This window comes from Parasteatoda tepidariorum, chromosome 10 (assembly GCF_982258835.1).
Source record: "Parasteatoda tepidariorum strain Cologne lab strain chromosome 10, Ptep-v5.0, whole genome shotgun sequence".
In the NCBI taxonomy this organism is placed as follows: domain Eukaryota; kingdom Metazoa; phylum Arthropoda; class Arachnida; order Araneae; family Theridiidae; genus Parasteatoda; species Parasteatoda tepidariorum.
This window is the reverse complement of record NC_141764.1, coordinates 55,955,769-56,244,126: the sequence shown is the minus strand read 5'-3', so window position 1 is coordinate 56,244,126 and position 288,358 is coordinate 55,955,769. Positions and strand designations below refer to the sequence as shown.

The 288,358-nt window shown below is 27.8% G+C and overlaps 1 protein-coding gene across 2 annotated transcripts; it reads right to left on the bottom strand.

The window, feature by feature from the left end:
* Positions 1 to 68,048: 68,048 nt before the first annotated feature.
* LOC107443056 (cell adhesion molecule Dscam1) lies at positions 68,049 to 276,976 on the bottom strand. Of its 2 annotated transcripts, none has more exons than XR_001583949.3 (28): positions 276,223 to 276,976; positions 251,660 to 251,983; positions 188,574 to 188,735; positions 184,047 to 184,196; positions 181,857 to 181,974; positions 153,483 to 153,670; positions 146,558 to 146,824; positions 139,995 to 140,222; positions 137,361 to 137,540; positions 132,951 to 133,112; positions 130,529 to 130,813; positions 118,620 to 118,739; positions 114,589 to 114,762; positions 105,240 to 105,387; positions 103,283 to 103,431; positions 100,525 to 100,656; positions 95,963 to 96,130; positions 93,783 to 93,853; positions 92,125 to 92,362; positions 91,037 to 91,135; positions 87,798 to 87,983; positions 85,639 to 85,932; positions 82,564 to 82,725; positions 80,794 to 81,038; positions 76,996 to 77,071; positions 75,423 to 75,593; positions 72,132 to 72,247; positions 68,049 to 69,137 (listed from the first exon to the last, which is right to left on the bottom strand). XR_001583949.3 is itself a non-coding variant. In XM_016056799.3 (28 exons), the coding sequence occupies exons 1-28, from the start codon at positions 276,284 to 276,286 to the stop codon at positions 69,052 to 69,054; spliced, it is 4,794 nt and encodes a 1,597-aa protein (XP_015912285.1). In that variant the 5' UTR covers positions 276,287 to 276,976; the 3' UTR covers positions 68,049 to 69,051. The 2 variants fall into 2 exon arrangements, 1 of the variants encoding a protein (XP_015912285.1); XM_016056799.3 differs by having other exon boundaries at positions 75,392 to 75,593.
* Positions 276,977 to 288,358: the final 11,382 nt, after the last annotated feature.

Below are 288,358 nucleotides of genomic sequence, written 5' to 3'. Positions count from 1 at the left end.
TCTCTTGTCACAGTTTTAGTGGTTAAACTCCTCCTAAACGGCTGGATCGATTTTGATGAAATTTTATATGTATATTCAGTAGGTATGAGAATAGGTTTATAACTATTTTTTTTTTCATTTTTTGGACAGATTTAACGTATATTTTAAATATATCTTTATTTAATCATATTCCAATCCAAACTAGACATAGAAACCTGATAAATCAAAAAGTAATATTCACGCACGTTGCAACAATTCACTTTAAACTCTAATACTTATGCTCTCCCTTAAAAGAAGAGCATCAAATATATTTGCAAGTATGTGAATAAAGGCAGTGATATGGCAGTATTTCGAGTTGAAAATACCAATGTGACCGCTTTTCCAGTGAATAACAACGACGAAATAACGCTCTACCAAATTGGCCGGTACATCAGCTCCAATGAAGCTGTTTGTCGCAACTTTGGAAGACATTACTCTGTTCAGAAGTACCACACTATTTCACATGGGCTCAAACAAAAAGAAATGGACTTCCCGCAAGCAAGGCACACCGATGAAGGCCGTTGTCCCGGTTTATTCAAATCAAACGCCTTGGGGAGAGCATTGACAGTCAATCCAAGGCAGACTTAGTGCTTTTATCTTCGAATGTTGTTGGTTAATGTCACCGGCTCATTGTCATTTCAAGATATACGTAAAGTCGATGGACATCAGCATCCAACGTATAAAGATGCATGTCTTGCACTCGGCTTGCTGGAAGACGACAACCAGGTAGAATTTTATTTCTTTATTTCAATTAGTAGCAAAATGTATGCTTTCTATATATTCCTTGCCTTTATAAACTTAATTTATTATCTTTTTGATCCACTACTATTTTTAAAAAAATTAAGCATATATATTAATATGTAATACTATTGTAGAAGTACGCATAAGCTTGATTTAAATACAGCGAATATTTCTGTCTAAAATTATAATTTAAATTCCGCTTAACTACCGCAGGGTAAAATCATCCTCAAAAGGATTAAAAGTTGGCAGGTTTGCAATAAGCAGTATCTCACTTCTCACGCAGTTTTCGGAAAAATTTCGGCCATTATTATTGTTTGTACATCGAACGCCGTTGTGACGTTTACAATTATCATTTCCGTGTAATTATTATTAATTTGCAGTGCTGTAATTATTAATAATAATTATTAATATTAAGAGTATTTCTACTGTATTATTCTGAAGGAAAAATATTGTGAAAGGTAGGTTAAGTAATAAAAGATAAATAAACACATTACTACTATGCTGTTTTTCATCATACGTTTACAAATATCATTTTACTATTTAAGTGTTATTCTCAGGTAAATTTTTATTAATTTATTAATCTGCAGAGCTGTCATTATTCATTCCTATTTTATAAATAATTGATACAATTATTGATTTTAAGAGTAATTCTGCTCTGTTATTTCAAAAGAGAAATATCATGAAAAGTATGTTAAATTAAAAAAATGTGTGTGTACTTATGTATATGCGTTAGAAGTTATACTTTTTTGGCGTATGAAAAAAAATTTAAAATAATAAAAATGCTGTAATGATCAAATATAAATATTAAAATCAATCAAAAAGGTATTATTTAAGTAAAAATATATATTTTTAATTAATTTCATTCTATGGCTAACTTTATCCTGTCGTTTTCTGCGCGCGCAGCTCACAAAGTTTACTCTTATCCAAACGCTCCAAAAGAATTATAACTTAAATAAAATATAAATAAATACATAATACTTTTTTTCATCATTAAGTAATTTAATTTTTTTTAACAGCAAACAATGCCAAAACGACGTAGAGGGGCTTCTTTGGGCCGTAAAACATGTCAAGCTACATTCATGCAGAATGCAAGAGCCGAAAGAAACGCAGAACAAATCCAGCAAGACAATACTGATGCACGTGAGAGCATGACACGATTGCATCAAGTAGAATCAGAAGATGCACGAGCTGACCGAAATGAAGAAAGAAGATTGGAACAAAGACGATCGAGCCGACTCACATTTAACAGACTAAGAGTAAATGAACAACAACGCCAACAGGCACATCGATCGAACTCTCAGTCTTTCCTGCGCCTAGCATTCGAGTATGAGCCTAATGTTGAATATTATGCTCATTCAAAAGTCATAATTGGTGCTATGGACAAGGAATGCCTGCATTGCAATGCTCTTAAGTTCAAAAATGAGCCAGCCGGGATGTGTTGCTCATCAGGAAAGGTACAACTACATGTAATTGATACACCACCTGAACCATTAAAGGGTTTACTGTTTGGCACGAATCCAGATTCAAATGTGTTCCTGAAATCAATTCGGACATTCAATTCCTGTTTCCAAATGACATCATTCGGAGCAACAGAAATAGTTAAAAATAATACGGTATATGGTCAACAATTCAATTCAACATTTAAAGTCAAAGGTCAAATTTATCACAAAGTGGGCTCATTGCTGCCAATGCCAAACGAAGCACATAAATTTTTGCAAATCTATTTCATGGGCGGCAAAGATGCGCGCGTAGACGCACGTTGTGAATACAATCACCTCAATTCATTTTTTGCCAAACGCATCGTTGGTGAGCTGGACGCTCTATTGAATGAGCACAATGAATTATTGAAAATATTCAAATCACACTTGCCTAAATTACAAAGTGATCATCACGCTATTGTCATCAGCCCTGATAAAACACCTGTTGGAGAGCATATTCGTAGATTCAATGACGTTGTTGACGACGTTGCTGGAATCATGGTTGGCGATCGAACAACTGCACGACAAATCGTGATTCGTAGAAGAAATAATAATCTCCAGTTCATTGCTGAAACACACCGTTCATATGACGCTCTCCAATATCCGCTAATTTTTTGGAAGGGACAAGATGGATATTGCGTAAATATTAAACAACGTGATCCCGCAACAGGTACTTCATTCATTGTGGACTTGAACATTACTCATTCAACAAAGAACTTAATTAATTTCAATTTATCAAACTAAACTAATGTTAATTCATTTCAATTATATTTATTAATGATTTATAATTATTCATGAATTATTTATAATTGTATTTTTATTATTTATTTATAATTATATTTTATTATTTATTTATAATTATATTTATTAGTATATACTATTACAGGAGCCGAAACAAACAAGAATGTTAGTGCGAAGGATTATTATGCGTATCAGTTGATGAATAGACGCGGTCAGGACAACATCATTCTACGATATCGTGAGCTTTGTCAACAATTCATGGTCGACATGTACGTGAAGATAGAGAGTGAACGACTACGATACTTGCGATATAATCAACAACAGCTGCGTGCTGAAGAATACATTCACTTGCGAGACGCTATTGTCAGCAGCGCCGATGCCGCAGAAATTGGTAACTCGGTCATTCTACCATCATCGTATATAGGCAGTCCACGTCATATGCAAGAATATATCCAGGATGCTCTGGCTTACGTGCGCGAGTACGGACGACCGTGTTTGTTTATCACGTTCACGTGTAATCCTAAATGGCCAGAGATTACATCATTGCTTTTCCGGGCCAAAATGCAATACATCGTCATGACATTACAGCACGTGTATTCAGACAAAAGTTAAAGTCTTTAATAAGTTTCATTACGAAAATACAAGTATTTGGTCCTACACGTTGCTGGATGTATTCGGTTGAATGGCAAAAGAGGGGATTACCTCATGCGCACATTTTGATTTGGTTAATCAACAAAATACGTCCTGAAGAAATCGATAGTGTAATTTCTGCGGAAATTCCAAATCCGTCTACTGATCAATTGCTGTTTGATATTGTTACAGTTAACATGATTCATGGCCCATGCGGCAATTTTAATCGTTTATCGCCGTGTATGGCAAATGGAAAATGTACCAAAGGGTTTCCTAAAAATTTCACTAACGATACGATCACAAATGTTGACGGATATCCAATATATCGTCGAAGAAATTCCGATAATGGCGGACAATCGTTTATTAAAAATATCAGCAACATCGACATTGACATTGACAATCGTTGGGTGGTGCCTTATTCACCTCTACTGAGCAAAACATTCCAAGCTCATATTAATGTAGAGTTTTGTAGTTCAGTGAAGAGCATCAAATATATTTGCAAGTATGTGAATAAAGGCAGTGATATGGCAGTATTTCGAGTTGAAAATACCAATGTGACTGCCCCTCCAGTGAATAACAACGATGAAATAACGCTGTACCAAATTGGCCGGTACATCAGCTCCAATGAAGCAGTTTGGCGTATCTTTGGTTTCCCAATTCATGAACGGGATCCAACCGTTATTCATTTAGCCGTCCATCTTGAAAACGGTCAGCGCGTATATTTCACGAACGAGACAGCGATTGACAGAGCTATAAATCCACCAAAAACTACACTCACCGAATTTTTTGAATTCTGTAATCGTGCTGATGCTTTTGGTGCTTTTGCACGGACATTACTTTACTCAGAAGTACCACACTATTTCATATGGTCTCAAACAAAAAAATGGATACCCCGCAAGCAAGGCACACCGGTTGAAGCATGTCCCGGTTTATTCAAATCAAACGCCTTGGAGAGAGTATTTACAGTCAATCCAAGGCAGACTGAGTGCTTTTATCTTCGACTGTTGTTGGTTAATGTCACCGGCTCATTGTCATTTCGCGATATACGTAAAGTCGATGGGCATCAGCATCCAACGTATAAAGATGCATGCCTTGCACTCGACTTGCTGGAAGATGACAACCAGTGGGAATGTATGCTTGCTGAAGCAGCATTGAACTGTACTGCTAAGCAAATTCGTGTACTATTCGCTATATTATTAACTACATGTTTCCCGGGCAGAATAGAAACTTTATGGGATAATCACAAAGATTCGATGACTGATGATATACTGTATCACCATCGCACACGTTGTAACGATCTAACGATAGCATTCAGCGATGCTATGTACAATGAAGCACTGATTGCTATTGAGGATCTTTGCATTACTATTGCCAACTTGCCTCTCAGTCATTTCGGTATGCTTTCGCCAAATCGAAGTGCATCTGATTTTTTAAACAATGACATGAATCGTGAACTTCATTACAATACAGTAGAAATGGCAGCTATTGTGACTCGCAATGTTCCACTGATGAATGAGGAACAAAGGAACATATATGACCGCATTATGCTCGCAGTTTCGGCAGGTAAAGGTGGACTTTTTTTTGGAAGCACCAGGTGGAACTGGCAAAACATTTATTATTTCGCTAATTCTCGCTGAAATACGATCAAATGATGGCATCGCGTTAGCCGTTGCATCATCTGGCATTGCGGCAACTTTATTGGATGGAGGCAGAACAGCTCATTCAGTATTTAAGCTGCCACTAAATATTCAAAACAACCCGGACGCAGCGTGCAGCATAAAAAAGCAATCGTCTATGGCCACAGTGTAGAAACACTGTAAAATTATCATCTGGGATGAATGCACAATGGCACACAAACATTCGCTTGAGGCGTTGAATAGGACATTGAAAGATATAAAGAACAATGACAAATTATTTGGCGGCACTCTGCTACTCCTTTCAGGTGATTTCAGGCAAACACTTCCCGTCATTCCGCGTTCAACGTACGCTGATGAGATCAATGCTTGCTTGAAATCATCTCCACTGTGGTATAATGTTGAAAAAGTTCAACTAACAGTAAATATGCGAGTCCAAATGCTTCAGGATCCATCTGCTGAAACATTCTCAAAACAATTGCTAGATATCGGTGATGGAAAAGTTACCAAGGATGAGACAGGATGCATAAAATTACCGGAGGATTTCTGCACAATCATTGATTCAAAAGATGCTCTCATTAACCTTATATTTCCTGATTTACACACGCAATACATTAATCATGAGTGGCTTGCAGAAAGGGCGATTTTAGCAGCAAAAAATGTGGACGTCAACGAATTGAATCTGAAAATACAACAGTTATTGTCAGGTAACATGGTGACATACAAATCCGTTGATGCAGTTTGCGATCCTATGGAAGCTGCATATTTTCCAACAGAGTTTTTAAATTCATTGGATTTACAAGGCATGCCACCGCATAATTTAGTACTTAAAGTTGGATCTCCTGTTATTTTGCTTCGTAATTTGAACCCACCACAGCTGTGCAACGGCACGCGATTGGTCGTTAAAAAATTAATGAACAACGTTATCGAAGTCATTATTTTAAATGGAAAATTCCGGGGTGAAAGTGTATTACTTCCACGAATCCCTATTATACCCACAGATAGACCAATTCAATTTAAACGCATTCAATTCCCCATTAGATTGGCATTTGCAATGACTATTAATAAATCTCAAGGCCAAACAATGTCTGTTTGTGGCTTAGATTTGAGCACACCATGTTTTTCACACGGACAATTATACGTGGCATGCTCTCGAGTGGGTAAACCATCCAGTTTATTTGTGTTAGCAAAAGACGGAATGACAAAAAATATTGTACACTCCATTGCACTAAGAGATTAATATTGTTTACTAATATTTTCAGAATTAGTTGTATATATAATTTATAAAAAAAAGTTACAATAAATTTAAAAAATTATTATTTGGTGTGTTGTTATTTTTACCTTCCGTCATCGTTCACAGCGCTCCATGCCACTGCCACTCACATACCACAATCGCACACACTTACAATAAATTAGATATATTTTCATACTCTAGAAATAAATCATATGGCAAAGCAACGTTTGCCGGGTCAGCTAGTATATATATATATATATATATATATATATATATATATATATATATATATATATATATATATATATATATATATATATATATATATATATATATATATATATATATATATCAGGTATAATAAAATAAAAATATAGATTAGATAACATAGTTTAGTTTGTCTGACTCCAGAACATATTATCAAAAAGAAATCCAATTATAAGTCAATAAAAGAGTCAACTTCTTTTAGAAGTCTGCCCGAACAATTGGAAAGAAATTCTCTAAAAAAATTATCTGGATAATTCTTTCTCCCTAGTTTCTTTTGTTACAAGAAATCACTTTATATATCATTTATCCTTAGGGGGGACACGGATACGAAAGAAGTATATTTAATCATTGAAAAATGATTATTTCTTTTTAGTTTTCTACACGTACGATCTTTTGAACTTGCTTTAATTAAATTATTACTAAATAAGGTCAAATACATACACCACTGCCTAAATTAAATTATGATTACAATTACATGCAAAGTATGAATCAGATATTCCACATTTGTTGATGCTATTTTATAATGGATTGTAAAATTATTAATATTAAAACATGGAAAGACGAATATAAACTTTGACACTTATAATTTTAAAACACGAATTGGTTTCACATAATCAACATAGAGGCTTTAAGCAAATTAATACTATATTTTAGCATCATTTTTTTCTGTTTGGGAATAATATGGACAAAAACACTTGTATATATATATATATATATATATATATATATATATATATATATATATATATATATATATATATATATATATATATATATATATATATATATATATATATATATATATATATATGTATATATATATATATATATATATATATATATATATATATATATATATATATATATGTATATATATATATATATATATATATATATATATATATATATATATATATATATATATATATATATATATATATATATATATATATATATATATATATATATATATTTATGTATATATATATATATATTTATGTATATATATATATATATATATATATATATATATATATATATATATATATATATATATATATATATATATATATATATGATATGGAAAAACAATTTTGAAGTATAAGCATCTATGGATCTTTGGAAAATACACCAAAGAATATCATTTATAAAGTTGTTATTTTCTTTGAAAAAAAATTTTAATAGACTGTTCCAATTTCTTTAAATAAGAATAAAGCTAAGTATTGGTATTATGAGTTGATTAAAACTGTAATATGATTCGTATTTAGCAATTTAGTGGAAATTGCATTTAATACTCTAATAATGTATTACGTACTTGTCTTTATTTCTTATTTATTTCAAAAGAATATCTATATGTAAGTTTTCTGTCAAATATATCATAAAAATAAATATTTTAGTATATTATATATAAATATAATCCAATTTAAGACATAAATGTAAAAACAATGAAAATCGTATAAAAAGTACAAGATATAAAATTCCAAGTAGCGAGAGCCCTAAGTTGCTAATGTTACAGCTAGAAGAATATGTAAAGAGAAAACTTTTAAGATGAAACAAAATAAGCCACCACATTATAAGAGAACCAGAAGGATCAGCAGAGCAGAAGAAAACCAAAATCATTAACACGAAAACAGCCACACATCGCCATGCGAAAGCACTACCGGATACAGCAACCCCACAATCAAGAAGTTAGATTGATAGATAGATAGATTGACAGATAATCTGTATAAAATCTTGCTTTATAGAATAAATTAACAAATACTCTATTATATTGAATAATACTAATTGGCTATAATTAACCACAATCGAAGATCCAACTTAATAATTCAAATTGAGATTGTTATTTTTTTTTCTTAAATGACATATAATGTTTTGTAAGTATGATTGAAATTAACAGATTACCACATAAAAGCAAATGCTGGAAAAATATAATATTCTTATCAACACTTTCATATTCGCCACGATTTATCTTTGCTACACACGCCCATGAGACAAGCTTCCTTTTGTTAAAGATTTCTGAATAATATTTTAGTAGTCAATAGATGATAACGTAGAAAAATTTATGAGTATGCTTTTATGTTGCGAAATTATAGCGCTAAAGTTATACAGCAAATATGGACACATTTTGAAATTTAAATGCATTTCCTCGAAGTTTATTATTGAAGACTTTATTTTATTTCTGTTCATTATTTAGTTCGAAAAATATTCTTTTGTTCTTTCAATGCATCAATCATTTTTGAACATATTTATTAATTTCCTGAATAAGATCTAATTATTTTTCTTTTTTTATTCTTTTCTGTAGCATTTGCCAAGGTATATGGAAGAATAAATTAAATTCATTTGAATACTTGACGGACTAAAATGGAAAAGAATTAAAACAAAAGACTGCATGAACAAAACTAAATAATGCTTTTCGTTTTCCTTTTGAATGTGGTTTTTAAAAAGAAGTAAGAACTCTCAATATAGCAAAACGATTTTAAGCGGATGAAAATGTTAAAAAAAAGTTCCAAAACTTTTTTTTCAGTTTTAGTGTAACCATAAATACAGCATTCTGACAAGAACATTAGGAGAAAACTGTTTTCATGGTTGTAAACATAATGTGTAAACCCGTTTTTGTTTCCCTCTATGTTTCTTTTATGTTGGTTTGCTATGTTTATTTTGCTTTCTGAGTCCATTTAAAACTGTAGTTTTTATACTTTTTGCATTCTAAATGAAGGTTTGAATAATTTGGTTTGCTTTTTCACTAGTAATTGGTATTTACTTAGAATGAATAAAATGGAAAATACGGAATAGTGCATAGCACTCCCTAATTTAAATTCCACATTAAATTAAAACTTCTCAATGGAAAGATAATACAGAAAGACAATACTTCAAATAATACACCATATAATCTCATTAAGCAATATGAAACAATTTCAATTAGACATTTTTCAAATAAAATATTTTTTAAGTAAAATTTAGTATTTTTAAAAATGCATATAAAATTTTAATTTATAATATGCATACATTACATACTGTATTTACATAAGATAGCACATGCAGTATATACAGCACATACCAAATTATGTTCCATTGCAATTTAATACTAAATCTCAAACTATAACTTTTTGTAAAATAGAATTGTTTTTCCAGATAAGTAAAAAAAGAAGAAAAAAAAGCAAGTTAAAGAGAAATACTCGTTTTTAATGACATACTCGGTTTTAATTATTCGTCATAGATAAAAATTTATGTATCATAACATGTTTCAAATCTGACATTTTTACTTATTATTGAGGATATTGGGTTTCTTAGTGTTTTACTTTCTAAATAATGAGTCTGATTTCACAACAATTCGTTCAAATTTTACTACAAGAACTTTTTGGCCCATTTTTGTGATATAAACTTAAATGCTAATTTCGGGTGTTTCGTGAATTTTCTACTGAGGAACAGAAAATATATCAAAAAATACAAGATTATGGTACAACTTACGAGCTCCTATTTATAGAGCTCCAGACTCTATTGGAACACTTAAAGCGAGGGAATTTTTACAGCTTTGGTAATGATTTAGATTAACATACAATATTTTTCTAATAATATGTGACATAATTTGGCAATTGTGGTAAAATTCGACAATTTTATCAAGGTATGTTAGAGCACGGAGTACAATTAAATTTACTTTTCAATTTTGTATTTTTCACTAAATGTAAATTTATGTGAACAATAATTTTGGAAATCAGAATTTCCGGTGAACCGTTACCATATGAATGAAATAACTACTAAATTAATGGCTTAAAAATCGTATATTTTTATTTTATTAGTAATAATTATGTTTTTGTTTTACTATAAGTGTTATTAAAATACAGTACTGTAATTTTACCAGAATTTCCTTATCCTTGAAAAGAACACTGTCAGTTGCACCATAAACTATTACTTTTTGTATGATTGAACTCAATGGGTTCAATTTATGTAAGGCTTCATAAAATTCTGCTCTTGCCATGGGATATTCATGAAGTTTATGACCATATTACGGTCTCTTGAGATAGTTTCCTGTATAACTTTCAATCTATATATTAGTCCAAAATGAATTTATTTTCGGAGAAATAATGACTTTCGGCAATTCAACTGACAATTTAGTTTCTTTTCAAAATACTTCCGTATTATATTGTTTTTTGATATACTTACTCTTTTTCTTCTTTGCTTCTCTTCCATTCATATTACTTTTAGCTGAAAATTAGTACGCTAGTTGCACAATTCATTCCAATAATTGAATACTAGCGTCAGATACAGAGATTTTGAATTCAATAAACTTAGGGTTCCCTCTCCACTACTACTATTTGGTTTCATCATTAATATTTCTTTTTTCGGTCAAATTGTTAACGTTATTTTGATATTTCGCCTTATACGTATTGATGCCAGGATAGCCAGGCTTGTAAGGAGTTAGGCCTATGTCCTGAGGGGTCGTGTGCTCGATCTCTAACAACCGATTACAACCCGTGTACAAAATGGTGAATGTTACTCCCTGAATCTTTTGGGATTACAAAGTTCTCCAAGTTTAAATAACAAACAGTAACCTTTAGGGATACTACTGGATTGGAGATTAATAGTGCTGTGGCTCAGATCTCAATTACTATCTGAATATATTGTATGAATGTGCCAGCCTGTAAAATGGGATATGACGTATGTATGTTGTTTCGGTATCATCCTCGGGAATGTTTCCCCAACCGTCACCAATATCCCATTGCAACAATGCGACGTAAAAGACAGTAACAGTTCCTTATGCATATTACTGATTTTCTGATTTTTTATTGGTTGCATCATTTACTAACGTCGATCATTAAAATTTTAAAGACATATTTAATCAAGATGTAACTAAGATCTTTTCTTGAAAAATTACTTCGGTAGATATAAACTGCGCGTCAAACTCTTCTACGAAACTGATTCCCTTCAATGTTACGTTAGTAGATACTTTGTTAAACCTAACTGAATTGATCTGGAATATCAAGGCAGTGTCGGAATTCTGTCGAATTATTATTGTTATTTTTCTTTATTTACAGCAAATTATTCGAATGGGCCCAAAATATCTCAGTAATATAATTATGGTTTATGACAGGTTGTCTATTTTCTGCATATTTACGTTGTATATTGGAATCAGTCTGTATCCATTAGAAGAAAATATCAGTCCAGTGATTTAATTTTGCGATTTGTAAGTATTTATTTAACAATTGAGATACTAATTATATTAAACTTAACAAAATATAAAAAATAACTTAATTTTAAGTTTGTTTATTCTAGAGGTTAAAGGTGATTTGACTATTTTTACAAATAATTTATCTTTAGCCTATTAAATCAAGTGCATTTGAACGTAAGACTTCTCATACATTACTTGATAATTTATGAAAGTACGATATATTCCATACATTTAACAAATACTATTATTTCCACATAGAAATGAAAATTCAATTTTTAATCAGTTTTGTTTTTCTAAATAATTCTGTATGAAAACACAATGTAAGTAACAAAATTATTCAGAATTTAAATTGTAAACCACAAATGAAAAAAAAAAATAAGAATATATTTCAATCTCTATTCATTCTCCAAAGGAATTTCTCTACTCATTTTAAAAGCCCACAACTACATCTTGATCAATAATGAGTGTTGGCTGTAATGGGATGCCACAAACAGATAAAAATAATTGCAGAATTCTGGGGAATCTCTTAATATCTTTCCACGGAAGCTTTTTATTGTAAGCTTAGTTAATGAGGCGCAAACATCGGCTGTGTTTATCTAACTTTAGTTATCACTTTTGCTGCGTAGGTAAAAAGAAATGCATCGGCTTAATTAATGCGTGTTCTAGCTAGATTTTGTCTTTCTCATTATAAGGGTTTAATGCGGAATATTGGCTTTTTAAGCATCATGCATTAGAGATAATTTCAAACAGTTATTTAAGATAATAGTTGAAATAATCTCGTTAATATCAAACTTACTATTTTTCAATAATGTAAAATCTAATTTTGCAATCTATGCAGACATTATTGCAATAGAATTAATTATGAAAATGTTATTTTTGCTTATTTAGGAAAATTCCGTCACATCGTTTTAAAATAATGCATGTCTTGGATAATAACTTCTGCAGAGGGAAAAAATATAGCAAAAAAGACTCATTCATTTTTAAATCTAAAATTTTACACAATGAAAAATAAGAGTGATAAAATAAAAAATAAACCGTTTATTTTCGTAACGTTTAATGTTTAATAAGAGGTTATTTAAATTTAAATAAATTGTTTTAATAAGTTGGAGAGCATTTTCCGACAGTTGGAGTTAAGGTATGAAAAATTGGCTAGATTCCAACTCCAGTTATTTAAAAGTTAGGAGTATATTGTAGACCTTGAAAGCACTTAATAACTGAAATAATGCCTATGAAATACATTTTTACAAATTAATAGATAAATGGTTTTATTAAGAATAAATTTTAATAAGTTGAGCAGTTGCTGCAGTTGCAGTTAGGGTCGAACAAATTTGCTAGATTTCAACTCGAGTTGGTTAAAAGTTAAGTCCTATTGATCAGACTAGGAAATGGAGTGTTTGATTGTATTAAATTTATTTAGGGAAGCATTAGTAATTAGTATGGGAACAAAAATATTATTCAAATTACACCTTATCTTAAATGTCCTTTACCACATTTGAAGGCTTTTTAGCCTAAGTTTGATAGAATCATTAAAAGAGTAAAAAATTCAAAATTCAATTCAATAGCTCAGTTGAAAAGTTAATTAACAACTGCAATTGTGCAAGTTAATCCAATAGATATGTTGCGTATCACTCGATATAATTAATAGTTCGGAAATATTTCATAAATAATTTCTTAATTGAAAGTTTGAAAATGTGCAAGTATAGCTTATAAGACATTGAAGTCTAGCTCTTCCCCAATAATGGTTTTGCACATTTTCAATTTCGTACAACTATATTAATTTAAAGCTAATTTCTTTAGCTGTTATGTTATAATATGAAATGTAATATTGATCGCTGACACTAATCATGAAAGAAATTTAAATTTATGTTTCCAAATAAGTTATTCACAGTTAATTATATTATTATTTTCCAAGGATTAGGTGAAGCCTTTTATAGAACATGAGTCGGACATAAAATCGTGAACTTGGAAGGAAAAGAAAGGAGTTAAAGTCAAATAGATCAACAACCAACTCCACAGATTTGATTTTGATAGTGATAGTGGAAACATTTCTAAGCACTGCAGTCAAAAAAAAAAATGTTTTTCATGTTTTGTAACTTTTTAGTGTATTATACAGTTATTAAGTTCCTGGAATGATTTGTGCTGTGTTAGGTAAGCTGTGATAAACAAAAGAACTAGAAACGCATTTATTAAAAAACAGTTGGATAAACAACGGATGCAATTTTTTTATTTTTTGAAATCCATTATTAAATAAGTGATCTATTAATTAGATTTCTAAAACTTCTTGATTTGTTAAATATTTTTTAAAAGAAAATCAGTTACATCAGTGTAACCGTAACACTACATTTTTATGCTTCCATTTTTAGTGGATACAAATGACTTACCACTAGTCGTTTTAGGCAGCCGTCGAAAACAATCTTTCAAAATAGAATGCTAAACACTATTACATATAAAGAAGACTAAAAAATCTCGATAATTCAGGTATTTGCTTTATTGCTTAATATGTTAATGTTATTAATCTTTAAAAAAAATTAACTGATAATTCTGCAAATTTTTTTAAGTTCTAAGTTCCGTTTTCTCCATTATTTGATAAATTTCAATGAAAATTGCAGTAGTTTTTGTGATTTTTTTCTATATTTTTTTGAATTATTGATAAATTTTGTTTGACAATTTATTAAAAATAAAATTTTTTTAAAATTATTTTAAATACTAGAGGCAAAAATTTCTACAAATATTTCAATAAAAATATACTAATTTTAATATTATTCGAATATAATACTTTATAATACAAAAAAATACAAAATTCATAATCAAAAATATCTCTTTTTAAACGTTTTAAAATTAGAATATTTTCAAAAGTCTTGTATAAAGTTAAGATTCAAACTTTTTGCTTATTTAATATTATAATATCATTAAAATTCGAAAGGAATCTATGGTATTTTTTAAAAAAAAATATCAAACATCTATCCATATCCAGTAAATGAGTATTTTTCTGAAAATATTGTATATATTTCTATTTATTTTCTATTACCATGCCTATCTCATACGTATAATAATTTTCCACATATTCTATGCTCAACAGGAAATAGAACTGCATATCAAAGCAAGTTTTATCAAGGCATGATCTTGACATTTTCCAGGACACTACACATTTTAATTAATACCAGGTGAATCTGGGGATATCTCAATTTCGCATGGTTTGTTCTGTCACAAATATACATGTAAATAACTATCTTACAGATATTCTATTGTTCAAAATAGGAATTCTACTGATAGGCCGTCACGTTTTAACTTTAAATGTGAATTAAAATCTACATCAATTTGTCATTTCTAATATTTCTTTTGAAGAATAGCTAGTGGTAAAAATATTTAATAATAGATAGATATTAAATTAAAAAAAATAATCTAATTTTTAGAATTGTTAGATTAAAATAAAAATCAAATCTTTGTTAAATTTCTATTCACAAAATATGTGTATTCAAATAAAAGGGATCAACAATTTCTAGCAAACCTATAATATTTTATACCAACAAACAGTTGATGTATTGGATCATTGAAAATGTCGCTTATATCTAGTAACAAAAGAAAAAGGCTAAAGCCAAATTCGGTGGTCTATATTATATAAATGCTTTTAAAATTAAGTAGTAACAAAAATAATAATTATATGTCACATCTGAGTTTTAATCCACTTTTTACAGAGATAATTTTTTACCACTATTCATAGTAAGTTCACATGTTAAATTCGCAAGTTGTTATATTCAAAATAGTGTTTGATTTAGAAAATTTCCAATTTGCATTATTCGATAGTCTATATTGTTTTTATCTGTTTTATTTATAGTTCTGTACTAAAATTAGTTATTTTTACTAATGATTTTTTAATTTATCGAATTATGTCAAATCTTCATTTTCAAAAGTGCAGATGGGTACGTATTATAGCTCAGGGACTGATCTGACAATCTCATGAGCAACAGAGTGGGGTCTCAAGTCCCAGCGTTGACACCACAATATTTCCATTATTTTAGTACAGACTTACTATACCGGAAACTCTTTATGTGTTCACATGAAGAGTTTCCGGCGTCTTACACTCCCCTTTTTGTGACCCCGGGATATTAGAATACGTTCCTCACAACCACGCATTGATAGTATCACCATAAAGCTGCTGAACTAATCCCAATCTCCAATGCCCAGTAAAATTTATTTTTAATGGCTTTGAAAAACGTATGGTTAAAAAAAGTATAGTTTTGTATTAATGTTTTTTCAACCATATTAGTTTTAAACTGTTATAAATTTGTAAAGGTAAAATATGTTCTTTACTGCAAACTTTACGGTTAATTGGAGGGACAGACTATTGCTGGTTATTTGACCATAAATTTAAAATAAAATTTAAACAGTGCACGACCGAAAGCTGGAAGTAAGAAAAAGTCAATAATGAGTAATATTGTGAATCCCAAAAAGACAAGGCTAAACAATATACTTTATTATCTGAATCAAAAATTTGAATAGAAACTGGCATCGAAAAAAAAATCCTACTAATTGAAAGATATCTATAGCACGTTTCATAAATTAATATTAATCCACGTGTCTGCCATTAATGCTTATTAACACTTAATTGCCAGGCAAAATTTTAAATTACCCTGAACTCCACTGCACGGAATTTTAAGTGACATTAAACTTACATTCTTTTCCTGTTTAATAACTTACTCACGAAAATTCTCTGAAAGCCTTTTGATGATGACTACCAAATTAACAAAAGATGCGTTGAGAGGTTTCGATTCATAATTTAATACATAATGGGTTGAACTGACCATACGTGACAATTTTAAATCTTACGAAGACCAGCTAATCTGCAATAAGAAGACTAATGACCTAAATTCCTTTTCTAGCAGTTGATAAAGTAAATACAAATTACAGAATTTTAAAAAAAATGCAGCGTACTACCCTTTTCACGATAAAAATTTTTTAAAGAACTTCGCTGTAAAGTTTTATCAGATTATTATAAAGCCATATCATTTTGTTATAAACTAAAAATGTCTCATTTTGGATAATTTAATATAAATCTCATAATTTGCTTACTGCAAAATAATGAAAAATATAAAACTATTCATGCCAACATGGTACTTTTAACATTGCAATAATAAATAAGATGGCAAACTAAAACATAAAAATGATCAAAACTAAATTTATTTCTTTAAAATACATCTTCTAATGAATATTTTAGTTCTAATAATTGTGGAAAACCGGACAACTAACTGAACCACAATTTTTAATTTAACTCAAATATTACTCTCTGTGTTAAAAAATTAAAATTGTTTGACTTACATGAAATATATTTACTTCACTATTTAAGAGTAAACTTACGGTTACTCAAATTACTCAAATTACTCAAATTACGGTTGAATGTACCGCCACTCAGGTTTCCGATACTTTTACTGTAAAATCTATTTTTGCTAGAACATCCAACGTAACAAAAAAACTATCAATTAATTTTTGCGATAATGATAACCGTAAAATCACTGAGTCACTCTTATATAACTCTATATATTACTGTAAAAATGCCTTATACTAATCTAAATATTATTGTAAAAATAACGAGATAATATTTTACGGTGAAAGGGGGGATTACAATGAAAAAACAAATTACGGATAATGTACCCTAAGTTCCGGTACAAAGTTCCTCTTTACTGTAATTTGAAGCGAACTTTTTTCAGCGTGTCCAAATTATCAAGACAGGCTTTTAATCTAAATAAAAATTTCTGCCCTGGCAAAAAAAAAAAAAAATATTGAGCAGAAAATTAATAAAGCACAAATTTGTATCCTGAGGAATACGCTTTTCTAAACTGCACTTTTAATTTTTGACTTTAAATAAAAAAGAAAATCTTTCAGGTGAATTAAATATGTATGATCAAATAAAACTCCCCACAGTAAAATATTCATCAAAATAGATTCACGCTTATTTATTTTCGATTAATTTTTAAAATATTAACTTTTAGAAAATTTTATAAGAACGAAAATAGAAATATTTTTTCACTATCCGCAAGTATATCATATGATAATAAATTAAGATAGCGCAACATCTCTCATGTGTATTTTACATAGTATATAAAAACAAACAGAAATATGCTATGAAATAAGATAAAATAGCTTATTTTACTTTAAGAAAAAGTTTTATAGAATTCAATTCAAACAAAACATTTTCTTGAAATATTTTCTTCGTCATTTTTTATTTGCACGTAATGTTAAAAGAAGTGAATAAATTCAGGCTAATAATTATTTTTTTCCGAAACTTAATATTACACCAATAATAAGAATGCTTATTAATATTTTATTTAAAGTATTCGAATGAAATATTTGCTCAGTAATTGAATTAAAATGTTGCGAAGTTCAAAGAAAATTATATTTGAAAAATCTAGAGCAATTTTTCTGAAGTAATAAAAAATTTAATTAAAAGTCTTATTTTTCACACAAAAAGTTATGCGTTTTTCAAAAAGGAAATTTTAATAAAGGGAAAAATGATTTTAAGGAGATGTATTGTATGCTGCTTTAACAAATCGTCTGTTAGTGGAGTTTCCTCAAACAAGCTTTAAAAAAAGTTCTGCTTTAAAAATTCAAAAGCTAATTAAAAAACAAAATTTTGTTTTATATGGCATATGGTTACTTTTTATTATTTGGCTATTTTAATTTAAACATATCGGATTTTGAAATACACTCCAGTACCTGTTTAGAAACCTCCTATGCAAATCATATTTCTGTTATTTTTAGTTGAAAATATTTATTGATTTGTAAATATCATTTAAAATTAAAGTTTCTGGAAACGTTTTTATTTTTATGTTGTGCAGAATTTAATTAGTTTGATTTTTTCAGCAATGTATACTCGTCACGTTAAATCTTACTAGAATCAGAAGTAGTTAAGGGAATAAAGAAAACAGTCCTATTTTTTTCAATTGTTTAATTAATAATTTGTTTAAATTACATTGTCTGTGTTATATAGCATTACACAATTATTTTTAGATTTATTTTAAATAACAGATTACACAGTTACTGCTAAATTATTTATTATTTATTTTATTTTAAAAGAGAGAGAGGAGAGTACGAAAGAAAATTTTTAAATGACGAAGTCAATGGTTGATAACTACTAATTTGTTTAAATCACAATGCTTTCGAATTGTTTTTCGATTTTTTTAATATGAGACTAAACAAATTTTGCTTCGTTATGTCTTTTTCTTTAAAAAAAACAAAAAAAAAACGAGAGATTAAGAAAAAAAATTAAAAAGGATTTCGAAGTCAATTGTTTAATGAAAATAGTTCGTAGTTTAATAATACCATATGTATTTTTTAAATTCTTAGGACACACGGCAACATCTAAAAAACACGTTCGATTCCCTGTTGCCCTGCAAATATAGATTGTTTTTCTTTAAACTTGTAAATATTAATTATTTTTTTATCAGCACAAATAATGAATAATATATTGGGATAAAAAGGTTTGAAGACCTTTTGGTCTCTATAAGTCTCTATAAAAATATTTTAATGATTGTTCCTTATACCGGAAATGAAATAGGAAAATTCTTAAAATTTGTAATTGAAAAAAATCAACTGCTCTAAATTGCCCTATAATTATATTGCTCAAGCCAAATAAATTTCGTTAATGTTTCATGCTGGCTCTCATCATATAATTTTATTTTTATTCATGCTTACTTTATGCTTAGGTATTTTTCTATTAAAAAATATAAATACATATCATGTTTTATTTGAATTTGGAAAGAATATTAACCATTTATTTGAGATTTAATGTTAACTCTACAAATAATAATAATGCATCTTGCAAATTTATATAGGACTTAACTTTTCGAAATACTTCTTAAAACCCTTGTACAAACTAGTCCATTCTTGAGTAGTCTTTTATAACTTTGTTGTTAGTACGAGATAGAGTGAAAAAATTCCCGGAATAGGTCAAGAGCAAATAATTAAAAAATAGAACAATAAGTTTACTTAATTCGCCTTCAAAGTATCTTCCAGCATCAAGCACATACACGCCTCTTCCAGCATTCGCATAACTATTCAAATCACTTTCGGAATCCATTTTTTGAGAATTCCTTCAATTGCTTCGTCGCATTTTCAATGACTTCATCTGAATCCAGAAAACGATATCCTTTCAATTTCATTTTAAGCTGTGGAAACAGGTAAAAATGAACTTAAACAAAGTCGGGAGAATAAGAAGGGTGTTCAAGCCTATTAACACTCTGTCTGGAAATACAAACTTTTTCATGATCAGAGACGCTATGTGTAGGAGGAGTGTCGAGTAAATTGTATCGCTATATTGTGATGCTATATTGTCGTTTATCGTGTTGCCCATTTTTCAGGTCGTTTTCGTCTGATTGCATCTGGTAGTCGTTCAAGGATCTCCAGGTAAAGCTCTCTATTGACAGTTTGACCTTCAGGATTAAATTCGTAGTGAAGGACCTCCTTGTAATATAAAAACACCTTTAACATCACTTTCCCTCTCCTTTTGTCACAGCAAAAGTTTTCCTTCCATGGAAATGTTTTTGCTTTCCAATCACTTGGCTGATGTTTCATCTAAGGGTCACAAAAAAACCATGTTTCATTACCCGTTACGATTTTCTTCAAGATGCTGACATCTTAATCCGCCATGTTAATCGAATTCCAGCACATGTTTAACATCACTTCTTTTTGCTGTCAGGTGTTATTTTTGACACGTTTCGTGAACGCGCTCAGCATTTTCATTCGGCGTGGAAGAGGTGTGTCGCCTAGTCCAAAAATCAGCTTCGATTATCGAGCGACCTTTACGAAAAAGCTTCTGCCACTCGTACGCAGCAGTATTTTTTTCCTGATTTTATTTCCGTATGCTTTCTTCAGCATATCAAGCTTCTCAAAAGATGATTTATCCAGCAAAATGTAAAATTTGATGTTTGCACGTTGCTCTAAAACGACATTTCAAAGTTTGAGAATTGAAAAATTCCTTCTTTATCAGACATGATTTGAAGCTAACGCCTACAGTACCAGAAATGAATTCCAGATTGCTTTGTACTTTCGTTATTAGGACTACTAACCTTATAATCAATTTTAAAACGATAAAGAACATATTTCTCCTCTAACGAACACCTACGTGAATGTAAGCAACCATTCAGGGAATATATAGACTCTACCTCGTATATTAAATATCTTAGAAATTTTTAAAGATATAAAAAAACTAAATTCTAAATTGAAAGGATTTTAGTGAAATCGAAGGCTTTGTAACTTTTTATACTCAAATTTTAATCAACAGGACGAGCAGATGTGCTTTTGCTCCTTAGTTTATTTTTTAATAAAATCCAAAGAGAGCGTCTCTTTGTTTTTTCTAATAAACATTTAGCTGGCCGAAAAAAAGCTGGGATAATATTACCGATTTAATCTTCTTAAATTGCTTACTGCTTTTTATTAGAAAAATCTAATTCTTTTCGAAATTAAAGCATTCATTAGCCTGAAGTATTACTCAGCAAAAAGCATATTTTTTGTGTTCATTAAAGCCTACTTTGAGTTTCTTTGTGGATTCTTAAGAAAACAATTAATAGATAATCACTAAAAGAAAAAAAATATGTCTGTAAAATTTTTGATAGGTAACTTTTTGCTTTAAAAATGAAACAAATGAAATGGTGAATTTTCGAATTGAAATTTGGAATTTTCGAATTTGTTTCGAAATGAAACAAATAAATGGTGAATTTCAAGTTTGTAACTGGCACCATATAAATATGAATATGGTATTATTGACATAAACTGCAGAACAAACAAAGAGACATCAATATGAAACAACAAATATTTAAATGCCAATTTATATCACGTCTCGTAAATATATTTGTGTTTTAAAAAGTATATTATATTACAGTAACAAATTATGTCATTTTAACTATATATTTTTTAATTTAAGAAAGTGCAAAATACTTTAGGTGCAGTAAGTTACAAGTCATAAGTCTGTTAAAATAGGTTAATAAAAAATAAAAACTAACGTAAAACACCATTAATATAATAAAAAAGTTTAAATAGGCTAGAAAATAGCAGAATTCTATGCATTCAGGATAATTCATATTTTTATTCCTTTTTTAATTTTCACATTTTCAGAAGATTGTTATTTAGCAAAGAAAGAAGAAATGACTAATCAACACTGTTTTAAATAAAAATTTTTGCATGTGTGGCATTTTCCGTAAAAGTAAAAATGTTAGAAAACAAAATATAAAGAAATATACGTTTCCACAAAGCGATGATATTATAGTTTTGTTTCAAAAAAATATTTAATTCAAAACATATCATGCATTATGCACATATGCAAACAGTTTTATGGGTACAGTCCTTAAATTTGCGATAAAGTTTATTTCTTTTTTAAGAAAAAATGAAATGATATAGTGATGCTAATTTGATATTTTGCTAACAGCAATTTTTTAGTGCATTGTACATTAACCTGAGTGCTTTTGAATTTCTTTTCTTTTCATAGTTTCTAAATTTAACAGCTTTTTTTTTTACACTTTTGCGATAATTTATGCTGTGTAGTTCTCATCTTTCTAAAAAATATCTAAAATGTATTCATTTAATTACATCTTTATGAGAAAAATAAAACGATGTCAAACTCCCCCGCCCCCCCTCTATTCTAAAAAGGCTCTGCTCGAAAAAAAAATGCTGTTTACTTTTTTTTTCTTCAAACAATTTTAATGAAGAGATATCAAGGTAAAAAACATGAATGCACCAAAGAAGTGTGAATATAAATCACTCTAGATTAGTTTCCACTTCATTTAAGAAGCGTGTAGTTAATTATATTAACTCACTACTTGTTCTAAACCATTCTTAGTAAAATATGTTTTAATGAAATAAAAAAAATGCTTCAAACTTCCTCTTTATAAAATGCGATGGATTATAATTGCATGTGAAACAGCATGTTTTCTTGCAAACAATACTAGGTTTATTTATGATAAATTTGCTTATAATGATAGCAAACTGTAACAAAAATTAATAAACTTTCAAATAAAATTTTAGTTTGTGTTTTTATAAAGTGCACATTCATTTCAGGAATCCACTTGTTTTACTGTAAGTACAGAGAAAATGTTCTTTTTTTATATTAAATTTAAAAAAATAAACATTCTTCCACTGAGGTGAAAAAATAATTTCATTGTCATGAAATTAAAAAGAGTACTTCTTTTGCATCGTTTAATTAAGATATGGACTGATAAATAAACTGCTGAATTATAACTTATGTACGCCGTTAAGCTTTTATGCATGCACGGTAGAGATGAAAATAAAATGTTGAGCTGATTTTTAATTTAGATTATGTTTGCTTTATTATTCCAATGATTCTCCAAAACAGAATTTAAAATAATTTAATTAAACTTTGAATCATTAGTATTATATATTTATTTTAACATACACATATCTCAGTAATTAGACGAACAGAAATTAAAAAAGGACATGCCGTTTTTCTTTAAAAAACAACTTAACGGAACTCTAGAATCCGGACGTTTAGAGAAACTCCATCAATATAAATGAATATTTTATAACATCGAGGGCTTTCTAGTAATACATTTTAATCCTGAACTCAGAACCCACCCTAACCAGCTGATTTCCAGCTTGCTCTTGAGTTCAGACCCTAATTCGAGTTTGGTTACTGTTATGCAAATTTATACTAATGACAGCAAAAACCTCTCATCTTGTTTACTCTTGTAATACTGACTATTGTAGTAGCACTATTGTTATCAAGGTCCCGGATTTCTCAAGCTGATTTATTAGAAACCTAAAATTTTGCTTCGTTTTTTATATCAGAGATAATCGCAATACGTAGCACTCAGCGCTATTAAATCCGTCACCAAATCTGGAAATATCTAGATTTTATCAGATAGTCATAATGCAGTCCAACACCTAAGTAACTGGACTGAATTTGGGGACAAAACTTTTAAACCATATTATTCTTGAACAGTCCACCGAACACGTCAATATCTACTTCCGTCACCCATTGGACTCTACGGCAATGAAGAAGCTTATATTTTGGCCTAAGTATGCTTCTAATGGGCAGTTATCAAATGACTTTTTGATCTTCCCTGAGGTTCGCTCCAGAGTTAAAATCTTAAATTAACAACTTTGGATAATTCCTTCGAAGGTTAATAGGCAGGCTCCAGTTAGTGTCTTTACCATCAAGACTGATAGAGTCGTTCAGTTCACCATTATAATGCTTGGAAGAGATCTTTTCTAATATCTCACATTTGTACAAGACATAGGGTCTTTCGAAGTGTACCAATTGCGTCTCTTAAGCACCTTTTGAAATATGCGGGTCTCGACTGGAACGATGTAAACTATAGTACTACTCTTACTTTCGAGATTTTATAAAATTGGAGACCTAGGAATATGTCAATAACAATAAAATACATTGACTACAAGATTTAACAAGGTTAAGAAATTATTCTACAGGCTTCTTATCCAGAAGATCAATGCCAAATTACTACGATTCAATTAATTTGGTAAATCAATGGCTCTAAGATAAATTATATACCATTAATCAATTACCGAAATCAAGTATCATTTTACGTCAATAGTATGGAGATATTATACAGTTACACTAAAGGAATAAATATTTTTTCCGAATTTTGTTTTTAATCAATAAATAATTTTAGATTTTAGTGCATTAACGATTTTTTTAATTGTCATTTTCCTTAATTTTCTATAAAAAGTCCCTTAAAATAAAGAATCCCCTTTCGTAAGCGCAACTAGAAGCAACGTAAAGACGTGGTATCAGATAACTTTAGAATCACAAATTTGGTTGGTAAAACATTTGATTATTGAGATTATCTACCAAAACGAATATAAATGAATTAAATATTAAAGAGCGTGTATTTCATTGTTTGATTGAATATAAATGTTTGCTGTCAACAGTCATTTATACAAATTTTTAAATCATTGAACTTATATAATCTTCAAAATATATAATATTTGAAACCCATACAAACTTTTCATTTTATTGTTATGTATGATAAAATAAAAAAAATCACTTATACTCATCGCATATACTATGTTTACAGAGACCCAGACGTGTTTCAGTTCATCATAGTGCTACTGCGGGACAAAATCAGCTAAAAAGACTATCATCAGAACAAAATTGCATAATTGGTAGGATAAAGTAGTTCAGGCCACACACAGTAGAAGAACCACCTAAGTAACTACAAAACCAAGGCAATACCACCAGAATAATAAGCAAAGACATAAGACCCTATGTCAAATGTAAACTGAGCACCAGTAATGATCCGATTTACACAGGAAATTCTAATCTCACACGGCTCTTCAACACATGACCTGGCCAAAACAAAGTGTCACACCCAGCTATAGCATAATTATTAAAATATAGTAAAAATGTGTGCTCATTTAAGGGAACATATACAAGAAAAACAGAGAGAGTGAGAGAGATTACCCTATGATATAAGTATGATTATGTAAAATAACATTAAAATCTCAAGCAGCATTACCCAGCTTTCCATATTCTACATCTGTTGATGAAGAAACACTGTATTATGCTGAAATGCACCTTGGTTTTAAAAATATACATTTTTGAATGCGATTTTACCGTTGTTATTTTCTTAATCAATATCTGAACTGATTAAAAAAAATTAAGTACATGTGTATTGCCATAATCATTGGTAAATTAATAAAAATACATAAGTTAGATGAATATGATCATGTAAAAACCACCTAAAATCTTAAATAACAATAGACTGTTGGCTTTTTTCTGAATCTACTCATGAAAAAACATCCCTTATGGTATTAAAATATGTTTTATTATGGTGTGGTCCTTGTTTTGTCCTAATTATCATTAGAATTTTAGAATTGATTATAAGTGTATTTTTTAAGTTTCTTATTTAAGTTTCTTTTTTAAATTAAGTTTTAAGTATCTATACTTTATTACAGTATTAAAATTGCTGGAATTACATGTGAATTTATAAAATTATAATTGTTAGTAACGTAAATACGTAAAGTTACCTTCGTAAATTATCTATCTTGCCGAGAAAAGCAGTTAATTAATTTGGTTATCATAAATTATAATTTCCATGTGATTTTTATTCAACTTCAATAAAATGATAGTAACTGTTAAAAATCAACTTTAATATAATTACAGTACGCATGGAAATAATTTGTGTTTCAATTTAATTTATATTTTCATTAATAACATTGCGATTTGGAACAATTATTACGAACTTTTCAGGAATAAGGATTATCTGGCAATGTATGCATTTCATTTTCAAATTAACTACGGAATTTTCAATGTCATCAATTACAGTATTAAAAAAAAAGAGAATTGTTATCTCCCGATTTCGTTCAACATAAAATGATTAGGATATGAAATCCAGTTTGCAAGAATTTATAATTAAAATTTTGATAAATGGCTCAGGAGTAGATAATGTATAATCTCATTATAATCATGCTTAGATATTTCAAAGATGCTAAGAAAATGAGGAAGAGATAGCATTTCCAAACAGTAACGATAATAGATGACGTTGTCGAAAGGGAAGTAACTTTGCATCAGTCGGAAGAATTAATAATAAATTGAAATTAATTTCATCAAAAGAGGATCTGGAGGCTGTACTTGAATGTTGCTTATGTAAAGTAATGAAATTTTTGTAATTTTGTAGTGATGGTGAATTCAAACGAGACATGAAACTAAATATTTATCTTGATATAAAAATGTCTTTATTTTCCTATATTTTCCTTTTATTTACTTTTTTTACTTTTATTTACTTTTCATAAACTTTTCTTACGTATTTTACGTTTTTGAGGTATTATATATCATATTTAAAATTTCTTTTCTGTGTTGCTTTCCAACACTGTGATCACTGCGACTTTTTCGGAATCACTTCGAATTCACAAATTGTCTCTGATTTGCCAGTATTCAAAATTCTAAGAATGCGATGAAATATTGACAAGATTTAGTCTATTAATTTGCTTATTTGGAAAATATCACAAGAAAATATCTACCAGAAAAAATTACATTACAAGTACTTTAAAATACCATTGCTTAATATAGAAAATAAAGTTATAATTATAATTATTGTTTGAAATTGTTACTGTTGTGTGAATTTGAAATTGTTGTTGTTGAATGCCAAGTTTAAGTCTCTTTATTTAACATAAAAGGTTTAATTTTTAATATGTACATCATCTTGCAGTACTAGGATTTTATATTGTTTTGATCCAGAATATTTTTTTATATATTTTGTTTATATTTATCCGTTTGTATTTTAGTATTTATTTGTTTTAATTTACGTTTATATTTATTTATCATTAGAAGAAAGAAATTAGAATTCCGATTGAATCAGATTGTAATTCGAATTGAATTTATCTAAATACACTGTAAAAAATTCTGGATCAAATAAACAAGTAAAATATACCGGACACAATGTGCTGGTACTTTTCCCCGTAAAATGTATTTTTAATGTAACATTTTAGAGAACATATATTAAACTGTAATTATTACAGTAACATTTATTGTAAAATCATTTAATCACTAAAGCAAAATAAAATTTAATGTAAAATATACGGAACACAATTTTAAGGTACAAATGGACTTTAAGATAAAATAAATTTTTCGGATGATGCATCCAGGTGTCGGTATATTTTACCGTAATTTGACCCGTGATTTTTTACAGTTTACCAACTGCTTTTGTTGTATAAGATATTATATGCATTTTAATAAATAAATGCATTCATAAGTCTGGGAATTTTATTATTTACAATCTCAATAAGCAATTATATTTACTAGTTATTCCTAAACAAAGTTGTATTTGTAACCCAATTTTAAATATAATAAATTTTCCTTTGAATTAAGATTGGAAATCTTTTCAATAATCTATTAAATTCGTTAATGAATACGTTTACATTCGGAAAATATTAGTGATGTTCTGAAAGAATATCATGTCTTCAAATTCGACTAAAAGTAATCGAAACAGTTTTTTTTAAAAATTCATATCATTAGAAAAAACCGTAAACAATTAAAAGTAATTGCTTTGGGGACTAAGTATTAATACTGATACATCTCAATGTTCCGCTTTGATATACAACTTAGTTGCTAATGATTGTGCGTAATAAAGGTAATGCGTGCTTATTTACCATTCATTCTATGTTCTACCTGGGAAAAAAATCTTAATTAACTAGGTTCTCACACGACACGTTTCCTCACTATTTATAAAGGAGAAAAAATTCTTTGCCATGATTTAATGATGTATTTTTTGTATTCAATTTTGTGATTAATTCTTGACATAAATATAATTTTAGTCATCATAATTGCTTTCAAATATATTTAGACTCTTCTAAATACTGAATGCATGTAAGTTTAAAAATTAGTTTTCTTTTTTTTCCTTTTTTTTTGTTCTTGAAAATATAAAATTTTTTATAAGTTGATGAAAAATAATTTTACCCCCCAAAAAAATAATAAAGGATTTATAAAAAAAAATTTTACTCAAAGAATTTGCGTTAGGTTTAACATAAAATAAATCTGATTACTTAGATTTATTGCTCAGATATTGATTTTATTCTCGTTTTAAACAAAAATAATATGAATATTAATTAAAAAATTTTAGAAGAGACTTAGGAGGAGCAGCAATAAATAAACTTTTTGCAGATTATTTCAGTTGTGATTGTTTGAAATGATCTCGTCATTCCTCATTATATAATAGTGTATTATATAAAAAATCATACTAAAAGGGAATGTATATTATAACATTAATTGCACAATATTATTTTGATTATCGTATGTCCAAGACAAATGGTTTTAGTGGCCTTTTAAATTGCTTAACTCTCAAATTTAGGCTCAAAGTCCATCCAACATGTAGCAAATTCAATTTGAAACCAGCTTCCCCTAAACACATCCTCGATTGTCTGCAATTATCCTTAGAACTCATTCACTTGCAACCAAGTTTGGCGCATGACTTTTCCAGAGTGCTTGGACTCAAGGATTTGATATAGTAGATGCGATATGGTGACTATTGAAAACAACAAATATGCAATTGTTTGGTGCTGGACCTTGTTACTTTACGATACTAATACCCATTATAAAGAGGAAAAAAGATATAGTTAAGTAGCAGTTAAGTTCAGCAAAGAAGCCATTAATCTAAAATTATATTAAAGATATTTTAGTTGTAAAGTATTTTAATCATTGTTTGTTAAAGTAATTAACTTCTTAATGAAAAAGCTCAACCTTATTAAAATGAAAAATTATATAATAGAAGTAACCTTAAAAAAACTAGTCCACAACAGCTCATCTTGAAGCTCTGGGGTCAAGCTAACACATGGGGTTTTTAGCTGTCTTTCCATAACACTTGGCACTGCATTGATTCACCTTTTTCGGCCACTCTGTCTCCGCTGTACTTTTTGCCCATATTCATGTTATATTTTTTCATATCGGATTTTATTTTAAAACTATGCTTTCTTTTCTGACCCACGACTGTTATTCATTCAAAATATTAGACTTTGTTTTGAGCTCTCGAAACATGCCGATATAATATTGATTCTTGATCTTGAATATGAACGTCTTTGTTTTGACAGTGTGAAAAATGACGGCATTATAATATTTTACGCTACATTGTAATTATGACAATACTGTTTTATTAATGTAATTTTATTTTCTTAAGAATTAATTTACCATGCACATATTTCTCAGAATATTAAATAAATTTCTCTTACTGATTATGAATTCACTTCAATGTAACAAATATTTCGACATTTGCATTTTAAAATTGGAATGCATATTCTCTTTTTTTTCGAAAAGCATATTTATCTGAACATTAACGATAAAAATGCCTAAACGATTTAATGGATGCTATTTCTTTGTGGAACAGTATTATAAAATGTATTCACATTTGCAAATAATTTAAATGTTAGGAATAGGATAAAGTATAACACCATTAAACTTCTTCTTTGTTTTTAAGTTTTAATAGAAAACAAACTACTTATTTGTTAATGGTGTCAATTGGTATTGGCGTCATTAATTTAATTGCTTCCATTAAAATTGAAGGTTGTTTGTGATGATTCTGAAATGTTAATGGTAATCGTGAAGATTTCATTTTAAGACTCATATTCAATATTCAGTAGAAAAATTAGAATTTTGTCATTTACATAGTGTTCAGTTTATTGTTTTATTTTGATTATTTTTTTACACGCTCTGTAGAAATATTGCTTAGTGATAAAATAACTTACGTCACTTCTTAGAGGAAACGGATTTCTTCGAAGCCAGTGATAAAATAACTTACGTCACTTCTTCGAGGAAACGGATTTCTTCGAAAGAAAAAAAATGTTTAGCTATTCTATTTTTTTTCCAGAGAAGGAAACAGAAAAAATTCCATGCGGCATTCTTGGTGCTTCAAGGTATCTAACAGGTAGTACTGTTGATTATTTTTTGGAAGGCACCAGATTGGTGTATCAATGTAGCATTAACATCCCAAGGACAGACAAAACAGAACAAAAAATTGCATTCATGCCTGAAGTGGGATTTGCACCCAGTATCTTCCTGGTATAAGACTAAATCCTTGACCACCATACAACCTGTGGGTGCCGTCATTTTTGTTTCAATCAAGCAGTCTTCATTCGAGTTAACAATTTCCCACAATGCATTGCAATGAGGTTGTGAGTTGAAGAAACATTTTCGTCATATATTTGAGACTTCGCGTTTACACAAATCAGGTTTTTTCAAGACAAAATGATTCTCGTAAATTAATAAAATGCAGCTCAAGGATTGCTGAACTGTCAAAACTGAGTTCTATCTCTGAAAGTGAAATAAACATCCGTATAATAAAATTTGATTAACTTTTGCAGTTTAAATGGTATAACCCTTGTATAAACTCGATTGTAAATTTGTCATTTTAAGTATATTTTGTCATGGAAAGCATTTCTAGTAATTAATCAAATTTTAAAATGGGTTACTTTAGCAGATTTATCACTGTGGTGTTCTACTCTTAAGCCATGTAAGAAAATACCTAAAATTCGAAACTATTAACTCGTGAATAATATTCTATATTAGAAACTCATTTTAATTTGGTCTAATTTGCAAGTTTAGCGATTTTCCAAATGAAAGAGTTCATGAAAAAAATATAGAAAAAAATAGTTCTGTAAAAAAACGATGACTTTGTTAAAACTTTGTAATAAAATCGAAAATAAGGTTTTAAAAGAATATTTATGCAAAATATTCTGTTAATAGCAAGCTGTAAAATTTTCGTTTATATTTCCAAAGACAGAAAAAATTTTCTTTTCCATTGTGTATTATTATTAAAACTTTATAACATGCATATGTCACTGTTGCTCCGTTTTCACATGCAAAACATTCCTTTTTAAAAACTAATTACATGATACTTCTTCAAATTAGATATAAATGCGATTTATACAGCACATTATGACGCATTAAATACTTTAAAATATTCTTAATTATTAAAAATTAAAGTTTCTGTTAATTGAAATAACATTATTATAAATATATACCGATTATTTGGTATATTGTTGCAACGATTTTTTAACTGAATAATGCATATTATGAAAAATAATTTTTCATTGTTTCAAATAATACAAATCAATATATCAATTAATTAATCAACAGAAATTTAGTTCCATTTTAATATTACTTAATTGAGCTCATTTGTTATTTTACATACTAAAACATAAAGTAAAACATTGTAACAACGACTTTTCTTAATCAGTATAATAAAATTCATGAGAAATAATTTGTTATCGCTTTAACAAATATTTTATCATCATAAATTCAGTTCTATTTTAATAATACTTAATCGTGCTCATTTATTATTTCACTTACTTCAATATAAAGTAAAACTTTGGGTAAATATCAGAAATTATCAATCTGATATCACCTGAATAATTCATCGTGTTAAGCTTATCATTAATTAATAGACATTAAGTATTACAGCTAAACGAATGTTCAACTAATACATTATCCTCCAAGTTTTAATCATATTAATCGCAGAAATTCCAGAGTTAAGCTTTAGAAAAGTCTCGGTAGAAATGGCCGAGTGCTTTACGCTGAAAATAAATATCATGTCGAGAAACAATTTTGATGAGTATAATTGTTGACTCAGGTAAGCTATTTGTATTCATCGTGCTATTTTTCATGAAACTTTCAATTAATAATCTACACCTTCCCCAAACCATATTGGTTAGCATTCCAAATGAAATGATTTTCGAAAGTTTTACCACTTTGTAATAATTTAATGTAAACTGAAGTATAGTATTTGTTATTCTAAGAATGTGTTTTAATGATTGAATGTTTTAATCCAATTTATATAATATCTCTGAAACAAATTACTGTATAAAACAAGTTTTGGTGACGTGAATAATACTTTGTTCATTTGATAATACTGTTGAAATTATATTTTTGAGACTTAATTTTTAAATTCTAAAAGCAAATATAAATTTCACAACAGATAAATCATCATAAGCATCATAGGAATAAGAAGATATGTTACTACAGGACATATTATTTACTCGGAAAAAAATTCTGGTAAAATTACCATACAGTATGGCAATATATTTAGCTTGAAACAAATTGTCAATTTTTATTAATAAAATGAAATTATATGGTATTTAAACCATTCATTTGGTAATTTTTCCTTTCCTATGATGACGGTTAACTTGAAATTCTGGTATAACAAATTGTAATTTTCTTACCACATAATTATTAAGAAATACAAAACTGAAAATTAAATTTAATCAAATAAATAGTTTTTACTCCATGCTCGAAGGCATCATGAAAAATTTTCCAAGCATTACCACAACTACCAAATTTCATCACATATTAGAAAAACATATTTTATTGCTGATTTTACCAAAATCAACAGTAAAATATGGTTCCAATCTATCGGTAAAAAATATTGAGCTTTTTTGTGTTCTCATAGAGCCTGTAACACGGTAAATTTTACAATATTCTAGTGCTTCCGACCTTCAACATGTTGAATGTCTTTTTCATTGATGAACTAATCAGGAGTGTATAGCAATAATATTATTAATCTAAATTATAACTGTAGCGGGTAAAAATTACCAAACTTTTTGTTGTTTACATAGAACAAGAAACACGGTACATTCTACTACAGTCTGGCAGTTTTGATTTTTTTTCTCAGCGTAGAGATGAAAAACACTCTCTGAAACTTCGATTCATGAATGAACTATACTCTAATTAATGAACCATAATACCACCGAAATATGCCGCCACCTTAATAATTGGTAAATGTAGCAGCGTTTTTGCTTTAGTTTCACCATTGCCCCATGAAATATAGTTTAAAAATGCTTAACTTGTTCTAGAACTGTAATAGCGGCAAATTTGATCAAAATTATGTGGTTCAACACGCCCTGTTTTTAATATTTTTATTAAATATTACTTTTTTCTTAATAAATGTCTTTCGCTTTGACTTCATTAATTCCATTAAAACATTGTTTCAACTAGGTAATATTAGCCAAGCTAAACGAGTGGAAATGTGATCCTCTTGAAAACAACTGACTGACGTTACGAATTACTACTTAGATTCTGCTATGATAATTCATAACATAGTCTTGTTGTTGACTCATGTGGCTTGAATATTCCCCTGTATTATTTTTTGATAAACTTACAAGGGAACATAAGTCTGTTTTTGAAAAGATAATGCTTTGAAACGTATACATTCAGCTATTGAAAGGACTTATTTAAACAGATTGGATATTAGAAATAGTTCAGATGTGAAAATCCTTTGTCTGAACCACCCTTAACTGAAATTTAGTTCTTGTCGCAAAATCACGTGATTTGTGACAAAACAAGAGCTATCAATAATCCCGTCTTATTTTACATTATACGACCAAAATATTTCCTAAACTCGGAATCTAATCGTTGTGCATTGTGAGAGATTGTTAACTAGAATGACAAAACTAGGATTAAAAAGTAATTATCGAAAATTAATCAGCGAGATAAGCCACACGTCCTATATGGTGGTCAAGGAGTTCATCGCATACCAGAAAGATCCCGAGTTGAATCCTGTGTCGGCCATGGGCGTAATTTATCTCTTTGCTCTAGCTGTCCTTTTTGTGTTATTAAGGTGACATTGACCCAGCTATATGGCGCCCACGATGAATTAATTACTACAAAAGCTAGATACAATAGACTATCGCATTAGATTATAGATACATTAGATCACATTAGACTACATGCATTAGATTATTTTCTTGGAAAAAAATATAATGACGAAATATTTCATTACTATTGATGAAATTCTTTTTCTCGACAAATTGATGATTGCTATTTTGTCATTTGGTGGAAATTTTAGCTCGGAGCAAATACTAAGAAACAGTTTCATCAAAAATGAAGAAAGTTTGATTAATTTTTTTTATAGTGAAGAGTTCAGAATTAATGTAAATAACAAAATGTGCTATTCCACATGCGTCACGTCAACGTATATGCATGAAAAATATGTGTTTTGTCCCACGAAAAAGTTGCAAGATTTTAAATGTCAAAACATAAAAAAATAAGCTGAATCTCACGAGTTTCAAGAAAAATGATTTTTTACATAACGTTCAACACCCTTCATGTAATATTCAAGATTTTGGTTCCTGGCAGGAAGATATATGAATGTTTTAAAGCTCAGTGTAGATATACAAAATACTTCAAAAGTGCAACTTATATTGAAAAGATTATTTTTTCACTGCTTTAGTATTTTTTCTTACTACGCGATATATTTAATTTCTAAAGTAATGTATTAATATTTGGGATGCATTTTTTGAATGCTACATAATTTTCACTCTAAAAAATTATTTTGGAAGTAGCGCACGGAAAACTGATCCTTCAATTTAAAATTACTTAAATAAGCTTTAATAAACAAATAGAAACTTTTGTTACCATTAATGTCACTTTGTTTAGTCTTTATTTCACGTTGATTACAAAATGAAAGTAATATTATTATTTTACATTGCAGTAGTCACAATAGAGTTATCGTTTTACTTTTATTGTACTGTTTGGAATTTATTATTAAATAGGTGATCTTAAAATAACTTTCAGAATGTAAATTTTTTTGTGAAATGCATAATATTACTGCTTGAACAATAACGAAATTGAGTTATATTTATATTTGTTGAAGTGGTGTGCAGTGCGCAAAATAAAAAATTTGTCCACCCTGAATAAATGTTGATGTTCACTCTCTGAAATAAATCTCAGTTATTTTGACGATTCAGCAACTCTTGAGTGTTTCGTTAATTTTGAGAAAGATTTCGTCACGAAATCACTGGATTTGTGACAAACCGTGAACTCTGAAATGTATAGTGAAAATATTTCCTCAACCAGAAACCTCATCATTGTGCATAGTGGGAAATTGTTAACTAGAATGACAAAATTCGAATGAAGAGTAGACGATTGATAATAAAGTGCTGAGCCGATAGGCTTGTTGAGCAATGCCGATTGGCTTGTTAGCAATGCCGATAGGCTTGTTTGATAGTCAAGAAATCGGCCTCGCACGAGGAAGATTCTGGGACTGAATCCCGCTTAGGGCATGTGTATAATTTATCTCTCTGTTCCATCTGGTCTTCTTGTGTTGTTAGGTTGACATTGATCAATAAATGTGGTGCCTCAGAAAAATGATAATAAGCGAAATAACCTTAGGCGCTACAAGTTTTTTTGGTAAAAAATGACGAAAAATTTATTTAATTTCGAAGCAATTCGTTTCTTAGAGGTAACGATAGTTATTTCACCAATTTGATGAAAAATTCGCTCAGAGCATAGACAAAGAAACGGTTTCGTCAAATACATAGAAAATTGTGTGATATTTGATTACTCATTTTTTTTCTTGGTGTAATAATTGGATTATCACGTTCGAGTTGTCAATTATAATGGTTCAAGGGCTATAATATTTAATTGTTTAAATATGCTAATTGATAACTGCAGACAATATTTTTTAAATACGAATCAGGCATTTAACGTACTTTTTTCTGAATAAACATACCTTTTTAACAACGGATTCAGGTTTCTGACTCTTTTGAGATAGTGAGTAGCCGCAAACTGGGAAATATGGTCCTAATATCTTTGTCAGAAGACAAGTCTGAAGTTTAGATCCCATGATTCTACATTTATTTTCTACTTATTATATTTAAGAATTAAAAAATTATCCCATGCACTACTTATAAAATCCGTCATCCAATGTCAACTTTAGGCAAAATATAACTTTTAGTAAATGTATATTATTTTATTTCAAAATTGTCGAAAAAAATTTTGGATTGTAAGATAAACAATTTTTTACATTATATTAAAAAATGTGATTCTGAATGGCAAAATTCAAAACTTGAGTGAGATTATCAGTTGAATAGTTCCTGAGAAATCACATTTTATAACAGTCGCATGCTTTGCCAGCACTAATTAACTAGAATATTTAAGTTTGCCTCTTTAAACCATTAAGATAGAGTTATAAAACATGACGATCCAATCATTAGATCAAAAGTTATTAAGGGTAGTTCATTTATTTTTTGGGCCCACTGTGCAGTCTAATATATATAAATGTAATCTGTACTTTCTACTTATCAGCATTATTGTATATAGTATTTTTTTTTCAAGAAAAACTAAATTTATGGGTAACTATAGGTATTTTCAGAAACTAGATATGGAAATATTTCCCCGACCCACCCTTATTTAGGGCATACGGGTAAATGTTTATAAAAATCAAAAAAAAAAAAATCCAGAAAACAGTACAAACATAAAATACATAAAATACACATCAGACATGGCAACAGCCCTTGAACATGACGGGTGCTCCGAAACTAGATATGAAAATTTTATAGGTTTGCATAGATCACTTTTTAATTCTTCCCAATAACGAGTTTTTAGAGATTAAAAAATAAGTTTTTAATGACGTAATTCAGTAGATCTTAGACAAAAAATAAATTTATCGCTGCATAACTGATTAAAAATATAAGTTTATTTTTAATTATTTATGAAGATCTAAATTACTATTATTCTCAAAGTATTTTTTTTTTTCATTTCTAAACAAAATGTGGAGCTAATGATAAAAAAGTAATTAAGTTCAAAATCGATAACTAAATTATTTATGTTTTTAATCTTATCAAGAATTAATTCATTTTTTATGATTTGCAATAATGTATTATTTCCATTTCTGTATAAAAAGTCATTTAACTTTTTATATTTATTAAAAGCTTTGTTACGACAATTCTGTTTAGAAAAATAGTATCTAATATTAATTAGAAATAGAAAATTCATTAATCTTAAGAGAGAAGGAATTTTTGTACTTCACTGAACAAAAATGTTTTTAATTAAATTTTGCTGTTTGTTCTTTTGAAATGAGGGAAATTACAAAAACTTACAATCAATTTGATGATTAAAGATTTGAAAAGATTTTTCTTTTAAATTTTGTTGGATTACTTTTATTGCCTTTTATATATATGTCTTTAAAACATTGATTAATTTTAAATTGATCATTGTTTGGTTTTAAGACAATAACTAAAATTGTTCCTGAACTATAATGGTTAATGTTTTTCAAAAAATATTTTTCAACAATAAACTAATTAAATTTTTTTAAAATAAAATATAAGTTTTATTAAACATATAATTTCAAAATCCCTTACATTGAGAAAATACATCAATACACAAAAATAAAACTGTAAAATGTACTTACACACTTTTTAAATTCAAGAAATATTAAAAGTTTTCTAATTAATATAGAAAAATTTTAAATTTGCAAAAAAAATTTAATAGTGTAAATATTACAATTCTGATAGTTTTATGTAAATATTTTATTAATTTTGTCTGCTATAAAACTATTTATTTCTTTTAAAACATATTAACAACGTAATAAATCAAATTTAATTTTGTGATAATTAACAAATTCTACAAAGTTTAGTAATAAAGAATGTTTATTTAAATATTTTTATTTAAAACAAATGTTTATTTAATTGCCAACAGAATTAATGCAGACATTTATATCCAGATTTTGGCCTTGAGCACGGTAAAATTTTCACCTGGGCTAAATCTTCTTCTTCAGTCAATCATTGTTGAGACAAACCTTAAAACACCGTCAGTTTAAAGATCTGCTTCCATTCTCCTAATTAACTTAAGATGTCTTGTCCATCTCATTTTATTCAGTTTGAAAAATTTAAAACGTAAGTCACTTTCATTGAATTTTAAATTCACAGCTATATCTCTTCCACCGGATGTTTTGCAAAAAAATTCATTTCATAGCTGTGAAAGCTTTTTTTTCTGAAAGGCTGACAAAATCTTTTATATAAGATCCATATGTTTGAAGCAAAAGTTAAAACAGGTATCACCATCAACTTTTGTAGTTGTATTTTACACGTGCATTAAGTAGTATTTACTATCTAGGTTATATCAGTACCTTGTGTAGTAGTATTAAAGTTGACTTATCACAAAATTTGTAACTCTTGAAACGAAAATGTTTTGTTTCGTTTTGTACAAAATAGAATTTTGCTAAGTCACAATAATGCCAAAAAAAAGCGAAACCAAATTTGTTCAAATAAAATTAACTATTATTCAAAATGAAAAATAATGACACACACCTTCTTAGGGGCACAGTGTTTAATGATAAAAAATCTTTATTTTGTAAAATTTGGTAATAATAAAAATATTTTTTTGGTGAAATATTGAAGACACTTTCATAATAAGCTTTGATATTCTTTGGAAGTTGATTGCAATTTTCTTATTTATTTTGCTATGTATGATAGACATTTTATTACGTTTTTTGTTTGTCCCCAATTTATTTACATGTCATTCTGCAAAAGAGATACAGTTTTCTTTGCCTAGCAACCATTGTTTTCTTCAGATAATGAAATTAAAACTTTTAATTAAAGTGAAATGAAACTAGTTTTCGACATAAATTATAAGCGCATCAATTGAAACTTAATTAAGTTAATGAATTTTCCTCCCGAAACTTAATTAATTGTTCACTATTTATAAAAGACTAATACATAATCCCAAAACAAGTAGCGCAATAAGTAAAGAAATTACCTGTGTTTACAATTAAAAATGTTCAAATCCTTCAATTCCGTATACCTAGATTGATGATGAATTTAAAACAAAAAATTTTGACTTATAAGATAGTTGTTATCTTGTAAGACAGTTATTACAGTTACTATAAAAACTTTTCAAAACATTTTCTATCTCTTCAAAGATCAATAAATCAATGACTTAGACCGAAATTTGATACTTACACTTCATATCTAGGTAACTCTTTTCAAAAAAATGCCACTGGAATCTGAAGTTTCAATAATCAATTACGCAGCCATTATTAAAGACAAGTAACTTTAATTTAAAGTTAAGTCTCTGTAACAAATATGAGGACTTATTTGTTTATACATATCCCAAAACGTTGCTCATAAAAGAAGGACGATTGACAGAAATCAAGGGGGAAAGTTAATTGAATCGGTTTAAATAAATGGAAACAATGAAACAAATGTATTAACTTATTGTAATGGTTTGTCAAAAGAAAACTTGTGTAATTTGCAATTTTATAACTCCATAACAGTTTTTACTCGCGCTCCTACTATGTGTGCAGCTAGCAATTTTTATCCCTGATGCAAATAATGTTTGCTACCTTGTATAGTAAAGAACAAAAAGTTTATTACATACTTTCATTTTTTTATGACAGGTAAGCTCAAGATCAACCTGGTGATAACATCTGAGGGCTACGTCACTTAATTAATGTTTCTAAAATTATCATAAATCACATGCTTACTTTGCATAAATTTACACTTTTGCTAAAATAAATTAATGTCCATGGCGTGATTAGAATAAAAAAATTAAAAATTAAAAATATTCTAGAAAGCAAAATCAATCGAGAAAAGAAGCTTATTTGTTTTAGTAGACCGTAAAAAAGAGTCATTCGATTACTGACGCAAATGATGCTTAAATAATGTCGGCAACGTGTACTACAGTTATTGTGGTTACAGTGTAGTACAGTTACAGTAGCGGTTATAGTTACAGTGTATTAGGTATTGTCTTAATAAGTATCAGATATTACCAAATAGCTATAGGATACCATATAGTTTAATTAATTATGACTGAATATCTGCCTTTAGCATTGCACTTGATTTCGTAATGTTGTTTAATACTGATTTATTAAATATTTTTTTCCTCCTTATTCACCCTTTATTCAGTTAGATTTCAAAAACAAAAGCTAAAAATAAAATATTTTGAAAAAAAAAATGTGCTCAAGATACGTTAGAAATTATTTTTTCTCACATTTTCATACATACATTTTAGATAGATATTAGTGTTTTTTAATCAAAATAATCCTTATAAGAAAACATATTTTTGTGTAGATATGGGTAGAAATTTTTTCCATTCTGAAATGACCACTTTACCTGAATTTGACTTTGTTTTCAAAGCTTTTGAAGCAAAACAAACATGCATTTTTACATGGGAGTCTACACTACTAAAAAAAGTTATTATTATTAAAATTGAAGTAAAAAGTACCGGCAAACAGAGAACCAGTGTATATTACCAAATAATTCATTTTAATCGAAACATGATACGAAAAAAAAATTCTGATATACTCTAGATTTTACATTAAAATTTATAATAAAATAACTAGATCACTCTAATCAAGTAAATATTACTATAAATATAATTGTATAGTAATTTACGAAAAGAATATATTTTACAGGTGATGCACCCAAAAAGTCGGTACTTCACAGAGCAATCTGATCCAAATTTTTTACAGTGCATTTATTTTTCGAACTGAAATTTCGGGACTTACTAGCTGGATATTTTTAGAGCTTTTTAGAATACTTTTATTAGTTGGAAAGTTTTATTACTTTTTATTAAATCCAACGATTTCATTTTCTAATTGAAATTCAATATAATGTATAAGGTTCAATATAATGTAAACTTTCTTAAAAATGTATAGTATTTTCAAATATTTATCGAAACTTTCAGTTTCGTAAGATTATGAATTTATGTTAAGAAAAAATATTCCTTGTCGATGATTTAACTTTGAAAAGATCGGAAATTATAACAAATATGAACGATTTCTTCTTTATTTGGGATTAACAGTAGAATTTAACAGGATAATGTTTTAACTGATATGTATTGCATTGCAATAAAAAAATTCTGATGCATAAATTGCTGATAATAAAAATAAAAATATTTTATTTTAGGAATTACAATAAATGGGAGAAAATTTCATTTGTATTCTTCCGTAGTTTAATAATAAAAGTATGCTAGAACACATGGCTGTACCATAAGAATCAGAATAAAATAAAAATAAATAAATGAAACAAACTAAGTAAATTTAGTTTTACATAAAACATTTTAATAGTTTACATTTGTAACATTATCTGAGCATTAAAAAAGTTATTCAAGTTAAAAATCATCGCGTAGTGTGCTTAAATGCAAAATTTACAAATTTTAAATCGAATAACCAGCAGTGTTTTTCTTTCTCTCACAACAGAAAGGGGAAATAACAAGAATATTTTCTGAAACATGAGTATACAACAAAAAAAAATTGAAATCTTTCAGTTTCAAAGATCTTTTAGATAACTTCTAACTTGATAATTATTGATTCACTAAAAGGAATTCTTTAAAAAGAGATTAAGCTTTCCATTTATATCCGAGTACTCAAAAATTTTTTACAGGATTGAACAAACAAAAATATTTTATTCAAACTGTTTATATTCTTGCTTTTTTCCTCTCTGCGTTTAGTAAATAGCTTTAAATTGCTCTAGAAGTGATAAAAAATTGTTCTCGTTGTAAAAACTTGTGTACCAAAATTGTTCCGCAAAAGCAATTTCAGTGTTTACAAAGACTGCATCAAAGAAATGAAAGTTATAAACTCATTTTATTTCCTAAAAATTCACAACTTTTTTAGATATTTTGTTATGATAAGGACTCCAAAGTTTACTGTGTTTTTTAAAACTATTTTTGAAGATATTCAGTAAATATTAAAGCTCCTGGTTAGCTACTGTATATAATGTTTATAATGCAACCAGTATAACTGCTGGGAGGCTTATTATTATTATTTTTTATTTTTTTGCGTTGAGTCGTACAACCATTCTTGCAGTTCAACAAAATCTGAATTATGTGTAACAAATTGATTTTGTATTTACGAGTGAGTCTTTAAAAGTCTGAACACAGAAAACTTCTTTGCATGCTTACGATGATTAACTTACTCAGTTTCATTATTTAATACTTCATGGGTGAAAGCCCTTATATAGCAAGACGGAAAAGAGAAAAACCTGGTACGTAAAACATTTCATTCCAGCATTTTTTTTCGAAAAAAATAAAATATCTGTAACTATATCAAGATTTCATACCTGCCAACTCTTCCGGATTTTCCGGAAGATTTTATTTTCATATTTAAAGTGGTAGCAATGCTCATGCTATTCCAATTAACTTTTTGAATTATAATGATAATTATAAATGAGCTTGACCACCACTACATATAAATAATTACAATGAATATATAAAAGCATAATAATCCTTGCGCAAGCGAATTTCAACGGGATCAAAATATAAATATATTTTTGAGTCAGATTGTTTTTCGTTAATTGTATTACAACCACTCTGAAAATCCATTCTCGGAAAGAGTGAAAGTTGACAGGTATGAGATTTCTTTTATAATTCTAGCATATATATAAAACTGCTTATTTTCCAAGATAAAGTAGATATTGTTGAAAAATTTAAAAAAAGAATAAGTAAACTCCTCCCCAAAACTAGCTATAACTGAAATGGTTTTACTACCAGCCTTTCCTCTTTACCGTCTCGCTTTCACCCCTGTAATACTTTCAGTCTAAAATATTTCTGTGATGAGGCTGCATCACACTTGCGCCAAATCGTTTTTCATTTTAACTGGTTTAATTCTGTTTTGCTATTTATCGTTTTCAAAGGAAAATTTAGTTCAGTTATTTTAATTTTGGTGTTTCTAATCGCGGTAACATTTCCACCTTTAAATTGATATTTTTAGAGCGATTCTTATTTAACTTGTGGAGTAACTACCACTACGAATATTAAACATCAATTCACTGATATATAAGACATGCTAACTTGATTCAATCACGAGGTACCTTTTGATAGATAAAGGTTAACACGGTCGATAACTCCGCCCCCACATTGGTGACCTCCGGACGTGATTTGATCACGCAGTAACGCCCACTTCGCAAAAATCTTGACAATAACGCCTACTTCGTTGGATGATCCACATTGAACAGTGACTTGCTCGATTAAACACAACGTCTGCCTGCATACACTCGACTGCTAATGGCAACACAGGAGCGACTACGAATGTGAAGTTAATACACCTCTCACATTCAGCACTCAAAAACCCAGTGACCTTAATTCAGCTCTCCTGGTCTTTCACAAGTGCAGCAACTAGCGGTATTGAATTCTATCCCTGATAACACTCTGGTGGGGGAGTATTGTGGCATAACTACCACTACGAATATTAAACATAAATTCACTGGTATATAAGACATGCTAACTTGATTCAATCATGAGATACCTTTTGATAGATGAAGGTTGACACGGTCGAAAACTCCGCCCCCTCAAACTGTTACCGTTAAAGGGGTAATATATCCCCTGAAAGCTCTCTGAGTGTCACTTGTTCAATATGCGTGGCCTGTGTAAGTGAGATTTTTCAAATTTTTTAAATTTTATTTTCAGCATCCGTAATAAGTTGTGTGTTTGTATTTTATCTTAATACTTTTGCAAACTTTCAAATAAATTTTAAAAAATGCAATGTAGAAATCAATTTAATTTCCTTCCTCTACATTGATGTGATTTTACTTACTTTCTTTTGATTTTCCAAGTTAGAAAAATATGGTTCAAAATTTAGACACGCAGTCTGGAAGATGGCATGTACTTCCCTTTTTTTTTCATCCTGGCTATATCATCATTTTTAGCAACAGGAGCATAAACAGTGTTTGCAACAGCATTGTGGAACTTTTAATGAATTATCTCATCAATAGTTTAAAAGAAAAGAAGAGGAGTAATTTTCCCGTTCATCTTCCATGAGACTGGCTTAACAACTGATGCCTGAATTTCAAGTGAATGAGAAAATAATATAATAAGAAACTCTTATATCATGCCTATTCTATCAACAAAAAAAAAAGAAAAAAAAAAAACACTAGCCCAGACCCGGTCAACCTGGAATTAATCCTTCTACTAACTTCATTAATCCTTAATTCTAACGACGGATTTCGTTAGTATTATATCTTTTCATTTAAATCAAGGTCATCACTAAAGAACATTAAACGCATATTCTTCATAATTTATTGCTTATTTTGAACTCAATCTCTCACCATCACAGTTTCTTACCAACTTATTCCTGTTTTCACACCACCTAAGTATCACAGTATCCATCCCTGATTTTGCATGGAAATTACAAAATAATTACTAATATTTTTTTAAAATTTTCACTTCATTATCCAGTTGTTTGCAGAATTTACAATAATACAAATAATTATAATTAAAAATAATTTTAATAATTAAAATTTTTAACTAGCCGTAACATTTAACACTAATGTTTTGCATATCAACTGCCATTTTAAAATATTATTTTCTTTTTAACGATGTCAACACAAACTTTTTGTTACTTAAAAAATCAAACCATAGAGACCGAAAATTTATATTACATCAGGGAATAAATATATAATATCTGAAATAAATATAGAAATAATATACTTTTTGAACAAGAAGAAAAAATTTAAAAATAATTTTAAAGATTTGCTCATAATGATTTGAAGTTATTTATAATTTTTGAAGAACGAAAAATACATCTGCGAAATAGAATTTTGAGCTGCAATTTTTTTTCAAAGTTTTAATTTTCTTTTTATTGCGTTATGCATTTTTTTACAGGTGGAGATAATTAAAAGACATTTAAAAGGATTTTATTCCTATCATTACTTATGCACATCGAACTTAACTTACTGATTTTCGGCAGCTTTAAATTTTAATGGTACTTAAGATAGTTAGTTTTAAAATTTTACTTGTTTTCTTAAAAAATCACACTTATGAATGATAAAACAAAAGAATTAATCACATTTTAAATCAATTTGGGTGATCTAATATAAATGTAAACTGTAATATTAATTGCTTTCTCCTGGGATAAAGTTAATAACTTTTCCACAAAATCTTTTTCTACTAGATTAGAATCATGAAGTTAATGATTCAATAAAGATAGATTGTACTTATTCTCAATTTATTATCGTTTCTGCGGCTTCTGAAAAAATAACTTAATTAACTTGAGTCACTTAGGAATAGACTTTAATCTTTATTTGAAAAATTGAGCATGGACACTCAGGTTTAATAAAGTAGTTTACCTCTAAACAATTTGCAAAAAAGCACATTAACTATCAAACAACTCATGTTTTATTTTGTAAATAAATTTTTATTGCTATTTTTAGTTAATAAATTCTTATAGCAATTAAAAAGGAAAATAACCATCTAGGGATTTAAAGTCATTTCCTCGAGTATCAATTTTTAAGTAATTACTTGAATCTTTTTTAGCTTATCTTAAAAATAGTTAATTAAAAAGATAATTAATAAAACAAATTAATAAGACTTAGTTAATTATATTGAGTAACGTGATGTACAACGTGGTTGATAACTTTTACATATAGTAATTTGAATGATTTTTAGTTTAGAAACTTTAGCATAACTCTTATTAAAATATGAAACTCATTTTCAAACTCATAAGCTCTGAAGACTTTTAAATTTTTTAGATTAGTCATTTTTTTAAAGGCATTTAATGCGTGTAGAAAAATCTGTACTATGATTTTCTGTCAAAATGATGATTTTAATAATTAGTAAGGGTTTTCATGAAAATCATCAAAACTCTGAATTTGTCGACTTTCTAAATTTAGTAAAGTTAAAATTGTTTTTTTAAATAGTCTTTAAGGAGGAAAAACTTCAAATGAGTTAAAGTAGTTGAGATCGAAATCCTTGAAGTTAACAAGTCAACTAAATATTTAAAGAACTGTAAAAAAAATAAAGAAACAAACATTAGTTTATGTGTAAGCATTATACACTACTGGAAATTAAAATTGCTACACCAGGAAGGCGACACACGACGAACGTGAAATTTGCAGGACGGATAACGCATGTTGTGGTATGCAAATGATTAGCTTATCAGCGCATTCATGCAAAGCAGACGGCGGTAGCGACACTTACAACGTGCATAAAAGAAAAAATTTGACAGTAAGTTTCTCATGCAGCAATTGAATTTGAGCGTTGCTCTTTGGCAAAAAGTTTTTGTTGTGCCTCGCGTAAGAAGGAGAAATGTCTTCCAGCACGTGTCCGAGTTTGATCAAGGGCGAATTATGGTCTACCGGCATTGCGGTTTATCATATTGAAGTATTGCTGCTTGCTTTGGTCGAGATCCCATGACTATTAGCAGAATATGGAATCGATGGGCCCAGGACGGTCATATGGAACGCCGTGAAGGATCTCGGCAGCCCCCCATCACTAACAGCCGAGAAGACTGACTTGTTATCCCCATGGCTTTAAGGGATCGTACAGCCACGTCGGGAACCCTAAGTCAACAAATGGGGTCATTTGCAAGAAGTGTCTGTACGAACAGTTCGACGACGTTTGCAGAGGCATGGACTGTCAGCACGGGGACCATGACTTCGGCTACACTTGAAGCTGCATCACTGGCAGGAGCGCCTCCAATGGTGTGATTAACGACGAAATTTGACACAGGAATGGTATGACATCGTCTTTTCAGACGAATCCTGGTTCTGGATACAGCATCATGATGGACCTCCGTGTTTGGCGGCATCATGGAGAACGACTCTTGGCAGCTTGCATTCGACAACGTCATACTGCCCCATCACCTGGAAAAATGGTATGGGATGCAATTGAATACACGCCTCGATCACCTCCTGTTTGCATTACCGGCACTTTGGGCAGCAGCCGTTACATTTCTGATGTGTTTGGGCTAATTGCTCTGCCTTATCTTCGAGGCCTGCAAAGCACTACATTTAAGCATGACAATGAACGATAGCATGTTGCCCGCACTGTCCTGACCTTCCTTGACACAGGACATGTTCGCCTGTTGACCTGGCCAGCACGTTCTCCCGATCTCTCACCAATTGAAAACGTCTGGCCAATGGTTGCCGAACGGCTGGCACGCCACCACTCATCAGTCACTACGGTCGATGAATCGTGGCATAATGTTAAAGTGGCATGGAATGCTGTACCCGTTCATGCTATCCAATCTCTGTTCAACTCGATGCCTAGGAGAATATCTGCTGTTATGGCTGACAGAGGAGGCCGCTCTGAGTACCGATTCTTCAAGATATATACATCCAAATATCCTGAAAATGTAATCACTGTACCCATTATGAGCCCATTAAATATCATTCTGTTATTTGCATTATTTCCTGGTGTTGTAATTTTAATGGCCAATAGAGTACTTTACGCTTTGTTTAAAGTCTGGCAATTAAAGAAAAGATGATTAACAGAACTAAAACAAGTTACTAAGAGAAACTAAGATTATTCTCATAAATACATTGTATTTTTCCTATGGACATATTTGAATAATAAGAGTAACATTATGAATATTACCCCTTGTCAGTTTCTGAAAAAAAAACGTTTCCCATTCTAAGTAAAAAGGAACAATCTTTGCCCGTCTGAAAATCTATTGCCAATCAAATGTACTGAAGTTCATAATTTGTCAGGAAATTTGCAAAAATCCAACGTCGGGTTAGCTTATCTGTTAACCAAATGAGCTGTCGACAAAACGAAGTCGGGCATTTCAGCTATCGATCAACAGAGTGTCGGAACAGTAGCCTGACCCGGTTTCATTTTTGTAGAATTTTTATCTCTAATAATATCTCCCGTTTGAGGCCTTAATAATATAATTCTAATTTCTATAAAACTTTTATGTCAGCTGTCTGATGTATAATGTATTTAGAAAGAGGCAGAAAATGAATTTAGAATTTGTTTTAATTAATTCTCATAACGAAAATAAAATACTTTTCTTAAAATTTAAATGAGATGCAGTTTCATCAGTTTGCTTATAATATGTATTAGGTTGAAAAAATATAAGTTTTAATACAAGCAGCAATTTATAGAAATACTAATTTATGCAAATATAAAATTAATTGCTTTAATTATTGCAAAAAGATACTTGAATTTATTTAATGGTACAATACTTTCTCCGTAGATCAGTTAAATATTCCACACATTCACGAAAGGAAATGGAACCAAAACTCCGAACAAATTTTTTTGACTCATAAGTCAATGTCTAAGATAGTATATCATTGTCAGACTTCTTGGAAAAAAATATTTAATGAAAGCGATAAAAAAAGCTTTAGAAAATTAGAAAAAAATACATTAAAAATATTCTGAAATTCAAAAGAAATTTTGTTATCAATACCATTTGTCTTACTTTTTACTTTATTCTTGTTATATTAGCATATCAATAAAGATTTATTCCGTTTTAATTCAACAAGAAAAAAGAGGTATGACATAGACATTAATTGGGATCTCCATTCTTATTCTTTTCCTATACTGAATTGGAAAAAAAAGATATTAGTAAAGCAACTAAAAATAGTAAAATATACATAAAATAAAAACTGACGAGATAAATTGTATAACATTTTCAACTGCATGTGTATTTAACTGCACTGTTATTTAAATATTCATAAAAATGTTCTTAACTGAATAATCTTAAGTAATGATGAATTATATTAATATTTGTAATTTCGAGCATCTTAAAAATGTATTCATAGTAAAGGTAATGTTGCAACTACATTATGTTAAAAGTAAAAACTGAGTAAACATTATTTTAACTGTTTAAACGAGGAACAACACAGTAAAATTTCCAAATACTGAGAGAGAAAAATTGCCTTTTTTAATGATTTATCCTTTTAGATAATTATACCAAAATATTGAAGTGCAAAAGTGTAAAATCTATAGCATAATTTGTCGAACAACGCACCCGACTCAAGACGCTCTATGTGACACGAATGAACAAGGGAACTCAGTCTATTATTGAATTTGCTCAGTGGTCAACCAGGTGCACCAGAGCATTACTTATCAACTTGTCTTTACACAATATCATGGCATACACGACTTTCAAACATTAATAATTTACATATTTGGCAAAAAAACTTTCTTACCAATAAAACATTAAACTCTAAATTAATTAACGTAATGAATTTTCTAGCAGAAAACGACTCCTTATTAAAATTTGAATTAAACCTGACTTTTTAAGTAATCTTGAAAATTTTTAACAGTTTTTGATTTTGTCCTTCATTATACATTTCCCTCGTTTACATTTTCTTTATTTGTTTTCTTTTTGCTTCTTTTTTTTTTTTCAATTATTATGAATGTAACAAAATTCGCTTCATTTATTGTTTTTTTTTTGCTTCAATTTTTATTTTTAATTTTATAAATTTAACTAATGCAGTACGCATTATTGTCATCTGTATTGCGCTATTGTGCTTTGTAATTGTAGTGCAGTTATGAATTTTGTAATGGTTTACTTATGTGCCACGTATTGTGCGAGTTGGACTTTCGTCCAGACGTGGACTATACGGTTAAGGGTTTTGCAAACCTAGGTACGTGTTCACGTCTGGAAGAAAAGAAAAAAAAAAGTCCTACCAAATCAATTTGGTAAAATACTACCCTTTCTATCTATTTTAATAAAATATAATTAATTCTATCTATTGAAATAATTGCTAAATTTATGCATGAAAAAAATTAATGGTACTTTCAATATAAATAGTTAAAATTGCAACTTATTCCGCTGTAAGGATTTTTAATGAAGGTTTCAAAGGTTTATTATTCCCCTTTAATTGCTATAATCAGGATGAGTGAAGTGAGGGTGTTAAGGGGATGATATGGTGAAAGATGAAATGTTTGCAAAAATTAACTAAAGAGTTGCAAAAATTATCCTAACAGGCTCACTTGTCTCAATTTATTTACTATTTTGTTGGTTTATATTCCCTGAATACTCCATACTAGAAGTTAAGTTATAATTTCTTATAGGTAAAATAGCAATTATGCATTGCTTACAGTTAAAATTGCAACTTATTTAGCTGCATTAATTTTTAATGAAGGCTGCAAAGGCTTATTGTTCCCTTTTAACTGATATAATCAGGATGAGTGAGGTGGCGATGTTAAAGGAATGATATGGTAAAATATATTATGTTTGCAAAACCGCCTAAAGAGTAGTAAAAATTATCTCAACAGCCTCAAGTGTCTCAATTTATTTACTATTTTCGTTGGTTAATAATCCCTAAAATAATTTTTATTCTGCTAAAAACCTTTCTTAAAATATCTATCTGAAACAATTTAAACATATATTTTAATGTTTTGAATTTTTTTACATGTCGCACCATCCTGAACAGCTGAGGTTAATAAACTAAAACTCCAAACTAGAAGTTAAGTTATAATCGCAACTTAGCATATACTTATAATTAAAATAGCAATTATGAGTTACATAAAGTTAAAATTGCAACTTATTCAGCCGTAATAATTTTAAATTAATGTTGCAATATTTTATTGTTCCCTTCCAACTGCTATAATTAGGATGATGTGAAGTTGTTGAAGGGAAGATATGGTAAAGGATGAAACGTTTACGAAATTCCCTAAAGAATAATAAAAATTATCTTAACCGGCTCACATTTCTCAATTTATATACTATTTTCATTGGTTTATATTCCCTAAAATAATTTTAATTCCAATAAGAAAATTTCTTGAAATATCTATCTAAAATAATCTAAACAGATATTTGAATGTTTTAAATTTTTTACATGTCACACTATCTTGAACAGCTTTAGATTAATATACAAAAACTCAAACACCAAACTGTCACATATATTTCGTTAAAGAGCGTCATGAATCATTAAAAGAATTCTCTTCAGTATATCATATTTGTGTTTAAAAAAACTATGCATGTCTAGGAAAAGATGTATTAAAATTACAAAAGAAATTTTTCCCTTTTAATACCCTAAAAAATAATTTAAAATGATTTTCGAAATAAAGATTTATCAAAATAATATAAAATGGAATAAAAATTATATACCAATACTGAAAATAAAATTCAAGTGGAAGTCATTTTATCTAAATCTGTAAATTCATTTCTCAGATTTTTACGTTTTACACATATGTCGTTTGGCATACATTACACATTTAGTACATTACACATTTAAAATCCTTTATCAAAATATGTACTCAGACATAGTTTACGGGCTTATGTGATTAGTGTAAATATAAAGTGTAGTCATTAAAATTTTGAATAATGTTATTGAATTTAAAAAGTCTAAGTCTCTATTCAAAAATTCTCCAAACAATGCTTGAACTTTTTTCTTCTTTTCATTACATATATATATTTTTGTATCATGAAAAACCATATTTTTTGTTACTTACAAATTCAAACAAATTTCACTACTTTTCTATGCAAAGTCAGTATAAACATAGGTAATAAAGGTTCCCACAAGAAATGTTTAGATAGCTGCATTTATTAAATTTATGTATCCCTCATTCAGAAATCTAATAGTATTTTAGAATATATTACGTAAATTATTCATAAAATTTCAATTTCGGTATAGAGCAGCCGAATTTTCAGCAAATATCTTTGTTTAGCTTCTTATAATAATACTTTTTTTCTTTGCAAACTCAAGCCAAATTCATTAATTCCCAATTTGAAGAGCCATCAATTTACATATTAAGAGAAAAATAATGATTGTAAATGAAATGAAAGAGATGATATTTTATTAGAATAAATTTTATTAGAATAAATTTTCAACAGTTTCAGAATAGGTCTTATTCTCTGTCAAAGGTGTTCATTTGAATGTGAATATAATAATGAATGAATGTATTATAGTTAATTAAGTTAATTTAAGATGAGGTTATTTGAGAAACTTTTATGAACAACTTAATTCCAAGCTGATTAATAGATTTATATTTTTTTATTTTGAATTATTAATTAAAGAGTAATTGCCTATGCACTGGAAATCAAAATGGGATAATCAAAATATTTTCTCAAACATTATTTTTTAAAAAAAAGTAATTTGCTATTTCCTTTTAAAGCTCATGAAATAAGACTTAAAAACTATCTCAAGTAAACCACACTTTGGGAGCGTTATAAATGCTCCCCTCTCCAATATGTAAAAAAAAGCTGTTTTTGTAGATTACAGAAGGAAGTGATAAGCGACTACGATCGGACCAATATTTCACAGAGAGTTCTTCATTGACTAGAAGTAATTCGTTGGGAAAGATATTGTTTAGATTAATCTTAAGTCGAGAAATCAGGACAAAATAATCTAAATTCTCCATGTCGAGAAAATGAAAAGCTAATGTTATTTTAATAATTATAATTAATTTAACTTAAAAAGTGACAATTTCTTTCTGAACTGCTTCTTTATGGTCAAATATTTTGTTATCTTCAGGTATCTTGCAGGTCAATGCTGACTTCTTCTATCATAATGTTGCTACGCATTTCTTCTGTCGGGAATCCTCCTCCTCCACAGCTCTTCAATGGTTCACCCTAAATTCATGCAACGCTTTTTAAACTGCATCAAGTCAACTGGCTCTTTGTTTACCTCTTTTCCTTTTTCCTTCACATTTTTGACTGATAATTATTTAGTTGGGTTAAAATTATTATTGTATCTTTAGATATATCCAGGATATCCTAATTGTTATACTGTTTTAGTTTTCGGTTCTTGTATTGGGTGTAAAGTTCGTTTTTTAAACGGATACACAAGGTATATCACTTCCTCGACAGCACCAAAGATTTTCATAAATAATTTTTGTTCAAATGTCAATAACTTATTTTTCACAGCTTTGTTCATGGTTCATAATTCCCATCCATCCATTCATAATCATTGGTTTCACTAGAGTCTTATAAAGATTTATTTTGATTCTTATGCTTGGTTTGCATCTATAGTAACATATAGTAACTTCATCTATAGTAACATTTGTTTACCATATTTAATCTGTTATTTACCGCAATTTTCATATCGTTATTTTTTTCTCCGACCCTAGATACTTGAAGTGCACAACAATTTCAAAACTGAAATTTCCTATTGTCATTCGTTTTACATCAGATGCTTTGACAAAATAATAAATATAAAAAGTTCTTTGTGTGATAATGCAATAAACTTTGTTATAATGTATTTAAAACTCCTGTATATTGTTTTATTTATGTTGAAGCAGAAAAATGTTCCATTGATTTTAAAATATTTTAAAATATATTGCTTTTTTTTTATAGATAAAGCATTTAAGCATCCTTTCTTTCAACTCTATACTTATTCGCGCTCCACAGATTACAGTTTTAAAACCGTTAAGATTTCTCACTTTTTTTTTTACAAAAAACTGTATTGAATTTTTCATATTATAAAAGAAGAGATGATCCATCAGTTATATTTTGCAATATTTAAAATAATATTATTATTTATGTTTTATTCCTGTAAAAATAAAATCGAATATCAAGCAGTGAAATACAATTCAACTGGCCAATGCTGCAATTAAATTTTCAATTATTCCCCGGGATTACGCTGCCATTTTAAAGTACAAGAATATTTTGGGTCATTTGCAGAAGGGAAATCTATCAAAAATGGATTAAATTTCAAGAGAACTATTGAGTCAATGATTTTATTTACAACCAGTTTTATCAATTTATAATTTATTTTGTTCACGTTTAAATGTGATAACTCATGTTGAACCATATTATCAGGCAAACGAGCATTGTACTGTGACGATTTACCTTGAAACGATCAGGATTCATCTAAGGATTTCATAAACGGTTACAGCTTGTAAAATATTACACCATGGTACAGTCTACATATTTTAATGTCAAATTTACCAAAATCATTCCCAAAGTGCTTCCTTAATAATTACCATTTCTGATATTTTTTACCATATTTTTTTTCTTAAATATATGGTGAATTTTAGAAGAACACTAAAACATTTTTTATTAGAAATTATAAAATCATTACAAATTTATAAACATATTTTCGAAAAACGTAAGTTAATTGTTTTAGAATCAATCACAGAAGAACAAAACGTTACTACATTCTATGTTAAAAACTTAAGTAAATCAAAATGTTGTTCTCGTTAATACACATATATGCCCATACACATTTTTATCTAATTTATTTACCTGATTTAACTTCATCATTTTAGTATATTCTAATTTTTGTCTCGAAAGAAAAAAAAATGTTGTAGTTTTACTATCTTGTTAAATAATACATTTTATATGATTGTTGAATTAACAAAGCTGAATTAATTATTAAAGCTTCTTTACTTCCTTCAATTCTTCAAGCTCGTAAAATATGTGCTAATAGTTGGCCAATTTTAAATGCTGTTACAATTTGTTTAAAAGAATTATTAATACCTTCACATTACTTAATCTGTGCATTACCTTACATGAATTTCATTTAATTCTAGCGTTTGCCCATTTTCCAATACAATAAATGAACTTGAAATTTTGTAGTTTCACTATATATTTTCTTGAGCTTCACTTCTTTATCAACATTGCTAGTATTAAGACATGTCAACGAATTTTCTTTTCAACTAAAATATTTTAAATAAAAGAACTAAGATTCGTTTCATTAATGTAATGTATCGTGGGTGTTTAATAGTTTTAGAGTTAACTTCATCTGAAATTTAATGATATGCAGACAGATTCCAACTCAATACTCTATGAATATCAATGCAAAAATGTCTGTGCTATCGAAATATAGAGTTCTATATCAAATGAAGACGCAAATATATTTTTATTGCAGTAAAGTCTTATAAATAAAAATTGTAGATGCAGTTATGAATATCAATTACTAAAAAAACGCATTTTTTATTTGTTGTTGATTAGATAAAAAAATTTTTCGAAGGCATAATTCAAAATGCTGAATAAATGATAAGCGTCTTGGTGTTTTTTTACTGAAAAATAAAATATAAGATATTTCTGTCCTTAAATATTTAAGAGGTAGGTTTCTAAGCATTTTTAAAATGCATAAAAATTTAAATATTTCTGAAGAGCGTAAATTTTAATTTTTTCCAACGCAAATATTGATCCTTTTATCAATTATGATAACAAGCCCAAAATGTGAGAAAAATGCGCCATTCCTTTACATAAATATTTAAAATGGAATAATTTGCGTTGTTTTTCTTTCTAGTCTGGTTTTTTAGAATGAAAAGTGGTTTTAGAGAAATAATTGAAGACTTTTAGATCAATAAATAACTCATTATCTTTTTCCAATTTCCTCAGAGATAATGAGGTAACTAAAAAATTAATTAAGTTGTAGATAATTAAGGACATTAAAAGTATTTAAAACGTTTGAATTTGTTTTGTACGTTGCTTTAAAGGAAAAAAAATTGAAATGATAATCGAAAATTAATTTGTCACTTGTTTTCAATAAGTGTTTTTTTTTATAATTTCATTTAAAAGGTTTTTAATTTTAAACTTCATATTTTTACTCGCTTACACAAATACGAGTGAATTCAATATTAGTTTCAATTAACTAAAAGTATTTATTTAATATTTTTTGAATTCAGTTTTTAAATAAACATCAATATTATATTGTACAAACAATTTAATGTTAAAATGCAAGTTTTAAAGCAAATTTTAATTAATAAAACAACACATTTGATATCCTATTTATTCACTTTAAATGAATCCATATGCTACCAGATAGCAAAGATAATGTATAGAACAAGAATGTAGATCAATTGTAAACATAATATGATCAAGTGGGAAAATTTGGCATTTTTGATTTTTTACACTTTTAGAAATTAAATTCTCACTTTTTAAGTGTCAGCAATATTTATTTCTCAGAATATTCCGTTAGTTCGGAGTATTAGTTTGTCGCGAAATCGAGTGTTTTATGACCAAACGGGAACTCTGAAATGTATGATGAAAATGTTTCCTCAATTTGAAACCTCTCCGTAGATTATTGTGGGAGATTATTAACTAGAATGATGAATTAAGTTTGAAGACTTGACGATCTAGAATGAAGTGTCGAATTAAGCCGAGGGCCTGCATTGTGGTGAAGGGGTTGGTCTCGTAACTATGTTTGAATCCCGCTTCGCAAACTGAGTGTACTTTTTACCATTTTTTTTTCTGTTTTGCTTGTCTTTTTTGTGTATTAAAGCTATGTAGTTTCCAGTTTAATTAGTTTACTTAATGCTTTATTATTTCCTTCTCAAATCTATTTAAGTTATTTTTTTAATGAAAAAAATAATTGTTTATTTTCTTAGAGAATGTAGCCAGGTCAAGAGTGACAAGCTTTTTCTTAATTTTCTGAATTATTAAAAAATGTAAAACAGTGTTTTTAAATCTTGAATTAATTTTACTTAGATACAATAATACAATTACATTTAGAGTGAAAAAATAACAAGTATAAGCTTTTGAAACAATAATATAAAGGCAGCGTATTAACACTAGAACAATGGGACTTCGGACTTAGTCAGAATCGTCATTTAACCGACCCTCAAAAGATATTCTTGTTTTTTACAAAGTAAATGATTTTTTAAAGGATGAATATTGTTAAAACTGAAATCTGAACGAGTTCTTAAAGATTTCATTTTTTATTATTTTTTTTTAATTATTAGCGCAATAACACTATGACATAGTAATGTAATATTGTATTGCTGATTTTTCCTTAACAAGAGCGTAAATAATACGATAACAAATGTCATGAATATGAATAATGGATATTGGCACACAAGATGCATTAAAATATTAAGTTCCATCACTAGTTAGGCATTAGAGTAAGCGTACAAAGTAGATCTAACGGACGTAAAAGTGACAACAAAACATTGCCAAATTACTTTTTAGCATTCCTCTTAGTTAGTATTCGCTCTGTGCATTGCCATAATGAAAGGCATGTTTCTTAAAGACTTAATATTATCAATGAAGGGGTACGTGATGCGTAAAGTGCTAATTTGTAGTACTTCAACAAACGCGGGAAGGAACTAGCAATGAGTAATTAGGGTGGTACTAATTTGTATTAAGGATTCAAGCTGTGGGAGCAGAAATATCACAAACGTTGTAAAGAAATGACATCTGAAGTATCACACATTGTGGAATATTTCCTTATTATCTAGTCAGCTAAGCCTACGCCACATTTTATACAATTTCAGAAAATGACATTACTTGGCCTCTACTCTTTACTATTGTTTGCAAGCACATTCGCATAAATATTATTCGGAATTATAGTACGTATATTTTATTAAAGCTTTTTCTTTTACACCTATATACTTTGTTTTGCTGTGCAAAAGATGAATGAAGTGACAAAAAAAGTGGAGAACATTTATTTATTCCAACTTAGAATCCCTGGAATTTAATGTTTTTTTTTTCGAAAAAAATTTCTTCTGCAGGTTTTAATGAGGCAAAAGATGGTAATTCCACTGAAACCAGGAGTACAGGTGTAGTTTCATAATTAGTTCACTACGCTTTTCCCGTTAAACCGTTTTACAGGTGTAGTCCACTACACTTTTCCCGTTAAACCGTTTTACAGGTGTAGTCCACTACACTTTTCCCGTTAAACCGTTTTACAGGTGTAGTCTACTACACTTTTCTTGTAATTCATTTGCCTGTTTTTTCAGTGCACAAGTAAAAGTAGCCATTCAAAAGAAATATTTTTGGACTTTATATCAGTCGAAATCAAAGTTATGTAGCTTGATTGTCATATAATAAATTTTCATCATTATTTACATGACAATAACTGTGTCCCTTCAACACTGTCTTGTCCAGGATTATAACAAAGTTAACCGCTTATAATCAGCATGTTTATGGTTTCTTTTAGGCGCAATAATGGAATTATAATTCAATAGGAACAAATCAGCTTATTAAGCTGTGCTACTTTGGTAAAAGAAACTAAGATACAGTATAATTTTACAAAAACTACTGCGCGTGACTTTTTTTTAATACTGTTGATCATAGTGTTTGTTCTACAATTAATCTTCATAATGTTTTTTGTTCTGTAAGCACAAAAACAGACATAAAACTTCAAAAATGAACTTTTTTTTCTTTTAGGGGTGTGTGGTGATAGGTTCGCCGCTCATCGTAAAATCAAGTTTATTTCATATTGTTATTTGTTTATCTTTAATCAATTGTGTTCTTACTTATTTTTTAAGTGAACTGAAATAAGAGTTCTGACGTCATCATATTAGAATTGTATAAATACCAGCACGCACATGACAGCCTGTCAGTATTTCTCTCATCACCTGCTGTGATGATGCTTCTTGTAAATCAAACCAACTTGTATATAAATGTAAATATGTTTAATAAAATATTAGTAACTCAAAGGAGCTATCTTCGCTTACTTCAGGTCCAAATGACCCATTTTGACAGTCTTTGGTATTTCCATAATTATTTATTTTACTAATCAACAGAAAAGCATGGAATTTTGATATAATATACTTAGAAACAATTTGGGAAAAGTAAAAAATATGATGTTCGAAACTCAAATGTATCTTCAAAAATAGCATAATAAAAGGCAAAAAGCGATTTGTTTCATTTAATGTAGCTGTAAATAAACAATAGACCATATTGGTGAAATACGTAGGATATTTTTAAAAAATTAGATTTAGCAGACTAAATATTTCCTAAAAAATACTAAGTTTTAGGGCATTCAAGTTTCCAATCAATTAAATTGTCTTGCTGTTGCAGAAATCTTGTAATTCCCTTCGAAATTTAATGTGGTATGGGTTTAACAAATTCTTTCGAACTTTTTGAAAAGTAGAATAAACCTAAATATATTCTCACATAATGTTTTCTCATAAAGCTTTGGTAATCTATTTTTCGACATCTGAAATCTTTAGAATCAGAAAATACTCTATAATGAAAGAATTCTCGAACCGATTTTCAATTTACTGAGCCTTTCTTCCGTTTGTAGAGATCGTGATGTTGAAACGTGAGCTTAAGTCTCAATAGTTTTCACACTTTTATTGTATTTTTCTGTAGCTCTTAGAGTAATATCGAACCGCTTCTTAGTGGCATGATACAAATAATAATGCAATCAAATCTTAAACTGAAACATTGATTGAAAACTGAGTAAGTAGAAATAAACGAATTTATATCGCTCTTTTTATTTAAAGAATTTTGCAATATATACTTTTCATTAAGTACCCGAAAAAGCAAAGAAACAAATACTGTAGCCAAAGCTTTGTTTAACCGAAACTTTCAGTAATATTCGTACTTATCATAGTAAATAGTTGAAACAATAAATGTGAAAACTCTCGCATAAATAAACCTAAGGAATTTATGTGAAGATCTGTATTCAAACTTTGAATCGGTCAAAGTTAACGCCCGTCAGACTTTTAATTTATTGACCTTAATTTTGAACAATTTAATTGGAAATTACAGCTTTCATTAAGCAAATATCTTCAGTCCTTATCAAAAGTCTGAACGCATTCCTGTTCTAGAAATTATCAAACAAAAGACACTATATCTTTTCAATACTGTGTTTGTTGTACTTTTTCAGTGCTAGCCTTTTTATTTGGACTGATTTACTTCAGAAATCAATTTGAAACAAAGAAATGATTAATGAGCTGCCATTGAATTTTACGCATTTCTTTTCCAGATACACTTGATAGAAGACATCAAGCAGAGTATTAACAAACTCTTATAAATCATATATTAACTATAACTACGACAATATCTTTCAATCAAGTTTGAGTACAGATAAAATCAAATACAAATCAGTGTTACTTGCCTGGTAAATGGCCCTTTACTTTTACCAATTGAACTGTGTGAAGAACCTTCAAATGTTAAAAAAGACATAACAAATATGAATAAGCGTCGGAACACAAGATTGAATAATTATTTTAAAATAAGTGGGCTGTCTTATGTGACAAATTACTCAGTGACTGCAGAAATTAGTCGGGGCTGTGTGTCAACCTATGGAGTGGAGGTCACCAACTGAAACAAAATATTACAAAAAAAAATTAAAATTGGCATTCAAAATCGTTCTTTTCTCAGGGGGAGAACTCTGTTACGACAACACGTTGTAGTGATTCTGAAATAATTATAGAATTGCAGAAAAGCCACAAAGCCCAGCAAGAGAAAAGCAATCAAGCTCAATTGCTATCAGATAAGAGGGTGTACCTTCGCCAGGAAACCTACGTCTAAAGTAAAAAAAAGGACCTAGAAACGATGGAAAAGGATTTATTGAACTGACGAAGTTTTCACTTTTCACTCATCATCAGACAATTATAACAGGCGCTTCCATCTCTTTAGTGTAGTGCCTAAAGTAAAACTTGGAGGAGAATGTCACACAGTTGAGTTTTGTTACATGAGGGCATATTGCAATCATGCATGTTATTGATTCAGTTAGGAACAATGGAAAAATTAACCAAAAATTGTATCACAACGCTACAATATGACATGCTGTCAGGAAGATAGAAGCTGCCGTGTGGCCTTGTCTTTCTAGAATTTACTTGAAGGCAAAGATGTTCATACCATCACAAAAATGGAGTGTCCATATAGTCTTTTGATCTATCACCAGTCAAATTTATGTCTAATGAACTGAATAAACTATGTAATAAAAAGCAAAATAAATGGAAAATATCCACAACAATTTCAAAGCGATATCATAAGTAGTGTCTTAGCGTAGGTACCTCGAAAAATGTCAGTTTTAGCATTATTGGTACCAACTTCATTTAAAGTAAGCTAAATCAGTCAAGTCAAAATCAAGATTATATCAATTAATAATGATATGCTTCAAAACGATAAGGAGCGTAGGATAAAATATCTTAAAAATTAAGTGAATAAAAGTAAACGTATTTCGGAATTGTTTTAAATTATTTAAGTTGAATCGAGGTGATTCGGGTCACCGTGACTGGCTCGGTGACGACTAGAGTCACCAGTGATGACGAGATCGTCACCGAAGTGGACGGATTGGTAACGGATATCTGGCAAGGTACCGGTGACTTTTCTTATTCGCCACCATACTTTTAACATCTGGCAATCTAAAGCTTGCTTACTTCTATAGTTTTCCTGTAATTATTGCATTTATCTTTTCCCGTTTAATTTGACTTCTTTTCTTCTAATTTTTAAGAGATGGCTTTACCGGAAAAAAAAAGCTTTCCACTTTCAAATCAGAAATGATAATTGAAAATTATTGAGTCTGATTTTATTCATTTCAAAAGTTATAACAATATTGTGATGAGTTGTAACAACTTCAGTCCTCGAAGATTTTCGTCAGTTGAAGTAAAACCGCTGAACTAGCTGCTAAAACCTAATCTTTTTCGTTATCCATTTAAACTTCAATAAAACAACTAAACACGTCTTCACACGTGCAGTGATGCGGATAGTTTATTATTGGACAAGTTGCTTATGATGTTACATCCAACTGCTTACCGGAACTTGATTCTTTTTATCAGTGTATCACTCAGTTGGTCACAGCAAGGCAAACAGTGACTTGAATCATCATGTTTCCGTCACCTTAATCGCGGCTATCCATTGCCTTTCAGTAGGGTGTAAGCTAAAGTATTTGATAATAAATACGGATAAATTTTACGGAAAATGTTCTTTTTATTCCTGGGTATCAAATAAATTTTATTAGGTCTTCTAATTCTGGATCACTATTTTGCTACAACTGTTTGGGTTTTTGAAAAGGTGAGCACATCGATAAACATATGTAGAGTAACTGGAAGTGGTTTGAGTTAAGTTGTTAATTTTTTAATTACTAAGAATTTAATTAATTCGGCTTGAATATTATGTAATATATTTACGTCAGTTAAACAATACCCACCAGAATTGCATAAACAGTTTATTTTATAAAGCGTTTTAAACTGCTTTAAATAGGTTCTTGATAAAAATATCACTCTCTTAAAATGAACGAGTGAAAATAACTCAACTTGAGTGCTATTTAACTCTTTCATCTAGAAAAAACCGGTCTTCTCATCTTGAGTTAAAATCACTCAAGTGAAAGAGTTATATGGAAATAGTTCAATTTGAGTGAAAAAAATTTCACTCAAACTTGAGTTATTTTCACTCGAGCTTGAGTGATTTTCAGTATTTCCTGAGTGGATCGTTTTCACTCAAACTTGAGTGATTTTAACTCTTGTTTGAGTGATTTTCAGTATTTCAGTTTGTAAATTGCAGTCAAAATGTTTATTATTAATATACAAAATGTTTGTTTTTAGTGGTGCCATCTGTCGTAAGCGATGGAAAATATTACAGTTTTCGTTTAAAAAATTTCCTTTTGAGTGGAAAGCCTTACACAGGAATTTTTTTTTATCATAACTTTTGTTGAATTTAAATATCGAATTTGATAGTACAGTACTTGTGACAGTGTTTGCGGTGAGCATATCAACTCTGTGATTCGAACTCGCTTCCCGTCTGTTGTGAGATTCACCGATTAACCCTCTCGGCTACAGTCCTGTGTCAAGACTGCTACACAGAACTAATTACTTTCATGAGCTGGGTCTTGTTGGCGAGGATAAAGCTTTTATTTGTTAAATCAATAAATCACAGTTAAAAAAAATTTTCAGAGTTAACAGTTTGAATAGCAGCATTTTATGGTTATCCAATTGTTTTGATTGTATACGGTTAAACAACAATTAAATGAATTATTACTTAAGAGTTTTTTTTAGGAAAAATTCCCAACCACTGTAGATTTGAGTTTTTTTTCCTTCTCCTATGTTTTGTCATTTTTCTTTTAAGTTTAATTTTTAAAAGTAAGGAGCTCTGAACGAATTTTTAAAGTAAGCAGTTTAATAAATATTATGCTCATTTAGGTTCAATTGAAAATACTATGAGTTATTTTTTCTCGAACAAGTTTATTCGTTTAATTTATAAAGCTTTATTTTCAAGCAATAAAAAAGGTATATTGTTTTAAATTGCCTAATTTTTTTTAGGCCAAATTTCTGAAACTAAGGGAAATTAATAAATTTTTGAAAAAGACGTTTGAAGCTAAAAAATCTGGATTAAATACCCTTTTTCAAACTCAATTTTGCAAACTCTTTTGATATAAATTTGTTTAAAATCCAAAATATATATTTGTTTTGATTAGAAAAAAATAAGTATAATTTTTGTTCTGCAATAATCCTAGCTTAGTATGAATTCGAATAAAAAAATTAATTAATTAACATTAACTACTTGACTTTACTTTAATATTGTTTTTACCATAAACTTTGCTCAAACATAGTTTCCTTAAGTCAAAAAGAAATAAATAATGAAAATTAATAAAAACGACATTTTTATTAAAATTACTAAAATACAGAAATATTTAAATACCTAATTTTAGGCATATTTTAAACTAATTAAATTGCATCGCTTCTGAATTATAAATAATTACAATTAAATCAAGTATGTATTTTATGAATTTTAACTACTATGAATATAGATAGTGTTTGTTATTTCCGTTATCAATATATATGTTTTGAATTTTTACCAAATTGTAAGAAATTAATATATAATCAAAGAGAAAAAAATGAAAAAACATTATAAAAATTTAATATACCAGCCAGGAAAGCAAGATTGAAGACATCAAACTCTTTCAATTTTACAACAATGCGAAGTAGCTGCAGTTTTTCTGCAAATTCATCAGAAAGTATACTTCTGAAACAATGACTGCATAATTTCTTCAAATTTACTGCAGAATGACCACGGATTTAAAGTTTCAGTTTTTTCTAAATTTATGATTTTAAAGTGACCTCACTTAAGCTACAGTAATTTTGTAGGCAATAGCTAAAAGTTTTTTCGAAATAAATTACTGAGAAATTACTTCGCATTAACTGCAAAATAACTGCAGTGTTTTTACAATTAAGATTGCACTACAGAAAACTTGCAGTTAACTCTAAAAAAACTTCGAAATTACTTCAGTTCTGTAGAAAAACTGCAATTTATTTTCAGCTGGGTATAGGTATATAAATTCAAATTAAACTATGTCTCATAATAAATATTATTTTTAATTCTGCTCATATTTTTTTACTATTAATCTATAACTGTTGCAAAATTCTCATTTATTTGCATTTTCAAGAACTTTAATTAGCATTGTACTTTTAATTAAGTATTAATTCTGCATTTTCAATTTGGCCTCTAAAATTGAACTTGTAGAAAAGTGGTAAGAACTTTTATGATAGCAACAAAGGAAAAATAGTTTGTATAAAGTGATAAATACTTTATGAGATACGAAGATAGTATTAATTCTGAATTCCAATTATATAAAAGCTAAAAACAGGATAAAAACAGAAAAATTCAAAATACTGCTTAATTTTTTTAAATATAATATTTTCCACTTTTTCTTTGAATGATATATTTATAATAAAATGCATTGAACATCTGAAGATTCTGATTTGAATGAATGGATGTTGCAAATGTGAACTTTCATAAATTAAAGACAGTCAACTTTATTAATAGAAAGCAATTTAAATAACAGCAGTTATAGTCTGTATGAACAACAATTTCGTAAATATCTTTTATAAAAGAAGTATAGAATGATATGAAAATAATTATCCAGAAACGTTTTGTACCAAAATTATACATAAAAAAAACTAAAACATGGATATAAATTTATTATATTAAAATAAAATGTTAAAACTTTAATATGAAATCTGAAAAAATTCTAGAACTCTTATCAGATATAGTATATTCCCACATGCTTTGACAAAGATTCTAGCATGGAATCAGATTTTTTTAATATTCCATAATCATCCACATTTAACTCTTTAAATTTTAATAATTTTTTTTGACAAATAATTTAAATGAATAGTATTTTATTAAAAAACGCTGAAAAACAGCTAATTTAAATGGAATGTGTATATAACACATTCAAAATAAAAGTATTTTCAAAATTAAGGCAACAAGGTATATCTACTTACTAAAAAGTAAAATAGCGTCTTCTTCAGAAATACCGCTGTGAACTAAAAGTTGTTTTAATTCTTCTTAATTCAAAATATTAAATGACATATTCTCCAGAAAAAAAAATTAAACGTAAAATAAAAACGAAGACATAATCTATTTAGATCACAGAACATAACAATTTTATTTAAATTTATTATTGTTTGCTTTTTAAAATAAAGCGATAGAAATTCCAGCTTATATTTCGCACGCAATTAAATATTAAATAAATCACTCAAGTTTGAGCTAAAAGCACTCAAATATTGCTTAATAAATACCACTCAAGTTTGAGTAAACGCAAGGTAAGAATTTCGCTCAAATAAGAATGTGTTTCACTCAAGTTGAGTTAAAAAAATTTAACTCTTTTTTGAGTAGGGGAAATAACTCTTTCATTTTAAGAGAGCACTATTCAGTTGATTGATCTTAAAAAGAAGTTCAGGTACTAATTAAAACTTAATTTCAGATACTAATTAAAGGATCAAAAGAAATTTATACACAAATATTGTAAAAAATTTCTTTTTAAGAAAAAATAACTCACTACTCAAGAACTTAATTTAATGGATTAGAATAGCTTTTTCATGTAATCTATATTATGATGTAATGTCATTTTAGAACTTCATTAAATTAATTATACACTTTCCTTTAAATTATGGTCTCTCTTTTAAGGAACTTAATGCTTTTTGCTATTGCGTTAACCAAATGATCATATTTATTTTTCGCAATGCAACTGATTTAACGTTAACTAACTGTGTTCTCAATTATCTCTCATGCTCAAACTAATATATTTTCCTAAATGTGTTGTGTTTAAATTCCATTTATTCTGAGAAAAATAGTGAACATTTCATAGAATTTAAAAAACGGGTGAATATACTAATATAGTTTTTATGCATTTTAATCCTTTTGCAGCTACTTTAGAAATTTGACTTTAAAATATAAATCCTATTACCTTATTTAAATTTAAGTTTACGAAACTTCAAACATATAGGAACAAATACTACGACTCAAGCAGTCCTACAAGGGTTCTGAATCAAAAAAAGAAAGAAAATAATGGCGAGAACAGATGGCTAAAACTCAAAGAAACGAGACAGTTTTGGCCAGAAGGCTTATAGAATAGAAATTCTTTTATATAAGAAAATATACGATCTGTATTTTTTTCTTATGTATCTACAACGGCCGACGATCTGCCCATGGCAAAGAAGCCTATTAAGCCTTTTTTGAAGGGGTTAAACTTACTGAAAAATAATATCTAGAATCATAATGGTCTCCAGTTTCTGGAAAAAACTACAATGTGAATAAACGAAAAAAAAATCATAAAGCAAATAGTCAATTGGTATTTTTGCCTGCAACCTTTTCCATTTGTTCCTCTAAAAACTATTGTTTAACTATTCCACTCTGTTTTCGTTTCCATATTAAAAAAGTATTTTTCCCATTTAAGAATATTGTTTTTTGTTTCGTATACTTAAAATTTGTTTCGTACTTTAGTGCTTTTAATTTTTTCCAGAGCTCTTTGTTTTTTACTGAAGAACAGTGAACGCAATTTTAACACTTTTAAAAGAAAAATTTATTCTTATTCTACTAATGAAGCATGTTTAGTTTAGATAAACATTGCGTTAAACTAAGCTCGTAACTAAGCTATAGTTAATGGTCTGTTTTCTGTCACATATTAGTGAACCTACACTATTTAGTGTCAAAACACGAAATGAGGGAAAGAAATACAATGATGCAGAAGAAAATTACAAGCGGTTGCAACATGTAAAAAAGAGGTTAACGGACTTGGTAACAGGCTTGAACATGATTATCAAATAAAAGGAAGCATAAGGGGAAAAAAAGTGAGGTGGGGATTTAAAAACTCACTTGAAAGAATATAAAATAGCATTTGTGATAGGATTCTTCTTTATAATATATATTTATTATTTCCTATGCTTTGTTTGATTTTCTAATTCAAGCTTTTGACCCTGCCCTATTGCTTAGCTCATTTTTTCTCTGTTGAAACTTGTTTTTCATTTTCTTCAGCTTGTCTGTGTACTCCAATTCCTTTTTACTCTTCAACTGTAAAGAAAATTCCACGTTAAAAAAAGAAACAATACGTCAATTTATGTGGTATCTTTTGTGCTCTTCCTCCTTATTTAGATTTGTTTTACTATATACACATTTAAATCAGCAGTGCTCGATTCATTTTTGTATTTTTTTCTCCTTATGGTTTATACGGATGTTCATAATAAAATAAAATAGAGTTCGTTAATTTTAATTTTAAGAAAGTCTTAACAACTTTAAGTTTCATTGCAAATCAAAGTAAAAAGTTAGAAAAGAATAAGTGAAAGAATTAAATTTCTCTGTTACAGTGTAAAAAAGTTGAAATTGTTATGAGAACTGAGAAATGTTTTTTACCGACATAAGTCTATTTTTTTCGATTCGTTCAATTTAAGGAAGTTGACGTTTAAAATGAAAGCAGTAAAAAAATATATTGATTTGATGAAAATTTATTTTAATTATTTCACTTTCAAACTTTAAATTTCTTATTTAAAAATAATGTAATTGAATTGCTTAGTGCTATTAAATATAATATTTTTAATGGTTTTCAATTTTTTTTAAATCCTCTCAAATTTTGTAAAAAATCCTTTTGCGAATCATTAAGAATGAAAGTTGGATTTAAGCTCACTGTAATATGTTCGATTTTTAAAAGAATTAATTTTCTGCCGTGTAAATTCCCAAATTTCGTGAATTTTTTATTTCACCTCTCTTTTTTTTGAAATACAAACATGTTAGTCAAAATGTATCTTTCATTTCATAATCATAAATTTGAACTATGTACTTTTAGTTATATTGATTTTGTCAAGCTTTTCAACAGCATAATATAACGTTTTTACTGTTAATTGAAGATCGACGAATATTTTTCAATGTATTTATTCATTGAAAAGTGCTTTTTGTATTTCAGGATTTACCTTATTTCAATCATTTGTCTTGTTTCAATGAGGACTCATTGAACCGAAGAAATGAAACCGGAACCTTTGACCGGAAATATAATTTCATTGAACCTGAACCAGGGAAAATTCTGGACCCTTATCGGACGGTTCCCAAAATGCACCATCTTTAAAATAGGTCCTTCAAAAAACATTTTATCGTAAAAATGGACCTTCTGTATGTTTATTTAATCAACAAAATGGAACACATAATATTTTTCATTTTAAAAATGAATTTTTCTAAAATACTTTCAATGAAATAGTTTTAGATGACTTTATCCAGAAAAAAACAAGAAATTTCACTGCTCTCAAAGGAAATGGAAACATTTGATATTGGAAACATTGATCTCATGATCAGCATGAATGATGACATGATTATGTTCGTAAGGAAAACACAAACAAATTTTCAACATTTATCAAAAAAGTTTATTTACATTTACTCTGGAACATTACATTAATTTATAAGAGTTCATATGAACACTTGTATCCAATATGCAAATCATGACTTTTATTAGATTATCTCACTTTTTATTAATTGCTTTTTCATTTTTTAACATCTCTCGTAATGAAGTATTTTATTATCAAATAACACATAAAAAATAAAAGAACTAAAATTTATCAAACTTACGGAATACTTAATAATAAAAAATATTGGTGTAATTGAAATATTAGCATGTTAAGAACATATTATTGCATTACTGAATAAATACCAGAAAAATTTTTTTGAAAATTTGGCTGTACATGGAAACTGGATTGCTCAGCTTTTTTATGAGGTTTTGCAAAATATGTTTCATTAAGCAGAATAAATTCCTCTAAATATGATAAACACAATTTATAAGTTTAACACAAAAATCATAAACAAATTTCGGACCTCACTTGTTGATCAAAATTCATATTTTTTAATTACACTAGATATAAACTTAAATTTAAGAAAAAATAATAAAACTGTTATAAATACTTAACATAATGATTATTGCTACATTTTTTAAAATAACTCTCTTGAAATTTTTTATTTACTTCATTTCATAAGGGAAGATTTGTTAAATCATTAAAAATATACATTAATCGGAAATAAACTTGTAAAATAATGAATATAAATCTGGATGCAATTTATTTTATTGTAATGTATTATATTTCATAATCAATTACTCAACTCTGTTATTCTTATAACATTTTTTGATCACAGCTCCTTTGATAACACAACATTTAAATTTATAAATTTACAAACACTTATCTTCTTTCATCAACATAGACATAAAAACATAATATTTATTATGACAAAACATTTCTTATTCTCTAAGCTATATACAAATGTTATAAAATGACGTTTTTTTTCTTCTTCCTGGAAGCCGTTTTTCACGTATAAATACTTTCTTTCATGTATATAATTTCCTGAAATGCACAGTTTAAGCTTCAATATGAGCCCTTGATGGAAATATGACTTGTTTTCCCAAGGCGATATGGTACGGCAATTTAGCACTTAAAAAGGAACCTAAAAAAAGAAAAAGAAATACATGTTGTAGTTTGATTAAAAAACGGAAATAGTAAGCTATAATAAAGATGCTTATTGATCTGAAATGCATTTTGCGTCGGTTCAAAACCTCCGAGAAGAGAGACGGCCATCGCACAGATCAATTTAGTAGTCCAACGTAATGAATATAAACTGCGCTATGGGGAAAAATAAGAAATATGTCATAATTCTCGGCCTACTAAATTGCATACTGAGGAAAAAACGAAAGATTTTACAATGTTCGCTCTACTAAATGATCAGACTGCTGCTGTTCCTTAACCAGTGCAGAGGAATTCTCTCTTCTAGGAGGTGTTCATCGAAGCGAATATAACAATACATTGTAAATCGTTGTGACAGTTAGAGAGTTTTCCTAAATTTCAGGCTAGCAGTCACCTATATACTTGAATTTATCTAACTTTAACGCCTGATTTAACATATATTTGATGATTTTCCCATTTTAGAATATGCAATATTTTAAGTTTCTATTTTTGAATTTAAAGGATGGTACGTTTGGACTACTAAAGGATCAAATTTATCATTTATGGTAACCTGTGAGCAGATCTTCTTCTTCTAAGAGGCGTTAATTGGTATCGATACAAACATTGTAAATTTTGAAAATTGAGGAGTTTTCCGAAGATTCAAGTTAGCAGCCGCTTATTTATCGAATTTATTACCTAATTTATACTTCATTATTATTTCCATTTTAGAAAATACAATGTTTCGACTTTCAAATATTCGGTTATTTTGCTTACTTTTCATTCTACGTTAAGTTTCTTCCTTAAAGTTCTATACATTTAAAATTAGGAAAATTCAACGTATTTGATGTTTATTTTTAATTGCACTATTGAAGCATTCTTCAGCTGACTCGGTAGTTTTATAATATCTTTGTTCCCCATCATGAAAACATGGCGAATTTTGGCTTTTGTTTATGGAATATATAGAATTATAGTGATAAGTAGAAGTTATAGTGAAATTTTCATCAGTCACTTGATCTCTTAAGATGTAGCATCTTAAAGATGATCTAACATTTTCAAACCGTTGTTTTAAAGCTTTATTATTTTTTTCATGGCTTCCAATCGCACTCTGCATTTTCATTTCCTTTTCCAAACCATCATTACGATATTTTGAAATACATAAGTTGAGATATTTTTAGTTACGCTGAAGCGTTGAGTTGACTCGGTCATAATAATTGAAATGTAAACCTTTTGTTTTAAAACCAGTTAGTTTTCTGTATCCTCATCGTCACTTTGCTTGCAAGACAAAAGGGCATTAAATGTCAACGTGCTTATCTTCGGTTCAGATAAGACCAGTTCTTATATAACTTCAAGAAAATTATCACGTGGTGATCGAATTACCACACTCTTTTTCCTTCTGCAGTTGAAAAAACGGTCAGACTATTAAGCGGGACTGTTCTTGGAAATGAAAGAAGAACGCAGTAAAAGCATATTACATCTTCATTCTAAATAAACAAAGAATATTTACTTGGCAGTTAAGATGATTTTCAAAAAAGTTAATTTTCTAACAACAGTCACGTTTTTAACTAAAATTATTGCAGCTCTTTTGAACATTGTAAAAAATTCTGTATCAAGTTATGATACAAAGTAACGGCTCTTAAAATTTTTTACCGTAAAATATTATACCATTATTTTTACAGCAGTATTTATTTAACTAGAATAATTCCGTTATTTTATTGTAATTATTACTGAGAAAATTCTATTAGATTTCTTATTAGTTATTAGATTTTTTGCTTCGTAACTCATTCCGGTAAAAACGGATTTTAACGTATAAAAAGTTCCGTCTCCGTGAGTGCTGGTACTTTTCATCGTAATTTGATCTGGATTTGCTTATAGTAGAATTTAAAATTATAAAATATGTTGAAATTTTTAAAGCGTTAGTTATTTAATTTATCAATTGAGTTTTTTTTTCTTTGGTCTTATAATGAACTTGAAAGAAAAAATTAAAAAAATATTTAAAAAAAACTGACGACGCAAGACGATTAAACATTATTGTACTCCATGCATTAATGTTTTCTGTTTACAAACTGAGCTATTTTCCGAAACACAATGTCTTTCCTAATGGTACTTTTACATGAGTGAGCCTGAGTAATATATCAGAAATGTTTCCCTTCTCTGACTTAGAAAGCTCCCGAAAGAGTAATTATGCTCTCTAATGGTAGTTTCATATGCTATAAATTAATCATTTGGCACCATTAATTCGCGATTAAAAATTTATTCAACACCACTTAGCAAAATCTAGGCTTTCGACTACTTTATTGGAAAGGAAATACGTGTGCATGTCATTCTGAAATAGATAGCACATGGATATAATTGTTTTTAGAAGTTTATGTTTTAGTTTTTTGAGTTTAAATTCTATTTGCAACTTAAACTTTAAGAAATCATTAAAAATTAAAAAAAGATTTAATGTATCATAAGATTTTAATTAAATTACGATTAAAAATAAATTTTCAGAATCATAACTATTTAAGGCTGCTCGATAACTAGCTTGCTTTCTATGTATTTTTTAAAAGTAAAATTGTTGCTTACAAAACTAGCATGCTTAGAAGTTTGTCAAAAAAAGTGAAATAACTATAATTTTTGTCAGACTTAAAATGAAATAATTAGGACGCTAATAACTAAATACCCTTTCTGTCAAAAATAATTCCCCGTATTTTAAAACTAATGTGTCGTCTTTTAAAACGAATGTAAGTTTTTCTTAATGGATCTAACAAAATAAATTTTTTTTCTTCCATCTTTAGCTAACTTGAAAATTAAAGCTTTTAAAATTAAAAAAGAATGCATAAGAAATTTATGATTTTATTTATTTATTTATTTATCGGTCAAAGGATCAACATTATTTTATTAAGTCTCAAAACTTAATTTTGGGTATCGGCATTTTTGCAATATTTATTAATTTGAAATAAATTCAATAAGAATTTAAGGAATAATTTATTAGAAGTATTGTTTTGAAAATATTTACCTGTGTCAGTATGGACGTATAAAATCTGGTCCCTGTCACATTCTGCATCACTACTTTCCCCTACGTCACGTGTTCCGGATAAATGAAAGGGGCTTCCCCACTCCTCATCCTCATACCTGCATGAAAGAACAAAAAATTGTAGATATTTTATATTTTTACTTTTTTTTAATAATAAAGTTTTCTATCAAATGAATCCTGCTAAATTTTCTAAATATGTGCAATAACACCTTGTTATTTAGCTTTTTTAAAGCTTCTGGAAAAAAGAAATAAACAGTCATTTACAATTTTTAAACTCTTTAAAACAAATAAAATAAAAATAAATGCTGAAATGATGGTTATTTTCGAATTCTGAAAATAAATGGGATTTATTATTCTTGACACAAGAAATAAAAGTATTTTTTCTAAGATCAAGAAGTCTCTTCTAAACCATACAATAAACAGTAATTCCTAGTTTCGTACCCTGAGAAAAATTCCAGATCAAATTACTGTAAAAAGTTCTTACTACACATTTAGTAAAAAGTACAAGACTCAGAAGTAAAATTTAATATATAAATAATATTATGCCATGCTCTAAGATATCATAATGAAATAATTAAATTTCAGCACTATTACCAAGTTATATTGCACATTAAAAAACCATTCGTATTGCTAATTTTACAAAAATCATTAAAAAAGAACTTCGATAAGAATTACTGAGCTTTTTAGTGTTCCCATGGCTCCAGAAAGACGATAAATGTTGCCATAATTTAGTAGTTTTGGTCATATTTCTTTTTCTCAGTGTGGGTGTATCATTCGTAAATTCAATTTAACGGTAAACTTGTTTTCTAACTCGGATCTTTAAATTATAATTTTTGCAGCAATATTTATTAAATTATAGTGATTCAATTATTTGATAATAAAATATTGTGTAAAATATGCGATGTATAAATTTTTTGAACTGTAAAGTTTTACGGTAAAGCTGGATTTCGTGGTAAAAAAAGAATACCCATATTCTTAACTGCAATTTGATTCAAAATATTTTACAGTGAATGGAAAGTAAAGCAAAAGAAACACTGCACTGACGACTCTCTGACTGTTACTCTTACAAAGATAGTAAGAGATCAATATTTTATTACTGGTAAAATAAATAATTCAATTAGTTTTTTTATAAGGCAATTATTCTATTAAACCAGATTCAATTGTTTTTATTGCATGATATTTCGTAACTTTCCTTATAATTTTTCATGTTTAAATTATTTAGCTTTTGTGGGAATAATTTTTAAATTATGAATTACTTTCCTAAGGAATACTTATTTTAGTAAAAGTGTAGCATCAACCTATTTGTTTCATATTTAAATATATATATATATATACATAAACTAATCAAACTCTACTTAACTAGTGTACTTTTGAGGATTAAATAATTCTCCTCCTTTTTATAAGGCATGCTGCTTTGAATTTCAATATATTTTGAAAAAAAATTTGTATATTTCCTAGAATATAATATGGAAATTATTGAATGGATTCAGGAATATGCTTGCTCGTTTAAAACTTTATATACAAGTCTGAAATATTTTCATAACATATGTTTAATGACACTAATATTTCATGATTTTGATACATAAATTTAATGATGCCCTTCGCCTTGATATAGGATAGATTTTCAAGGCTTGAGTCCAGATGTCTGAGAAAGAGTTGGTTTTTGGGTGACTAGGTCGATTTTTTTAAAATACGAAACACGAATAATTTTATTTATTTATCATGGCAAGTATTTATCGAGATATCAGCTTTGTCCATTTAAAGCGATTTGTATCTCATTTTCATAGTGCCATTCCAGTATCATCTGTGAACAAAACAAAACAGAAAAAAAGTACTTTCGAAAAGTAAATCAAACTGGAATACAATTTCTGGAAAATCCAAATTTGCAATAGAAAAAGGAGCTTGCATTTTTAAAATTTTAAATTTGTAATCCGGAGATGTGGGCAGGGAGAGTTTGTCTTCGCTATATTAATTTTTCTGAAAGTATTTCACGTGCGTATGATTTTTTATCCAATATATTATTTGATTATCCCTGTACATTTTGAATATAATACGTATTTCTTGTTGTTTCACCAAACACATGTTTTAATTAATGGAGTTTAATTGAAATTAAGTAATAAGTTCTAAGATTGATATGATAATTATTGTTAAAACGCAATGAAGTTACTGATATGGTATTAAGAAAGAAGTAAATGTGGGTTTTTTAGTATAAATTAAATTGAACTGATGCCTATTTATAGGGCTGTTTTAGATATAGAGAATTTTTATACCAGATTTAAGAGTAAATTTCAGATTAATTTTTGAAAAATAAATGTTTTACTTGCGTCTTTTTATGAATAAATAAGCTTGAATTCAAAAAATATTTTTTATTAAACAATATAGTAATCTGGATTATATTTCACTTGAAATATTATTGAAATTGAAAAAATGGATTTTTAAAAAATTAAACAAAAATCACGCATATTTTTTTAATTTAAAAATCAAAACAACACAAAACATACAAAAAGTTAAAAATTAAATTCTCACGAAATCACTTTATATTGGATATATTGTACTTACAAAGAAGTTAAGTAATGATTTTAGGAATTTCCTAATAGATGGCAGCTCTGTAAGGTTAAAGTTGTAACTAAAACGTAAAACATTTAAACTGCGGCAATAATTCATAGTATGAAATAACTAAGCTTTTGTGTTAGTAATATCTATAAATGGATTTAAATTAATACAAATTGATGAGGGAGGATATTTAATATTCATTTAAAGTCGTACTGTAACTTAATGCGTTATTTTGCTTCGAATCCTAAAACTTAAATAAAAACAAAAAATATTGTAAGAAAATAAAAAAAAAAGTTAAAAAGCATTTCGTTTATTTATGTTTGTAAATTTCACATTCCGAATTGCTGCTATTTATCAGTAATCTTACCGAAATGAAACTGTTTATTTTATTTAAAATATATGTTTATTAAATAAACGGAAAATATTAAATTAACATCAATACAATTATAAACATCCTATATTAACTAATATATATTATGTTTAACAAATAATAATAGAGACGTGGAAAATGCAATGAAATTTTCAATTCGTTTCTTGTAAAACGTTTAATTTCAAAAAACATTTTCAACTCGTCAAATATATTAGGGAAAAATTTCGTGATTATTATTTTTTTAATTCCTTTTTTTTTGTAAATTTATTAATTGCTTCCCCGATGTCACATCAACATTCTACAACCCACGCCTGCTTACCCATCCCGACATGTTTTATCATAGGGACCACCTTGTTTGGTACCGCAGTGCCATCTGCTGGAAGAAATGGCAGTTGATCTAGGTCTGGAATCATTGTTGTCTGGTATGTAGTCATCATCAACATCAGCAGACCAACGTCGACCAGACATAGATTCTTTTCGATGAGATCCTGTTGTTTGATGATGTCCACTTGATGGCCGATCTGCATGAGAAGAATTAAGAATTATCAATAATTGCAAAGCTAGGACTTTCAACTTAAACTATTAACACGTCTTTTTTTATTGACATGACACATGAATAATAGAGTCTTAATTTTTAAAATAAGGATAAGAAAAAAAAATATACCAGATATTCAAAGAAAATTTGACATACCAAAAGCATAGAATGCTAACTTTGTTTAAGTGATTCATTACACTGTAGGATTATCCATACATTTTTATTGGATTTACTTTCTAAAAATCTGTAACAATAACGAAATCCACTTCCCGATATTCAAAACCAAGCTTAATACATGGCTGCTGCGATTTGGGATTGGAGCGAAATTGAGAAAAAAATTTAGATATTCCTATCTACTAAAATAAAGTTCAATTGAAACTAAATAAAGTTCGATTTATAAAAGTTTATCTTAGGTGATACAGACTTTTTTTTCAAGAACATACTTATAGATCAGGAGCATAACATCATACAAAAAAAAAAAAAAATGCTTTTATAAACTTAATGCAGGCGCACTATATTTCAAAGAGTCAGAAACTGAAAAGTGTCAGACAGTAGGTCATTAATTACAATTTATTTCTTAATTCTTCAATTAGTAAAAATTTATTGCGACCACATTTAATCCAGTTTTGGCAGGCATCGCTCCTGATTCTCCTCGTGACCTTTGGCATCTCTTTGAGCTTCTGTTTTAAGTTTGCGACCTTATATTTCTATACGAATCTTTATTTTTATCATATTCCTCACCAACAGATAAATATTAAAACACTAGTATTGTATCAACCTGTATATACACAAAAAAGAAACTTAAAATATCGTTTTAATACTCATGTAAAACTCTATGGACCATGCTTTATTAATCTTAGAAAATCATTGCTAAAACTTTTTTTTCCTGATAACTTCACCCATAAGCCTTTACAGTTTTATAGTGCATTACTAGTTTCACAATTTTCGTTTTTCTTCCGAGAACAAAAATAAACATATTTGGCATTTTCGTCAAATGGTTATTAAAAATTATTCTCGTTGAATCTCTCGCTTATAAGGAAATCTCTTTTTTTTTTTGAAGGAAAAATCTCTTTTAAGGTAATCAACAATTCTAAAATTATTTTTAAAAGGATATTGATACATAAATAAAATTTAGCACATTTAAACCAGAATTTCAATGTGCAAAATTATTGAGAGAAATTTCACAGGAAGAAAAATGTCAAATAACATTTTATAAATAGTGTTAACCATGCAGGGCCTAGCAGTTTCGTTTAATGTTGAATTTCTAAGAATTCACCAATTCTTACTTTGATATTTTACTCAGAGCCGAAATTATATATTACTTAGATGTAAAATTAAATGAGGACTTTTGTTTCATTATTAAAAAAATAGAGTAAAAAAACTCTTACTTGGAAAGCTGTACATATGCTCCACTTCTGATTGAGTTAAGGACTTCCCTCCTTTTATATGCTTTGTATTGCTTGACTGAAATAAAAAATTGGAGTAAAATTTATTAAAATAAGACTTTAACTAAAAATATCATTTTTGAATTATATTTAACATTTAGAATGAACTCTAACATGAAAATTATCCCTCTAAGTATTAATGTGCTATTCAAAATTGCACTGAAATTTCCCAGCTATACCTAATTTTCCAATTGTACAGCAATGAGGAAAACAGTTTTTGATGCCAACAACTCACCAGTCGAAAGTTCTGGAAAATTTTTATTGTAAGTGGCAACTTCAGCAAATATGCGTTTCATCAATGAACTTTTTATTCTGGACACAGCTCAAAATGCGTTCTTACAAAAGGGACATAGCTGGAAATGTCTCTTTTAGAAAATGGGCACTAGGAAAAAATGCGCCATTTCAATGTTTAAACCAAATCTAACAACTGAACATGGAATTGCCGGATTACATTTCATATTTATGAATCGTGATGGCTCAGAGGATAGAGCGTTCGCCTTTGAATGAGGTGAATAAGGTTCGAATCCCAGCATTGGCTGGTTGATGCGAATCAATCTCCGGCCTGCATCGACCACAGTGCTGCGTGAAATATCCTCAGTGGTAGACGGATCACGGGTTAGAGTCCCCTTGCCATCAGACTAACCATGGAAGGTTCTCGTTGTCTTACTCTCCGTGTATCACAAATGCTGGTTAGTTCCATCATAAATTCCACCACGAAAGGCAAATTTCTCCTAATACTTGATTCAGGAGTTCCTTGTCTTCTGGGTTGAGTTGAAAATTACAAGACTACGGTTTTGAAAATTAGTAGTCGTGAACCCGAAAATTGGGTCGGCTGTTCAACAACGGTTACAAAAAAAAAAAAAAAAATATCATGTATAAGCATTACAGGGCAAATTTCTGGACTTTGGAGTCCGGGTGGTTAGGTATATATCAGTTGTAACTTTTCGAGTGATGTCTGCGTCAAATACATGACGATCGATTCAGAACTCTGAGCTTTAAAAACAATTCCTATAAAGTAAATTTTCTCCCTTTAATATAAATTTATAATCAATCCCGCATCAACTTTTGGTGAACCAAGTGACTTATGCGAATTGAAGTAATCTCGTGACGAATTTATTTGAATTCATTGGTTTATTTTGGAAAAAAGAGTAAAATTAAAAACGAAGTTTGAAAACTATTGTCATGTCTTGTTCTTAAATTCTTAAATATCTTGTTTCATTATATTAAAAACGCCTTTTGAGCTTGATCTATTTTTTTACACACTCATTTTGAGCTGTGACTTTTTTTCATAAACATACATTTAGAGATGTATAAACAAGCATTTTGAATTGATCCCACTTTCGTAAACGTGCATTCAAAGCTGTAACAAGAATAAAATGCTAGTCGATGATTTTTAGCAATAAACTTTATTTGAAAAGTGTTTATGTCTTTTCCTATTTTTATGAGTTTTTATAATTCTATATTTATGAAGCAAACTTATATATTCTGAACTCAAACTGATAAGAAAAATTCAGTTTTGAGTATGAAATTTAAAAAAGAAACATTATAAAATTAAAAAAAAAAAAACATTATTAAATAAAATAAAATTTGATCATGCTTCTACTTGTTCGAAAATTATAACCAACGTTACACGCAAAGTTATCTACCCTAAAACATTTAAATTTTAAGCTGATGGATTTGAAAAATAAAATTTTATTTCTCGTGATTCACTTCTTGCACAAAATGACACCAAGTGCTCGGTAAGAAAAATATATATATTAAATTATGGATCAGCACCTAGGTTATGAAAATTTCTTCTCTATTTAACTTTTTTTTTCTTTATACATATAGCTAAAATCATGTTAGCGCAAAGAAAACAAATGTGTATGAAACAAATAAAAGCAATTTTAAAAAAAAGAATTCAATTTCACCAGAATGTTAAAAACATCAAAAAACTTTATAATAATGCATTAAAGAATTTACCAATTTCATTAAACGTGGACAAACAACCTACAACGTCCTTTTATTGAAACTCGTTAAATATATTTTGCAAGATATTAGGTTGAAAAAACATATTTCTCACACATGGGCCGACAAATAAAAAGTTTAAAAGCATAATAATAACAAAAAATAAAACTGATTTAGTGAAAAAAGTAGAGGGAAATGTGCTGGTCAGACTTTTATTACCTTTAATTTTACTCATTTATTTTTGATTAAAACTAAAAATTTATCTTAAAATTTATCATATAATAAACTTGCAGCATAAAATTGCTATATTATGCAAAATATTTTATGTAAAATATATTTAGCTATGGTTTCAGAACTATTAAATATTATGAACATCAAAATTATTAAACAGTAAAGAATGTAAAGCTACTTTTAAAAAACTGTTACTGTTTGGCCAAAACACTAACAAGTTTTGATTGTAATCAAACATTTAAAAAATAATTTAATAAATGAAACTGTTTATGAAGTTGCAACTGATAACTAAATATGTGTCATAGAATGCGGTAAAAAATTTCGAAAGATGAAATAAGTATTAATTGTAACGTAATGATTTATTTTTCGTAAAAAATATAAATGTTTACACACTAAACGTGAAAATTGCTGAGTATTGCGAAAAGGGACTATATCTTAGCATAAAATTAAATTTCCAAAATACGTACAAGTAAAATAAGTTATAAGAAATTTTGACATGGTAATTGGAAACCACAAAAGATTGCTTTGAGAACACTATGAAATTATAGCTTCATGTTGAGAAGAACTATAGTTATAACAGACATTATAATTTTAGACATAGTTTAACATTAAATTAGACATAGTTTAACATTATAATTTTTAAAAGAGTTTAAAAATAGAGGTATACAATTAAAGTAGGTAAATTAATTAAGTAATTAAAAGTAAATTAAAATTGCATGAACGCATTCAATACCCTAAAGTATATTTTTAAGATTTGATTGTCTTTCTAAGTTTCAATATTCTTTGGATGCAGGGATATGTTTAATTATCTGCGATAGTATATTCGCAGCGATTATCAACTGCATCATTTTTTGAAATATTTTATTTTCAGCACATTGAGAATAAGAGTTGTAGTGCTGCCATCTAGTGATTAAAAAGATATTAATCTAAATCTGGATTTTTCATAAGGGGATTTGTTTCAGTTATATCAATATTTTTAAGACATATAATACTGTAACGGTATGACTTTTTATAAATTTAAATATGCATTTTGTTAAATTAAGAGCGAAATTTATATTATTAAAATTATCAGATGTTAAATTGAAAAAAGAAAAAACGTTACCCGTGTTTAAAACAAATAAGAGATCAAAATTGTTTGAAAAGTAGATTTAACAAAGGTGGAAACAACATCATTCAATCAAAAAAAAAAAAAAAAAAACTACAGTTAATGCCAAACTCGGGAATTGTCTGCTTAATCTGCCATGTCTAATTTATATTCTTCAGATTTGTTCATCTTGACATTTTCTAGCGTCATAGATTGTGAATATATACATACGATTATAATACAACATAAAATATCGCGTTTGAAATAAATTAATCTTCTATTTTTTCTCGTTCTTAAAACAAACAGCAAAGGTTTCACTTGAACTAAAAATAGCACTTGAAAAATATATCCGCAAGGAAAAAAAAACTCTACTGATCTTGAACATTCAAATCCGCATTCATTCTAGCATTAAATAATGGAACAAAAAAATAGCTATCAATAAAATTAATAAATTTTATTCTCTTGAATTTATCTATTACTTGTTTTACTGCGAATGGAACATCGTATGGCCTTTCCATATCCCGTAATGTGGATCGGCCATCTGTACTACTTTCTCCCGAACTTCTTTCATCTAAAGAGAATACTGGCACTCTGCTTGTTGCATATGGAGATGGAAAATATAATGACGAATCCTTTGCTTGTACATATGTTCCATCTTGCTTTACCTCATATTCTGACATCTGTACTGCTTCAGGATTTATCTCTTTTCTCACACTCTGAGCATCTGTTAAGGAATTTTTAAAGTAATGTTTAACATTAAAAAAAATATTTATTGCATATATAGCACCACATAGTTTATATTTATTCAAATGTTTCTCTTAGTTTGTTGTAAAAACGATATTGTTTTTATATACACTTATGATATATATTAGTATGCATACTTTTTCATAAAATACATTTTATTTCAGTTGAAAGATTTCAAAACATTTTTTTCCTACCAAAATATATGTGAGAAAACACCTAGATATTTTTATAGTGTTTTCATATTGTCACTTGCTTTAGAAAAATAAAATATTTTAAAATTAAAAAAGAAAAAAAAATCTCTAAAATTTTACTTGTTGCAAATTATACTTTTATTCTTTATTTTTCAAATAATATTCGAAAAAACTCCGCCCGATCATTCATTTAAACTATTCAAGTAATTGTGTTATGAGAGATTTTATTATATATAATTTGTATGATGCAAATTTTTGAGTAAAACTTAATTCAAGCATATCCCTTCGTAGTATAAATAAAATAATTTATTAAATATTTTTTCTTTTAAATTATAAAAAAAATTAAAATAAATAGTAAAATTAAGAAATTGATAACCAGCCTGTTGAAATCTGATAATCAACATGTGACTACTGTGTTTTTTTTACAACATCTAATACTGAGAAATCAAATAAGTGAATTAGATTTAATGGATAGGCCTTATAATTGTTTAACAAAATAGAAAATACTTAAAATATATGATAAATACGCTTAAAAATGTATTCAAAACTTCTTTATAAAAACAATTAAAGAAACTATAGAGAAATGAATAGGAGGTAAATACTTAAAACTCTCAAAAAGTAAAACTTTTTGTTAAAAAGAAAAGCGTATTCAATTAAATTTCAGGATATACCAGCCCCTAAAGGGGAAGCGGTAAGGGCAAAAAAGACTTGAGTTTCAACCAAGATCATGGGTATAGTTGGGCATAATAGTATTTTCTTCTCCACTTCAAAAAAAATGAAAATATTTATTTGATAAGATTATGTTTTATATGTTGAGTTTGAAATTTAAGTATTTTATGTGATTCCCAACCATAATATTTATCAGTTTTAATGCGTATTTGAAGCTAATCTCACCTATAATTATTGACAACCCTCTTGAATTCCCTGTTAACACTCAAATACCTTTATTTTTTCTAGCGTGCCTCTAAAAGCCAATTGGAGGATTATAGCACTCAAGTTAAGAACCCATGGTCTAAAGGAAACAAAATTATTCTAATGTTTGTTTATTACATCAAGTTAATTTAGTTGGTTTCGTAGACTTACAATGTATATATTTCAAACAAATATTTCATTTCAATATATATTTCAAATAAAATTCAGTCTGATTTCCAAATGAGCATCATTAACTCGTTTATTGGAGTAATTATTATGACTGCCACCTTGAATTTGAGTATAATTATTATTTATAAATTTTAAGAAAACTATTCTTATAATTTATTTAGATATGATTATCTTCTTTATGCCTCTTTTAGTTTTGTAAAAGTAAATGATTACCTTCATACTGTCTATCTCCATTCCTTCTACGTTTACTGAGAGCACAAACAACAATGAGTACAGATATTAAAATCATAATAGTAACAACTACAGGAGCAATAATAGCCAGGTTCGTGTAAAAAGGTGCAGGGCGTCTGATGATTGGTGTAATCAAGTCAACAGCTAAAAAAAGAGAAAAAAAAAGAGAGAAAAATAAACATATAATGTTATTGTTAATTTTTACTACCTTAAGAAAATTAGGGTTTTTAATAAATGCTTATTTACTCTAAGACTTTGTTCGAAATTAAAGTTAGATACTTCAAGACAAAGAATTACCTCCATTCGAAAAAAGTTTTTCCAGACAAAATTATCAAATATACATCGTAATTAAATCAGACTTTTCCATGAACGTGCAGTTCTTTTCTTACAAATTTGTTTGAAAATAAAATTAAGAAAATTAAGGCATGAAATCATTGGCATTTGAGTATCTTTCCCCCATTAAAATTATAAAATGGATTTTCCATCCACATTTTTGTAAGTATTTGGCTTGACATTAAAATTTAAGATGTTGATACATAAAAGTGCAGACAATTGATAATTTGTTTTCTAAATAAAATTTCTCCCTCACCCTCTATAATCGTTATAATATTCTAGTACATTATTAAAAATTGTTTAATGACATTTTTAAAAAAAATCATTGATATAAATATGTAAAATGATAAGAAAAGCTATTTTAATTATAATTAAACTGATACTGTTACTGTTGAACATTTATTGATGCGACCAAAAATCAATGAATACATCTTTTATTTTTCTTACAAAATTTCAATTAATTGGAAAATCAGTATGTTAAAGGTATATTGAAAATTCAGAACAAGGTTTTCTTCAAGATAGTGCTAACATTTATTATGTGCGGAGGTTTATAAAACATTCTTTCAAAATGTGGATTAAGATTATTATGTAAAAAAAAGAACTACACATATTAATAACTAATTAAAAAATATTTTTATTTGCTTCATGTACATTAAAAAGTCGTTTCACATAATGAACAACTAAATAACTCGAAAATGCCAAGAATAAAATGAATCCTTTCTCGTGTTTGTTTTATTATTTAATAATTTTTGGCGGCACTTATTTTGATATGCTTATTTGTAAGGTTAACCTAAAAATAAACTGTAGAAGAAAATTTCCCCAGCAATTAATGATAAATACTTATGAGGTTCGAAGTAGGTATGTATTAAATGATACAATGAAACAAATAATTGTTTTCGTAAATACAATATATATATAATTTTATAATAATTATTTTTAATTGTTGCGACACCTAGCTAACGCGACACGTACCATTTGACCTTGGTCGTTTATTAAATTTTTGAATTCGTCTTCCTTTTCCCAAAATGTTGCCTATAGAAGGTGGTAAAAAAACTTCTATTTCCATTTAATTACCACATTTTTGAAGAAAAAAAAACCAATCCATCTATTTGGTTTTATCAACGAAAAAGCCGATTCATGGCATTATTCAAGGAATTGCTAAGTATCACACAACTGTTGGTAACATCGAGAATGACATTTTGTCACAGGTAAGTGACATCATTAAATTTACTTTTAGTGCAACAGCATAAGCATTAAAATCTTGACTAATACAGATATTCTTCGACTCCGAATATTGGACATTTAATAAATTGTACAAGACTTAAAACTTCACAAAAAGTTTTAAAAAAATTTCCTCTTTACAAAGACCAATGCAAGAGTTGCTGGTTGGTAAAAACCTGCTAAAATCATTTTAACTTGCAAAGAAAATGCAAGCAATTCTAATGGTAAATTAAATTAACTGCCACTACAGCTTATAAAACAGCGGTTGTGTTTTTTCTTTCTACTGTTGATACCACAGAATTAAAAATTTGATTACCATATTTGGAAGATTTTAGTAAAACACATCGATGTTACTATATTCGGATATAAATAATCAAATTAAACGGGAAAGTTGACAAGCTTTTTATGCATACTCTTAATAGATCATTTTTCCAAGTACGGGAAAATTTGACAAGCCATTCAAAAAAAGATAATATTTTTTTTTTTATAACAGACGTTGAACACCTGACCTAATTCGAAATTAACGACTATCAATGTTCAACACCGTCGCCTCGTAAATTTGAAAACCACCTAGAAGGAAAAAAAAAACTTCTGGATCTAGCTCAGGGACAAACTAGCCTCCATTGAAGTTTTTTTCTTATGGTACAGACCCGCATTTGCATCACATGGATAAGGAAAACAGGAAAATCTACCACGGTTAGCTTTAAAATTAGACTGTGACCGTTTACAAAAGTTAATAAAAAGTTATTAGTAAGCATCGAAAATTTAGGATAAATGAATTCTTAATGTTGTTAAATATACACGATTTAGCAAAGATAAGGATGTTTTACGTCATCGGTGGGGTCGATGTGAACCGGAAGTAAGCTGAATTTGTATCAAACAGTCGCAGCTGGGATTTAAACCTGGTCCACGTCATTACGAAGGCGAAGACTTCTTCCCATGGGCCACCGTGGCTTGGATGATAATGTTAAAAAGTTTAGTTTGTATTGCTCAAACTATGGCTATGAAGCTATAAAATGCATCAAGCCTGGTTATTTTCAAGAAAATTTGTTAAACAAGTGTATACGGGGACAAAATTTAAACTCTGAAGGCCGTAGTAACTACCACCTTGGTGCTCATGTAAAATATTCGAATTAAAATTTACTTTTACACTGGCGCATATTTAAGTGTGATATCTCCTACTTTTACAATACGCAAAAAACTATAACTATTTTGAATTTAGTAGCTGCTAGTGGCTCAAAATTTGAAATATTTGGAAATCGTTAATTGAATTCAGATATTACATGTCGTACTTTTTTTTCATAAATGCTTAAGTTTGCTGATATTTCACGGCGAACAATTTTAGATGAGGAGTTTCCATGTCTTTAAGGTATCGTATTTTATATGAATGGAAACAGGCTAGTTTATTGTTTGACTAGCACTACTACTACTGGTAAAATTTCTCATAAACCGTCACCAAAATATTATATATATGTAACATAATTTTGTATTGAGTTACTATACCATCATTCATTATGCTTGTGCTGAAAGAATATTCAGCCTGAGTTGAGCCAGCATCATTATGTGCAGTAATATGAAGACGATACCATGTTCCAGGACTCAAAGAATCAAGTTCAAATGGTTCTGCCTGCATGAGTACATGATCTGAAACTAAAGTCCATTCTTTCTGGTTTTCTAATCTATACTGGATGACAAAAAACGTGATAGCGCATCCACCATCATTCCATTTGTTTAAGTATAAAAATGCATGAGTAGCATTTGTTCGTAAAAATAAATTCTGGCTGGGGGCAATAGGAGCTAAAATGATATTAAAGATAGTAAAATAACATTAGAAATCTTATACTTTACATGAAATTATAAAATTGTTAATAAAATTGATCTTAATCAAAATTCAGTTGAAATTCACAAAGTGTATGTTCGATATCATAAAAATATAAAAAGTCGTCATACAATTTTATATTCTCTAAAGTCATATAAGTTTATAGTTTTTTTTAAAACTCATTAAATGCTTTTATTCCTTACATGAAACTATAAATTCGTTAATAAAATTATTCGTTATCAAAATTCAGTTAAAGTTCATAAACTGTATGTTCGATATCATAAAAATATAAAAAATCGTTATACAATTTTATATTTTCTAAAATGTTTTGAGTTTCATATTTTTTAAAACTCATTTCAAAATTTTATATCTTAAAAAAAATGAAAAAAAAATTCTTATGAATATACAATTTTATCATACTTAAATTTCCAATAAGTGGATATCAAATAATATTAAAAAATCTGAAATTGAAAAGTGTATTAAAATGCATGATGTTATAATGATTTATCTGCTATATCAATTTATAGACAACTGACAGAAAATAAACCATGTTCTGATAAAAAAATATTATGATTAAATTTTTATACAGTAATTAGCATTGAGTCATGGCTAAAACTACTTTTTTCTAAGTCAGATACTAGAAAATAATTTCATACATTTTTCGGAGAATACATATGCAATTATTAAAATCAAATATAATGTCCTGAACGCTTACTTTTCTACAGTTTAAATTTTAAAACATTGAATATTTAATTAAATTTTGAAATCTAAAACCAAATAAAGTAAAATCTTCTGAAAAGCATTATTAATTTTTAGTTATTCACAGATTTCACTTTATTTTTAACATTTTTATTTTACTTTTAGCTTTATGTCTTTTTTTTTATTTTATTTTATTCACATTTTACTTTATGCTCATTGACACACAATTCAACTTGACATTTAATAAAATGTGCTTTCGAAGAATATTGATAAACTATGATTGAAATCTTTTTTCTCATTCGCAGGCACATTCATAGTCTTTAAATTAAAACAATTTTCTGAATTACATTAGCGAGCATTTTTTTGTGTTTTCTGTTGCAACAGCCTTTTATAACGAATCTTAGATACTTTTGTATCTCTGATTTCAAATTTGCTGTCGATTTATCTCTCATAGCTCTAGTTTATCGCTCTCTCTCAATATCTTTATTTTTTTAACAACAGCAAATTGCATAAATGTTGCAACAAACTTCTTGGCAAGTTAGGACAGATCATTACGATTAAAATCGGAAAAAAATTCATTCCCGGAAAAGTCTTTTTACGCCACTAAGAGTTCTTCTTTATTATGAACTGTTTCTCCATGTGCTTATTAATATGTCATAATGAAGAACAACTCTAGCTGCGTGTGAAGACACTTTGAGGCAAGTTTTTTTATGCGAATTTAGTCCTGATTATGTGTCCTAGCTTTCCTAGAAGTACGTCACAACTTTTACACTATTCCTTACTATATATAACGTTTTTAAACTTGATAATTTCTACAAAATCCCCACTCCCGAATTAGGAAATATCAAGCAGTTGCATAAATGCAACTAAAAATTTGTTCCCCACTGTTGTTAAATTAACTTCTCATACATTCATTAAAGTAAATATATAATTCCTCAAAAAATTTAATTCCACCTATTCAATTTCTCGAAAATATACCTACGAAAAACATCAGAGAAAGCTAGTAATTTCTTAAAATATAGAAAATATTTGTGAGCTTGAAACATAATGTAAAATATCTACTCAACAAATTTTCTTAATGTCTTATACAAAACGTATTTCTCAATAATATTTCAAATTGTAAAATTATCACAAAAGTACCTACCTACCCCCAGCGTTTTGGCTGTAACCGTATCACTGGGAAGACCTTCGCCGACTTCATTAAAGGCAGTCATATAAAAATGATATCGGGTGCCGCATTGTAAATCTTCGAAAGTATGCTCTCGTTTGTTTCCAGGGACTTGTATTTCTTGCCAACCTCCAAAATCTCGCTTGGAATATAAACGGAAACCTATAACAGAATTTTTCCTTAAATTAAATGCTGTTAATCTTCTCTTTGATAGAAAACGCCTAAGCAAATATTTTCTAGAAATAGTTTCGAGTGCTCAAAACTAAAAATGTGTTACAAATATGCCTTTTTTTAAAAGCCACTTTTGATTATTTGAAGTAATTTTTTCAAATATTTTGGTGAATGTTTTCAGCGAAATAAGCTGCTAATCATTGAAACTGAGTTATATTGGTGTTTAGATTGCTAGTTTGTGGCTGGAGCATCTAAGCAAATTATGCTGATTATTAAAAATGTAAAAAGAAAATATTGAATTGTAGTATTCACAGAGTGCGCATTTTTTAAACCTATTGATTTTACCATATTTTCTACATTTTCCCGAGATTTTCCTGTAACAGAGGGAGAAGTAGAAATGTAAAAAAACAGAAAAAGAAAAAGTGTTAGTTTTTCATATTCTATTGCCTGACTGTACATTTAGTTTTACGAAAAAAAATTATAAAAGCAATACTTCATATGGAGGAAAAAATATAAACTTCTTTTAATTATTATTTAGACTTAAGACTATTTTTATTTTGTAATTAAGAATATATTTAAAGATAATTAAGATAAATATTATATTTTTGATAAACATGCACATAATTTAAATTTATAGTCATTTTCTTAATTAATAAATACATGGGATTCTATCTCTGACAGCTTCAGCAGCTCCACTCATACAAGCAAGGCAGCAAGGAATTGTGCTTAGATGAAGTACAAGTATAAAATAATTCTTTGGCTCATTTGATAGAGCCCTCGCCTCCCAATGATGTGACCCGGGGTTGAATTCCAGCGATGACTGATTGATACGAATTCAGAACTCGGTTCGCACCGATCGCAGTGCTGACTTAAAATACCCTCAGTGTCAGACGGATCATGGATATCAGTCCCCTTGCCGGCAGGCTACCTGCGGAAGATTTCCGCGTAATGTAAAGCAAATACCATCAAATAAATATAATAATGTAAAGCAAATGTCCATCAAAATATCTTTCGCAAAAACAAATTTCCCCCAATATATCATCCACGAGTTCCCTTTTACTCTGGATTGAGTTTGCAATTACCAGGCTACGGAGTTGAACATTGGTAAACGTAAACTCAAAATTGGGTGGGCTGTTCAACAACGGTTTTAAAACATACATATTATCAATTTTATCGACAAAGTGATGCATTTTTGAAGGTATATTTTTCTTCCAAGTTCCTTTTCAAAAGCACGGGCTAAAACGAGTTAATAATTTCATGGCCTTAAAATATACATAAGATTGTGGTGCTAGCGAAGATAAACTAATTGATCGTTTCACACTAATATACGTTCAAATACGTATAAATTTTTAAGGTAATTATTTACTAAATTAGGTTAAGTAATTAGGCAAAGTTATTAATTACTTGCAAAATTTGTGACATTTTAGTATATTATTTATTATATTGGATTTATTTTATAACAATTTAGTCCCAGTTTTTAAATGTTTTTGCAGGTATCAATAATTAATTCCATGACAGCTCCAAGTTAGCTCCGTATCAAGGAGATGTGCGGAAAAATTAAAAAAGAACGATGATTAAAATAGTATGCGTGAGAGTTAGCTTTAGAATATACAGTTGAAAATGAGTATAAAAGTTTATTTCTTTGTTTAAAAAATAAATAATCTAAAAAAAGTTTTTTTATTCCAAATTTATTAATTTGTTCATATTATATCCATAAAATATTTTTCTGACTAGATTACGAAATTTTAGTGTATCTGAATATGAAGAAAAATATTTCTCCGAAAAAAATGTTATTTTACACAGAGTTTGTGCTTAAAGCTTTAATAATTTTTGAATGTTGAAATAATTAAAATCATAACAATTGGAAATATTTTCCAATTAATAATACTTGAAAATATTTTATAATAAATTTAAAATATTTAACACTTGAGACATTTTTGTTTTTAACTAATTTTTGTATAATTGAAATGAGTTGAACGTCATCGTTACAAAATATAAATGGTTTTTGAAAAAATAGTAATGCTTAAAATTCAATTCTAGAATTTAAAAAATAATAAAAATAACTGGTTAAATTGATGGCAGATAAAACATATTGCTTTTTTTTATAATTCTCCAAATATAATACAATACGAATGTACTTTATCAAATCAGTTTTAAAATCACAAACGCACGACTCTTAATCTCAGTAAGTTTAATTTTTTAAGAATTGACTAAACAAAGTAACATAATATATATCAAGATTTATTTATTGAAGTATTTAGGTAATCAGTTTTAAACAAATTTATCTGACTTTTTTGATGAAAAATTATATTTCGTAATACAAAAATACTCACTAATTAGAGAGAAATTCAATAACAGATTTTATTAAGGAAAAAAAATAAGATTTCAGTTTTGTAGTGTAGATATTATTGTAAGATTTTGATAATGTAATTATTTTTTTAAAAAAACTCGAAGTGTCTACATTTCGTGTAAATTTTAAAATAATATAAACGTAAATTATTGAACAAATGATGGAACACTCTTAAAATAAGCAACTCTTTTTCAATGGTATAAAATTACAGAGAAAAAATTAATATTAAATTTAATAACACTTTTACACTGTTAGAAATTTTTCGGAAAAATGGTTGAAAAAATATTATTTAATAAGACAATAAACTATAAAAGAGAGTGTATTCAGAATAAGAGCTGTGATAAAAATTGTTTGCTGACTGTTTTCACCAAATACGGTTGAGCAACCAGAATTTTATCCATGCCAATGATACATCATTTTAGCAAAAAAATAAATATTTATAGATAAGATTGAAATTTGAAAAAGCATTAATGAAATAATAACCCAAATTTAAAGCACTGGTTATGGAATGAGTTATATCTGTATAAATGAATGACATAATAAAGGAAAAAAAAATATATAAAATTTATGCTTAGTATCAGGTACCTCTGATGTATTAAAAATGTCAATAAAACACTGTTTACGCAATGTAATAAAAATATGCACTATTAGATAAGTATAAGGGAAATAAAACATTATACTCTTAAATTATAACCTTCAATAGGACTTGAAGTTGAAGGTCTAATCTTCCATTCAATTTGAATTGATGTGTGTGAGGTTGCCAGCTCATTCATGATTGGATTGGTAGGTGGATCTGAAATTTAAAATATGAAAAAAATGAACATTAACTTAAATTATTGTTTTTCAAAATTTTTAAATTTAAATATCTTTCTTGGATTAAGAATTTATTGTTTTCACTCTCATATAATAAAAAAGCAACATTAAGTTATAGTTTTTTACATCAAAAATATAACTAGCATATTTCAGATATTATCATAAGTGTTTGGATTTTAAATATATCCATCAACAAATCCCTCTCAAATAATTATTATTTATTATTATTTTTAATAATTATTAATAATTATTATTATTTAATAATTATTATTATTTTTTATTATCATATGATAAATTTTGTTTTTAAGAATTATTAGAAAAATTTAACAATACTTTTTATGAAAAACATTGTAAATTTGGAAATAAGATACCATTGACGCAACTTGTCAATGTGTTGTTTTTCTTGATTGAAGAAATGTTACTGATAAAGTATCAGTTGAATTTTAATAAATGATTGTTTTGATTTCTTATAGCTTTATAGGAAGCATGTACATTTCAAAAATAAATAATAAAAAACAATTCCTATTGCAGTTAATATTGTACCAAGTATGCCTAGTTATCGGAAATATATGTGAGTGTTTTTAATAAATGAATGTTGCGTTTTATTTCCAGTTTTATATAAAACACTAATAATTCAATAATAATAATAAAAAAACAATTCATATAATAATTAATATTATGCTGAGTATTACATTAAGATACCAAGAATATATGTGATGAATTTCAGGAACTGGATGTGATTGTTTCAATTCTGATTCTACATAAAAAAGTTACACTTCCAAAATAAATAAAAAATAACAATTTATATAAGAGATAAATACGTCAATAGACACTAAAAAGTAGGCAAAGAATTTCATTAACTAAAATAAATAATAATTCTCTGTTAAAATGATATTATCAAAATTGTTTTTAAAAAAAATTAATCATGAGAAAACAAAATAGATTGCATTTTAAAAAAATATTTGGTACCATTATCTTTTGTTTTAACTTTAATTTCTTCTGAAGGAGGACCCGCACCACGACGATTAAATGCTTGAACTATGACGCTATAGGTAGTAAGTCGCTTTAGATTTGTAATCAAGCATTCACTGCGAAAGGCATCAGTAATTTCAAGCGTCTTGTAGGTATAAGGTTTTGAAGAACCATGAACTTTGTAGCCAACATAATACCCAGTTAATCTTCCATTCTGTAATTCGAGTGCTGGAGGCTGCAAAAATCAATGCTAAGTTTAACAATAGATATAACATTATAATTAAATTGCATCACATTGAAATTTTAGATTAGAATATAAAAACATATTTTTTCATTAACAAATTAGATTTTAATCTATCGATATTTCAAGTCATAGTAAATCATAACATATTTAAAATTTTGGATCATTAATAATTTTATTTTAAATATTTGTTTTTACAATATCTCGATTTTTAATAAAAATGTTTTGCAAAAAAGAAGAAAAAATAAGGAGAAATATTCTATCTGAGTTATAAGATAAAAGAGAATCGAAAATATATCGGGTTGTTCAGAAAGTAATTTAGTTTTTCCGACAGAGGAATTAATTGTATTTTTTTAAACCCAATTTCACACTTAAGCAGCATTATCATTATATGTTTTGAGAGCTGATATAGCAAGGCTAGTGTGTGAAAAAGTTCAATTAATTCTGCGCAGTAGTTGTTGGTCCATTCGAATATCCATTCCATTTTTGAAGCGCATCATTTCTGGGGACGAAAAATGGGTTGTCTATAACAATGTCAAACGCAAGAGATCACGAAGCAAAAAATATGAACCGTCTCAAAGCATTTCGAAAGCCAATATCGCTCAAAAAAAGGTGATGCTGTCTGTTTGGTGTGATTTCAAAGGAATAGTTTTTTTTTAGCTTCTACCGGATAACACAACAATTAATTTTACTGTCAATAGCTGGACAAACTGAATGATGCACTTCAACAGAAAAGGCCAGAAATTATTAACATAAAAAGTATAGTGTTCCCCAAAGATAATGCGAGACCTCATACAAGATTGGTCACTCGTTAAAAGCTTTTACATCATGAATGGGATACACTGCCACACCCACCATATTCTCCAGATTTGGCGTCTTTGGATTATTATTTGTTCCGGTTATTGCAAAATTTTTTGGACTGTAAAACCTTTACTTCAAATGAAGAGGTCGAAAATCACCTGGATTAGTCTCTTGACAGCGAAGACCAAAAATTTTATGAGCGTGGAATCATGCCAGATACCAGAAAGAAGGCAAAAAGTGTTGGACCAGAATAGCCAATATATAAATTGATGAAATATTTATTCATTATACGAAAATTGGTTTTCATCCCCCCCCCCAAAAAAAAAAGAAACGAAATTACTTTCCGAACAACCCAATACTATACAATTTCAGACGTTTAAAAAGAAATTTTTTTCTGACATTTTTTATAATATCTCGAGTTCATACTAAACATCACGAATATTAAACATACCATTCTTAGGAACTCAGTAAATTTTATGAGCACTGAAGCTACTCTATACTTTCAATATGCTACAATATATTGGGGGGGGGGAAGGTCGGAAAACAATTAATGAAAATAATGTAAGATAAATAATAAAAGTTGTCATATTTTAATAAAATGAGTTATGCTTACTTGCCATGTTACTCTTAGTGTGTGTGATCCAACTGCATCGGCCTGAACATTTAAAGGGGGTCCTCCAGGCACTAAATGAAATTAAGTAAATATAATATATTGATCATTGTACTTATTTATTTATTTAGCCTTGTCAATAAAATTATTAATGGAATTACTCACTACTTTGAGGCGAAAACATGAGGGTGCATTACTATAAAATCATTATGATCGTTTTGTATCATGAAACAAAATTTATAAAAAATGACATCGGCATTGTGAGGAATCATACTCATAAAAATATGTTTTCTTTTACAAGATCGTTTTCTTATGCTGTCACATTTTAGTGTACAGACGATTATAAGGTATTATCACCTGTTACTAAAATTACTCTAATGATGATACAAAATAAATCTGGGAAAAACCCCTCCTCGTTTTGAGTTTTTTTATAAAAATTACAGAAACTGCTTGGAAAATTTCTTGAAACTTTTTAAATTTAAAATATTCTGCTCAAACATTTTTTTAATTATTTTTCAAAGAAGCTTCACCGCAAAATTCAGAAGAATTTTCAAGTTTTTTTCCCTAAATGAGAATTATAAAAGGATTAATTTAATGATCATGTATGTTTTCCAAATTTTGAAACAATAATTTTGTAATGAACTTAAATTACCTCAAAATTTTTTTTTAATTTTATTGAATACTTTTGAAGTTATAGTGAAAAAAAAAACATAAGACAAAAATTTTTTTATTTGAAGCAATTTTTTTTAATGACTTTAAATTACCTCAAAAATTTTGTTTAATTTGATTGACTACTTTTAAAGTTATAGTAAAAAAATCGTAAGACAAAAAAATATTTATTTATAAAAACGTCCATATTTCAATAAATAAAAAAGCGAAGTTTACAAAATTTTATGATCAAACATTTTATGCAAATAACGACCAAAGCAATCGATACATGTCACAAGCTTATTGTTTCATTTTTTGGCATAAGGTGTTCAAAAATACTTGTCTACTTTTGTAGTTTATTGTCCGTCACTTAAAGCTCTGAAAGCTTGAAACGTTATTGCTGAGAATGAAAAATCGCATGAACTAAACACCTCTATAAGTACAAAATAATCATTTCAGTATTTCTTAAGAAATGTCAAACAAATGTCAAAAACTGAAATTGTCCCTTCCTTTGTTGTAGTGTGTTCCTTATATATATATATATATATATATATATATATATATATATATATATATATATATATATAGTTATACAGTTGTATACATATAAATATATATATATAGTCATGCAGGATTCAAGATTTTAGGGAAAAATATTTCCCTCCTCCGCTGAAGAGTCATGGATACACATCCACTATTTGCTACAGATTTTGAATTGGAATTTTTTTTTTACCAAAACTCCCATTTCAAGAACATGCTGTAAAAATAAACTATTTACTTTTTTCACAAATATCTACACTAATGGAAATAACGCATTAATGTTATTTTTTCTAAAAAATGTGTTTTTTATATAGCGGTGGCAAAATTTCAGAATCATTATACAATTGCTTATTTCAAAAGTCAAAAAGAGAATAGTTCAATCTAAATGAAAAATTGTAAAGTGTCTAATTACAGAAAAAAAACTAAGCAATTTATTTTAAGCTATTCAATGCTTGTTTTAAAAGGCAAAGTAAAAGCAGTTGCTTTCAAATGACAAACAGAAATTAACTAATTACAAAAAAATGAGCTGTTTTGTTTTTATCACGCTTTTATCAAAAGTACCAAAATGGTTTTCATCTCTTTGAACAATCATATAGATATACGTATTAAACCGTAGACCAAGTATTTTCTAAACAGATGGTGTCCCTCGTTTGAATATTTTAGTTTGTTCACTACAATGATTTCAAATTTTAAAAAAAGTAATTTTAAAATTTAAAAAGTAGTTTTCAATAAAAAACGAAACTTAACATAAATTTTCAATAATCAAATTATAAGAAACTAAATTTGTATCAATTGACTATTAACGTTAATCATAATTATTCAGACAATGAAAAGTTCGCAGTAGATTTTAAGTTTGTTGTACACTGAAAATTGCTTAAAACAAGATTTCCTACAAGAAGAAACTCGATATTATAAGCACAAAAAGTAGAACATTTGAATTAAAGTTATTATGTCCCCGAAATGATAGTATTATATAATGTTTTAATTTTTTTCACCTTCTAGATCAGTTGTCGCTGATACATAAGAGCTAAAATCACTTTTTCCAAACGAATTTTCTGCCATTACTCGGAAATGATAAGTTGTCGCAGGAAGAAGTCCGGCAATAGAAGCTTTACTATCAGCTCCCGATGCAGTGAGGTCTTTTGAATCATCTTTCCACGATCCTATTTGGTAAATATCAAAGAAAAAATAAAGTATGTTACTAGAAATTTGCTAAAAAGTGGACGTAATTCTTAATAAATTTCTTAAGTAAATAAAAGCAATTATCAGTAATTGTTACAAAATTATGTGGCTATATTTTTTTATAAAGATTTTCTAACAAATCTTTTAAATGAGCCGTTTTGGAGGCTCTTGATTTGAAATTGCTTGAAGATATTGCTTCAAGTGCTTCCATCTTCTGGTGTTATAGCAAACTACCGCAAAATAGCAAGGTAAGAGAAAAGTGCTGCCATCTACCTTGTGATTACATAATTCTGTGGTTTACGTTTCGTAGTTAAAATAAGAATTAAGCGAAAAAAATTTTTAAAAAATACAACAAATTGTATCTGTACACGAGAAAGAGCAGGATGTTTTGATGATTATGGTTAAACGTTTGTACTAAAAAAAATTGCTCAAATACATAAAAATTCATTTAATACATATAATGATTTAATTGCATAAATTTTAAGTTGTAAAAAATCACATCTATAATTTTAATTTCAAGAATTGTTTCATTACTCATACCGTTTAAATTATTTATATTTACACATTACTTGGGAACTTACATTTACTTACAAAGTAATTTAGAGCAGTAACTGTCAAAAATTTAATAAAACAGAAATATTCTTAACTAGTCTATACTTATTTAATTTATTTATTAATTAAGTATAATTTTATATAATATAGTTAATATAGTTTATGGAGGAAATGAGCGAAGAAACAATTTACTCTACAAAATAGTATCTTTGGTTTGGAGAATATATTTAATTTTCGAAAAATGCATGTTGTTCGGTAGACTTTTCCATTTAGAAAAGGTTGTTTAAGGTCTGTTTAGAAAAAGATGTAATGACTCATCCATTTAAATTTTAAGAAAGTTGGAAAATATTGAAAGTATTCTCCTTAAAACTGACATTTTTTTAAACATTGAATAATCATTGTATTTAATTTTTTGAATTTGATATAATTTGTACAGTAGTTTATATATATATATAAATATATATATATATATATATATATATATATATATATATATATATATATATATATATATATATATATATATATATATATATATATATATATATATATATATATATATATATATATATATATATATATATATATATATATATATATATATATATATATATATATGTTAAAATGTTACATATAATAGTAATTCGTAGCTATTAAACATTGCAGAGATTACAATTCTTCATGAATAGAAGCTTTAGATGTTTAAAGTGTGATTTTTTGTGTACAGAAGAAAACACCCTTTTTTCCAGACTTCTGTTTGTTGAAAAAATGGTTTTTCACTGTTTTACTGTCTAATCTTAAATGTTTTAAAATCATCAGTTAAATCTAGTTTTTGATACGCAGGTTTGCTTACCGTGCAACATTACTTTGTCTCAAATCATTTATCGATTATTTTTCACACTTGCTCATACTTTCTGTCAATTATTTTATTTTTTGAACACCGTAAAAATAAAACTACAATTCGTTTTTTCTTGTCAGCTTGATACTATACAAAATAATTATCTATTAAGTTATTTTGCCAGATATTTCCACAAGGTTCCCCACTAAATTATTGAACATTTTTTACACTTAAATATGGAATTCAATATGTAAGGCTTTTTAGATAAAACAAGTTTAAGTATTTTCTCCCCAATAAAACATCAGATCAAAGATGCCTCAGAGGACAAACCACACTTTTCCTAATGAGTTGACTAAAGTTTAAATTCCAACGAAGAATGACTGTACGAATTCTGATTCGCGTCTGCAACAGTGTTGAATTAAAATATCCATATCTGGTGCAAGTACAGATTTCTTTCCTAACTTTCATTAAAAAAAATTTGTTCTCATGCAAAAAAAAAAAAAAAAAAAAAACCGGTTGTGAATACACATTTTTTTCATAATATTTACCGAAAAACCCACTGTTAGAAAAAGTCAAGCATTTAAAATACGCACACAGTACTTAAAATTTTCATTGGGTTAATAGCACCCTCTGTTTGGAATCGGAAATTAATTTTTAAGATTTTAAATTCAGGTTCAAAAACGAAATATTCCATTTTTTGAACATAGGCTCTTCGAAGTGTTCGATTTATTGATTTCAAGTGATTCATTGAATTACGTAGAGTGCATTTCATTCAATTAGTATGATGACGCCTACTCAAGATAAATAATTATGTTTAAGTGGAAAAGGGGGGAGTACCTGTTTAAGTATAACCTCTTTATATATATGTATTTACAGGTGGTTGATAACAGAATGAAAATGAGATAATTATTTGAAAGTAACAAAATATGTATTTTTTCACACTCAGAGATTTTTGCTTCTGTTGAAATTTCACTGTAAAGAAGTTCTTTACAATACGGGGATGGCTTTAATGGGTAAACTTGCTTGAGATTTTTGACAATGATTTAGTTAAAATATTACACTTTGTTTTTCATTGTGTCCGCAACAATGGTTTTGAATAGAATCTCGTGAGTAATAATTTTTCTTTTCTAATTCTTGTGATTTATTTTAATTTCTTGATATACACCGAAGAGCCATTACATTATGAAAACCCTCTATCTATAACAATGGGCTGGACCAGGCTTTCATGGTTTTTCGCCCAGGAACAATGTTTTCATGGGGCACATTAGGACCCATAATCCTCATAGAGCAATCCCTGACGTCTGTAAGCTACTTGAACATAGTTGCAGACCAGGTTCACCCATTCATGGCAACAGTTTTTTTTTGCGGGGGATGGTGTTTACCAACAGGATAATGCACCATGTCATAAGGGTCGAATCGTCATGGATTGGTTCGAGGAACATTCCAGTGATTCTCAAGTCATGTCTTGGCCCCCAAATTCACCTGACCTTAATCAAATAGAGCATCTGTGGTCCTACTTGGAAAACCAAATTCGTGTTGCCACTCTACCCCCTTGCAATGCGAGGGAATTGCAAGACCAGTTGTTGAGTACTTGGTACCAGATACCTCAGACTACCTATCAGCACCTTGTGGAATCAATGCCACTGCGGGTGCTAGCAGTTTTGAGGGCTAAAGGTGGTCCTACGTGCTATTAGCAGGGTGGTCATAATATAATAGCTCTTCGGTGTATTTGTTGCTGCCAAGTGAATTAAATAAACTAGTGAATTAAGTAATTTTTTTTCATTTGCCTCATTTGCACATTTTACTTGCTCTTAGTCCCATGTATAAGAGATGCAAAACAATCCTGCATACAATGGTCTTGTTAAATATTTATGATCTAAATTTGGAAGGTATCAAATCGTAACCACCGTCAGTAAAAATAGAACATCGTTAAAAACTCACTCAAAATTTTTTCAAATATATTTTTTTTGTTGCCTTTATGATTTTTTGCAGTGAATTTATCAAATTTGCTCTTTTTTGATTCCGTTAAAACTTAAGTTTGCTTAGCGGTTTTCAATTTGAATCATTTTTTACTTATATACTGTTTTTTTTTACGAAGTACATTTTTAATCTATCCTAATTGTAAAACCTCAAAATATTTCATATTTTTAGCAATTATTTATATAGCGAAGAATTGTTATATATTTTTTTAAATGCAATTTTAAATCCATGTATTTTATTAACTTTTAAAAAATTCTACTTTTGTAGAGCATAGCATTAAAAAAAATTTTTCAATTGCCTCAATTTATTCATTAAACTTGCAAAGATGAATAAATTTAAACAGTTTTTTTAAAGTTGCATTCACCATAAAAATTGCTTATCAAATTTTAAATTCTTATTTTTGTATTCCATAACATATGAACTAAATACAAAGGCAACTCATTTTCTCTAAATGTATTTGAACGATCAAGATCCCAGTTTTTGCAATAGCATCGAAACTAACAAAATCCCTAGATAACTTTTTGAAAGTTATTACATGAACGTGCACGATCACCTTCTAACTCTGAATAATAGCGCAGATTTATCAAAATGGAAACTCTAAGCCAAATAAATGAATTTCACTTAGGTTCAGTGAAAAATACTAATCATATTTTGTATTTTCTTCAACCTATCCGTCGTATCTCGAAAATATTTTCAAACCACAAAAATAATTTGCGTTGCTAGACAAACATATTTTTCTCGGTTGAGAAATATTTTCGAATTTTAATCTCAGCATAAAAATAAGAATTTGACAGCATAAGATAAATAAGCTTTTTTAATGACTGCGCAGAGTTGGATTTTTTTTCTTCACAGAACAAGGATTATGAAAACATATTTGATGTACGCGTCGTATAGAATCTTAATCTTAAAATATTAAGACGCTCTTTATATTAAAATATATTACGAAAAAAATAGATAAAACTAATTAAAGGTAGATAAAAATAAAATAAAAATTCTGCAACAAACCTGAGCTTGGTTTATATTGAATGGTGTATGATAAAATAGGGCTATTTCCTGAGTAAGGAGGGGACCAAGATATCGAAATTGTTCTGCTGGTACTTTCATGGGCCGTTACTTTAAATGGTTTATCAGGTCTTTCTAAAAAAATAAAGGATTGACATTTATTAAATATATTTTTTAACTTAATTGTAATAAAGAGCATACAAACGTTAAAATAATATCACGTTTACATAGTTTTATAGTAATTTATTAAAGCATTTTAGTTTTATAAATGCCTTTTTTATAATACTGATAATGATTTAGTAATAAAAGCAAATTAAATAGTTTCCTCTATTCAATATCGACTATAAGAGAATGTATAGAATTAATGCACTTTCTACGTAAGTTTTATGTATTTTACCTTACATACAACATGTTCTCAGTGAAAAATGAATAAAATATTTTCAGACAGTAAACTAAAATATTACTTATACATGATAATTCGAGATATGCAAAATATTTCTTTATCTAGCGCGAAATTAATCTTTGTTAGCTGTGTATATGTTCTTAACCAATTTTTTTAATTGAACATTTTTTTCCAGTGTTCTTAAGCAGCTTCCGTTTGCTCTAGATAAGCAAATATTTAATATAAAAACGCTATTCACACCGAATGAACTTCCTCGCATTTATCTTTTTTTATAATTTTATAAAGGTTAGTATGAAACTAGTACAAATTAAATGGAACAGAATATAAATTTAAAACATTATTATGGCAATCTGTTACTGTTAGTTTTTCATTAAACTAACTGGTAAGTTATTCATGACTTAAATTATTTATTCAATCCCTAGAGATCATTTTTAAAATTTAGGTGGAAATAATTTCTCGAATTCATGATTAAATAAATAATATGTTCTCCTTTATGAACCCCATTGACGCATTTCTACACCATCCAAAGGAAAAAAAAATCTTATCAATTTAAGAAAAAATATTAATTAAAATATTTCATGCGCCATGATTGGATGGATTTTATTGTCCATAACTCTTTATGTTGATCCACTGTTTAAAAAGGAAAGTTAGAGTTAAATATTAATTTTATTAATTTAAAAAGAGTTAGGAATTGAATAGAATTGGTTCTTATATTAGTTTCTATTCTTTTATTTGGAAATAACATATTGTCCCATGTATTCAATTTAAGCATTAGCAACACATAACAAAAAATATGGGTTTTTTTTTCAAACTGATGTCAACTTGTAAGCAAGTAATAACTATATGCAAGGAAATGATATCATAACGCAAATTGTATCAAATATTCTGTCAAATCATGATACAGTTTTAATTTAGTATCATTTTTGTAATAAACAGACCTAGAAAAAGTCATTTGCCAAAACTATTATATGCATACATAAAAATACTTAAAGATTTCTTAACATATGATTCTTCTAAACCAAAAATATCCGTGACAAGTGATACTTATTCCCCATAATTTAGAACAATGTGTATAACAATATATGTGTGAACCATAAAACAATGTGTGCTTTACATTGTTTTCTCTTTTTTTCCATAAATTCAAAATCAATGATTATTACATCCAAAGTTCAACAGGGTAGGAATGAAAAAATGTTCTTATACTGCATCTAAACAAAAATAATTGAAACAATTCCTCCTACATTCGTTTCCTATTGGTTTTGAAACAATACCTAGTCCATTTCACCTCAATTGCTTAGACAACAATGTCAGAAGCGTAACTGAAAATAATTTAAAGTGTAATTTTTTTTAATAGAAACAATTTTTAAAATTCAATCAAGTTGTACTTGGTCACATTTGATACAATGTTCACTGAGAAACTATCAGAGTAAGGTAAAAAATTACCGTATTTCTGGATCCATAGGAACACAGAAACCCCCTGTAATTTTTACCGAAGCTCTACAGTAAAGTTTTTGGTAAAAATAACAATAAAATATGGTTTGAAAATATGTGATAAATTTTGGTACTTATGATAAAATTTATTTGTTTAATCATGAAATTTTTGTTTAATCATGATAAACTAAATTATATTTGTTTGACAAACATGTCTTTTCAAAGAAAAAATATGTTTAGAGGCTATTTTAAGACAGTAATGCGACGCAAGTTTGAAGTTAATAATAAATTCGGGCTATTATTTAAAAAAAAAGTTGTTTATAATTATTTCAACTGTAGCAATTATTTAAAGTGTTACAAACTTACCGAATCAATCACTGAAATCTTATCTTTCGATACTATTCAAATATAAAAAAATATAAAAAATATATGGACATATAAAAAAATAATTAAGAAATGCATATCTATAAAAAAAAGTAATCGTTTGAAACTTAATGTTTAGTTCAAAGTATCTCTTAATTAAAGAACAAAACATATCTGTATATGCCCCAAAACATATTTTTATTTTAATGATAAACTAAATTATATTTCCTAAAAAAAGCTATCTTTCCAAAGAGAAAATATGTTTAGAGCCTTTGCAGTCAAAAATACAATTCAAGTTCTTATTTGCTAATAGATATTGCTTATACATTTTATTTTTGAAAAGTTTGCTTATAATCATTCGGATAGTAGCAACAATTTCAATATTTTTTCAACAGTTTGAAGGTAAGTTTATATTCTGAAAAACAAAATGTGATCGAAAAAGAATGTTACATGATATGCTAACTATCAGAGGACAAAATATAGAAAATTATTAAATTTACGAAACTATACAAACATAATAAACATAAGTCTAGTGCTATTTAAAGAGAAAATATAGAAATTAACCTTGAACTATGATTTGTATATTCATTTCATCTTTTCCAAATGAGTTTTCTGCTACACAGGTAAACAAAGAAGAATCTCTTCTGTCGGCTGAAACAATATGAACTTCTGATGTTACCCCTTCATCGGTCATGGTTTCATCAATAGTGTACCTGAGAATAGAAAATGCCATAAAGAAAACAAAGACAAATACGAGTGTGAATAAAAGTTGAACGAGAAAGTAAACTACGCGTTGTCGTGATAATTTTTCAGAGTTGTAGAGTTTTATTTATTTTCCCACATTCCATTTTAATTTATTATTATGTTACCCAATCCGGTAAATTTTTAACATTCAATTTGTTCTGAATAACGCAATGATTCAAATGATTCAAATTCTAATTTAAATTCTGATTTCAAATTATTCAAATTCTGATTTCAAATTATTCTTCTTCACGTCCACATAGCATTAACTCCTTCATATTCATCTTAGATTGTCCAGAATCTAAGTTGAATATCAATGTGAAATTCATCTTAGATAACTTATCTGTTCACGAAAGTAAATGCTACAGAAAATACACGTGTGCGCATAAAAAATACGAGTGCCAAAAGTTAAATTTCGTGTTATTGTGATTAAATTTTGTGAGATGAAGAATCGCCCTTTCTTTTATTTATTTATTGTTCAACCACGCAATCTGTAATTTTTTTAACATTCGGTTTGTTTTAAACTCACCGATATTCATCTTAGATTGTATCCAATTTTAAGATGAATATCGGTGCGGTACTCATCAATGAAAGTGAAACTTCACACTGATAGTTATTTTAAATTGTCTTTTTTTTTTCAATTTAAAAAAAATGCATATGAAAAGTTATCCTTGCTTTTTCCAAATATGTGTTGAGGATTTTAAATTTTGACTCCGAACTTAATTTTTTAGCCAAAATATTCATTATAACAATAAAAAAAGAAAAGAAAATCTCAATTAAAAATTCATACATCTAGGTAAGACAACAAGCAAATATTATTATCTAAGTTTTATAACACAAAATAACTAAATGAATATGAAATTGATACTCGTGTGTAGCATATATATAAATTTAGAACAGAGGCCTTAGAACTGATTTTAAAATATCAGCAGTCAAAAAAATATAAACTTTAAAAAAAATATATATATACTACCAGAATATGGTCAAAACTGCCTGAATGTGGTAACATTTGTTAAAACTTTTGGATCTATGTGAACACCGAAAATCTTGGTAATTTTTACCGTATCCCCTAAGTAATCATTTTGGTATAATTAACAAAATATGATGTTATACTATGTCACAAAATTTGGCAATTTTGGTATGACACCATAGAACATGACGTCAAAACTATTTATTCAACTAAATTTACTTTTCAGTCTTGTATTTTTTACTAAATATATGGTGATAAGAACAATAATTTTGAAAACCAGAATTCTCGATTGACGGTTACAATATGAATGAAAAAATTATCGAAAGAGGGTTCAAATACCGGTTACTATTTTCCTTATTAACCAGAATTAAGCTTTTCTTTTAAACAGAAATGTCATTACCAAGCATTACTGTAATTTTACCTATTTTTTCACCTTTAAATATAATTAATATTAACTATTATATTAATTATATTTTGCCTAATCGTAAGATCACGCTACTTAAGTAATGAGTTAAATTACTGCACGGAATAAGACATCAGAATTAGTTGTGAAATATAAAGAAATAAAGTTTAAGAATTAAAAAAAAAGTTATCATCTATTTATTTATTTATTTTTACTTTAAAAACTCTTATTTTAAATGTACTTAATAAGGAAATACAATTACGAATTTTAATTAAATTCTGCAGCTAAGCATTTAACTAAAGAATATAAAAACATATATACTTCTAAAAGTATAGTATGTCCCTTTATAAAATACCGTAAACTGGATAAAATCTTATTTTAGAGTAGATAAAAAAGAAATAACTTACTTTTTTTCTGCTTGCTTGTCTAACAATTGTCCGTCCTTTTTCCATGTAACTGATATCGGCCTATCACCAAATGCTTGACACTTTACAACGACTTTTTCACCGCGCCTAACAGTTTCTGCTAAGAACTCCTCCTTAAAATGGGCCGGAACTGAAACAAAGAAGCACATTCTTTTGTTCCCAAAAATATTTTTAATCAATTTTCCGTCTCAAAATTTCGATGTTATTAAATCATTGAAAGAAAAAGTAAAAACTGGGAAGTTTCTATTGAAAAGTAAATCCCAATTGAATAAAAGTTTATTTAATTACCCGAACAACAATCAGCCTCTAGAGACGAAATATTTTTCTGAATACATAATGAAAATAAAGTGCAGTGCTTTATTTTAATTTCGACTCTTTTATTTACAAAACAATTGAATACATTAGCAAAAACATTTGAATAAATGGGAAAATATAAGGAGAGGGTCTTTGATAAAATTTATGAAAACTAAAAAAATTAATTGCGATAAAAGTATGTTACAGTATTCATAGATATCGTTGTATCTCAGAAATTTTTTTTTAAATTAATATAAATATTAAATTATTCCTTAAAAAATGCATTAGTTTCATTTTCAAATTTAATTTTATCAAATTACTTATTCAGATACTTTAAATAATATATGAAACAATGTTATCATTAATTTTGTAGCTATTTCCTATTCATCCCTGTATTTTAAATCATTAAGTTGTAAGAAGATATTTAATCTCATATAACGCTGAAAGGTTAAAACCATTATGGAAAATAAAATATAATTAAGCTAATTATATTATAAAATAAATATAGCTTTTAAAATATAATCCAATATAAATAAGTATGAGAAGATAAAAACAGTATTTTCCATTTAACGCGCATTTTTGTCCACTGCAACTACTCTTTTAACGCGTAAAACACGTATTTTTATCCGCTGTATTTTTATTTAGAAAGAAAATACTTTATTTAAATTTCGGACAAGTTATGTACTTTTAAACTCTTGAGTAATTGACATTTAAAAGAAAATATAAAAATATAAAAGTAACTAAAGTTATAAATTTACAGCTGTTCCTTAATGCTGATTTTTTTCTAGTCCAATGAAAAAACAGCAAAATAACAATCAACACTTATGAGAACTGAATAACTAAAAAACTGGTTAAAATACATATAAAACTGATTAAAATACTCATCTGATCACGGTAATAATATCAGCACTCAGAGTACCGGTATTTTTTACCATAGAATTCAATTTTACTGGAGCATATTACGAAACAAAAAATGATAAAAATGGATTTCTCGGTAAAATGTATTGATTTTACGGATGAGGCACCCAAAGTGAAGGTATATTATACCATAATTTGACCCGGGATATTTTACAGTTTAGGTACATTTTCTGAAAATTTGCAGCGTGAAAGAAATGAGAATGCAATGTTACCAGCAATAAAAGAAATTGATAACTTAATTAACAAGTACAAAATATATAGATACATAGTATTTCAATGTACTATCAAACCTTAGGACACTTTTCACATCTTTATTTTTAACTTTGGCAGTTATAGCTAGGTATAAAATCAGAACATTGTATTTCACATAACCCAAAAGTAATAAAATTTATTGTGAATTCAATATCGTGAAAATAAAATTTCTAAATTCTACAAAGTGCAACTAATTGTTGTAGATTGTTGCCTTGAAGCATACCTAATGCTTACCTTATGTATGACGAAATAATCATGAATTCATAATTTTATGCTATAAAACAAGTTAAATATATTTCAGTGAATTAGACTAAGAAAGGCCACATTATAAATGATTACAAGCATAGAAAAAAAATTCTGTTCATCTAATCTATAAAGATATTCATTGAAGAATGGCAATGAATGAAACAAACATATTTTCGATAGCATTTTTTAAAAAAAAATATTTTTTTTTACAAATATTTAAATTATTTAAAAAAATTTGCTCACCTAGTTTGAAAACGCGGGTGCTATTTCATTTTAAAGGGAAAAAAAATGGAAACTATATTTTTATGAATATTTCTTCAGAAATGAGAAAGATTAATAAAAATTTATTCAGGTTCGGTTTTATTTTTATACAGCTTGAAACACAGCTTGATTTAAAAAAAAAACGTGCATATCTTAAAGTTAGATATGATTGACTAAGTTCATAGCTTCCGAATTCATGATATGTGTGTCGAAACTATCAAATAATAAAACCAATAAATCATAAAACTAATATGACGATACATTTGACTAACATATACTAATAGAATATAAAGTTTCTTGTATTTAAAATCCTATAACATATTAAAAAATATCTCCTTACAACGAATGATATCGAAAATATTTGAAGTTATTTGTTATTTAACAATGTGCAGAGAGCAAAATAAAAATTTGAAAACCAATTGCCAGGAATAACTTTTGATCTATTGACCGATCTTCACGCTCTATTACTCAATCTCAATGATTCAAAATGGTGACCTTAGATATGCTAATTAATTAGTGCAGACAATATTTTAAGTTACGAAATCAGACACAAAAACGTAAATTCTCTGAATAAATATACCTTCTTTTCTACGGATTCAGATTTCTGACACCCAAAACCAATGACCTTCTTCCTTTTCCAACATTTGCCCAATTAGGAGTTAGAGACAATCAGGGAAATAGGGTTCTTATAATTTGGTCAGGAGAGTGATTCTAATTTTAGACCCCTTAATGCTAATTTTATTTTTTGCGTATTTCGCAATATCTCGAGTACTTCCTAAGCAAATTAAAAGTTTTTTGTACACAACTATGAAATTCATTAATCCATTAAAATATTATTTAGCCATGCAAAAGTACATATTTTAAAAAGATGTAAGAATTTTTATACATTGCGATTCAAAATTTTATTCGACCATAATTAAATAAAATAATAAAAGAACAGTTAATATTTAGCAAAAGTTATATTTTACATGGAATTATTTCAGGATAATTGAATTATATAGTTAAGTGCAAAAATTTTCAATTTATTTATTAAATTTCTCGAGATAGGAGAAATGAGCAAAAAATAAAATAGACATTAAGGAGTAGAAAACTTTGGACCGATCTCCAGACCAATTTATGGGCACCATTTTTTGCAGATTGAGACAGCACCCTATATTTAAAGGATCAGAAATTCGTTTCAGTCGAAAAAATGTAAGTTTATTTAGAGAAAATACGTTTTTGTGTCTGAGTTAGTAACTTCAAATATAATCTGCACTTAGCTGTCACCCACGCAAACCTTTAAGATAGACTCCGAAAACGTGAAAATCCAATCATTAGAATCGAAAGTGAATATGCGTGGTAGTTTTTTTATTTTGTACCCTGTACAACATGCTTTTCAATTCCAAAGTGAACAACAACATATAATTTAAACGAAATAAAAATCGTAGATAAATTAAATTAATTATTTTTATTTCTTATGAACTAATATCCTAAGTATATATATATATATATATATATATATATATATATATATATATATATATATATATATATATATATATATATATATATATATATATATATATATATATATGCAGTACAACTTGTGTAAGTTGACCACTTGTGGTGCATTGTTTTAGTGGTCAACTTATAGAGGGTGGGTCATTGTTTACTTTTTCGTTTCGTATATCATGTTGCTATATATTTAATTTTTTCTTACTTGACTTAAAAATTTTATTCAAAAAATATGCAAATGAATATCTTAAGAATTGTGTTTAAACCTGATTGAGCTTCAGTTTGATACATATAATTCTAATAATTACTAATTTTTTTTAAAAAATTATTTCGTTAGTTATGCATGTGAAGTGTTTAATATATATAATTTCTTAAAATATCAGAACACGAAAACATGTAATTTGAAAACTTTAACAATATAAAATTATTTGAACACTTTAAAATTTATTTACTACACTTAAAGATCAAAGACCATAAATAAAGGATCAAAGAATATTTCAGAGCATTCATTTATTCAAATGCTCACTATTGCAACTGGAAGAGCAACTTTTCAACTAACATGCCTGTTTTCAATGAACGGATGAAAGAAATGGTCAAAAACTGACCTCTTACAGTTTCCCCTGATGGTTAACTCACAAAAGGGTTTAGATTAGCTTTTTTCACTATTTCACCAAACAAGAGAAATTTTAATATACATTGTCAAAATGACAGAAAATTTTCTTAATTTTTTTTCTGGTCAACTTATGAGGGTTTTAGAATAGAATTTCATAATACACCTAGACAAAATTGACTTATTTCAGTGGTCAACATACAAGATAGACAGGTGGTCAAGTTACAAAGGTTTTGCATCTTTATATTATATAGGAAAAATTTCGTTCTTGATAATTGAGGTCAACTTATGCAGGTGCCCTACTTACAAGGGTGGTCAACTTGGCAGGTTTCACTGTATATATATATATATATATATATATATATATATATATATATATATATATATATATATATATATATATATATATATATATATATATATATATATATATATATATATATATATATATATATAATTTTGGACGAAAATTAGTCGAATTTAAAAATTTAAGTCTTAAAATAATTAAAAATTTGCAAATAAACATTTAGTTTAGTTTGATTGCTGGAATATTCTAGTTAAAGAAATAAATATCTTGCTAGGCGATGTGTTTATTATCAATATATTTTATTAACAGCAAAAGTTTAATATTAACATGTCCACAAACAGCTTTAAATTGTATCTGCACAATCCCTGTAGATTTATCTGTCTACATAGGACCTTCATCGGTAAATTAAACAAATTACATTTATTAGCGAACTTTAAAATAGGCAATAACCACAATATAATATATTAATTTAATATCTTATAATATATTAATTTAAAAGCTTATAAATATATTTTAATATCTTACATTATAATTGAATTAAAGTCTTACGAAATAGTTGAAAATTAAACAAAAATACTGAAAAAGTTATGAAAAAGTATTATTAAAAAGTATAAAATTACTTTTCTACTGTTAAGAACTTTTGCTTTTCTTTTACTTTGTACATTGAACAAAAACAAAAATTAAAGAATTAAAATTAAACTTGTTATAAATACCAATTATATAAATACCAAAATATTCGGTTATAATTAAGCGCCTTTGTAATGATTTTTACAAATTTGACTATGAAACATGGTTTTATAATATGTGATCAAACATAATATGCGCATATTGTATAATGTGTGATAAATTTTAACGTGATACCTTAGAGCCTGTCATGAAATCCATGTAATAGGCTAAACATGGTTTTGATGGTAATTGATTTTTCAGTTATATTTTTCTTACTAGATGTCTGGTAAAAAGAACTGTAAATTTGAAATCAAAAATATCTGATAAACCGTTATCATATGAATGTTACAACATATACCATGGTTTTAAAAAACCAGAATTATGTCGTTGCTATTTTGCCATCAATATTCTTATCATACAATACGGTAATTTTAACAGAATTTTTTTTCCGTGTAGCAATCAAGTTTACTTCACACTGTCCCGCTAATCTGCCAAAACTTACAGAGGCATTTTGAATTTATCAAAGTAATTTAAAACTTATCAAAAGCATTTTTGGAACAATTTTATGTTTTTTTTCTTTGGAAAAATGGTCATTTCTGCGTTTTTAAAAGTAAATGAAGTTTTCCTAGACTTTTTGAAAATGTATTTTTATCTAATTCTTTTGTAACGTGTTACAACTTTTTTCTGTTACACTGCACCTAAAACTATTATAATATCTATTATAATATCTGTTAAGTATTTTTGTCAGAGGGACATTTTTCTAACATTAAATAATATTTATTTTTTTTATTTTATTTTAGACGAGTTCTTAATTTGCAGTAAAATATAAATTTTAATTAAAAAATTTAAAAATTGTTAATTCTGTACCAACCATCTAGAAATATTAAGTAATTACTCGAGCGTATTAAAAAGTTTCGATTTTCCTTCCAAAACATATTTATATTCATTCTTTGTTCTCAGTTGAGACATTTATTTCAATCAAAACAAAAACGCAACAACATTGAAAGCGAAAATGTTACATTCTAAATATTTTGAAAATATTTTGCAGAAATTTAAAAACTGAAAAAAAAAAGGTTTTCAAGATTGCTAACGAGGTTTTATATGTCTGAAGGAATTAAAGAACATTTGTTTAAATTTTGTAGAAAATTATACATTTTTCGATCTCGGCAGTTTGCTTAGAGTTGGTTTTCGTGATTTTCTCAAGCTTTGGTGAAATTACTTGGGTTAACAAAATAATTTTGAAAACTAAATTTATTCTTTCCTAAATTTCTTTTTTATAATATTCAACAAACATTTTTCAAAATATGTTTATTAAATATGACATCTATAAACCGCGATATGTTTGCCTCTAAAAAGAGATGATAAAATTAAGGTGGGAGGTAAATTTACTGATATTTTTGTCGTTCAATAAATCGAAAAAATGTTGAAATCGTATTATAGTTACTTAGAAAATATCTGTATTTAACCACGTTTTATTATTTTAAAATATTTATGAAACAAAAATATTTTTTTCTCAAAATTTTTTTTCGTATATAGTCTGTTTACATTAAAAAATCGAAATTACTACCAACCCTGTTTCTAGCGCACAATTTAACAATCTGTTTTGCTGCACATAGATTTAACGCATAGATTTTTTTTCCTTCAAAATTCTAACTTGTTTGAAAGTTATTGTAAATTAAAATGTCTTTTTTCGCTTTTTTTTGCATTGCATTCTGTTTTGCTGCTCAAAAAGTCTATAACATTTAGAAACTTAGAGCGACGAGGATATGTTTACTAAATTACAGATAGTACGACTTAATAGAAAACATAGAAAATACAATGACCGATCTGATCATGAAAGAAAATACCATGACCAATCTGAAATGCAACTATGTTGTTAAAATTCAAAGTGCTGAAAGATATTTTTTTTGCAAACTTAATTGAAATTTTGCTTCGAAATTTCAATTTGTTCGAAAGCTGTTGTAATTTTAAGCATTTTTCATATTTTTTTAGCTTTTTTGCTTTAGAATATTTATCTATTGTCAAAATATATATATATTTCTTGTACGAATTTTTATTTGTCTATTTTATAAGCTCGTCAATAAAAAGTCAATTAAAGGCGAAAAAAAGAAAGAAAGATTATATACTGCCAGCTGAAAATCTTCATACTTATTATGAAATTTATTATGAAATTTTTGTAAATAAAATAACTTAATAAATAGTCATAAAAACCATTCCATTAAGCTTACTTATTTGAATTGATATAAGTCTCGAACAAAAGTAAAATTAGAAAGAGAAGCATAGAGTAGAATTACTTCACATTTATTTCTTCTTATTGGGTTATAAGACCCGTATTCCTTTTGGTTAATTAATTTCCAGTATAGATGCTTATTTTTCATAACTAAGAAATCGTCGATTTCGTTGGGATTAACCTCTTAACGACTGGTTAATTTTCAAGAAAACTGTCATAAAAGTGTCTATTTTTCCAAATGCACATATTTGATTAGTGCTGGCATCTAGTATAAAATAAACTATCTATCTACAATTACCTTAAAAATATCCTGGTACTGTCATCTGGGGTGCAAAATGAGAAATAAAATGTTTTGTGGGCAATAGATATAAATTATTTTATTCTTATTGGCGCGTTACTACCGAACACTCCAGCCCGGAAATTTCACGGGAGCGAGAAGAAAGGGGTTAACATATCAACAAAATGTTCTTACATAAAGCTACATTAATTGCATACATTGTAAGCAAAACGTGTCTTTAGGAGGGGGGGGGGGGAGTATTGACGTTTAAGGAAAAAAAATAATGATGAATGAGAAGCAATCATAGAAGTTGGTGAGTGGAATCAGTTAGAAGCGGAGACTCCTAGGGCATTTAAAAAGTCCTTCTAGTAAAAAATACAGTAAATATGTACGATAATACTATACAAAATACAAAACCGTATTAACAAGAGTATAATTTATAAGATATTTTTAAACAAAACTGAATATATTTTATAAATCTTCATTAAACATGAGAATAAATTTGGTAATTCAATATACATTTAAATTATTAATAAGTACTGTAGCCATAATTTCTCACACTTCAATTAAATGTATATAGACTCATATTTTAATTCATTTTTATCGATATATTTATAAGAAATCTCTTTTTATGTTTATAACTTCTCATAATAATTTAGGGTCATTTAAAAAAATCATAATTCAAAAATATAGATTGAGCGTAATCAATCTACATACTTATGAAAAAAAAATCAAAGCTCTTAAGGAGAAGAAAATATTCAAAGTATTATGCACGACAAACATTTAATTAGGAGCCTAACATATTCCTCATACGAAATAATCGCAGCATTTTCTCAGCCCCCACTTAAGCGGCCGTTTACAATGCAAACATTACGTATTAAATTACGGTATAAAGTACCCGAACTTCGGGTGCATCATCCGTAAATTAGAATGATTCGGAGACTTTACGGTAATTATTTATGCAAAACATGCCGTATGCCAGATTTTTTTGCTTCGTAACTTGATAGGTAAAAATGGATTTTACAGTTAAAAGTAATTTCATCCGGAATTTTTTACATTGTACGCAACTATCATTGTCAAAGCAGTGTTAAATAAACCTTATTCGTTTCTTTTGTATGTAGGCTATAAATAATCAGTTTCATAAAATACAAATAATGACTTAAATTCAGGTTTTGTTATTTGAATAACCCTGTTTTCCACTTCTCAAAACTGTAACAAATAAAATTTAAAAAACTGTGATACTTCGCATAACATCAATTTATCATATGTCTGCTACCTAAAAATGTCCGGATCAAATTACGGATAAAGCACTCAGAGTAACAAAAAGTATGATATACAGTTGCTTTTGTAGTAATAATTACCACAAAATCATTGAATTACTCTAATTAAAAAAATATTAACGTAAGAACTATGATATATAATATTTTACGAAAATAAGAATTTTATGAATTTTACGGATGATATACCTAAAATGCGATACTTCATACCGTAATTTAATAAAAAATTTTTTACAACCTAGGTCATATTACTATGTCACAAATTTTTAAGGATTTGGTACATCAATTTAGGAAAAAAGGAATAAAGTTTTAATCACTTCCATTTCAATTTTACACTTTAGTAGTGACACTGAGTATCTATTGAAGCGCAGAATTTCACTAAAATGTATTCTTCATGTCTTAAACCACAAAAATAAATACAGATTTAATGATACAAACAAACAACAACTGCACATTTTCTCACTGGAGTACGTATCTTGAAAACAAAACAAAATCTTACCGCGCACGTTTAAAGTAATGACCGTGCTTATTCCAGATCCGATACCATTGGATGCTTGGCACATATAAAATCCTTCGTCGGTCTTTTCAACGTTTCGAATCGATAGGGAACCGTTCACTAATGTGTGAATGTGGGCATCTGTTAGCAGCGTGTTGTAGTCACTCTGCAACGTGTCTATGAAAGATAAAATATGATTTTAGACTTAGAAAGAGAAGCATTTTCTCATAAACTCTCATTTTGGAACAATGTCTTCGTTTCGGTGATTATGGTATTAATTACATTAATAAATTGTTAAAATTTATGGGATGCAATAATTAAGGACTCGGAAATGCCCTGATTGCTGTTTAAAGGGCCAAGTTTCTTGAAGGAGTTTAATACATTTAAGTAATACATGTAATTAGTTTGTGAATAATGATTTTGCTTTACATATTTTGTAAATGTTCCATTGCGTATTTCTTCCATAAATGATATTATGAAGAAAAGGCTTCGCAAGGGTGAGTGTTAAGAATTAATCATTTTCTAAAAATATACCACAGACCCACTAATATTTATGGCTTTTTATGGGGGATTTTTTTCCAAATATTCAAAGAAGGGGAAAATTTAAATTTAAATAATTGATTTAAAACGATATATACCCTATGATATCTATACCATTCAAATTTATAATTAGAATACTGTGACGCTTTTAAGTCGTAACTGTGATGTAAACGATAGTAAACAATGATGCTTTTAAGTCGTAGCAAAATTTTAAAAACATTTGCTTACTTAACTGTTATATATCTACAACTATAAAATTGTAAAGAAATATAATTAGTTTGACAACTATAATTGATGAAACGAAATAGTTACATTTTCATGTTTTCTTATTCATAAGAAATTTCAATTAAAGAAAGTTGTGTTATATAAAACAACTAAAATTTAGGAGGTTGTAGACCTCTTGTAGTCCCAGACCTTGTCTTAGCTTCTCGCAAGTGTGTAACAACCATCTTTATAAAAAAGAAACTTAATTTTTTTTTAATATTATGAAACATATATTGTTCATATAATTTTCTAAGACAATAATTTAAAGTTTTTTCTGCCTTTTATCTATAATTTTTCCAAGTTTTAATACATACATACTTATTAATTAATGAATTTAAATGTTTCATGAAAATAGGGCATTAGATTCGGTAACTTACTTTGCAGAAACCACTAAATTGTTCTCATCACAGATGAAGTTAAAAAAATATGAACTTTATATTTTGAAGTTATACTGTTATAATTTCGTTAAAATATCGTATCATTGCATTTATCGTCATGATTTGTTGCCGTTCATATTATTATTAAATTTTAATTTTATTCAAGCTCCCAAATAATAAATGTATGAAATTTAATGTAATTTTTTCTCTCTTTAAATTGAATAATATATTTTTTAGGATTATGACGTTTACATAATTTTAGCAAAATCAGTTCTTTCGGAAGTAAAGTTTAGTTATTTATAAAGTAAATTTTAGATTAGCCTCTCTAAATTCTTGCAATAAATATAATAACTATTTTTTTATCTTAAAAGAAGACCAATTCTCGCTATGTAACACAAAGAGATTTCCCCTCAACCACAGTTTGAGAAAAGAGAGCTACAGCATTAAAAATAAAATTGCATAGCAAACGAGATATTACGTCAAATTTCATACTTAACATAACTCGAACAAACTAGTAAGGATTCCTTATAAGTCCAACCATTTACCAAGTGATTATTTCTACACATCAAATCTCTTTACTACGCTTTCGAAAAATCAAGATTTGGGGGAAATCGTTAACAAAAAAATCTGGAATGATTTGTAAACTAAGACTTTCATTTAGTAATTTTAATAATTAGAAAATAAGTTTAGACATAACTTTTTACTTAAAGAGTTAAAGTAAATATAGTTTAATCAAATCGTTATTGTGTTAACAGATATCTAAATTAATCATCACACACATACTCTAATTTAACATTCACACAATCCCCAATCACCCCAACTCAATTTCCTATTAACATTTCTACAATATAATATATATATATATATATATATATATATATATATATATATATATATATATATATATATATATATATATATATATATATATATATATATATATATATATATATATATATATAGATTTCATTGAGTTGATCTTCGTAATCTCCATTGGTAACTGTATTTTTAATTATTTCGAGAAAAAATCATTATTCATAGTAACTAAACAAAAATATAAATGTATCGAGAAATAAAAAATGAAAATCAAAATAAAAGTAAAATTTAAAAAATAAATTACACGAAACGTGAATTTGGGTCCACAAGAGATTCCGAGTAAAAACCTAGTTCGATCATTTATAATATTTTTTTAGGCTGTAATAATATATCTCGGAATAAAGAAAAGATACAATTGCTGATATAAATAGAAGTTCCGGTAAAAAGCTTCGACTCATTTGGATTCATTCAAAAACATTAAAATATTACTGACGTATACGTAAAATTTATCAAGCACAAATATTACCAAACTTCGTACAACACTGTTTCCCTTATAACTATAAAAATTTTTCATTATGTATTTATTTTGAATTTGATTACTTAAACAAAAGTGCTCTGGCAAATAACTATTTTAAAAAAAGTAATTTATTTACCAAATTTATTTAATTATTAGTTTATTAGAAACTTAAATGAAATTCATATACATTTAATATTTGTATAAGCGTTAATTTGCAAAAAAAAGCTGGTATATAGAAATAAGAAACAAAGCAAGTGCAGTTTTTGTTGTACTTCATAGAAAAGGCTATTCAAGTAGATAAATTGTCTCTAAATTCAACGTTTTCGAGACTACTGTTGTTAGAACTTTGAATAGGAAGAAAGAAACTAACCAAAATAAGAGCCCTTCAGTGATCAGGAAAGCGCAGAAGGACATCCAAACGTGAGGATAAGTTCATCTGCATTCAAAGTAAGCGTCAGGAGAACTCGTTAAGCTGCAGAAATCCTCTAGGAATTGAATGTTACTAAACAAAAAACTACAACAGTTACTACTGTACAACATCGACTTCGTGACTATGGTTTAAAATATTGTGCAGCTGCTAGAAAATTTTTGTAAAAGAAATAAACATAGTAAAAAACTGCAATTGACTGAACATGGTAACTTATTTTTAAATTACTGGCCAACCGCTTTGTTTACTGAGGAGTCAAAATTTGAGTTGTTTGAAAACAAATGAGGGCAATATGTTCGTCATTTAGTTAATCAACGTATGCCAATTTAATGTATATTACCAACCGCCAAGCATGTTGTTCAGTCACAGATTGGGGATGTTTTGTTTATGAGAAAATTGGAGATCTTACAATAATCGAGGGAATAATTGATAAAAAAATAGATCATAGAATATTGCAGAGTACGCTTTTCTTGGTGGACAGAGAAACTATGGTAAAGGATTTGCTTTTCAGCAATATAATGATCCCAAAAATTCTTCGAAATTGTGTAAAAACTACATTTCTTTAAAAGAAAACAAAAAAATATTGAAATACAGGGATTGACACTCTCTATACCCCTATCTTAATTGAACAGTTGTGGGACGAACACCACGATAGAAATTTTCGAAAAATGCAATGTACCGATCAAAACAAATTTTGGGGATCTCCGCATAGTTTCTGGAACCAGATCTCAACTAGAGCATTACAAAAATTAATAGGAAAAAATACCAAAAATATGCACTGATTTGATTAAAGATAAAGCAGAATAATTCGAATCCAATATTGGTCGAAACTCAAGAGTTATAAATACAATTATAGTTCTTACCACATAAAATTACCTATATTTTTTAAAGTTATTTTGTTGAATTTGAAAAAAAATGAAGAATGAGACTAAACTTTTAACCAGTACTGTATATATCTCGGATTAATAAAAAATACGATTACCAATACAATTAGAAGGTCAACTACTAAATTATTTTAAAAGAATATATGATTAGAAAATATAAGTAGGTGCACAATGAACACCAACTTGGCAGAAATTCTTACAATGATTACCTTCTGCTCTCTTCCAAAGTATTTGAGGTTTAGGAAATCCATCTGCGACACAGTTGAGTATGACGTCTGATCCTAGAACTGCTTCAGTGTGAGGAGGTTCCGTTGTCCATCTGGGAGGCGCTAGAAAATACAGTAATTGTTGCATTCTTTTATCACACCTTTTGTTAATTGAAATCAATTTCTTAATTGAACAAATGATAATCGCAATTTAAGTTAACTTTCCACAATAGAGAGTATGTGAAAGTATTACTTATACTTATAGAACCATCACTTTCTTAATTGTTCTGATCATAAAACGAGGATGTTGTTTAGTGAAGCAATTTCGGATTGTGCTGAAGAATAATATAGTTCGATTGCGTGAAAACTTCAGTATGGGGTCAATTTGAACCATGCTATTTTATTTTATTTCATGACCGCCGTTGAGCAGTCGACCCAATTTTTGGGTTTACGACCACTAATGTTCAACGCCGTAGCCTTGTAATTTTGAACCAATCCAGAAGACAAGGAAACTCCTGGATCGGTACCCCCAGAGGTATTGATTTGTTATGGGAACATGGAGGACTTTGAGACTCGACAGATTTAACGTGCATCAGTCACCATTTACTACACGGGGAGTCTTCGATCGGCGGGGACCGAGCCCACGAACTCTTGGACATGGGCCCGGCACCCCACTGACCAGGCTATCCCGGCCTAGTAGCGACAATTTAATTTTACATAGATAAACTAGCAGCGTTACATTACAGACTCAAAGGATGGACATGGACAATAACAATACAATATAAAATCGCTAGTCACGTCACAGGTATTTTTTTATTTATTATTATTTATTTATTTTTTTTATTTATTTATTTTTTATTTATTTTTTATTATTATTATTATTATTATTATTTTTTTTTTACATTTAACATAAATGGCTATCACGGGTAGCTGAAAAGCTCCGGACTCACTGTCTGTCCCCGGGGACTGGGAGCAGGGTCAGTGGTGTGGCGTGCTTGGTGATCAGTCACGTTGGCTGCTATTGTGAGCCAGTCCGTGGCTGATTGTGTGATACGTATGTTTTGTTTATGTTGTGTTGTGTGTTTTGCCTATTTTTATTATGAGTAGTAGTAGTTGAGGCAGTGTTTTGGTGGATCATGATATAGATAAGTGTATTATTGTGTGTGCGTTTATAGACAGTTAGGCCATCTCTTGTTTGTGTAGATCTATCTTGTAGGTTTTTTTATTTTTTTATTTTATTTTTTTATATTTTTTTTATTATTATTTTATTATTATTATTATTATTATTGTTAGCCTCACGGACAACAGCTTGTGTTGACTGACTGCCTGCCAAGTGCTTGCTGGTCAGGGATGAGGCCAGAGTATGTTTTTATGCTGCAGCAATGGTTTGTTTGGAGTCCTGACACCTCGTGACTGTTTTTGCTGCCAGTATTTTTACACTGGCTATTGAGAACCATACTATTGAGAAAAGTAATTCTTAGTTTAAGTTATGGTTTCATGCACTCTACGCCCTTAATGTCTATAAGTTAAATTCTCTATAAAGAAAAGCACACACAGGGCACTGGCCAAAAATTTAAGAGCACCAATTATTTTCAGAATTCGTATGCATGAAGTCCAGCATGATGTTGAGCACTACAAATTGAATTGAAGGGCAAAAGAATACGGTCTAGCGGCTAGCGTGCCTGACTGTGAAGCCAATGGCTGCGGATTCGAATCCCGCTGAGGGTATGGATATTTCTCTCTGTGCGTTGTTCTCCGTTGTGTGATGCGTGAATGTGGCAAACCCTATAAACGGGTATCAGTGGCAGTGTGTTGTGGGAAACGTTCCTCGCCTCCGTGACTTAAGTTCACACTGGGTAATGTTAAATGAGTATTACTTCCGGCATCTTCTTTGGCAAAGAACGTAAAATTTCAGTGCCTGCCATTAGAAAAAAAAATACCTGGGGCAATTAAAATCAAATTAAGGGGGTGGTGGCTCTTATCATCGGCAAATGACCTGGATGAAAACAAGCCGACAGAAGTCGAACATCAACCACCCGCTAAATAAGGACACAGCCCACTGTCTGAAAAAATTTTAAACCAGAAATTTTTAACTTGAATTGAAATTAATTATGAAATGAGCCAAAGTACCCAAACATCTAAAAAGATAAATCAAAAGACAGGTGGTTAAAATTTATGGAAAATTAGATTTGATTACACAATACAATTATTCAATTGAAACGGAAGCATGATTCAATTTAGATGTTATTAACATTGCAGAAAACTTGCCCGGTATTGTACTGCAAGGTGTAAGTATTATGGCTGAAAGTTTACCTGATTTTCATAGATTTCATTTTATGTCTGGAATTAATCTAAGTTTGAATTAAACGATAAAATAACATAGTTAACTTAGAATTTTTTTTAAACAAAACATAACATTCCAGAAAATTTTCATTTTAATATAACAATTATTGACATACGAATATGCATTTATATAACTTTTTTTGCTGTACCCTGCGATATGAAGTTTGAATTCAATCAATAAACTTGAATGTGTATAACAAAGAATAACATTTCGTGCATATATGTATTGATTTATGCAAATAACTTTTGAAAGTTTGTCAGTTGAACTAAATACAACTTAATTAAATATTCACAACTCTAAGCATTAATATAATTTTTGAGAGATATTACACTAGAATGCTGAAAGTCATTTGCGAACTACTTTTCAGTAAATAAGGTTTAAAAAATAATAATTTTTAAAACTAGTCACTTAATATTAGTCTTTTACGTGATGTTAAACACACTTATAAGAAGCAAAAAAACTTTATTAATGGTCGTAGCCACAAGGAATTACACTCTGACATAGGTGACTTTCCAAAGGGCTTTTTGCTCAGATTAAAATTACTGTACATAGTGGAAATGAATTAGCTCAGGTGGAAGTTACTTAAAACTGACAGAATTATTGCGTGGTTGAGATAATTTAACAAGTCGTGTGTAAAGCCAGATGTTGAGTTTTTGCTACATCTAAATTGATTATAAAGCTTAAAAAGCTGGCAAAAACAACAATTTATCATAATTAGAGAGCAGCCGTTCTGACACCATTTTCGGTGTGCAAAAGTAAGGAAAATAGTTTTTTTCTGAAAAAAGAAATTAGGTGAAGTCTTCCAACTGTGAAACTTGTCATTTTCCGTTTTGAAGTTTTGTTTTTAAACGTAAATGACATTTGTATAATGTTGAGGAATTTTATACGTATTTAATTGATAGGACTTTACTTACTCTGCACAATCTTAGATGTAAAAACTGAGTTTAACGGTCGCATAAATTTGGTCAAAAAGGAGTTAAAACAATTATAAATTTGAGTTTGAAAAGGAAAGTGTGCTGTCGTAGATTTTGAACCAAAAATAATTGTTATTACTTTTATTTTATCAACTATGTAAAATATTAAACATATAAGTGCCATCGTTGTTTCATGAACAACGATGTGTTTCTATACTTGTTTAATTATCTGTTGCATAAAAAAAAAAAAATTGTTATGTGGGAAGGATTCGTGATGGCTCATTGGTGAAAAGCTCTGAGCTGTAATTGAGAAAGACTGGGGTTAGATTCTCAGTGGAGGCATAAAAACCACCTAGTTGCTAGTCGATTGATACAGCCTGTTCGTTACCGCAATCGTGCTGCATCGTGCTGTATATATATATATACATATATTATATATATATATACACCTTATTCTCGACAGAGAAGGAAAAATTGAAGTACAAGCAATATGTAACGTATTTAAAAAGTTATTTTTTATTTAAAACATGTTCTGTTTTAAATAAAAAATAACTTTTCTAAATAACTTAAATAAAACATGTCCCGTATTCTGACGGGACACGTTTTATTTAAAACATGTCCCGTCATTAATACACTAAACCTTTGAGAAATTCATGTTCTTAGAATGCGGAGTCAAAATTTATGCATAAAATATTATCTATACATACTGCATACTTATTCATAAGAAAAATTGAAAATTTTGTCTTAAATTAGATTTAAATAAAAATGCATGCTATTAAATTAGTTGCTAATTTGAAAACTCCCTCAGGTTTCGACCATGCATTAGTATTTCTTAAATGCTCAAGAGTTAGTATTTTTTTAAATTTATATTTCAATGTGAAAAAAAGGAAATGCAGATATTTTTTTAATTTAGCATAATTTAGCTTCAAAAATAAATTTCGCTTAGATTCCTTCTTAAATTTTTACAATATTTCATTCCTTTAAGTCATGCTGAATGCACAACAATATTCTGTTAAACATGCAAATAACAGAGAACTATGTATTACATAAATAAAATGTAGACAAAGATTGCTCTGGTTCTGATAAAAGAAGAAAAAAGTCAATCCGGAATAATAATCTCCAGAAAAATCCCAAACGGATAGTTGGGATATAGACCAACCACTTGAATATGTTCTTTTAGATTTCGCCAGGCATAGACTGACTTTATTCCCTTCCTTCTTTTCCGAAACGTCTTCAAACTACAAATCTTCCTTTTCGAGTTATTCGAAGCGGCAGAAGACGTGGAGAGGAAATCTGAGAGCCATTTATTTCCCCAACTGTCGACAGACACTGCATTAACTGTAGAAGAAGAATGGACTGTCGATACCCAAGAAGGACTCAGGGGAATTGTGATACACTTGAAGGTAAAAAATGTTTTATTTTAAGATAAATATTTCGACGTTTAAATAGTCGCGTTAAATTCCCTGAGCTATTAAAATTTTGAGCCTTTGTTGAAGAATACCCTCTCGAGAAAGCCATTCTAATGGAATGTTTACAAACTTAAGTGACATTCTCCTCTTTGATAACTTACATAAGTGCCTTGAAACAGTTCATATAGTCTATTCATGATAGATAACACAGATTTTAGCCACACAAATTTGTTCCGCATCAAAGTTTCTTTACATTGATTAGTTTATTTTTTTTAAATATTATCACATCAATATGTTTGTTTAAGCTTTTGCGAGATTATAGATTAAATAGCTAACTTAAATAAATCAAGCGTGAAGTTCCTTTTTTTTTGTTGTTGATATATTTGTAACGTTCATTTTATATAATTTCTACTTTTATTTCGAAAATATAAATACATATAAATTCATCAGGGAGCCGTGGTGGCTTAGACTTAGAGGATTGATCGCTTCCCGGCCAATGATGGGACTTGGGCTCGAATCCCAGTGATGGCTGGTCGCTATGAATTCCGCTCCCAGCTCTCACAGACCACAGTGCAGGCGTAAAATTATCATGGTAAACGGATCATGGGTTAGAGCTGCATTGCCGTCACATCAGTATGATATACATGCCCTACCATAAATGATATCATGCCCTAGCCGTAAGGCTAACCATGAGATGTTTTCGTGGTTTTACTCTCCATATAAGGCAAATGCTGGTTAGTTCCATCAAAAAGTCCTCCACGAACGCAATTTCTTCCCAATACTTGATCCAGGAATTCCCAATACTTCATTTCTTCCCAATACTTGATCCTTTGTCTTCTGGATAGTGTTAAAAATTATAAGGAGTAGAGCATTGGAACTCGAAAACTCATAAATATTGTTGTCAACTGTTCAACAATGGTAGTAAAATAAAATAAATTCATTAGTAGTTTTAATAGAATGTTTACAAGCTTACATAAGTGATGTAGCAGAAAATATTTTTCGATTACTTTTATATTGCGTTCGAATAGTGTGAATAGTATAGTTTTTCATGTCTCATATAGATAATACAGTTTTTTTCTCATAAAAATTACTTCCCACCAAATTCTTTTATATATACTCTTATAATATTATCGTGTAAAAATTTAGCTTACATTTGAGTCAGAGTACAGAAACTAAGTATATTACTCAGATAAATTAATTGTATTTAACTACTGCAGACAAGGGATAGCAAATAATTCATTTTTCCAAAAGTAACAATGTACTCCCCAAAAAGGAAATCGTCGAATACGTTTCATTAAACTAATTTTCTCCATTATGATGCTTATAGAATGAATTTAATAATGTACACAGATTTTCACTTCAACCTAGCTAGATACTTTTTTCTCCGAGATTGTAATAATTTTATTAAAAATCATGGTTTTATACATACATACCAATAGACTTGATTTGAAATTGCGATTTTGTACCATCCTAATATTTGGAAATATTTTTTTCAAGAAACAAAGTAACTGATTACTATGGCATGTGAAAATAATTTGTTCATATTTCAGAGATTTCTCAAAAATCAATTGTACATTATCGTGAAAATTATCGAAAATGTGAACAAGCATCGACTGCACTAGACAAACTATTAAAACTATTTTGATTACTTACCCTTATTTCGAAATTGCAAAACCTTTTGCTGGAAATGATGCATTTTAAAGCTTTTTTTTCTGCTTTTAACACTAGAAAGACTGAAACTTAGTATATACCTCTATTGCCCAAAAGCAGTCAAAATGACTGGATTGTAAAATAATAAATAATGCGTAAAAAATTTGTTTAAAATTAATTTTTAATATTTTTTGTATTTTTTACAGTTATATAACAATTAATAAATATTAACAATAAAAAAATTATATTTTGTTCAAAATTCTAAGAAATTATGTCATTATATACATCATAGTTTTTCTAATTGAAATTAAAAGCTGTAGAAATGACTTCTTTACGCTATCTAGTGTTAAAGTTGGTGCTCAGTGTAATCAACCATTTTTGCATTATTGCGAAGTAGCCTATTTAATGTGCATTAAACATTTACTTTCTTATATGAAATGCATTAAAATATCGGAAAAAAATATTTAAAATTTTCTAGATAAAAACCATAAACTGCTAATTCGACAGACTTATTTTTCTGTATTGCGAAATTAGCATGCATTGCTACTCAAATGCCTTGAAAAATTACTACCCTAGACTTGTGTTCGATGAATTAATTTAACATAGATCACAGATCTTAAGAGAAAGTCGGAATTCATTGCTGGTTAAATGAACTACTTTCCCCGTTTTTAATATCAAATTTTTTTCTAGAAACTCATTATAAAAAAAAGATTAAGGGGTATTTTAAAACTTCTAGAATATGAGTACAATTAAATAAATAAACTAAACTATAAGGAAGAAAATATTTGCTAATCACTGCCTATAAAAGCTGATTTTTGATTAAAATAATCTCCATTCACCTAGTGACTCTCTATTCACCTTCATCCACAAGAAAAAAAGTACTCGACTGTTTGTAAATTTAATGTTCACGTATATTATTTATTTTATTTTTTTTCAAATTATGATATTATTTAAAACTCCGGTTGCCCACCCCAGCTAAAGCTTAGTTTGAAAGTGAAAAGTCCAAATGCGATGAGAAAATGTATATATACTCAAAGAAATGACGTTGATGTGTCTTAGTCATAAACATAAAATACAGTATGCAACAATTAATTAGCATATTAAGGTTAAGCCCTTGAACTTTTAGGATTGAGTTTTCGTACATGAATAATCGACAATTAGGTCAAGAGTTATTAAGGTTTCCTAGTTTTTATTACACATAGTAAAGCATTTTTTTACTTACACTGTAACAAAATTGTAATGATTTTGGTGTCATTCATATTAATATATTAAATTATTGCAAGAAATAAGCATAACTCTAATTTTCATAAATTTTAATCAATGAAACGTTAAAGATTTTTAGGAGAAACCTTCTAAGTCTTAATTTAAAAAGACCTAAGTATTTTTTTTTAATCGAAAATAATTTAAAATAATAGATAAAGCTCTAAAAGTTGCTATTTCCACAACAAAATAAGCCAGCAAAAGAAAAAAATAAATTTTGTGAGAGCTTAAAATCTAATTACTCCTATCTTGATATCTCTTCTAATGAATAATTTAAAGCCTGACAGAACTTTTTTCTCGAAATAAAAAGTCCCAACATTGTCGCAACATATTTTTCTGATTTTTAGCGGCAAAGTCACAATCCATCTCCTAAATTAACTTGCTTTCTCTAAAAATAAAATAATAAAATAAAGAGAATCGACATGTCAAGTAAAATGACATGGGATAGTCTGCTTTTATAGCGCAATCCTTTTTCCGGACGTGCCTATTAGAATAACGACAATAGTGGGGTGGGTTGAAATATTAAAAAAGACAAGGAAGTCATGTTGTCGACAAGAAAAATCGTTTATTGGAAAGGTTCACTGTTAGCTATTGTTAGCGGCTAAGTGAATGATGAAGGTTGACAAGAGTAATCAGCGCTTACGTAAAATTCTAAATGTCTTAAAAGTAATGGGGCTTCTGGGTTCTGGCATGTTATTCAGCCGATGCAATATTGAATATGCGTTAGTTAACTACTTACGATATTTCCATAAAGTGAAGCAATAAATTATCTTTTCAAATGTAATTGCGTGCCTTACTTATAGTGAAAGACCGCGTGAGTGTGTGCTTAATGGAGATAAATAATGTGTTTGTAAAAGAGATATATTTTAGATTGCAATATTGTAATAAAAAAATATTTTTAACGAAACTCAGTTTTAAGATTCTACAATTATTAAATTAAAAAAAAAGACATCCCTTAAAGTAATAGTGAAGCAATGTTTTTGAGAGTTAGTTTCTTTTCATTTTAGTTCTGTCGTGTTATTTCACCGAAGCTATATTGAATATGCGTTAGTTAACTATTAACGGTATTTCCATAAAGTGAAGCAATAAATTATCCTTCCAAATGAAATCGCTGATATTCTTATTCATTGCAATCGGTATGCGAGTGCCCGAATTAAATTAAAGACTGATTTGAGGTGCCTTTCTATTTGTTGGCCTCCTGTTTTATCAGAACTGGGCAAAAGTATCGAAAGTCTTGCTGCCTTGTGGAATTTTGTTTTTAATGTAAGTTTGTAAATTTTCTTGTTTTTTTTTCTACTTACTTTTGCAAGCCTCATGCTATACTTTGTGGTGTCTGAGGAGTTTTCAATCGGTTAAATAAAAAAAATGAAATCGCATACTACTTATAGTGAGTTTCTTCAATTAATATGTCAGTGTTTGCAAATCTGAGTTAAGCTATGTGTTTTCAAAACAGATGAATTTTAGATTGCTGCTTGAAAACATTTTTAACGAAACTCATTTTCAGATTCTAAGATTTCTAAATTAAAAAAAATATATACATATTCCTTAAAGTAATGGAATTTTCTCTTAATTATTAGCAAATCTTTTTTTAAATATTATTAAAACATCCTATAAAGCTTTAATAATTTTTGAAAAATAGTTTATTTGAATTTAAGCTCTGGCACATTATTCTGCCGAACAATATTAAATTTGCACTATTTAAGAGCTAACGATAATTCCATAAAGTGAAGCAATAAATTTTAGTTTTGATGTGTTTGTGAAAGAGATACTATTTAGATATCTGAATTGTTGTGTGAAAACTATTTTAACGAAAAAAAAATTTTGACTTAGACAAAAAAAAATTTGACAAAATTACTAAGTTTAAAGAAAAAAAACCTTTTTTAATGTAATGTAAAATTTTATTTAAATAATTAATAAAATTTCTTTAAATTATTATGAAACATTCTGTCAGGTTTAAATAGTTTTTGAAAGATGTTTTATTTGAATTGCGAATTCATCAACATATCCATTAAAATAAATTGCACGATTTTTAAATCTATAAAAGCTTATTATTTTCTTCAAAGCGGAACTGTTTACCATCACTTTATTTTCCAGAAATTTTGAAAACTAATAAGACATGGAATCATAAATTGTTCAACGATATACGTATTTTATGCTCAATCGTAAAAGGTGAATTTTACGTATATAGCTTTAAATAATTTAAAGAGGGATTTCTTTAATCTTCTATAGTTTTAAAGTATATAAATTAATTAATACCGATTATACAGCCACATGGATAATTCAAAATTTTGAATAATATGCATTTTTGTACAATCTTTAAAATATTACATTCTAAAAATTGTTCATGGAGTGGTTTTTAGATAAGCAAGTAGGTAGTATACATGACATTGGCATTTTATATGAAAGCCTGACACCTATAAGAAAAGATTTGCACCATCCGTTTGACTGGTGGATCTATGATCCCTACCGGAAAAAAAAGAAAAGTAGAAATGCTGTTTTCTCTATAAGTACTGCCACTCCCTTGGCCTAAAACCAGCTCTTCAAGGCATACATTTAATACAATTATAACATCTCGTGCATTTTTACTTGAAATCTTGTTTATAAGTTACGACTATAGCATTGGTAGTCTAATGAGAAAATAAATTAGTTCTAGTTCATTTTACTTTTGTATCAGTTGATAAATTTGTATCACATGCTTTGGGAATCGATATTGCCTTTAATAAAACATTTTTGTTCAACAAAAAAAAGTGAGAATAATTGAGATAGAAAACATTGTTTCATTTAATAAAAAAATAAAGCACTGCTTTTAGATAAGGTTTATGCTTTGCATCCTTAATCCGCACTGACTGAGCCTTTTATATTTGCCTCTTCTGTTCGAGAAAAATTTGACACTCCAAGTTATAAATAGTTAGGATATTTTTCTTGTTCCTTCAAACGAGTAAATTTGACTTGTTCAATACTCTCCGTCGGCAAAAATTATTTTGATGGGTTATGCTATTTTCCTTACCAAATGTTATAACAACCGGGTGTAATTTAGGTTTCAAAAAAAAAATTTATCTGAATGCTAGATAGGGCAGTGAGTGCTGACATTTCCATTGAGCAAGATATATAGTTTGTCCATATAAAGAATGCCCCTCGACACAAAGTGTGAGATCATCTGCTGCTATGGAATCAAGAAATAGAGCATTTCAAATTGGAGATTTTCTTTTTCCCTCGTCAACTCGAGCCAAACCCAGTCTTAAATATTGACCCAACATACTAACCCATTTGAAATAGTACTAACCTATAGAATAGTACTAACCAACATACTAGCCTATTTGAAACTTCGTATCTGCAGTGTCAGCCGCTGCTGTAGATGAATAGAATGGAAATTTTTTCGATCAATAGACTATATTCTAGTCTTCTAAATATAGGGTTAGATAATATAACTATTTGGAGAGAGTACACGCGGAACGAGCGCGCATGCTCAAATTATTAAATACGAATCAAAGGAACGAATAATAATTTTGGCAGCCTTTCACACAGAAAGTGGTAATTCAAAAATGTGCTTATTCGCAATTATTTATTTATTTTAAGACTTAAAACTTATTAAAATCCAAAAAAAAAAAGTTTAAGAAATATCAAAATTACTTTAAACCTCACTATTTGAAAAAATTACAGCAATTTTTAATCCTTGTAGGTTAATAATGAAATATTAGATTTTTGTTATTAGTTTTTAAAATATAATTCCTAATGAGACTTTAATATTAATATTAATGCACTTTAAAATGCCCCAGATCAAATTAGGATGCGGAGTACTGTCACTCTCAGTTAATCATCAGTAAAATATTTTGAAAGTAATTTTCAAGAATTTTTACAGCAATGTTCAATTAAGTAGAGTGAGTCAGTGATTTTACAGTAGTTATTACTGCAAAAATTACGGTAAATCAGATTTTTTGTTCCGTGATATATTCCAGTAAAGAAAGTTAAAGAGTCCGCACTTTCAGTGCAAGTATTTTTTGCCGTAATTATTTGGGATTTTTTAAAGTTTAGTTAGTCTTGTATGTGAAATGGATGTAAAATGTAAAATCAATGACAGCATCACTTTTTTTGGAAAAAAATATATGAATTAAGATGAAAAAAGCATTCCAGAATAGAAACATATAAGATGACAAAATAGATTCGGAATAATCAGGCTAAAATAAAAGCCGCACAAAATAAAATGAATATAAAACAAAGCATTCTGAAAATAAGTAAAAACCTAAAGGACAGACAAATAAGGAAACACTAAAACATATGTTTTATAATATCGCTGTATATCAGTTATTTATAAATTATATGAGAAAGTAGGCGTACCGTGGATTACCATTGCTGCAGTGAAACTGGCGGATGCTGCCAGGTTCCTAGCAATGCACGTGTAATTTCCTTTATGTCTCAATTCAACCCGAGTGAATAACATGGCCTTAGAAAATTCATCCAAAGTAGTTTCTGTCACTCCTAAATCCTGTGTCAGTGGCTTGCCGTCCTTCAACCATTGTATCGTTATAGGAGGATCTCCTTTGGTGACGGAGCACAGCAATTTTGACCTAGCGCCTTCTTCGATGGCTTCAGGTATGTGGAAGGGCTCGATAACTGGCGGAGCTGAAAAAGAAATTAAGTTGCTAGGCTTAAGAATGGATGGACAAACATGCTTTACTTCTTTGCTTTACTGTCGTCATGGCAACCGACAAGTTTGTGACTCAAAGAGAAACAAAATCCCGGCTTCTAACAAATTATCAGAATTTCCCGTGAATCGGTTATTTACATTCAAATCTCTCGAGTCAAGAAACGGGAGGTTTGTCTCGATTTTATTTTTCCAATTACAAGTTTTGGAAATTTTCTGACAGCTTGTCGCGAGATTTCTACAGAATTTAATAAAGTTTTCTTCATCAGATGATTTATGTAGGGTAGAAAAGTTTATGAATGTGCGCTGGTGAAATCGCAGATGATTTCTGCTGAATAGAAATTTTTATTTCGGCGAATTCAACCGGTTGAATGCCATGAATTAAAAGCATAAAATATTCTGGCTACACATGATTTTAAATTCTTTTGACTGTTGTTTAAGGAAAAAAAAATATCTATGAAAATATTTGAAATAGATTAATACATTGAGACTGAAAAAGCATAGTAGAATAACATTTTGCTGCTTTTAAATTCTCTAAACTACTTAAATGTTATATCATTCATGAAAATTATAAAACGATTTATTTATGCGTGTTTTTTAAAAAAAGAATGTTAAGCTTTTTTTAAATTGCTCGCAGCAAAAGAAAGAAAAAATCTGAAGAACTGTAGGTAAAACGTTTTTAAACAATATTTCTGTCGAAATAATAAGTGAGGATTATAATGTTGATATAGGGAAACTGTTAGCATCCTTTAAAAAAAAAGAAAAAAAAACAGCAATTGCATCAAAATCTTAAAGTAAAATTGAATTTTGAATATAGTAATTAAATATAAGCTTTCATACGAAAGGTATAAAAATAAAAACGTATATATTATTTTTTGAAATGAAACATTCAGTAATATTTTTCTTTATAATTTTAAAATTAAATTTTAGCTTGTTTCTTACAAGTTGCTATTAAAAAAATAAATGAAGACTTTAAAAGTATCGGCAGAATTTCAAAACATAATCACTTTGCTCAAAATGTTGTTTACTGCAAGGTTCAATTGGTCTGACGAGAAAATTCATGAGAAATTAAAGTAAACAAACGTTTTCTCGCCTGGTTTTGTCTCACACCGAGACGCAAGAAATTAAATAGTGTATTTGTAAAAAACTACTTTGTAAAAATGTATCTACGTCTGGAATATGTTAATATTAAATACGAGTTGTGGTAAACTTATAGTTATATTAATCATTCGATATTTTTTCATATTTATATAAGAAAACTGTATAAATTTATAATTCATTCTCCCATGGGATTGCCCTATTATAATATGCTAATGCTTATTTGATGCTTGCAAACAATTAAATGAATTTTTACATTTCGAATAGTTTTTCTTTCTCACTTTTAGAACGAAATACTGCATTGAAATTTTAATTATCGTATTTGAGTTAGAAAAAATCTAACTGTTTCCAATTTATTCAATTATATAAAAGTTGAAATCAGAGATGTTTACTAACATATGGCAATAATAAATCAAAAGACTCACTGGTAGTGTTCTGTTGACGAGGATGACATGTGGAAGTCAAATATATTGAATTAGTATTTGAAAGCTATCTTAAATCGAGTGTTTATTTTGCTTAAAAGGGTTTGCAATTTCGAAAAGCGATGCTATTTTGTGTTGAAAATATTGTGATTAATTTTTAAACATTCCTGTTTTTATCTTTTTTTTCTTTTTTTTGAGGGATATTAATCATAATATAATTTCCATTTTAAGCATAAATGAAAAAAAATTTCTAACACTTAATTTTTAATTAATACTTTAAATTAGATTGAAGCGAACTTTTGAATGAAGACAAAATTAAATATTTTTCAAAGATATTTACCTTCTTTCGAAATTGAACACAATATTACAAAAATTTTATAAAATTCCGATATAGGTTCACAATTATACTTTAATATTTAATAGCATCGTACATTAATAATAGATATTTCAATACATAAAATTATTAACTTAAAAAAACTTGAAGCTTACTAATTTTGAACTTTATTTTCTTATATTATAATGCACATAAATAATTAAAATTTTTATTATAATTTTCAAAATCATATACTGACATTGAAACACAGTTCATACTTACTTAAAACTCTTATATTAAGCGTCCTTTCACCTTTCTGACCTTGACTATTTCTTGCAATGCATCTGTATTCTCCTCCGTCACTTCTTCGGTCAATTTCTCGAATAATTAATGTTCCATTCTTAAAACCTCTCTGACGATGATTGAACGGTATTCTTCTCCCATCTAATGAAAAAAAAAATGTTTCATGACCGATTTGTTAAAATATGGTAAGTTAGAATGAGATTTGGTGTGGTATAAACTTACTCTGGCTTACTCTTTCGATCTAAACTTATGAACTTACCCTTTCTATTTAAGCTTGTAAACTAAGTTTTACAAAACATCAAATGTCAAATCATTGTATACTGTAAAAAATCGGAACAAACCATGGTATAAAATACAGGCAGTTTTGGTGCGTCATCCGTAAAACCCCTTTTACGGTAAAATAAATTTTTACCGTAAAATTTGGTATCTTAATTCTTACAGTAATATTTATTTAATTTGAGTGATTTCACTTTAATTATTATTAGTAAAAATACGGTGCATCGGATTCTTTGTTCCTTGATATTTTCCGTAAAAATAAATGTTACGTTCAAATTATTGGCACTCAGAGTGGCATTAATTTTTACCATAATTTGATCCGGAATTTTTGGCAGCATATTTTAATGTGTTAAAGAGGTATAGTTTGTACATGGAGGATAATTTTGTCTCCTCCTTGTAGTTTTTAGTTTTTCGAAATTATAGGTAAATTTATTTTGAAATTGAAATGCATTCTTCAACACTTTTTATTTAGTTTCAGCGAAATCTTTCTATATTTCTGTTTTTATTAATAAATATTGAAAAATCTTCCTTTTGAATCACATTATATTTCAGCTTTTTTTTAAAAAATTATTAATTGATTGTTTTATTACATTTTATATCAATAGTTATATATATAATCTTATTGTTTATTTAAACTTATTTTTATCTTTAGTTTTTTTATTTGTATCGTTTATTTTGATTTATATTTTAATTAACTCTCATTATTTGATTATTGATAAGTTTTTTCCTGTATCGTTTAATTTTTTCTTTATTAGATATGTTGAATCATTGAATTATCAATAATGACGATCCATAAATCGAGAACATTAATCAAGCCTTACTATTTTTACCATTTGCTTTAATATTCGTATTACACAAGTTTAATTCTACAATTCTCACTTAAAAACTATTACTGTGTACAATTATTGGATGATAATCTAAATAATGAAAATATGTTAATAACAGACAAAGACTTTAAACATCGAATTATTAATTAAACAATATTTTTTCTATTATTTTTAAATTTATTATAAAGACTTATTCATTAAATCAAAAATATATTCCTATATTAAGTAATAGATCGAGTTTTTAAAATAGTTTAGTCATAATTATTAAATGTTTTATTAAAATAAATATATTCCAAGCAATGAAATACACGTATCATTCCTATTATTAAAAAAAAATACGAAATTACTTTAGAGTGCTATTTTTTTACTTGATATAAAATGACATCTGAAATATCAATTTTCACCTTGCTCTCTCTTTATAATCTGAAAAATTAAAATTATGTATATATGACTTTACATTCTACCTTTTAATAAAAACTGCATTACCAACAAAGTTATCTTATTAGAAAATGTCATAAAAATTAAATATCATGTTCTTATTGCAATTCAAAGCAATAGTAAAAATACACCTGAAAGAAATCTATTTCAAAGAAAATTAAATAATAGAAAGAAAGAAAAGAAATGTTCTCTTTTACAAAATGTTAATTAATTGGACTTTTTGTTTAGTTTTTTTTAAATAATTCTAAACCATTCTGATATTAGATTATTTTTCAGTATTATGCATAAAGGAAATAGGAAATGAATTCTTTCATTTTTTAATATATATATTTATAGAAACGTTTCGCCTTCTGTCTTTGTCAGTTTACAGACATCTTGAAATTGAAGAATATTTTTTTTTCCATTTTTCACTGCCAAAAATTCGATAAACAATAAGTCTTTTCATAAATCCGTTTCTTGATTTCATTTTGGAATCTGAATCACTTTTTGTTATTTTTCTCGATTTTTTTCTTTATTTGGACTCTTCAAGTTTTTGACGTTTGCCAAAAATGAAGCAAAAAATAAAAACATGGAGTGAATTCTCTGGATGTTTTGGATGTGTTTGTTTTCTTAACTGAAATATAGTTTTACTGTTTTGACGTTTTCTTTTATCTCAACTTCAACTAGAGAGAAGTTATAGAACTGCGTTAGCATAATTTAAAAATTCTCTTTCTTCTATTTACTAATTTTTGCTTCACTCTAGAAAATAAAATGTTTTATTTGAAGTTCAAAAAACTTTATTGTTAAAAAACTTTACAAAAAATTAACTTACATTTCGTATAAAGATATGTAAGAATATAATTATTAAATTATTAAATTTTAAATATTATTATTAAATGTACAAATGTAAGTGAAACTCTTTAGTGATTTCTTAACAATTAAGAATAGATCTTTTATTCCGGAGATTGATTTTTTACTTTATGCGGGTCAACAATTATATAATAAACAACATAAACACTCATTTTTGCTTATAAATTAATAAATTTAGAAAATGGCGTGGAGAGTGGGGCTGTAGGGTGAAGTCCCACAAAACATCTCCGTCCACCATGAAGTTAAAAAGTGAGTCTCATGTGTACCTTAGCATAGTTTTCGCCAAGGAAAGTTGAGTAATCTTTGTGTTTGCTATTAATTGATTAAATTTTATGTCAAAGCTCTTTTCTTAGCCTTACGAATTCAAATGTGTTGGCGAAAAGGCAAGCGTAAGAAATAGTAACTAGTTTTAATGAATCCAAAAAATTAGCAACCATATAACGGTCTTCGAATTCTATGCTAATGTGTTAGGCTGATGAAGAGGAAATCTCTGAAAATAGAATTTATTCTGCAGTCAATTCTAGATTGTGGTATAAAAAGATTACAAGTTATATAAATGATTTTTATTTATTGCAAAATGATTAAATAAGATAATAATTTGATTTTTAAATGCTAGGAAATATGTTATGCATAATTCAGCATGACAAAGAGTAAATATTTTTCAAATTTTCAATAGCATTGTGTAATTGTCTAATAATTTTGTGGAATTTAGCAATTAAAAGCTTTTTTTTTATAAGAAACAGGAATACGAAATCGTCCAAAATTAACAAAACTCTTTAAAAAATAAATCACTAGGTCATCGATATTTTCGGCTTTTTCTTTTAATATTCCTAAAACTTGAAAACGAGCCAGTTAACAACACAATCCTATTCCAAATTTCTTAATTCATGAAAAATGAATAAAACGATGTTTTTCTTTCCCTTTAAAAAAAACTTAAATTTATTGAGCTGTCACAGTTGACCTTTTTTCGATTTTTTTTTTAGAAAGCAGGAAAAAAAATGAGTTCACGTGCTTCGTCTATTAAAACAGATTCAGAAGATAAATGATTCTGTAGCAAAAGGTTAACAGAATAAATAAATTGAATAAATTAGAGCTTGACTAGATGCGATATAAAACTCCTTAGTAAATGTCTCAAAGTATAAGAGCAGAGATACATCCACTGAAGCAAAACAAAAAGAGATTAAAAACTGATTGAAATTGATGAGACACGAAAAACAATGCATTTTCTACTGAACTTAAAAATTTATACAAATTCTATACTTATTTAGAAAGCTGTAATTGAAATAAATGTACCACATTTATCAGACTAATGGACAATCCTTTTATTTCATTAATGCATCTGCTATTCCAGATTACTGAAGTCAGAATTTCAATTGATCCATTTAATATTTTGTTGTTTTTGTTTTTTTATCATTTCTGCAATTAAATTAATGTTCATAGAAGAAGGACAAGTAATTTTTTGAAAATATATTTTAATACTAAGATTTCTTTTACATGAATTAAAAAAATAAAAACATTTAATATATTTTAGCAGTTTAGATTAGAGTTAGAAGCCTGTTCGAAGACAAATGTTTTTAATTTGCATTATAAATTTTAGAATATTATCACACATAGTAATAATTAGTTAGATTATTATTGCACATTAGATTTCTATTGCAGATTATTATTTAATTTTGACAAAGATACTGATGCTATGATTATTTTTAACTTAATAAATATCTTATAATTTTAGTCAAATAAAAAAACATAGATGGAAACTTGAGGCAGCTAGTCAAGAATTGTAAGATTTTAACACATTTTGATAGTACACTGAGAAAAAAACTTAATAAAATAAATAAATATAAATAAACTAAATTTTTTACTGCAAAGATAGATAGTTTTTGCATTCAGTTGCATTGTTTATAAATTTTTTGTGACACTCGATCCAAATTACGGAAAAAATATAAATATAAAATATATTTAGTGTAGTTGTTGGCATAAATTACGCTTTTAAAATTACTTTTTTCCCAATAGACTTCTTCCACGGGATAACCAGCTACAGGGCAACGAACATTGAGAACTTCACCTTCAACAGCAGCAATGTCCTTCATTATTCGGACAAAAGGGGGACCAATGACGTTTATTTTGGCTGAATGGCTTAAAGATCCAATTTCATTTGTAGCTAAGCATCTGTATACGCCTAAATATAAAAATAAGTTGATAAACAATTATCGTTCAATTTAAAAATAATTTACAGGTAGCATGATTCTAACTAAATAAAACTAGTATGTAAGCTTCAAAAATAAAGAGCAGAAATTATGAGAATAATAGTTTCTAAAGTTTTATACAAACCTGTAGAAAAAATTAAATTTAAGACAATTAAAGATCACTGTGAATAATCATTCGGACATTTTGCCAGGCATTTGCAACTTTGGATACATTGGAAAAACCAGGAATTTTAGGTTAATGGAGCTTAACGACAGGTATATGCGTCATTTAGAATTCGAGGAAACTTTTATCTTCGCATAATAATAAAATCTTGGAGATACGTTGAACATCACTATTTCTAAAATCCTTCCCACCCCAGGAAAATATTTTCCTGAGGTTTCTGCCGCTCCATGGATTTTCTAAAATCTTGTTTCATACATTCGAATCCCCTTCTTAATACCACAAATTCATTATGAACTTGTGAACATAGATTGGAAATGTGTCATGTCTTCATTTGCCTCCTTCAGCTATCACTACCTTCATATACTGTAGTTAATTTTCAACTTCATTTTTTTTCTCTTTGAGGACATGAAATTTCTTTAATTTTCACCTTCATTTTTGAAGAAAAAAAATTTCCATTCATAAGATATATATACAGTGGAACCTGTTTAAGAAGTTCTCACTTAAAAAGTTTTCCAGCGTAAGAAGTTATTTTTTAAAAGAGCCAAATACCATAATGTTAAATTTACCTTTATCAGAAGTTTTTTTTTCTCATTTAATAAGTTTTCAAGCTCTTCCAATTTGCTTCATTCTTTTTAAACTTTATATTTAAAATGTATCTTATCTAGTTTTACATGTCTGTGGCTGAAACAGATACGTGAACTATGCAAAATTGACAAAAACCACAGGCCTTCTTTGTTCCTCCATTACACTAAAGAAGGCGAATAATCTGGAACAGGTGTGAGCAAAGGAATGTGAACCTTTAGATGAACAATGAAACTAATAAGAATGTGGGGAATCCCTCGGACATTGTGTCCACTGTGAATGAAAATTGGCCAGTCAGATGACGCCTGCACTGCACTGCTGTTCCTACCCCTTTAGTGAGTGATGCGAAAGATACATCAAAACAGCAGATTTAGCAGCATTTCGCTGGAAATTTTCTTCGTGTGAAGGTTTATTTTGATTTTCTCGTAAATATAGTAAAATTTTTTTGCTGTAGAAAATGTACTGTAAAGGCATTAAACGTAAAGCACAATCCATTGAGGACAAAGTCAGTATTTTAAAAGCTGAATTAAACGTTGGCTTTGAGCCTTCAAATGGATAGATTGATGTGATGAAAAAACGAGCTGGATTAATTTATAAAACAATTAAAGGAGATTGTAACAGCATTGATTAACAAGAAGCTGAAGAACGGAAAGTTAAATTACCTGAACTTACTTCAGGTTATCAACCAAAGGACAATTTTAACTTAGAATAATGTGGACTCTCTTTCCATCTTTTGCCCGATAAAACTCATGCAATTAAAGGTAAACGCTGACATGTAAAAAACAGTAGAAAACATTTGACACTTTTAGGTGGGGCTAGTATGAATGGTGCACAAAATTTACCGAATTTAGTAATTGGAAATGCAAAAAAAAAAAAATATTTATTTTTAACCCTCAACCATTTAAGAAGTTTTCCCGCTTAATAAGTCATTTCTTTACAATCCCTTCAAAAACGTCTTAAGCTGGTTTCAAAGTGTAACATATTGGTAGAACCTGGGACGTTGAGAAAGTGTTATTTTATTAACTTGGCAATTTAAATTCATTCCACATTATTATTAGATCCTTTTTGTGATAGTGAAATAAGATATTGTATGAAAAAAACTAAAAAAAATTACTGTATAATATTATTTAAAGAAATACTGTGTTTCACAGTGTTCAATATTTTTATTAGCTAGTTGTGGTTGAAATGGCCGAATCACATCCTCTAGAGTAAACTAGAATTTAGCATGAGGTCCAATGATGCTTAACATGATATTGGAGTATGAGATGATTTGTTGAATTACGTTTGATGTTTTAACATACCAATAAATTGTACTATGCTCGAGATCAGTTTGGTAGCTATTCAACTAATAGATGGCCTTACCTCTTAGATCAAATTGATAAAAAAATTAATGAAACCTTTTTATGGTGTTTTTGATATTGGGAATAATTACTTTCATTACATTGATATTTTTTTTCTATTTCAAAAAATTAATCGGGCTTTCATCAATTCATTAGTTATACTTGGGAAATATTATAGCATTTTGAATTATTTACAAAATTAAACCTCCGTTGGTATCGTCGCAAATGCACTCATGTAAATGCTATGCTATAAAATAGGTGATGCCACCTTTTTATGTTTATTTATCTTACTTCATATCGACCTGACGTTCATGATATCGTAAATAAATTAATATACTTACCTCCATCTTCCACGCGGAGACTACTGATGTTGACAAAACTAACAACCTCCGCTCTTGACGTGACGTAATCTCCAACGGAAAACCGCATATGATCTGGAATTTGAAGATCGTCTAAAGTCCACGTGACTTGAGGTAATGGATTCCCTGAGGCAATACATTTTAATGAAAGTGGACTCCCAGGTTCCACGGTCGATGGTTCGAATGTGTGTTTTAAAACAGGAGCAACATCTAAAAGAAAAATAAATGAAGTGTATTTTCAAGTTTGAAGATAAAAAATTTAATTTTCTTTTAAAATCTAATGGTATGATATGATATTTTTTTATTTGTGATAGGGAATAACTAGTGATTATTAATTCATTGCTATTGATTATTGATTAATAATCATTATACATCGATTATTAATCTACTAATATTGATTATTAATCATTATTAAGAATAAAAATCTATACCCTTTATTCAGAAATAATCATTTTTCAACTTAGTAAGGAAACAACAGCTTAGTAAAGAAAACAAAAGATAAGTTATAAACAAAAATTATTTCCCTTGCATTACATAAAATGACTAGGTGAACTTGAACTGACTCATTATTCCTGATAGACTGTATGCTTCTTACTTCAAATGATTGCTTCTTTTCATTTTTAAATTTGCGTTGGCCAACTACAAAAAAAAATTTAATTTTTGCTGGAAAAAAACTTTTTTATTACGCTTTCATTAATTAACGCTTTTCTTCTTTTTTAAAAAAAGAAGACTTACAACAGAAAAATATCCGTGCTTTGTTTCATGATCTGCTTGCTTCCTTAAAAAATTGTAATTTTTGTCAAAAGAGGAAAAAAATAAATGAATCTTAATACTATGTTTATAATAATAATGCATGCATGTTACTAGATTTTCTTTAGGATCCATTTGTCACCTTAAAGATATGTCATTTTCTTTAAAATGAAAAGGAAATTTTTATTTTGGCTATCTTGACATTGTTTGTTTGTTAACCAGCGTAAACCAACGGGAAAATATCCTGACTTTCTAGTTAAGTTTCATTTGATTTCCTTTAATCATACTTACTTATTTCTGCACAGATTAAATTTATTTTCAAAATTTCTGAAACACTTTGTAACTACGAAGAGAAAAAGGTCAACAAGGACAATTTTAATTGAAAATTAAAAAAAAACATATATTTCTCTGATTTTATAAATAAATTTCAAAGACTAATTCAAATGATTTAAATACGTAGAAATGGAATGTTCGAGAATCTTCTTGCCAAATAGTCAACAAATGTTTCATATTTTGACACTGATTTCATAAACTTACGCAAGTCAGCTTTCACTACTTAACGGCATCTGCTTTCAAAGTTACGTCAAATTCTGATTACTACTCTTGTCGTAAATTTTCATATGTCAGTAAAATTCTTTGAAAGTATAGCTAAAATTTCATTTTAAATGAAAATTTGATTCAAAATCAAGTTTCAAATTTTATTCTCCATTACCTTTCTTCTTGAATTAAGAATGTTTTGATAACACATTTGTAAAAAAAATAATTTATAAATGATAGTTTAATAATTTCACGATGTACATTAAAAATTAGCTTGTTTAAAAATAAGAGCATAAGCTTAAGATTTTGTTAAAAATGTCACAAAAATAAACAATTTAAATATTAATTGATCATGTTTCCTATCTGAAAGAAAGAAATTCATATACATCTCCTTTGAACTCATATTTATTTCCATTTTTCTTCCAACAGACAAATCTCAAGTATTTGACAAAAAATCTTAATTATAGTTTGCGCTCGAAGCAATTTTTAGAAAACGCACAAATTTTAATTGATAATGAACTTAATTAAAATGTTGCCTATAAAATTTCTTAAAAACGAATTTGGAAATTCATGATAAAAATAAAATTTCTATCAATTATTTCTAAAAATAGTAAATAAAAACCTGATTGCTTGAGATGTGATTTGCAAAATGCAAATTGTCTTCTACAGTAAATAAAAATTTATATAATTAAACTGGAAATCATGTTACTAATTACATTGTAATTGCAAAACAAACAAGATATAAAGTAATTAATTTCCGTACTTAACACTTTCATTTTCGTTTACATTTTTACACATAAATATCTTCAAATAAACTAATTATTTTTGTTTTAATAAACTAAATATTATCAACAAATACTTTCAATTTGTTAAATATTATTCATATTAAAAAATATTAATTTTTTTTTGTTCTCTGTTCAGTCTAAAAGTTTTTTTTTCTTTTGAGGTTATTTATTATGCCCAGTAACAAAGGTTTTAATGATTTATTATTAAAAAAATTACATTTCATAGATTTTGACATCAATTATAAAAATATTTTCGGAATACATTATTACTTATCAGAAAATATAAATGCATGAGCCTAGAATGCCTCACGTAGTTTAGGGGGTGGCAGATCAGGGTCGTGACTCGACCTGTAGTTTACATCTAACATGGCTCAAGAAAAAATACATCTACTATAAAATAAATTTAAAAAAATAAAATAGTAAAATTATTGATTCATTATTTTTTTACGTAAGATTTCTTTTTAGATTACATAACGAAACAATTTTCGAAAACTACACCCTGAGAAAAAAGTAGGGACTAAACTACCAGAATATGGTAAAATTTTCCGTGCTGTATAGAGACACCAGAAAAATACCCGAAATTGCAGAGTGCTTTGGAAATAATTTTGGTAAAATTTACTATAAAGTATGGTTGAGCCATGGTGGTTGAAGGCATAGTGCCCTTGTCATCCAATGAAGTGAACAGGGTATGAATACAAGCTATAGTTGGCCGGTTTGAATTCAGTATCCAGGTCTCACCGACCTCAGTGCTGATGTAAAATTACCTCAGAGGTAGACGGATCATGAAATAGAATAAACATGCCACGAGGCTAACTGTGGTAAGGTTTCGTGTCACCCTTTCCATTTGACCGAAATGTGGATTTATTCTATCAAAATGCCTCAAGGAAGGCAAATTTCTACCAATACTTGATCCAGGAGATCTCTTGTCCTCTGGATTGGGTTCAAAATTACAAGGCAGCATGGAATTGCGAATTCGTTGTCGTTAACCCAAAATTGAGTCTGCTGTTCAAGGAGGGTTACAAAATAAAATAGGATTTTATAATATGTGATGTAATTTGGAATATTTGGTAATTTTATCATGATACCAGAGCATAGCATAAAAACCATTTTTTCGATTAAATTTACATTTCAGCTTCGTATTTCTAACCAAATTTGTAGTAATAAAAGTTATAATTTTCAAAAACAGAATTTCCTGCAAACCATTACCAAATAAATATTAAGATTACCAAATGAATTTTTAAAATACCGTATATTTAATTTTTAATTACTTGAATTATAGAACAAAAATATCATTAAAATGCAAAACGGAAATTTTTCCAAGAATTCTTTCTTCATGAAAAATTAATATGCTTTTAATTAAATTAAAATATTAGAACCCAAGATTTAAAGTAAATTTTTTGTACACGTTGCCCTGAAAACTGGAAAATAAAGAATGCATTTTTTTCTTCCTTAAACTAATTTTCTGTCGTCTTTAATAGTGTCTTTTCAAACCTAGATACATTTTGTCAAATTTTAAAGATCTAAGAATGTTTAGTGAAAATGAAATTTCTCGACGCAATACAGTTTCTGTTCTTGGTAGGAAAATATTTGCTTTTGATACGTCATTTAAAGGAAAAAATAATAGTTTGTAATATAATTTAAATATAACTAAGTACAAAAATGAAATTCATAACATTTCCTGAAATTCATAACGTTTCCTGAAATACATTAAATAAAGAGACCAGAGCAACACTCAAAACGTTCTCAACAGTAACCTTAACAAGGATCCATTTTTCTTCTGTAGTTTTTCGTAAATATATTCCCTAGCAATTTAATGCTAATTACGTTCAGTGACGTAGCGTCGAATTCGTTGAAGCATCTAACTGCTCCACGAAAAGAGCTTTTCCCTTGTAGAGGTAGGCGAGCTTGTGAAGAAAACGGCCCTTTAAAACTATTTCCTAGTAAGCTACTTATAGTAATAGGATTACATTGCTAGAACATAGAAGCCAAAGTTTTGAATACAGATCGTGCGTTGTGAATGGAAAAGGGTATTATAAAAATTCGCAAAGCGGCACTTTTCTTTTTTCCTTTACCTGTTACAATGAAACTTCGATAATCTTCTCTTTATCAGCAAAAAAGACCTGGTTAATTTTTTTATTTTAAAAATTATGAGGCAATCAGAAATATCACGCAATCAAGTTACATTATTTTTTCTTTCGTGAAAACGTTGTCAAATATACATGATTTTTAAATGTGATTTATTTTTATCATACTTAGTTACTTTCTAAAATATATTTACAAGCAGCAAAATTTTCAGTTTATAATTGTGAATTGATTTGCTGCGTTAAAATTTTTATCAGGAATATAAGTATGGAAATTATATTGTTAGCTCTTTGACGTAAAGGAAACATTGGTGTCCCTTTTATTCCAGCAAAAATATATTTTAGTACTGTTTAATAATAGGAAAATAGTCTAATAGTTAATAAAAATCTGTTAGATCATCAAAATTATATTCGTATTAAAGTGTAAAATCAAAAAAATGTTGCTTGAAAAACATTTAGTTCATATTCAAATCATTATCAATTATTTATTAATAAAATCGAAGAAATTTAAACAATGAATAATTGTTTCTCTTGAATCTAAATAACTTTGAAAAAGTTATTTAGATTAGAGAAAAAATTTGAAAACTATTTGAAAAATATATATTTTTTCAAAGTTTTTAAAATAGCGCAAAAAACACGTCTGTTTCATGGCGTATTTCAAAACTATAAATTATTTAAATGGTGAAGCAGTTTTTACAATTTTGACATAAATTAATACAAAAACAATGAAAAAAAAGTATGAGAAATATGTTTACTAAAAATTTTGCCTCTTAGGACTAGAGTAAAGAATCTGAAAGATTTTGATTGAGACCTTGCGTTTAAAATGAAAGACTTATTACAATAGTTTTGAAAGTAATATTTTTTTCATTTTTTTCAAAGTTTCATATTAGAAACTTCACTTTATTTTTTATCAACAATGAATGAATGAAGAAGGTTTTTTATTCATGATTTCTTTTTAATTTGTTCCTAGTAATATTTTTTTTTGAAAATATATGTATTCGCAAATAAATTGTGAAACGTTTTAGAGGTCATGAATTGTTGGCGTAATGGATGTTGGACGAGGTATCATTCCAGTAATAGTCGGTAAATAATAATAACCAGAGTATGAAAACCTTGGCATCGTTTTTGAAAGAGGTAACACTTTTATTTCATTTTCTAAAACATGATGCAATACTGAATTGAATACGTTTCTTATTCTGTAAAATGTCATGCATTACAGCTGAATTTACACCCCTAAATTTCAAGTTTGAGAGCGTAGTCAATGATATTGATAAGTTTTTTTTTCTTTGTTTAAATAATATTATATCGATATATTTTTAAATCTGTTTTCACATTTGTGCATAATAATTTATTAATATAATAAAATATTGCGTAAATGATTTGCAACAAGTATGCAAGTATGCAAGATCATACAGTATCTGTCTTTTTATTTCTACAATATTTGTTTCTTAAATGAATTTCAAATTAAAAATATCCAAATGACATAATCAGACCTTAAATAAATGAGTGAATGTTAATTTTTGTGATGCAGGATACTTTATATCGATATAAAATCAGAAGTTTCAAGGAGCATGTGTGAGCTTAGAAAGGTAAAGAAAAAAAAATAATGTACTTTTTTTTCTTTATTCAATCAACAGATGTGCTACTGAAGGCAATTATTTGGTTTATCCCATGAGTATAATTGTGATTTTCAATTTCTTACAAAAAATAAAGTGTTTTGAAGTAACTTTGCGGTTGACATGTGTAAAAAATACATCTCAGGTTGAAAACGAGGTTATGTTTTGCACCAAAGATAACCTCATCTATAAAACTCCATTTCAATCTCATTTACCCCTCTTAAAACCAACCTTATATATAGCTTAGCAGAAATTTCAGTTAAAATCTGGTTAAATTATTTACACCTCAAATATATTTTTTTGCTTGAAGTGAAAAAGAAGCAACATGACCACCTCAAAAACAACCTGGCAAAGCTGGTTGTTCTAAGGTAGATTTATACCGACCTCAACACAAGCTCGAGTGTTGATAAAACAATTTCATGCACCTTGATTATAAACCTTGGAAGGTAAATTTTAAGGCTGTTTTTTAAGTCAACCAACTTCAAATAAAGCTCAAACCACCTCAAGTTTTTTGTAAAGAATAGTCTTCTATTTTTTTTTTTTTTTTGCTTCCTCAACTTTATGGAACAAATCTCCAAACATTTCAAGTCAATGCGTAGGCCAGACATGCGCTTTACTAGATTTAAAATGTTTGCACATAAGTGTGGGTCAAATTCCACATCCATGTTTGACTATCAATTTCTAGTAAATCCAAATAGATGGCGGATTTTCTTGGTTAAATTAATATCTATATAGGTGTACTATCAGTTTACATAATGTTTTGGTTTTAAACATACCTCCCAAAACAAGTTGAGCTGCATCTTGTACAGATTCTTTGTCATTATAAACAAAACATTGATACATCCCCCGATCTTCTCTTTCAACAGGACTTATTCTCAGCTCTTCTCTGGAAACAGATATTCGACGTGATGACAAAACAGGAACCATATCTTTTCTCCAACTAATAATGTGTACCGGATGCCCGGAAACATTACACGTAAATATTGCAGTTTTACCGACATCCACAGTTTGAGATGGAGGAAGTGCCCGGACTTGAAGTCTGTCTAATTAGAAAGATAGATAATTAGAAATCATGTATTTTACATAATCTGATAAGTGTTAAAAAAATAACTAATATTGATTTAGAGGTAAGACTTGTAAAACATCAGAAGCAGCATCACCCAACAGATTTCTAACACCAAAAAGATATAACAAAAAATCGACCCTGCTTTTCAAAGTAATCAAACTGATTCTAATTTCAAAATGTCACCGTTTTTTTATAACTTCAGCTTTAAAAATGTAGCAATATTTTAAAAAATTGCCAATTCAAATTTATATAAACCATATTTCATGAAAAAAGCATGTATGAAAACTAGTTTCTAGTAATGATAATGCATACACTGTAAAAAATTCGGTACAAAATTACGATGAAATATACTGGCTCCTGAGTAGTGGAACGAAAAATCTGATATACCACAATTTTCAAAGTAATAATTACCTTGGAATTACTAAAGCACTCAAATTAAATAAATATTACTTAAAAAAGTACAGTATAATATTTTACGATAAAAGCAACTTTGCGGAGGATACACCCAAAGTGCTAGTATACTTTATACCGTTGCTGGATCCGATTGTTCTTACAGTGTACGGATGATTCCTTGCATATGGTTTCGAAAATGCATATTGTTTTTTCTCTCTATAATATTTGATACATGGTCATTTTATTAATAGATTATATCAATCCTGTAGAAAAGTAGCTCAATGTTTAGTAAAAACATTTTACGAAATTTTACATCTTCTTAAGAAAAACTAAAATGCAAAACTATTTATCATTAATAATGAGGAAGATTTTTGCAATATTATTCAGAAATAATACAATTATTTTTACTACAGTAAATGAAATTAACGCAATTTAATTCCAGTTTCAATCAAGAGTAATTGAAATGTATTTTATATTTAAATTATGTAAGATAATTGCAATAAGTATGTTTCTATTTTCAATTTTTTAGCATTTTTTCAAAACTTCTTTACTACGTGTTCGTATTTCGGAAAAATAAGTCTGAATTTTTTTTTGTTCTTCAGGCAATCTAATAATCTTCTACGCTTTGAACAAACATGAAAAGCTTAAACTGAAATAAAACCCCGTGTACTTTTGGATAATTCATGCACTGTTTCGAATATTACTATTTTCCTCGTTCGAAGGCTCTGAAATTTAAAATTCATTGAAAACGTCCTTTGATTCTAAGCCATTCTAAATATTGATTACTCAATAAATTTTCAAGTACATTTTGAGATACTGAAAGAGGAATTTCCCTGTTCTTTACAGACCATTTCATTCTTGAATTGTGAAGTGCTTCTACATGCTGTTAAGTTAGATTTTTTTTTACTTCAAATGTTTGTGAAAAAATGTTTGGCTATAAAATAGTGATACAAGATACGTGATTGAAAAAAAATGTAATGCTTTAAAAAGAAGATAGAATTGCTCTTTTGATATGGAAGTTAACAGTCATTTATCACAATTTATCATGCAATCTGACAGAGTTCGATAAAAACCTTTTGGACAATAAAGCTTGATTTTTTAAAGTTATAGTTGATAAAAAATAATTCTCATGGCTCTTTTTTTAAAGATTATTTCTACGAAGTTTTTAAACATTTAAATTTTAGTTTTTCTGATCTTAAACAAAATAAATATGTTAGGATCTTTACGACTTGGTTTATAAAGTAATTCGATATTGGTGGTTTTTATTAATTTTAATTCACAGGTTGTCTATTCCAAAATGGTTTTATTTGTGAGACTTCAATATTTTGTTAAAGCAGCTGTTTTTCTTAAAAGAAAAATAATAGTTTCTGTATTTTAAAATTTAAAACACTAATGTACAATATCTGCCATATCGGATGGCCAGCAGAAATTACTATATTGCCTCTAAAATAATTCAAACATCTTGCAAATATATATTTCGTTTTATTAGGAAATATTTCTAACAATCCCAGAAATGGTTTTAAATATATAATATTTTTTTTTATCTAAAACGTAATTGACTTTCAGTTCTGTATGAATTCAGTTATTCTACTCTTTTTATCAGACAAGAGAAAGATTTGATAGAAAATGTAAAGTCAATAAAGCCAGATTTAATTTTTTTTATGTTCCATAAAACTCATTATGAAACAGTGAAAGTCATCATTTTAGTCTAATTTTCCGTTAGTAAATGTCTGCTCCCCGTTATCTAAATTAATAACTCGCAATTTGGTATTAAACTACAAGATTTAATATTTATAAGAAAATATCATGATTAAAATTGTAGACGACTGACAAAACAAAGTTTACAAAAGCTTTAATTTTTATTTAGTCCAACAAAATATTAAATATTTAGAAAAATTTAAATATTGTAATTTTCGATAGAAATTTTAAAATTTAAGTATATGGTGTTTTTTAAAATGTATAAGAACAGAACATGTTAAATGTATTTATTGTACATGCTAAATGTACATGTTAAATGCACAATATATTTTAGTAAGTTTGACTGTATTTACATCAAAATTTTATTTACATTCTGACTGTATTTACATTCTTTCGAATGTAAACTTCTCTTTGTTGGTTTCATAGTCTTTCTTTTAAGTAATGAATTTATAAAAAAAAAATATTATAAAATTCATTTGAAGAAAAACAACGAAAAAAGTATTCTTTTATTCAAAAAGAGCCCACAACTGCTGAAACTTTGTAATGACAATAATAAAATAATTCTTATGAGTTTTTATTATAATATGTTTAGTCTCATATTTTATGACTTAATTATTTTTGTTTCACTTATTTTTATTTTACTTATGTTTTAATTTGTTGAGAAATCTATAAGTAAATAATTGTTCGAAAGCGAAATTCATTTCGTATTCAAACCAGTTTATTTCAATTCTTAAATCAGTTGAAAACTAGTTTGTTATAAAAAAAAAGCTTAATTTGTCTTTTACTGATAGAAAAGTTTAAACACAAACAAAGTTCTAATGTTCTTTTGCCCTAAGAGTTAATGGTTCCAAACCTGGTTAAACAACAGAATAAGCAACCCTTAAAAGCATAATAATATCATTATTCATTCAAGTTACCAAAGATCATTAGTCTCCGTGGGTCACACGCTATTAACTTGAGTTCTGGTTTGGAACAAGAGTTTAAATCCCTAACAAATCCCCTTTTATAGAGTAACAAAAAAGAAAAACCTTCATAAGCCTTTTCAATAGCAAACGATTTAAGAAGAAAACTTTCTATAAAGTGTGGTCTATGGGGTCTTCTTTTGAATTAACTTTACTCACGCACCATCGAGGAAAATCGTCTACAGCGTGGAAGAATTCATAGACATATTCATATATGAATGATCGGCGTCCTCCTCTATGTCGAGGATTTTAAGCAAAATGATCGATTTTTAAGTTTTCGCCAAAAACTTTTGCATTATTCATATCAACCTTTCTCCCGATCTGTTAATGCAAAATAGATGGTGATGGATAGGTTCTGTATAGTTTCTGGCATGGAAGATTTTATTCTAAAAATCCCAGAAATATTCATAGATAAGCCAAGCCACAAAGAAACATTAAATATTCTTCCTTTTAATAGTTTTATCTTTGAACCCTCAGAAAACGAATATTCAATATTTCAAAAAATATATTCAGTAGTGGAAAAATTAAGTTAAATTTATGATATAAGTATAAAAAAAATTAACAAAAAATTACACATAATCTGGGGTTAAGAGAAACATAAAAATCGAAAATTTATTTTAAAACAGCTTGGCGTGCTTTGCAAGCATATGATCTGTCTATTGATTAATGACAACGAAAATAACGCGTAAATTGGACGTTTTGAAAATTATATTTTGTGGGAAAAAATCAATTTAATTTGTAAAGTCGTGTAAAATTTTTTGAGAAATTATATATTTAAAAAAATTAAGTGGAGCAGATAAATTTAAAAAGGATTTAAAACATATTAAGTACTCTATATTATTTCACAAGACTTGGAAAATATTTTTCCTTTTTGTATATCTTTTCATTAATTATATAAAAATTTTTAAGTTTATTAAAATGCACTCATTGGTAAGAAATTAGATTAAACTTATAATGAAAAATAAGACTTTTTTTTCTAAAAACCATACATCTATTCTGGGGCTTAAAGTAATAGAAACCTTTTGGATTTTTTTTTACAAAAATTAAACAATTCTTTGTCCTTCACAAATTTGTTAGATGTAGCTATTTATTAGCAATTACAATGTTGTAGCACTTATAAATTATTAATTTTGAATAATTCGAAGTGTCTGAATTTTCCATTTTACAATAAGGAAATGAAATCATAAAAATTGCAGTGGAACAGCACAAATAATTATTGTTTTAAAATTAGCAATTATTTTATGTCGCATTAGAAAGCTATAAAAGGAAAAATAAGAAAATTTTGTAACTGGCTACAGGCAAGATGTCGTATTTTTAACCTTAGCCACTTTTAAAAACATGTTGCAACTTTTTCCCAAAATTTAAAATTTTAAGGATTAAAAAAAGTGTTGACATTATTAAGGCAAGGCATTTCTTTTAAACACTAAATAAGGAAATTAGCCTAAATATTTGATTTTTAATTCAAATGTCATTATAAAAAGTTGGAAAAGATCATTTTTCATAGTTTTCAAATTTTGCAGTATTACTTATGGTAGTATTTTAACATCTCAATAATTAGCATTATTTTCAGGAAAAATAATAACATCATAAAACTGTTACATACTATTGTAAATATTAGCACATGATTTGAAATAAAAGTTACAAAAGAAAATTTTCTTAGCAGTTTTCTCTAGGTTATAGGTATAACTCACATTTTTGCTTTGGGTGGGCAAAACGGGTGAGCAATTTATCGAGGGAGTTTGTTACTTGCAGTTTTAAACAAATACGGCGATAGGCGAGCATATAGTTTCTTTGTGCAACAATCTAACTAACTCAATTCGACAAAGCTAAAAAAAAGGAATTTCTAGAAACTTATGACTTTGTGAAAGTTGTGAAGCGTTACAAACTTCAGAAAAATTGGCAAAATGAGCAAAAATAATTCCCATTCTGGAAATCATTATATATCATCCTATTTGATGAAATAGTTCCACGCTAAAATCTTAAGCATTGAAAAGATTTAGTTTCTCAGGAAGGTTTTTATAATTGTGAACTATTAAAGCTTCCATAATGGCGTATTGTATTCAACATGTAGACTTTTTGTCTCAATTGATGATAATACATAATAATAGCTTTTTGATCCTGAACTAAAATGTTTAAAAAATATGCAATGTAGTTGTAGCTTTGTTAGTTCGTGGGATTTCTCTATAATTCAGACTCATTATAATAGTTTATAAAAGTATTTTTGTTCATAAGGAATGAAAAAGTTCTTAAGATGTAAAAATATATTCGTTGGGGTATTTCTTTGCGAAAAAGGAACTTCAAGGAATGTTCAATAAACTACTTTTCTCGTTTTATTTTCCTAATTATATTAAACTGTTCAAAAATTATTTATTTCTAAGTTCATCAGTCAACAGAAATTTAATCCAAATTTAATAGTCTTTTTCCCCATCAATTAATAAAATTTTAACGACAAGAGTTGTTTATTGAATTTAATTAGTTTTCCTTGCTGTAAAATGCAAATTAGAATCTTTCACAGACATTTACTCTTCTTCGGATGGTAGGTCAAGTTAGTTATTTCTAAGCCAAATCATATCTCGAATAGAAACAATTGAAAATTGCGTAAACAATTATGAGGAGTAAGAAAAAAACAGAACAAGAAAATTTTCTTTGCAGTAAAATAAAAAATAGCAACCCCTTGTAGCATCGTACAGCGTCGGACCAGTCAGGCGCGTAAATGAGAAACTGTGTGCTGCATCGAAGTATCACTCTCAAATCTCTATTATTTTGTGAGCTCATATCATTTTGTGCTCTCATTATATATTATAATAAACTTTTCTTTTAAGCTTTTAAGATCTCAAAAAGATAGGAGAAGTCAAGTAAGGTTGTATAGTTATTTTAAGGTTTAACTCCTTTAGTGTTAAGCGTATCTCTAATGCTTCGCATATCTCTAGTGCTCAGCCTACTTAGAGTTCTAGCATTAAAGTTCAACTCAAAATGTGGTAAATATTACAAATATTACAAGGCTAATTTCGAAAATGATGAAAAAATTTAAAAATAGAGTAATTTTAAGAATATTATAAAATACTCATAATGATTCCATAGTTATTTAAAAAAAAATAATTATAATTTGTATATAGTGTCATTTTGACGAAACAAGTCGAAATTGTATCGCCACTGGAAAGCAAGGTTTTATTATCATTCATTATAAAAAGTTGCCTTGTGGCTCATCATGACCGTTAATTCTGCTCTATAGAAGATTATGCATTAAGAGATATAAATCTAAGTAGTCCCCAAAAGTTTCCTTATTATATGCTTTCAGCAGAGTTTATTGCAAAACCGAAACCATTATCTTATCCTTTATGTCATTTATTTGTTTGATGTTTCCATTAAAAGCAAAGACTTTAGTGAAATCTTGATACCTTCACAAACTGTGTCTTTGTAAAATCCATATTCTTTGTATTAAAACAAGAAGTTTCCACGTTAACACCTTCATTTAGATTAAATGCTGTTTTTGATTTCTGTTAAAAACTAATATACTTACTAATATTCTTATTCTAAAAATTAATATACAAAGGCTTTATTATTATTTAATTAATTTCGTACCTCTTATTAAAAGGTCTGTCTCAGCTCTCTCCTGTCCATTTGTATTGTTCACAATGCAGACATATTTACCACCATCTTGAATATTAGCTTTTCGAATTAAAAGCGTACCATTGAGTTCAGTAATCCTTTGATTGGATGTATCAATTCTTTTTATTACATGTGAAGGACCATCGCGTAGTCTGTACCACCTATAAGAATAATATCAATGTTAGATGTTCAGTTTATATTAATTGAGATGTGAACAATTATTAGTTTAAATATCTAAGCTTTTGTTGCCTTTCATAAACATTTGAAAGGATAAATAGCTGCCATTCTAAGAAAAAAGTTAGTGAATTTGAGCAACGAAGCTTTGTATTTCGTCCGTTGATTATAGGAATTGAAGAACCTGATTTGCCTTAAATGCTTGTCGTCAAGTTTTAAACTTACAATATATATAAAACCATTAATTTAAGCATATAACCATAACTTTAAATAATTCGCGCCATAAGATTTGCACTGTTTCTGTTTTAATTTGCGTCCATCATATATATATATATTTCAAGATTGTTCGTTTGACGCAAATTACCAAATACAGTTGCTAGTGTTTTCAAATCCGAAATTGTTCACTGAACTCCGATTGCCAAATATTGTGGGTACTGTTTTCAAATCCCAAAAATACTTATAGACAGTCACTTAGCAATTATTCAAGGAGAAATGCGAGATTTCGAGTTAAAACGAAATTGAAAAAAAGGAAGAATTCATAGGTAAATAATATCTTTCCGTGAGAAAATGTTTTTAAAACTATTTATTTTGAGTAGTTTTTCATTGAGCTTCAAGGCTTTCACTCTTTTATATTGATACAATATTGTTATCTTCCTTAATATGAAATTTCAATGTCAAAAAATAAAAATAGTGTCATTATACAACCAATATCATCATAAATTAAAGATTACATAGTTTAAAAAGTTTGGAGCCGTTTTGAATGGTTAAAACAATAGCGGTTTTCAAAATAATTTAAAGCTAAGACTCTTCCATTTCTGCCTAGCAGCTAGTGGTAGTCTGCCGACTAAAATATACATTTGATCTAATAGTATCAAGTTTTCCTATACAAGGGAACAGCCCGTTTTTTAACCCCCTGTAATTAGTGTAAACGATGATAAGATAAGATTAAAATTGTGCTTTCAAAAATAATTTTAATTTTTTAAGCATGAATTTAGATTTTTAACCTTATAAACATAAAATAGCTTTGACAAGAAAGTTTTCAAAGTTTGATACCCTTAATGATTCTTTTAACTAATTAATCAAGTTAATTTAAATTAGGATTTCATCTTCTTGAATGATATTATATTAAATTATATAATCTGAAATGCAAATTCAAACATTTGAAGGAAATTAATTCAATACCTTTTAATAAATAAGAATAAATAAATAATAATTTTTAAAATTTTATTTGTTGGAACTGTCCAGTCAATTTCAATAGTTTTTTGAAAACTATTACAATGCATCATAAAAGGAATAAATGCTTTGTAATAATTAGTTTTTTGTTAGAGGTCCTCTGTCAACAAGTTATTTTATTTGAACTCGATTTTGTAACAAAAATAATAATCTGAACTGGTCACTTATCATATCCCTTTAAACATTAAAGTCTTTCCTTCATTAGTATTTAGCTAAGTATGACTCATAAACGTGGATAATTTCATTCTCCTATTATGTCTTTTAGACATATAAGCATATTTTTTTAATTGTACATAAAATAATTATTACTTGTGCATATGTAAATGAAAACAGACCCATTGTGCATTTAGAAGTAATGAAAATATACGGATTTCAAAGAAATATGTTAATAATATATTTTCTGCAATTTCAAATTTCTCCAAATAAATTATTGCATACTTCTCCAAACATTAGTTTGATCTAAAAATATATTTTGATAAAGACTATTGAAGGAGGAATTTCGCTATAAATGAATCCATCTATTACAAAACTTATTATTTAAATTCTTCAAACACGTATTTTCACGAATCACTGATAATTAAAAGAGAAGTTATCTACAAACATTACTTATTTGAAGGTTCATTGATATGAAGATCTCTTTGAAGTGCATAGAATTGAGTATACAATGTCAAATGTTCATCTCTGTATCATTGATGGTTACTATTTACCTGCATTTCGCTTCAATATCCTTATCGGTTATATTGAAATTCCACAGCACTGAGCGGGTTGAGAATTACTGATTCAAAGGATCTAGACCTGGATATAAGCAGCTTAATTTGGTAGGCAGCTGACGGTATTGAGGGAGTTGTGTCTAGATTAAAGTGAATCTAAAAAGGAGGTGGTTGTGAAAACTAATCTAATATTGATTTGAAAGTTTACACTGATTTAAGCTGATATTCATTTATTCTTACTTCATAAAATGATATTAAAAATTTTGAAAATTAATGGAACACTTCACAAATTAAAATCAATTATTGAAATAATAAATTTTGAAATGATAAATTTAATGAATCTCTTTTAGTAAGGAACAGTAAAATAATTTTGAAATTTTTGGAAATAATTTGAAGGCTTAAAGGAAAAGAAGAGAGTAGAAAATCAAATATTTTATTACTTACAAAATTAATAATGTTGTTTAATCATTCAATATATATATATATATATATATATATATATATATATATATATATATATATATATATATATATATATATATATATATATATATATATATATATATATATATATATATATATATATATATATTATATATATGCAAAGATGGGTAACTCGAGTAATTTTGATTGGTTCCATGCACGTAAAGTTCAGATTATCAAATCAAAAGGCTTACAGGGTGTTTGTTTTATGAGTTCACTGCACAGTCTGCAATTAAAAAGAATTGCAATCTGGTTAATCTAAATTCCACTTAAAGCTTGCCAATCCAAGTCAATTAAAACTTTATTCTTATTTTATTTTTATTACTTTTTGCGTTTATTCAAATATTATATTTATTACTTTTAAGTAAATAATATTTCCCATCGTAAAATTGAGCACTCAATACAAACTAACATACTTATTGATTGTCAAATAGTTCATTAGACATGCTTTTAAAAATATATACATAGTAGTCAGTAAGATAAGAGTTAGATAAATGATAGATTACCCTTCCTTTAGGATTAGTATTACCTAATTCCTTATTTATTTTCATTCTGATCATAAGCAGCAACTTATTTGCAATATATCTTGGTATTATTAAAAAAAAGACGATATATGAAACCTATATCTATGTACGTAATGCTTTACTACATAAGAGATATTAAATATAAGTCACAATAATTATTAATGTCTTTTTCATTCTAGTTATTATCTAACAAATTCCTATGTTTATTTATTTAAAAGCAGTTTTCAAATGTGAAGCTTTTATACTATTTTTTGTATATTAATATTATATTTATATATCTTCTATTTATATTAGTTTCACAGCAATATAAAAGAATACTTAAAACGTAGCATGAATAAAAGAAGAATCGTTTAAAATGAGGAACGTTATCATAAATGTAAATTGGTATTTTAAAGTGTGTATTGAAATCCATTATTAACATATTACTTAATAAATCATATTATTATTATTTCTAGCAACAATATGCAATACATTTAATTTAGCATTTTTCAGCACATTGTTGATATTAGTTCAAAATTAATTTTAATTCAATTTTACGTAATTGATTGATTAATTATATTGTGCACAAAGCCAACTGGAGGTCTTAAAAGACCTTTCTTCCTTTTTTCTTTATTAAAAAGAAATTAAATACACTGAAAGAGAATTTTTGTAAAAATGAGCATAATCCTTACTTAGAGGCGGAAAATAATAAATTAGCGTATTTGTAAACTAATAAAAAAAACTGTTTTCAACAAATCAATACAAATTTTTTTTTCTCAATTTATACAATTTGAATAAAACAAAAAACTACTTAAAATAAGAAGACTAAATTTGAATAAACGAAAAAAAATTTTTTTTCATTTATTTTTTTATAAATATTTAATAGTTTTAGAAACAATAAAGCAATTATAACAATTATTTAAAATATTCATAAGCAATTTCCATTAGCAAGTTTTGATATTATTAGTAAACTATTTAAGTATATTTAAAAAGAAATATGACATTTATATCATTACTTAAATTTAAAAATTCTAAATATGAAGTTAAAAATATTAAGATTTAGTCTTGAGCAGAAAACTAACCTATCTTAATCAAAGGATAGAAGCAAACGACCCGATGGAGAATTATCTTCAAAGATTTCCTTGAAATCATTTAAATGAGTAAAAAAATGAAAGCAATTTTAAGTGAAGTAAAGTAATAGAAGGAAAGTTAATTTCCGAGTAGCTTAATTATCCCCCCGGTTAACTCAGAGAGAAATTTTAGAAATAAGAGAAGAATTGAACGAGAAAAGCCTGAGCCTACTTTGAGAAGCATTTCCCGTAATTAACAGTTTTACATAAAATGAGTTTGAAGGTTTGGGTCGGTTGTATCTAATTTTATACTGGATCAAATAAAATTTAATCTATTGCTAAGGATAAGTTATGTAAAACTGTGCTGTAAGGAGGGAATATTGTCAGAGGTTTTATTTTTCAAAGTATGCATTTTTTTCTGATTACGTTATATTTTATCTTGCTAATATGAAACATTAGAATTTCTTTTTTAACTTATACAGTTTTACCAATTAACAATTTTGAGAATCTAATACTCAGTTTAACTCATTTATTTAAACATGCTCATAGTAGGAGTGGAAATTATTACATTATTTGAAATAATATAAACTAATGTTTAACTATTCTAAGCATATTTTTCTGCTTTTTATTTCGCGAATATTACTAGAATTTATTATTATATTATTATTATATAATGTTATTAAAAAATATTCCTGCAGTGATGTAAAAAGAAAGTTTAAGAAAATTTATTCAATCAGTATTTGTGAAACGAAATTGAAATTTTTAAAATATTTAATTTATAAAAAGGGTAAGATACATTTTTACCTTTATGGTTTTATACTACTATATTTTAATACTTTCTTAAATCGAGCTATTTTAGTTAAATAGTTGTTTTACGAAGAAGGTTTATATTTTCAGTATTTTATTTAGTACTTCTTTAAATTTAATTTTTGAGAATATAATTTCGCATAAGTCATATTAATAAAAATAATATAAGAATAAAATATCAGCATTTCTTTTGTAAACATATCTATTTATGAGGAAAAAAATATTGTAACTTACTGTTAAAATTGCATTAAATGCAAATTAATAAAAATGCAAACTAACCATACTAAGAATTTTAAAATTAAATTCTAATATAATAAGTAAGTTCTTATAGTAAGTAATAAATAAATAGGCAGAATCTTTGTGAAAAATGGCATTTTTTTACTAACAAATTACACATTTTAGGATTTTCCTCACACTCAAAAATAAGATACATAAGCAATGTTGTAGTTTCTGTAAATGCAATGGCTCATGGCGTAATGGTGTGAGATTTTAAAAAAACATTTATGCATTTTAACATAAAATTTTCTGTTATTTTTTCTTCAGTAATTTGTTGAAACGCTGCTCTCTTGTATAGATCTACATACATTTGCCACAGATATTGAAGTTTAAAGAAACACTATGGCAATTAGCCAAGATTTATCTGTTTTTCATAACAAAACGTTAAGCACAAAACGTATTAATTGTATTTACGGCAAAAATATTAATATTGTAGGATGGCATAATTAACACAATTGAAATGGTTTTTAAAATTATTTTTATAAATTGAACATTATTTTTTTCACAGTTTGTACCAAATTAACTTGCAGAGAGATTCTTCAGAATATTTCCATAAAACATATTCTATCAAATTCAATTAACCTTTGAGATACTCGAGATTCCTTATTTTGTCTATAAACATACTAGTTATACATAGCCTAGTATGAGTAAGGAATATTTTAAGCAATTATTTACAAGTTTCATAAACTAAATATACAGACATTGAAACATTTTAAACTGAAGTCAAAAATATCACAGAATGCATTGCCACAATATCATTTAATTTTATATTTTCACCATTACTGTTATCAGTATTTGAATATAAATCTCAATAAAATCTCTAAATGATATTAAGCTATTCTAGAAAATAAATAAAGCAATTAATATCAGGAAAATATTTATTTGTCTTTTTTTTCTATTTATTCTTATTTGGAAAAAGTAATTCAAAGTATTATTGATATCAAAAAACTATATGCGTATTTATCCGATAAATTTAATCTTAATAACTTGATGTTTTCAAATAGGGTGGTTAATTGGCTAAATTCAAAATTACTTTTAGTGCAATCTGAATTAAATTGAAATTTAATTTTATTATATCATGCTCCTTTTTAAAACAACTCCATTCCCATTTAAATGTTTTATACTGTAAAAATATTTTAAATAAATGATTATGTTGTTTTTTCAAAAATTTAAGATATAGCTTTTGGCAAAAAGAAAATTATAATTATTTTTGGAAGAAAAGTAAATGGATTTTTGTTATTAATGAATCTACGTAAGCGAAAAATATCGAGAATGTGATACTTAATGATTTTTTTATGGTTACTGTCATTATCTATGACCATTTTCCATGTCTGCATGCATAAGCATTGCGACATCAATTAATTTTTAATTACTTTGCTTCTTAATCTTATTCCATTCGAAAGGTTTTGCTCAGACTAAAAAACCAATATCAGGTTTTTTATTTTCAAAGAATGATATAAAAAATCTACCAAAGTAAATATTTTTCTAAATAGCAATTGCTAATTTTTCATTTGCAGTAAATTAATGGCTCTATATTTATTTTGAAAAATATGGAGTATACATTTTTAAAAAATGCAAACTGATATTTCAAAATGTATATTTTAAACTATGTAGTCTTAATAATAAAAGACATGTTAGAATATTTCTTAGCATATTTGTATTTCTTAAAAAAAATATGGAACTTAATATACATTACAAATCAAACGTAAAATTTAAAAATATTCATTTTTAGATTTCAAAAATATTATTATTTAAAAAAAAATTTCATGTAAAAAAACGTTAATGTTTTGCATAATTTGAATGATCCTGAATATTTCCTAAGCTATTCAGATAAATCTAGAGAGAAACATACTATGAAGGAAATATAGAGATGATATGTTTGGAATTTGAACATCAATATACAAACCGTAGTATTGCTGGATGCATTAAAAAGGCAATTACTGCTTACTAAGTTCGCAAGAGCAAAAGCAGCAAAAGAGCATTAGCGGTTATTAAACATTACTATAAAGACTTCTGTTAGTCTACTTATGCTTAAAAATCACTTGAGCTTGCATGCAAATGTATTTTGTATGAATTCATAAATTCCGCAAACGAAATTTAGACATTCAACAAACGAAATGTCTAAATTTCATGTGTGGATTTATTTCCTACAAAATATACAACTATTTTGCTAAATCTCCCTACGTGAAATGAATTACAAATTAATATTTTTAGAATCATAAATCAAAATAAAAAAATAAAAAAACTCAAAATTAAATCATTTTTCAAAAAGTATTTTTAGTGAATCGTAATGACCTCTAAAAAACTATAGAAATTACTGCACGAAAGAAAAAAAATCTGTTAAAATTTCGCTATTGTATGCCAATGACATTTCTGGTTAACAAAAACTACGATTCTAGCTTAGATGACCCAAACTATATGGTATTTTAACCATTCATTAGGTAATTTTTCTGTTTATATGGTAGCGGTTTACTGGAAATTCTGGTTTTAAATACGTTATTTTTTGTTATCAAATTTACCAATGGCGTATCAAAATACCAAAATTCACGAAATCCGTTTCCTGCAGGAAGTGGCTGTAGCTATTTCGCATCTTAGGCAAAATTTTTGCTCGGAGCATATACCAGGAAGTGGTTTCTTCAAAAACGAAGACAATTTTGAAAGATTTGAGTATCCATATTTATAGCGTAGATCTGTGATGATTTCATATTTTATGTATTATGTGTTCATTTTCAAACAAAAAGCCTATTTTAATCAAAATGATGTTTTTATATAATATTGAATTAAAATAACAAATCACATTTTATGTAAGCAAAACGAAGCAAAACATTTTTTAAGTTAAATAATTTTGCAAAAAAAAAATATATATTAGATGTAAAAATATAATTTAAAGTCAAAGAATGATATAAATATTTGCCTAAAAGATATAAAAAAGGAAAATTGAGCATAAAAGTTTTTATAAATGAATAAAAAAAAAGTGACGCTCTAGTAACAATTGATCAAACATTAAAAAAGTTCCTACAGATACAAGTAGTTTATCTATTCCTTCATCTCATCTTAGGGTTGATTTATTCAGTCTTCTTGATTCTAAAGAACAAGACAAGATACTTCAACTATTTCCTTTTATTCTTTCTTATTCTTCAGCTCCAAATACAAGACTGATTCTCCGTAAAAAGATATTTTTTGTGAGATAAAAGACATATTTATCTTTATTAATAGACGAAAAAGGAGCATTCAATGTCTCTATTGTTTATTCGGATTTCTGAAAAGGCTTAGCTCTTTGGTTTATCTGAAGGATAAAACGACTCTTTAATAACTCTTTGTGAGCAGATAAAAATTGTCCCTCGTTAAAAAGATACCAAATCAAATTCAACGAACGATATGGCTAAAGGAATCAGTTAAATAAAGAAGTTCTTATTTGAAATAAAATATGCTTCAGAAAGTTCTAGCAATTATTTTTAATTGCTGTTAAATTTTTTTAATCTTATTAATTTGATTCAGCAATGCATAAAATTTCTGTTTTAAATGTAATTAATAATTTTATAAACGTGAATAATCATACTCTCATGCTACATTTTCGATGCATATTTCAGATGCAATACATAAAATTCATTTTTTCTTCAACTATCATAAAAGTTATTCCAACATTCGATAACTTAACAGTTCTTCATAAAAAAAGATCGTAAATTATCGTAGTTCTCAAAAAGAGAATTAGTTGCAATAACTATTGGAAAAATTGAGATTTGTTTTAAAAATCTTATGGAAATGTAACTGTCCTTAATTAGTTTCTGAAATCTGCTAAAAAAGAAATCTGAGTAAATACATGTCCAATCAATTAAGAAAATAAATGCCAACATAAGATTATTTAAAAAAGAACTGAAATGGTAGTTCATGTTTTAAGTACAAAATTAAAGATGTATATATTGCTATAAGATTTTTTTAAAATTTTTACTTTATTTCTAAATTGATTGGAAAAATATGAATTTTTTTTAATTCCTTTTCTACTAATATTTTTCAACTTAACATTAATAACGTATTAAAAAATTTCACACTTTTTTTGTCATTTGCTGAACAACAATGCAAGCGTATTATGAAAAGAATTGCTAGAAAGCTGCATTGATTAAATTCAAAACATATATACAAGCAAATTTTTTTTTTTATTTATAAATTTATTCGATAAAGTTTATTTTATTTGAGATATTTTTAATGCTTTCATTCCTTTAAATACTGCAAATTCAAAAATTTTATTGAGTACTTTTTATATAAATTTTCTTTTTACTTAATGCCTGATCTTAATGTAAAAATTTAATGCACGAACATATTACAAAAATCTGTAATGTTTCCTGTAGAATACATATTTAAACATGTTTAGTAATTTCTCAGGAATTTTTCTCAATTTCGTATTCCTTTCTTTTCCGGACAGGCATAGTTTCATATAGAGATTATTATATGAAAAGAAATATTTAATTACTGATTAGTTGTGAAATGGCTATGCATTTAGCTTTCGCATAAAACCTCAAGTGTAGAAAAAATAATAATGTCAAAAATAAATAAAACTAACTATTTTAGAACTAAGAATAAAATTTCATAGGAAATCGATACCCTTATAACTTTTATTCATTTATTTTATGCTGATACAATATAAAATGTCATCTCACTGTGGAATTGATATTTGATGTGTGAACATGATATTCAATTTTTTTTCTTTTATCGAACGAAATAAAATACTCAATGAAAAATAGAAAAATATATGTATATCACATACATGAAAATATTTTATTTGTGTATCTAAAATTTTAAAAATAATTAAATTCCAGTGGTAGAAGGATTTATGCTAAAACAAAGTATGCTAAAATTCTCATGCTGCATGATTCTGAGCATAATAATGCTCTATTCCAATTAACAATTTCTATCACTATACAAAGGAAATAACTATCGAAACGCGTAATCATTTTATCCAACGAAGAAACGCGTTTTAATTACCAGTTACACTTCACATTAGAATGTTGTTATAAATTTTCCTCTTATCAAAAAAAAAGAAATATATACCTTTAGAAGCACTTACCGAATTGAGGAATATTAGATAGATTGTCCTGCTTTACTTTAGCAACGTACTCAAAACAATTTTCCCCTTTCTTGCATACTAAAGTTCGATTAAAAGATTATATGAAAACCCTTTTGCCCAATATGTAACCTTGTTAAAAATATAAAATTTAAAGGCATATATTGAGAGTACTGTATTTTAATATATAAGTATTGAAAACAAAGCAATGAGAGATAGAGTTCCTCGCATATATATATATATATATATATATATATATATATATATATATATATATATATATATATATATATATATATATATATATATATATATATATATATACATATGTATATATACATATATATATATATATATATATATATATATATATATATATATATATATATATATATATATATATATATATATATATATATATATATATATATATATATATATATATATATATATATATATATATATATATATATATATATATATATATATATATATATATATATATATATATATATAATATAAGACGAGAGTGAAATGATAACAAATAGCCAATTACAGAAGACTTGCGGCTAGTAACGCACAAAACAGCCAATTAAAATTGAGAACGCATGTGTGCGATAAGGTAAGAATTTTTAATATTGCTGCTTGCTAAAATGCTACAACTAAACTTACCATCTAAAGCTGAGTGACGATTTTTATTTCATATTGAGTATATCTAATAATGGATTCATAGTTTTTCATTGTTATCCGTTAGAGCCCCTGAATTAGACAGGCCGACTTATCATAGCCTTATTGTCCGTGCATTTCTATTTACCTAAAAATTGCGAGGTAGGATCCAATTTTTCCTTCTTCTTTTCAATATTATTTTGGTTGTCATCAGCATAAAATTAACAAAAGTCGTAAAGGTAATGTTTTCATTTAAATATTTTTGTATCCCTAATTGAGTATACTATAGCCTACGTCACAGATCGTGTTATTCCTACTAAATTTAACTAGTAAACAGCATTTTATGCGAACCTGATTTCTAGCAACAAGTAAAAGCATCAAACGAAGTGTCTTGCTATAAGTCGCGCTAGGTTGGAATTGTATTAGTCTAGTTCCTTTGGAAATAATTTTTATTGTTGTTTTACCGAAGTTTATGAATTTAGTAAGCATATTTAAAACTCAGTTTATTAATTAAACTAAAAGGTAAATGTTATTCCTAGTAAGTGGAAGTAGCTGCGCTTTTTCATATTATACCCGTTATACATATTATATCATATTATATAATTATATTATATATATAAAGTTATTTTCCAGTACTGCCTTTTTTAGAGAAAATATTAAACTATGGTTGTACATGTTATAAGTATATAAATGTTATTTTAAAAAAAAATGATTACTTCGAAAAATCACTTCTATTCATCAAGAGATCTAAATGCCTATGATACTAATAGATAGTAATATTTGAAAATGAGAAGGAGAGGCCCAAGAGTAATTAAACAGAATTCCTTTTAGTGCATTAGTAGATGTTAAGTGAATAATTTTAACTGTAGTGGAAGAACTGTTTTCTGCCAAGAAAAGACAATTATTGCAAAGCAATCATCGGGATTGGTGAGCGGTAGCGAACTGGGGGAGCTTAGCCCCCCAGTTTATATATATATATATATATATATATATATATATATATATATATATATATATATATATATATATATATATATATATATATATATATGTGTGTGTGTGTGTGTGTGTGTGTGTGTGTGGGTGGGTGGGTGGGTGCAATTCACTTTTTCAGGTAAGTGATATTAGCATAAAAATAATTGTATAAAATATTTTTAATTTTTTTCCGTTTATTTGACATACCATATGAAATTTATTTTTAAGCCATTGAAGTAATATCCCCTTTACAATTTTTGTTAAGTTGAACTCTTCATGTATATGAAATATTAAACAAACAATCTTTGAACTTTAAAAAAAAATAAACAAAGCCGTCTTCGCAATCCCAGCCAAATTTAAGGACATTTTATACTGAAATAAAATGCTAAGAATTCGTAAAGTCATTTTGGTTTAAAAAGATACGGACTTTTTGTACCATCATTTGATGAATTATTATATTATAAGTTATCTTAAGAACTTCTTTTAAGACGGTAGACGGAAATCCTACTACTTAAAAATATTTCTTCTACATATGCAAGAATTCCACTGCTACGCATATTCTCGGAAAAAAAAGAGGGTAAAATATTTGCAGTAAATAATCCAGACAGATTAAATTGTCAAGGAAAGTGGCGCGTAATTGAAATATGCCCCACAATTCCAAAAATTTTGCTGCCGAGGAATTTTAAAAATGTCTCTTATAACATATGTGAGCTTTAACGTGAAGCAATAGAAAGAGTAAACAGATTTTCTCTCGATTTACAAAAATAATTTACGCAGAGGTATGCATCGTTTTAATTCTTTCGGTCATTAAAATTCATTTTATTTTTGGTGGCCAGGAAACTTCTTTTTAAGTGAAGTGCTGTTGATTTAATTGCATTTACGAATGTAGTTGTCATTTTAGGATAAAGTATTTGCTAGAGGAAAAAACAACGGGAAACTATGTTTGCGTTGGATTTATAGGGAAGCTTTCCGGTTTTAAAGCAGAAAACTGCTATGGGGAATATTTACTTTTATGTTTAGATAACATTATTGCCAACATTTATTTTGGGTAATGTTTTGAAAATATTTTCACCATAAACTCAACCACTTATATAAAGCTTCTAATTAATCAGAGTTCTCATTTTAGTCTTTTGTAGGCCTTTGAAACTATTTAAAACATTTTATATGTCACAAAAAATAATCTTTAAGAATCATTGACATCAAAATATAGTAATGATTGCTAAATTATGCCATTCAAATGATATATATATATATATATATATATATATATATATATATATATATATATATATATATATATATATATATATATATATATATATATATATATATAATTTATAACCTATAAAATTTTTGATTTGTATATTTCCAAAAATCGTACATTTCATAAAAATTGATTTTAAATCTTATTTATTTGTATTCAATTAATTAATTACAATTATAAGAAATGATGTTTAATTAAAAAAATACAAATTCCTCTCCTTGGCGTAAATGAGTTTACGAAAATTTATTTCCTATCAAGAGTAGTTTGTTTTAATGTTCAAGAAGTTTGTTTTTCTTTGTGAACTGTACGCACATGTGTGCATCCATTGCATGTACAGTAGTTAGTACATAAATTGTATACTTATCAACACCTAATTTGTAAATACATACAACGTATGTACCACGCGTAGTTTAGAAACAATGGACGTTTGCTTGTGTATTCAATTTGTATGTATGATGCTCACAACAAATCATGCAAGCTTAACTTCTTATTTAATGATCGGTTTTCCACGTATTGGGACTCAATCTTAATGGTTCGTGGGATCGATCAAAAATTAGCCATTTAATTTAAGCAAGTAGTATTTTAAGTTACGAAATTAGACATGAAAATGTACTTTCCTGAAGAAAAAAAACAGACTTCTTTTTACGATTATTAACCTTCAACCAATGGTTTGGTGAGGAGAATGGTTGGAAGTTTAAACTCATGTATGTTTGTTTTAAGTTTTGAGTATTTCAACATTTCTTTAGAAATTCCTAAACTATTCGAAAAAATTTTATTCGAGGTTATAGGATTCATTTCTTTAATTCTAATTTCATGCGAAAATAATGTTAACATTACTTTTAATTAATAATTTTTAAATTATCTAATAATGGTTAAAAAGGCTTTAAATTTTAAATTTTACAATTTTATTTAATTTTGAACAATGTAATTTTTAACTCCAAAATACAAAATTTAAGCTCATTTTAGAGAATAGTCTCTAATTTTTAATAATTTGTTTACTTGAATTTTGATTTCTCGTAAACTATTCGATCGATTTCGTTCGAATTTTGCCTTTTTTCATATAAAATAAAATGTTTTAAAAGTTATGTGAGAAGAACTATACCGTACAATTAAAATATTTTTTTAACTAATATTTCATAAAACCAATAAATATATTGAATAATTATTAAAAATTATTTGAGATGAATTATTTTTATATAATTTTTTTCAATTCGTTTAAAAAGGCCTCGAGATTTACCGAAATCTACAAAAAGTTAAATAAACATTAAGCGACCCAAAATTTCAACCGCTATCCTGACCAAAGTATTGGGACAATATTTCTCAGATTGCGACTACCCCCTATATATTTGGAAACAGAAATCAGAACCTGTAAAAAAAAGGTATTTTTATTCGGAGAAATTACAATTTTGTGTCAGATTTCGTAACTTAAAATATCATCTGCACTTATTAATTAGCATATTTGATGTCACTCCTAGAGCAAAAGTTATTTACGTATTCGATATGTGGTTGGTCCGTTTTATTTGAGCACTGTACACACTTTCAACATACGTATCTATTTATGCATGTACTATATTTTTATCCATGCATTGTTACATGCTTTATTCATGTTTTTATCCATGTATATTTTTATCAAAGTATGTATTCACATGCAATGCATGTATACATTTACAATGTTTAAAAATTTTCATTGAGTAAATAACAAGCGTAAATTCATTTAGACATACAATCTGTGCATTGCGTAAAAAAGTAAGTAATATCGTACACATTTGATTAAAATGTAAGCAAGATCACTTGAAATTACATCATTATATTTACCTGTCTGTATAATTATTATAAATATTTGCTTTCAAGATTGCTTATTATCATTTAATTAAGATAGCTGGCAGTTATAATTTCTTGTAATTGTTCATTACGATTATATGTGCTCACAATGACTTGCATGCTTATGGTATGTAGACACGATGACAAAGATGTTTGATATTTGTAATGATAATTATCCACAATCACTTCTTGTTGTGATTTCAAGTAGTTGTAGCCTCTTTTTAACGGAAATTACTGTTATTTGTAATTGCGATTCCTTATATTCATGATTACAAGTTATTAGTAAACACTTTTTATTTGAAGTTAATTACATTTGTCGTCAATTCGGCGCCCTTACTTGTTGAGCATTATTTGAAGAAATGTTTCGTTTAGGATTTTTCTCGTCAAATGAATGAGGAATAAAGACTGAAAAATAATGAATAATTTATTTTTTATCGAATGTTTTTGACTAGTAAGTGCATTCTTTGTCATAATTCATAAACATTTTGAATAATTATTTATTAGTCTTCATTCATTAATCTTGAATCATTAATCTGAAGGATGAATGCCCCTTTCTCCAGTGTTTCCGTGAAGTCAGGAGTTTTTTTGACCGGTAAAAGATCGATAGTGCTCGGACACACTGAACTTTTTGTAATATTTATTTTGTACTTTATATATTTTTGTTACTTACAACTCCTGTATTTCTTATAAGTTTGAATAAGTTTGAATACATAAGTTTGAATTCAAATAAGTTGAAATTTGAATTTCATGACAACGTTACCAAACCCAAAAAAAAAAAAAAAAAATAGGCAAGTCATCGTTCTTTAATAACTTATTGTTCAGGAAGTCTCAAATGCACTGAAGAAAAAAAAGAGTGACAAAGAATCTATATTTAGAAATTTGTAGATATATTTTCAATAAAACATGATTCTTTTTATTTTATTTTTAAAAATTTTATTTAATTTTCTCGTTACTTTTACAAAGTTCTCCTTAACTATAATCAATTAAAATTAAACAATTTTCGGCACAGAAAAACTACACTGCTATACTTATCATCCAAAATTACAGCAGCAACGGTTCAAAACTGCTATTTTTCCGCCAAAAAAAATCCGATTTAATTATTTTTCAGAAAAAAAAATTAAATAGTTTTTTACAGAAATAAATATGTTAATAAATAATTAATTACACTCTATTACGTGATCATATCTATGTTCTGCGTAATCGTTCTCTGCTCTGCTTTTTAATCGTGTTCTGGGTAATTTCTCAATACATTCGATATATTAAAGCTTGTATATGGAATGTATTGAAACAATTAAACTGAATAACATATATAGAAACATTGTTGATGCGGGTGAGGAAAGCCCAATTAAGACAAATGTCAGTTTTGAATCACTAGTATGTGCTTCAAACATAGAAACAATTGAACACATGAAAAGTAGTACTAAGCAATTTGGTATGATATGAAAAGTTAATTGGAAATACATGCAAAGTAAATTGCTACTCGTTAAATTCAATTTTATAGAGAATAGGATTTAACGAATGTATTAAATATTTGTAAATAAAATAGTTAAAATATTTTTTAATCATTATTGAAGAATGTTGCTGTTAATGCATCATTGTTGTAATAAAAAAAATGCAATTAATATAGAAATTAGTGAATATATTTGACCCAATAAAATTTAATTAAAGTAATAAATAAAGTAAGAGTGAGAAAAACTTATGAACAGAAGCTATTAAATTTAATTAATAATCGAAAAAACACTTAATATGTAAAAAGCATTAAACATCTCAAACAATTGTCATCGGCAAATTAGTCTGTAGAATTTGGAAAAATAATACAACTGATAACATTGGCTTATATTGAAAAAGCATAAACGGAAATACTTCTCTCAAATCCTGATATTTAGTTTTGAATCCTTTTCATTTTCCTGATATAACCTATATTTTTCTAACAATAAAAAAATAAAACTTTTGTGACCATGAACATTTATTTCCAAAAATAACACATTATTTGAGACTTTACAAGCTTTCTAATGACTGGAGGCGCAGCAGAATACCTTCATTAACGTCCAGGAAGAAAGGCAAAAGTGACTTTAACCCTAAGATAGGAAGAACTTAACTTAAGGGGTTGTAGCATTAAGTATACGGTTTTCGAGCTTAATCGGTAATTTGTAGGATTTGAGATAATAGCCCAGAAGTTTACAAGAAAATAACTTTTTCATATTTGAGAAATTTGATATTGCATTAATGGGAATGTCTGTTTTAATCCTGCTTCTTTTAACATTTTCAATATAGTACTGATAGCAAGAAAAACGCTATTTGTTACAATATGTCAAAACATAATTGCTAAATGATGTATAATATGTGAGTGCGTCAATTTTTAAGCTTCATTAAAAACAAAAAGAAAAACTAGAAAACAATTTATTTTTTCCTTCCTTAAATTTAGCGCGTATTGTAATAAGTAAAACATGATTAAACGTTATTTAAGGTATGTTTTTTTGAAATAGTCCTTCACAGGTATTTGTAAAAGTTACGTTAAAATATTTTTTTAACAATTTTCGTAGATAGTTGTTAGTGTTGTATCACTGTTGGATTGGAAAAAAATTACAATCTATATGAGAATAAGTGAAAATATTTATTTAAAATTAATCTCCAGAAAATCAATACAATTATTACCAAATAATTAAACAATAATAAAAATACTAAAATAAAGAATGCAATAATGATAAAAGCTCATAAACAGAAGATATTAAAATTGAGTAATAATAATCAAAAACAGTAATTAATAAATAAAAAGTATTAAATGCATCTAACAAATATTTATCGGAATTCGAAAGGAAATGCGTAACTGATACCATTATTACAGATTGAAAATATATTCAAAGCTTTAAAAAGAAATACATCACGCAAATCCTGATATTTAGCTAAAAATCCTTTTCATTTTCTTGATTTAACCTATATTTTTCTAGCAATTAAAAAATAAAGCTTTGGTGACTATGAACATTTATTTCCAAAAATAACACATTTTCTAAGACTTTACAAGCCTTCTAATGACTGGAGGCGCAGCTTTGAGCAGCAGAATACCTTCATTAACGTCCATGAAGAAAGGCGAAAGTGACTTTAACCCGAAAAGAGGAAGAATTCAACCTAAGGAGGAGTTGTCGCATTAAGTCTACGGCAGTTCGAGCTTAATCGGTAATTTGTAGGATTTAAGATTATAGCCTAGAAGTTTCCAAGAAAATGACTTTTTCATACTTGGAAATTTGATATGACTTTAATGGGAATGTCTGTTTTAATCTTGCATGTTTTAAATTTTTTAATATTGTACTAATAGCCAGAAAAATGATATTTGTTTTGATGTAACAAAACATAATTGATAAATGGAGTAAAATAAATGCAGGCATTAATTTTTAAGCTCTATGAAGGACGAAAAGAAAAATGGAAAATAATAAATTTCATTTTTTTTCTTCTTAAGTTTAGAGTGTAATGTAATAGCTAGAAATTGTTTAATGTTACAGATATTTATCTATTAGATCAAAATAATTCTTTTAAATAGTCTTTATATTTCCAAAAATTTCAAAGTAGATTTTATTTTCAAATATAAATTTCACTTTATGATCACAAATAAAAGATTTTTTTTATCTATATTATATAAAACGCTAATACGTATGTATCAATAAAACCGATGATATTTTTTTTATCTCGTTGGCAACAGTTTTCATTTTTAATTGATAGGCTTCGGCGAGCAAGAGCACGTAGTGAGCATCATATGTCTAATCGGGTGAATTCTCACCGAATCATCAAAAAAATTATCACAAAATTATCTTCATCGAAGCCGATGCTTTACATCCGGCGTTCAGTACTATTTCATATTGTTTTACAACTCATGGTTTTAGTCCTCTGGTGTGAAAGACTTTAAAACAAAACTTACAACAGTTACTTTTCACAACAACTGAAATTTAGAATAGTGTGATTAAGAAAAATATGTGAACTGTTTGCAATTTCAAATTAATATTGAAATGCACAGGTTTAGAATTTTCTACAGTGAAAAGTTTTCGGAACTTCAGTGTTCAAAAAAAGTATACAAAAGCTAGACGTTAAGAACGTATCCAATGAGCGAGCAAAGCGAGCATCGGATTGCGAAGCAATCCTAAATGAACTGCGAAAGCATATCCGGGGGTTGGCGAGAACCAGCGAGCAGGTGGCGAAGCCTCCTAGTTTAAATATAAAATGTTAGAGTATTATTTTGGGTTTCAAATTTACTTACCTTTAAAGAAGAGCATTTTAGGTTTCAGATACCAAAACATTCAAATAAGCTAAAAAAATTTAATATTCAAACTGTTAATTATGAAAAAAAAAATTATTAGCTGTTTTTATCTATTATCTAAGAATAATATTTCAACCAGAATGTCATCCGCGCCAACTAGGGCCACAGCAAATGAGAATCAGGCAGATTTTCTTTGAAAGCTGGAAGCTAAGAATTGTTATAAGGATTTCGAATTGACGTTTTTTTTCCATCATCGGATAGCGAACAGACCGGAAGCCTAACAATCTTGCAGAAACAAATGTGTGCTGAACAACTTATGAAGCTTCTTAGTTACCTGGAGCTGGGTACTAACTTTAATAAAGAGGAATAACATATCAATCTTATGATGAGATGAAAAGGAGTTTAATCCCAGTGTTGTGGTCATAAATTTCATTTGCAACTACCTCCTATATTTTAGGGGTGAAAAATCTTAATCCGTCAAAAAAGAGGTATGTTTAGTAACAAAAAGTACGTATTTGTGTCTGATTTCGTAACTTAAAATATTGTCTTAATTTTTATTTAGTAGCATATTTGAGGTCACCCCCTCGAACCATTAAAATTGAGCCCTGGAACGTGAAGATTCGATCAATAGATCAAAAGATAGTCAGGATGTTCCAGTTGTTTGAGCACTGTACGATGGTGTGACTATGCTATGACTGTTGTCGTCAAAATTTGATCGATGCCAATGCCTCATTAAGAGATTCCTTTTAAGCATATCAACTATTCACTAAACAATGGCTCCATTGATTAGTTTTATATTGTTATATTGTCCCCAACTATGTTCTATAAACTTATCTTTGGTCCAATAACTCCACTTGACATCAACATTTCCTTATGTGTCAATATGAGCCAGGATGTTGTAGTGAATAGAATGATCACTTCCCATTGATCCACCTTTAACTCTAAAATCAGCAATAACTGGTAATATTGTGCATTGCACATGACTCGCAATGATGATATTGCTGATAAAAAACATTCTAAATGGATATCTACCTTTCTTCTTGGTACCCGCGGAATTATCTTTCGGATTTTTGGGAATCCTCTGGCTTTGGTGTCAAGCTCAAAACTGCAGAAATACAGAAAGGAAGACCGATATAAACTGAAAATCAGATATAAATTGGCTATTCAACGTCTATGATAAAAAATAAAGGAAAATATAACCAAATTAAAAACAAGTTATTACTATGTCATGTGATAAAATCAAATAAATTTGTAGAACGAAAATAAATTTTCGTGAAAGACCAAAAATTATTTATTGTACTTCACCAATTTAGTCCCCAATTACGTTGAGATAAACTTAAAATCTATTGATTTTACTCAGTTAGCATTTAAACTTCAATATTTTTTCCTGAAATATTTTTTGCGATTTTTGGTAACTAATTTTTTTTTCTCAAAAAGATTCAGTAATAATGTGATAAAAGATATTTTATAATAATGTTTCATAATTTCATAACCATTATTTTAAATGCATATCTTGTCTGGATACCGTGTACACAAATTTCATAACATAGGAAAATGTAACTTATTTACAGTTAAATAATTAAAAAATGCCGATAAGTTTAGATACTGAATATGTTTATCGTGAATATTAAATTATAAGGTAATATCTTAAGGAACTTTACAATATGATTACGTTATAATTATCACCATTAATTTAAAGCTTCCAATTTTAAATTATAATCAAAATCAAGTACAATATAGAAAAAAAAAATTGTAACTAAATATTACAGGTATTAAACAAATGATAAAGAAATTTTATAAAATACATTTTTAATTTTGTTAATCATATAAGGGCCAGGATTGCCTAATTAGAAGGGCGCTGGACTCACGTTTGTGAGAAAGGGAGTTCAAATCCAGCTGGCCGAAGACGTAGTAAATGGTAACTGGTGCACGTTAAATCAGAAGGATCACAAAGTCCGCCATATTGCAGTAACAAATCAATACCTCTGGGGTACTGAATTGGAAATTGATCGTTCTCAGGTTCTGGTCAAAATTACGATCTGTGGATGAATAGATGAAATGGGTACGAATGGGCCCGCTCTATGAACGGGTGTGACTTATGGGTGCGGTAAAGTCAAATTCTAGGCCATAGATGGCGCCAATGGAAAACGAGAATAATCGCACCCCATCTACCTTAATGACTGAAGACAACAACAACATTAATTATATACAAATGGTAGCAAAACAAATTTTGACATTCACATGTAAAATTTTGATCTTACCTTGTGATTATCTGTTTAATAAAAATACTCAGATTGTTCATAATTTTAGACTTATTTTTATTTATTTAGTTAATTTTTAAAACCGTATTTAAAAAGTATAAGAAGTTACAGAGCAGTATTCACACATTTCATACTTTTGTATCACTTTATAAAAATTAGTTTACGAATTTAAATATTTCTGAAGCAAATTGATCTACTGTAACATTTTAACAGAATTAAATTATAATTAAAATGTAGCGTATTCTGACAGAAAAATCTTGTCTTATTAATTAATTAATTGCATTAGATATGCATCAGAGAGTTCTATTTTTTTATAAATGAAAATGGAATTTTGTTTCTTAATAGCCTCCATTATATAAGTGTGATATATTTTTTCCGCATAAATCAAGCTTATCATAAACACTTTGCTGGTTTCTTGAAAACTAATATATTATAGTGTGAAAGAAAATCTAGACTGTCTCCAAGTTTGATTGTTTTAAGACAGGAAGTGAAAAATGCGAAAACAATCTTTTTCGTTCAAATTGTCTAGCTTAAAATATGAGCTCTGGACTATATCAGCTGCAGCTAAGGCTATAGCAGCTGACGAAGCTATTTTAACAACGCATCCATTTATGGATCACTTAAGAGCTTTGAGTTACAGTATTGATGACTAAGCTACGTTAAAGGAAAAGGTTTCGCTTTAAGAGATTCCAAGACTTTCGTTTGTTCTGTCAAACCGGCTATGGAAAGGAAATAAATTGGATTTTAAACTCTTTGATTTTCTTTTTCATTTACCGTTTACTTGTGGAATTTTTTCCCTTTTCATTTCAATCGACAAACCAGTTCTTTTTCTTCATCATCATAGCCACTGACGATGATTGATTCGATCGTCTTTTCAGTACGCAGCTCTTCAAATGAATTAATAGAAAAAAGAGAGTTTGGAAATGAAATACGAGCTTTTATCAGTTTCATTTCAGACAGGCGTTTTAAGTAACAATCCTCGATGACACTCATTTTTGTCACATAACTCTTTGACACATATATGAGTAATTTTTGAAAGATGTACATTTTACTGATATCCGAAATCTATGGTGATATATCAAAGGAATGCTATCGATTTCTAGTGGTCTGCATTTTTGAAGATAGTATTCAAGAAGAGACATTTTTTATTCTCTAGAAAATTGTGAAAGCGCTCAAAAGTAAGGTTTTTATATCTTACCGCAAACTTATTTTATTTATATAAGATATCACATCCATATTGCTCGAATTTATTCAAAAGCAATCTTTTAATATATAATAAGAACTAGAATTTTCAAAACCAGAATTCCTAACAAACCGTTACAATTTCATAAGAAGAATTGCAAACTGATGCTTTAAATACCGTATAATTTGGTTTCATTAACTAGAATTGTGATTTTTTATTTAGAAATTTTATCACCATGCAGTACGGTAAATATATAAGAATTTTTTTCTCCGTGTGGTAAAATGGTCAATCCAAGCTTAAACACTGTACAGATAAGTGTATTATACAGGTTGAAGAAAGTTTACTTAAACTAATGCATTATAATATAACCTATGAACGATATGTAACATGTTAACAAGTTTTCGAAACTCTTAATTCAGAGCTAAAAATGTGACACAACATTTTCTGCTACGCACCGCAACTGAATAACTAATTTTCTGCTTTAGTTTTGCTTTATGTTTTTTTATTTTTTATGGAATGCGAAAGCTTTACGAAGTTTATCGAAAACGCTTGTCTCCACTGTGTACTAAACTGAAAACTGCATTGAATTCAGGTCTGTAAATATGATGATCATTTTAGTGTTGCAGGCATTGTATCAATATTCAGCACATAATAAAAAACTTTGGATTAAATTATGGCAAAAAAGACTTGCACTCTTGGCACCAGTACTTTTTTCTATTGAATCAAATTTTACTAAACATCCAATTAATCAGGCAAGTGTATTAGCAAGAATAATGATTTAATATAGGATTAGGAAAGATAATTATTGGCAAACAATTATATAATGACTGAGTAACTGAATTCATTAAAAAAAAGCGAATTAAATAAATTCAATATTTATAACTACAACAACAATGTACGTGGATAATTTTCAAAACATTGTTGGTAAACAATTATATAATGACTGAGTAACTGAATTCATTTAAAAAAAAGCAATTTAAATAAATTCAATATTTACAACTACGACAACAATGTACGTGGATAATTTTCAAAAAATTTCGGTCTCATGACCTTAAGTATTTTTAATTACTGAAATAAAATTCGAAATAACATTTGAAAGCATCCAAAGTAATTTGCTATACGTTTTTAAGAAATTTAAATTCAAAAATTATGTTATTTTAAGTATAATGTCAGTGTAATAACTTATTAATATGTCACATACAGCTTTTCCCTTTGCTTTGCTGCAGTTAATGGAAAACAATCTGTTTTTTTACCTAGATGTGGAAATTATGTTTTATTTAACATGCAGAACAGCATGAACCTCGAGAACCCTCGAGTACTTATTTTTTTAGGTAAGGTAGTCATTTAAAAATTTCCATTATATTCGGTTTATTCTAAGAAACTAAAGCTTTGGCAGACTAGGGATATATTTATGTAAATTTTCACGTCACTGATTTAAAATCTGCAATTGATTTCTCTCTAAAAGTGACAGATTCTTAATGGTATTTTTTGGTCTATTTTTTATCGAAATAATGTACAAGTTTAAAAACGTTATAGATAACAGGGGATCACATAAATGTGGCAAAAAAATTCTAAGGGAGTTAAGGTACATCTTCAGGATAATTGCATAAGAACTCATGCCTGTAATCTTCGACATGCGCATTTTAAGGGTGCTTCCCTATAATGAACTGTTACTTCGTGTACTTCTGATAATAGGGAAGTGCTCCAAGCTTCATGCAGTGACATTTCCGGAATATTACGCAATATTAATTCCTACGTATATGTATGAATATTAATTCTGATGATGTTCCCTAACTCCTCTAAATGTTTGCCACAAAATATATGCAACAACTAATATATATATATATAACATTTTTAAACTTTTTACTACATTACTTACATTTTTAAACTACATTTCAACAAAAAATTAGAAAAAAAATTTAATTCAACAAAAATCTGGAAAACTAATTTCAGATTCAAAATCCCCACACACAAATTAGTCTAGATTGAATGTATATATAAATGCAACAAAAAACTTGTCCCGCATTGTTATGTGAACTTAAAAAAAAAAGAATATGTTTGAAAGCTTCTCGCAATGAAATATAATTCTAAACGTAGTCGTGCATAATATATAACTCTTACATAAATCCTTTTATAACCTGACTTTTGGAGCAGTTAAAACAATGTGTTAAAGCTTATTCAAATTTATTAAAACACAAAAAATATTAATATTTTCTTTCTTTAACTTCTGAGTAATGTAATAGTTCCTATAACAATTCAATAAAATACAGTACTTCAATAAATTATTCAAAGCCCAATGTATAAAATATTAGTTTTAAAAGCTGATTAGTAAACTTTATACATCGATCAAAACAAAGCAATTAAAAGTCAAAACTGGGACATTCTTAACTTAGATTTTAAACAATTTATATCTGGTTTCTAGAGCATATAAGGTTGTACCTCAAATATATGTACCGCGTTTTCTTACTGATGCATAACTTTAATCAACATTGAATAGCATACGCAAAAGCTTTAAAAGATGAATCAGAGAAGCCTTATTGAAACTATGGCGTCAAGTCCTAAAGTGCACTTTGTAATTTAAACTGCAACGCTTTGTTGGAAGTGTGTCGATCGGAATTCTAATAGAGCACATATACGTGATTGAGACCTTCAATTTGAATGAATCCTCCGTGGCGCATGCACATCACGTATCCGTAATCAATCTTCTAGTCACTTTACAGAGATGGACTGTTATTACCAATTAATATATCCATCCTCACTGGGAATGCCCATTAGATAAAGTTAAGTAACTAGTGAAACTTTGTTTCATCTAGCTTAAAAGATATTTTTTTAATTAAATAAGTAGACATTTTATTTCTTAGAATTCCGATAAATTAAATTTTAAAAAAATGAAGCGAGAAATATTTTTTTACCTTTCTCTATTTCTCCCTTCTTTTACTATTTTTTAAATCACGCACTGAAAAATACGGTATAAAGTTTAGGTTCACTACCCGTAAAATCCATTTTATCGTAAGAAACTATTTCATCTTAAAATCAATTTTTATGGTTAAATATTACATTGAATTCTTATAATAATATTTATTTAATTAGAGTGATTCAGTGATTTTACCAAAAATATTACTATAAAAATTATAGCAAGTAAGTATTTTTTATTTAATATGTTCCAATAAAAATGAATTTTAGGGTAAAAAGTACTGGCATCCTGAGTATCAGTACCTTTTATCGTAATTTGATACGGGATTTCTAACAGTGCACGTATTTCAGTAAATTTATGAACGGTTATGCTATCATATTTTGTCACATTAATTGTCTTATGCATTTTGTTACAAATCAATTTTTGTGGATTCTTAAGAGACAAACAAACTTCTATCTAAATTATTTTCTACAATATTTATACACTCTTTTAAAAATCATACAAACTGGTTTAAATATGCTATTTAAATGCTTAAAATGGAATGCTATTGGCTTCATAGGTGCACTAAATATTTCACTGAATCATAACATCAAAACTGGTGGCAACTTCTTTAAAACTAAGTGTTGTTCAACTAATTATTTCATTACAGCAATACCCCCAAAAATAGTTCCTGGTAATGGAAAGCACATAGAATGTTATTTTACAAAAGTAGCCTCCACCAATCGCCATGTTTGTTATACAGTAACACTAAATTCATACTTTCAGTAAGATATGATACACGAAGGAACCAGTCAAATTATTTTTACTAGACATTATAAAGTATGAATTCGTAATTTAGGTTGCGTGCATAAATTGATTTTTAAAGCAGAATGAGTATGTAAATAAAATATATGGGTAGCAGAGAAAATATTTAGATGAATTTTAACTAGGCTTAACAGAGCAGGTACTGATATAAATTATACGTTATAAAACTATTTAGACAGCTTACAGTTTAAGACGGTTAAAAAGTTTTAATACAGTTAAAATTAAAATCTAAGAAATCTTATTACAGAACTAAAAACATACATGCTACTCAAAATATACATAAATTTAACGCCGAACTTCAGTTTCTTCGTATGTAAAGCAACATTGAAGAAATTCGCGAACGTTCTCTAATTCATTGTCGACAGTAAATGATGACAGACGAAATCAAAACGTGATAACGTTGGAGAATGTGATATGCAAAAACAAAATAGTCAATGTTTAGAGAAAAGGCGAGTATACTTGGTGTAAAAAAATTGCATTCTGAGTGTTTAAAATATTCATACACCCTTTAAAATTTATATGAAAGCTCGATTTGGTGTTAAAAAAAGTGTTCCTTTGCATAATTTTCAGAGATGTTCAACAACAAATTCGGAGAGATATTAAATAACTGCTTTTTAAGCAGATAAGTACTTTTAATTTGCAAACAAGCTGTGTGACTTCTTTTTGTAAAAAAAAGAAAAAAACTCTCTGAAATAACTATTTATTTTATTAAGGTTTGTGAGAGCTGCGAGAAGACTTTGTACAACCAGTCAGTGCTGTGACTTGAACCTGGGTCACCTATTTGGGAGCAGAGGGCTCTCTCCTTGGAGCTACCGAAGTTGCAGTTTTCCATGCGAAAAAAATTCTTAAACTGTATTCATCTGAAAGTCTTATTGAAATAATATTGAATTGTAAGAACATTTAAGACTATAGAGTGACCCAGCCCTATAATATTTTTTGGTAACTTAGCTCACTAAAAATATACATAAGGAAACATAGTAATCCTACTGAGCATTTTGACAATTAACTCGATTCGCAGTTTTACTTATACTATGTTTAAAACCGTAAAATAATTCCAGAAAGTGGAAAGTAATTTTAAAATTATTTGAAAAAAAATAAATTTAATGCAGGGTAAGAAAAAATGAACGGCGAAACTGGTATTTGAACAATTTAATCAATTTTTATGCATTTTTCTTTAAACTGTTTTTTTTTTCTGTTAAAAATATTATTTTTTTTTTCTTGTGGACTACACGATTATTTTTTTACTTGTATAATTAAAAATAATACTATTTCCAGTAACTTTCATGTTACAAGATATTGTGATATGAGGAATATTATATATCTAATTAGAATTTTTTGATTAGTGGAACTTCAAAACAAAATAGTAAGGTTATTCAATCATGATACATTCTTTTTTTAAAAAAAGGATAATAAAATCATCAACATGGCAAAATCAATTACTATAGGCTCAAAATTCATCCATATAAGAAAACATATAATAAGAAGGAATCGTTTTTATAAAGGAATATCCATCCAGATTATGTTTAACATTATACATCTGGCAAGGCATGCAATTTTCGAAAATTGAATTTCACAAACATATGAATATTCATTACAGTTCTTTTTTTCGCACATAAATAGTTTAACAACTTATTTTGCCGGAGGATTTCCTGAAATAATATCAAAAAAGAAAAACATTTACGTTAGAATGGTTCGATCGTAAAGGCGTAGTACAATCTTCAATACGCCAATTTCAAGAGCAACTTTATTTCAGTTGAAACAATTTTTACTCGCATGCCTTCTCTTCTGTTATGAAGAAATAGCCCTTCGTATTTCCGAACGGCCACAAATCTGTTCAATAATTCACTGGATGAAAGTGATAAAATAAGAACTTATATCGAAAAATTACGTTCACTTACGAATATCTTGGTACGGGATACCCTTGGGCTGCGCAGGGAAGCTCTACTGTATGGCCTACTTCAGTTTCTATTTTGGGCTGACTGTGTGTTATTCTCGGTGAAACGCTGCTCCGAGCATCTGGAAAAAATATCAAAATAATTTAGCTTTATATGACGACAGATGGTAAAATATAAAATAATGCGAAATGGAGGAGTAAATAGTGTTTTTAAAGTAAGCACAGATGATCGTATTTTTAAAAGTATTTGTGCAGATATTTTTTTTTTTGGTGTTAAAATGTTTAGATTTCTTTTCTTTTATATACTGATGTGTATATATTATTAATTTTATATATTCTAATTTGTTTCCAGAGATCAATAAAATTTTCAGAACATGCTTCGAAACTCATAACGAGTTTGGAGAATTATTTTTCACATTTCAAGTACTTTTGAACTTGTGAAAAAAGTATCACAAACCAAAGCGTCATTACCATTGTCACATGTCAATTTGACCAGAAATGTCACCAGAAACCAATGCATTCTAAGAAAATGGTTACTTGATGAGTATTATAAATTCACGCAGGAAAAATTAACCAATGCATTCTAAGAAAATGGTTACTTGATGAGTATTATAAATTCACGCAGGAAAAATTAACCAATGTATTCTAAGAAAATGGTTACTTGATGAGTATTATAAATTCGCGTAGGAAAAATTAACCAATGTATTCTAAGAAAATGGTTACTTGATGAGTATTATAAATTTACTTAGGAAAAATTAGCCAATGTATTCTAAGAAAATGGTTACTTGATGAGTATTATAAATTCACGTAGGAAAAATTAACCAATGTATTCTAAGAAAATGGTTACTTGATGAGTATTATAAATTCTCGTAGGAAAAATTATTGTACAATATAAAGAATTTTTCCTGCGTGAATTTATAATACTCATCAAGTAACAATTTTCTTAGAATGCATTGGTTTACGGTAATACATGTTTTGCAATTAGTTCATATTTAGTTGAAAATTACGCAGCTATGGTTTTACTAGCTTGATGAAGATTGTATTGCAGCAACGAGTCAATTTTTTTAGTCCATAAAGTATGTATTAAAACTTTTGATTGTCACATTTTTCCCTTATTACGACTATATTAGTTTCGTATCGACATATTCTCCAAGCCATAGAATTCTTCCCCAGTCTTCATCTTTCTCTAAATACATAATTCAATTAAATGATATTTTACCTCAATTTCCAAAGCCAAACTGAAATTCAATCCGAATTTATCTGATTTACATTCGATATACAGGATAAATTTATATGGTAATTAACACTGCAAGCGATGTTCCTGGATTGTTTTACGGTGTTCCTAAAATAAAACACAGGATAAAAAATTTCTACGTAATTTTACTACTGCTCGTTATAAAGGCAAATATATTGTTTTTGATCAAAGTTGTGAGCTTATATAACGAATGAACTGCGTAATCAGTTTCAGGGGCTGGCACGCCATGGCAAACAGAAAATCCTAAGTTAAAAATAAAATACTAATTATATGGATATCCTAAGTTAAAAATGAAACTAAAAAATCTCTTACGGTGATGATCTGGCTAAATACGTGTACCAGTGAAAATAGATAAGCTACGGAAGAGAAAGATTTGTCAGTTTCTAAATAAGGAAAGTATTTTAAATGGGTGATTTTTGACTGAATAAGTTGTAACAAATGTACAAATTCTGAAAAATGGTACTTTCCAAGCTAGAAACTATTTCTTTGCATCGAAATTTAAATAATATTTTGCATGCGCGAAATGAAAATTTAATTTCGCATTTTACTACGCGTTAAACAAATTACTATAACTCAAAAAAGGTCCATTTTTGTTTAATTGTCAAATAATTGAATATGGAAGAATTTACCCCGACCTGCCCATAATTAGGGCATACGGGTAAATGTTTATTAAAACAAAAACAAAATCCAGAAAACAGTACAAACATAAAATACACATCAGACATGGCAACAGCCCATGAACATGGCGGGCGTAGAGCAGCTAAAATCATGTAAGGTGATAAACATATAAAACAGTTGAATAATTGAATAAAGAGTTTCAAAGATATGTGAAATAATTTATCTTCAGATTAATAAAACTCGTAAATTAAATTGAGTTTTTTTTAAATAAATAAAATCATGCTGAAATTTAAAATTAAGATAAAGTCTGGATTTATCTACCTGTGACGAAAAGTTTTCCGGCTGCTGAACTTGGAGCAACTTCTCCAGTAAGACGATTTCTGGTGACGCATCGATAACTTTTGAAGCCATCTTCAATATTTGCATTTCTAATATGTAGCTCGCCCGTTGGGAAAATGCTATATCTTCCACCTAGATGAAATAAACATAATATGCTTATATTATCAATCAATAATGCAAATTTTTATAATTATTCTCTATAATAATCATTTAATTTTTAAAATATTTTAACAAAAGTGATTTATCTCATGCTTATATTTACATAATTGGTAATTGTATTTTGTGATAAGAATGAAAATAGAATATTGCAAATCTAAGCTTGTTTTATGAAATTGAGAAATTTATCCCATATAAAATTGCTTTTTGTCAAATAATAATTGCATAAGAAAAGCAAATGGTGAGAGAAGTATAGGGGAAGACATGGAGTATGGTCAATTAAACATCGAAATCTTAAAATATTTTTTTTCTGAAGTGATCTAATTTGTTATAGTAAGTTGTTGTCCAAATATATATTATCTATAGAAATTCAGCAGAATGTTCGTATAAGCATATTTAAGTATGTATCATAAGCAAATTTGCAATTCTGAACCAATCCTTACCAAATTTGGCGTACAGTGCACCAAAAATGAACCCCCTTTCTAACTTTTGATCTAATGATCGAATCTTCAAGTTCTAGTACTCAATTATGATGGTTTAAGGGGGTGGACTCGAATAAGTTAAGTGCAGACGATATTTCAAGTTACGAAATCAGATAGAAAGACGAAACTACTGCAAAAAACTGGCTTTCTATTTTCTGGTGGCAATAAATTCAGTGATCAAATCAACGAAGTTGAAGAAGATTGGGAAGTCGATCGTAGTCATGACGAATGGTAAATATCGCTAATAAAATAGCTGATGATGACGTATATGATGATAATGAAGATGATGATGAAAAAGTTCATTCGAAAGAGTTGGAAGCTCAAGAAACTATTCGTAATTATTTGCAGTTTACTTCAGCTACTGAAACTCTCTTTTCTTATTTGTATGAATTTGAAAAAAAACTGTTTTTCAAATTCGTAGGAAAAACAAAAACAATCACCTAATATGGATTTTTTTTTGTCAGAAAAAAATGTCATTTGGTTTGTTACAATTTCGTTTCTTTGAACAGTTATATTAAATGCCATTATAAATATTAACTTTTAATGTTTAGAAATTTTTTTATCCATGCTCTGATTGCAATTTTTGGTATGCTTCAGCATTTTAATATGCTTTTCACTTATGCTCCTCTTTCACTTACGTGCTTTTTTCTGTTGGTCCGATAGGCCAACACGTAAGTTGCAGATCACTTGATTATTGAATCTCATCATTTAGCTATTTTGCAAGTGTAAGAAAATGCTTTGGTTATTATTTTATATTATCCTAATAATATTTTTTATGGATGTGGAAAATATAAGATAAAAAGAATATATTAACTTCCTTTTTGTGCTAACAAGTATATGTGGTGCTAAACCAAAAAATTTTATTTATTGGCATATTTTAAAAATGTGAAAAATGAAATTTTTTTGGAGTAATTTTACTGCCTACGAGTCAAAACGGCTATGGACGAATCAAAACTTCGGGTTCTGATGATCTGTAAGATTGGCAATTACTGTTCTGCATTTCATATATTTATCTGATATTGCAAAAATTAATAAATAAATGAACAAAAAACTGCAGGTGTATTCTGGAACTAGATTTGAGGTTGAGATACGTGGCGGATAGGAAACGGAAGCATAATGATCTATTGAACATTTTCAAATTAACGTTTTTAAATTATTAAAGCATATTAAATGTGTTTTTGCTTGTTACATGTTGCCTGTTACAATCAATATTTTCATTTGACATGTCTGTAACTTTAATTTGTTATATTTGTATCAAAAGAAGCCTCTTATAGCAATCAGAAATAGAAAATAAAACATTTCATATTACGCCATTATTATTATTAAGATATCAAATAAAATACTAATCGAGAATACATCTTAATAAAAAGTACAAATATTACATTTTAATTTATTTTCAAGAAAGTAAATTAGATTTTCGAAGAAAAATGAAGATACTTCATTTCTGTTAATGAGTAACTATTAGCTATAATTAGATTCATAACTATTTCTTTTTCGTAATTCTTAAAAAAAAAAATTGTATTCTCAAAGCATAATTTATAATGAAAAACAGATGTCTAGACATCCATGTCTAGAAATCTAATATTCATGAATTATATTAATTATCCAATTAAACCATTATTAAAAAAATATAACATAATTGTGTTATATAATTTTTTTTTACTAAATTAGATTTTAATCAGTTTTGTAAAAAACAAAAATGATTCGTAATTTAAATAAATATAAGTTAAATGCGAATCTTATGACTTTAAACTTTGAATAGCTAAATTCTTGTTAATGTTTCGTCCAGCAAAATATTATTTTTTTCCCGTGACTGTTTCATATCTAAAACATTAAGACAGTTTCTTATACTCAATTTGATTTCTTTACTTGTTATCTGTTTTTCATTAATATCAAGTACTCGCAAATGTGTATTGACCTAGTAAGATAATATCATTTTTATTTATTTTGCCATAGTTACGCTATTTCCAAGAAAAGTAATATTTGCTAAGGAAAACTTCAATTCTAGATCATAAAAATAATTAAACTAATGTAAATAATAAATTGTATAAATTTAAAATTCATTTTTTCACGCTGCTTAAAGAGTGAACGGGCCGATACTCATTCCATATAAAAAATCTGGTGTTTCGCCACTTCCAAATTATGTCAATTTTTAAATAGCTGTGCCACGGATTCCAATTATATATATGTAGGTAGGTATTTTATTTACGTCGCACAGTGGGCTATTAGAGACGGTCAGGGAAACATCCCTGAGGATGATCCGAAGACGTGCCATCACAATTTCGATCCTCTGCAGAGGATTCCACTTTAGGATCCCGACGACTTGCACGCGAATTCGAGTACTTTACTGTAGAAAAGTTTAACGAGGACCGATACTGCGCACCCTTGGCTCCTACATAGTCTGATCAAAGTGGTCAACCACCCGCTAACTGACCGCAGCTAGCGATGCTTGACTTTAGTGTTCTACTGGAAACAGTGTCTTTACTATCAGTCCACTGCGGGAAAATCAATATATATATATATATATATATATATATATATATATATATATATATATATATTGATACGTGATAAATATATATATATATATATATATATATATATATATGAGTAAATGAAATTTCCAAGTTCATAAAATAATCCCTTAATTATGGGAGCAGAGTTGAACTAAAGGCAAATAATTCTTTATAATGGAAATTTCAAATGTTTGTAAAATAATATTATTCAAAGTTTAATTGCTCATTAAATTCAAACTAACAGAACAGGGAAGTAAGAAAACAGAACAGGGAGTGCGGGGAAGCTAAGATTTGACATTTAGTTTGAAAATCGTTAACTGTTGAACTTTGAGGGAAAACATACCATTTTTTTCGATCTGCAGCTCACTGAAATGCAAGTATGGAACTAAAATTTGGCATGCTACCCATTTTATTTATGAACTAAAAGCAATATTTGTTTCTAAATTCCAATTTATGAAAAATTTCAGGTTAATTTAAGTGTTTTTTGTGAAATTTGTTTTTGTCTTTTACTTTTATTAAGAAATATTTTCAAATTGTTGAATTTTTGCATAAAAATTATTTTTCCCTCACAAGATCTTTCTTTTCCTTATTAGTTCATGTTCGAATTGATTCAAAACAAAAGTTGCAGAAAATTGAGAGAGAGAGAGACAGAGAGAGAAATATTATAGTGCTCCCAGATATAAAGCTTAACATTCATATTGAATTTTTAAATAGTAAAAAATTCTTAAGCAGCTATAAAAAACGCCTGCTAATTGAATTGTAGTAAGTCTCACCAATGAGAAAAATGATTTCTCATTATTCCTTCTTACTGAATCACACAATCTGCTTTCCCAAGGCTTGTTTTTTTTTTTTTTTTTTTTTTTTTTTTTTTTTTTTTTTTTTTTTTTGAAATACGAAAGATTCGAAAGATTACTTTTCAAATCTAGGTAATCGTCTATTTCATTACTATTAACATAGTACGAAAATGTTCTTACATCAAGTTATAAAAATTTATATATTTTGAAAATAAGGAATTCTGTGCTGTGAAATATATTGACGTTTTAGAGAAAAATTAACAATAATGAATGAGAAGCAGTGAGGGGGGGAGGACAAGTGGTGGCACCACCTAATTTGAAAAATATGATAAATAAATTTAATATATAATTATAAATTCAGAGCAGATAAACAGTCCTCACTAAAATGCATTAAATCATCAGTAATATTACCATAAATTAAAATATCCACAATATGAATATAGCGGACTTTTCAAAAGCAAAAATTATTCTTCAACTGAAATGAATAAAGTTTATAGCATAGATATAAATTTAGATGCTATGCAAACAATCGGTTTGTTTCATTAGAAAAATCAATCTTACCTTTATCAGGTGATGCAACAATTGTTCTTGAATCATCGCGTACCCATGAAGTAACAATAACATAGTCTTTCATGAAGCTTGGGATACTACATCTCATCACAGCTGTGTTTCCACTCACTGTATATTCATCAAATACTTGAATTTTGTAAGGCTGCTTGACCACTGGTAAAAAAGGGAAAATTGTTACAATTTAATCATCGTAAAGAATTGTATATATTCATTTACCATAGAAATATCATAATTATTCTGATTTCTAAAGTAAATTACATTTTTTATGCATATGTTACGATCAGTATGAATAATCGGTTTATTTTTCAAAGCAACTGCTCATTGATAATAATAATCGAATATGAAGGTTGAGCTAAGTTATGAGAGTTTATCCCGTTGAAGATTATCAGTATATTTCCTACGTTAATATTTTCTTACAAATTAGAAGTCATTGTCACTGAAAAGTGTGTAATTACTTTTTAATGGATGTACATCAGTGATTTGAGTGATTGTCATGCTAGAAGCAATCTAAATATTGAAAACTGAAAGCATATTGCTTAAGTAAAAATTAATCGAATTAAAGAAGGGAGATAGTTTTAGATATTTTTTTTAAAATAATTCTTACTCTAAAATTTACTCTTTACCCCTCTAATTTAAATTTTCGAAAACACTTTTTTAAGTTATAGTATTTAATGTATCATTTCATTTTCCTTAAATATGGCCTTATAATTTAATATCATATTTAGATTAGGCTTGAAATTTGATTACATTCAATTTTATACTATTTTTTAAACTAACTTTAGTTGGCCCAATATTGTAAATTGCAATGACTTTTAAAAATCTTGGCCTTTTAATAAAAAGAAAACTACATATTTACTCATGCTTTTTAAGACATTTTGTAAAGAAACTGTTGCATTGATCATGGCTTAGTAAATTTTATGCTCTATGATTCTTTCGAACTATATACAAATTTACTTTAAATAATTCTAAATAATTCTTAATATACAGTGTCAGTAAACAAAAATTGAAGTAACAATGTATCAGAGAAGCGCGTGTTTTCCAAAATATTAAACATTATTGTATTAAAAAACAAACACTTTCCCTGCGAAGGAAAATTTAAATAAATGCATTTTACGCAAAACAAATATGAAGAGAAGGGTAAGCTGGTGATAAATGTATGCTTCCTGTTCTTGTTTTTTATTTAATTCACCAATCACGTTTCGTAAATTCTTTTTCTTCCAAATCTCCCAAATACATCTGAATTTCAAAACACTTGTGTAAAGAATACTAATTCAGGATGAGTCTAATTTTGAGAAACAATATATATATATATATATATATATATATATATATATATATATATATATATATATATATATATATATATATATATATATATATATATATACATATATATATATATATATATATATATATATTCTTTAATGAAATAGAAACTAGAATCTTAGCCTCAAGCATTTTTTTCTTTCACAATGAACAGAACTGGCGTTGATGCAATTATTCTCAATTTTTTCGATGATGGATAAAGTAATGGCCTCGAATTTCAATTGTAATTGACAATAAAATATTTTTTTAAAATTACTAAACAAGTAATAAATGATATTTTGTTCTAAAATTTTTTGGTCTCTGAAAAAAAGAAGGAAAAAACGAAAATTCAAACAAATTTCATTTCTGAAACCTAAAGTTATTTCAAATTATTCGAAACACTGCTCTGTAGTTTCAGTGAAAGTTTCAGAAGGACCAACCAAATTTCTTGTTTTCTTAAATAAATGGTTTTTATTGTAACGTTTTCAATGCTAATTCTAACTCGATTTAAAAAATCAATTAAAAAATTTTTAAATTTTTTCATCATAAATCGATTATATTTTTCTTCATAAATATTATGAAGAAAAAAACAGAATTTTTAATAATCAAGTATTTTACCTTTCTAATACTTTCTTCCTTGCCATACCGATATTAATAAATCTCTATTGCATCAAAATTAAAACCTGTTTTTCTTATTTCTTAATTACAATGCAAAATGAAAGAAATTTATTATCATAATATTAACGTTTATCTAATTAGAAAGCTTCACACTAAAACCTAATACGTACGTGTATAAAAAACACGCAGACAGTTTTTTTCTTTCATATTTCTTTGTTTATTTTCCTCATTTGATTAAAGGAATTTATTTCAAAAAATCTCAAAAGCAGCAACAAGGTCTTTTGTTCATAATAAAACCTTATAGGAAGTAAATAAGACCGACTCGATTGTTCGAGAAATTTCCCACAATCCCAAAACTTGCGCACCAATTCCATTCTAATGTTTGCAGACAAAAACATCTAATTAAGGAAGCAAGTTTAAATGCAAAGAAACGCAATTAAGCCCGGATTTCTCAGTTTTCTCAGTTCTATTTCTCAAATAACAGCAGCGAACAGAGCAATTAAAAAGAGTCCCTAATTAGAGAGACAAATAAGTTTTTTATTCTTATTTTATTTGATTTGCTTTCGAAACAAATCAAGACATCTTACTATGAAGCGGATTGGTCGGTACATAACATAGAAGAACGTTATAAATTGCATTTGCTTCTTCTAAATCCTTTTGATAAAGTATTTTCTTTGGCGCATTATTTTGGTGGAAAAAAGAGAAAACGGAAGGAAGAGAATGATACGAGAAAAAGAAGAAAAAAACCTTTATGCAGCTCAAAATGATGAGGTAGCACTAAGTCTTTGTTCTTTTGAAAGACTTAGTCCCAATTATAATCAATTTGAAGGAAAACTCTTGCAATATGCCTCGTCTTATTTTGATGAAAATAATGAATTTGAAAGCAGGTTTATCATATACAGATTACGTTTTCACATGAAAATATTTTTTTTTCTATGATGCTTACATTTATTAAAGACTCATTTATGAACGCTAGCATAACTAAAATATTTTTTGGAAAGAATATATTTAAGTAAGAATTTTTTTTATATATTCTTGAGTTTTCCTTATTTTTTATATTTCAGTTTTTATTACAGCTTAACGAAATAAGTTCTAGTTTAAATTTTGCAAACTACAATTCATAATTTTAAAAATTAATCCAGGGTCATTTTCCAGCCTCATCTCCATTTAGACCTTAAATTTTTTCTATTTTACATTCGCTTCACGTTTTGGGTAAGGTCATTTAGAAAATAAAAAAGTAATATTTATTGAAATTAATTTTAGTAAACTTTAAAGGTAGAATAAATCTAACGTATTTCAGCAGAAAATTGATTAACTTAAGCATGATTATTATTGAGGTTTTTTTTATCGAATATCTAAGCGATTTTAATATTACATGACTTCTTGTTTAAAACTTCTTCTTCTTCTTCGTTTTGTTTTGATATTTTTCGCTGAAAAGAATAGCCCCAATGTTTCCTTTGGAAAATATTAAACTTTCTACTTAATATTAGTAAATATTTTTAATTTACTTTTCAATTTATTTAGCCTAGAAGAGTTTACTGAGCATTAAAAATATAAGATTTCCTACATTTTTCTAAACATTAAAACAAGTAATCATTTCAAAATTATTATATACAACTAATTACCATTTTTCTTGTTAAATACTACTTTGAGTTTATAAATAACGTTTATAATTTTTTTAGCTTGCTACATCAATAATATGGTTCAAATTAGCTGTAACATGAGGACTGTAACTATGATGACACAATACTACAGCTCACAAACTACGAAATATTCCGGATCAAATCACGTTAAAAAGTACCAGCACCCTGGGTGATGGTACTTTTTACCGTGAACTAGAATATCTGTTTTACAAGAATATCCGTAATACCGTTTGCCGGTTTCCTTAAACTTCATTTTCACATGAACATGCTCAGGAACAAAAAAAAACTGTTATACCGAATTTTCACTGTATTAATCATTGTTAAATCACTGAATAACTGTAATTAAATAAATATAACTGTAGTAATCACTTTGTTATATTTCACAGGGGAAGATTGATTTTATGAATAAGGCCATAGAACTGCCGTAAATTTATACCGTAATTTGATCCAGAAATGTTTACTGTGCCGAACGGAAACGAGACCTTAATTAAAGTAACAACAAGTTAGAACCACAATGTAGCTCAAGGTACAGTCAATACGATTCAGGGCAGAACAAATTTTCCTAAGTGTGTAGTTATGAAATTGTTTGCAAATATATATTTAAAATGTTAATAGGAAATAAAAAGTTTCAGAAGCTAGCTTTAAATTTTAATGCTTTAAATAATAATTATATGTTTACAGAACTATCCCTACAGTCATAATTTAGCTCATTCCGGAATTCCAGTTAACATGATTGCAGAAAAAATAAGAGGTATTTTTGAAATTATAAATGAAAATCATAATAACGGCATCGCAGCATGTTTTGAGAGCTAACTGAACAAAAATTAATGACAAAAAAGTCAGGCTCAGGGTTTTATAAAAAGCTTGAAAATACTATTAAAAGTCCATTTCAAGGCCTAAGTGGCTGATGGGACTGAGCATTCGCTTCCTATTGGGATCCTAGTTTTAAATCCAAGTAATTTCCAATTGATACAAATTCTGCTCCTGGCTCGCACTGACAACAGTACTCACAGAACGTATTCCCTATGGTAGACTGATAATGGGTTGAAATCCCCCTTCCTTCGGTCTAACCATGGGTGGCTTTCGTGGTTTTCATCTCCATCTAACGAATGCGAGCCGAATTCAATGCTAGTTGGTTCAATCAAAAAGTTCACCACTAAAGACAGTTTGTCTCAATGCGTGATAAAGGAGTTACTTTGTCTTTTTGGTCGGGCTCAAAATTACAAGGGTAGGGAGTTGAACATTAAAAATCGTAAAATCAGAATTTGGTCGGCTGTTCAACATCGGTCATATAAATCAAATAAATTTTATTTTTCAGATGTAATATAGTTTAATACCTGTTTACTCGTAAAATAAGTATTTCATTTAAAAATAGTATGAAAGAAATAAAGAATTTCTAAACATTGTCAAGACTCATTAATTTTCAATATAGCTTTTGATTTCCTTTCCACACATAAGGTTTGTTAACATACAATATCTGAAACAAGGATTTTTTGTATGCAGCTAGTAATCAGATAATAATATTTTTTAATTATCTGAAAACAGCAGTTATTTTTAATTTATTTTAAAAATATTTTTAGCTGGTTTTTAAATAAAAATAATAGTTACTCAGCCATTTCTATTACATTTTTAAGTTATTCAAAGTTAGTTTTCATTGCAAAACTTTTGCTGATTCCCAGATGATAAGACTGATAAAACACAACTCTCAAAAGTCATGTTTTGAAAATTTCACCTATCATAGGGTTACATCAGTAATACAATGTCAGTAATTAAACCACTCGCTTAATTTAGAAAGGAATTGATGGAGGGTGAACAGAAATGGGGCGGTCGAAAATTCTGAAAGCTTTCAGAATAAAATGGCCTGAAGATAAGAGGTTTCGGATTTTGAACCACAAAACGGTTCCATGTTCTGCGCATTACTCTTAGGCAGATGATGGGTTGGAAAAGGGGAAGACTAATGTGCGAACTTTGATGTGCAATCTTGATGTCTTCATAAGTGCGAATGATGAAATCTTTCGAATAACGGCAGCCATATTCTAAGGAACGATTTTGATAATGGACTTTAGCGGCATGGTAAAAGAATTCTTTCCAGGGTGATAAAATTCTTTTGGAATATTTTAAATAAGTTAAAGTTTCATTTTCGGAGAAAATGAGATTTGGAATTATAGTTCACATTTCAGTAAAGTTAGTAAATGTAATTAAAAGTTTAAAAGTTCGTCTTCAACTATGATTATCAAACTCAATTATGTATTAAGTAGAATTAATAAACCATTCTACTGTATGGTAAAGAATACAACAAAATTTAAAATTTGTTGGAAGTATTAAATATATATATATATATATATATATATATATATATATATATATATATATATATATATATACATATATATACATATATATATATATATATATATATATATATATATATATATATATATATATATATATATATATATATATATATATATATATATATATATATATATATATATATATACGAGGGTTGTAAATTAAATAGTGGCATAGTGGCAACTTAACCTTTAAACTCACAGAAGGACGGCCATGCGCAAATTAGATATGGGAGCTGTGAGGTGGGGCTGTTGTCGATGTGTAGAGTGCAAAAAAATGTCGATTAGCTTAGAAGGGTAGTTGTTGTGTGGCGTTAAAGTGAGGAGTTTCGTTTCCATCGCTCTAAAGCATGTTTTCAAAAGGTGATCAGCGGTCGTGGCTTACAATCGAGGTTGCCCGTGGCAAAAATGCAACAGAATGCTATCGAGGATTAGTAGAAGCCTTTGGAGCAAATGCTTTACCATATAGGACAGTAGCACGATGGATTCAAGCATCTCGTCTTTTTTTCGTCATTAAGCCTTTTCACAACATGCTTTAGAGCGATGGAAACGAAACTCCTCACTTTAACGCCACGCAACAACTACCCTTCTAAGCAAATCGACTGTTTTTTGCACTCTACACATCTACAACAGCGCCACCTCACCACACCCATACCCTATTTACGCATGCAAGCCCTTTTGTGAGTTTCAAGGTTAAGTTGCCACTATTTAATTTACATTTACAACCCTCGTATATATATATATATATATATATATATATATATATATATATATATATATATATATATATATATATATATATATATATATATATATATATATATATATATATATATATATATATATATATATATATATATATATATATATATATATATATATATATATATATATATATATATATATATATATGTATGTATTTTTTTAATGCGACAACAATCTTTACATTTACCCCCTAATAACATAAACAAGAACATATTTGAAAGGGAAAAGAAATTGTAAGGAATGAACAGTACCTATTAGGAAAGAAAAACAGGATGGATTGAATTTTTTTGTAGTGTGTTTATTAAATTCCAACCTAGCAATTCTCCATAAATTCTTATAAATTGTATCACGAATTAGAAATCAATTTGCAGAATGTAACTTTAAATCTAATAATATTTTCATCTGCATCATATAAAAAGTTGAATTTTTATATTTTGTCACCAGTGTTAGAATTTGTTTAGGTCCCCAACAAAAAACTCTTAAGTTATAAGAAAAGATAACTTTAGATTTCTGCAAATAAAACAGGAAAAATCTGAATATCAGCTTTAGCAAAAACTTAAAATTTTTGCATTAACATTGATATAATCATTAAAATCATTCACATTTTAACTACAAAACCGATATTCCAATTAAAACTTTTTAAATTTTTAAGTTCTTTAAAAAAAACTTTAATCAAAAATGCGAAAATGGAACTTCAAGTTATACAGCTACAGATCAAGTATTTTAACATTTCTCAAACTAAGATATATTATAATAAGTCTATTCATTTTCTGAATGTTACAGAGATGCTCAAGAACATAGAAATTCTTTGTTGTATTACAGTATAGAAAATGAAGCAGCATAAGCATCGAAAATATGGACATTATATTTAAGTGATTTTTTTTAAGGCTACGTTCATAATTTTATGTCTAAGGAATAGGCCCTAAAGAGTGTAAGAACACGTTCTAGATACATTTCCAAAAAATAAAATTTTTTAAAGAAAACTGATCTCTACATTTTATTTTGTAACATAGACAAGGGACCAAAATATAATTGATTATTGTACCTGCAAATTATTTTTAACTAATTTTGATCATTTCGACAAATGTCTCAGCCATTATTACAAGCTAAAATCATCTATAGGAATTGATTATCTGCAACTGGATCTGAAATTATTCTTGCAGTAAATATTTTTTTTTTAAATGCGGTTGCATTGAATGAATAAGGACATTTTTACAACAAAACTATGTTGCATATACTGAATGATATAATACAGTATGAATTTTTGTTTTAATAAAAGCTATAATTCAAACAAGAGATTAGTTGAGCATTCGTTTGGAAATTTTTAGAAAAAAAACAAGTATTCTATTTAAATTAATAAGAGATAACTAAATAGTAGTGCATGTAAAATAAATGTTAAGTGAAAAAATTTAAAAAAAAAACATGCACTATAAACTTTTTGACAGAAGTAGCTTTTTTTCTAGACGAATTTATATAGTTCCAAAAAAAAGTAAAAGCAATCAACAACTGTAAATCCGAGTGAATAGAATATGCGATCTTTAAAGGCATGGCCATTACACGATTCACTGTTTTCTTTTATAATATAAACGAAAAGACTGAATTTACGCAATTTTAATAATCAGTTGACTTTTCTCATCTGATCAGATACAATTAATAAATTTATGTCCCGCAGTGGACTGATCATTAAGACACGGTTCCCAGCAGATCACCGAAGTCAAGCATCACTGGCTACGGTCAGTGTGCGGGTGGGTGACCACTTGGATCAGTCTGCGTAGGGACCGAGGGTGTGCGGTATTGGTCCTCGTTAAACTGTGCTACCGTAAAGTGCTCGACTTCGCGCGCAGGTCATCGGGCTACCGAAGCGGGGGTGCCATCCCTTCCGCAGAGGATCAAAATTGTGATGGCATGTCTTCGGATCATCATCCGGGATGTTTCCCAGACCGTCGCCAATAGCCCATTGTGCAGCTCTAGTGTGACGTAAAGTAACAATAACAATAATAATAATAAATTTATAGTCTATATTTATATTTGTCCTAATAATAACTTTCACCTCAAGCTAACGCCTCAACTTAACTATCTAATTTTCAAACAAATTTCTAAAATTACATCCATTACACGATTCAGAGTTTATGGCTATAATATAAACAAACGGCTTGATTTTAGACGATTTTAATGATCGATTCGCTTTTCTCATCTAATATGATTGCATACAATTTATTAATTTATATTCTATGTTTATATTTATCTTGTAAATAACTTTAGCCTCAAGAAAATGTAATTTTTTTCAATCTAATTTACAAGCAATTTTCTTCCAATATATACATATATTTTTTTTTCAAGTTTAGGAACTGAACAATACCAGTGACTCTATCCAAACATCTCTATCTTAACTGTCTTCTTTTCTCACAACAAAGCTTCATTGTTACAGGCGGAGAATTTCCAATGACATAATAATTGTCAGAGAACAGCTTGCTGTGACGGTTTCTATTTGTCCGGGATCTTCCATCGGCCTCCTCTACCCCTATCCAATGCAATCTCTCCCCTATTCTTTAAGGGTTTTCACCTTCATCAGGCTTGAATTTAAAACAAAATTCGAAGACACGCAGAAAGGGGAGGAAAGTCTTTGAAATATGCAAAGTGGTCGAAGCGAACTTTCGAGTGGAAATCATGGAATTTCTCTCGCCTCAGAAAATTGAATTTTCGTCGCGAAGACGCGAATTGTGTGACGCTCTCGCGGGAAAATGAAACATGAAAAAGTTTTTCAGCGACATGGACTTCAATTCACTCCCACTCTTAACCATCTTTCCTGTTTTCTGTTCATTTTCCTAGCGACGGCAGTGGTAATTTGTGCTCTCTGTCAAAAATCATTCGCGCTCCTTTTCTTTTTTGATTTTCGCTTCTTTAACTTTTCCTTTAATAATCGTAGGATGAAATTGAATACGAGAAACAAAAATAGAAACGAACATGGATTTCTTTTGGAAAATGTATTTGCATATCCTTATGAACTATATTTGGCAGAATCATTTTCTTGTGTTGTTTAATACAATAGATTTCATACAATGTTGTATCTCTAGAGACAGAATATTTAAATTCAGAAAAAAAATGGTTAGTAAATATCAAATTCTCAATGTAACAACTCAATGGAGGTTACTGTATAAACAAACTAATTTCAAATAAAGTTAGTTATTATTGACCAAATTATACTAAATTTATTATTTATTATATTATTTGTATCTCTAGAGACAGAATTTAAATTCAGAAAAAAAAATTGTTAGTAAATATCAAAGTCTCAATGTAACAACACAATGGAGGTTACTGTATAAACAAACTAATTTCTAATAAAGTTAGTTATTATTAACCAAATTGTACTAAATTTTATTATTTATTATATTATTTGTATCTCTAGAGACAGAATTTAAATTCAGAAAGAAAGATTGTTAGTAAGTATCTAAGTCTCAATGTAACAACTCAATGGAGGTTACTGTATAAGCAAACTAATTTCAAATAATTTTATTCTATTTCAGATGTCAGTAATTATTATAAAACGAAAATTGATGAAATATATTGCGAAGTCAGTTATTATTGACATAATTATACTAAAATAAAAATAATGTAATAGCAAAATCATTTTCTTGCATTGTTTAATACCATCTATTTCATACAACATTGGAGACAAAATTGAAGTTCACAAATAAATAATATTATTTGGAGCCTCAATGTAACAGCTCCTTGATGGTTTCTGCATAACCAAACGTATTTCAAATAATTTTTGCGAATTTTTTTTTGTTATAAAGCAAATAGTATTGAAAAAATATATAACAAATTTTGCTATAAGTGATAAAATTAGACTAAAGTATAAATAATGTAAGGTGCTAAATTCTATTTCAGTGCTTAATCTTAACTGTGAACCACTATATTCTTTTTACTGCTCTGTGCAGATTAATAAATAAAAATTATTGCTTTTATATCTCTTTGACTACGAAATTCTCTCTACGTAATAATATAACTTTGTGTAAAGGATTCATGAAATTCTTGAGAAAAATATACAAACAAATTAATCACAATAAAAGGACAATTACTCACTAATAGCTTATTTTTCTAAGCTGTGATTGAAAAATAGACAAAATACTAACTAGTACCTATTACTATTTTTTCTTTTTGCTATTACCATTATTTACCATTATAACGTAATAAGAATACTTTAATGCACTTGATTTCATATTACATGCAACGAGAAAAGCAAATAAATATATTTTATTTAATTAATCAAACCTATAGCATCCTGCGAAGATTAACATCTTCACTTAAAAACATATAATCTTTAGTTTTATTTTAACGATTACTTTTGAATTGAGTGAAATAAGGAAGTGACTTTAATAAATTTTAATAAAGAAGACGCATGAAGCAGTAATCAATATTTCCTTTCTTGTGTAGACTTTAATCTTAAAATGTATACAAATTCATTTTTATTTGAGTTTTTTTTATATATATTTTTTCGTGACTGTAAAATTTGATTCTTTTTCTTGAGACATTTCTTGCCTGGGCGACGATATCTTAAGAAGAATAGGTCATTTTATGATCTCTAAAAAGAACTTTAATTTAATTTATTTGCTTATAATTTTTTAATAAGTAGCAATTTACAATAATTGTAAAGAAGTTTTTTTTATTATTTTACCTGAATAAGAAATATAATTAAACTATTAATTACTTTACATTTGAAGTTAATAAGCCCTTTTGAAAAATTCTTGTTCATACTCTTTTCTAAAACAATATTTCTTCCTCTCAAGCGTTTCATCATAACTATAAATGTTAACAAAATGAGACAATTCATCTATCAATTAAGCCTAAATTTTTGAGCATGCTGCGCTAAAATTAATCTTCGGGTGAATTGTTTTCTATGAACACGTAATATATAGAAGGAATTAAAATTACTTACGAAAGACTTACGAATATTTTAAAAAAATAGAAAAATCGTCAGGATTTTTACTTTTGTAAAAATTTAAAAAAAATATATTAACCAACTTAATTTTATTTTATTTAGATAAATTCAAAAATTAAAGCTTTTGCTGAGATACTTTCTCATAAAAATTTCGTTTTTATTCCATTCATTTTAGTGTTTTCATAACATTCAAATTAGCACATTATTGTTTTAAAATCAAATAACGCTATTTAGTTGGAATTATAGTATTATTTAATCAACGAGAACATACTTCTTTTGAAGCAAATAATTCGAAAAACAATGTGAAAGCTACAATTAGGTTACTTATAATCAAAGCATGAGCATTCAAGCAAAACTTAGTCATTTTTCGAGGCAAACGAATCCCGGAGATTCGTGACAAGAGAAATAAACGGGAACTAGCTGGATATTTTTTTTTGTCATCAGTGATATTCTAGTAGCCTAATAAGTAGCACAAACACATCATTCCCCTTCAGGCAATACACAACTAATAACAATGCGTCTGGTATGTGTAGAAGTATTAATGGGACAATACTGCGCATGGAATATTTGACGCTTACGTGACTAGTCTAAAGAAGGCAAAGAAGTTTATATCCCTTGATCAGTTATGATGAAAATAACCGCGAAAAAAAAGCTAAACTACCTAATAATAAGAAACAAAATAATAAGAGACGAAGAAATCGGTAAATTTACTGTACAGTACGGTAATGACTTTTCGGGGGAAAGATAAATTATAAACATAATTCTGGTAATAAAAAGCAATATATACGATAGTTAAACGTTTCATTTGGTAAATTTTCAGTTCATATGACAGCAGTTTACCAAAAAATTTGATTTTCAAAATTATTGGTCATATTACTACACATTTAGTTCAAAAATACAAAACTTAAAAGTAAATTTAAAAAAATATATGGTTTTTATGCCATTCCCTTAGATATAATGAAAATGTAACGAAATTTTACCGCACTTACTAATTCTTATCACTTATCATAAAACCATATTGTATTGTTAATTCTACTAAACCATTGTCATATTGCTTCTGAAAAATTACCGAACTTCTTGGTTTTCCTATAGAGCCAGAAATTTTTCTAAGTTTTAGTATATGTTGGTAGTTTGAACCACACTGTTTTTCTATACGTCCAAAGCTTACAATTGTGATGCTTCAGAGATACTTAATGATCTCCAAATTAAAAGGCTACTTTCCGTTTCATTATATATTGCGGATTCAAATTAATGCTATTCTGCCAAATAATAAAAGAAATTATGTCTAAAACCTCTCTGAAGGTTACTTTATCATTGGTAGTCAACCTTTATTAACCTAGAAATTATCTAGAAATTTGTCAAAATACTTTTTTTCTTAATTAGTCAAGTGGATATAGGAATTATGATATATAAGAATAGGATATATGATTTATTTTTCAAATTGCAAACTCTTATGTCTTAGTTAAGTGAGTTGACCACTATAATACTGTTGTAAATTGATTGTAATTAGATATGCTTGTATTCAGTTCTATCCATTTTTGAGTATATTTTTCTGGTCTTGAATTTTCATTGCTCCATGAAAAGATGTCTAAGAAAATATGATATAACACAACATATTCAATTACATAAAAAAATAGCGCCTTAACATTGGAGTTGGCAAAACTCCTTAATCTCATTCCGAGTGAAATCGAGCAATGTCAGTTGATGTCATTTCACAAATTTTCAAGAAAATTCATGTAGAAATTGTCTTGATGAAGAACACCTAAATAGTTTTAATCCTAAGTTTTTGAACTGGAATTAAGATTAAAGGGTCGTTTTTAAATTTGACGCAATTTACGAAAATGTTGTAACTTCATATTTTGGTTCGTGTGTAAAAAATGACTAAATCTTTTCTATTTATGAATCAGTTTGTTAAATTAGGCTTCATTAGAAGTAATAAAGTTAATTTTATATAGTTAAAATATTAAAAGGCTAAACATATTTATAAAATTGCTTATAAAGTTTCATTGAAATAATTTTTTGGGGATTTTTTTTCTTAAAATGAAGAATGATTTAGTGGAAAATAACAATTTTAACTACCTAAAAAAACTTTCATTTTTAATTTTAATAACTCAAGTCTACATCATATACAATATAAAGATGTAGATTTGAGTTTTTTGTCTTATGAAATATGAAAACTGTTCGTCAAAATAGTTCAAGATTCTTCTGCACAAAAAAATAAGTATTTTTTCTTTATTTTTTGTATTGTTAAATGTGATATTTTTCAATTCAAATTAAATCAAGATGGTATTTTTTTGTTTTTGTGCAGAAAAAAATTAAAAAGCAACTTATAATCATGACCAAGAACAGAAAAAGATAATTCTGAGTATCTTTATATTAAAAAAAAATGAAATTTAACATTATGAGAAAAGTTAAGTTCAAAATAAAAAGTTCAAAAAATCCTTAAAATATGACTTCTGCAGTAAAAAAATCTTGAAGCATTTTGTCTAAAAATCCTTTTTTTCATATTTCTTACTGATCAAAAATAAAACATTTCTTTCTTTTAAGAACGATGATTTACATTTTAACATATTCCGTTGCGTGTCTTTTTTTATGCTGAGAAAAAGATTGTGTCCGAAAAAATATGATTTTGTTTTGTAAAAATAATCGTAAATTACTTGGCTAAAAACTTTCATTTTTTAATTACCCAATTCAAAAAATACCGTCATGAGAGTTCTGATTTAGCAAAACATCACATTGAACTTTTCTAGAAAAATTAAGTTTACAAACTTTGTTTTTGTGCCATAAAAAATCATGAATATAATATTTTGTTTAATATAAAGACAAAAACGAGAAATAATCTCTTAATTATGTTCTCTGTTGAAAAGTATGATATTTAACATTATGATCAGTTAAAATTAAAGAAGAAAAGTTTTTTCTTCACAGTAAAAAAAATCTCTAATTATTGTTATTTTTTTACTCTCCAGAAACAAAAAAAAATATTTTCTTGATTTTTTTGATATTTCCAAATATCATATTTAACATCATGGAATTTTTTTTTTCGTTCTGGTAGGTTTAGCTGATTTTATTTGCAATAAGCAACTACTTAAATTCTAATGAGCACTCTCAGAAATAAAATTCTCACTTTTGACGAAGCAATCCTAGAGTAGTATTTCGTTGATTTTGAGAATCAGTTCGTCACGAAATCACGCAATTTGTAGCAAAATGCGAACGCTTAAATCTATGACGAATATGTTTCCTTAACTCAAACCCTCATTACAGTGCATTCTGGAAGATATTTAACTAGAATGAAAACTGAGCGGTCGGAAAAGTGACAAGAGAAGAAACCCAAATGTATGGTGGTCCAGGCGTGGGAGTCGTACAAAAAAGATACCGTGTTTGAAACCCACTTCGGGCATTTGTGTAGTTTTTCTCTCGAAGTTTTTGTTTGGGTGACATTGGCCCAACTAAATTGATGCTGACGTTAAAGATAAGAAAAGTTATATACTTAAAGTACTATGTGTTTTTATTTATTTATTTTTTCGGAAAATATAGAGTGACGAAATATTTCTTTCATTTTGTCTACATTTTTTCTTCGAATAAGTAACACTAAGTATTTCATAAATTTAACTAAATTTTTGCTCGGAACATCTGCCATAAAACTATATATTCAAAACGGAGGAAGTTTAGTGAAATTTGAGCATTCATTTTTTACTTTAAGGAGAACATATTGATCCCATAAACTGTCTAAATAAAAGCAATAGAAAATTGATCAAAAAAATATCAAAAACAAGCATTTATCAGAAAAAACAAAATTTCATTTATTTTTCAACATTACCACTGCGCAAAACTCAAACCTAGAGCAAAACTTAGGACAAATACTCAAATTGGTATAAAATTGGTATCAAATTGGTATAAGAAAACAATAACATTTTAGGAGAATGAAATAAACAATGCAAATAAGTTTAATTTCTCAACTTTCCAGCAATCAACACGACATATAATATACGAAAAATTGCGTAATATACGAAATATTACGTGTACACATAAACTTCTTATATTTCTAGCACCTCTCAAAAACTTTCCTGTCATTTTAGATTTGAGGTGCAAAACACACTTCCTTGGTTTTGATAACACGTAATACTCCGAGGCTTTGAAATTTCTGTTATATTAATATTTTCATGGTTAAAGTAAGAATTGGTTTTATCATTTATTACTTAAAATACAGATATATATATATTTGAAAATTCAAACACATTTGCTTAGGGACTGATTGCAATGCTTAGAGATTGACGTATATACATAAGTATTCTTTAAAAAATATCCAAAGTCCCATACAAATATCGCAAAATAAAATCGAATTTTTAAATTTTAATCCAATATTTATTTAGAAATTTTCCTATGGCTGATAATTCCATTCCTCAAACTTAAGTTATCTAAAACCCATACTTTCTTTTCTATTGCCTAATTCTAGAATTTATCCGACAACCTTCATCTTTATTGGAGAAAATCGACCTAAGTGCTCAATATATAAATCTTGAGTTTAAAACATTAGTGCCATTGTTATTCTTCTGATCATCGATCTTCATTCGAGCTTCGATAAAATGCTGGTTGACGCAAATAAAGGACAAAATAAATACCCTCTCTGAAGAAGAATAAAGTAATTTTGAAGTAGTCTCTACAGCTTTGAAGTATAATGATGAAATACTCTTCTCTAATATTTTTCATGTCTAAAAGTACATTTATCTTAAATAATTATAAAGAAAAGTTTCCCGAAGAATCATATTTTACTTAAAAGTTTAAAGATAATATCAATCTGTTTACTTTAGTTTTAAATATTCGACAGATTTTGAAAGTTTTATTTGAAAGCAAATGTTATGTTTTTAACAAAACTTTTCGTTTATTTAAATTCTGTTATTTTAACTATGCGAACATGTTTTTGTAATATGTTCTAAGGAAAATTGAGATTGAGGGCTTTACTGTAATAAATATGTCTTGCTTAATATTTTATTTTGTATGATGTTTAATGTCATTAATATATATTTTTAAAGCCTTATTTAAAAATTAAATAAAAATGCCCATATTTTTTTTCACAAAAATTATTATTCTCGTGAGTTAAAACTGAATAATTACTATTGAGATAAATCACAGTGAATTTGAAAGTAAATCATTGAAATTTGCTTTTCGAGTGAAACCAAAAACTATATTTTTTAATTAACGTCCTTAAGAGTCCCTTAACTTTTATTTCACTTCCAAATTAATTTTTTTAACTACTAATCCCACTTTTATCACGATTTTCTATATTGCCAACCAGATTTCTAAAATGTATTCTTTTTAGTTTCGTAAATATTAGTTTTTACATATTCTAATATAAATTAATATTGTTTAGATTCAAGATAACTTTTGAAATATTAACTGTCTCGGAACAATTTGAGCAATTTCGTTAACATTTTGAATTTTGCAATTAAAAATTGCATTATTTAACATGCTTAAAATTTTTTTAGCCTTTCAATTTAAACTTTTTACTAATATTAGAGTACATAAATTATCTTTGGATAAACGAATTTTACATTTCTCTGCAAAAATCTTTCATTTCACTAAAAAATTCCTCTAAAAATTGCAAAATATGCAAAATGTAAAATTATCACTAAGGGGTCACGAATAACAACCTCAAAATTTTTCACTGATCGCGGCTTCCTCCTTTAATCTAATCCAAGGAAAATTTCCCTCTTGAAATCAAAATATGAAGAAATGTATGTTTGTTCAGAGGAAGTACGTTTTTGTGTTTAGTTTAGCAACTAAAAATACCGTCTGCACTAACCTATTAGCATATTTGAGGAGGTCACTCCTCTTACATGTTGATTCTGTACTATTGCGTAAAAATCGGATCATTAAATCAAAATTAAATCGGAGTGATTCGCTTACTTTTTTTTTTTTTTGACTCTCTGTACGCATTGAATTTTAATAAAAAAAAACGTTTAATTCCCACAAATGGTAAAAATATAATAAACTACAATTAAATGTATTATTAAATTAATAAATTTTTGATGTGACGATTATTTATAAATCTTTACAACAAAGCCATTCCATCGTGCATAACATAATGTCATTTAGAAATAAATAAATAATTAGAACAAATAAATAATTTTATTTTATGCCTCTAACTGGAAGGTCAGTACACGGTTCTTATTTTTGTCAAATTTACATAAAAATCAAACTTTTCTTGGTGAGCACAAATCAATCTGAAATCTTCCTCTTAGTGTGGGATGTCATTTGCTGACATGGGCTTTTCATTAAGTATTTTTTTTCCGTAAATTAATATCTGGAAGTTGTGATTTTTCTTTTGAATATTAGGTTTCTCTCTTTATATATACTCTCTATAATGAGTGAAAATAAACATATTACAATTATTGCTACACGTATACACATTTGAAGTTATGCGCACGTGGGTATAAGGGCTACTATAAGGACTATTATAGTTAAGGGCTTCTTTAAAAATTGAAGTTACCAAATTTCAAGGAATTAAGGAGTTATTTCCGTTATTAGTTAGAAGAGATTAATTTGAAATTTAATTAGAGTTTTTTGCTTAAATATTTCAAACCTTTGCTTGCTCTAAAGAAGAAACTTTGCATTTGAGTTTCGCGTGCAAATTTAAGCATTTTTGTAGTCTTTTTTTAAAAAAGCGAAACGCATAAAATATTAAAAAATCTTGAATTCACACCTGAAAAAGAACGAGTACTTCAAATTAATTATTTCTTTATTTTTTTTTAAAAGTGTTTACTTGTTAATTTTCAGTTTTTAAAAAGTTAAAGCATTCTTAAAACCTCGTGCAATACTTGTGCTTTTTTTAAAATTTAGACGATTGAAATTTCGGTAAAACTTTCCTAAAACTTATAACTCTAGTCTTAACTGCTAAACTACTTTATTAAAAAAAGGGATCATAATTGGGAATAACAATTTTATCTCCTGCTCAACTTAAGTAAAATAGAAAAAAATATGAAATCTTGAATATTTTATATTTGATACTTATGAAATACTAATAACTTTTTACATTTTTGTATTCATCAGTATGAAATCCAAACATGCTAAAAACCAAGTTTCATTTTTATAAAATCTTATTTTTTGAATATGCAATAGGTGGAGAAAATTAGGAGATTAGTTGTAGTGTTATATCTCTTATTATATCTATTTTAACATCAAAATTTGAGTAACTCCTCAAATATGATAAGGAAATGTTGACTTGTTAAACTATCATTACCATTGTTGAACAGCAATTCAAATACGAACAGAGGACATCACGGTTGAATTCACTTCACCATATTCATGTCTAGATAATCTACGCGAGTAACTGCAGTGCAAATATCACGAACAATCATCGTCATGTTAGTGACATCATTTCCTTTCCAATTGGGACTAGTCTTAAGGTAAGGAATGGCACAACGTTATAATAATTTACGTCACGAAATTCTTTGCAATTAGTTATTCTTTATTCTTATTGCAAAAATGTTCTACTGGAATCTACTATCCACTACAATGTATATATTCCATATGAAAGGCTTAGAACATCATAATGACAACAACAGCACTTTCTAAAATGTTCAGAAGACCACGTTTAAAGAGTTTGCTGAAAGCAATACCAAGTAATAGGAGCATGCATATATATATATATATATATATATATATATATATATATATATATATATATATATATATATATATATATATATATATATATATATATATATATATATAAACAGTAATATTGTTATGATATATATATATATATATATAAACAGTAATATTGTTATGATATATATATATATATATAAATATATATATATATATATATATATCATAACAATATTACTGTTTATTTAAATACTATGGAAAAATTAAAACTTCGATGTGTAATGATAGAAGTCACAAATTTTAAACCTATTTATCGCATATTCATTAATAAAATTCAGAAATGCTTTCTAATCAATCTTATTAACATTGGTCTAAAGATTTCAAATAGATTCTCTTTACCTTTGTAATCTGGTCACAGAACCATTATAGTCTGCTTAAAGTCTGCTGACAGAAGGAAAATGGGCAGTATATCATTTATTTAAAAACCTTTTTTGAATAATAAAGGAATTATAAATAACTGTATCAATTCAATTAATCTTTCTAAAAACTGATCTTGCCAATAAGCAACTTCAAAAGAATTTTGAAATAACCTCCAAAGACATGGCTAATAACCATTATGCAATTTTTTGTAAAAAAAATTATTTTGAATTTTTAAGTTAGTTATTAATTAGTAATAAAAATGTCATGCTTATGAATTTAAATAAAATATCAGCATTTGAAACGTTCATTTCCCTTATGAAGTTAGTAAATAAAATTAATAATGACAAATTAGCAAATAAACAATTGCATCTCTAATTATAAATCGAATGTATTTCCAATAATCAACCCATTTTAGATTTCATTTAACAAAACAAAATCACTTTGATAGCGATCTTTCCAAGATTACTAATAACAACAAAAAAAAAGCAATAACTAATAACAACTAATTACTTATCCCATTTTGAAACAAAAGTTGCTCTTATGAGTCATTCAAATCTTTAAAAAGATAACCTTAATTATGAATTTGATTACTTGAAAATTCTAATTAATATTAGTTCTCAATAAATATTTTTATAATGGAAAATATTTTTGTATTCAAATTTTTGGAATTTTTCTTCACATCCAAGTAACGTATTTTTAAACTTATGATGAAAAAAATATACTGTAAACATAAAACTTGTTTACTTTCTTTTTTGCTTTATTGATAATTTAATTATCTTTAATTTTTAAAATTACATAATTTCGTTAAACAATATTTGCCTCGAGGTATTTAGCACTTTTTGTAAGCAAATATCTGCACTGTTGACATATTCAGTAAATTGAATGATTTTAAGTTTAATACAAATAAACTAATTAAGCAGATTCTAATGTCTTATTTTTTTAAAACATTTACTTAAATACTATTTTTAATGAAATGAAAGAATTAAAAGAATTTTTAATAGCATTTATTTATCCTAAAAGCAAATAGATATATTCTTCCAAAATTTGAATATCAAACAAAGGTAATTAAATTCATACAAAATCCTTGACATAATTGTGTTAATATTTATGAATGGTAAAGTTACAAATAAAAAGATCTTTTTATTAACAAGCTTGATAACTTTTTCATGTACAAATACAATTCGGCCAAATACGTTTCTAGAAACTTTTATATCTTACCAACAATTTTCTCCAATATTCAATTAATATTTTTCAATAAATGTTAGCATTGAATTGAAACACTGAATTGAAATGTATTTAAAATTCATCCTTTCTTGAATTAACAATTTTGAATTACCCTGCATAATATATTATTGCCTTGAGCGAATCCAGCTTTCGAGCCATTCCAAGGTAACAGACAAATCAAATGCGATGCTGTACCTCATTAAAACACATTTTAGAAATATATCTCACTAACCTTTATTTACACTTTAATTTCATATTTTGAAATCAGGCAACTAGTTAACTAAAATATTATTAAATCATTTTCGCAAGATTTTCCTCCTTTTTCAATTCTCGCTTTATGTATTCTTATTTGTATTTTATTTCGTACTTTTCTTCAAATTTGTGATTTTTGCTTAATAATGTTTCATTTTCAAATCGATATCTTTCCTTTTTTTCCGGTGTTTCTCACGCCATGGTTATGGAATATTATGCTTGTATTAATATAATATTATCGAGCACTAATTCTGAGGATGCAATCATATGAACTGATTACAAGATTACATCCCTTCGTTGCTTTGTTTTCGAATTTCAGCCAGTCTTGATTTTTTTTATTAAAATTTTATTTTTCCCTATAAATTTTTTTCATTTTTTTTCCTTCTTTCTTGTTTTCCTTATATTGTTATGTCATAGTTTGAATCTTAAAAAAATAATTCTTAATTTCTTTAAAAATAATTAATAGTAACATAAAAACTAGTAAATGCGTTTCACCTTTTAGTTTAACATCACAAAAATAATGTTTGTACTTTTAAAAGGAATTATATTTGCTGCATTTGTTGAATACGACTTTCTTTTGTAAACAAAGATTCATATCCGGATAGAAAGAGATCAAATATACTTCCAAGAACAACAACAAGAAAAAAAATTACTTCAAGCAAATCTCTTCCACTAGAAATGCTTTGTCATAAAAAACTGTCCACTATTCGTAACCGCCGCATCCATTTGTCGTCATAGCAACCGGAAGAACACAATGACTTCAAACTCATATGCTGAAATACATAGTATGCGGTTTCGTTTATCGTTCCTTTTACTTTGTTAAAGCTCTGTTATGCATACATATGAGCAATTGTAAAGAGATTTTGTTGTAATATGAAGAATTTCGGAGATTAAGGCTTTTCAACGAAGGAAATTTTAAGATATTGCTTTTTCCAGATTACTTTGCGAAGAGCAAAACCAAATGATTTTATTGAAATTCCCAATATATTCGGATTTAATCCTAGCAAAAGTTATTTTAGATTTTAAACTAGTTAGAAGCTCTAAAGTATCACAGATGTATTAAGAAACTCAATAGTTATGCCTAATTTACATTTTTAAGTGAGTTAATTTAGAAAATTTTAGGGACATTTAATATATTGTTTCAAAGGAATTATTTATTGCATATTTTTATAACAGATAGATGTTTTGATAGTGGCTAAAGATTTCCATGTAGCTCATGATTTTGATGCAGGTATTAGATTGAAAGAAAAAATATTTTTATTCCCATTACAGAATTTTTGTTTTACATGCAAGTTTCTATCAAATTTTAGTTTTTCACAATTTGTAACGAAAAATAAAGAAAATCTTTCAGAACATGTTTGCATAGAAATATTAACCTAATATATGCAAACTAAGTTATGATTAAATAAATTAATATTTTTCAAAAGCAACTACTTTTATCTCCGTTTCGTATTGTTATTTTTCCTACTTATATCTTAAACGCGTTTAATTCAATATTAATTTCATATTATAATCCTGAATATATCTAAAAGCTTTGCTGAAATACATTTATCTAACTTATTCAAGCACTTTTAGCGTAATATTACATTAAAATTTCCTTTATTATATTAGCTTTAAAGGCTGTTCTTATTTCTGATAGAAATGTATTCTAAGTTTGAATTTAAAATGTATTTTATTAAAAGTTAGTTTATTATTATTTTTACATTTCTCTATGCCCTGTTAAGATTCTTTTCAAGTATTTATTCAAACATATTTAATACATGAATGTATTGAATTGTATTGAAGTATATACTTCATGAAATAAAAAATAAATAGATTTCATTTTAAAGTTTCTTTTCCTGAAATTTGAATGAATTTTCTTCCCTTTCTATGTAATCAACAGTAATTACCAAAAGAAAGAAAATTATAAACTCGAAAAATGCAATATGATTTTTTTTACTTACTTACTATGCAAACATTGCTTTATGCAACTGAATCCAAAATACATGATAATTCACAAACAATAATTCTACTAAGAAAACTTCTGAATATAATTTTAGAAAACCTAACATATAAAACGGAAGAAATAATAATTATTTGTTGAACATGTGTGAATATACTGATTCAGTTTTCGGTTAGGTATCTTAGAACCGAAAGATAATCAATAAATATTATATAATGCAGAAAATTCCTTATTTTTTAACTGAATGTAAATATTCCAGAATAAAATGAAATTATTGAATGGTGAAAAAAGGAAATGTTATACCCAAAAAGATTTTCTCATTAAGTTTTACTCCCATTAGAAAATTGTTATTGGTAAAGAAGAAAATAAATACCTTTAATAACTGAGCCCATAATAGTTTAAATCTCTCTTTTCAAATTATCTTAGAAAAAGAATACCATTTACATTTTCTAAATTATTATTCCGTTAAAAAATAAATGTTCAATATTTTTAGCAATTCAGTTAGAATGAATTAATATGTTTATTTTTTTATTGCAACGAAGCAATTTAGTAGCCGAATACAATCCAACTTTTCGATAATTAACCTTAGAATCTCTTTAGATTTCATTTTTTCCTCCACAAAACCCAATTACCTAACTTACGCCACTTTTCCACTTAAGTTTAACGTCCCATATTGATCACCTTTACCGTTTACCGCATATTAGAACGAACTTTCCGACATCCCATTTACGTTTGCGAGACAAAGTTAAAAGCTTTTTATATACTTTTTTTTTCTTCTTACTTTTTTATGCTTTGCATTTCTTCTTTTGTCTTTTACCACCTTCCATTCCCCGTTGGTTTGCTCCGTTATTTTCGTGAACTAGTATGCAAGAAAAAGGATAATGCAACTGTCACATTTTATCTAAATCGCGCCTTTTACGAACGTTATTTGTTGCAGCTTGCTATTTCCGCTTAAGCTTTCAAAATGTCCACATATGTGTTTATGAATGTGAATATATCTGTATTTACTTTCAGCTTTTTTCCATTTCGAATGTTCTCTGATATCGCAACCCCGGGTAACTTTAGGAACAATGGCTTTCTTCGAAGATATTGCTTCATTTTCTCTGAAAGACGGGTTATTATTTTCGGCATTGCGCTTAAAGAGGAAAGGAAAAATGAGTCTGTCTTGGGAAATAGGAAATGATGTAATTGAATTTAAAAGTTTTTCAATTTTGTAGATTTACTTTTCTTATATTTCGTTTTCCACTTCAATAACAGTTTTACAAAAGTGTGTTGACGAAGTTTAAGTTATTTATGTTTTTCATGCAACGTATTTATTTACGGTTTAAGAAATATCTCGTGCAAGCTCATTTTATAAGGACTAAAAAGGATTATTGTACGTTATTGAGTTTTGAAAAGTACCTTTGGGTAATGGCATATGATATAGCAAAACAGATAAAAATATATTTGAAGAAAAATAATATTTCTTTCTGGATCTGAAAGTTTAAACTCTTGCTCATTGAAAAAAAAACAGAAAAAATGTGAAGTTTAGAAACAAAATAGTTACAAAAAACAGCTGCTCATGTTTAGATAATTTAATACTAATCTTTTCATTAACAATTAATTAATTCACTCCCTTAAATACAACGACATATATTTTCCTTATATTAAGTATTAATGTTTCAATAAATATATACAATCAGTTTCCCTTTCCAAGCTACAGATTTTTTAAATGACATTTTTCGTTCATTTTTGTCGAAATGTACAAGTTTAAGAATTTTATATACAACAGAGGGTCGCGTAAACTTATCGCGAAAAACTTTTCACGAAATTAGGGCGAATCTTCAAGATTAAAATTACAATGGAATCCCTGCCTGGAATGGACGTCGTACACGGTTAGGATTACTCTTCTTTTATGAACTGTTGAGCCCACGAAGAAAAGTTTATAACAGAGAAGCTCCCCTAGCGGTGCATGACGACATTCTTGCGCATGAGTTCCTGTGCAATTTTAATCCTTATGATGTGCCCTACCTCTGCTGAAAAATTTTCGCATTATTTACGTGATCCTCTGTTACAAACAACTTTTTTAAACTTGTACATTTCCACTTCAGCAAAAAATAGGCTAAAAATGTCATTTATAAATATCTGTAACTTGAAAAGGGAAACTGATTGAGGACTTAAATTCCGTGATGTGAAAATATTCAAGGTCCATTTCAAAATCTCATGTAACTGACGACAAAGGGAAAAAAATGTTTCCCTGTGTTATTTATTACAATATTGCAGATATGTATCATAGTACGTGCAATATATTGTAGACATTGCAATATTGTAGAAATGCAATATTTTATAAATTATGATGTGGTGGAATATTATATTTTAAAATGTTAATAATATAGAATTGCAATATTGCAAAATTGCTTAAATATGGAACTGTAATATTGTAAAAAATGCAGTTTTTGGTAATTTTAATAGCAGTTCATTTTTATTATAATGTAAATAATTTATCCTTTTATCAGTTTTCTTGTTTCAGTGTTGCCTCACTTTCAGTGTCAGAAATATAAATTTTTGATCATATTACTCCTAAAATATACAAAATAAATAAAGGAAATATTTAATAATTTACAAATTTTTAAAGTGAGAGTCATTATAATATACTATAAATTTTTGAAAAGTCTGAAAATAAATTTGTATCACAGTTACTGGCGTAGATTATCTAGAGACGAATATATTGAAATGAAGTCTAAAAAATAACTAATTTTTAATTCACGGAAACGGTAAATTTGAGTCATAAAGAATGATAAATTTACATATAATTGCAAAAAAAAGTATAGATATCGGAGAATATGGATAAAACCTACAACGAAAAAGATTGAATTTCCGAAATTGTTAAAGACAATCGTGAATCTTTTTGAAATTTGAAAAGAAATACTTTTTGGGAAAAGCATATTTATCATAATGGCAAGCCAAGATTTGTGGTGACAGAGCAATTTATAAGACAATTCAATCATGTATTTTCCTATAAAATACGGAGAAAAAAATCATAGTTTTTGAGCGTGTTAAGAAAATAAGAACTGCAACATTTGCAATCTAACTTAACAATCACTTGCAAAATATATTTATTTCAAAATTTCTGGAATAAATAGTGTTACAATTGCGAAATTTTGATAGGTGAGCATTTTAGAATTTCTTAAATATTTATTAATTTATTGACCATTATTTATTAATTTATTATCAAATTCAAGATAATAATAATATAAATATTTATTAATATATTGAAATTGATATCTTTGTATGTATTAAAATTAACTTTGAAGGAAATTGTCTTAATAAAATTAATATAACTGGTGAACAAAAAGTTTTTTGCATTTCTACAAACATTTGATCTTGCCTATTTCGTGTTTGGTCATTTCAAACCTGAAATCAGTTTGTTTTAAATCTACAAGTTTTTAAATGGCATATTTTGTCGAAATGTATAAGTACCGAAAATATCGTCGAATGCGGGATGTCATATAGGTCACATTGGGACGATTTTCTGTTATGACCTGTCCAGAAGCACACGGCAAAAGATTTCATAATAGGGAAGCGCAACTGGAGGGTTATTACGACATTTCAAGGCCTGGATTCATGTGAAGTTACAATTCTGCTAATGTGTCTCAACTGCCTTAGAATTTCGCTGCAATATTTATGCGACCCACATACAAAGTTTGTAATTTTGTACATTTTGACAGGAAATAGACTAAAAATGTCATTTAAAAAATCTGTAGCTTGAAGAGAGAGACTGATAACAGGTTTAAAATCTGCAATAAAAAAGTATCTAAGAACTGGTTAACAATTCATGCAACGGAAAAATTTTCCTTAGATTATATCTATGCATAATTAGGAGAAAATGACAGAATTGTAAAAAAGAGGAAATAGTATGCGTTCATAACGTGAATATTAAACACTAATCAATGTTTTGGATCTTATTTATTTATTTGAAAACTGAAAAATATATTTACTCAACATAATGCTGGTATCAATATAATCATAACTCACTACTTCGTATTTTTTTTTTTTGCTCTTAAAACTTAAAAATAAGAACTAACTGAAATTTCTCATGAATATATTTTTAAAAAAATACGTACGTAAATATTATTAACAAATCATGAAATTTGCACATAAATTATCATTGAATGAATTAAAAGATTAACTTTGAATTTAAAAAATAATAATAATTCATCTCGCGTATCTTGCGTTGCTTGCTTCTCTTCCTCAATATGTACAGAACAACAATATAAATTCAAATTTTATCTTTCCGACTACAAACTCATCTATATGCAAATGCATGTCACAATTCACTATTTTAATCCAAACATGTCAATCTAAGCCGGTATCGTTGGTACTTCTAGAAAATCATTAATAATTAATGAATATTGAAAGATGTATTGCTCCTAGAAACTGAATGTAACACATGTTTTTGAAGATATTTTAAATGACTATTTCTAACACCTTCCTATTACCACTAAAGGTTGTCAGTGCTTATGAAATTATGAAATAGCTATTTAGTTACTTTAGGAACTTTCAGGGCAAACCTTGAGTTTTAAAATTAATCCCCTTTAATTAAGTACCACATATCTGAAGCAAAATATTTTGTTACTCAACAGCTGTTAAAGACATGTCTAATTAAATTAAACCTTGTTTAGGGAATACATTTTCTTTAAATGTATAATTTATCTCATGGTTTAACATAACTCATTTCAATATATTGAACTTATTATCATACTTTTTTTTCTTATTTAATCGTTTTTTATCTATAAAATGAAGCTGAATTTTTGTATGTATGTGTAAATACCTTATACAAATACTGAACTATTCCGCATCAAATTCTTGTAAATTAGAAGTGGGGCCGTGATTTTGGTAGTGGATAAGAACTGATATAAAAAAATGAGTTTCGTACTAAAAACAAACTACTGCTAAAAAAGTTTTTATTCAAATACGAAAGCCATAAAAAATTTCCTTGTTGTTATTGACGCACATCTTGCTTAGTAAATATTAGTAATGGGCAGTACAATTATTTTGGTCAGTGGTGCTTTTTAGTAAGTACTAAATACTAAACTTCTAAAAAGATGACTCACTTAATCTCATAATGTAAAGCTACAGGGAAGGGCAAGAAGTAATAAATAAATGGAAATTGTTTTCGAAATATTATTGTGTCAGTATATGCTTTTCAGTTTTGAGCGTGATTTCGTAGCGCTGATTAATACTGATTTATTGATCATTTGTGTTTTTCATCCAGTTCGGACAACAGGAAGTCAGCTAATTAGCATAATATAACAAAGCATACAAGCCATATGAAAAAAAAGTCATTTTTTATACCTATCTATCTATGTATATATATATATATATATATATATATATATATATATATATATATATATATATATATATATATATATATATATATATATATATATATATATATATATATATATATATATATATATATATATATATATATATATATATATATATATATATATATATATATATATATATATATATATCAGCAAAAAGCGGAATGGAAATTTCTTATTGGTTAATCACTAGCCAATGCATTAAATTCAAATATAGATAATTCAATAAATCACAATTTTATTTGTTTCGTAATTTTAACAAAAATAACGAAACAAATAAAAAAAGTGATAATTGTAGCTAAAAGCTATATTTGATTAAAAAATGAGTTTGTTGCAGAACGTGTGGATTACGTCACCAAATTTGCATTTTTAAGTTATATAATACCTAGGGTTTTTATAGTTATCATTTTCGAGTGTGTTTCGAAAAAATTAATATTGTTTTAACCCTGCTATTGTCCTACACATAATACTGTTTTAATTGTTCTTAACATAAATTCGTTTTTTTTTCAGAATCGGATTTCAGAATTGATCATAAGTAGCAAATGTATTAAAATATGCATAAAGTGTTATTTTGACAATTTTGCCCTTTGAAAGGAATATTTACCAAATAAATTGATAGTGGTAAATTTTGACTATCATGAGTTGGCCACGAGTGATAGCATCATGCTAAGTGATGAAAATATTGTTAATATCTGTTCTGATAGAATGAACAAAGATAAACCTGTTTTGCTTAGTTTAATAGCATAAAATCATGGGAAAGGGCTACCTATAATAATAAATAGAAATAAAACTAAATAATTTTAGATTTAATAAGGGCATTGAAGCTCTTAGTGGAAGAACCAGGTAAGTGACATTTTTTAAAAAGACTGCAATCAGAATACGAAAAAAAAGTGCCATCCGAACTATTTTATTACCCATATATCAAAAAGCGGGACTAATAATTCTTTACTTTTATTTCATTTACCACTGCTCAATTTGGAACAAAAACCGTGCAAACACACTATAAACTGATGTGGATTAGTTTGTTAAGAATAAAGTGAAGACAAAAACGATTCTATATTAAAGATACCCATATTGATGCAACCGATTTATATTCTTTTCTCAGATTCATTAATTCTCCTAAAAATGTCACTTACCTGATTTTTCAACTAAGTTCAATTCAGTTTTCAGTATGATTTTAGTGTTACTCAGTACTGATTTATTGATTCTGTTCTTTCTTTCTTTGTTTATTAACCCCTTACAAAGAACGAGTATTCAGCTAGTATTAAATAAAAAAAGCTATTTGTAAAATAATTGTATTTTAGAGAGAGGATATTTTTTTTCAAGCATATATGAAATTTTATACAATTATTGAAAAACATTTGTTACCGAGTACATTAATTTCATCCTCGCATTTCCAACTGAAAGGCAATATGAAAAGAGTATATAATAGTGTGTTTAAAAAATAATACTACATTAGTTCCATAGCATGAATTAAGGCCGAAAATATTACTTATAAGAACAAAAACGCATTCATTAAATACTAAAAAATCGTCAGTTCAAAATCAATATCATGATAATGCTATTTAAATGTAATATAACAAACACCCAAGATAGTGTAAATATTTTATTTCTGCCTCAATCTAGCAAAAATATATAATTATAGGATGTTCATAATCATTACCTTTTATAGGCAGTTGTAGATTCTTTATTAAAATATTTTTAACCTTACGCCTGTAATATGGGGAATCTATTGTTGTTTTTAATGCCACTTGCTGATACAAGCAAGCCTGTTTGGGAAAACCAAGCGAATTTAAGGCAGAGGGTGTGTTTATTTCTTTTCAGTGTTGCCATCTTTTGCCACGAACAGTCATTCAGCCATTCACACCTCACAGCCCGTTTTTAGGACGGACATATTCTTCCATCCACTCATTCAACCACAGATCGTACTTTTGTCCTGCACCAGAGAATGATCCATCTTCTATTCAGTATCCTTAAAGGTATTATTTGCTATGGAAATATGGAGGACTTCATGACCCGTCAGATTTTACTTGCACCAATCAGAATTTACTGCAAGTGGAGTCACCATAGACAACACTTTGTCCAACGAGGATCGAACTCACGACCTCCTGAACATAGGCCCAATGTCCTAAAAATCAGATTATCCTGACTGATCTAACCATTTAATATATGTTCTGAGTAAATTTTACACATGAAATTTGCTGGAAAAAAATCATCAACTTTCAAATTCTTTATTTTTATTGCTAAGTGTTTTAGCTTCTGTGTAAGAGACTTACAACAACTTTTTACAATTTAAATATTTTTTATGTTTTTTTTTTCCATTTATTTTCTTTTTTCAACAAAAGTTTTTATTTTAGAATAGTTTTAACATGTAAAGTATTTGTTTTCATTTTGACAGAAGAAAAAATATCGACGAACAACAACTAATTAGTTTCGTATTGATATCAGCATAAAATTATTCTAAAAGCGAAAATAAATGAAATGATGTTTGATTCAATAATCCAATATCACAGATCTATTGTGTGTTAATGTGTTAGCGAAGCTTTCAGTAACTTAATTCCATAGTCTGATTCTGATATAAAAGGCACTAATGCATTTTAATCTTTCAACACAAATTGTGATATCCATAAAAAAAATACGTGTTTTGTATCTTGTTGTATCCATTGTAATCAGCTACATATTTTTTCACAAAACTTTTACATTCCTTAACAAAGTTATACGATATCAAAGGAGTAAAAAGTCAAATTGGAGCACGAGGAATAAATGAATTCATTCATCATTCATTGAATTAAACTGCATGAAATTTCATTATTATTTCAAAAATTAAATTCAAAATGAAAAATACCAAAATATTTTTTACCGTTGATTTTATAAATAAAAAGCTTCAATAAATTTTATTTTATTATTTAAAATGGAGAGTAGTTTTAGGAGAAAATTATTAATTTCAATTCTTTATTTAAATTAATAAAATATATTAATATCTGAAGTATTTGTTTTCATTATGACAGAAGAAAAATGATTGACGAACAGCAACTAATTAGTTTCTATTAGATATCAACATAAAATCATTGTATAAGCAAAAATAAATGAAATGATGCTTGATTCAATAATCCAATATCCCAGATCTATTGTGTGTTAATGTGTTAGAGAAGCATTCAGTGACTTATTTCCGTAATCTGATGTCTAATATTTCATTTTCTCATTCAAGTTTGATAATAAGCGCACTAATGGATGTTAATCTTTCAAAGCAAATTGTGATTTCCATTAAAAAAACATAAATGTTTGTTTTGTGCTGTGTATATTGAAATCATTTTATACGAAACGGATACATTTCTTTACAAAGTTATACCATTTTCAAAGAGTTAAGAGTTAAATTCATACTCAAGAAATAAATGAGTTTATTCATCATTCATTGAATTTAACTTCATGAAATTTCATTTTTATTATTTATATATTTTCCCAAAACGTTTACATTTCTTCACTAAGTTATACTATATCGAGATAGTTAAGAATTAGTTTATGCATAAGGAATAAATGAGTTTATTCATCATTCACTGAATTGAACTCCAAGAAATTTTGTTATTATTTGAAAAATTAAATTAAGAACTAAAATATCAAAATAATTTTTGGTCATTGATTTTATTGGAATATATTTAAAGAGGAATGTATTTTTAGGAGAAAATTATGTATTTCAATGATTCATATAAATTATCAAAATCTTTTTTCTTTTAAAACATTAAATAATTTAGTTTTTAATCCATCAGGAAATAAAACCCGTCTCAATTTTTCTTCTTACTTTATATTAAAAAAATATTCGAAATATTTTCGAATTTATAGAAATAAATTTTGTGCGAAACGTATCACATTTTGCGTATTAATATAAGTTCAGAATCTATTTTCCTCATTTTTCTTAAGTTAGATTTAGCAAGAAAAGGCATGAATGTTGACTAAGCGCCAATCACTGAATACAAAGAGAGCTTTTCTCTGTTACTTGAAGCAACGTTGCTTTTGAGACTGTTCAGTCAAGGATATCGGGATGGCGTGATACGCAAGAGTTAATTTACTAATCCAGTTCAGCCATCGCAATACATGCTAGTATCTTGTTTTATTTTTCTTTCATACCAAAGAAAAGTCACTCGCTTAAAATGTTAGTATATACCTCTTTCTTAGCAAAGCAAAAAAGAAATTTCATCAGTTTGATGACAACATGCTCATGCGCATTTCATACATCATACTTCCTAATTTCTTCCACTTTTGGTGGACGATTTTTTTTCAAAAAATTGAAGAGGCAGTAAGATTTTAACGTGTACTTTTTATTTTAGAATGTATTTAATTTTAGATATATTTTGCTTTTAAGATGTCGAAATAACGAGTACTACCTTATAGCCTACTTTAAAATTCTGCTTTAAAAAAAAACTTTTTTTCCGAGGCTAGATTGAACTGTTTCTTAAGCGCATTTCACATTCTTCTTGTCGGAGGTTCTCTCTATTATCAGCAGATGGCAGTACAATAAGAGTTGTTTATAACTTCTTTGTTCAAGAGTAAACATTGCGCATGCGTCGTCATTGCAGGCGTTGCTAAGGTAATCGCTGTAGTTTGATAATTTTTTAGAACTAATTTTTTAAATTTAATGATACATTGAGTTAGTGAGTTTATTTTTCATATATGGAACCAGAGAGATCCAATAAAATACTCTCGAGTAGTGAATAAAAGAGAATTTCATCATTTGAACGATGTTTTTGTTTTCATTGTTTTATTTAAGAATCGGAAATTCCGAACTGCAGTTCACTCTTGATGATACGAGTACAATGATTTACATTAAAGTGAGCTGTTATGACGTCATAGCAGGAGTGCAAAACTTTAGGTTTGATGTGGGTTTTTTTCTTTATTTTTTAGAATCCTGGAAACGAAACATGGAATTTTCTGGATAAAGACTCCCTAAACTTATTTACTTCATTTTAGTGTCGAAAACAGCACAAAACGTAAAACAAATGTAAACAAAAATCGAACTGGGTGATGGAATACATTTTTATAAAGAACGAACAAAAGCGCAGAACGTACGTGTTACGAGCTACATCTCTCCATTGATACAATAACACAACTATTTCAAAATGATTTTGAGTCATTCTCATAGGGTAAAAATGCCACATGATGTTATGTATTTAATAGCGCCACTTTGCTGCTAAACCGTGCATTAAATTGCTTAATAATTTTTTATTGCATATTTGGCTGTTGTAGAAAATTAAATTTTCCTTGATGGCAAGAATGAAATGTAGGTGAGAAATAAGTTTAAAAGTGATTTAATGCAGAAAATATGCAAAATGCAAAAAATATGTAAATTACTAATAATTCAAATGCACATAGTCCATGTATAAAGTATTTTATGATTTATTCAGTAGCGGAAATTTGACACAATAAATAGTTTTAAAAAATACAATTCATAAATTAAAATATTTCCTTAACACTAATGGTAATTTTTGAGTCAATCTTTAAAGAAAAATCGCATATTCCATACTTTAACAAAACTATTTTACCATCCTAATACCATTAAAGGCATAAAAGTATCTTTTTTTGTAATTTTTCTCAACACTCTGCTAAGACTGAACTAGAATTGCCTGCAAGCATTCGTCTGCATTTCTGGCGAGAGCAATTCCTCATAATTACTTTTCTCGTGATTTAAAACTGTTTCAGAAAAGTTAACTCGCGCTAAAACCTTGGCACAAGAATGTGGCATTCTTCTACAAACAAATACCTCAGGGGAGGAAAAGAAGGCCGTGGAGAGCAAGGCGACTTTAATCTTGTGGTAACAGTTGACAAATATCTTCAGCTGCTGCGAAGGGCTTGTGTTGACACAATGAATTATTTAGGCCGCAAGAGAGGGAATTTGTTCAGCATTAAGCTGAGCTTATATCGTTTACTGCTATGGCATTATGATTAAGAACTTTTGCTTCATGGAGATGAGTACAGCAAAACATTGGGACACCAACTGCTAGTAAAGACGACATTTGGTGAAAGAAGGGATTTCCTCAAATATTTCCAGGGACAAAATCATTTACTCGTATGTTTCAGTAAATATCCCGTTAGGTTACATATTATTTTATTCAAATAATTTACTAGAGTTACGTGAAATTAAATGCAAGATAAATAATTGATTTTAGCTTAAAATTTTTGTTAAATATCATGTTTTCGAAATAATGAAATGAATGTGATATTATGGTTTCCTTATTTATCGAAATAAAATTCAGAATTAGTGATTTAAGCATTTGATTTAAATAATATGTTGGTCATGATATGAATATTGCATTTTAAATACTGATCATTCTTAAGTATAGTAGATGTGTTTAAATGACAAAAGCAAAGAGATTGATGCGGCAAATTAAATCTTACTTAAAGTAGATATAATTTAAACCGCTGTAATATGTTTTTTTTTAATTAAAAAATAGTTTCGTTAATAAAAATAGTTTCGTTCTGATTCAAAAAGCGCTGTAAGGCAAACTTTGCGCTAGTACAGAAAATTAATATTTCACTTTCAGGCTGGCATTGATATTCCATTTAGTGCCTTTTTTTCATGTTACACTTACATTTATAAAACTTTCTAGAAATCAAATAGTGTGTGTTGTGAACAGATATTTGAGTAGAAAATATAGCATTTGAAGATTTCACATCGCCATTTAAATTCTTTGTATGCTATCGATTGCAAGTATGCACATCGAGTTTTTAATGCGAGTATAAAAATGAGACTTTCTGTTCACTGGTGGGCAAAAAACTGAAATAAATATTTCTCCCCTTTTAAAAATAAGACTTCGTAGTATAAATAGTATATTTTGCAATAGAATGAGTTTAATAAAAAGTTATTAAATAGGCACATTCGTATGAAAATGACATTTTTTTATTACGCCAATCCTCGTTTTTTTAATTAAAAAAAACTACTTAAAAGCAAGGTGGATTAATTTCTAGTCTATTCTAATTCTGATCTAATTTGCGGTATTTACAAATGGTGATTATTTCTAAGACTTCATATACCCTAGTCTAATTAAAAAAATATACACTAACATTTTAGTTTCTTCACACACAGAAGCTAAGCACTTAAGCATGGTAATGCATCATGATCATTCAAAAATAAGTTGAAAATGTAACCTTACAGAATCTTGTGACAATAGTTATAGTTAAAAATTAAAGTATTGCTTCAATTACAGATGTCCAAGTGGAATCAATTAATGACGTTAAACCGATTTTTTCTGCATATTTTTTGTGGGGTCAGTATGAGTTAAAGTTTAACGTTAAAGTTTTCAAGCAGCATCTAACGTGTTACTATTAAACGTCCTACAAACATGGGTAAACAAAACAAAATCGTCTTGTGTCTGAGGCGTATATTTAGTTTATATTCAGTGCTCGTCACAAGTTCTATGTACATTTCTTAGTCAGTCGTTGTTAGAAGAGTTGAACACTGAAGACAATAATGTTTTCAACCATTTTGAAGCTTTTGGAAGATAAATATGCATTATTATAAAATAATTTTATTAAGAACGTTATAAACGAATGAAGAAATTTTTCTGAAATACGAACTAATGGTATAAACTGGTGGTATAGCGAAAGTAATTTTTCCACTGATGATATAGCATGTGCTAATTTAAAAAATACTGTAAAATTGTATCTAGAGATTGAACTAAGAGCTTAGGAAACAAACCAACTTAAAAAATATATCTTGATAGAAAAATGCACTGAAAGTGGAGCTTTATAGTGAAAGTTCTATTGACCATGCAAAAAACAAAAAACACAAACAAAACAAAATACACAAACTCCTCCCATTTAAACGGGAGATTATTTTATAAATATTTAAAGTGTAATTTTTACAATTTACATTTTCAAGTTTTTGATTGAATAAATTTGATTTTGCAATGATTTTGAGCATCACTATATATTATCAATTTCTCACTTTGACCAAAAGAAACAGTTATTATCAATATTGACCGGTTAGTATTAATAATTACCGGCTTTATCAATTTAACTATAGCATTTATATTAATACTGATTTTACCCTTGCCTCAAATATTTGTTCTTTCGAATTAGATATCTAGCCTAAATTTTTGCTTTCTATTTAATGATTACTTAGCATATTATGCAAAAAAGATTTTTCTTCTTATTTGAATAAAGACATTTGTTATAATGATTTTGCATTATTTTAAAGCTTAATCCTTTCAAACTAACTTATAGAAAATGCGTAAACGTTAAGAAATTTAACTTTCCCCCAGTTAAATATTTATAACTGTAAACATTATTACAAAGTGTCCAGAAAGTGTGATTTGTCCCGAAGTAAACTCTGCAAATTACATATTATTTATTTTTAATAATAAAATTATAGAACTTGATACATGAGACAGATGAAAATAATAGATAATAATCTTATTGTATAATTAAAGTGAATAATTTTAATGAAATTTCACTACTGACGAATAATTAAAGTTTCTTCTACAAAGTAAGGTGCATAATTTCGACTACTCACTTTAGCTTACGAACTTAGATTTAACAGAAAAAACTAAATTTACTGTCTTGTTAAGTATTTCAAAATAATATACGTTCTCTCAATATATATATATATATATATATATATATATATATGCGTGTGTATATAATTTCAATCGACTAATGTTTTATAATGCAAATTCCAGAATTCGTAATCGAAGCTAATTGGCCACTGTCCAACGTTTGATCGGACTCCAGAATATTGAGGTACTCATTTCGTCTAAACGGTCCCTATTGTCGAACTTCAAACATGGCACGTGATTAAAGCCTATTTATGAGAGCTCGCAAATAACAAGTAAGTCGATATCTTCGACAGTGTGATTCAAACTCTGTGTGACTGTGGATTTTAATTACACATAGGTTCATGGTGCTGAGGCTTGCCTAGAAGGAAGGACATTGTCAGTTGAATTCCATTTAAATACCTAGGGACAGTCTCGACAAATGGGTATTTACCGGATAACAATACATGCCCTGCAGGAGTGAGATTAAATTAGTAAATGGCGTTCTCGTTGAAATCAATACTTGAAAATTATGAGGGTCAGCTTTGGATGTGAGCGAAATTCTAGATTATTGGTATGATTAAGGCTTTAAAGTTATTTGTTTAGAGCTTTAAAGTGGATGACTAGCCTTAGGGAATCCAAGTTTTAGACATTTTATCATAATTGCATCGTGCATGATTGCCGGTCAATTATATTTCCTTTTTATCCAATTGTAAGATCTAGAACATATTATTGTTAAGACATTTAATTTATAGCACTCATATATTAATATAATTAAAATTTGATACGTATTGGAAATCATTTTATATTTTACTTATCATTTATAATTTATTATGTAAGTTTCAAAAGAGGTGAATATTTAGAACAATTTAGGTAGGAATAAGATTTAATCTAACGCTTGAAAATTAAAAATAAAAATATGTCTGAACTGATGTGCATGTTTACATATCACTTTTGTGTTGGGACTCAAAAATTGTGCAAAGATACGAAAACCGTTTGATTTACAGTTGTCTGCATAATAATCTAAGTGTTGCGCAACTATTTTACATTTATAGCTAATTGCTTTCATTTACTAGATACATTTGTTTGGATGGATTTTTTTTCCTCAGACAACTTAACAGTCTTTTTTAAATTATGCGTGGCTATCTTGAACCAGCACTTCAACATGCATTAAATTTGAAAAATGATTCCAAGAAACTGAAGCGATACGATGATACTTGATAAAAAAAAACTTTGTTCGCTGCAAAATATAAAGTCTACGAATTACAAGGGCTCTAAAACAGACACCCATTTTCAAGACTTACCAGAAGTGAATGAGAAATAACAAATGTCATTTTAAAAAGTTTTTTTTTATTTAAATATATTTTTTAAATAACTTTATTTCTTCTTATTCCCATCTGGCAAGTCTTGAAAATAGGAGCTTGTTTTTGAGCGGTAGGAGGAGGTAGTTTTAGATAAATTTTTAGCTGATTCAATAGACTGTGAAAGAGCTGTATCCTTTACTGCTAATCTTATTCCAAACGAAGGACAATTCTGCATAAATGTGCAGCTTCTGTAAAAACTTCATTTAAATTTTGTAAACGATGTGATGTTGAATATGGGTAAACGATAACTTATCAAAGTTTTTATAACAATAATTGTAAAATTGTTTTCTTTTTTTGTTTGCATTTTTTCTCTTATGTCTTAGAAATTTTCTAGGTCATTGAAGATCTCAATTATTTATTCAGATCTTCAATGACACATTGCATAGTTTCAGAAATATTTCTACATATATAGGGCCTACTTATGTATAAATGGATATATGTCTGGATTCATTTAGAAGTACTACTTATAAATTAACGTTGTTTCAAGTTATTGCCTCTGTGTAGTTCAACATTTTATGTCAAAAGGAGGTCTACATTTAGAAGAAAATTTAGGCTTCTAAAATCAATTTCTGCAACTATTAAAAAATTTTAAAGCGGTTTCTAAAGTTTTATTTAAATACACCTTAATGAGATTTTAACTAATTATTTTTCTTGAATTTTAAAGTTTATCAAATTTTGAAATTTTTGAAACTTTAGAATTTTTCATCTTAAATTTTGAAAAGATTTTATACATTTTATTTTAATGTCACCCGTTACACATACAATAAAACTTGCACCAATTGAAAATTCCTAATTTTTTATTTTCGGATAAGCAGTAAAATATTTATCATAACAATAGCATTTTTTTAAAAGGAATTTCCAACTTTTTTCTTAATTAACCCAAATTCCTTTAATTTACCCTAAGCATGATGAAACTGATCATCAACTTATTAAGTATGTTATTATTAATAATTTGGTCAAGATTTAGCTATCTACCTAAAATAATTAATGCGCTTAGAACATTTAAAGTTAAAAAAAATTGTGAAAAACTAAATTTTGAGTTAACCGCTAATTTACGAAAAACTCACAATATCAGAAATTTTCGGGTATTAATAACTCCAATACTTTTAGGCTAGCATACATGACAATATTGAGAAAAGATATGGAGGTAAATATTCTTTTCTGTTTACATAATGTATAGAATGTGGGATAATCAAATGAACATGATATTGTGAAAGTGGGATACTCAAGTTACGAAAATATCTGTTTAATATGATCGAAACTTTGTAGTCTTGTTTTAGTTATATGAATAATATTATTTAAATTATGTACAAAGTCAGTTTTTTTCCTGTAGATATAAAATTTTAGCATATCTTGATAAATTTTGAAATATTTCAAATGTATGAAGAAAAAACAAATGGGTGATGACCAACGTTTAAAAAGTCAGGAAACAATAAATACACTATATTTTATGTAGCAATCAAAAAGTGTAATGAATTTTAGAAAAAAGTGAGATGAAAGTAAAAGTAATATACCAAAAACGAATCTGTGTTTTACATAATAAAGTAATATTTCAATAACGAAGAATCTGAGTACTACAAGATTCCGACAATAAACGCCTTCACTGCATATGACATGCAATATTAAACACACTCCGTTACATGACAAAGAATATAAGTTGTAAGCTCACGTATATTAGAAAAAGAGTTAAAGCAGCAAATTTGCTTAATGGAAAAAGCGTAAACATTCTCGTAGCATAATAAATGCAAGGAAAGATTTTTTTTCAAATGCTTTGTTAGAAAAAATATTTATGTCAGTACATATGTAAAATTTAAAAACAAAAATCAAAAAGTCCCATAGGCATAATCTGATATAGCTATTTAGTTCTTTTTTTTGCTACTGGATTTTTTGTGTGAAATTTTTTGATCTTTTTCTTTGCTGGTCTTCTAACTGAGTAATTTACCCATCATTTTCAATCACTGATTCATCATTTTCAATTTGCAGAGCTCTGGCATGGCCTAAATTATAGTTATCCACAGCCTCAACTGTAATTTCAATTCTCCTTTTAAATACAGATATCTCTCTCTGACATAGCCTCCATATTCAACCTTTGAGTTTATCATACCGGTTCTGTGTTATACCGGGAACAAAACGTTTCAAAATTTCATTAGTAGCTAGGCTTTAATGAACATGGATGAATTCTTAACATGGCCTTGTGAAATGAACATCTTCATTTGTGAATGCTTATCAGTTTCACAACCAGAAGCAATGGCTCTATGGTACAAACACCAAGAAGCATCTTCATCACACTGGCTATGCTTAGGTTTTGGCATTCATCCAGTTGCACACTCTGTCAGATACTACTGAATTTGTTTTTTTTTTTTTTTTTTTTAATTTAGTCATAAATAAATGACCTAAAATAGACTTCATTTTTACAATATTTTTCCTTTTGTATCCTTTGAAGATACTAATTATAAAACTAGAAATCATGACAAGTAAATAAAACATACACTAATGCTATTTTACATAATGTTATGTTTCATGTAATATTATGTTTATACACATTACGTTAATTATGCTACATTTACATTAATGCTACGTTAACGATAATATTTATACATTAAAAAAGAGATTTTTGTGTATACCTTAAAAAACTAAGAAAAATAGATATAATGAATAACGCTAACAAAAATATTTCAATTTAATTTGTTTATAATGCAAAATTTCTAACCTAACTAATTACTCATCAGCAAATAACTCAAAGAAGGAAATATTTGCAACCAAGCAAATTACTAGCAGGCAAAAATTTATTTTCTTACTGTAGATAATATTCTGTTTGCAATTATATTTATTCAAGTCAAACAAATTAAATCAAGAATTCTTCGAATTTTCATCATTTACTTTGGGACTAACAAAACTATTCATTAGAAATGTTGCAATGAAATTTCTCAGGAATAGGTAAAACGGGAAAGAAGAGGGAAATGATTTCCCCTGATGCCTGACATTCCCTACCGTTGCTTTAACCAAATTCATTCCTCTAGAAGTGAAATAACTTAATTAAGCTAATAAAGTCGACCGTCACTTTCATTTCAGCATTATTTTGACCGTCTTCAAGTTGTTCGCACTAAATTTCAAGATTCAAATTATTGCGCGCTTTTCTCGAAAACTTAATAAAATAATTTACATATTCATTATAGTTTTTTTTGTAAAAAATAATAAGTATTTGTCAATGCAAATATTTTAGTTTAATATAAATGCAAATGGAAATAACTCAAGCATAATCATATGTCATTATCTGCCATTAAAAATAGACTTATTGATAAAAACGGGGAGCTATAAAAACTTCGACAAGATATACATGTTATACATTTGGTGAATACTTAATTTGAATTTTTTCCACATACAAATAATATTAGCGAATAAAAATTATACATGACTTTCAAGTTTTTAAAAAAGAAATATGTCATTTATTTTGTGAATATTTAGTTTTACTTTTTTTAAAACAGCAAAGGTTTTCAATGGAATAAAAATGAATGATGGAGATTTGATATCGGATTGAAGTTATATTTGAGAGAAGTAGAAATATTTAATACATGCCGGTCATTTTCGGTAGACTCGATTTTGTTTTTTTTCCCATAATACCAAAGAATTTAAGTAATTAAATTATTATTGACGAATATTCATTTTCGTAAATGGTTAAGAAAAGATATATGTCATACGTTTTGTGAACACTTAACTTTCTTTTTTTTTTCGAATTAACGAAGATTTGAATAAAAGTTCTGGTTGAAAACGTAGCTTATAAGTTAATTTTATGAATATTTGAAAAACTTTTTTTCTAACTACAAAGGATTTCAAGTGAATGAAAATGGATAAAGAAAACTTGATATCGGAAAAATGTTATATCGGAGAGAAGTTGAAATATGTAATTCATGTTCGACATTTTCGGAAAAGTCGATTTAATTTTTTTCTTTACTGCGAAAGATTTTAAGTGATTTAAATATTATTGATGAAAATTCATTTCTGTAAATGAGTTAAAAAATATATATATGTCGCACATTTTGTGAATACTTAGTTTTCTCTCTTTTCGAACTACCAAAGATTTCACGTGAGTAAAAATTCTGGTTGAAAACGTAGCTTAGAAGATTAGAACGAGGAATATGTAATTAATTTTGTGAATATATTTGCAAGACTTTTTTTCTAACTGCAAATGATTTTAACAGAATAAAAATGACTGAGGAAAACCTGTAGGAAACATATAAAACTTATAAAGAAAACAAATCAGAAAGAAGATTAATAAAGTATATGTCATGAATTTTCAGAATACTCAATTTCCCCATTTTCTTAACTGCAAAAGATATTAATAGATTAAAACATTCTTGATGAAAACTCATTTTTGTAAATGAGTTAAAAAAGATATAAGTAATACATTTTATGAATAATTTATTTATCCTCTATTCAGAGTGGTTTGTGTTATTGTGTTGGTTGTTAGTTGTTGTTCTTTTGATAGTGAATTGATTTTGTTGAAAACGATGCACTGAAATGAGTTCGGCTAGAAATATAATATGAATTTTGTAAATGCTTCAGTTTTACCTAAATAATGTCGACTGACTTTTAACTGAGAAAACTTTTATGCAATGAGTTATTTTTAAATGTTTGAATGAGGTGTTAAAAGTTTAAGAGGCATTGCAAAGAAGAGTTCCTAAAAATTTACCCCCCACTTAATATAAGTCCCACCCCTCATGTTGCCAGTTCTTTTAACTGAGAAATCAATTTTCTTCGATAGAAATTCACTGATGGAAAATATAAAAAAAAATTGCCAGTCAATACCAGGTGTCATTATTGTTAATAAAATACTAATCCATATGCCAGTCCATCCGAACCGGTCCTGATATGCTAGTTAATGAGACAGAAGTTTCAATTCGAAACTTTTTCGATTACTATATAATAAATAATACAAATTAATAAATATTTACTAAAAATTGTTTTTTGCATTGAATTATTTTTGGATAAACAAACTTCTATAACTGTGTTCTCGAGATATGGCGAAATACGCAGAAGTTAACAAAATTAACATAAGGATAAGCAAAATTAACATTAATGAGTGCAAACTTTGAATCGCTGTCTTGATCAAACTATGGAGACCATCTTTCCCAGATTGCGAATTTCGTGACTGAAGATAACGTCTACACTTGTTAGTTAACACATCTGAGGTCACCCCCTCAAGATAATAAGATAGAGTCCTATAACATGAAGATCTTCTCATTAGATCGAAAGTTATTCAGGCTGATCCGTTTTTATGGCATGCAGTGCCAATTAATTATTTTCTAGAATGTCAAAAATGAAATAAGCAACACTCAGCTAAAATTTAATATTCAGTAAAAGAAAAACATAATTTTGATTTGTTGGTCTTTTATTTCAAATGAAATTTCATATTATTTCAGATTATATTGGACAAAATAATTTATACCATATTAAAAACATTTTATAAAGCTCTAAAAATTAATTAATTGAAGATCCAATTTGAATAGTTTTCCGAAAAATATGAAATGTTTTGAATGCAGAAGAATAAAAAAGCTCTGAAGTTGCGTGTGAGATAAATAATTGAAGAATCAAAAAAAGTTAATATATTGAAAAACATAAATCATGTTTTATCAAAAAACCTTCAAACGTAATTTAAAATAAATTGAAACTGCTTTAAATTAAATATTTGTTTATTACAGTAAGTTAAACAATTTTCATTTTTGTAAAGCTCTTAAGAAAAATACAGAATAAATATTCCCATTCAAACTGTTGAGTATCTTTAGAGAAATAAACAATGTAATAAAACTTTCTGTTATGAATAGTTATAAATTAAAATTTCACGAGTTCTCGCCGAAACAATAATTACCGAAAATCTTTTCCGCTGAAAAAACAGTTTTATTTTTCAAATTATGCAAAATTTCATAATTAATTTAAAAGTAAATGTAGATTAATATTATTCATATATATATAAAAACAAATTTTCTATGAAAAATGTAAGTGAATATTTCAAATAATCGCACAAATATGCCTACGCTGTCAAAAAATATGTAATTGAACTAAAATTTTCTGTATAATTTTCTGTAATAAGTTCCATAAATTTACGCTATTATTCCCGAACCATTTTTCCAATTTTAAATACCTTAATATATAAAACCGCGAGGATGTTTTATTTTCAACTAGCCGCCTAGCGGCCAGCTGACCGCCATGCTAAAGGTTTTCACAAATAAAGTTTTTTAAAACATAGCAGGAAATCTGAAGATTAGTGGACAATTAAAGTGTTCCTGTCCTGCAATTTTGTCTTAAATTCCTATTTTATATATTATATGGCTACAACGCTTAAGAAAAAAAAACTAAAATGCTAAATACATGAAAAGAACATGAAAACGAATTAGTTTTTATGGTATCAATTTCTATTTCTATATAATTTTTTATGGTATCAATTTCTATTTCTATATCGCTACAAAAATTATCGTCTTCGCTTGAGAAAAAAAAATTGAGCCTGGAAAGAAGAAGAAAAACTTATTATAACAATTATGAACAGCGACAAATATATTGAGTATTGAGTATAGTAAAGTGCGGCGTGCTCTCAAATATATCAAAGCGAAGCGTTCTATTTACATATCGAATATGTTGCCACATTTTTAATACAAAAGTTAAACTTTTCTCCACTTTGATAAATGTAAACTAATGCGAACCTTACAATTAAATTATTAATTCCTTCGTATATTATTGGTTTAAGTTGTCGAAAATTAATATTTCAATTGTAAGGTTTGCATTAGCATACATTTATAAGAGTGGAGAAAAGAAAGGCATTTTTTTATAGTTTTTTGAATATGGCTCTTTGAAGATAAAAAAGCATAGATTTTCTTACAAAATGACTGATAACTAAAAAACTAATCCAAATTTCTGAAGAAAAAAAATTCTTCTTCATTATGTCAAAACACAATTATGTGCCGAGTTTCGTGCCTGGGTGAGGCTTCTGGGGCGATATATTGTGATTACAGACAGACAGACAAACAGACACACACTCAGCCGCGTTTATTATTATGCATAGATAATAAAATTATGCTTTCAATTATGCTCAACCCATTGCTTTCTGACTCTCACGAATCCTTAAAAATTGTTACGTGACATTATATTTTGTAAACCAAGCTTGCTTTCTCTGCTACCAAGATGAGCTAATTTGAATTGTGACTTAATATGAAATCTGAATTTGCCAGATTATCAATACAATGAAAACTGCTTTGTTATATTTTTGATCTAAGATTGAATGCAAGCATGACTAATATTTGTCTTTTATTTGTAGTTTAATGTTAATATTTACTTGCATTTGCAGAGCCATAATACTTACTTATCATTTAAGACACTCAATAAGTTGTAATTGAGGGTCTTAAATTATATACGTGAGTTTTTGTTAATAAATACCGATACATCAGAAGGAAGAAAACACATTTAAATTGTGCTTTAACCCATCTTAACATTCATTCGTTAAACACAGCCTTGCTGGTGCATGATTAATTTTTATCAGTGTTAGTTTCAGCAAGATATTATTTGTATATGTAATGGAGATTAGTTCTCTTGATTTAAATCCAAAATGTTTGAAAAAGAAAAATAACACAAACCGCATTTTTTTCCTGAAAAAATTAGAAATTACGCTAATTTTAATGTCAAAAAAAAGATTATGCTAATTTTTTTCAGGATTAGTCCTAAAAATGTTCTTTTTGTAACAATGTAAATCCAATCCTCAGAAAGTATATATAAATTAATAAGATAAAAAAGTAAAGTATAGTAGTAAAACGTGTATACAAATTTTTATTTCCCATTGATTTCAGCAATCTGGTGTTAACAGTATCAATTTTGAATTATGTGCTAGATGTATAGATATTTTATCTTAAGTTGACAATATATTCAATTAACAGATATTAATACTTCATATCCCTGTTATCTGATGTCTTTTTATACATTAAAAACATGAATTTTAATCGTAAATATACTGAATTAGGAATCTTTCTGAAGATTTTGTTTCAAGTTTTTTTTTTCAAATTACCTTAAAATACTATCAATAAAATTTTGTATTAGTGTTATATTGCATAAGTTTATTTTATAACTATATTTGATGATAAAAAACCAATGTAATATTTTCAGCATTTTAATTTCTTTTTAAAAGCAAAATGTATTTTACTTTTGCTGTATAAAAGAATTGGATCAGTCAGAACTTCAGTCACGAATATCAATAACAATGATAATAACAGAAACATCAATAAGATCGAATACAATAACGCTATAAACACAAAAGTCACAACCTTTCTTGACAAATAGTTTTTAAAAGCTCATGAATTATAGTATTTGCTTCTAAATTTAGTTTGTTTAGTAAACTGGGTTTTGCTACTAAACCTGTGTGTTCAAATATTTTCTTCTTAAGTTAAACGTTTTGGCAATAAAAAGATTCAAACATTATTATCATTACAAAAAACTTATAAGCAACTGGTAAGAGAAAATGTCAATTTTTTTCATTTACTCAGAATTGAATATATTTATGCTGTCAGAAAGACTTTCTTTGAAATTGCCAGAAGAAGCCTACCCTTAAACATAAAGAAAACGGAAGTGTATTTACTGACAAAAATCCTTTTATTCGGAATCATTTATACAGCTTTGAAGGAGTCGATTTGTGAAAGATATAGCAACAGCTGAGTTAAATTGAGATAAAATTGACAAATATTGTGTTCTGAGCCTCGTGTTTGCCTTTTCTTTGAAAATAACTTTATTTTTTATTAAACACTACAAAAAATATTATAAAAAAGAAACGGTACGTAAGAATCAGATTTCTTGCACGTAAAAGGATATTTTTATTCACTTTTTAAAAAAATTTATTTTCAAAGAATTTGAGTAACGCAATACTGTCGTTAACAATGTTGAAAAGAAAGTTTTATTTACATCAAAAGAAAAGCATGTTATACTCTATTTAAGAATATTTTGCATTTTTAAATAACTTCCTGTTCCTCCGAGATTTTTCTCAAAGCTATCTGATTTACAAATTAAATCTAAGACTTTCTTAGAGTATTTTTCAATCACTCAATATTTAAACTGAATGTTTTCGATTCATGTGTCAACTTTAAGATTGTCTGTCATTTTATTTGTCGACTGATTACGTATTAGTTAGAAAATGTAAGATATGAAATGTATATATATATATATATATATATATATATATATATATATATATATATATATATATATATATATATATATATATATATATTCCTACCTATGCTCTCTGGTAATGATTTTAGTAAAATTAAAAAAAAAAACAATTTGGTTCTATAACATGTGATAAAATGTAGTAAACGTAAAATTTGATGACTTTATCATTTTACTTCAGATCATGGCATAAAAACCATATATATGGCTAAATTTTCTTTTCAGTTTGGTACTAAGAATTGTAATTGTAAGAAAATCAGATTTTCTGGTAAGTCATTACCATATGAACTGAAAACTTTCCAAATTAATGGTTCACATACGGTTTATTTTTGATTTTATAGCTAGAATTATGATTTTTCACCAAAAATGTCATTACCATGCAATACTGTAATTTTACTATAACTTTTTCTCCGTTTACTTTTTAAAAAAAAAGAAAACATATGAATGTAAATTTAAACTTTATTTTAAGAAAAACACATACTTAGAGGGATTTAATTACATAAATAATAAGCTATAAAAAGTACAGTTAGCAATATATTTATGTCTGTAAGTAACTAACTTTCTTAAGCCTGGTACAAAAGATCGAAATCCAGCGTAATGAGAAATTCTAAGCAAGTCGACATTGTTGGGAAGATGAATACGACACATGCGATGAAGAACGGAAAGGAATTTTGTTACATTAGGTAGAAAAAGGTATGTTAGGAATTACGTCTTGCACGCATCTAAAATGTCACGACCAGACAAGGCGTAAGTGATATTCTGATGAAGAGAAAAAATAACTTTGAATGTTAAGTGTAAAGTGATGTCACTACCTCTATTAATCGACTAAGCCGTCGTAAGATAATTATTACTATATTCATATGTAGTTAAGTTTTCACCGCATCTTAGTCATTTCTTAAATTATTTTTTATCAGATTATTCATATATAGGAGTAATTATTTATGAAAAAAAATTGTGAAATAAAAGGAAAAACTATTAAGAGCGTCGAAGTCCAGCATTATTTTTAAACAATTATATTAAGTATAATCAAAATAAGTAAAATCAGAAGTACATTTTCCAAATGTTTCCTACCTAAGGATATTTTAAAATCATTATTACAATATTACTTATGAAGCAAATATGGTAAAATAAAACCCATTTCCTATGCGCTTAAATCTGTAGGGTGTTAAATTAAATTTTTTTGTTAATTTAAATTTAACATCTTCAATTTTAATACATATACTTCCTGCTTCTTTTAAATGAATCAGTATGAACGGTTGTGAATAAATTTCTTCATAACACACACTAACTGTATGGCTGAAAACAATTCTGGTAATTTTTCCTTTCATATGGTAGCAGTTTACTGTAAATTATGGATTTCAAAATTATAGTTCTCATTATTACTGAAGAAAATTAACCTAATAAGTGGTTTTTATGCCATGCTCTATGGGAGAATGCTATAATTATCACTGAATTTTATAATATATACCAATATTTACTCAAAGTCTAAAAAAACATATGTTAAGCGTTTACCAAAGTTATTACAAAAGCGCTTTGTTAAAAATTAGCAGGATTTTTGGTGTTCCCATTATGTCAGATGACGGTACATGTTACTGTCTTTTGGCAGATCATATTTGTTTCGCAGTTTGCTCGTAAAAATAGGTTTGCTTTAATAGACTGTCTAATTGATTACACAGTCTATGCACGAAAACTATTTATCTATTACATATTATTTAAATGATTTATGCACATTTTTCTTCGAATTATTATTATCAAGAGACAATTTAATATGAGACATTTCAATAGTACTTATTTGAGAGGGATATTAATCCAATTCAGTGTTCAAAAAATAATTTAGAATTCAATAAAACTTAAAACTTTTACGCCATCCAGGTGATTGTACCAAGATAAGTGTCTTTATAGAAAATTTAACAAAGAAAAAATAACAAAATATTTCAAAATAATTATTTATCAGTCTTTGTTTCTCTATGTGACAATCGACTCATATGTTGCATGAAAGTTCAAAGTTTTCTCATATTCATTTGCAACCCAACACAAAAAAAAGAAAATATCATTGCAACTGTCATATACTGCTTCATCTGGAATTTGATCTCAAATCTATATCATACATTCGTTGTATTTTCTATAATTAGTCCTTTACTCTCAATATTTGAGAGCATATACACCCACATAAATCTGGCGTAGATGCAAGTCACTTTGAACTGTTAAGACCTGGTGAATTACGTCAGTATCATATCTGGACTTCTACTAACTTTTGGCAGGTATTGAGTATTGTTGAAAGCAATAGGATTGCCCATTGAATGACTCACAAGGAGAATCAATCCTATACTTCTTGAAGACTTTTTCCAGGTAGCACTCCATGTCGATTTGACTCATGTATGAAGAAAGATAAGTGAAAGCTGTCATTTTGAGCCCCCATGCCATCATTTTCGATACAATTTGATTTCAATCTACGGACAACTTGTCTTCGAGAAACTAATGTGAATGTATACTTTTGTGAATGCATACATCAGTGCCTCTGAGAATTCTTTATTACCTCACTACAATGATAAATTCAATTTTATTTTGCAACCAAAATAATTTATTTTCATTCGCGTTTCTGACAAGATTATAATCATTGCAAACTGTTTTTAATAAATTTTGTTTTCTCTCCAAAATTTAGAAAATATTGAAAAAGAAAGCTTCGCCTTTTAACGGGAAAAACTGTTATGTACATCAGAGATAATTATTTTAATACGCACGATGTCACACGAAAATAAAATTACTATTTTTAAAATTATTACTGTAAAAATATATCTCAGGTTGAAAAACCATATTTTAAAAATTAACTGATATAAACAGGAGAGTTCATGTAGAAATAAACATTATTTGTGTCATATAAATTTAAGATGACTTATGTTTTTTAGCTATAATTTCTAATTAATTGTCAAAATTTTCACTTTTAGCAGAAGACCAGTAGCTGCATCTATTCACGAAGCATTAAAAGATAATCTATTTAAGCTGAGCAGTTGTAACAAACTGGAGGTTGCATGATTATTTCAACGATTTGAAAAAAAATTTCATTTCACTCAAAAATGAAATGACTTATACTTCTATACCTCATAGTTGTTAAAATTTTCTCTTTTAGCTGGATGCCAATGAATGTTTGCATTCAAAAAACGAATGCTTGTTTGCATCATATGTTGCAATGAATGTTTGCAACTTATTTGCAATTCCATCATAAAAAAAGAATATTACTTTTTAGTTGGGAAGTTCTAACGATCTCGAGAGTTCATGAGAATTTTAATGCTGGTAAATTAATCTTAATAGCAATCAAAATCAAAATTACTTATGTTTTTTATCTCTGATTTTCCCATAATTGTCAATTATTTTTTAATATGATATCATTGAATGCTTATATTCTAAATAGTGATTCTTAGAGCATAAGAAAGAAAACTATAGTTACATTAGTAACAAGCTTGAGCGTTCAGGATTATTTTAGTGTTCATAAATTTTGTTCATTCCACTCAAAACTAAAATGACTTATGCTTCTTTATCTATAATTTCCCCATAGTTTTCATCTTTATTTAATAATCATAGTGGAACAGCCGACCCGATTTCCGGTTTACGACTACTAATGTTCAGCATTGTAATCTTGAACCCTATCCAGATGACAAGGGAACTCCTGTATCAAGTATAGGGAGAAATTTGCCTTTGTAGAGGACTTTTTGATGGAACTAACCCACATTCCATCACACGGTTAACCTAATGTCAAGAGAACTTTAACCCATGATCCGACTACCACTGAGGATAGTTTTACGTCAGTACTGTAGTCGGTGCCAACATTTAACATGGCTACGAGAGTGGACTTCGTATCGACCAGCCGTTGCTGGGATTTGAACAGGGATCACCTCATTAGAAGGTGAATGCTCTATCCTCTGAACAAATACTGCTCTCCCCAAAGCTTTCAACATTCTTTAGCAGTACGCCAATGGATAATTGTATTCCAACTAGTGATTCAGAGAACATTAAATAAGCTATGTTTAAACCAAGTAGTTATAACAAACCAGAGATTTCATGATCATTTTAATGATGATAACTGAAAACTGAAATATCTTATACTTCTTTATCTATAATTTTCCCAAAACTGTCAAAATGTTCTCTTTCAGGAGTATAAGAAAGAAACTATTCTGAAAGTCACGATCAAAGAGTCACGCAAAGGAGACAAAATGCTTTTACAATATAACTATGACTATTCCGGAAGAAGGAGGTGAATACCACAAGTCACGAAAAGATGCACGGACATTTTATTCTCCCGAAGCACGAAAATTCTTCTCCTGCATCCCTATCCTCTTTCAAAACTTCCTTCTTTGCCTTCTTTCCTTCTGCTGTTACACGATAGGCTGCTTTTCCTTGTATGTCTCACACTCTTGTATATCGAATTCTCCATTTCAAAAGACTTCCACCTTCTTTTTTTGAAATAATAAATGATCTGTCTCTATCCTATTTGGATATAAGGTAACTGTCTCTATTATGTGTCATATTTTGGCCATTTTCATGAAGTATGTTCTCGTTTTCTACTCGTGGAAGTCTATTACAAATAATAAATGTTTGTGTGAAATAAAATATTTATTATTTATTTACAATGCAGAGTTTTTGAATTCCATTTTCAAGCATTTGTGAAAGGATCTTAATTATTGCAAAATATTGTACTCAAGTGGAATAATTGGTGATGAAATAAAAGTGAATTGCTTTATGTGTATAAATGTTTGCATTTAAATATTTTTGCTTACCTACTTAAAATATTAGTTTTTAATACTATATATAATTCTAGGATATATGTATATTTAAGGTAATTTTTAATTTAACTTTGCTTGCTTCAATGGGTGCAGGCTGTGAGCACAGTGACTTAAAATATTCCCAATGATATGTGTTGGAACCCTTTTGCTATCATTCGAGGTATCATTCTACTTATAACGCAATCATCAAAAGTTATATCATCGAAAGTTCTTAACGAAGGAACGTTTGTTCCACTTTTAGAATAAAAATCTTTTTCACTTCTCGGTTGGCGCTAAAATTAGGGGGCCTTTGAATATACCTGTAAAGCAAACAAGTAAACATTGCAAAAAAGCTCTCAAAAAATGCCGAGAACTAAAACGAACGTCCTTCTACATATAATGCAAATATAGGGGAAGTTCATCAAAAAGTTCTTAACGAAGAAAAGTTTGTTCCACTCTTAGAATAAAAATCTTTCTCACTTCTCGGTTGGCGTAAAAATTAGGGGGCCTTTGAATTTACCTGTAAAGCAAACAAGTAAACATTGCAAAAAAGCTCTCAAAAAATGCCGAGAACTAAAACGAACGTCCTTCTACATATAATGCAAATATAGGGGAAGTTCATCAAAAAGTTCTTAACGAAGAAAAGTTTGTTCCACTCTTAGAATAAAAATCTTTCTCACTTCTCGGTTGGCGTAAAAATTAGGGGGCCTTTGAATTTACCTGTAAAGCAAACAAGTAAACATTGCAAAAAAGCTCTCAAAAAATGCCGAGAACGAAAAAGAACGTCCTTCTACATATAATGCATATATAGGGGAAGTTCATCAAAAAGTTCTTAACGAAGGAAAGTTTGTTCCACTTTTGGAATGAAAATCTTTTTCACTTCTCATTTGGCGTAAAAATTAGGGGGACCTTGAATTTACCTGTAAAGCAAACAAGTAAACATTGCAAAAAAGCTCTAAAAAAATGCCGAGAGCTAAAACCAACGTCCTTCTACATATAATGCAAATATAGGGGAAGTTCATCAAAAAGTTCTTAACGAAGGAAAGTTTGTTCCACTTTTAGAACAAAAATCTTTTTCACTTCTCGGTTGGCGTAAAAATTAGGGGGCCTTTGAATTTACCTGTAAAGCAAACAAGTAAACATTGCAAAAAAGCTCTCAAAAAATGCCGAGAACGAAAAAGAACGTCCTTCTACATATAATGCAAATATAGGAGAAGTTCATCAAAAAGTTCTTAACGATGGAAAGTTTGTTCCACTTTTTGATAAAAAGTCTTTCTCACTTCTCGGTTGGCTAAGAAATTAGGAGGCCTTTGAATTTACCTGTAAAACAAACAAGGGAACATTGCAAAAAATCTCTCAAATACCGAGAACGAAGAAGAACATCGTTTAAATTCAGCAAGTCTTTTTCCAAATGCATGCAATTGATTTCACATGCGAAATTTTAATTACATAAGAATTACAAAATATTACAATTTTCCTTTGTGCATGTCATCAAATGGACTTTTTTCTGACTTTTTAATTTATTATTATTATTATTTAAATAGGCAAGTAGCCGCCCATTTTATGTGGAGGATAGAGGCTTCGCCAACTATGGTTTCGGCGGTGGTTCGATTACTCGTTCTTAAAACTGGGTGATTTACAATTTTTTTAGTCATGCCTTAGTTATACGGATTCTGATTTAATTTCCCCATTGGATTGACAGCCGATAGAAGAATCATTCGAGTTTTAAGAAAATCAAAGATTTTTATAATTGCTAAATCTCGAAAACATTTTTGATTTTAAAAATGAGCTTTCGACGTAAATACTGTGCGTTTTTTACATGGAAATTCCTATTAATGGTTTTCCAATAGATTTTAATGTATATTTTTAATGAAATCGTAAATCAAAAAAAAAAGGAGCAGCTGTTCAACAAACAAAAAATGTGTGAAAGTTAGAAGAAAAATAATAGCAGGAAAAAAAACATGCAAGAAATAATAGCGAAATAGAGAAGAAATTAAAAATTAATCAGCACTCTCAAGATGCTTCGAATTCTAAAAATTTATTCACTGCAACATAAGGAATTTATTTTTTCATTTTAGATTAACAACTTTAGATTTTTGCAGAAATTGGATGTAATGATTCAGTTTTAAATACTTTAGTAATGCGTTCGGATTCTGTCGGTGGGAAAAGAAATGAGAATTTCGCTTACGTGATTACTTGGATTGTTCCTAACTAATGAAAAATCGTTAAGTTAATTTTTCGAGTTATTGAGTAAGAAAATCCTAGAGGACAAGTAAACTTTACATCAAATTCTTCTTTTTAGTTGATTTCATACTTTTTTCTTATTGTATGTATTCTAACTGCAAACATGATATAATCATAAACCTTTAACATTATGCTAAATAGAAAAGCAACGAGGAATCATTTTTAATTTCAACTTGATTAATTTAAGCTTTGAAAATTTCTTGTTCGACTTTAAAAAAAATCCCTGTAAAATTATTGTACCAAAATTAATCATTGCGAAATAATTCTTAGCTTCCCTTTTCGAATAAAAATTATCTCATCTATACTGGAAAAAATTCCAGATCAAATTACGATATAAAATTCATTTTTACAGAGAAATATTGTACCGTAATTTTTACATTTTTTTTTTAATTTGAGTGATATTATGGTAACTATTACTGAGAGGAGTACGGTATATCAGTTTTTTTTGAACCGTTACAAGTTCCTGTAAAAATAGATTTTCCGGTAATAAGTACCGTAAAGTTCATTCAGATTAGTCTTGATTGTCACACAGTTAGTCTGAGTGACTAACCTGTGAGTGAGTATCTAATAATTATTAATTATACCTAAAAAAATATTTCCTTTTCTGTGAAATGCATTTGAAAACTAGATTTTGTTTTTTATTGTATGAAAAGCTTTGCTGTTACATGCTCCAAAACTCACGTCTTCGTGAGAAAACAAAAACTAAACAGTATAAGCGGAATTTCAACCTAATGCAACGGGAGATATATTTATAAGCACGAATTTAAAAATAAATTCTGTTTTAATTTTTTAAACGTATGTCTTATTTGAAAAAATGCTCACGTTCTTCATGCAAGACTAAATGATGAAAAATATTTTAAAATATAATAAAAGTATAAGAGAAACTGTAAAACGAAATTCAAGAGTAATGTATTCAATTTTGTAAACAGTCCGTTCCTAAAGCATCCGGATAACGTGATTATGCATAGCACGCAAATAATTTCTGTTTCAAAGGGACTGGTTGCAAATTATCTGAAGAATATGACATTTCATTTAACTGATTGTGTTTTAATTCGCTTAAATCGAAATAACTTTCAAATTAAGTCTAAATGTTCTACGCTACATAATATATGAGTCGAAAATGTATGTTTAAATATTAAATATTTATCGATGCAAACAAGACTGCTTCACAATTATCATAAATTCATTTAATTCATTGCAAATGATTCTATATGGTTTTATTATTTACACCATTCCTTATAAATGTTTCAAAGTTTAATAAAAAGAATATAAAACTTGAAACTGGTGCAAGAATAAGTTATTTTCAAGAGGGTTTAATATTTAAAGAATGTCATTGCTTGATAATTAAGGAAGTAATTTTCAATTGAACTTTAAATGGATTTTATTTAATTATTTTCGAAATAGTAATCAAAAAAAATATTTCTTTTTTTAAGAATAAACATTTATTTTTAGGAAATACATAATTATTATTTTCTAGAAAGAAAAATGTTTTTAACACCTCTTAGATATTTTTTTACTGATTTAATTTTCTCCATTTGAATATTAAGATGTGAAAATAATGCCGAAAAATGCATGAAAAATGTAAGGAGGAAATATAAAGGGTTTCATGCGTAATTCTGAATTTAACAAAGCATAATATCAAAAAGTGAAACCGAGTTTCATCAAATAATGTCCTATTATTTGATAAACATTTTTGCTTGTAAAAATATTTTAGAGCATAAGTATCCCAAAATGTTTATACACGTTTTTTTAAACCTGAAGTATATAAGTTTAGATTTTGAAATAACATATTTTAAATACAATTTTAATCAGAAAGTTAGAGATTTAAAATGTTCAATTTTGCCTGAATAATCAAAAGAATTTTGTAAAGCTATTATGCATTTTTTTATTATTTATGTTGATATTCCAACTGCCTTGTATAATTAGCTATAATACAAATTCTCATTTGAAATGGTCTTGAATAGAAAACAATGCAGTGAAATAATAATTATGAATGAAACAACAATATTTCAACTCCATAAGGATTAAATAATGTAAGAAATGTTATTGATATTTAGAAATGTTTCGATAAAGTTTTATCAGAAAAAAAATAAAAAGAGCACTATTATCGTCACTCTTTCATCATTTCAAATATTTTTTCTAAAGAAACATTAGAAAACTCGGCACGCTATATCACAATATTATGAACGTCAAATACTAATAATTCATACTATAACTTATCTATTTATGAAGTATACAAAATGAATAAATTTCACTCATTTTATGTGTTAATTATAATCGTATTTTATTAAGCAAGAAATACGTGAAACGGTTTTGAAATATTAGAAAAAATCATTCAGCTCATTAAAATTAATTGACTGTTTTGGAAAAGCTAGCCACATTAGAAAAATGCACTTTCAAGTCTGTGATTAAATCTGAAACTTGTTTAAAACACTGACTTCAGTTGTACTTACAAACATTTTTACGAATACATTGAAAGCTAATTTAAACCACATTAAAGCAAAATAGCTCAGAATGCAATCGTTATTAAAAAAAATCCATTTAATTACATCCAAGTCAAGCGATTTCTTTTAAATTGATACTTTCACTTCAAATTTATTCGCGACTAACTAATTACTTTAAATGGATAGCGGGAAAGCCTTATTAAAGTTTTTGAAAACTTTTCTGAAACATAATTTTGCAATTCATTTCCGTTCGTTTCGTTTCTTTAAAATCCTCTTTCCTCCCTACTTTTCAGTTAATGCAAGAGTTGAAGAGGAGTTGTTAAGTTTTCTGAAAATGCACTGAGAAACGATGCCATTAGTCGTTGAATAGGAAGGAGAAATGAACCGCGGATTCTTTCAGTCGGATGTTGGAAAAGGAAATTGAGACGATGGAACGTCCACAAAATGAATAGAGTCGATTGAAAGAATATTTTTTCTTATTAATATTCAGTAACAAGAGTTGATTTCATACAAGGAGTCATGAAATTTTTCTTTCAAAAATAAATATTTAGAAAGCATTCCTTGAAATTAATATGCATACATACTGCCTTCCAACTGGTAAGACGGAATTTGTTTTAATCTGGAACTGGAGATGATACCGGAGATGTTTTGTTTCTAAAATGAGTACATTTATTCGAAAAAAACATTCTTGTTTATAATTATTCGAAATAGTGTAAGGATTTTGATTAGTAAACAAACTATTTATGTAGCAAATATTTCAATCTGATTACCCTGACGTATGTGAAAAAATTTAGAACAAGAAAATATTGTCTCCACTATAATGTAATCGAAAAGTGTAAATTTAGGTTAATTTGTTATATGAAAATATGAACATCGTATATGTGTGATACGCAAGAGATATTCTTCTTGAATATATAAATTACGACACATTACTTCACTGTAAAAATGTACATATAAAATTACGGTTTAATGTTTCTGCATTTTGGATGCATCATTCATAAAATCCATTTTACTGAAAAATCCACTTTTACCATGAAATATTTTGCCCTAAATGCCAGCAATAATTTTTTTTAGTTCGAGTAATTCAGTGATTTTACGGTAAATATTACCGTTAAATATATGGTATATCACAAATTTTGCTCCGTAAAATGTTTCAGTAATTAATTTTACGATAAGAAGTAACAGCACGCAAAGTGCCGGGTTTTTTACGGAGTCTGGAATTTTTAAAAGTGTAATCATAGAGATATGTATGTTCAAACATGTTTTCTGATGTGGATGAAGAATTTAAGCCAAAAAATATTGATAGTAAGTATAAAATTATAAATAAAAAAATTTATCGGAGAAGCACTGTTAAAATTTTCCTTATAAAATTAGGGTAATATAACTGGCAGCTGTCTGTCCATCCGATTAACCATAAAGTTTACGGAAAAGAATTTTTTTTTCCTTTATGGTATTATAACCATTTACAAAAATATCGTTATAAAACAATGAATACAAAACTATAAGGTTTTTAACCATTTACAACTAGCACTTTTTAAAAACGTAATAATTTTCTAACTAGACATAGAAGCTCGGTTTGTCGTAAGTTAATGATCATTGAAGAGTGTCGGACACTGGGAATTCATCACGTGTTGAACGGAATGGAGAAAATATTGTAGTGTCAACACTAGGACTCGAACTCCAGTTCTGATGGTCATGAGAGTGACAGATGAGCCCACTCGGCTATGATATGTACGCAGTAGCGAAGAACTAAGTAGCTTCATTAGGTGGTTCTAGTTGGGGCTATGAAATTATGGATGTTTAACCGTATTAGGTGAAAGCAGTTTATAAACAGTTTTTCCTAAACTTAACAGTTTGATTACCTTTTCATTTATGGTTATTTGACTGTGTTGATTAAATATGGTAAAATAGCCATGCAATCAATTGTTATTTAACCATTTCTTTCGAGAAATTTCTAACAGTGAAATGAAATTTATAGGTAGTAAGTATAAAAATGTATTAAAAGTTTAAACTTTTACGAAATATATTAACCATTAAAAAGAGCCTTAATCTAATTTACAGTCAATGCAAGCGTTGAAAAGAAGTTGTTAAGTGTTCTGAAAAAGCACTGAGGAATAATGAATCTAATTGTTTGAAAGAATCTCGTTATTAAGACTATCAAAAAGTACCAGCACTTAGGGTGCTAGTATTTTTTGACGTAAATAAACCGAAAATCTGATAAACTGTATTATTTACAGTAATATTTACAGTAAACCACTGAATCTCTCTAATTAAATTAATATTAGTGTAAAATTCACAATATAAAATTTTACTTCGGTAAAATGGACTTTGCTCTCAAAGTGCTTGTACTTTTTACCATGATTTGATCCAGAACTTTTTACAGTGCAGTAAGAATTGATAGAGAAATTTTGAATGGAATAACAATTTTTTAGTGGTAAGAAGTTGTGAAATTTTCTTTAAAAATCACATATGTGAAAAGGATTTCGAGTAAAAGAAAAAAAAGGATGCGTAAAAGAAAGGGATATCACTGCATTTGATAAAAATACAGTAATAATACTTTAGTAATATTTTTACTAATAATATGCATAATTTTTTATAACAAATGTAATAATTTGAATAACTTAAATGTAGATGAAATTAAAACTATCCATTGTATGGGTTTACTGAAATATTTTAGATATGTTTATATATAGACTGATTTACTAAAATGAAAAATATAATATGTAGACTTTGTACTTCTTGTACTTTATAATGTAGACTTTGCACTTCTTGAGATATTCGATCATCACTAAGCATTTTACTCAAACTGTCTATTTAAAAATAAAATATAAAGTGAATCAATAATCAAGAAATATGTGCAGGAAATATTTTTAAATGGTGTTCTTAATGATATCAAACTTAATGCATAAATCTCACTTCATTTGTATCTTAGTTGATATTTTGAAAAACCTATCGAATAGCACCAAACACGCCACTTCACCTCAACTCCCAGTCTAAGGCGAATTGCGGGGGAAGAAGCTAATTTATGGAAAGTGGTTGAGTTTTGGGTTATTGTGTGGGTTTTCTAAATCATCATATAGAATTTTCCAAATGGGTCCAATTTTTGTTTTCAAAAATAAATATGTATGCCAGAAGATGAATTAAGTCATAGATCTTAATACATGCCATCCAAAATAGAAACGTCCAATTATCTATAATAATCTACAATTAAATAAAACATGTACATTTTCAATACAATGCCCAAAAGCTGGATCTAAAGAATTCCATATGATATGTATTCTGTTTAATATTTCAAAGGTGATTACAATGTTTTCTTTTCGTTTGTATTTGGTTAAAAATTACAAGAATACTGGAAACCATCGTTCCTCTTAACTTGTTAGTTAAAAGTAGAAGAGAAATTACTAAGTTTCCATTAAAAAATGCACTAAAAAGTGCTACTGCTAGTGATTGAATGGAGAATAGAACTCCGAAAAATGAATATTGAACAGGAAAAACAAATAGAAGAAAATAATATTAAACAGGAAAAAAATAGAAAAAAGGGAATATTAAATAGGAAAAAAAATAGAAAAATCAAAATTGAATTGTGAAAATGGAAGAAAAAGAGTATTGAACTTAAAACGAAATAGAAAAAAAAGAATATTGAACAGGAAAAAGAAATAAGAAAAAAAATATTGGGCAGGAAAAAGAAATAGAAGAATAAGCCAACAATTCTTTCAGATTCAAATGTTAGGGTTGTGTACAAAAGGTTTATATTAATAATATTTAGTAGCAATACTTGATTCAATAAAAGGAGCAAAGTTCCAGAAACATTTATTTATAAAGTATTTCCATTTTAAGAAGATTAATTTCGGGAAAAATTGTCGAAAACACTGGAGTAAATGAAAAATTTATCTAAAATAGAACTGCCACAAAACTGTATAATTAATAAACTTTTCCTCAAAGTTGATAAACAACGCATAAAACATATTGTATATAGAAATAGAGATTTATAGAGATGGAGATTTTTTTTTGACAAAAGTTGCATTAAATTTACGGGACTCCTTGCGAATTGAATGTTAAGAACCATGCATTTATTGCTATTGAATAATTAATGAAATCAAATTGACAAAGCTGTGAAATAAGGCACTGTGCTGTTTATTACTTATTTTTTTAATTTTGTTTTTTCAAATTAATATAACACGTTACTCCACAACAAAAGAAAACATCAATTTACAATTCAGTGAAAAAGTTAACTTGAATTCTGAAGTCAAAAGCTTGGCAGTTCAGATAGAGAAGTTTATGAAGCATATATAATTTTATCTATAATTTTATAGAAAAAAATTCTCTACTTCTAAACTCATTAGATTAAAACATAAAAGAACGGATTTTTGTATTTTTACTTTTTTTTGTCTTGCCAGGTTCTGATATAGTGAAAAAGAACTTTATAGGACTATAGAATTTTTTAAATTATTGTTATTTGTTGGCGTTTTAATCAGCTCTTCTCTATCCATAGAAAAGAAAATTCCATGAGGAAAGAAATTCATGTAAAACGAAAAAATGTTTGATGATGTCTACCTGGCGCAAACTTTATATTTGCTATGCAATTGACATAATATCAATGTTTATACAGAATACATTTTTAAATATCATACGGGCATATTAAACTATTTGTTACAACAAGAATATGTGTTAAGATAGAAGCGTTATACTTATTTTAAGAAATGTTTCTTAAAATTACATATTACTTATAAGTAATAACTTTATTACTTGGCTAAGTCTCATTTTTATAGCTATTTTATTTATCAATACATAAATAATAATGCTTATCAAACAAAATTACTAAGTGTAATATTTCTTAAAGAAGGATACAGTTAATGTTTACTCCGTTATTATAACCACATCCTATTTTTAATTTACAATAACCAATTTTCAGTTTAGAGTGTTTTCAGACAGACATAAGGTATTTACATACATTTCTTATCATAATATCAAGAGGAAAGGAAAATTGGAAGAAAAATTTGTAAAATCGAATCAAGACAAAAGAATTTTCTTTCCTAACAAGAGAAAAATAGATTAGTGTCGCGTTTTTAAATGCAGGTCAGCTAATAGAAACGCATAATATTTTTCTTTTACAAAACTAACCAATTTTCAATTTGCAGAATTTTCAGGCATAAATAAAGTAGGGGAGAGTGGGGTCAATTGTAACAGGGTACTATTGTAACAGAGTAAAAATTTCGAGCGTCGGGTTCTAGATTTGGTTCCTAGGTGGCGCACAAGGTGTATTTAATAAATCTACTTGTACACCCCTGCTGGCAACCATTTTCATGTACTTTTGAATGAGTTACATCACAAAAGATATTTTCAAACTACGTAAGTACTTTTTTTTGGTATATGAATATTATACTGTAACAAAGTAATTTTGTTTATACAAATAAAAATTATTAACCGAATTATGTCAGTGGACACATTAATTAACATTTAAAAAATAACATTAGTTTTGTTAATTAACTAGCATTGTTTTTAACAAATGAAGCTGAAATGACGTCTTGGGGACTATTGTAACAATAAGTAAAGGGTCGATTGTAACAGCTGAAAATAAATAATCTCATGTTTAAAAACCATTACTTAGCTCTTTAAGAACCACTAATAGTTTCCTATATTATGTTTCATGCGCATTATTTTATTTGTCACTTTTCACAGCATAAATTATAATTTTTAACCCCATAAAGTTAAAAGTTTAACCCTTTAGGTCACTGCTCATTATTATTTTTACTCCTAAAATATCTCTTCTATTTTGATCAATAAAAAAAATATATCACAACTATGATCATATGTATAATTAACTACGTTTTAGTAGAATTTATGAACTGTTGCAATTGACCTCCTAAGGGAGGACAATTGTAACAAGTGTACGACTGTCAAAAATTGTTAATAAATTTTATAAGAACATTTAAAATAAGGTATTTATTTTTTTTCTAGTAGAGGATAGTCTAATTTACTCGTCTGTCAATTAATACTAATAATATGTTAGATTTTTTGTTATCTAAAAATAGTTAAGTAAAAGATGTTACAATTGACCCTACTTACATAAATTTCCTATCATGATTAAATAAATTTAAATTGTACTTACTTCCTCTTACATGAACATCTCTGGAACCAATAGTACCTGCTGCATTTGATGCAGTACATCTGTACACTGATGCATGTACATCTTGTCTGTAATGATCGGCATGGAAAGGAGAAAAGACTAAAGACCCATCGGGACGAATATGCCTCAATCCGGGAACGTCTTTAATAGGATTGCCATCTCTTGTTTCCCATCTCATTGTGGGAGCTGGATTACCCCTTGAAGTGCATGGAATCACGGCTCCAGTTGTATTATAAAAATCTATGTGTTCTGATGGCTCATTCACAAAGACTAGAGAGCGGCGATCTAGTTTATCTGCCCTGGAAGCTGAAAAATAATGTTGATAGTTTCATTTTTATTTTTACATATATCGACATTTACCAAATTTGAAATTCATTAAAATTGAATTTTTTTAAAACATAGTTTAAACATCAAATTACTAGTTACACTATTTGTTAGATACGAATAAATTAATTGTTCTAAGAACAGAAAACTACTTGTTTCAAATGTCTTTATGATAATATGTAAATTTTTTCATAAAAAGAGAAACCTAATAATTTTACTTCAACATAAAAACTGTCATCAGTCAAAAGCAAAAATGCAGAACTTTACAGGTATAATTGTTTTTTTTTTATTTAAATAATAAAAATTTAGAAATTTACTTGTTTTCAAATTTACTTTACTTTTAGAGATTTATTTTGTCGAATTTTTTCGAACAATTTATTTTTTTAAATATTTGAATTATAATGCAATATTCAATATTTGCAGTAAAATTATATAATATATAAACTATAATTTTTGCAAATGTGAAAAAAAAATCATTGTATTTTGCAAAATTTTTTTTCCTCAAGTGCTAAATATTGATTCGTGTTTTTAGGATATTTCTAAGAATAAAATTACCTATTTATTGTTAAAATCTAAAAATTACTGAAAGCAGTGAAATTCTGTGAATGTTTAAATTCGTAAATGTTATTTTAGCATTAGCGTAATCAAAATATATAAGTTAAAATAATATAAATATATAATAAAATACATTAAGATAATGCCTTGAGTTAAGTGGTAATTTTAAAATATATAATTATTTATTAATTAGATATTAAAGGAAATAGACTTTTTAAATCTCCATATATGCAACATATTGATTGTCACTTTTTTAGAAGTATAAAATATATATTTACCTATTTATCAATAAATAGCTGAAAGATTCTAAAAAATGTAAAATTGTGTAAATGGCTTAATTCTAGTGTGTTACTTTAGTCTCAGAGAATTCAAATTAATTTAACATGAAAAAAAGCACATATTGAAAAAAAAGGCAATACAATTTCATAAGTAAAATTATAATCTAAAGGTATTTAATTATGTATTTAACGTTTTTCTAAACTTAAAACCGATACAGTTATTTTTAAAATGTTTTTTTTTTACTTTTTTCCATTTTAATTACTGCTAATTTCATTTAAAATGTTGTACCTTTCTTTTCTTCTGTTGGAGCTGAAAAATTTAAGCGTTACAATGATGCATTTCTGAAGTCACTTAGAAAGAATAAGACAAATGAGAATCCTCTGCTTAACTAAGCATGCATTCAGGAAAAAAATGGTATAACTAGAAATAAACTACAACTCTCTAAAGCCCAAAACGAGCGACAATATTGCTTTATCATTGACTCTTCGCATCATTGTTATCTTAAAGACAGCCTCTTCTGAGGACACAAATAAAAGTGGTAAAGCTAAAATACTTTCGACACGTGATTTATACATTTTTACCCTCTGCAACTGCTGGGTAACTACTCGGCGAAATTGTTCCCCATTTAGATTCATGAAGCAGATAACGTCCAACGAATGTCGAGTGCCAGAGCTCCAGTGTGATATACGTAGAATCTGCAGCCGCATTCATCCATTCATTTAGCGCGAGTCGAGTTTGTGGGCGTAAGTACGTTAGCCATTATACAAGCCAGAACCTTATAGAAATGGGCTTTTCACGCTTCAAGAGTCACAAATGCCAAATTAGGAACTTGATGGATTTACCCAAAAGGGGCATCTAATTTCAGTCCTTATTGTTATGATGCCTTGCTTATCAACTTTGATGAATCTTTACGTATTTGTTCGGTAAAGGGTAATTGTTGAAAGGATTTGGTATGAAGAGAATGATTAAAATTAGAATATAATTCGGTAGTTAGTCTTCTTTCAGGAAAACTAAACAGATTAGGAAAGACTGCCTAATATAAAAGGTTATAAATGCGTGGAAAGACTATTTTCCAAGACTACTTTAAAGGCTGATTCAGAGAACTTAGTTTTATGAACGCGCAGCTCATGTTTCACTTACATTGACTGCTATTAACATGCAGAGTAATGTTTTCCTATTTTTGGAGCATTAACTGTTACCTCCTTTTAAAGACAATATTATAACAATATATTGATTCGGTGATATTACAATCTAAAAAAAAACATAATAATAGGTAATACATAGGTTACAAAATCGCCACTTTTTTAAAATAATAAATAATACGAAGCTAAGGAAAAAATAGCACAAATGTCTACATGTATTGTTACTTCCTAACTTAGCATGTTTGAGTATGGTGTTCCCAATAATATTCTTTTAAAAATTAACATTGCATAACAACATTATTTTTTTAATCAACATAGTCTAATATTAGTCGGTTTATACCGATCGGTTTAATCTTCAAGCTGGGGCTTATTTTATACATAGTACAAAGATTGTTTTATGTGCATTTATATTAAGGAGGAATAGCATTAGTTTTCATACAGCTGATTCGTATTTTATACATAGTACAAAGATTGTTTTATGTGTATTTATATTAAGGAGGAATAGCATTAGTTTTCATACAGCTGATTCGTATTTTATATATTTCATAAATTTCTAGAACATTTATCATCTACGCACATTCTTTTTCACTTTACACGTCTTATTACTACCTAGTCTTATTATAACTTCATATTTGCAGGTCAAATACGCTTATAATTTTACACTTCTTAAATGTTTCAGCAACAAGGGACTATATCTGATGAAACATTTACCATGCTCGGAGCATTCCTATTATTTAATTATTTTGACATTAATTTCAGTTCACAGAGCCACAAGAAATGAAGTCTTTACGTTAAATTTTCATCTCAAAATTTCAATAAGTCTCTTTAAGAGAGCTAAAATTCTATTATCTTTGTAATTTTACCCTTTTCGTCATTTCAAGAAACTTGAAGCCAAACAATAAGTCTTCTATTCATTGAATTTCAATCATTGAGGCTTTAACATCATTCGCTTACAATTTTACTTGCAGCCAATTTCCTGTGAAGCGTAAATTCCTTCGGTGGTGAATTGAATTTGACTTTTCTACTGTACAGGGAGGAAATTACTACAAAGCCTATCTAAGCCTTCTCCCTTCTGGAAGGTTGAAGATGTGCATTCTTACGAAATGCTAATTAAAAGACAGTTATAATCGAAGCATAAAGAATTCGAATCCCAATTTACTTTAGTGTAACAGAAGAGTAGTAGAGTGTGTTTGCTACTCCTCTAATTCCATTTCAACGGTGTGATCTTTAGTGCTGTGTCGTACACTGATGCAGTTCTCTGAAAAAGACCTTACAACTTTGTGCGAACCTAATTTTCTAAGTTTTATTGGGTAGAACCACTGCTTCCTTTCTGAACAAACTAGCAATTTATACGATTTAAAATAGAGTGATTAGCAGTGATTTATATTCAGGTGATTTATGCAAGACTTGCAATGAACTATGCAATTATTGTAGATATTAATTCTACTAAGCGAAATATTATGTATCAAATTAATCCTTATTCTTGAAACTAGTACCATTTGTTAACCTTTTGTTCAGTTACAACTGGTGCCAGTGTAGACAAGTAGGATAATTACCAATTGTCAAATAGTCAAGTATCAATAGTTAAGTCAAATTAACAAGTTGTTTCATTATTAATTGACTTAAAAAAACTAGAAAAATCTCTTTGCTCTATTCATTTTTCTGATGTCCATTAAATTTGCAATAAAATATACGAAGAAGTAATATTTGATTAATATTGGATTAATTGGTTGCATGCCCGTTCATAGTTAAGGGTGAAAAATAAACGTCAATAAATTAATACTGGACAACACTTCAAGATCGTGCACAAAAGTGTGAAACATATATTGATGCAAATAATTAAGCAAAAAAAAAATTCATTCCTTTTCTTTATCTATTACTATTTGTTGCCCTTCTCGGTGGGTTTAGGTTATTAGATTAAGCAATACACGTTCTTAATAGTTTGTCCCATCAAAATAAAGATTAACTGTATTCAGTATCATCTGGCATAATGCTGTTCCTCTAGGCAACTCATACTTATAATTTCCCAAAATCAGGCTATTTTCTCCTGAATCTGCGAGAAACAGTAAAAACCTTACATAAAAACGTATAGTATTGGTGCAGCGATAACTATAACCCAAGAGTAGAAAAAAATACTATAATAATAAAAAATTTAGAATTTTTTTTATTAATTTATAAACATTTTGTACCTATATGAAGGTATACTTGTTGCATATTAAAACTAAATCTACTATCATGTTACCAGTAGTGTCTATTAACAAAATTAACCATCATTAATTCCAATAGTAGTATGACAACTTTTAAGGTTCCCCAAAATTAATGTGTATATTCTCTACATTAATTTTGCTTTTCAGAGCTTATTCTTATATCAATTAGTACTTAAACAAAAATTAATGAAGTATAATTGACGGCAATAATGCTTTACAATTTGCTACGCTCTCTTAAATGAATTCGTAACATTTCTCCACTTACTTTGCTTTTCAGTACAAAGCTTTTCTTTTTCCTTTTTTTTTCAATTATCGTTGACTTTAAATAATTTAGTTTTATAGTAACACGTTTTAAAAGTATAACTGTAAACATAATAAACACGTGATTTAACACTAGAAGTGCCATTGGGGTCATTTTGACCCTTTTTGGCCATTTCTTATGAAATATTTGATACAAGTGAGCTTCGACGCTCATTTTTTTCGTTACATTGAGAAGACCACAAGAACCTCCCATGGTAAGCCTAACGTCTAGGGAACTCTGACCCATGATCCGTCTATCACTGAGGATATTTCACGTCAGCACTGTGGTTTGTGCAAGCCGGATGCGAAATTCGTATCGAACAGCCATCACCGGGATCAAACCTCGGTTCACCTCATTGGAAGCCACGATGGCTCTATCCCCTGAGCCATCGCGGCTCTATGTCAAAATTTCGTGCCTTTCTGTTGATTGCTAAAATAATTAGGGAAATACCTAAGACAGTGAAAAGGGATTATTTTGACCCTCATCCGAAAAATCACCATATTTGAAGTTTTATTTATGTTTTTGATTTTGCAGAACTGCAAACTATATAAAGAAGAATCGAAGAACAGAAATTGGGGACCACACCGTGTTAAAAAAATGTCACGCTCAACAGATTTCGTGAAATAGTCCCTAATGAATTATAATCTTGATACTTTTAATAAAAAGTAATGATGATAAAATAATGATATTTTCGATAATAAAAAACGTATTTTCTCTGATTAACCATACTTTTTTTCCGACTGATTCGGATTTCTGATTCCCACTGTACGTATGGAAAATGAGGTCCCAATTGTTTGGCCGGGAGAGCTATCAAAAGTTTGGATTCCCTAATGTTAATGTTATTTTTATTCATTATTTTTTTATTATTATCCAAAGATAAATCAATGCCGAAATAAATTTTAGTAAATATCCATTTTTTTAAAATTTTAATTAGCAATAGTCGAAAAAATTTTGAATTGTAAGGTAAACAATTTTACATCATCTTAAATTATCTAAAATTACTTGCTAAAATACAGAATTTGAAGGAAATTGGTTGAATAGTACCTAAAAAATTGAATTTTTAAAAAGTAGTGTATTTAAAATTTGATTTTTCAAGAATTATTCCAACGATTTCGCTTTAATTTTGCATTTTGCGATGTAAATTTAGATACTTTAAAATTATGTAAAAATTTATGCACCATGCAATTCGAAAGTTTTTCTACTGTTATTAAATAAAATAATTAAAAGTGATATATATTAACTAAAATTATTTTTTGGATGGAATTTTCTTTGGATAAATGAATTTTATAATTATATGCATAACGTTTTCAATTCGCTAAGAAAGTTCTGGAAATATGGCGAAATACGCAAAAATTGAAATCAACATAAGGGGTAATAGTGTATTTAAAATTTGATTTTTCAAGAATTATTCCAACGATTTCGCTTAAATTTTGAATTTTGCGATGTAAATTTAAATACTTTAAAATTATGTAAAAATTTATGCACCATGCAATTCAAATGTTTTTCTGCTGTTATTAAATAAAATATTTAAAAATGATATATATTAATAAAATTATTTTTAGGATGGAATGTTCTTTGGATAAATGAATTTTATAATTATATGCATAAAATTTTCAATTCGCTTAAAAAGTTCTGGAAATATGGCGAAATACGCAAAAATTAAAATTAACATAAGGGGGTCCAAAGTAAAGCTCTCCTAACTAAACTATGGGAGCCAGATTGTAACTACCCCCCAAAATTTGGGATCAGAAATCTTAATCCGTCAAAAAAAAGTATATTTATTCATTGGAAGTACGTTTTTGTATCTGATTTCGTGACTTAAAATGTCGTCTGCACTAATTAATTATCATATTTTCGTTCACCTCCTTGAACCATAAACATAGACTCTTACAACGGGAAGATCCGATCATTAAATCAAAAGTTATTCAAGGTGGTCAATTTTCCTTAGTGCACTGTACATGTTGAATATAGACGGTTATATTTGCTATAATCTTGGACTAGTTTGTATTGTTAAAAGGCAGTTATTGCCATGTAAGTGATAATGAAAATTTATAGTATGATGTTCAAACATCATATTTTTGATTTTAACTCATATAAAAAAAAGAAAAAATTGAATCCCTACTTTTATTTGTGCACATTGAAAAAGTGGCAAATGATTTACAACCTGGGGAAAGTTTAGTGCTCTAATTATGGAACCACTCCAAATATCTAGGCGCAACGGGATTACTGTTTTTTTTCCTCAATAAAACTTGAAATTGATATTTTTTCGTAACGAAAAAATAATAATAAATTAACTTTATTATTCATCATTTAAAAATCATTTTCTTTAAAAAAAATCTTAGTTTCCTATGAGAGTCAAATTGACCCTTAATGGTGATTTTAGGTAAGTCCAAAATCCGCCTCTTCTAGTGTTAAGATAACTTTTGAAATACTAATTTGGTGACGTATTTAGCATGATTGCATTGATCATAGCGTGGCAAGAACAAGCATTACAGTACGCGGAAGAAGGTATTTTTTAATTATAGCCATAATCTAGCGAATAGCATATTTGAAATTTTATCTTTAAAATATTTGACTAAACTGAATCTTCTATAATTTATTAAACAAAGGCTTCCGTTAAACCAATTTGAAAATGACATTTTTTTTAAATGCGTCAGAATTAAAAATATAATTTAAAAAATAAAAAATTCGAGTTTCGTAATTTATTTAGAATTGTACTCATTTAGCCGCATGTGGAATATCGTATTTTTAGAGTATACACGGAATACTCGCAATCCGGTATAAAGGCACATAGTCACACAAATTATTTGTTTTATTACATATACAAATTTTCATTAACAAAAATTTAATTTATTAATTGAAGATGTGAAATTTATAAAAAAAATTGAACATTGTATACCTGATAATTTCCTCAAATTGCAGTCTTTAAATTTTTATGAAAAAATTATTCATCTTATTAAATTATCATCGCTGAACTTTGCATTTTACTATTTTAGACCATTCATAAGTGGCCACCTACTAATTTGTTTAACATATTATATAATTAAGTGAAAAATAAATGTTGTCAAAAAGATCCCGATTTCAAAAACAAAAAAAAACATGTTTCAAAATATTAAAACTACTTTGAAGCGACTAAATTACCACTTTTGACTCTTTTTTAAAGTAGCAAATAATATTTAAATGAGTTTTTAAAAAATTGCATTATCATTTGATTCTTTTTAAATAAGAAAATGAAGCATTTGAAAATAGCTTTCTACATTTACAAAATTATTCTTAATAAATCAATAAAAAAATTTTTATCATTATCTATCATATTTTGAAATTCTATATATTAAGTATTTAACTTGACGAAAACTTATTTAAAATTACAACAAGAATTATTTTCATGGTGGCATGAGCACATTTTATTACAATCTTTGACTATTCTCTAGCTATAAAAAAACGACACGCATTAACAATTCAAAGTGTCAAAAGAAGTAAGTTGGCTTTACAACAAGCTGTCATTGGAATGTATTGTCCCAATTTATTTTTACTGCTTTACTTTTCAGAAAGATTCAAGTAAAACTGTCTCTTTGAATGTCCTTTTCTTTAAAGTTTTGATATATATTTAAAAAATAACTTTTAAGTAATTACTTCAAAAGACCTCAACTTAGTTTCTCAGCATCTTAATAACTTAAAAGGCATTCTTGGGTGTGTCTCAACATTAATGGCGTTTGCTCATATTATGAATAAGTTGGGCGGATGGACAGATAATAACGTAGGAAGGACTTTCAGAAGTTATGGTGCAAAAAGATGGTGACATAGTGTGCTGACACAAATGTCATTTACATTTGAGAATTTATTTTGTTAAGTACTACCCCATGGAAAAGATTTTTATTATTTTAATAAATATAGGTAAACCCCACAGTAATCTGTAATGATTACTTTGTTTTTGAACAATAAGCAATGATATTTATCTTTATCTCTATGTTATATTATTTTTTTTTTCAAATAACAAAAACATTTAAAATTGATATTTTAAATAGAATAAAAGAAAAATTATGCTTTATTCTATTTGCCGTCTATTTAAATTTAAATTTTGCAAATATATTGTTAGTTTAAAATTATATTTATTAATTAAATGTTTTTTTTAATTAAATGCTAGTTTGTTTCGCAATCTCACTAAACATACCATAAGCATTTAATCTGGTTTGGCTGTAATACATAAAATTACGTTTTAAAATGTACTTCATTTTGCATTAGCATTTTTTTATTATTTTTCGTGATTATAAGTTGCTGGAGGTTGAATAGGGAATTAATAAGTCATTACATTTATTTAAAAAAAATGAAAATATGTTCTAACCAGAAAACAAAATTATGTTGAAACACGGTAGTATTAAAAACCATTTTGCAGCTCAGATGTGTAATGTTATTTTGTTTATCAATTTCACTAAATATATCATAAGCACTTATACTGGTTTAGAAATAATATATAAAATTAAGTTTTAAATGTACTTCATTTTGAATTTATTTATTTTATTATTTCTGGTTGTTGTAAATAATTGGAGGTTAGATCGTGGATTAATAAGTCATTGATTTTTTTAAGAAGCATAAAAATATGTTCCAACAAAAAAATAATACTTCTTGAAGTAAGGCAGTATTAAAAACCATTTAGCAGCTTAAGTGAGTAATGTTATTTCGTTTATCAATTTCAATAAACATATCATAAGCACTTATATTGTTTTAGATGTAATATATAAAACTATTTTTAAAACTTTACTTCATTTGAATTTTTTATTTATTTTAATATTTTTGGTGATTACAAATCACTGGGGAAGGTTGAATAGTGAATAAATAAGTCATCGCATATTTTTAAAAAAAAAATAATATTATGTTCCGACAAAAAACTTATTTTGAATGGAGGTAGTATTAAAATCATTTTGTAGTTTAGGCGTGTTCGATCCCTTAAAATCATGATTTTAAAATTTTAAAATAATTGTTATTATTTTTATTACGAATGCAAATGGTGCAATATCTCATTCACAAAGTAGGGTAAGAATTAGTTTCGTTGAAGCTGAAACTGAAACTTTCTTCCTACAGTTTTTAAAAACTATAAGTGTTGTTAATATATTAGCAGCAAAAAAAGAAAAAAAAATGAAGATGAAGAAAATCTTGTTTTTAAGCATTTGTCTTATCATATATTGTAGAGTTATACGGTTCTTTTCTCCTTTTAAATTAAATATAAATAGATTTCAAAAATTAAAATTGTTCATAGAAAAGTGGAATCAGCTCCAAATAAGTATACCTTTAATGAAGGAAGTTTGTTTTAACATGATAAATAAATTAAGTACGTAAAAAAGTGAATATTTAACTGAACAAAATCTTATTTGAATTTACGTATTAAGGAATAAGTAAATGTCATGCAGTAACTATAAACAATTACAGCTTTCTCTTTTTTTGACATTATCTGCAAAGTAAAGTCAAACATTTAAAGATATTTGTATGAAATTGAGAAGAATAAAAATATATTGTGTAAGGAGAAAAATACCTTATATGATCGAGATCATTCAATCAATTAAATTTTAAAAACAATTATTGTGTGACTTAAATTTATTTTACTATCTAACATAATATAAAAAAATCCAGAACAATTAGAAAATTTACAAGTACTTGCTTAAAATTAGTAAAATAGTCACAAAGTAAATGCAGATTAAACTTTTTTTTCAGAGATTTGGTGTTTTCTAGAAATTACAAAAAAATAAACTTTCTATACTTTAGCAGATAAATTTATTTGAATTATGTTAAAATTGATAAGAATTTATAACATACTTTTTGTATAAAATTATGTCAAAAATATACAGGAAGACCAAAATTTAAACAAATTAAAATAAAATAACTATAGCTCAAATTAAGACGCTCGTAGAAAATTTCAAATTCGAATTTTGATCACAGGTCATCTTCGTGCACCCAGAAAACAAAAATGTGAGCGTCATGTGGTGTACTTTGAAGTAGTTTTCACCAAAGAAATTCATGAAATCCATATATTGGTCGTCAAACGATTTAATTTATTGCCAAAGGTCTTTTTCTTAGCCTTACACATTCAAATATGTTGGCTGAAAAGAAAGCGTGAGAAATAATAACTAATTTTAATGAATTCAAAACAAGGTAAACAACCATAAAATGGTTCTCAAATTCTGTGCCAATGGGTTAGGCAGATGTAGAGGGAATCTTTAAAAATATATTTCATTTTTCATTCTATAGTTAATTCAAGGTTGTAGTATTAAAAGATTACATATTTTATGAATGATTTTTATTTCTTGAGCAAAGGATGAAGTAAAATAATAATTTTGGAAAAAAATCATAATTTTGGAATTAAATATTAGGATATATGATATGCAAATTTCAGCTTGACAAACATCTTAAATTATACTTATAAGCTGACTTGAAAATTAATTCATGTACTTATAAACTGACTTATATAAGCATATTGCCTTTTCGTCTCAGAAAAAAAGATTTTGTCCAAGTAATATCATTAATTTAATTTTTATTTTTTTTAGAAAATATTCGACAATAAAATACAGGGGACTCGAATAGTCATGAAATAAAAATTAACTTGACTTATAAAAAATTTTACTTCTTTAATTATGTACAATTATTATGATATCAAGCAGAAACTCTTATTATCTTGATTCTAAAGGAAAGAGCATGAGTATTTGTCTTTTATAGCCCTCGTAAAGTTTAATGTTGCCTAAAATTGAAAAGTAATTTTTCGAATTAATGACCCTTTTTCTAGGGTTAATTTATCCTGGACAATATTTTATTAGTCATAAAGAATAAAAGCGCTGATTTTTTTCTCTTATTTATATCATGCACTATTAAGCATTCGAGGGTTTCAAATACTTCTATAGTAATTATGAAACTTACAATTTTATTTTAGTCATAGAAAATTTAATTAAGCAATTAAATGTTATATATGCAAAATTCCTAATCAGTTTCTTAAGATGAAATATATTTAAGAACTTTAGACTTACTTCAACTCCACGAAAGGAAAATGTTAATTTTCTTTATGGTTCCTTATTTAAAAACTAATATTTCATTAAAAATTTATTTGAATTCGAATTAAAATTATAAACTATATCTAGTTGAATACTTACTAGTGTGTGAAGTTACAGGCATGAAATATTAAAACAAAAGCTTAGTTACAAAGAACATTCGTCAGAACGAAATACATTCCTTTTAAATTTTAAAGTTTTGTAATTGTTTTATTTAACTAAAGAGTTTTAAAAATACTAATATATAAATAAATCATTGAAAAATTCTTCATGCTTCGGAAATATTACCAAATATTTGAAAACTTTTTAAGTTATTGAAAATATTGTATAAGAAAACATGTGTACGTCCTTTATTCATATTTTTATATCCTCTTATGTGCTGAATTCAGTTTCATTATTTTATTTTACTATCAACTATTTGTTCATTTCTATCATTATGATCTCTTAATTATTTTCAATTACAGTGTTAATTTAAAAGAGAAACGACTGTGCGCGAGAAAATTTTCAAAAAATGGCTAGTAAAAGTCAATTTTCTCAAAACGCCACATCTGACATATTAATGAACTTCAAACTTAGCATTAATATTTAGAAAAAAAATAGAAATGAAGGATAATGATATGCTAAGGGTTTTGGTGGTTCAAGTTCGCGTTTGCCCTCAAAAGTTAATTTTGCCATATTAAAGTGTAATTTAAAATCGTTTTTAAGAAGTCAAGTTTTAAATAAAGTGTTCCTGCTGTAGTGGTTTACTGTAAAATGAGCAAGCGTGTGTGAAATTAAAATTCATCAGTATAATTATTGTCATAAATTTGCATCTATTGTCAACCAAACTTGTTAACGCTCATGTAACTTAATTTAGAGAATTTCATCTCTTTTAGAGCAAACTCATTTTTCAAATTGTGGTCTTAATTACCAAGTATGTTACAACTGAATTAAAAGTGTTTTTGACGTTTTCATAAAGATTTATGCTTCGAAGAAAATGCATATTAGATTACAAAGCTTAAAAATGTATTAAATCTGAGTAGATTCGCAAGTGTTATGAATTTGCTTTACTCAAAATTTAAAATTAGTTGCAGCACATCGTTTTATCAAACAGATTTGCGTTATGAATATGAGGACAAGCAAATTAATGAAAATTGTTATAACTTTTAATATAGTTTAGCACTATTAAGCAATAAATGATCATGTAATGTGTTCTGTGTAGGCTCAATAATTTATAATTAAAGTTCATTTAAAAGTAAAGACAATTGCGATTGCGAACCCCTTGGTGAAAAATAATGCTAGATTTTTTTTAAAAAAGAATTATACAAGTTAGAATAAATATATGACTGTTAACCTACACCAGAGGTCGCCAAAGTGGTCTACATAGATCCCCAGGGGTCTATTTAACGTAAGCGGGGGTCGATCTGAGCCAGGGGGTCGAATGGGGGTCGATCCGAGCCGGAAAGGTTGATTGGTCAAAGGATTATCTGTATTTTTCAGATATGTGAGAATTAGAAATAAAAGAAGACTTGGAAATAGATACAGGTAATCTTCAAAAATTGAGCGACAATTTTAAACTGCGTTTTGTTGATTTGGAAAACATTGACATCCCTGATTGGATTATTGTGCCATTTTCTGCTCAAATTGAAAACGTGGACATCAACCTGCAAGATGAGCTTGCTGAATTATTATGGGAATTTGAAGCAAAGACGCTTTTTTTAAAATTTAACAATAAGCAAATTTTGGACAAATATAAATATAATGCAAAAATATGTAAGACTTTACGAAATAGCTCAGCCATTTATGATAGCATTTCCAAGTTCCTATATCGTTGAAGCCGGTTTCAGTCACGTAAATTCAATCTTAACTAAGAACGGAAATAAATTAAATGTGGAGTTTCGAGGGGATTTAAGATTAGAATTGACCAATTTTGAACCCAATATAACAAACTTTGCAAAAAAAAAAAAAAAACACCAGGCACACCCATGTCATTGATTAAGAAGCAATAAATCCGTAGTTACTTTACTTATGATTTCTGCTTACTTATATGTAATTACTTATTATTTCATAAATATTAAGGTATTTATATTTCAACATTAATATATTTTTCATAAAACTATTGTTACACTATGTACTATTACTTTAATAAATGTTCAAAATCATAAAATAAATGTACAAACACAGTATCTAATAGAGATTTATTTTAATTAACAGAAAATTACTTTTATGGGGGTCGATGAGGATTTCGAAAAATTATGTAGGGGTCGATGATCCAAAAAGTTTGGCAACCCCTGACCTACACTGTTAGAATTTTTATTCTAAAATTACGGTAAAATAATCGACGAGAGTCTGTTTATTCAACTAACCATAAAATTTACGGTGAAAGACTTTCTTAAATTTACGATTTTTAAATCATGAACAACTAGTATCGTTAAAACACCGCGAATACAAAACTATACTCTTCTGTAACCATTTACAACAGTCATGGTTTCAAAACCATGAAAAAATTTAACTGGACATTGGGGAATATTTAGCAACTTTATGGTGCTGCCATCTATGCGTGAATGAGAAAATCGTAATCTAATAGTCCAAGGTCACTAATTGGGAAGTTCAGGACACTGAAAACTCTTCATGTATTGAAGGGAATAGAAGAAATAGTGCGGCGTATTCGCTTTGGCTTAGATTCCGAGACTGTTTAGCATGAAGCCGACAGATTAACGCTTTCGGCTGTAATACTTATCCATATTCCAAGAACTATGTGACTTTCTTAGGTACTTCGATTTGGTGTGATAAAATTCAGGTTGCTTACCTGTATTAGGTTAACACAGTTAATCAGCGTTTTTTTTCACGTTTAACAGCTTGAAAACCATCTTATTTATGGATAATTAACTGTTTTATTTTCATATGGTAAAATAACAATTAAATAAATTGTTATTTAACTATTTTTTTCCGAAAAATTTCTAACAGTGTATTGCAATTTTTTAAACCACAAATGAAGAGGTTGTCAGTGCGTTTGTGCGCCTGTATCTCTTATGTAATCAGAACTGTTTGTGTCAGCGTCCTGAAAATTGTACAGTGAATGAAAGGGACAATTTTTACATTGTTCCTAAATATCATTCAAACATTTTAGTGAGATCATTCTTGAGAGACATTTTAAGAATTTAAATTTTTCATTGGCTCAGAACTCGTCATTCATATAAATTAAACAGCTGTTCGATATAATATAGTCAAGTGTTTTAATGATAACATAGGTGATGTTTGTTATCTCGTAGCTCTCATTAATAATAAAAAGAGAATTTTGCTCATTGTTCAATATATAATTATTTCTTCTTTGTTGTGTCAGATAAATACGATGATTAACATGAATGCATTGACATAGAATTCCCAGAATTATTATTTCTACAGTTCTGTGAAATCACGGGTTTAGTAACTCACCGAAATTAAATTATTTTAAATCAGCAATTTTTGAACGGTAGATAAGTTATGTACTGGAAAGCAAAATTATTTGAAAAATTGAAGGGGAGAGTGGGGTATCTATTGTAACTATTTTTGCTTTTCACTTGTAACTATTTTTGCTTAACTATTTTTAACTTACAAAAAATCCAATATGTTATTAGTATTAATTGACAGACGAGTAAAGTAAACTATTCTCTACTAGAGAAAAAATAAATACCTTATTTTAAATGTTATTATATTAGTTATGAACAATTTTTGACAGTCGTGCACTTGTTACAATTGTCCCCACTTACGGGGTCAATTGTAACAGTTCATAAATTCAACTAAAACGTAGTTAATTATACATATTATCATAGTTGTGATATATTTTTTTATTGATCAAAATAGTAGCGATATTTTAGGAGTAAAAATAATAATGAGCAGATACCTAAAGGGCTAAACTTTTTGCTTTAAGGGGTTAAAAATTTTAATTTATGCCGTGAAAGGTGACAAATAAAATAATGCACATGCAACATAATATAAATGATATATGAAGCTATTGGTGGTTCTTAAAGAGTTAAGTAATGGTTTGTAAACATAAGATTATTTATTTTCAGCTGTTACAATCGTCCCTTTACTTATTGTTACAATCGTCCCGAAGACGACATATCAGCTTCACTTGTTAATAGCAATGCTAGTTTATTAACAAAACTAATCTTTTTTTTTGAAATGTTAATTAAATTGTCCACTTACATATTCGGTTAATAATTTTTATTTGTTTAAACAAAATTACTTTGCTACAATATAATATTCTAATACCAAAAAAAGTACTTACGTAGCGTGAAAATATCTTTTGGGATGTAACTCTTTCAAAAGTTCATAAAAATGGTTGCCAGCAGAGGTGTACATGTAGATTTATTAAATACACCTTGTGCGCCATCTAGGAACCAAATCTAGAACCCGACAGTCGAAATTTTTGCTCCTTCACAATCGTTCCCTGTTACAATTGACCCCGCTCTCCCCTACTAATTCAATTAGAATACAAATTCAATTAAATACAAATTTGTCATATTATTATTAACGACGAAGATGCTTGAACAATTTCGCTACTGCGTACTAATGAAAATTTAAAAAAAAATAAGTTCTGCCCTAAAAAGCAAAATTAATGGAGAATGGTTGCAAAAAATTTAGGAGTAAAGTACGAAATCTCATAGTATTATTATTGACGCTTATAAATTTTGGTAATAAGTTCGAACTGAAATGAAAACAAAATTTTTGTGTCAAAAAATGAAGTTAATGCAGAAAATGTACTTATTCACTTGCTTAAAATGCTGAAAAATCGCCATATTATGATTGACACCAGTAAAGAGATATTTTTTTAAATTACCAATTGATGTAAAAAAAAATATTTTTTAATAAAAAGTTAAATTAATAGAGAAATGGTTCTAATTTACCTAATAGAATAATAAAAAATCGCCAAATTATTATTAATGCCAATTATTTTTCAATAGTTTTGTTATAAGCACTACTGGCATTGTGGTATTTGGTGCAGTTTTAATTGTTTCTAGAAGTATTGTGCGATAATGTATAATTATATTTGCTATTTCGTAATCGATATTGCAGAAATACGTTTTTTATGATTCCTCAAAGGGGATACATCAGGGAAAAATTAGGGATTTTAGTAAATTCCTGAGTTTACCTCGAGCAATAGCATCGCGCTAAATGAATACAGTAAATCTTTAATTTGATAGGATGAGCTACTATGAGAATATGTTATCCGAACGTAATAATGTAAAGCCACCGGAAAGGACAAATTATAATAGTAAATTTAAAAAAAAGAGTTATTTTATCTTTTTCAGTTATATTAGCATATGCCTTTCATTTTGTGTATAATTTCTTAGATTTTCTCAGAAGCAATTTAATGATAATGATATACCGTAAATATTAATTTTTCCAAGAATAATACATTTAAAATGACCCTATATGAAGCTAAACATGAAAAAAATAGAATTTAATTCTGATGGGAATTCTACTCATTAGTAATAGTCCAACCAAAGTGGAAAAAAGTTTTATAAAACTTGTTATTTTTAATTATGATCCTTACGTTTCAGCAACTATCTACTGGTCAAACAATTTTTTTATCATTTAATGATGTCGAAAATGCTTTAAAAATGTAAAAATCAAAATATTTATTCTTCTATAACATATTTGAAACAATAATTTTTCTAAAAGAAATTTGCGTTTAAAATTTTTTATTTTTATGTAGTTGTATCAATCAAATATTCTTTCCTGTCGATATTTTTTGTGTTCTGGGGTTCATTATTTATCAAGAGAAAACTGTACCATTTTTTTTAAGAAAACAGAAAGGAAGGTTAAGAAATATTTCGAAAATTAAATCTAAGAGAAATGATGAGTAAGATGCAAATTTATGGAATTTTAAAGTAACAAAATATATTACATAAAATTACACCATAATGGGAATTATTATTTACTTGTTGTTCATGCAAATGCTTTGCATATAAAACTGGAAAAATTAGATTAGGTCAAATGAAACTTTTGGTACAAATCCATATTTCAAAGGCTTTGTTAAAGGTAATATGAACAAAAGATAAAGTATAGATATATAGTTACTAATGTTAAGAACTTATAGGATTTACCAATTATGTATACTTATATAACATATTAAAATTATATAAAATTATCATCAAAAGTTATTGCAGCATGAATAATTTTGAAGTAAACATTATTTTCGAAAATTGGAGCAACAAACATATATTTTATTAATATTTTAGTTAGCATGACAAAACAGTCTATTGATATTTTAATCAAAAAGTGCTAATAAAAGAGTTTTTGTTTTAAAAAAGAGGTTTTAACAATGAATTTTAAAATATAATTTAGTTCGAATTTAAAGAAAAATATTTCTGGCTATTTAAAAAGAAAGAATGTTATAATTACTTAAAGAATGTTAAGTAGGATTCATTAAGATAATTAAAACGAAAAAAAAATTAAAATATAAGAAAGTTTAAAATTGCTTAATTATTTCTGCAGCATATTTTCTCTCAAAACAAAGCCTTTTAAAACACAAATAACAAAGTTAATGATTCTGGTTAAGTCCTTAAGTTAAAGCAACTTTTTAAAGTAAAAGGAAAACTCGCATGCTGTATGAATGGTACTCAGCGTTCAGAGCAAGATAAAATTTATAGCTTTTTATACCTTTCAATTCAATAATGAATTTGAAATCGACAAAATAACTGTTTAAATATTATTTACTTATTGCAAAAAAAAACTGAACAAAAAATCATCTTTAAAGAAGGATTCTGCCTAAGTATCGAGTAGCGCTTCGAATATATTCCTTAAAAAAATTTTAAATTTCAATTCTATTTCTATTTTTTTAAACTTTTTTTTACTGAAATGACATGATTCTAAACTTCATTTTTACCAGCTGTATAAATAATTCGAAATAAATTTTACATTCCTCAAAAAACATTTTTTAGAAAAATGGAACTAACCTTTTAGATACTTTAAAATACTCTTATTTTTACGTATTCAGATTTGTAAGTATTCATTTTGTTCGTATTCATATTTTACTCATATTTGTATCCATTTCCAAAAATTCGTTACGAAAAATAAAATATATGTTTCACCTTAATACCTTTAAAGTTGATAGAGGTTTTACAAAAGAGAAACGAAATATAATTTTCTTATTGAAGAGGTCTGAAACGTTTGAAACATTTTATAATAAAATCAGCTGAAGGTTTTTGCATATTTAGTAATTTAACAAAAAGTTAAAGATGCTGAACTTTCTTTTTAAGATATTAAACTGTCATTTAGCTATAATTGGTTTTAATATATAGCATGATATGCCCTATCAAAATAAATGATTAATGCATATTAAGTAATTAAGAAAGTAACAAATACTTTCCCATCTTCATCGGCTTTATTATTAAGTTTGAAATCTGCTGCGAATTAAACATTTATATCGTTTAACTACGTATCCCAATGTTTAAAAATGTATTTTACAAATACCAACTTTAAGTACTCATTTTTCTATCAGGACTAATTATGTTTTTGATGGAAAGAATTTCCGTTCAGGAAAAATTATTTTGAAGAAAATAAACTGATAAAAGTATGATTTTAAAAATAATAACGAAAAAACCAAGATTTCAACCAAACGATGGAATATTTAATGAACTTGTAACTGGAACTAATAATAAAATCTCTCTATTAAACATAAGAAATTTTATTTATGATAAAGAAGGAATTATGATTTTAGCAAAGAGTTCGGATGTTAGGAAAACAGCCATTCCTTTATACATGAAGTTTGAAGTTGGAACTCAAAAGGATATGATCCTATATTTTGCTCAATGGCAAGTATTGGTTATCCAAAAGACACTCAATGAAGGTAATAGTAAAAAAAATCGAAATTTTTGTTTTTGACACCAAACGAAATTTGAGGCATTTTTTTTGCATTTGATGGAAATATGAGATGTTAGCAATGTGCTATTATAAATGTGCTATACAAATAAAGCTATTACAATTCTTTTAACAAATATTTAAAACTAAAACCAAAAATGAAAAATGAATTAATGTATTACATAGTCTTAATTATTATTAAACGTTATATCGTTTTACTTTTTTCTACATTTTTCATTTAGTACTCTTTTAACTAACAATGTTTTTAGAAACAAGTTAAGTTTTCAAAGAAAGAGTATAAGAAGTGTAAATAATATTAATTTAAGAATACTTTCAGCATGATGCATTTAGCATAATTAAGTTTTTTATATGAATAATAATTTTTTAAGTCAATGTATTGTTTTGATATATATTCTTATAACATACATTATGCTACGAGCCTATATAATGCATTAAAAAAGACATGAAATATTATTTATAAGAACAGAAAAAACTAGATTTCGGCTTAGATATGGAGCATTAAAAGTACAATCATTCCGTGCTTACATGAATTTCGCAGCTGGAACTCATGTTAAAGTGACCTTATTCATGTTATCCTATGTTGATTGAATTATTTAATCTTTCGTAGATAATAAGTTAAAATTAAACACTTTTAACCAAAATAATTCTGAACATGATATTTCCTTTTAAACACATTTAGGAACTCTATGTATGGTATAAGAAGTGAAAAATTTATTGATTTGTCTTTACGTAGGAAATCTGTATTTACAAAACTGTAGGTATTTTGATTTCCGTAAGAAAATAAAGTATTTCTCAGCATTAAAAAGCTCACTGAGTTGATTGTTAAAAATTACATTACTTTTGCGGCGCAAAAACTGTAACATTTAAGAAAATTGACAATAATGTTTTATGAGTATGATGGAATAAAAATTAACCTTCTATAGTTACTTGAAAAATATTAACTGCTAAACTTGTAGTAAAAGTACCATGTAAACCACTCTGCAGTGGGCAGATATAGTATAATGAAGATAAATTTTGTTGACTGAAAGTGTCTTTTGCATTTATTAATTAGCTCAGTTTTCTTTCCAGATTTCAATTTGTTTGAAAGTTTTGAAATTTCAAGAGCTTTTTTTAGGAAAGTTTTCTCACCTTTTTGCTTCAAATGAGATTATCTATCTATTATATTGGGAAAATATTATATACTTGCACTTTTTTGATGATGAAAGTGAAAAAAAAAGAAAGGAAAAGAGATTAGGTTTTGTCAAATGCAAGTCTTAACATTTATACTCAAATTACTAGATTATTTATTAGTAAGAGATAAAAACCATTTTCCATTTAACATTTATAGTGATATAAACTAATCATTATTTATTTTTCACAAATTTAATCACCTCTCATTCGTTTCGTCTTATTGCGTACTAATTCATATACTAAAGTTATTTCTTCAAGTACACATATTTATTTTTCAAATCCAGGTAAATGTGCAATTGGTTGTTAACGGGTAAACTAAGAGACCAAACGTAACATATCAACAAAATCATTTTTTGAAAAGAAAAATATCTCTTTGTAAGGAAAACAAATTAATGAAGGAGAATTAATCACGAGGGTTGGATTGCGGATTGAAGCAAAAGAGAAGATTCAAAGGTGTTTAAAAGAAATGAATAATATAATGAATCATATGTACCAAATTTTTAGTGTATTATTAAATGTAATTTATTTTCTATCAGTGACCTAGATTTCTCAAACTAGGATTTCTAAAAAACATTATTTTTTTGATACATTTAATTTTTGTATTAAAATTATTCACTTAATGAATACTAAAAGACTTATCAAGTTAAAAATTCTGGGAAAAAATATTTTTAAAATGTACTCTTAAAATAAATAATTTTTATCTGTTTTACAAGAATTATCGAATAATTTCGAAATAAGAGTCCATTTTGAAATCTATGTCAAGGATTTTTTTATTTTATTTTTGTATTATGTTAATTTTTATTTTTTGTAAATGTGTAGTAAAAACTAATTTCATTTTGTGTGAATTCATACAAATATTATATACGTTTAAATAGCAAGAAAATGATACCAAAATGATACAAAAATCGTAGAGAACTTAAATTAGTTTTAAAAAACTAATCATTTAACATTTAATATTATTAATTTAATCTATATTATTACATACAATTAATTGATAAACCAGGATTATATATTGTTCCAAAATCTCAAACAAAGCATATTTCGTAAATTTATGTAATGATGTTTATGAAATGAATAATTCAAAAGAATTCAATCGAAAAGATTTGCTCAACACTTAAAAAACGTCATTTGTTTCTTAAAATTATAAGTTAAGCAAATTTGACCCTCATTCTTCAGGTTAACAAGACGTGACCCATTAATTGTTTTTAAATTTGGTTCTAATCAAAATACGCACAATAAAAAGTACAGTGAACTGAATATGAACAAAACTTTGGAGAGAACTAAATAATATATTTTCTGTAAAACGTTCCTGATCAAATTACAGTAAAAGTACTAACAATCATGGTGCTGGTAGTTTATACCGTAAAATCAACTTCCACCGGAACATGTAGCGGAACAAAAAACCAAACACACCGTAATTTTTACTGTAATAACTACCATAACATCACTGAATCACTAATCTAACAAACATTACTGTAATTTCTAAGCGAATCTAATTTCAATCTATCCCTGCTTGCCGAAAACAGTTAAAAATTATATATTCTCTAAAAATTTAAGAGTTTTTCTTCTAAAAATTTATTTAGTCTCAATTAAAAAAATCGTATTACTTACTTCATAAGTTAGTAAGTTTTTTAAAATCAAATAAATCTTACCTCAGTGAAATATATTTTATTTGTAATGCTTTATTTATTATGCGACTGCTGCGGATGTCTACAAAAGTTTAAATTTTTATTTTCTTATTCTTGATTTTTAGACTTTTTTGTCATATATACAGAATATAGGGATTAAAGTCTGGATAAAATTTGTAAATATTGAAACTTTTAAACTTTATAACAATTTCAAAAATCACAACAAAAAACTACAAACTTTTTTACTTCATTAAATTAAATTGCTTTTAAATTAGAATTTAATTGATAAGTGATACTTTAAGTTAATTTTTATTAATATCATATTTTTTCAGAAATTAAGAATGCAATTATAAAATTACTTCTTAACCGGAATAGGAAACATTTTACGTTGTTTTGAAATTACTATCTTGCGATAAACTATAACGATTTTTTGTTTCAATTTGAAAAAGAATAAACAAATTAAGAAAACCAAATAAATTTTCTTCTATTTCTCTTACAAAATCGGGTAATAATTTAAAGGGGTAAAGCAAAACATACAGTGGAAAAATACTTACCACTAAACGAATAACATAATTATCAAACATCTGATCTATGCAGGTTTCGCGGTTCAAGAGACACGCCAAACGTATCCTTTTAATTAGAGCTAACTAGTAATTAAGTAGCGAAATCAGATACAAAAATAAGCTTCTCTTAACCCAACATGTATTTATTTTGACAGATACTGGTTCTCGATTATCAAATTAGAGTAATTTGAAGACAAAATCTCGAAATTATATCTTAGAAAGTTTAGTCAGAAAACAGTAAAAAATGTGGGACCTATTAATGTTTGATTTAATTGCTACTTTTATAAAATTGTACGAATATTTATAAGAAATTAGAACAAATATATGTATAAGAAATTAGAATAAATATATGTATAAGAAATTAGAATAAATATATGTATAAGAAATTAGAGTAAATATATGTATAAGAAATTAGAATAAATATATGCATAAGAAATAAGAAAATATATGTATATGAAATGTTTAAAAAAAATGAGAAATATATTGTATATGAAGACAACACTAATTTTTAAAAGTAATTGCATGAAAATAATAGTTTCGACTAACAGTTTACTCCAGCTTATTGTGATTAACAAACTAATTGATTTTACTGAAGTACAAAAATTAACAGGTAATTAATTTAATCTGGTTTATCTTAAATATTCGTTTATTCTCTGATCATATCGGCTTACGATTGTATCACTTTATGCATGAGATTCATACAATTTCCAATAATAATGCATTTAAATTATTATTAAATGGCATTTTAAATAATTTTAATAATACTGAGGTTATTATTACTTTCGGAAATTAATTAAATTTTTCAACTGCAGTAAAAAGAGTTGTATTTTTTAAAGAAAACATAGAAACATTCAGTCACTCATATGTTATGTTTTTTTTAGCTTTTAATTATTTAATATCTATTTATAATAAATAATGAGGTAAGTTTAGATGTAGAATTTAAATTGTACGTGATAGAAAAGCAATGTATAAACGTAACAAAACGCGCTTATTCACAATATTAAAATAGTTTTGAGCAATGTCTTGAAAATTTAATATCCAGGACTTCTATTTCATCAGTTACTAATGAAAACATTGCTCAAAATACGCTATTTTAATTTTAATATGAAGCTTTGAAAATGCAGAATTTTTTTTTATATTCTAGATAGAGATATAGTTTTTCTCATGTGCCTGCGATACGACTTTCATATTTATTTCCTTTGTTTTCAAAATAACACAAATATTAAGTATGTAATAGGAAAAATGAAATGGAGTAGAAAGTTTTTCAGGGAAAAAAAAATAATAAACTTGCCAACGCCATAATCAATAGTAGTAGTAAAAGTTTTATGAAACCGAATTTGCTGTGCCTGTGCACATAGTTTTAAAAATTAAGTATATTCAGTTGTAGTTATTTCTTTTTTTTTATCATTTTAAGAGCTAGCACCATCTAGAAAAAACAATCTGATTTTTTTAAATAAACTAAATTTAACAAAAATTACTGATCCATCCTTTACTTACCTAAAACAGCAATGACCAACAAACAAATAAATTGTCCAAAACACTTTCTCATAAGAATTTCCATCCCAAAATCGAAAAAGATATTCAAATCCTTACGAAAAAAACAAACATTTGGTTTATTATTTTTTTTAAAAATTCCATTAAGCGTTTCAATTTCCAACAAGTGTCTATACAACAATACTAAATAAACCTATATATATATATAATTAAACTGGATTCAATACTGCCTCGTGCTGGGGCAACACAAAGAGCACATGTTTCTGAGTTTTCCGAAATAACTTAGTTTAGTCAGAAGTTAACTTCACCGTTCCCAGGGCGTCATCTGAAGTTGAAATGTGTCTGAAAGGAAGCGGGAATCTCCGTATATCATTAAAAGGCGGGAAGAGCATGCGCCCCTGCATTTAGTGCGCAGTAGGACTGTTTTATTCGCTGCCTTACGGAAGTGATATTGTTCACTTTTGCTTCTGGCATGCCTTTCCCACTACCACCCGTTGAGCGCCCTGCTTCGACTGAAAAGGGCGCAAAAGAGGCTCTTCTGTCATGTTTACGTTAAAATTCGTTAGGATTTAATTTTTACACATCCTGAGCCTCTTGTTATGCGTCAGCGGTATTAGGCATTTGTTTTTTTCTCAGGTTTTTGCTTACAGTTTTCCTTTTTCATTTGACTGAAAGTCTTCAATTTTGAAATTTTTGTTGATTTTTGTCTTGTAAAACACGAGTTGCATGCCAAAACAGAGTTGCGCAGGTGGCGCTCTCTCCCTCTATTTTTTTCTTCTTTTTTTGCATTCAAAAGCATTTTTCACTTCAAGCAATTTTTTTCTTTGAAGCTTTGAAAAGTTAAGCATTAATTTCGCCTTTTTTAAAACAAAATGCTTACGTGCTGCGATTATTGTAAGAGCAAGTTAAAATATAATATAGCTTAAAAGAAAGCATTATACAATTTTCTATACTAAATCAAGTGACTTTTTTTGGTAAGGATATTAAATATGGTTAACAAATCCCATGTTATTGTAACGCAAAAATATAAAATTAGTATGCAATTTTTAATAATCAAGATAGAGTAAGATTGCTTTAATCTCATGTATAAAAAATACTATAAAGTTCCCTATATCTAATTAGAACTATTATATTATAAAAAATGAAAACCGATGACGCAGTTCCTGCAATTTGACCGGAAATGAGTCCGCAGTTGACTATCTGGTACATATTAATGATAAATATGTTACTATACAGAAAAAATCAAAAACAAATTGCCAAATGTTTAATTCGATTTGCTGATTGTCGAAGTCTCGAAGTTTTAAATTGTATATAATGTCAGGAGAAAAAAATATTAATGCTATTAAATCTTTGAGATACCGATTAAGAACTTGTTTATTACAAAAGAATCTATTTCTTAATTTCATGTGTGTTTAGACGCATTCGAAATATAAAAAAGTGAATCGCTCACTGGTTGCAGTAGCGGCACAACTCAAAAAATCCCGTTTTGATATAAGTGGGCTTAAAGTTTTCATTGCTAAGGTAAATGCATAGGAAATGCTTTAGTTTGCTAAATACCTTCAAGTTGAATTATGAGTTGTGCAATCATGCTACTGAAACAAATGTGTATTTTCATATTTACACCTGTTCTTAGTCCAAAATGCGTGTTCTTTTTAGTTGTGCCGCTATTACAGCTCATGAGCGAAATGTACTAATTAAAAATTAGTTGTGATTTACTAGCATAATTTGTAAGTGTTAATTTTTTATCATGATTTTTGGTACATTAAGATTTTTAAGAGATTGCGTAAAGTGCAAAAGCGTTTAGCCTTTTATAACGCAAGGAAAGAAACATATTTTAAGCTCTGAATCAACCCACAGATTTCAAAATTTTGGAGATTTGTAGAGTTAAAAATTGGAAATAATTGTTTTTTATTCTTTTTTACCAAATTAGACAACTTGACTAAATTTGTACTTTTTTAATGACTTGAATACATTTAGTTTAAGACAGGTAAAAAAAAACGTATCATGAAATATTATATAAAAATGAATAAATAATTTAATATCAATTCTAGCTTATATTATAAGAGCACAGATTATATTGTATTGCAAAATTATTATATTTTTACACATGATTATATTACAATATAGCATACAATATGATTATATTGCAATCATGTTATATGTGATTATATTGTTTTTACAATATAACATGATTATATTGTTAAAGCACACAAAACATTTTACTCACTTATAAAAATTTTAATTTGCAATAAAGAATCTTAAATTAATTTCATGTGTGACTAGAGCTCAAGTTTTAAAAATCTGTTAATAAATTACTTTTCATTTGATTTTTTTAAAATTTAAATTTTAAATTTTCGCATGTGTTAGAAGTTAAATCAAGAGAAAGTGTACAAAAACAGGTATTTTTCTACTAGATAATTTTTCAATAAATATAAAAAAACTACTGCATGAAAATTTTAATAACTAATTCTTTCAATAAATAACTATGATTTACAAAAGAATTCTCAATAATAAAGTTTTTAAAAAAAAAGAAAATACTATCAATTAATTTAAAAAATAAAATGTGTAAGAGTAAAAAAAAAATTAAAGTAATAACATTTACGCGAATGGATAGATTCAATCTGATTGTATACCAATTTTGTGAAACTATATTTTATATCAGAATTGCCTAATTTTATCCAACTTTCAAGAGTTTTTGCTTTTGAAAATTTTTGCACCAAATTTAGATTTTTTTTCTTGACCATGCTTTATATAGTAATAGAATCATAAGAGTGCGAATTTAGCTATGTATTTATTTAGTTTCAATCTTTATTTTTTTAAAATATGAGCGTATTATAAAGCTTTGGTTAGCAGAAAATCTATGATAAATTCAAATTATAAGACTTTGCTACCTGATAAATTCTAACCTACTTTTAAGTACCTAAAAAATTTCTTCAGATTTAAAAATATAAATTCATCCCTTCTCACACGAGAAAAATTTTTTTTGAAGCATCAGCATCTTATATATATATATACATAATGTTTCATATTTTAAAGGAATTATTTTTGTCTTAATATTTTTTAAACGTAATTAACTATATTATACACATACTTTAGAATTTAGCCTCATATTCATCAAATCAAAAATCGTGTCTCATTAAAAATGTCCAATTTTTTTTAGATTTTGAGTAAATTTTTTTACTCTTAACTGGTCATTTTTCATTACTTCGGAATAAATTGCATTGATGCCTACTTCTCACAGATAGCAAAGTGAAAATAATATTTACATCCACTCATAAGAAAACTAACCATTCTTCTTGATGAGGAAGTGCTGACGTAACTATAATAAATAAGTTCTTAAAAATTTAATATCTCATTCAACAAAACAAATATCAAGTCTGATGAAAACTGTTCATATTTTTCCAGCCCCTGAAAAGTGTTACATTTACCTAACTGATCATTTTCCATTACTTTGAATTTAATTATTAATGCCTACTTCTCACAGGTAGCAAAATACATTAAATTTTATACTATCCTGATAACATTGCAAACATGTTTCTAAAAATACGTTTCATCATGATTAAGATTTCTTATTAGCTGTTTGCTTTAGTTGAAACTATTTTTTTTGTTTTAATGCTTACTTTCTATTTTAATGAATAACTATCATGAATTAATCTTCAAAAAATTTAGTATTTTATCCATTCCGTTCAAAGTCAAGTATTTTATCCATTCCGTTCAAAGTCAAGTCTTTTAAAATCTGCTCAAAACTTTCTAAGCCTTTATAAATTTTTGTTTCACTTAACTGATCATTTTCAATTACTTCCGGCATAATTATTGAAACCTATTTCAACTTCTCACTGATAGCAAAAAATATATTAAATTTATATCCACCCATGATAAAACTAACCGTGTTTCCAACAATATCATGTCTTCTTCTTGACGAAGAAGAATTCTCGTTAGGTTTTAGCTTTTATTTTAAAACTTTTGAGTGATTTTATTATTATATGTGTTTTCTTCATTCTCTCACCAGAGAAAGAGCTTTTGTTTTCATGTAACAATTGAATCTCACTAGGATTAGATGGAGAAAGAATGATGGAATTTACCAACTCATCTCGAAACAATGATGCTCACTAAGGGAGCAACTGAAGCGAAAATCTTTTGTTGACAGAAATCTCTCTTCTTTTTTTTTACTTCAAGATATACCAAATGAAAGTTTTTTCTTATGAAATTTTGATTTTAAGTTTTCTTAAAACCTTTTTATTTATTTTGCTTGTTTTTATCAATTCCTTAAAAAATTATTCTTTACACAAAATAAAGAATATGTTTACTTGGGAGTTGAAGTTTGCAATTTTTAAAAGTTCAAATATTGATAGGACTGTGTACACGTTAGTAGACATTTAATTAAAGTAATTTTATACCAAACAATTAAAATGGTTGTATATCAAATACAAAAATAGTTATTTTGTAACTATCATGAATCTTAACTGCACGTCTGACGCTGAAATACGATTTGAAAATATATTTACCGTAAACTCTGGAAATAAAACTAGATTAAGGGAGTATCATTTCAATTATGAATTCTAAGCGACATGCAGTTTGAATTTAAATTTGAAAAACGTGCAGTTTGCATTTACCATACTGCATGCAATGTTTTATAATTTAAATAAAAGACAGCTGCTCCCTTTAGAACATAACATTTGAGACAGAAAAAAAATAAACATAAGGAAAAAGTGATTTTTTGTTAAAAATACGAATTGAAGTATTCAAGGACAGCAATATGATTGATGGCGTTTTTATTATCCTCTTTTATAACATAATAGGTGTTTTTTTTTCTCCTTTTCCTTATCATTTTTATTATCATTCCTATTATAATTTGCTTTTTCTTTTTGATATTTTATTTAATAGTAGAACTATTATTTTCATTCTATATTAATTAAACCAAAGATAAACATTACTTTTCAAATTCAAAATTTTAAAGAATTATTTGTAAGGGAAAATGAAAAAGGAACTGTTTGTTTGAAGAAATAGGAAATCTTAAGTATAAATCTGAAATTCCATGTCTAAAAAATGCAGGCATGGAACTTTAATATTCCTTTATTGTCAACTGTGACTCTAGCACTATTCTAAAAAAGGCATGCTTTTCTTTATTACATATCTGTGCCTCTTGAATTTCAGAACCGAAAGTGAGGCTTCTCGAATAAAGCTCATCCATTTTTTTAAAAACAAATAAATACATTTTTTAGTCAAAAATGAGAAAGAATTATAAAATATAAAACTTTTTCTTCATTAGATAGTTTATATATACTTAATAAATAAAACATTTCTTAGTTTTCCAGTAAGCTGTACAAGATCTTTAATTAACATTCAATGGGGAATGCAAGATTGCAAAACTAAACCAAGTAGATTGGAAGCATTTTTGATGGATTTGAACTATATATCACACAGAATTTATTTTCAATTCCAAACTAAGAGCATCAAAAATATAATATTACGTTCCTCATAAAAAATGCATTTAAAAACATTTCGACTCTCCGAGTTTTTTATATTGTGTACCACTTTTGTTCTATATTATCGTAATAACTGAATATCCGCTCTTCATACGGGGTAAATGAAAAAATCAATTAATAACGTCTAAACAATGCTACGAAATCATTCACAAAACTAAGAGGCATATACTGACACAATTGAAGAGTTTAGTGGAAGAACCAAGCAAGCGTCGTAAGGGGCATTTATGAATAAATGAAAATAACATAAATTAGTTTCATCAATGTGGGTAAAGTTATTGTAACAGAATTGTTTTTGCTTTTACTTTAATTGTAATATAAATCCACAGCCGGTTTTAGCTTGCTGGCGAGATTTTATTTTTCAAATTAGACAAGGATAAAACAAATAAGACAAAGAGTACTTAAAGAGTATAGTACTATATTTAATAGTAATTTTTCCCAAAATCATTACGGAAATACTTCGGTCAAAATTAACTAGCTTTTCGGTGTTCCTTTAGAGACAGAAACGCGTTAAATTTTGACATATTCTAGTAGTTTTGACCATTATTTTTCCTGTTAATCTCAGAAAATCCTCTTCAGAAATATCGCAGCATAAACCATCCTATCAGCCAGATTTTCAGCCACATTACCTTAAGAAGTTGCTGTAAAGCGCTAAACTATCTATCGTACTTAACATTTTGGGAAAAAGGTTCAACTTTATTAAACCCTACCATCGATTCCTTAAACCAAACTTTCGATGAAATTCGCTTTAACCATACAAAATTATAATTTTAAACATGTTTCCACTGTGTTAATAAGATCAAGAAAAATTGATTTAGCTGTTAATGTAATTCGATAGTCATCACATTAATAACCATTATATTTATACTACGGATTGCTCCAAAATATTTCAAAATTTCTGGCAGTACATAAGATAGTCTTTTGATATATTTTGAAGTTGCAATGTGATATTTATTGTTATGAATTTGAAATAAAATAAAACTACAGTTACCTCTCACTTATGCACCACCTTTTTTATGCACCTTTTTCATTTATACAGCAATTTTTATGGGTCCCTGTACATTTGGTAGGAAAATAATGATCCGTCGTTCATCCGTCGTTTATGCGTTGCTCTAAAAATAAATTTTTCAATCATGCGCCAGAATTTCGGGCTAACATTATATTTTCTTTCATTAAAATTTTTTCCTTTTAAAAAAAAATTTTTTTTAGATTAAAAGTTGAAACAAATAAGCAATCCTTGTTACAGATAAATATGTTGTTAGATTCTATTGAATAATTCACTTTTCTTTTCCCTGTGACCTTTTTGCTGTTTCTATAAAGACATTCTTTCCACAACTTCGAATAGGGTGTCTTATCTGTTACACCAACAACAATGAAAGCCCATTCATTTTTGAGAAAATAACCCTTCCTCTTGCCCCAGAGGTTAATTTTACTCCCAATTGCTGTTACCTAGAGAAAAAAAAACCAACTGGAATACGAAAGATGAAAGAGACCGCTATCACTTTTTTGCAGTCAGGTGCAGTCAGGACATCTTGGTGGTGGTATGTTCCTTTATTCAGCCCTTTTTATTCAGACCATCCTGGAGGTTATCTGGAGGAGGAGGAGGTAAAAGGAGGTGGTCTGTTTAGGGACAGTAGCAATCAAACAACCTATTGTACAGCATATTATGACGTCAAGCACTATCCTTAAAAATTACAATTTACTTCTGCTTCTGAAACTCCCTTATCCTATTTACATGAACTGGAAAGAATTGATTTTGAAATACGTCGGCAAAAACAAATAAAAACATGTATTAAGGATTATTTTGTAGGAAATTAAATTGGCTTTAGGTATGTTAAATTTTTTCTTTGTATAACTATAGTAAATACCGAAACAGTATAAATATATACATTTGATCTTCAGAAATGCATTTATTCATATTGCCACTGCAATTCACGTAGCGTTTTGGAATTTTGAAATTTTTCACTTATGCGTCTCTTTCACTTATGCGCTTTTTTCTGTTGGCCCCTTACACCGGTGCATAAGTGAGAGTTCACTGTATTTTATTTTATTATATAACCGTCGTTGAGCAGTTGACCCAATTTTGAGTTTATGACTACCAATGCTTAACTCCGTAGCCTTGTGATTTCGAACCCAATCGAGAAGACAAGGGAACACCTGAAACAAGTACTGGGAGAAACTTTGTCTTCTTGGAGGACTTTTTTATGAAACTAACCCGCATTTGTGTTGCATAGAAAGGAAAACTACGAGAGCCTCCTACGGTTAGCCTGACAGTAAGAAGACTCTAACCCATGATCCGCCTACCACAGAGGATATTGTTACGTCAGCAATGTGTTTAGTGCGAGGTGACCTGTGTTTATTCCGCGTAAGCAGTTAAACAGCTAGTAATATTCAAATGTTGGTTTCATTTTCGTCGACCAGAATGCAGTTGCTGATCAGCTGATTTCTTTTGTTTTGTTTGATAAAGGGTTAAAAAAAAGAGATTTTTCTTTTAATTTCCCCTCTGGTTATCGATTCGAAAAGTTTCATAATAGTGCAGTTTTTTGAAGACATTAAAATGAAAAGCTGATGATAAAAATACTTTGTGGATATATATAATTATTTTAAAACATATTTACTCTTCTACTTATGCATAATATATAATAGTGGATAAAACAACAAATCGATTTAAAATCAATGTATTCATTTAATCAAAATTTAATGCTAAAAACAAGTTATTGGTAAAACCAAGTATGCACTAAACTTTGAATTTGAAACAATTATGATTTTTTTAAAATATGGTGGATATGTTTTCCGGAGAATGATTTTAACATTTTTTAATAAATAATTCTTAGATGAAACAGCTTTAAATCCAGATAATATTGTTAAAAAAGGAATCAATACAAAATAGTAAGACTCGCGCAAAATAGTTTTTGAAATATATTATTTTTATATCAATAACATCATTTTCGAAATTAAAAAAAAATGATTTGATAAATAGTAAAATAAACTGCGATTTTAAAAACACCAATTTAAATTACAGTCATTTTTGTTTCAGAATCTAATGGCAAATTGTTTTAATCATTCTTTTTCTTTTCTTACAAGTATTAATTTTTTTATTTTTCTAGAATTAAATTGGTCTAAATAAATCTGATTTAAGTTTTGTTTCAGCGAATAACTAAATAACACTACATTACTAAAATAAAGCAATTATTTAAGAAAATCTTTTATAACAAAATGTTTGCCTTAATAACTGACAAAGATCTATGATTATTATTTGCTCCATTGTTATTTTAATACATTAAAATAACAATCACGACATATTAAATTATACTTTGCATAGCTTTACAAAAACACATAGATTTGACTTCGATGCATTAAATTCAAAGCTCTTTTATACCACATGCAAAAATATTTTTCATTTTTTCGTCTTTCTAGACATATTGCCAGGTGTGCTGCGATGATAACAAACGTTTGTGTCCTGACATATAATTCTATTGAAAAATTACATTTTAAGGAAAATCTCTTTTGCGATGAGAGCTGCTTTACTTTTTAATTAATTGCGCCACACCTGCGTAAAAAAGATAACCATATTTACACTGCTTATGTATTGATGTAATTTGCATATGACAAACAGCATTTATTTAAGTGCTTGATAATGCCAGTCTCATAACCGTGATGCATATAAAACGCATCCTTTATTGGTTCATTTCTTTAACCTAGGGACAAAAATTACCAAAGACAAAGTATATTTTTTGTGTCACTCCAGCGCATATGAACAAGCAATTTACTTATGACAAAAGACGTGAAAATTTTATATTTAATTATAGTTAATCCATCAATTTTAAATCAGACATCAGGGAACAGAGAGCTTGCCTCCCAATGATCGTTAGTCGATGTGAATAGCTAGCACAGACCACACTGCTGACGTAAATATATACTTAATGGTGGGCGGAACATGAGTTGGAGTCCCCTTGCCGTCAGGCTAAGCATGTGAGATTTTCGTGGTTTTCCTCTCAATGTTACGCAAAAGTCGGTTAGATCCATAAAAATGTCTTCCATGAAAGCAAATTTCAGTCAATATTTGATCAAGAAGTCCCTTTTGTCTTTTGAATCTTATGGATAGGGTTAAACTTGCATTATGGAGTTAAATATTGGTAGTCGAAAACTCAAAATTGAGTCGGCTGTTCAATGACGGTGATAAAATAAAATAAGATAAAAATAAAGAAAAACAGTTTTGCTTATTGTGCTTTAATTATTCTACTAAGTCATACTTCCTACAAGTGAAGGGACTAAGCCATAAGCATACTAATGCTGTTATCTTATTAAAACTTTTTCTGAGTTTTTTTTTAGTTAGAACTGAATAATTGTTAGAGGAAAAAATTTTCTATTTAAGTGGAATGTTTTTTATTATCTTAAATTGTATGAATTTTTACGAAAATCGCAATTTTCATGGAGCTCTGATCAACATCTCAGGTTTTGTTCTTATAAACGTTTTTTTTTTCATTTTTTTTATTGATAATTAATTTTATAACTGAGAAATACGTGAAATTTAAATAAAATTTAATGGTTAGATTTTTTTGAGATTGTGTTCACCACGAAAGTCTCTGTTCTCGCCCTTCTAAGGGACTTCTGAAAATCATTTCTTCATGAATGATTTTAAAATTTTTGAATAAAAAAATTTATTTTAATATTTTTTGGTACTTACGTATTATCCCATTTACCATTTGCGACGTTATCATCGCGTCAGAGTCATTTGAGAATATTTCAATTTATTTTAATGTAATAAATGAATATAAAGAAATAACTAATTACAAATGCGAAAACTAAGATAATATTTAAATATTAACCATTTTCAAATTTATTTTTGGAATGGGCAAAATGGTCGACCGGTTAATACGTCTATCTCCTTTCAGGTTTCGGGTAAATCACGTTTTATATCCTGTCTAAACTCAATTTTATTCCTTTTCCCTTTAGCTTTGAAATCTTTTGACAGTCTTTTTTTTCTATTTCTGAAACGTAATGATTCCTCACCCCTCTGTTCATCAACAGATTATTTTTTTGGTTCTAAAAATGACTTGCATAATTCACTATTTCTGTACCACAAAATCTCTGCGAGCAACGTAATGTTTATATTCTTGCAAACCATTTCCAATATTACTTCATCAAACATGAATGAAAATGTCCCAAACTGAGTTCAAATAATTTTCCGATTCTTTCTTTGACTCTAGCTTTTCATGACCGAATTTCGGCTAAATAAAATATTGGTTTAGGCACGAATGTCACAGCTTTCCAATACTATTAAACTTCAAAAACCATGATGCATTTTAAATATGAAAGCAAATCCTCCTTCAAAGTTAAGAATCCTCATGGCTTGATAAAGTTATTCAAAACTTTTCCCTGCACTTCAAAAAGAAAAAGAAATCAATAATTCAAAGGAAAAGAAGTCACAGTGATTGATGCCAATTTCTTCTCATGTGGCATTTTCGATCCAAGGGAAATCAATGCAGCGACATCGTTTTAGATTTGGAAGTAAATGGTAAAGAAGAAAAAGATATAAAAAGAATATGAAGAAAAACGGAAATAATCCAAAGAAGAACGACTTCAATTTTGCATAGATTTTCGCAACGATTTTCAGCGGAGAGACGATCTTCTCTTTCTAAAGAAAAATTATGGGGTTCCAGTGGCCATCAATCGATATTCTAAGTTCCTTAAGCATTCTAAAGAATAGTTACATGGGTATTACACAATGTCTTTTAGCTTTTATCGACTTCTTACTGCCTTTAAACCTATAATTTTTTATTTTTTCATACATGATGTCTTAAGTTCTAAAAATCTATTGAATCACTTCATTGTTAGGTTTGTATGCTCATTATTAGATGCGAATTAAATGTCATAGGAAATTATACGTAATGTCTGCAATTTATATGCAGCAAATCATCTATTAATAATGTTAATAGCAGGAACATTTAACGAATGTTCATAAAAACTAAAATGCTTACCCAAGATTATTTAAATAACTACTTTGCAACTTTCACAGACATGTTTAAGATGGTGTGATTTTATGTCAAAACTCTATCAACAAGCGAGTTTCTTTTTACTTTCCTCTGTTCTCCTCTTCCACTTTTTTTATGGAAGCATTAGTAGTTTGAGGGAATTAATTGAATTTCTTCTAAACAGGGTGGAGAAATTGTTCTATATTTATTTTTTACGCTGAATCTGACCAATTCCATAAGCGATCAGACGAATGGTTAAGATATTATAAAGGCTTTAGTTCAGAAAAGTAAAACCTTTTAATTGTACATATTCATGCATATGGTATTGCTATCTTAATAAGTGAGATATTTTTCAAGTGTATTTTTTTGCGTTGAATTGAATGATATGTCACACGAGTAATTTGAACATTTGTTTAAATGTTCCACGAGTTTTTAACTATAAAATCATTCCATTTGACATAATTAAATATCAGAACTTGCAATGTAAATTTTCTTATTTAATTTGGCATGCTGAATTAAATGATGGAAAAGCTAGAATCGATAAGATGAAGATTTTGTATACAAAAGTAGAGGTCTGTGTACAAAAAATACAAGCACGTAAGAAAGTGCAAGTTTGTACTTTCATTTATTTACGCTCTTACATTGATGCATAGTGAAGTAAATTATTATTTCTCATGTATT

Bases quoted from the DNA above. Each gene is read 5' to 3' on its own strand.
- LOC107443056 (XM_016056799.3), bottom strand. From the start codon at position 276,286: ATGGAAATTCTTATGAGAAAGTGTTTTGGACAATTTATTTGTTTGTTG. The intron at 153,671-181,856 runs GTAAGTGAACGT...TTATTCTTATAG, and splicing joins TATCCCGTACCAAGATATTC to GTGGTACAGACTACGCGATG. The intron at 75,594-76,995 runs GTAAGAGTTTTT...CTTCTCATGCAG, and splicing joins GCATATGTACAGCTTTCCAA to ATCGGCCATCAAGTGGACAT.